We start from the raw sequence: 288358 nt of genomic DNA on the forward strand, positions 1-288358 counted from the left end.
GGTCTAGCCTGGTCTCCTGTCTCTAGCAATGGTCAATAAAAGATTTTGGGGAAGAAATGGGGAGAAATCGTTAGCATATACTCCATTGCCATTCCGAACTTTCTCCCTGCCACCAGTGAATGTGATAAAGGACTTCATGCATTGACATAAGCTAATACAATTAACCTTTCCTTCCATGAACACATGCAGACATTTCTGAGTCTCTGTAAATGTTTGATATTGACAGTGATTTGTGGTAAGGCATTCCATAACTTAACCTGGCTTTGTGTGAAAAAATTAGATTACCCTTCATTATGCAAAGAATGTTATTGTTTTGTGTATTTTGAATTTGCATCCTCTGCTCTTTTTTTTCCCCCCCAGCTCTCTAGCTGTTCTTTTATTTTTAAACAAGAGCATTAGCTATCTGACTTTCAGGTTGAACTGATGCTTCAACATTCTCATATTTCTATTATCTGCACAAAGAGCACTGGGATGAGTCTGCTGTACCAGTCCTACAAAACAAAGTCCTCCGCTTCAAGCAGTTGCAGAACTAACACTTAGCAATACTAATGGGTTTTCATACAATACATATGCAAGACCTGCATTCACTGGTTAAGTAATCTCTTTATATTTAAAAAGTGTGTTCAATACTGATAATGTATAATGAGGCTTGGAAAGTTAACAGGTGTGCTGTGTGCAGGAAAATATTGTGACTGGGTGCATTGTTTTCTGTACTGCAAAATGGATCATTAGTGTGTAGGTTCACCTTGAGTGAGTCAGTAAATTACTGGGCAAGATTAAGGCAAGAGAAGTGCAGGGAAGTTTTGATGTTTTTGAGACAGGGCAAAGTGCTTCCAGTGGAGGAACATGTGGTGTTCTGTGGCTGACTTTTGTGATTCTTTTTTGTACTGATAACTAAGTAAGGAAGAAGATAATTTAATCTTCTTAAGCAAAATCTTTCTGGCTGCATCTGAGACAATATGGTTCCATTTAGTTCAGTTATAGCAATTGCACGTTTAAATCAAGGACTGAAGGATTTTTCAGCTTAAAGTGACAATTTGTTATCTCCAGTGTGACGTGCTTGGCAGGAATTACAGTCCACTATGGTGGAGAGAGGAATATGAGTGGAATAGCATTTCAAATATCTATGCCATTTGGCTTAATTTATGAGACTACTCAGAGACTTACTAAAGCAGATGGGGGTTTGGTTTGTTTTTTGTTTGTTAGTTTGATTGTTTTTTTAAAAATCCACTAATGACTTTGATTGAAAATTTTTGGAGAGATTTTGCAGTTTTAAGGTAGACAGTGCTTAACCATTTCAAGCATCAAAAGAGTAAAATAAAGCATCAGAACAGCAAAAGCTGAGTGTAAATGGTGGAAAAAAAGAAAGAACCAAGCTGCCTGACTGATTAAAAATTCACATAAGCAAAACAAAAGGAAGTAAGAAACTTATTAGAACCTCTCTGAATAATTAGTACATACATGTCTTAAGGACACAGTAAATTACAGGAGAAGTAGAGACTGACATGTTGATACAGCTTTAAACAAGTGCACGAAACAAAGGCATGAGGAATTAAGGACATTTTTATTTTGGAAATGCTGTGGTTTCACTGAATTTCATTACCCATTTCTAAGCATCTCCTTCTTCTTAGTAGTTTTGGTTTGGGTTTATTACCACTTTCTTTCCTTTATGGTTATTTTTCTCAATCAGGAAGTTGGGCATTTTGGGTTGAGGATTCTGTGCTTCCTTAGTGGGATAATAGGAGTAGTAGTAGGGGAAAGCAGCAGGCAAGGGATAAAAAAAGGTGATGATTAGAGAGTGGAATTGAAAAAAAATTCATGGAGCAATGTGACTGGTACAGGTGGGTGGCCAAGAGGGTTCCATTAGAACCCATTGGAACAAAGAGGATCAAGGCAACACAAATTGCGTTAGTTCTATAGCTTAAGCAGTGTCTTGAAATTCCGAATCACTATTTCTCTGCCTTGGGAAATTGTATGTAAAACGTACTGTCAAAAGATGGTTTTAGTCAACCCCAGTAATTATACATATCCACTCACATCTGTGTCACAATACAGTCAGAACCAAAATTTTGTGAACATTTTTCTTGTAGTCATTCTTTTATGCATAGAATAGTTGTGTGCTTGGTGTAGATGAATGAAAGCTCTCTACATCTGTTTTTTTTTTTAGAAAAAAGAAGGCAGTAAAGTAGTAAGTAAAGTTCAGATGGTTCGTTTTTGCCATGCACAGTTTAATTCATTTTCTGGCATAGTGTTTCTGCAAGATAAAAATCCTGTTAATAAATCAGATTTTTCTAGGCTGATAAATTGTAAGTCTATAATTTTACAGATGTATTGCTTTATAAACAATGGGCTGAAATATTTTGAGTAGTACTTAAAATACTCTCAAGGCCTCATCAGCTAGTATTTTATCTTTGTTATTCAATAAATGCTCATTAACTGTGCACATTTGTCCTACATTCTTTTACTGTGGTTTTTGTCTAGCATTATTAAAGAATGTGTGAAATGTAACTAGAATCCTCCTGGATGTTACTGAAATGCAACTGCTTTTTTTTTCAGAAATAGTATGGCTATTGTGTACTAACAATTCTGTTCAGTTATGTTTTTAGAGTATAAAAATAAGAATAGTGTGTCTGTTTTTGAAGTAGAGAAGGAATTCAAGTAAGCATAATGTAACCAAGTGATCTGGAATTTGGCTAGAATTCTAGGAACAAATGCCAGCACTTAAAAGCCTTGGATAGCTCTTTCTCGTTATGTTGAAAGGGAACATTGGTCAAGCATGCTCTACGTTGGAAGTATGCCTGGTAAAACATCAGGTTTTCAACATTGTTCTTTAATCAACAGTACTTAGCTAATTAGGGTAGAACTGATGATATAAATATTAAAATCAAAGTGATTTTGATGTAGCTAGACAAAGGAAAGACTATGGGCTAATATGCCCAGTTCCTTATTTTAATAAAAAATTAGTGGTACATCATTGCATGGTAATGCTAGTACACAGAATATAACTTCTTTTCTACAGTAAAGATTTATCTTTCAAGTTGCTAATTTCTCTCCTCTTATGCCAGTATTAATTTGGCTCTCAGACTGATTCCAATAGATGTTTTCTTCTTGATCTAATAGATGTTTTCTTTTCTTCTTGAGTGTAGGAGTTGCTGATAATGACAGGAATAGTATTGTGCCTCTGCTTAATGGCTATGGAAATGCAATTTTGAAAAAAGTTTGAATTATTCATAAGCAGTTTCTTATTTGATTACATGTGCTCTGACTAGAAGATTTAAACAGGAATAAACAGTCTGCCTTAAAACAAGTAAAATTCTCTTTGAAAGTTTGATTTAATATAGAATGACTGAATACAGGCCATAGTAAAAGATGAAAAAAAAGCCATCCAATTGTTCATGTTTTGAGTTGTGGCACAGATAAGCATTTTAAACAAATGACAGAAATTTAGCAACTTGTGTGGGGAAGCATTGACTGCCTTACTGTTACTGATGGATCATTTCAAATCATGAAACAGTGGAGAAAATTCTGTGATTAAACCAGTAGAAAGCCTCTAAAACAGTGTGCAACTCTGCCTCTGATTTTCCCCAGCTGTCTCACTTATTCCCATTTCCAGTTCTCTTTGCTCTGTTGATTCTTACTCTCTCCTGCAATTGCAATTAGTCTTGCCCATATATTTGTTTATTTCCTACTTCATATTCCTCAGAAAGACATCTGATGATGTGTCTTTCTTCTCCTTTTTATCTACCCCAACCTTTCTGTCCTACCAAGGCTTATACATACATTTTGTTTTTACATTCTGAATTATGTGTTCTGTCAGATTTCTAAAGTACCAGCACTAACCATTCTCTTTTCATTATCCACAGCGATAGCAGAAACTATTAGAATTGTTCTTTAGGTTCAATGGCAAAAATTTATCCCTTTTGTCCATTTGAGGCATGTGGAGAGTGGGAGGCCCCAAGCCCCTTCAGTGCCTTTTCCTGGATGTACTTTGTAAGCTCTTTAATTTCAATATCGGTGTTTGGCACCTGCCATCTGGACAGAACAGTGTCTTTGCAGATGACAGTTTTGAAATTCCATCCCCTGAGGGATGATAGATGTCCTGCTTCATCCCAGAGAAATGTTGTATGAATGAGATTTGAAATGAAAACTAAAGAAAATAATGGTTGGGCTGTCAAGCATACACAAAAGCAGTTGGTGAATACACCAGCTTTAAAAACCTTATGACTGGAAAGAGTATCAGTTTGCTAAATACCTTAGAAAACCATTGATCACCTACCTTCAAATTTGCATAATTATACCCATGTTCATATGTAGGTTTGCCTTATTCCAAACATATGCTCTAAGTTCTAACTCATTGTACACAGTTTATATTCAAAGTCTAGCACATCTTGTTTTGCCCTTGGGTTTAGAAGCTGTTTTTTTACATTAGGATCAGCTAATTCTCAGTGTGTTTATCCTTTTATGCAGAATGAGTGCTCCCAAAGAAATTATATCAATTACAAGTTCTTTTTTAGCAGCAGAGGAGCAGCATTTGTCAGAATGAATCATTAACAATAGTTGGAATGCACTCTTTTCTTCCTGCCTCTTCTGGAAACCTTACTGAATTTGAAGTATCCTTAATCTGGGCATATACTCAGGTAGATCCATCTTCATTGTCTGTAAAGAGGTGACTCTTTGTTCTTTTCAGTGGTAGTTACTGACATCAAAGCTCATTCTGCCCTTTGTATTTTTATACCTCTCACCATACTTTTGCTTCTCTTTGGCAGTAACAGATACAGATGCTCAGGCTGCTCTATTCAAGACAGCTTTTTCAACTGCAGTTACAATAGTGGATACCTACTGGTATTAGATGTTTTCTTATACAAACACTAACAAGTTTCTAGTAGAATTTCTTGTTTTTTTGTACTTCTGTTCAGTGGAAGATTTGAAAATTTACTATAGCCTTGAGTAGAATTCCTACTATTCATAAAAATTTAATAAATTCTTCTTTCTTTTCCATTTTAAATTTTTTTCATATTTTCTGTGGCAAGAATTCTCTTGCATAATAATTAAAAAGATATGTAAGTGAAGTCAATTTAATCTGTCTTGTGGTCAGTTTACATTGGATAGCAGCATAAATTTCTTTCATTAAAGCTGATAACCTGCTGCAGATACCGGACCAATACATGCTGCACAAATCAGAAGAATCTACTGGAACAGAATATCCCTGGTCCTCCACTTTGAGAAAGGTATCTTTCCAAGATTTAGATGTACATTTTTGTTTTCTATGAGCATATATTTGTTTATCATTGTATTTGGAATAAGAAAAGGTGAAAAGCTATAAAAGGCAAGTGCAACTAAATTTATTTTAAATCAGTTAAATTCTGTGCTTTGATTTGAATTTTTTTTAATGAATTAATGCCTGATGTTGATTAATGGATCAGGTAAAGCACAAAAAAACACTTCTGATTTTGAAACAAGAAATAAGTGTATCTGAGAGATTTTACAGCTGATACAGCATCAAATCAATCCCATATTTGTATATAGGTTATGTAAATAAAATTTAATATTATGCTGCATAATATGAGACATGGAAACTAAGATGCACATAATTTTGTTAATGGAGTTACACAGCTGCTGCTTGTAATTAGCTGCCTAGGGAACCTCTGTTCAATAATCCTTTTTAATGAGTGTTTTTAACAGTTTGATTCCATGGTAAAAGAAGAACTAGATATAGAATATCAAATATAACTAAAATACTAATAAATGAAGATTTCTAACAAAAATTAGACATAGACTGTGTATGGGTGCATATGCTTTTAACTATTTTTTTAAAAACACAGTGATTTTGAAAACTCTTTTGCAAACACAATGTTCAGTATTTCAAATTATAAATAGACAAAAAAATGGTGATAACTTTCTTACTGCTGCAGTAGTTTCTTTCCCACAAAGTTACTTATTACAATAGAAAATTAAATAATTACTTTACCCCCCTGAATTTTATATGTGACTCATGGTTTTAATAATGTTTTTCTTTCAACATGACATTGTTGAAATTTAAGTAACTACAGAAATATGACTTCTTTAAACATTTTCTGCGTCACTTCTAACTTAAATATCCTATCATCTTCTTTTCTGTTGTCCAATGATAGGTATTATTTGAATTTGTTTGTGCAAAAGGAAGAGAATAACATTTTTATTAAATATCTCTAGCTTACTTCTCTTGAAATAGAGGAAGTAGTGTTGCTTTCCTCGTGAGAGTTTTTGACACTTAGATAATTTGTTTCTCGTCCCCTTCACTTCTGTTTTTGTGAGCTACTACTTCCAGCCTTTTTGTAAGATTAAAGTGAGTACTTCCATCCTGTGTATAACATGTCAGCATGTAGAACAGCAACAGCATCTCCTTAGAGCATAATTTTTCAGTAATTGTAATTTCTTGTTTTGTTGAGCCTTGTAATTTATTATACTCTGTTTGAATTATACAACAGAAACTTTTTTAAATGGTTCCTCTTTACCCATTCACTTTATAGCATTTGTTTTCTCTATGATGAACATATCCTCATCAGTGAAAAAGATTTTATTTATAATTTGTTTTCAGGATCCCTTAGACTGTTCAAAGTATGCAGGCTTGGTTCAGCCATGATGATGCCATAAATTGTAATGTGGAATTTTACAAGCAGAAAAAAACACGTGTTTTGCGAGGTGAACTACAGGAAATTCAGGACAAAAATGGAAGAATAAATGATGCAATTACTAAATAATGGAGGTGTTAAATCTGTATAAGTAGTTAATTGTAATTACAGTTTGGTTTAGCAAGAGATATTTGGAGATACTTCTGTTACTTAAGGGAGAAAATAGTTTGGAGTTGAGGTTTTAACTTTGATTTTAATTTTGAGGTTTTAAATTCTGGTTTTAATCCAAATCCAGTCATAATCAGTAAAATACATATTATAGAGACCTAAGATGAATGATAATGCTTAGGAAAAATTCTGACAGGATTCTGTTAATCTGTTGAGAGTTCACTTGTTCACTTACTTTTTAACAGTCTGGGCTAAGGGGTAGTGCCATAACCTTTAAGCATGCCGTTTAGAAATTTATGCTAACTTGTAATGGTGATCCATATTTTAGTTTTTCAAAAGTTAATCCTGTCATAAGACACTGCCTCCCAATTACCCTGATGAGAAATTTACAGTTGTTCTCTTCATCAATGTGATGCTGACCCTATCTGGCTGGTGTCTTGTCACCATTTAGACTCTGGACTATTTCCATGTAGTCGAAAGACTTGTCTCAGTTTCTAAGCTTGTTTTCAAAGTTGAAGCATAAAGCATTAAAAGAGAAAATGGAGAGAGAGAGAGAACAAAAATGTAAATTATTTAGCTTATTATTTTGTATGCATTGTCGTTGTATGGGTCAAGAAGTTCTTAAGACAGCTCTAGATACTATGCCATATTATTCCTTTTGCAAGCCTTATTCATCCTTGTGTTTTAGATAATCAGGTGTAGTGTGTATTCCACATAATCTTTTTACATTTTTAATGCTGTAATTGTAGTTCTCTGGAATAGTATTTCAGAAATAAATAGAGTATTAATTCAAACCCTGTGGTGTGAAAGAGCAAAACTACTAAACACAAAAAATACTATAAGACTGACTGTTATTCTTCCATTAGTTCCATTTCAGACCCTAGCTGAATCTTATTAATATTTCTCCAGCCTCTGCTTTTTGTAATGATCCTGTCTTCCTCCCCCTTACTCAACTGATACTACTATAATTTTTACTGACCACTGTTCCTGTGAGCTTACTCAGAAAGCATACTAGCTTAATTTCTACCAGCTTTTGTTTTCTCTTATGCAAGACCTGCTTATTGTCCTTCACATTTCTTTCTGCTATCCCTCCTCTTTCTAAATTGTCTATTTCCTCACTGAAGAGAGGATTTTTTTTCTGCTTTACTCAGTTGAGATTCCATTTCTCTTCATGTATATTTCATATTTCAGAAATACTGGAAGACCAAAAATTCTTACATATGTTAATCAGTCTGTAAAACTAGTTAGTTTTCCCACAAAGGGTTTGTATTACAGGTGCCTGGATATGGCACTTGGGGTGAAAATGGTGGTACTCTGTTGACAGTTGGACTGGATGATCTTGAAGGTCTCTTCCAACCCTGATGATTCTATGAAGTATGAATTCTACATCAGGTCTTGGCAATGTAAGTAGAAGTCCTAATCTAAATGTATGGGATACCTCCACAAAAGGAAGAAGGCAATGTGTGAGTTTAGGAGAAATAATTCTGCCCTACAATTATAGAGTCTAGCAAATCCTATCACCAGCTCTTTAACAATCTGCTGATCTACAGCAGCCAAAAAAAAAAATATTTACAACAAAAAAGTTATGTGTAATATTTAACTTGGTTAAATATTACATACTACTTTAATTATTAACATCAAAGAAGTTAAGCCTAAGGTCCTAAAATGCCATGCTTATGATTTGGTAAAATATTGTCATTACTGACAGCTTAAAAATGCAGGTATATCACTGTTACAATTTTGTTAAGATAAACAGAAATCTGCTAGCAAACTGCTTAATAGACTTGGATTTATCACAGTGTTCTCAAAAACTACCAAGGTATGATAAGCATTTTTATTATGTAATATGAAACACATATATTTTTTTATTGCTGGCACATCGAAAGCTTGGAAACATTTCACCACCTTCAAGCCAGCAAGTATGTAAAGCAGTAAGATAAAATCATTAATAATCAAGTTCAGGATAGCGATTACACAACCATTAGTGAAGTAATTCTCATTAAAGCAGCTTTTCTGGATGGGACGTGCCTCACAGAACAGGAATGCCACTTTCCCAGAGCAGGTCAGCAATGAATAGTAACCCTGAATGTGAGCAAACTGGAGCAAGGGGTTCTGATTAACTTTCTTTGAGGAAAAACAAAATCACCTTTTTTTTATTTAGAATCTTAGGTATGAAGCTGTGGGGAGAAAAAAAATCAGTAAAATAATAAAATAGATGAAGCACAAGCTTCTGACTGTAGTTCAGACTCCATTCATAAGCAATGAAAAATAAAGTGTTTTGAGAGACAATAAAGAATTAAAGGAAGTGAGTGCTATTTGTTTAGCTAGAGAACACTGATATATTTCCTTACTCAGTCCTTAACATGTAAAAATTTTAAGAAGGGATTTAATGATTAATTATTTTAATGGGAAAATGACCATATTTGCCATATCCCAGTCACACAGACTTAGAGGCCAAAGTGACCTTGTTTTCATACTCCAGTAATATACCTGTTTATACTGTTACAGCTTCTGAGCAGAGCAGATATGTAGTTGTTGCTTGTTGAGAAACAATGTAATCTGCTTAAAAGCATTTCTATTTTCTTCTAATATATTGGCTGCAGTACTGTAACAGTGAGTGTGAAGATTTGCTTTCAGTCAAGTTGTAAACTTGGGAAATTTTTTTCATATATGTGAACGGTTTTATTTCTGTTCTTATACAACTTAGAATTTTTTTATTTACAATTTTAAATTGGGTATAATATGAAATTCTGTCTTTTTAGATTATGGGGCTTTCCGCCCCTAATTTGGAAGTTTGTTCGTTATTTAATCCATTTCAGGCTGTTTTTTTAAAGAAAATAAAATCAAATGCTGTGACACAAAACAGTAGTCCTTGCAACAAAATGACAGCAGCTAAATCACTAGGAACCAGTTTGACTTGACATTATGATAAATATGCTGGATCTCATTTGTGACAGGTGTGGTCCTTTTGTTGCTTGTATAGGCAGATTATGTGTTTAAATGAAGTAGAAAATTATATGTTGTAATTTATAGTTATTGCTAGTAATTACTGTTTATTCCATTGCCATGACTCAGAAATCCATTTATGATAGGAGTTAAATACAGAAGATGCTGATGCCTGGGAACATGTGTGAGGTGAAGGTTAAGCCATATTTTCTAATTTGTTGTTTTTTCTTAGTTTAGCATTTGACTTTTAGCATGTGTTATTTGGTAGCAGCTCATTAGTTGATGTAACTTGGGACTAATTCTCAGTGTGCTATGTACAATTGGATACTGAGCTATCAGTTTATTTTATTGTCTCTACAAAAATAGGGTTTAGCCTGTTTTTTAACTGAGGGCCAATCTCTGAAATCATGTCTTAAACTAGCATTTGTAGCAGACAGAGACCATATATTTGTTGTTGCCTAAGACTTGCTGCTTTGGTGATTTTGCCCTGAAGCCTTTTCATTGGTCTTAAGTTTAATATGCTTGTTACAATTTCATAGCACCATAGAATGGTTTGGGGTGGAAGGGACATTAAAGACCATCTAGTTTCAACCCCCTGCACCTGAATTGTTTTACTTCATTGGAAGTGGATATGGTGTTACCATATTTTTCTTTAATTTCAAGTTAAACTGGAAGATGTTTTCATAAAAGAAGTTAAAGTATAAAAGAATGATCCGTCTAATGCTCTCCTGTCACTTTTTGCATATTGTCTATCTCTCACTTTGATCCCATTTTGGTCATTCTGAAAGAATATTTTTACCTTACACAGTCTTTAAAATTTTATCTATGCTTTTGCTGTTAAATTACTCTTTGTATATACATTACCTTCTAAATTTCCTTTGAATGTTTATGAAATGCTAAATTAAATATTATTGTGAATAGACATGGTTTTACATGTTTTTGGTATGTTTTTTCTTGGTTGCTTTTTGTTTACTTTTCTCTAATGGAAAGTTCATTAACTCCCTGTTTTTTTTCAAGAATATGGGATTTTTTGCACACATGCCAATAAATTTTGGAAGCAGATGTGATTATAAAGGCAGATGCATATTTGCATTATGGTGGGAATTTTTTTTTTAACAGTGATAGATCATATGTGTAAATGTTTTCAATATTTCAGGATAAATTTTAGTGAATATATCTATTTTTATCTATATATGTATCTATGTCTATGTAAGCATATGTAACTTATGTATATACATACATAGTATGTATATACATACTTTTTATGTTAAGCTGTCTCATTATAAATCTATAGGTTAGAGTTGTGAAAAAATACCATTACCAGTTTACTGTTGCAAATGATTATTTTAGGTCTCTCAAAGAATTACCAGCAAAGGTGGTGGCCAAGGCAGGTTTAATATTTAAGTGACAGTGCAACCAAGTTCATCAGCAAGGTTCATTCTACTTATTCAATGGTTAAAGCACAAACAGGAGAAATTGGACTAGAACCTAAAATCAATCTACCTAAAACTAAAACCAGCCAAAAATTATCTATGTGTAGGCTGGAGATGGAAAAAGGGCAAGAACAGGAAAGGGTTAATGATAAAAATGAGTAAGAGAGACAGTCCTGCAGGGTCACAAAATTCGGACTAGACCATTTTGGCCCAGACTTGACCAATGATTTAGGCCTAAATGTTTTAACAGCATTTAAACTTAATAGCACATTTAATTGATATTTAAATAATCTATCAAAAGATTCTATATAATTTACTGTAAGCACAACAGTAATTCACCTCAGGCCTAGCTTCCTTAGAAACCTAAATTACTTAACAATTTAAGAGAGCAACATTCATAGTACATTAGCTTATTCATACTTGCACACATACAGACTGAAGGTGTATGTACAAGGTAGGCAGTCACTTGTGAAAAATTTCCCTCAAGGTCAGGGAAATACTCACATTGGATGCTTTTGCATCTTCTCAACAGGCTGAGCCTCAAGGAGCAGGGTTATCAGCGCAGGGTCCATTGTCATTGTTCACTGTACAATGACAAGTCCAAGTAGAGGACTTCCTGAGAGGTGCCCCGCTCAGAGGAATTTGCTGATCACAGACCACTGCAGGCCAGAAGAGTTCAGAATTATTTATGAGGTTGTAAAAGACCTCTAAGATCATCACCTTCAGTCTCTGACTGGTCGCCTCCTTATTGCTAGACCATGGCACTTAGTGCCACATCGGGTTGTTTCTTTAACACCTTCAGGGATGGTGACTCCACAAACTCCCTGGACAGTTCGTTCCAATGAATTCCAGTCTAACAATCTGTTCTGAGAAGAAATTCCTTCTGAAAGGACAGCTCTGCTTGGGACCACTGTTTCTAGAGTCATAAAAGAATTGGCTTAAGTCATAATAATCTTCAATCTTGGCCACAATTCAGGTAGTAACTTCAGTTACAAAAGTGTTGTTCCACTGGAGTTGTTATTCAGACAAGAAATGTAAGTTTCCAAAGTGGTTTGTGCTACACAGCACAAGTTCTTGGGAGCAGACAATATTTTTAATAAGCTCAAGGGCTTAGTCCAGGTGCTGTTTGTCAAGGCTGAGGCCTAATGAGCATTTCTGAGATCACAGTGCAGCCAGAGGGAATGCACCGCCACACTTACTCAATGTTTTTTGCTTAGTGCATAAGACATATTTTAAAAGATACATTTTGAAAAATGAAAATGGGAATGATATGCAACTTGCAATTACTCTTCTTGGCCTTGAGAGAAAATCTTTATCTTAACTTTAACAGTAGTCACTGTCAAAAGAGGAAGGAACAATAATATTGGAAAGGGAAAATTAATTTTGAACTGGCATAAGAATCTGCTTATTTTCAAATTTGTTGACAGTTTTTAAAAAATAGTACTATATTGATATTGAGAAAGAAATAATGGCTTATTCTGTCTTTGAAATATTCTAAGTTGTTAAACTGGTACAAGAATGACTTGGTACTGTGCAGTTTAACTGTGTGTGAGGAGAGTAACCTGCCCTAAGAGATGATGGACTGTCTGTTAATTATTTCTTCCTGACTGAGGTACAGAATTTTTAAATCAAGAGAAAAAATGATGCAGGCACAGCTATAAAATGTGATTATATTTCTGAATTAATAAGGAATCATATACCTGTAAGACTACTAAGTTAGCCTCTGAGGAACACAAAAAGACGAAGTAGTATGTGCTAAACACTAAGCAAAATATATTTCCTGCCCTCCTTGCACAGTCTCTCCAATCACTGGAATTAATATTCCTATCAAGCAAACACAGCCATGCAGTCCCAGAATTACTAGATAAATAATTGGATACAGAATTATAAGGCAGTACAAATGAATTTCCATTGACTTCCTTTGCTCTTTGTTTGCATGAACAAAGTAGATGCTGATTTTATATTCTAACGGTCATGTCTAAATGGCTTTGAGTAATGTTTTTTTAATAGAACGCTTGGTTGCTCATAAGGTGAGTTAAAGTGCAAGCTGTGGTCAGGATTAAGACTGACTTGTTTTTGAGCTGGTAAAAAAGCCAGGTAGCCAGGTCTGGGTGTGTACCAATAAAGTGTATGCTGGTAAGAGGAGTTTTGCTGCTGTACCTCAGACTGTCCCCCATATGTGATGAGTCAGAATTTGTTCTTGGAATCTGAAGAAATGTTTACAATTCTGGAATCAAAACCAAATTGGATAACATAATGATGACAAATCTCAATACATGAAGTATTTGGTCTTGATTTTGAAGAGATGTATCAATGTATGAGTGGACTATGTCCTAGGCAGCTTCCTCTTAATACTGAGAAGCATTTTTGGAGTATGATTGCTATGAACTGGATCTATTCAGGAAGAGTTATTTTGTGAGCATTGAAAGCTGAAGAGGTGTTGTAAAATCAACAGTGATTTTGGTATATATGATGCACTTTTTATATTACACATGAGGTTTACTTTCTATAACCGTAGCTTTATTCTAAATTAATCTTTTTATTTTCATTTTATTTAAGTCTTCTTGGAGTAACAACAGAACCAAAACGGGAACATGAAGCAATTGTATCATATAACTAATCCTCTCTAGCAATACTAGAACTATTTATTGATATGTTAATCACATCAATAGTGATCTGTAGATAATGCCAGTTGCTCTTCAGACATCAAGTGGGCTAAGGCTTTGTGGTAGTTAATGTTAGAAATAATTCATGCTAGTTTAAATCCTCAATTGCATTTAATTATAGTTTTTTTTGTGAAAAAAATAGCTTCACCTTTTCTTCATCTCTTTAACCTGCCATTCAAAATATGCAACAGAAGTTTTCTGCACTGGGCAGAGTTATAAAAAGTTTTGTACATTTAATCATACAGTCTTTTATTATTTGTTGGCCATTGAGTGATCTTTTCCAATCTTTGAGACAGCAGTGAGAAAAACTATGCATCTCTGTCTTTGCAGATAATATTATTTGCATTCATAATTATCACAATAGATAAACAGTTTGTGGGCGAATTACACAGCAGATGCATCATCATTACATTTCCAAGTGCAATGGGACAGAAATTTGGCTCTTAGCCATCATAATGACATGGCTTAACTAATGTGATCAGTCTTGAAGCAAATTGAATCAAAATTTTCTTTCCCCAGGGAATAGAAATCCCAAGGTATGTTTTAGGCAGCTGATATGATAAATTATGAAATACTTTTTTGTGCCATCCAGGGACGACAAATATGCTTTTTTTGCACCTTTCACAGGAAGAGATCTAAAGAGCAGCTTGCTCATTTTTTCCTTCTTTGGGTTTTTCCATTAGTGTATCTACTGCAAGATAGTGAGTGCTAATTCAAGTAAAATATCCTCATGAAAGGGAAGCCACCTCTTCTGGAAGTGCAGTTTTGTTGAGTTGGACTTTGCTACAAACCTTTGCAAAATTCAGGTCTGCTGAAAACTGAACCTCTTCTAACTGTTAAATAAAGAAGAAATAATATGAAAAGGACCTGTGCTGCAAGAATATAGTATATGCATTGCATATAAAAGCCAATATATGAGGCAGGAGGTATCTGCTACTTCATATTAAAAAAGTTAAAGTTAAGCTACTTTCCATGACAACCTTAGCATTTCTGTCTCAGAAACAGGTTCCATGCAACTGAGATGATGAGTTTGAGAATGGAGTGAATGAGGAGTGTAGGATTGGAAGTCATTCAAGGGACAAGAAAAAAGGAAGACAGTGGATGATAGAGAGTCACTTGGTTTGAGGGGGTGGCAGTAGTGACAGAAGTTGGAAGAATGTAGCTTGCTAGTCAGAGTGAAAGGAGTAGGCAACAATAACTGAAGTGTGATAACATAAAGGAATACAGGAGACAGATTTGTAGTGTTCTGGAGATTGAAATAGAACAGCCTAAGCAAAGAAAATTGAAAATACTGTATTTCCTTGTGATAGTTCTTGTGATTAACTTGTGCAAGTAGCATGAGTTTTTTACCTTTCACTAAAATTCAATTTTTTTCCTCAGCTGAGAATCCTTTATTTTTTACTAACTCGTATGCTCGTGTGTCTTGCCTTTAGACACAGCCAGCATCTTACAGATGAGATGGCTGGTGACCAGTTGTAAATATATTTATCCCTCTGCTTAGGAAGGGATACTTCTCTATTAACGTTCAGATGACTGAGCTAGGAAACAAATACATTGTTGGTATATATATTAGCTCAAGTCTTTCTGATTTTGTCACTATTTACAGACAGAACATCAAGATTGTAAAAAATCAGTTGATACATAGCCAGCAAAATGGAAAAAAACTGTTTGTGGGTTGGTTGGTTTGGGTTTTTTCTTAAGTCGTTCATTCTATATTTCATTAGGAGGTCTTAAATAATTTCAGATCATTGAACACTACATTTCTGAACTGTCCAGACACTGACTACCGGATAATTATTAATTTCAATATAACCTATTTTGTTTTCAAGTTAACAGCACTGAAACTGCTATAAGTATAAAATTCCTGGCATGGAGTTAATTGTGTTATTTTATTCTGAAAGTGAAAAAAGATACAATATGGTTAATACTCTTTAAAATTTCTTTTAATATGAAAATGTAATGAATTTGTTGCACTGTGTTGAAATATGTGCTTTGTATAACAATATTTTGTTTTATAAACAACTCTAGAAGAGTCTCAAACCCTTCAGCAGTAGAATATGCCATTTAAAATTTATAAAAATTTAGCAGCTTTCTTAATGCAATTAGAGAAATTAAGTCTACAAAGTCTTAGATAGTTTGTTTTAATCAGTTGCCAATACTGAGTTTTTAGTGTGAAATGATTAATTTTATCAACCAGAGACAATCACTTGGTCTTTACATACATTTTACAGATTGTGTAAGACTCTTTGTAGATTATATTTCTCCACGTGCATCTAGAAAGATGATGAAATTTTGAAAGTTCTAAGTGGCATATAACTTTGATGAAGCGTTTGAGATTCTGCTAGGACTGATTTTAAAGCAAAACTGATTTTATAAGGCTTACTGTACTAGGAGAAAGGTGAGGTCAAAAATTTGTCCATGCTTCCTTGTACAATGTGCTGACCACAAAATCAACTTTATTCCTTTGTTGAAAAGGGGCAGAGCATTGCCTTGCCTTTCCAGCTCTGCAATCCAAAAAATATTCTTTCATAGGAAAAGTATAAACAACAAATATATAGACAAGCACGTAGTTAAACATTAATTACTACTGTAAAACTGTTAAGATTAGTGCAGATTTCTTGCATGTCTTAAAGTAGTTGCTGTAATGAACAGTAATTATGATAGAAAAATAGAAATTGGAACTGCAGTGATTGAAAACTTGTATGACAGATACATGGAGATGCTGGCAATTTAGGTTGTTTCGGTTTGCTATTACTTCCAGTAATTACCTGAGTGCACTTGAAAAGGCATTGTTAAGTATGACAAAAAGAAAAATCTGTCATCATAACATTAAAGATTACATCCTCTAATGCTGAAAGCTACATCAGTTTTTAGGAAATTGAAAATTTTATGTCTGATTTTAGTGTCTGTGTCTAGTGGTCCCTTTTTAACCTGTGCTTTGCTTTCCTTTCAGGAAAAGGAGCCTAACCTTGAACTATGTGTGACTGGTATTGTTAGTTTGTCCTTTTACAATATTTTGAGCATTTAGAATGAAAGTAAAGGTTCTTGTTGGCTGAATTTCAGTAGTCTTGTTGTGTCGTTTAAATAATTTAGTCCTTTTGGAGTTGTCAAATTCATATTTCAGTGCTTAAGTCCCAATGGTGTGGAAGGATCTAATCACTAGTGGATCCAGGAAAAGAAGAGATGTCATAGGAAAGAAATCAGCAACTTCTGATGTATAAGTTACAGAGAATATGGGGAGATATCAGAATTCCTAGAAGAAAAGAAACATTTATTTCTCTGTATGAATGAGAAAAGTCTGACAAGTTTCAGTTCAGTATCCATGTTAACACAGTAATAGCACAAAATCTATCTCACAAATACAATCTTTCAACTGATCTGTGTTACGGTATGATTAACATACAAGCATAGTAAGTTAAGGAAATTGATAATAGAATTTTTAGAGGAATTTCTTGGCTACCTAGATTAGTGAAACCCCCTCTGCAAAAAAAGAGGCAATAAATAAGTTGTTTAAGAAGTGAGGATTTTGAATCCTGAGTAACCTGCATGTGAAGGAAGTGTTCGTAGCTCTAATGATTCTCAGTTAACTGACAAGAGAGGTGTTACTTCCATATGTGCTAGGAAAGCCATTTACTGTAATAAAGTATCAATTGTGATCAGTATGTTATTTGGAACTTGGTTTTTAATGTAACTTTGGTTGTTTGAAATATATTTTAACATGATATTTTATATGATATTTTAACATGATATTGTACAAATATATTTTAACATTATTTCTATCTTCATTGTTACGTGACTGTTGTAGGAACTCGGGGAGTAGGTGTGAGCATATACTCCTCTAGAGTGGGTGTGAGCATGAACTAACATGTGAGAATCTTGGTTTTACTAATGAACTAACCTTGAGTGTGCTTGTGTTCTTTTTGATCACTTTCTTTTCCTATTTCTTATTCCTTCTTCTGTTGCAGGAAGGCCTATATCGTTTTAACTTTGATTTTATCCTGCCCAGTATTCCTCCAAAAGGAATGAACTTGAAATCTTCATTGTTTATTCATTAGTAATTATTTTAAAAGAAATTTAGGTTTAGATTTGTCACATCAGTCATTATACTTTTTTTTAAGCATTTGTAGTTCTTTTTTTCTGTGTTTTGCAGCTGTAAAGGTACTTATGAAAATTAAGTAATTAATTTCATTTTAAGGTAGTTGTGAAAATTAGCTTCCTTTCCTAACTATAGTCCTTTTCTTTTCATTTGTGCAGACGTAAAATACATGATGTCAGCCCAACCGTGTTTGCAACTGTCACCTGTTTCAAAGAATTTTGTAAGAATTAACTCTGGGGGGATTGCTGTAAGTACTTTGTCTAATACCATTAGATTTCTTTCTAAATGTAGTTGTATTTAATATAAAAGTTTAACTCCTACATAATACTTCATCATTAGGGCTTAAAATGCCTAGTTAATGGTTTGGTTGTATATTAACATTAATTTTAAAATGTGTAAAATATTTTATGACTATGATTTCACAGAGCATGGATAATGCAAGCTGCTCATAGTCTTTACAGACTGAACACTCTTTTTAAAAATAATTCAAACAGTCTGTAATTTTGCAAAAGCCCCTTAGTTTCATTTAATTATATTTTACAACCATTTTGTGTGGTTCAGCCACCTGTGTAAATAGCAGCTTTCTCAGAACTGAAATGAGCAAATAATTACTCACAATTTTGTATACGCATTATTTTATTCAAAATAGCTTTTCACAATTTTGCTTAAAAACACGAAGCACAAAGAGACTAAAGAACAAATGGTATTCAACAAATGCTCTTAATTTGAGTAACTGTGGTTATGCTACTATACCTGCTGCATCTTGCTGATCACTACTATCTTGGCATTTAAGAAAATCGATATTGTCATTCTTACTGCATTCTTTCAATGGGTCGGGTTTACTTTTTTATTTGTGTATTTATTTATGTATTTATTTATTTAGTATGTAGTCCATAGAAAAATAAGTTTAATTATACATTCTACTTTTTTTCTGAAAGCAGTAGAATTCATAGTTTTTACAACTTCCCGACGCTAAATTGACCAATGTGGGCCAGTCAGATTGAACTCTTCATCATTGTTTCTTGGGAGTTTAAAAACAAAACTAACTAAGCAAAGCCAAAAAGACTCCCCAAAACCCACAATAATTTTCTTCACATTTTAAGCCACTGTTCCTCAAGATAGAAGGTCAGTGTCATGGGAAATTGTCTTCATAGTTGTGCTAGCCTGATCTTTTTTGTCATGTAAGTTTGTACACTTGAGGTATTTGAAAAAGAAAATTAAAAGCTGATGTACAACTATATTCAATAGGAAAACAATTATATGAGTGGAGTGATGTATTCTTGGTGACCTGTGTTGCTTAGAAACAAACTGCTGTTTTGTCAATTGATTAAATCCTTGTCTTCTAATTGTTTTTTACTGGAAAGTCCATTGCAATGCCTGACTCAGACTTGGACATTCCTCAATTAACCATGAGGTCAAGCTACTGTCTGCTTCTTTCCTTCCTTCAGTCTCACTTCATCTCAGCTAAAATCACTCAGACACCTGTCAGTGAACATTACTTATATAAAGTTTCATTTATTAATTCTGAATTTACCTGGTGTGAGTTGAGTTAGAGCACATATGATCCCATACTGCATTTCTGTAACATTAGCTAGTGCACACACAAGAAAAGAAAAATAAAAGCATTTTGCTTTCATATTAAATTAGTTGATAGATGGTCAGGTAAATAATCTACCACCAGAAGCTTAGCCTGTCAGCATTGTTTGAACAAATTTAAAACAATGAAGTGATTTTATATGGGATCTATTCTATGCGTTGTACTGCATGCTTTTGGTGAAGTGCAAGAAATTATCTGGCTAGATTTACTGTCTCAGTGGGGATTTTTTTTCTATTAGTCACCGAAGAATACTTTTAGAATCACAGCTTCCATATTCAGCTACAGATTGATGCATTTTTTTCTCTTGGTTCACACTTTATCTTAATTATTGTAAAATCCTTTTCTCAAACTGAAAAACATAGCCATGGTCCATATGTGTTTATATAAAATACTACTGCAGTGTGTAGTTTCTCACCATCTCCTTTCTATATCCACCTTTAAACTTGTTCCCAGACTTCTCATTTTAGACACCAAGTGTTCCCTCCCTTTCTATGCTAGCAGTTATTGCCCTTTTCTTAAAATTTGTAGTGGTATTTTTTTTGCTTTCTCTCATGTTGTGTTTTGCACTTGATAGGTATATATAGATATATATCTATATATCTATATATACCTATCAAGTATATATGGATATATATATAGTATATATATATAGATATAGATATAGATATATAAGCATTCAGTAATTCCCTTACATTCCATGGCTTCCTACTGTGACTTTTGCTCCATGTACTCACTAATTCAAGAACTGAGTTTCAGAAGTGTTCAACCTACTTAGGGAAGGTCCTTGAAGTAAGTAATAGTAAGAAGTTTAACAGAAGTAAGAGTGTCTGGAAGATCTTCACAGCTTTTATTTTTTTTCCCCGCAATGACCATAGAAAATAGCAATAAATAATATATTTTCAGGTGGGATATACCTTAAACCTGGACAACATATGTGTTTCTGGATACTGTGGTAACTGCTGTTGTGTTGTCAGGGAAACAGCCTTGTGCTCAGTAGGCAAAACCAATGAGGATTAAGCAAAGCTATAATATAGCTAAGTCCCTGTGACCTTAGCAGGATCAAGATCTGTCAGTTCTTCACTTTGCAAGTGTCCCTTAAGAGTGAGGGCGATATGCATAAGTAAAAGCATACCTGCAGTATGCCTGGTATAAATATCAGACTTGAAGTATTCTAAGAAGTGAATGCATTTCTCAGTTAGATGGATTAAAAGACTCCGTTTGTGTAAGTAAAATCTTTATCAACTAAATGATAGAAAAGTTTTTGTGTGAGCTATGAATTGGAAGAGATAATAACTCTGGAGTCTCTTTTATTTTTGTTGAAAATTCACACAGAAATATACCAATATAAAAGTACATTAAAGTCACAGGGATAAGAAACAAAGTTTATGACGCTCTGGGGTGCGGAGTAGTTGCCAACAGTTTTCAGCACAGTGTTCTTTTTTAATAAATATTGATGCATGTGTTACTAAAATAAACCTCCAATACAGACATATTATTTCATTCTGGTTTTTTGTATTAAAAAAATTTAAACTTTTTCTGCTTAGACATTAAATTATTTTTTCTTTTTCTAACACAAAAGAGAATATTACACATTAGTTGAATTTTCATAAAAAAATAAGAATAAAGGAGCAACTACTTATGATGTGATTTGGCAGAGTCTCTGGAGTTTATTATTTTTTTCATTCTTGTATTGTTGTGTAACATCAAATGTGATTTAATGTCTTTCTTAATTAGCCCTAAGGCTTAATTATTAAACTACATGTATCAACCATTATATTTTTTAAGTATCTCTTGTGTTACATGTCCATTATAAAAAAAAAAAAAGTTAAAATCAGTGTTAGTTTATCTGCAGAAAATGACAGATGAACCTTTTTCAATACTTGTCCCATGTCTTGTGCTGAGAACGGAGCATATGACGCAAAGCGTGAAATGAGATATCTGATTATGAAAATGGCTTGATTTCTAATGGCTTGATATCACCTTACCTTGTGATATGTTTTCTTTCATAGTGCTTTGTTTTTACCTTTAGGTTAATCTAAACCTCTGGCTAAAGCTGCTGGATTTTGTTAATTTTGATTATTCTTTCCTGCCATTCCAGTCCTTTTTATCAGTGCTCCTGCATTTCATTATTTTTTATATCTCATTGGTTAAAGTAACTGTGTGGTTTTCTCAAAATTATTGTCTTTACCATTTCATCAAAGTTACAGAAAATTTCTGAGTATAAGATGCTTCTTATGAAAGCAAGTTGAGGTTCTTTGCAGCATGTTTAAAGCCATTATAGAAATATTGAAATTGACCTGATTTCATTGCTCCATTTCTGAGAATAGCCATTTTCCTAATACGATATTTCTATCAGAACATCAGGGGAATAAATGAAGCAAGAGGACAGTGAAGACTTGGCTGCTTCTGTAAGTTCAATATGATGTCAGCCTTCTTAACTATGTAAAATGTGCAATAGAAAAGTTAGAAATGAGAGCATATTCAATACTTTAAATATTTAATGCTTAGATATTTAAGAACAGAACAACATCAAAGTTTTTAGAATGCATACAGAAGTTGACTTAAAAGACTGTAGCATAAGTTCTGAGAGAAAAATGCACTGTGATTAAAAACAGAACATTAATTTGCAAAGTTAAAGGATTAGGAAATGTACATTTCTCATTTCTATTTCTTCTTCTATTATTAATTTTTTACTTTCAGTTTTCATGCCAGGTACAGAGCTGAATACTTTTCTTAGTATATTACCTATATCTCAAACTTTTTTCCCTTCTTATATTTTTTCCTAATTTTTACAAGTAAATCTGTCCTTATTTTCTCTTGGTTCACCCGCTGTTAGAGCTTGCTAATATGAATGACCTTGACTAAGATAAGTAATCAGTAATGACTAACTCAGAAAACAATAAGTAGGATCCTTTTTTTGTTTTTTTCTCTAAACCAACTAACTAGTTTAACAATGTTCCAATAAATTACTGCAGGCTGTCTACTACCCTGCTGTTTTCTTGGATAATCTGCAGTCCTGAACAATTGTGATAGCAGCAGCAGCCTCCCCAGTAGTTTTGTTTGTGGACAAAGAGGCAGATCAGCCTTTCCTGGCTCATGGAGTGCATTAGGTGAATCCAGGACATGTCATCCTCCCTGTGCTGTGCAACTGATCCATGAGTGCATAACAAGTCTAAGATATTTCTAAAGCTGTTGATTTACAGCAGGCCATCTGTGCATGGCCCACAGCCACGTGTCCAGGTGTTCCAACTTGTTTGGTAGATACCTGCTCTTCCACATGAAATGCTGACAAATACAGCTTTCTCATTCTGCTTTAAATTACTGGTGTTACTTTGGTCCATCTATTCTAAATACAATGTACCATGGACATCTAATTTGTTTGATCCAGACATGGATTCAGAAGTAGTCATTGGAAAAATACTAATGTGAAGTCAGTTTAATTCTATAGTATGAATATGGGGGAAACCAGAACTAACAATGCTCTTATCATGTCTGATTTTTCTTCCTCTTTCATCTTACATAGCTATTGACAGTGCTGTAAAATATAAGAACAGTTTACCAAATCAAAATGTTGACATTAGTCACATATTGACAACAAAACTCCAGGAAAAAAATGAGGTTATTGAAGACCTCAGATGTTTAGGTTGCTGTTGTCAAAAGACCAAACAGCAACTGTAGTTTTAATTGAAATAAATAAAAGCATAATGTCCAACCTCTAATTTAGTCCAGTGACCTTCTCAAATTGAATTCTTGTGAATTGTATCCCCATAGATTATGGAACATTAATTCCATTGCTATTACGAGATTATGTGTTTATCGGAACACTTTATATTGATTATTTCTGCACTACATTGTAATGTTTTGAATTTGGAGCACTGTACATTAGACAGATATTTAAATGGGTGTGTTGGATGCTTTCTTTTTCTATGATTTTTTTTTTTGTAATTTACCTTTAGACTTCTGACCTACATGTTTAAAAGTTAAATTCATCATAAGAGTGACTTGCCATAAATCACTTTCTGAATAGGTTTGGGTGAGTAAAACACTCAGCCTTGGAACACATTTTTTCAGGTTATGAAATACAGATGCTATGGTGGGTATATTAATTAACTGGTGTGTGGTTTCCTTTAAAAAGGACATCTAGCAATGTGCTGTTGCCCATCAGTTTTAAGTGAAAGACTGTCAACCACAGCAGCTACCTGTGAACAACTGAATGTTTTTGTAGTAGATATCTTTGTGTCACTGCAGCAATAAGTAGCAAGGGTTAGGTAATCCTAACAGAAATCAAGGACACTAACAACAAACCAAAACTATATCATTCTTTTGCAAATTACTTCCCCTGTTTTTTCCTATGGAAAACGATGCAGAATGTTTATATCAACATACTTGTATTCCTCTGCATACTTGACTGTATTTTTATCATTTGCTGCATTAGTATTTATTTTATTTGTGTTTTGTATTTATTGTACTTTGTGTTTTGTATACAAAAAATAAACAAATAGAAAAATAGCCATAGGCTTTAACATCTATGGATATTCTTTAAAATCAGCTCACTGTGGGTGTGTTTTTTATGTAAGTATATGTGATTTACATATTGATTTTCAATTTACAACCCAGTTTAAACTTAGATGTAGATTCAACCCAGAACTTCAGTTGTAAGACTGTTATCACTATCTTTGAGTTCATGTCCTCCTTCAAGTCAAACTGTTTCACAGCATGTCTTGGTTTGAAAAGACAAGTCTCTGCTAAGGAAGGCAGGAGCCTCTCTTCAAGTGGAAAATGTAAACCCCCTCCCTCTGAATTATTAAGGCGCTCTCAGGCAAAGATATGGGAGTAGGAGTAACAGTTCTTTATTAGGAAAACTAAAAATGTAGTAATAGAAAACAACACTGACAGAGTCAGAATATGACCTGACATCCTGTGGGTCAGGGTGTTGTAGCAGTCCCATTAAATGGTGGCTGCAGCCCTCCTGCAGTGACAGATGTGGTTCTGTTGGAGCAGTGATCCTGTTGAAGGTCCAGTGGTGGTGTAGATGGGCCTGGTCTTCCTCTGGGAACCACTGGAAAAGAAAGCTGCTCCTCTGGGACTCAAGGGGAAAGGCTGCCTGTGGTGTTCCGAGGCTCAGATTGTATCCAGGTGGGAACGCTTGGCTCCTCCCCCTGGGCAGGATATCTCCTGGAGGGAGGACTGGTTGTGGAAGAGATAAAGACAACTGCCCCACCTGGTTTTAACAGGTGACCCAATTAACAGAAGACAACTGCCCCACCTCTAACAGATGGCAATAGAATGCACACCCCTGGCCACATCTAGCATCTCCTACCTAAGACACAGCAGCAGTGTTTAATCATGTTGCCTTGAAGCTTACTGTGATCCAAAAGCAGCGGGCAGGCTAGACAGTGCTTAAGGGTGCTCCCTTATGGCTCACTTCATCTTTCAGGAGACAACAAATTGCTTCAAGGGAGCATTAGCAAAATACCTCCTCCTATGCCTGTCCACATCCTAGCTCAGGGAGCAAGGAAACTGATGCAGATGTACAGAATTGTGAAGTTGTAACTCTGCACTGAAGGAAAGTGAAGTGTGCTGCTCACAGCTGTCCTCTGTCTATAAATAGGGAAGATGCTTCATTTCAGAATCAAAGTAGTTTGGTCTAATTACTTGTTAACACTAATAATACTTGCCAGCAACGCATGGCATGCTACCTTATAATTTTATTTTTAGACAGTTTAAAAAGGAGGTGTTTGGGGAAGCCTCAGTGCCCATTGGGCTTTTTGATCTCTTGCTGAGTGTTGTGCACTTTTTCAGATTATTGATTGAAACAATATAAAGCATGCAAGTTTTCCACTCCTACTATTATTTGAAGTACTGGTTTCAGTTTAATGTTTCAGAAGTGATAGAATCAAGTCCAGAAAATTATTAATAGAAAAAATGAGAAAAATTCAACTGATTTGCTAACATTCTTTGCTGTTCCCATTTCAAGCCTGCAATTTAGTAAAACAGTAAATACTAGTGATGCTTCCTCCCAGAGATATTATGTTCTTCAGAAGTAATAATATTCAGCCTTCTTCAGCCAGAGAAAAACACACAGAGGATAATTTGGATTACCAGTTCTGTTTTTTAAGGGTATTAACAGGCCCACGTCCAAGAAGGTGATTACTTCAGTGCTTGTTGCTTAGGATTTATATTGAGGCACATGGTTGCTAACTTAAAAATGCTCGGCTTGCTTAGGAAAAGGTATTTAACTCCTTTAAGGCACAAAACCACAGAAATAGCTGCACTGGATCAAAGCTGTTCATTTTTCCTATATTCAGCCTGTGGTTGGGGTTCATAACCCATTCTACAGAGAAAAAGGCAAGAATATTGCATTTACAGAATAATCATCTTAATAACGAAAAATTTCATGTTGGGTTCTGGCTGCTTCTGAGGCTTGATTTACATTCAGAGACTGCTCAGTTGAGGGCAATGGAGAAAACAAAGAAAACGTGAACGTTACTCTTGAGTAAAGGAGAACAAGAAGGAAAAAATATAGAGAGGCTTATAGATTGACAGTGACGCAAGTAGCTGACAATGTCTTCTGAATAGTCAGTATTTGATAGATATTTCCTGAGCAAGTATAAAAAAGAAAGTGGGATAGATTCAGGATAGAATTTTAGGGAGAGAGGATGATCGCATCTGTTGAGAACATAGTGAAAATCTTGGATATATTGTAAGGGAAAATAAGAGACTTTTGGGATATCGAGTGTTGTTAATTGCACGTCCTGATACACAGGTTAGTTCACAGTCGTAAGTGTTCTGATATGAGGTATCTGAAAAGCTCCATGTTTAGCCTGATAATAAACAAGACAAGCACTGCAATGCCGACTTCTTGCATTTCTTTTGCACTTTGGTACTTACAGTTTCTGAGTCATAGCAGCCCAGTATATTTTCACTGCATCATTTGTTGTTTTGTAAGCCTGCATTGTTATCTCCTTTCTAAGTTACAGAGTCCAGGACTTTTTTGTCTTTTGTATGATGTTTTTTTCTACACCTTTCCTTGTATTTCTAACATTGTATTAAAATTTCTGTGTGAATTCCTTCTGTTATTTTTGTATTCTTCTTGGGTTTTGGGGTTTTTTTTTGTTTGCTTGGTTTGGGTCGGGTTTTTTTTTGGTTTGTTTTGTTTTCTTTTTTATTTGGTTTTTTGGGTTTTTGGTTCTTTTTATTTGGTAGAGTGTTTTTTAAACTGAAATCAGTAATACTAATATAGATATGTCTTTGATTTCTGTAGTCCATATGAACACTGGAATAACTGTCCTCCATTCTAATTCTTACAGGATTTCTATTCAAGAGAGGGATTTTTGTTAGTAGGTTTCTTTCTTAGTACATGCATTTGGTTTCATCTTCATTAGGTACAAGTAGTTTGGTTTTTTCTTTCAGTGTCCACTGAGTATGTAATTACCAAGAAAATTGTATTTGTTAATGTGATTTTTCAAAGTGGAAATTAAATCTGTGAGTGTTGTCTTGGTTATAGAGCAGAGCTCAGGTACAAACTACAGTCAACATGCATGTCTTATACACTGGTGCTTGTGAGATTGGACTAGAGGTTCTTGCTGTTATCTCAGTGTTACTTGTTTCTCCCAGGGGATTACTCTTTGAGGTAATACAACTTCTAAGAGTTGAGGTTACAAACACCCTATTTAAAATGATGTAGTGTTTGTACTGCCAGAATCACAGTTAGGCAAGCAGATAATTTTCATCCAGTCATCCCTTTAGTCAGATATCTGATATGATCTTAAGTGTTCAGGATTGTGGGTTTCAAGCCTACTGAATTCCTTAGCATATGATATTAGGTGTATTTTACAAGTCCTACACTGGACACAAGGTAAATGTTGCTCTGGAACTTTGTCCAAGAATTTTCAGATTATGTGACTTTTGAATCTTCTGAAAATATAATATGCAAGCTTCAGCAGAACATAGCAGAAAAAAATAATTACATGCATATTTTGCACTGTATTAGACATAAGTGATACTTGCCCTACTTCTGCAAATCAAACACATGCGTTTCCCTCTAAAACTCCTTTCAAATATCAGACTTCCATTTTGGCTGAGGCAGAAACTTAGACTGGTTGTAACAAGTATTAGGTCTGCTGGAATGACAGATATTAGATACATAAGTTTCTGTTTTACTGACTATGTGAGCCACTCATAAATCTTTAATATAATCTGGCATATGTACATGACTCTGCTGCATCACATTTTCTTAACGAGGTTCTGTTTAAATTTCCCATCTATTCACTGGCATTTTGACAATTCCAGAAACAGGTCTGGCAGGATTTTTAAAACAAATATTCTAATCTGGTTTATAATGCTGCAATTTCTTTTCCATAGTAGTGTTCAACTCACCTTTCCCATGCAGCAGTGTTAATGTCTTTGATTACTAAATTTCAGGTAAAAATTCCCTCTAAATTTCTTTTCCTTGGTATGTGTGCAGTAGATGTCTCCTATAAACTACCTTGATGAAAGGAATTGGGTAGGATGCTAGTGGCCTGCAAATATTTGCCAAAAATGTAAACAGAATTGTGTTTTGAGGTCAAAAATGTAAACAGAACTGTGTTTCAAGTTCTGTGATTTTTTTGATTGAATAGCTCACTTGGAAGGGACCTACAATGATCACCTGGTCCAACTTATTATCACAGAATCATAGAACAGTTTGTTTTGGAAGGGACCTTAAATGTCACCTAATTCCAACTCCCCTGTTATGGGTGGGGATACTTTTCACCAGACCAGATTTCTCAAAGCCTCTTCCTAGCCCTGAACAGCTTCAGGGATAAGGCATCCACACCTTCTCTGGGCAAATTGTTCCAATGCTTGACAACCCTCCCAGTAAAGATTTTCTCCCTAAAGTGTAATAATAATATACACACTTTCAGTTTAATGACACTCTCCCTTGTCCTGTCACTATAGGCCCACGTAAAAAGTCCCTCTCCTGACTTCTTCTCCATCTTCTCACCTTTTCTGTATTGCAAGCCTGCTCTAAGGTCTCCCCAGAGCCTTCTCTTCTCCAGGTTAAATGTCCCCAACTGTCCCAGCTTGGCTCCAACAGGTCTGTGTCCTTGTGTTGGAGAGCTTGATGCACCGTTCCAGGTGGAGTCTCACAAGACCAGGGTAGAGGAGGAGAACCACTTTCCTTGATCTTCTGGCCACATCATTCTTCAGCAAACACAGCTTGCGAGCCCATGTCGTTGGGTTATGTTGAACTCCTCATCCACTTACAGCCCCATGTCCTCCTCCTCCATAGGTCTGCTCCCCATCCATTCTCCTCCCAGCCTGTGTTTGTGCTGGGGAATCACCATGACCCAGGTGCAGGACCTTGCACTTGGCCTTGTTGAACGTCACAAGGTTCACACAGACTCACCTCTCAAGCCCATCTTATACATGTCCAGTCCCTCTGGATGGCTCCCTTCCCTCCAGAGGGGACCACACCACACAGCTCGGTGTCATCAGTGAACCTGCTGAGGGTGCCATCGATCCCCCTGTCACCAGCAAAGATGTTGAACAGTGCTGTCCCCACACGGACCCCTGAGGGACCCACTTGTCACTGGTTTCCACTTGGGCATCGAGCCATTGATTACAATTAATTGACTCCAACCTCCAGCCCATCAAGATATTCAAGACTGATCACTGTTCTTAGGACTCTCCAGTGGTTCCCTTGCCATGAAATCTGTTCCTTTGGATTCTGGGATTTTCCTAAGCATAAACTGATCTACTGATCACACTGATTTCCTGTCCCTTTCTAATTGCAGTCTTTCCTGATAATTTTAAGTTTTCATAGGATCTAATATAACCAGTTTTTACCAAGTACTATTTAAATATGCAGTTGAATTTTACTTTTTCTGAAGCAATAGAGTTGGTAAGACTTCAGGTTTGTGGCCTTGTTTTTTGAATAACTCCATGGGTCTTGAGAGGATATGACTAAAGCCTCTACTATTAATGGAAGAATTACCAGAATTACCAGGATACCAGGATCACTGAGTGTAAAATTTGCACATAAGTTCTGCTCCTTCTGTGTATTGACTTTCATTCCTTTCTTCCTAACTGGGAGTATTATTAGAAGACAGTCTAAATTTATAAGTCTGAATTTTCATCTGTTTAAAATCATCATAAGTCACTTTAAAACAATGCAGCCAATTGCCCTCTTGGGTTTAAAAAAAGAAGAAAAAAACCATACAAAAAGTATGTATATTTTTGGAAGATGTTTAAATATAAAATAGTCAGTTTTCTCTGGTATGAAAAACCTCTGTTTAGTAGAATAATAACTTTTTGCAAATATATTATTATTACTATGGCTTCTTGATAGCATCTTTAAAGAATAATTCTGTATTCTTTGTTCAAGTATATTTATCCATTTTTTTCCATTCTTTTCCATAATTAAAAAATACTTGCATTTTCTTGTGCTTATGTTCCTTAACTCTCTTAAATTCCTTGCCTTCCATTCTGTAGATTACTTCACATGTATAAGTTACTAGTTAAACTGTCCCTCTTAGAAATCTAGGGATGGGTGATACAATTCAAATTTAAAAAAAAACAAAATACAGTGCTGTTGAATTGATTCTAATTGTTAAGCAAGAGGCACAGTGTTAGAGTCATAGATTCATAGACTCATTTTCATTGGAAAACAACCTTTAAGTTCATAGAGTCCATTAAGTTGTACCAGTTAAACCAGTGGCAAAAGCAGTAGTTGTGAGAGAATGAGAGAACCAAATCTCAGGATGCCATTGATTCAGAGTTTCTTCTTTTTGTATGTTTTGTTACTTTTCTAAGATACTGCTGAAATCATTTTAATGAATTGTCTCTTTAGTTGGCATTTAATATTCACTTATCTTTTTGCTCTGGCTTTTCTGTTGTGCAGCTTTTCCCACGGTGAACTGAACTAATTTGCAATGTTGTCAGACTGTAAATGAGTGGGAAAAAGAGCTAGTACTTATCTTACATTTAGGGCTAAAGGAGGGGAACCTAGGCATGCGCACCTGCCTTCGAAAATGCTGCAATTAAGATGAGTTGCACATCAACACAAATAATTTAGTGACTTCGGAGGTGTGTCCCTTCAAAACTACCAAGTCCTTTTCATTTAATTTTGGCTATTTGCAATAGTTAGGTTTTTTATTCTGTTCCAGATCTTCTACTGTTACATGCATTTGAAACAGATTTTCCAATGTATCTTCTGTAAGGAAAGCTCCTTCTGTTTGTTTTCTGACAGCCTCTCATGGTGCCACTGAAAAGTCTTCATGACACTCATAAGCCAAAATATTTTAACAAGGTCACTCATTTGATTAATTTTTTTCTTAAAATGAAACCCTAAATTGGTGTATATATATTTTTTTTATGTTGGACATGAAGTAAAGAATATGATGGACAGAGTTGCAGATTAGTTCCTTAATCACATAAATTTTGATCATGTCCTGTACTTTGCTGAGGACTGACTCAAGAGCTTTTCCTTCGCTTGTAGGTTTCCTGACTGAAGTCTCTGAAATAATACATTTTAATATCATAAACTTTTACCTCACAGTGCACCCCTGGTTTACATCATTGTTTGCTTCTTGCTCTTAGGTTTCCTGGTCTCCCACAATATGTCACAGGCACAGTCACCATCCTAGGTTCCCTGTCAGTATTATAGTCTTAAAAATCCTGTGCTTTCCTGCTTAGGTGAGAAATCCCATTCCATACTGATCCTGTTTTCCTTATTAATCCAGTAAACTCGTTTATCTGATTTCATTCAGGCATTTTAGTATTTAACACTACTCCTCTGTTGCAGCAAGCAATTTTTCTGTTTTGTGTACTGACCAATAAGCTTTTAATTTACTGTTTTCTTTCACCATGTTTTTATATTCCAATGTTTTTAAAGTAATTTATAGCCAGCCATTTTGCTTCCTGCACTGCATTTCTTGTGTTGTGCTTTGTATATGTTTTCATATGTGTGGTAATATTTTTTTGAGTTTACCGTGAGTTACCATGCAACTCTATTCTTAATCAACCAATAAACTGAATCCTCCTATATCTGCAAAACAATACAAGTAAGTAATTTCTATTGCTCTTTACTTTTTATTTGCCCATCATTTCCACCAGTCCACCAGTACAATATAAACTTTATTATATTATTGTCTTAAAATTGAGTATATCTAAAACATATATACACCATACTTGATCACTGTGAGATTAAAAAAGTGCAATGCAAAAGTTAAAGAGAAGCAATTAAATCTGAATTCCAGAGTCCGAGTGGAAAGCCATATAGGTATAAATATGACATGTTTATGGATTGATATATGTTTTGTGGAAGGAGGTTGCAATTTTTATCATACATAGTAGTAGGGACAATTTATTTTTGTAGGTGCAAAAAGAAATGCACTTATGCAATAGATCATAAAGACTGAGAAGATTATTAAGTGATAGGATTTCCAATATTAAATAATAAAATATCTGTACAAAATGTTGGAGGAAATGGCAGTATTTTTTTGTTGTTTTGTAAATATTTATTAATTTCTTACTTTAAACCTTCTTTAATTTTCTAGGTATTGTAGAAGTCATTTTCATTAAGACTGAGATTATTTGCATTAAATGTTACAGTATTTTTCATTCTCAGTCTTCTTTTTCATGCTTGACAATACTTCAGAGTTGAAATAATGATGAACCAAACACACAGTTAGTGTTTTGTTATTTCAAGCTTAGAATATCTTGGAAAGACAGCTTAGATTTTAGCCCAGTTCTGGATGCATTAAACTCACCTTTTCCATCACCTTAAGCAGGAAGTTTCCTTTTATGTTGGGATCTTTGACTATAGCCTCCTGGAAATAATTTTGATTTGCTTTTTATATTCAGTTCAAAGCAAGGGCATTCAGAGAAGGGGTTTTGTTTATATTTTTGTTCTGTTTAGTAACAGGAATAAACATCAAAACAAGACATTAGATCATGATAGAAATAGAAAAAAAATCAAATTAGAAGAATTTCTGTATAAATAGATATATAATTACAAGCCCTTGAATTTTTGTAATTACACATACTCGAAAAATCCTCTATGTCATTGCCGTAATGAAAAAGCCATCATTTCTCTTCAAAAGCACTTCAGAAAGCAAAATTCAGACAGTCTGCCAGCATATTCAATTTGTGCATCTCTCACAAAAATTGTACCCTATCTTCAGTAAGGAAATTGGTCTTCTGTTGAAAGCAAAGTAATTACAAGAATTTCTCAGAAAAAAAGAGCATTTCTCTCATCACTCCTTGGATTTAAAATTGTAAATACTTTGCTTTTCCCTTGCTCCCTCATCTGTTTAATTTCATGAGTATATAGGTCCCTGACCTTGGCCTGATTGACAAGGGAAGTTAAAACTGTAAGCACTTACTATTCCTTTCTACATATCAGTGAAAGGATGTTAGGAATATTAAATGGATAAACAAAGCTTAACTAATATTTAAATTATGGAAGGTATGATGTATGCCATTTTGTAGTAAACAGTTTACTTAATAATATGATTTTTTTAATGTTAGTAAAAATCTGAAATAATGTGATTAGAAGAAAAAGCTTTCTTTTTTTTTTACATATGATAAACATGTGTCAGTATATTGTGTCCTTGCTACTAGAATTTATTTTACTTGGTTACAATTAGCAAATATTAGTAAACATGAATTTACAGACTGTTTATGCTCTCCACGTTCCCTGAACTGCTCCTTTCGGACAAAATTTTACTCTGTCTTGTCTTTATCCAGTCTCTAGATAGAAACGACAGGGCTGCTGTTTCATCACAGTTGTGTGCATTCCATATGCCAGGTTATGTATGTTACCAGAGAAGTAAAATTGAACAGAACGTGGAAGTTGCCAAAAATTATTAATAAAAATTGTTAGCAAAACTAGATTGCTTTCCACTAGGGAATGAAGTCTTCTGTAGATACACTCACAGTTTTTATTTTCTTAATATTCATACTAAGATCCCAGATCCCACAATAAAGTATGTTTAGAAGGAGACTATGAAGTAGACTAAGGAAAATTGAATTATCATGCTGTTGGCTTAGCAGTGATTTTTAAAATTCTCATTTGAAGTTCTCTTTCTACCTTCTGTATTCTTTGGAGACTCTCACATAAACAATAAAAAGTGTGTGGATATTAAAGCTTGTATTTCCCCCCTACTTCAATATATGATTTTCCCCCATCCTCAGTCTTTTATTAGTATTTTATGTTAAGAAAGTCTAACCAAGAATCTCATTCAGCGTTTAGTTCCAAGATTTAAGTTCAGCTGGACGAACAAGTTTCTCACATTATTTTATGCTGGTCGTTGGGGAAGCTTGGAAAGAGATGAAGAGATGAAAAGGCTGGGAATCCCACTGGATATGAGTGAAGTCTTCATAGTCGGTTGGACCTGATACACCTGATGTGCATCCCAGAGTCCTGAGGGTATTCACTGATGAAGTTCCCAAGCTGCTCTCCATGATATTTGAAAGATTATGGCAGTCAGTTGATGTTCCAAACAATTGGAAAAAGGGAAATGTACCCATTTTTAAAAAGAGAAAAAAGAACAACCCTGGAAACTGCTAACCTGTCAGTCTCACCTCTGTGCCTAGGAAGATCATGGAACAGATTCTCCTAGCAATTGTGCTGAGGCACTTGGAGGACAGAGAAGTGATTTTGGACAACCAGTGCAGAGTCACAAGGTCCTGCCTGACCAAACTGTTGACTTTCCATGACAGAGAGACAGCATCAGTGGATGAGGGACGGGTTACAGATTTTATTTATCTGGACTTCTGTAAAGCCTTTGACATGATCCCCCACACATCCTTTGCTTGATATTGGAGAGACATGGGATTGAGGTGTGGACTGTTTGGTAGGTAAGGAATGGATTTGACAGTCGCCTTCAGTGGTCAACTGATGGACATCAGTGACAAGTGGTGTCCCTCAGGGGTCCAAACTGGGGCAAGTGTAATTTAATATCTTCATTAATGACATAGAAAGGGATCGAGTGAACCCTCAGCAAGTTTGCAGATGACACCAAACTGAGGTGGTTTTGACACACCTGAAGGATGCCATCCAGATACCTGGACAAGATTCCAGGAGGAATGAGCCTATGGGAAACTCATGAGGTTTAAGAAGCCCAAGTGCTGGTGCTGCATCTGGGTTGGGGCAACCCCTGGAATCAACGCAGTTTGGGAATGAACAGCCCCAGAGGAGAAGGGCTTGGGGGTGCTGTGGGTGAGAGGCTGCACATGGCCCAGCCATGGCACTCCCAGCCCAGAGAGCCAAACGTGTCCTGGGCTGCACCAGAGCCCCGTGGGCAGCAGGGCAGGGAGGGGATTCTGCCCCTCTGCTCTGCTCTGCTGAGACCCACCTGGAGCCCTGCATCCAGCCCTGGGCTCCCAGCACAGGAACCACAGGGACCTGCTGGAGCCAGCACAGAAGAGACCACCAAGATTATTAGAGGACTGGAGCACCTCTACTGAGTGGAAAGGCTGAGAAAATTGAGTTTATTCAGCCTGGAGGACAAAAGACTTCAGAGCAACCTGATTGTGTCCTTCCAGTACCTGAGGGGAGCCTACAAGAAAAATGCAGAGCAGCTATTTACAAGAGCATGTGTCTTGGTTTAAGACAGTCTAAAGGAGAACAGTCTAAAATGACTTGCCCCCCTTTATAGGTTTAACTAATCCTTTTCCACAAATAAGGAGAAAACAAAGATGAGCAGGTGTAAGTGGAAAAAAATGACAGTTTGCTAACAAAGGAAACTGCAATAGGCAAAAACCAGTAATTAAGATACAAAATTTCCAAAACATATTTCCGAGAACCAAGAGAAACCCAAAATGCTGGAAATGTCGTTTTTGGGACGGTGCCTGTTGCAGGTGACTGTGTGGGGAGACAAATGGAAAAGATGGCGGCAAACCCTCCCCCTAAGATGGCGGCCTCTGCAGGCAGCAACACGGACCAGGAGACAACGGATGGCGGCAAACCCTGATGAGATGGTGGGAGATACGGAGCAGTTCCAATGGCAGATGAAGACTTCCTGGCTTGTGTGGGGCCAGCTCTGCCACCCGCTGCCTCCTCCTGCCACGTGCACCAGTGTTGATGCTGCTGTCTGCCAAGCAGCTGGTGTGTCCAGGGGAAAGAACTGCCCTGTTGTCACTGTCCTGGCCCTAGAGACTGACTCAAGATCCATGCTGCCCATAGGGTTTGAAAAATTCACCCCAAAATAGTTTTTGCTTGTGAAATACACTTTTCTGAGTGGCTGCTCTTGCAAGCCCAGGAAAAAAAACCCCAACCACCTGAAGCAACACACTCCAAAGAGGAGCCTTCACCTTCTACCAATTCTTCCACGAAAGAGAGCACTCCCTGTTTCCAGTCTCCACATTAAAAAGGGATATAAACAATACCCCTCTTCCCCTACCTCAGGATTTCCTTTCTGGCTGTGGTGCTGGATCATAAAGAAACAGTAAGGGTTTTTTGGGACACAGATAGTTATGCAATACAATCGTGTTTTGGGTTACCCGAGACCACATGGAGTTGGACAAGACAGTACAAGGGGCAGTGCCTTCAAACTGATGGAGAATAGGTTTAGGTTAGATATTGGGAATATATTCTTTACTGTGCGGCTGGTACCTGAATGAGCTGCCCAGAGAAGTTATGGATGCACCATCACTGTAGGTGCTCAAGTCCAGGCTGATTGGGACTTTAAACAACCTGGTCTAGTTGAAGGTGTCCATTCCTAGGGCAGGAGGCTCAGAACTAGGTAATCTTATCTTTTCCAACATAAGCCATTCTAAATTCTATGGTTCTGTTCCCACATTGTCCTCTCACTGGATACCAGCGACAAGAGCACAGCACCTCCCTGTCCAATCCCATTCCAGCGGAAGCTGTACAGAGCACTTAGTTTCTCACAAGTAAGCAAAATTTGGCATCATTCAAGTTCAAATCTCTAAGTTCTTTTCAATGGAGCTAGTCCTGATTTTCACTTTGAACATGTTTATAGGTTTTTCTGTGTACATTAACACAGAAAACAGTTTGAAACAATATTCTTAAAATTGCCACATTTTAATATGTTTATTACTATTTCTGACTCTTCATTGCTTGATGTTTAATTTTAGCATTTGAAAATTTAGTACCACATCAGAATGACTTGCAACTACAGCAGATTTCAGAGCCTTCTGAAATGAAATCCAAGATGCTAAAAGATAAGAGAGCTCGTATGCGTATTTTCTGAAGGTTATGTGTTTAGTGAATTAATTAAAACCAGTGTGAAGGCTTCTGTGCTACATGTTCATGTCTATAGAAGAACAGAGAAAAGGTGTGCAGGGAAATAAAGCCAATGTACTCTTATGAGACCTTAAACATGTTTCTATTTAAAAATCACTTCATGTTAAGTTGAGAGTATTTGCATATTGTTAAGCATGGAAAATATTTACAGATCTGAAGACAGAGTGTGTACATGACACAACATTTGAGTTGTCCTTGTAAAGGTTTTGTATCATTCTTCTTTTGTGAAGAAAAGATGGAGCATTGTACAAAAGCAGGAGAATGACAGGAGAAGGGCATCTGTAGTGGGTTTGGCCTCAGAACATCTTGTACTTCTGTGTAGCTATTCTGATCATGTAAGAAAGGAAGAAGACATTACTTTAGACATGGTAACACTCATCCAAAGCAGAGTTTATAGTTTATGTAGAGGAAATGGCCAGGTATCAGGGTATTGAACCACACTGACAAAGTTATTGACTAATTTGATATATATTTTATGTGGCTAATGAAGGGAGAAGTCTTGCTGTGTTTATTTAGTTGTTCTATTGCCACTACATGAACAAGAATGGCTAAAAAAGCCTCTTCATGTATCTTGACAAGAAGATGCAAGCAATATTCAAAATACTCAATATTCTGATAGAATATTTTTAATATCTTATATTTTATATTATATATTTTAACTGGTTTTGACTTTTTATACAAAAAAAAACATTTTTCTACTCCACTCCAGCTTTACCTGCACGTATCTATAGTGCACTTTAAATGAGTATAATTTGTATGTTTGTTACTGTTGATGATCTGAAACTCACTATTCTGCAGTAACATTACCTAAATGGTATTCCCAGTTTCTGTGCTGTATTTGGACCTGAAAAATCTACCATCCTGGAACTGGAATTCATTGAAAGCCCTTAAATGCATAGAAGCCACTGAGCAAATACTCATTTTCTTTAAAAATGTTCTTCTATTCCACCACATTATTTGTTAATGCAGATAAAGCATATAAAGATTTACAATTTTCTGATGATGGTAATTAAAAGATACATGTTCGTCCTCAAATATTGAAAATCTACCAGGATATTGATAAGGTGTTAAGTTGTTTAGAATTTATGGTGATACTTTAAATGAATTTTACAACATCTACTTCTTGATATAAAAATTGTGATTTATGAGTACAGTGGCTGAGAATATTTTAGGTCAAGGTTTAACTGTAGACAAAATGGAGAGAATTTTTTTTCTTTCACAACATTTTAGTGATCCATTTAAAAAAATGAAAAAAAAAAGAAAAAATAAATTTAAGAAAGGAAAGTAATCTTTTGAAGTCTGGAGCCTGATAATATCTTGTACTTTCTTTGTGGAAGGTTGTTTTACTTCTTGTTTAATTACATTTGCTTCACATCTATGTAGTGCATTACTGCAGAGTTACTTGGTAGAGTATTAGGGCCAAATGTTGTCTTTTGTTTCAACCTAGTATTTGAACTAGGTTGATACAAGATGTTGAATATTCAACATTGCTTGGGAAGAAGGAGACAAAATAAAACACTAGTCAAGATTCAAACAGCCACTATACATTACAAAGACACCATCAAGACCTCCATAAAAAGTGGTCAAAAGCCAAAAAATTCTTGAACAGGAAAAGAGAAGCAAAGGCAATTTTCATTTATATTCTTTTAAAGTTAATTATATTAACTCAAAAAAACATGATTTCTGAGAGAATTTGCTCTTAAAAATACTGTACTTGCACCTTCCAAAAGCTCCTGTTAAAATTATATAGTAGAGTCAACCAGCAAAGATCGGGCTATTTATATGATTGTGATTCTGCATTTGTTTTTTAATAAGTAATTTAATGTAGGAAGTTCTTATTGAATAAATACCATAAATAGGTCTAATTTGATTGCTGAAACTATTTTAACTTCTAGTCTACCAAGTACAATATGTGCAATAAAAACATTAATGTTGCTTCCTGTTTTGTGCATGATGAAGTTTTGCACCATAATGTTTGAACTGTTCTGTAACACACTATGGAAATGTCTGTTCTACCAGTTTTTAAAATGGGCAACAATGACAAATGTACTGAAATATAAAGTATACTAACATAGTTCCTTGATTAACTATCTGGGATACATTCATGCTACCAAATATAGAGCAGATCATAGTCCAGAATATCTTGTTTCGAGTCTTTGCAGAGTGAGGATTACATATTCTGCTAGAGCCCTATGCAAAATCAGAATTATCCTGCAGAAAGAACAGCTGCAATATTCTAGATTTTCTGGCTGGTGGAAGCAGGTGTAGCTAGAAAATGGGAAGAGGGGAAGGAAGTGAAAGGTGAAAGCTGGAAATCCTCTTGCCTTTATTCTTGGTGTAGCTGATGCTTAAAATATTTTCAGTGTAAGCATTTCTGTTGTACTAACATGACATAAAAGTGATTCCCTAGTACTTGTTCTGTGGAAACTTCTTTATGCTGCTTTGTGAAGAGAAAGGAAACATAAAATTCTGTGGCACTTCTTCAGAACATATACAAGAAGATAGTTGAGAAGCCTATGACAGGAAATGTCTCTGCAGTACATGGCCATGTGACCAACAGGTAACATTTGGATGTTAAATTGTTGAGAAAAGACAGGGAGATGAAGGGATGATGAGACAGACTCAAGAGCAGCCGTGCCCAGAAGGGCTTGGGGGTGCTGTGGGTGAGAGGCTGCACATGGCCCAGCCATGGCACTCCCAGCCCAGAGAGCCAAACGTGTCCTGGGCTGCACCCAGAGCCCCGTGGGCAGCAGGGCAGGGAGGGGATTCTGCCCCTCTGCTCTGCTCTGCTGAGACCCACCTGGAGCCCTGCATCCAGCCCTGGGCTCCCAGCACAGGAACCACAGGGACCTGCTGGAGCCAGCACAGAGGAGGGGACACCAATTGGTTTAGAGGACTGGAGCACCGCTGCTATGAGGAAAGGCTGAGAGAAATGGGATTGTTCAGCCTGGAGGACAAAAGGCTTCAGGATTACCTGACGGTGTCCTTCCAGTACCTGAGGAGACCCTACAAGAAAGATGGAGAGCAGCTATTTACCAGAGCATAGAGTGACAGGACAAGGGGGTTTGGTTTCAGACTGATAGACAGCATCAATAGACTAGCTTTTAGGAAAAAAATCTTTACTGTGAGAGTGGTAAGACACTGGATTGTGTTGCTCAGAAGTTCAGATGGCTCATCACAGGAAATGTTTAAAGCCAGGTTGGATGGAACTCTGACCAACATGGTCCAGTGAAAGGTATCCCTGGCCATGGCAGTGGAGTGTTTGCAATTGTCTGTCATGAGACTTAGTTACTATCCCCTTTTTTTTTGTTTTTCCATCCCCCTGATTTTTTTTATTTTTACTCTCAATGCCTTCCCACTTATTCCTGTGATTGCAGTTCTTCAAAGTGTGGGTACTTACAACAGCCTACCTAAGCTCTTTGTTCATAGTCAGTAAGAAACAGGCATTTGTCAGCAAAATTTTTCTTTTTTAAAACAGGCAAGATGAGTCACCTTCTTTAAGAGCCTGTTTCTCTTCATTGACCATAAAGAGGCCCCACTGAGCTCAACTACAAGTTCAGCCATAGGCATCTGCTTAAGTGAGGTGAAATTTGTCATTTTGAAAGAGTCATCTGATGAGGAATACACAATCACCTCAAAGTTCAGCTCAGTTGGACCCATTACTTCCTTGTCCCAAAATGGCCACATTACAGTGACTTTTCTGGTGTGCATTTTACTTGACAGAGTTGAATGTTTTGCTGTTATCTAGTTCCCAATAGTACTTTCAGGATTGCTTCTTCAAATAACAAATCTCCAGGTTTCTTTTCTTACACTCATTAAACCAAAATCTTTTGCCTTATTTAATAATCCTAAAGATATTAATAGATCCTGGAACTTTGATACAGGCTATGAGGTAATGAATAAAGAATGTGGGTTTTTAAAATATATTAATGAGACATTGTGTGAAATGGATATAGACATATTAACAACTTTCACAACAACAGTAAATACTTTTCAGAGCAGGAATGGGAAATCCCTTAACTTGTTTCTATTTCCCTCACTAAAATATGAGAAAAGTATCTTGGGAAAACAAGAAGCTGTTTAACTCATTAAATGTTTAATCTTGAGATTGTATGGACCTTTTATTCTAGGCACTGAGATATGTTGTGGAAACTCCATTACTGAGGGTGGGAAGAATGGAACGAAATCAAAAGAGGAACGGGGAAAAATGAGGATGCAAGACCCCTCTTTCAGCACTGTCAAAGGGTACTATCTGCTCCTAAAGTCATTTCGAGATTTAGTACAGCTGCTTTTCACTGAATTGTATCACTGAAGTTCCACTTGCCATAATCTGCAGTCCCTACTCTGATGTCAGGATGTGAACCTTTGCCTTAGCCTGTGAAGTTCTTATTTCAGATGTGATTCATAAGGTTCTTTAACTATTCTAAATGACTACATGTTCATTGTCTGTTATTAGGTAACTTAAATTAAGTGATCTTCTAATTAGGTCTTAAAGGATACTGACAAGGTATAACTGACATAAGAATATTTATGTTGAGTTTTATCAGTGGCATGAATTTAGTTCAGTAGTTTTCAGCTATGCAAACCTAATGATAATTTAACTATCCTTAAGAATTATCTCATTCACTGGCTTTTGTTCACCTCTTGTTACATTTTGCAGCAGAGTTCTAATTGAAACACTATGAATTGTGAAGAATAGGAAACAGAAAAGTGTCTTTTATATTTTTAGTCATCCTATAAATAAGCTTAAGTTGAGCAGATAATTTATTAGTAATTATTTCTTTCCAAATTATTTGGTCCCTTCAGACGACACGGAGGTAGAAAATCTTCCCTCATTGATGCCACCTTTTTATGTATTTGTTATGTATGGATATGTAGAAGATTTTGAATTCCAACCTGATGACAGAAATTTTTTTAAAAGTATAAGAGATAACTGAAGCTCAATAGAAATATTTTTTCTGTGATTATGATGATTTGTAGTATGTTTTGTTTCCGGTCAGATGTGGTTGTAAAACAATTTCCATTGGCTTTTTTCAGCATGCTTATGTTTGCATGTAAAACTGTAAATATCAACAAAGAAAACAGTATTTCTGATCAAAACTTTGGTCAAATAAAGGTACTTTTCTCCCACACACTGCTCAGTGGAAAATTCCTTACTCAATGGAATCCTTAAATGTGCAGGTGTTCTTTTATAGACTAGTCTGGCTGTAATTTCTTTAACATGACTTCAGTAGGTTAGCAGCAATTCAGAAATGTTTGTTTCCATTGCAAATAAATACTTTTTCTTCTGCATCTAGGGAAAATACAGGATTTGTATTTGTTGCTAGGTCTGTGCATAGGCTTTTGGGTGAGCAGGCCTTTTTAGCACACCTGATTTTCTTAAAGTTGTACATTTTTCATTTCTAGTTCCAGTTTCACCACCATGCTAGCAAGATAGAGAGTACTGTAAAGTTATATAACAGTGACTACATATAACAAATAATTGTACGGAATCATCTTCAGGTTTTAAAGAGTACATATCTGTCTTTTTCTGGTACTGTCTTGGGCCCTATTGATGGTCACAGATGTTGCACAAAAACAGTTTGTTTTCACACTAACAAAGTTTTTGACTAATACAGGCTTTGGTTGGAAAAGAAAAGCATCAGTCATGTTACAGTCCTTTGCACTATCATTTCTGTGGTCCACTGTGATCTCACTCTGTGACTCAAACAGCAAATTTGGTTGCAGTGATACTAGGAAGTTAGACCAGTTTCCAAGTGATTTCACTTCTTATCTATCCAGAAGCTGCATGAATGATTCTTAAGTCATGGAAAACATATTTGTTCTAGCTAGCCATGAGAGAAATAGGATGAATAAGTTAATCAGATAAAAACAAAAACCAAACCAAGCAAAAAATTACCAAAACAAATAAACAAACCAACAAACAAACAAAGGAGGGGTAAATAGCAGCAGGAGAGAGAAAGAAGCTTGGAAATTCATCTGTTCACATCCTGGCACATAAATGGTATACATAGAAGCAAAGTTTTGCCCAGAGAAGTAAGCTAAGCATGGGCAAAGTGAAGTCACTAAAAGAGACTTGAAGGTTAAGAAAAACTCAAGACTTCAACATTTAATTTTCATTAAGTGATTTCATGATTGGTTGAAATTAAAATCCAAGCTGCTGTGTATGTTGATGAGAAGGTGATCACATGTAAATGTTCTTGAGATATTGTCAATGCTATGGTTAATAATGTCTGAATACTAGTAGCTGTCTTCTTTAACTACAAAGATCATAACTCAATTTCTCTTTCAAAAGAGCTTTCTATCTAATTCTAAGAATGAAGTATGAAGCAAATTTTTTTATACTTACTCATCTAAGTAAGGATTCATGTAAACCAATGTTTCTGGAAATTTGTTCCAAGGCAAATAGGTTATTTTGCAGGAGGTAGCATTTTAACCATCCAGAATTAACTTATACACCCCTTTAATTAAGGGGGTTGTGATCAACAAGTGGTAGAATGCCTCAGTCTTTCAAAGCCAAAGCCTTACTTTAGTTCACTCAGTTTTGAATGTGCACCTGGATGTTGACTCTATTGTCCAGGCTATCACTCTGGGGTGTGGATAATTGAGCAGCTAGTGGACAGAAGACCATCTGCTCACCATGGTAAATAATCCCTGTAAACAAGTTCTTGCCTCTGTTCCCTAAATGTGCTATAAGTCTGGAGAACTTGGAAATCATGTAACTTAGAAGTGCATTTAGCTTTTATTTTTTCTGTGTGTTCCCATGTTTGCTGTTCTGATAATTTTCTGTAATTTTCCCAGTTCTTTGTCACTTAATTCAGCAGTTGCTCTGCTCCTTTGAGGTATTATGAAATTTGGCTATCTCCAATCTCACTTAAGAAGTCATAAGTCTCAGTGGCAGCTGCTAACTGTCTTGTTAAATTCTGGGTTTTCTTTGATTACTTTTACTAACTGCCAGCTTCTTGACCGGCAAGAAAGCAGATGTCAAAATCAGCTTTTGCTTGGGAGTCAATTATCTATGATTGACACTCAGTGACAGCTGTTCACTAAGGTAGAAACTGTTACCTAACTTCTCCAGTACTCATATTCAATACAGCTTTTTTCTTGGTTTTGTTACTCTTTTTCTTTTGACAGTGCTGTGCATTTCTCATGCATGGCTATTCTTATTTTGGCTATGTTAAGATACAGTCAAACACCAAAATAAAAGTATAAAAGTAGACTACAAATGAAGAAATTACAATGAATAGCCAAAATCAAAACTTCCCTTTTTATTTCTTTGTTTGGCATTTGGTTTGAATGTATCACAAGGTCTTGGGTTGTTAAGATTTCTAATACAGAATTTGGGTTATACTCTGCATTATTTTAAAGGCATTTTTCTATTTCACATTGCCCAGCTGAAGTATGAAGTTACTTTAACAAAATTGTTAGTCTGTGTCAGACAACCTGTTATATTCTCTAGGAGTTTGAACTGACGGAGGTTTTTTAATCCAAAGATGATATTATTGGAAGTTTTGACTTCACTGAGAAGGAGTTTAACCTTTTAAGTAATCTGATTGAAACCAAAGCTCCCTGATGTTTATCCTAATTACTTAATACGGGTTAAATGACACGTTGTCTGGCATATGTCAGCTACTACATCAAGCTGGGATTCTTTAAAAATCACCAGCTCACCTAATGTCGTAGGACAAACATTTTTTTTAGTTCCCTGAATTTCATTGTCTTGTCTCATGATATCATGATTTCCAGCTGTCATTTGAGACTGCATGCAATTTTATCTTTAATGTTAAGCTGAAAGAAAAGACCTTGATTCCTCAATAAATCATAAAAAGTCAAGATAAAAACTAATCCCAAATCATTTTCTCTTTACAAAATATCATAAAACTCATCTTCTAGAGATTTAGTGGTATAGGTAATGAAGCCCAGTTCCAGTTATATCCACCCTGCACTGACCAACACTTTTTCACATATTATAAATTTATAATTTGCCACAGCCTTTCCTGTTGTTTTATTTAACAGGATGCATACTTAATAAGTAGGTTTTCCAGGAAAATATGATTTTCTGCTTAAAGAAATTTGTTAGATTTTCCTTACATAAATACAAATAAGTATTGGGTCTCTCTAGAACATTATTTTGGTGTTTGAAACTATTTTTAAAGAAGCTGGATATGCTCAGCTCCTTTTAACATTTTGTTCACTTCAATGTTGAAAAGGTTTATGCTTATAATGTATGTGTATGACATGTGTGACTAAATGTATGTGTGACTAAAATTAGATAGGATTCATTAAGGTCTTGTTTTTCTTTTTACAGTGGGTGTTTTTCTTTTTACAGTGGGCAATGTGGAATGCTTATAATACCCAAAGGATTTTTAGGGGAAAATAAGAATATTTTAATAGTAGACTAGGCTGCAAATAAGTGATATTGTAAGTACTGATACAGTTTTTGTGATGAAGATATGCATGCATACTGTGTTCACCGAGAGTGTCTTGAGCAGTGCACAGCACATTCTGTAATCAGATTGTTAGTTGAATCGTATTAGATTACTTTATGTTCTGAGGGTATTCCCTTAATCACACTCCTTTGGCATGCAGAAAAAAGGCAAATAGCAGTAATAGCCATTAGGCTCAAGAAATAGTCCCTTGCTCTCCACCCCCATTTCTGTAGCTATAGAATTAAAAATACTTTCCTTGAGTACACAGGAGGAAGAAACAAAAGCCAAACACTGACACTTAAAATTCAGTTTTTTGTCCTGCCCTTGTAACTGTTGAGAGACATTTCACCAAATAACCATTTGGACACATAGGAAGGTTATATTCATGGAATCATAGAATCATTAAGGTTGGAAAAGATCTTCAAGATCATCAAATCCAACCTTTGATCAAATACCACCATGCCCACTAAGCCATGTCAGGAAATGCCACATGCACTCATTTTATGAATGCCTCCAGGAATGGTTATTTTACCACTTCACTGAGGAGCCTAGTCTAATGCTTAACCACTTACTCAGTGAAAAAACTTTTTCTTATATCCAGCCCCAGCCTCCGTTGGCACAACTTGGTGCCATTTCCACTTGTCCTGTCACTTGTTGCCTGGGAGAGAGACTGACCCCCACCTGGCTACACCCTCCTTTGAGGCAGTTGTAGAGAGTGACAAGGTCTCCCCTGAGCCTCCTTTTCTCCAGGATAAACCTCCCCAGCTCCCTGAGCTGCTCTTCATAGCATTTACATACAGACCCTTCATCAGCTCCATTGCCCTTCTCTGGACACAGAGCTCCAGCTCGTGCAGTGAGGGGCCCAGAACTAGATACAGAATTTGAAGTGTGGCCTCACCAGTGCCAAGCACAAGCTGATCCCTGCCCTGCTCCTGCTGACCACATTATTTCTGATATAAATCAGGATATATATATTTTGCATACAATATTGGCCAACTTCCTATGCATATTAAAAAGTTTCAGCCTTTCTGCCAAGCAGTCATTATGGCTGCAATTTTTTTCATGGAGGCCAGCTGACGTGAAATATTATATTTGTACTTTTAACTTGTTTTGCCCTCAAAAACACTTTAGTTGTGGGCAAACAACCCGCTGGAAGTGGTTCCCTGTGCATGGTCCAGATTTGTATTCAGATCTGCAGTTCTTTGGCAGATTAGCATATTATTTGGACCAAATCTCTATCAGGAATCATTTAAAAAAATTAACAGTATAGACAATCAGGTTCCAATGTCTGGGAATATTTCTAGATTTAAAGGCAAGTATGTAGTTATTACATCTAGCACACAGTAGTTTCAGACTCTAAATTTCTATGTGACCTTGTTAGTATCTGAGTAATATCTGTCAGCACTTTTTGAATGCTGTCACTGTCTCTATTGAATTCTCCAAAAATGTGAGGTACTGAGGAAAAAGTAATTTCATATATTCCATTTGCTACCTTCAACATGAATCAAATTGACTACTTTTGCTTACGCTTTAGAAAAACAGCGCCTGATTTTTTTGTTTATGTTTTTACATTTCAGTGGGTGTGAATGAATTTACCTATCCGTGATGCTCTCAGATATATTAACAAACGTATTGTGTAATGTTGTGGTTTCATCATCATCTGAGTAGTTAAGCGCCATATCATAATCTCTGCTGAATCTTGACTGAGAAACAGTTTAACCTCTCAGTTTTAGCAGTACTTATTTTAGAAGATTTGTACATTAACCAAATTAATACCAAGCAGTCTTCCAACTTGTACCAGACAGGACTTAGTGAAGGATAGATATCTGTCAGCTTACAGGGAATATTCCTGTAAAATAATTTAATACTTGCACAATCTTTTTTGGGAGATCTGTAATGAAAATTGACTACAACTTTAAAAATAGTAACTTTTCCATTCCATGAACTGCAGGATTCCATCATGGCATCAACAAGCACTTCAAAAACATGAAAATGTAACATATAAATAGAACTTATGTATTTTTTAGACATGAAGAGACAGTGGCAGAGAAGAATGTAAACAATTATAATGGTGAGGGTCTAGTGAACACAATTACGATACAAAGGTTAAGAAAAACAAAACTTCTGGTGAGTAGCTAGTGAAATAATGTACTATCACTAGTGATAGTGAACAATTTTGACTTCTCAGATATCGTTTGTTGAAAGGAATGCAATGAAATAAAACCAATGGATTCCAAATAAGCAGACTTCAGCTCTGAAAATCAATACGTATAGTTCCCCTCCTAGGAGGGGAGCATAGGAAAAAATAAAAGAGAAGATGTATCACTTTAAATACACACAGTATTATAAGAACTACACACTCCTCCAATGCAGGGGGTATGCAGTGTATAAATTAACTGCCCAGATAAACTATAAGTTCTTGATTGACCTCAAATATAAGGAGTATGCAGAAGAGGTCAGAATGCAGAAGCTAGGTCAAATGGCAAATGTTGAGTAGAAGAGAATTGCAAAAAACTCAAACCAATCCAGAATACTTGGAGTAATCAAAATAAAAGAAACCACTAATTAATTAGACAGAAGTTAGTGGGAGTGGATAGACAATCACTGCATGGGTATTGGTATATAAAATGAACCAGGGACAATTCCATAGCCGCAAGAGCCCCAAGAATGTGGTACCACACATTCAATATCCATATAATTAAATTCTTTTTTCTCTGAAGCACTATGGCCTTGTCCCAGTCTGTCTGTAAGGAACAGTAAATGGTTCATGCTTCTTCCCAAAAGACTTCTGTGCACCCCTGGAAGAGTGCTGTCTTGAATAGGCAAAAAGTGGATCAGGAATGTGCTAACTGTTAAATAGTATGGACAGATGAATGGTTGAGCCTGAGCTTGTGCCATGACTTTATTTTGTTTACCATAGTAAATATTGCCAGCCAGTCCTGTTCACATTTTGGTGTTGAGTGTATTTGTTTTCCTTAGGGACATCCTTACATGCTCTGCTATCCTGTCCCTCAAGGCCCATTTTTAATATAGTACATTTATCTTCCTGGGTTTAGTGCCTGTTTAAATCCTTTGAATAAGAACAGATCTTCCTCCACTTAACAGCACTGAGTCTTTTTTTTCTTATAAACCAAGCTTCCCCAAGCACAAGACATGACATAAGAAGTGACTAAAGTGGGACAATTTTGAAAATGTAAAATGAATGTAAAATGTCTCCATGGTGCAATAGTAGCACTAAGAGAAACAACAACAAAATTTTTGCTTTCTAGCTATTAAAAGGCCAAAGATGCAAATTATCTTTCATTAAAGAAGTCAATTTCTATGAGCTGCTGAATGCTGTTAATATCAAGCTGAAGAACTAATGGTACTGTTAAATTCTGAAGCAGAGAAATAAAACAACATAATCAACTGCTTGACTATAAATATCACAAAGGGCAACAAGGAGATGAGTAACTTAACAGCATTGTCATAAACAAATTAGGTCATCCTAATTTGGTTTCTTTCTCTAAGAGGACATCAGGCCTTTGAGATAGAGACCAGTAACTGTTAAATCCTTGATTTAATAAAGCCTGTAGGGAATAGGTTGTACCCTTTTATGCTGTATTGCATACCATTTTCATAGATGACCAGGGATATATGGTTAGAATTCATTTATGTCAGAGAAAAATAAAACTAGGAGGAAAATCAGACCTTTGGTAGTTATCAATAGTTCAGCATCAAAAGTTTGTAACAACTGGTGTTTTATATGCATCTTTCCTGTATCCAGTAATATTCAGGATTCTTATTAACATCCCTAAACATTGACTTGAAATTAAACAAATGAAAGAAAATTGGTGTGGTGGAGCTACAGTGGTAGATAATATAAAATAGTATTTTCAATTTAAAAACTGAAATTATGCTATGAAAAAAATAAGACACAACATAGAAAGAAAGGATGGAGACTTACAAATTTATGTAGGAAAAGATAGCCACACAATAATACGGTGACAAACAACTAAATACCTATTCCAAAAATAAAAGGAGCTACAGACTACAGTAGCTCACAAGATGAGAGAGTGTTAAACCTGTTGAATACAGTTTGGCTTTTATCCCTTCAAGCACTTGGATATGAAATTCATTTGCACATTGAAACTATTGTTTGTGAAAGAAAGACTTTGTGTTTTGCCATATGTTTCGGTTATTCTTAGTAGATAAGCACATTTTCTCAGAGGTAGACATATGTCTACTTCCTGGTTTAATAGACAAAAACCTACCATTTGTGAGAAAGACAAGTATTATGTCAAATATTAGGATGAGTATAGTCCTTGAGATGTCCTTTTTCCTTCTACTCTTCAGCAATGCTAATGACTGTGTTGAAGTACTAAATCCATTTTTTGTCATGTTTCACTTGAAGAACAGGTAGAATAATTTCAGAGAAACAATGGGAAAGCAACAAGCTTTGCCAGAAATTCAGAGATATCTTTGACAAGGGAAAAACCTGAAATGTTTGATCTTGAGAAGATAAGACTGGAGGATGAGAGTGGAGGCATGTGCTAAAAATTTTCATATATTTTAAAACTGTTGCATAAAGGAGCAGGTTGATCTGTTCCCTACCTGTGGTGCATAGAATAATAGCTCAAATTCACAGAACAGGCTATTTCTTTTATGCTAAAGTATTTTAAACCATCCAGATTTTGCTGCATTACTCAGTTAAACCTGCTGGATTTACCACAATGGAGACTCCTGTGATCTCTACCTTCCTTGCTTTATAGCATTTAGATAATTTTTCTTTATCACCCATGCCACAGTGTTTTAAGTTAGTCCTTTCATCCGTGATTATGACCTGTGTCTCACAGCTTTCTGTTACAGTGAGCTTCAGGGCAAAACAATCTTCTATCATGAGCTGTTGAAAGCTCTCAGTAAGCTGGATTTTGAATAAACAGAATTCATTAGTTCTTGTGTGCTCAGGCAGCCTTCCTTTCTGTCTCTTGAGAAAGTATACTTGTGTCTTTTGGTGCTCTCCAGACTAATGTGCTCCTGATTCACTGCTCTTTGTGTGTAAAGTTCTTGTTTACTAAGAATGTTTCTTCAACCTACCATTCGGTAACTAACTGATGGTTGCTTTGTTTCCATGGAAAGTCTCCACAGTTTCCTCATGAGCTGGGTTGAACCTTGGTGCCTCTCAGTGCCAACTGCAGGTCTCTATGGTCTCTCCAGTGTCCAGCCCAGGCTTAGGGGCATTCCAGTACCTGATTTCCCAGACTCTTATCATGAAAAAAAACTTCAGAAAAATTCCTGTCAACTCTATGAAATGTCTTGACTTGAAGCAGAAAATTTGAGAAATTTAATGTAAAGTACAGCAAGAAGTGCTGTTGTCCACAGAGTGTAGTGAGTTACACTTGCAATTTTCTGAACATTTTTGGTTATCTTGGACTATAAAAGACCACAAATATCATGTGCCTTTATTTTTCATGTTTTCTAGCATCTCTTTGAATTTCAGTACTCTCTAGCTTTGGTTTATTTCACGTTTTAATTTTCTCAGTGTTTACTCAGTATTCAATTGTTTCAGTGAAAATTCTTTCCAGGGTATATTTGTTGTTTTTTGTTCAATAATGATTGTATTGACATGCAAAATTTGCAAAATACGAAACACAGATTGAAGCAGAAAGGTTAACATTGCATCACTTTTACTAAATTTGTTCATTCGGGTTTTCTATTAAGCAGACAAGGACTATGCAAGGAAACAACAATACACAAAAGTAAGTACATCCAAGGATCGTTTATTAATATAGAGCCCCAATATCAGGGATTTGCTGTAGGCCTTGGCTGTCCTACCAATGTGCAATTACCACCACTGTCCTTTGAAATCCATGCCCTTGTGATGCTCAAACACGCAGTTAGAGAAAAACAAGCTGAGCTTCACAGACCTCACACAATACCCTAGGGAAGTCTGGCAAGGCAGAACTACAGCCCAGTGCTACCAGCGTTTAAATGAGAGCTCCCACCAATCTTTGTCCTTGCAGAAAGCTGAGGGATGAGACAGGCTCTTAGTTTGTTTTCACATTCAGACAGAACTACTCTTTTATAACTGCAGCTTAAGAAAGTTGGCAGTCTCTTAAAGGAACAAAATGAAGGCACCCACGCAAATTACTCTTGAGCAAAAGAAAGAGAGGCAGTTCAATGAAAGACCAAATTGGCTAAATCGTGAGTTCTTCAATGAAATGAAGAACCTGACAAGTGACCTGAGAAAAAGGGTCACATAAATGATGGAAAATAGGTCAAAGGATAAATAGAAAATTATTAGCATATGCATATAGAGGTCACATCCAACATAACAAGGTGCAAAATTATATATAGCTAGTTTTTATTTTCTCTGATTCATTGTCTGAGAAGATTATTATTAACCAGATTATTTCTCTTAATACAGATCGTCTTTTTAAAAGATGGCTTTTTGTCCTTGAAAATTGGATTAAAAGTACAAAATAATTCTCAGCCAGTACAGTTCAAGGAAAGTAAAAATGTGAGTCTAACATCATGAGAGGGAAAATTATTCAAAGGGTGGGGGTTTTGGGTATTTTTTTATTAGTGTGTTCTGATATGTTTCACAAATATTTTTCTTGTAATAAAAATTCATTATTATTAAACACATGTTCTACATGGAGACCTCTAAATTATTCCAAACTATTTACTGAAGACCAGTGTATTGAAAAATCACTTTAGACAATCCATAGGAAATGCAAAAACCATGAGCAGAATATATGGGAGGAAATACAACTTCTATCAAAATCTCCCATAGATGCTAGAACCATAGAAGTTTCCTGTTAGAGCAAAAGATATGCTATGTTTGAAAAAGCAAATACAGAAGAGGGGGACCAGTGAAGAATCTGTGCATCTTTGTATGTTTTTAAAATATCTGTAATGAAGTACTTTCTAGTACTTTTAGAGGTAATGCAGTCTACTGTATTAATAGGAAAATGAATAACCAGGATGTTTATTTCTAAGACATATTTTAAATAGATGACTCCAGAGAATGAATTCCTATATTTAGTGCACAAAAAATGAGTAAGAGCAGTTCTATATCATTAAAATTGTGTATTATCCATTATACTTGCAAAAGCAGACTTAACAAATTGACATACACATGCAAATTCTTTCCTCTGCCTATGGATCACAGTAGCTATCCTATGGTACACAGAAATGTAATCTATCTAAGTCTATCTATTTGGTGCAATAATTTAAGATAAACAGTTTCAATTACAATTGCCTGCATCAGGTGCCTGAAAAATGTAGAAGGCTGCAGACTTTTTCAAGAATAGTGGGAAAAACTGTCTTCAACATTGCTTGGAAATGTAAAACCTCTATTACTAGATGTCTTTGAGAACAGCTTAGAGAAATAGTTTTTATAAATTACTTTGGTGCACTGGATTATACCTTAGAACTGAAAAGTGAAATTAAAAGAACCTCAGAATACTAGCTGTACTCTGTGCCTAATTTTGAAAACTTCATTACACAGGTTGGCTTTTTGCTTTAAGAAGCAAGATAAATCTGAGCATTCTCAAAAAACCTGGTAGATGCTAATTTCCTCCTACAAGGTGACTTGTCCTATACCTTCAACCATCAATTTCAAAAACATTTCCTGCCTCCTGTATATATGGCTAAGAGGAGAAGGCAGTTAATTTCATACATCAATAACTTAAATATCTTCTTCACTTAATCATCCCATGCTAATGAAGTAGAGTGTGGATGTCAACTTCTGTGCATCAAATTATAAAGGGTACTGAGAACAGAATATATTGCAGTTTTTCAAAACTACTGTAAGACTATGAACATAAAGCTGTTCGTAGCAAAGAAGCAAACCTATCACAAAACCAACTTTGTGTCTTCGCCTCTGATAAATGATCTGTGCATATCAGTACATTAATAATAACAGAGTTTTTCTAAGAAGCCAGCATTTTAATTCTCCTCCACTAAATCACCTTTTGCAGCAGATAAGCTTTTTACAAAGGATCTCACTTAGCTTTTTAAGAAAGTTTCTGATCTCACAATAATCAAAGATGATGTAGAGCTGGAAAAAACAACATAATCGACTATTAGCAGATAATGAACTGTGGAATTTGACATGCTAAAATGTATTTGAAAATGAGGGTGTTTCCCTCCATAATTACAATTTGTTTTCCTCTGCCATTTTGACCTACACAGGATGAAAATCTCTTCTCATGTCTATGTAATAGGCTTACTGAAATGGAGGTCAGGCCATCAGACTTTACCATCCTGAAGAGAGTAGCTATGAAAAGAGTTTTAAGAAACAAGAGTTGTTCGCAAGACAAGAGTCATTTCTAAAAAAAAAAAAAAGTTACCTTGTAACAATAAACTGCAATTCTAGAAACCTGAATGTTGTACATAATGATAAAACCCTGCTTTGAACTTTCACCATGAGGTAAGCACCTGAATTCTGTCCAAGTCATGTCAGTTGTTCTTATATACTGCCACTTACTGTGTCTGAGCACCTGGGAATTGTTCTTCTAGATCTTCATGCCAATTCGTGGAGTTCTGTCAGCTGGCTTCTAAAACTAGGGCATCAGCTCCTGTAGCTCATCCACATCCCAGCGAGGAGTGTGGCCATCTGCTCTTCATCATCCTCATGTTTCAGTGCTTACCTTCTGCACTAGACACTCTCCCAGCACACAGCTGTGCACACCCAAACATGTTTAGAAGTGTTTGTTCTGCAGAGCCAGATTCTTCTAAAATGAGAACTGTGAGAGAACACTGTGGTCAGAAACTGCAACAGGGGAGATTTAAGCTGAAATAAGGAAACGGTATTTAAGAGACAGTGATTAAACACTGGATTGGTTTAGCTATAGGAGCCATTGAAATCTCCATCTTTGAAATCCTCAAAGGCACCACTCCCCACTGAATTATGAGAAATAGAAACTTATTCTCTATCATTCTTTTCATAAGGTCAGAAGTTTGATTTCAGACTTTATTTGTTAGAGAAGCAGTACCTCAAATGGGTTCTTAAATTAAGCAGAGCATGTTTGGCCTTAGGGAAGTGTAGCAATAATTTGATTTGAAGAAATTGCTTTTTCTGCCTTTACAGTTTATTTTCTATGCACTACATGTTCTTTAATTTTGTGACGGTAGTTCGTTACCCTTTGCTAGGAATACCTCCATGAGAAACAGAATGAGGAGACAAAATTAGCATTATTTTTCCTATTTGTTCCTAACTGAGGATCATTCATAAATAATCTTACAAGGGTTTGTATTTTTAATGATTTTGCCCAGATTTTTTTTTTAAGTCTTTATGGAGTTTTTTTCAAATATGTGGTTCTATTGAAAAGGCCATTTATTGTTATGCAGAAAGAATAAGGCATGTACGTTCAATAAAAATTCTTATTTTAGGTTAAAGAAAAAATAAATAAATAAATAAATAAAATAAAAACCAGCTGCTGTCCTTGCAGATAGGCAGTCTTGCTGGGATATTAAAGCTCAAGTACCAAGAAAACAAACATAAGTTCTGTCAGAGTTCTTTGAGTATATATTATACTGTTTATTTGCATATGTTTTACTTTTAATTTTGCCTTCCATGGAAGCTTTTCTGATTAGTGTGCTGAGTGCTGTGTCTCACAGATGACCTGAGGAAATTATGAGACATTTCTGTTTTTCCAGTCTCCAGAATTTCTCTCTTCAGGTGGTATCATTGTAAAGTTCCCTGTGTTGATTCCTTCTTTTCAGTCTGTGGTTTGTAAGAAATTGTCACAAACATTTCCATTGCTAGCTTCTTACTGCATAGCTGTCTTTTTCTCTTTACAGAATTTAGTTATTTGTGTTAATATACAGATAGAAAAGCTCAAAATCAAAGTAGGGGTACCCCACTGCTAAAATACTCTTCTGATTTTGAAAGACTATCATGGAAGAGCATCAGTTAAAAACATGTCTTATTCCTTTTAACTATTTGTTTCTTGTTAACAAACTACCACATGCAGAACTGGATTGCTTGCATCCTACAAAGAAAAGTTGTTTTCTCTTGCACTTCTGCCCATGACTCACAGTGGCAAAGGAAAAAAAAAACCAAACCTGAAACACAACAGAAAAAAGGAGAGCTAAGTAAAGATTATTAATAGTAATTATGTCAGTATTAAACTGATAGCCTAGAATGCTTTTAATATACTAATGGTCTTTGTGTGACTTCATCCAACTAAAAGATATGATTCTGATTAAAAGGTGAATCAGTGTCCCCAGATAATTCTGAGTAGCAATTAAATTATCTTGGTAGAAAATAATGAAGTGGAAAATTGCATAGTCTTGATGGGAGGGAGCAATTTCAAAATTTCCTGTTTAGGATCCATCTATTTTTTTCTCTGGTTTCTGAAAGATCAGGTAGTTAATGATGGCAAAGTTGTCCTCCTTCAGGTTATCTCCATGGAGTAGGCTTAGAGAGGTTCATGTGTTTCAGGAAACGTGCATCATACCTCCTGTTGTTGTAATTTCTTGATTTAAACTGTGCTAAATAATACTACTCGGAAAACATTCATGCTGGGTCATATGAAAGGTCCATCACTATCTCTTCTCCAGCTGTGGCCAGTAAGAGTTACTTGAGGAAGAGAATATGGCAAATTTTAGCAGCTTTCTGGTTAATCTAATCTAAGAATATTAAAGAAGTGGTGAAATACAGCTCATCTAAAACAGTGATTATTCAAATATTAAGTAAGACAGCATGTAGTGGGTTGACCGCAGCTGAATGCCTGGTGCCCATCAAAGTTGCTCTGTCATTCCCCTCTTCAGCTGGACAGGGACTAGATAATATGGCAAAAAGCTCATAGGTCAAGATAAGAACAGGGAGACATCACTCGATGATTACTGTCATGGGCAAAACAGACTCATCTTGGGGAAAATTAGTTTATTACCAATCAAATGAGAGAAGAATAAAGGGAAATAAAAGTAAAACACTTTCCACCAACCCCTCCCTCCCATCTATCCAGGTTCCACTTCACTCCTAATTTCTCTACTTCTTCCCCCACAGCAGAGCAGGTGAATGGGGAAGGAGGGTTATGGTCAGTTGCATCACACGTTGTCCCTGCCACTTCTTCCTCCTCACTGGAAAGGCTCCTCACCACTCTCCAGCACGGGGTCTCTCCCATGGGAGACAGTCCTCCACAAAATTCTCCCACATGAATTCTCCACATGGGCTGCAGCTCTCCATTAACTGTTCCAGCTGGGTCCCTTCCATGCGGTACAGTCCCTCAGGAAGGCTCCACCAACATGGGTCCCCCACAGGCCACAGCTCCTGCCAGGAGCCTGCTCCAGTGAGGGGCTGCTCTCTGCACAGGCCACAGCTCCTGCCAGGAGCCTGCTCCAGCACGGGCTTCCCATGGGGTCCCAGCCTCCTTCAGGCACACCCAGCTGCTCTGCTGTGGCTCCTCCAGGGGCTGCAGGGGAATCTCTGCTCCCCCCTGGGCCTGCAGGGCCTGCCGGGGCACAGCTGCCTCACCCAGGGCTGCACCAGGGGCTGCAGGGGAATCTCTGCTCTGGGCCTGGAGCAGCTCCTGCCCCTCCTCCTTCACTGACCTGTCTCTGCAGAGCTGCTCCTCTCACACACTCTCAATCCTCTCTTCAGGCTGTAGTTGGCAATAATTTTTCAACCTTTTTAGATACATTATCCCAGAGGTGCCGCTGTCACTGGTGGATTTGGCTTTGGCCAGCAGTGGGTCCATCTTGGATCTGTTTGGCATTGTCTCTGTTGAAAAAGGGGAAAGATCCTGTCAACTGCACACTGTAGCCCCCACTACCAAATCTTTGCCATGCAAACACATACAGCAGTATGATTCTTAATGATCATATAGCATGATTTTGAATAGCAATATGGTTTTGGAAGGGAGTATTAATTTCTATTTCATAATGGTATTAATATACTTACTGGAAAACAGTCTTAAGGAAGAGTTTTCTTCTAATATAGCCATATATTAGAAGAATTGAGTAGCCAGCCATTCTACTACAGTGATGCTTATGATTAAATATCACTTGGAGGCACTGCCATCAGTGGCCATCAGCATGCCATGTACATTAGGCCAAGTTCATATCTGAATGAAGTTAAAAGGAATATCATCATGATTGCACAGTTCTGCCTCCTACATATTACATACTTTATTGATTTAACATACATATCCTCATCTGTTACAATTTCTGATTGATTTAGGGAGCAAACAACTCAATGGAGTGCTAATATTTTTTCATTTGAAGAGCATAAAATATAAGAATACAAGGCAGTACATAAAACACTTTTACAGCTGATGCTCATAAGACAGTCATGTAAGTCAGAAATACAGTAATGTTTGTGTTTAGTGTCTTTTAAAAAGCTCTATCTGCCCTACAAAAATGGATGAGACCATTTCCTAGAATGTAGTAAGAAATTAATCTGTTTGAGATATAAATAAGTAGGAGACAAGTCCTTTGAAAGCCTGTTTTTGTAACCACCTCTTTTTCTATTTGTCTTTTCAGACAATGTGAGATTCTCTTGGACATACTGTGTTAATTAGATGTAGGGTTTTGTGGAAATGCATTCTGGTTTAGAAATGCAAATAGGCTTTCTGTAATGATACAAATATCCAGTAAGAAATGACTTGTTGTATGATAGTGTAACTTCACATACAGATCAGAGAAAGGAAAACATTTAAGCTCTAAAAAGGTTGTCTGGTTTCTCATTTAACTACCAATACAGAGAGACCATGTTATTGGATAAATACTACTTTTTGTTCATGGCATAACTGTTTCTCAATTACACCTTGGGTTGTTAACTCAGTGTTTATATATATTAAACATCAACCAAGCTGTTGTGATACAAAATAATTTAGTCAAAAATTTTAGTCGGGAAGAATTGTATGGTCCTTTCATTAATGTTCTTACAAGAAAACTTATTTCTAGAAAATAAATAGAGTTCATGGTTTTTCTCCTTCTCTGCGTGATTAAATTGGTCAGTAGGAACTTTTGGCATAGAACTATGAGAAATAATAAATTTAAATACAAGTATAGGATGCAATCTGCATTTCTTCCACTATGTTCCAATTTTGTTTTGATAATAACCATAATTAAACTATGTTCCAGCTGCAAGAGAATGAGACACTCAGTGAAGGCATCCATGAAAGCTATGGGTTTGTTACAAATACACAATTAAAAGAAATAGGAACATTTCATGAATTTCTTGAGGAGGTAGATAAGTATTCAAGCATGGCTTAATAAAGTAGAAAGCTGTCACATCATACAATGATCCCAGCCTAGAATTAACATATAAACTCAACTGAACAGAAGAATTACCTTGTACAGAAAAATTTACAGACATTTATAAGGCAAGGGATACAAGCCTGAATTAGCATATGATACAGTTAATATACAATCTGTACTAAAAAATGCATCAAAGTGTTTTGTATATATATTGAACATGTAAGACTAGGATGATTCCTGAAAAGCGGCTGTCAGTGATGACAGCTACATTCCTTATAGTTATATAAATTCTGGAGATGTGTTTATAATTTCATTTTATTTCAAAACAAACAAAAAATAGAAATAACTGCTATAAAAGTAAACTACTTGCTTAATTCATTTGTTCATTCAGGCCTCATAAAATTTTCAGTTTTCCTCAACACTGTTAGCGATAGTTGGGTCTCTGAATTGTCCCTCACCTACTAGGAGCCCCATTTTCTCTATTATACCAAAAAAGATCATGAGTTGCACTCGCTGCAGACTTGAGCAAGTGTGGTAGTAGATGGAATATTTTTCACTAGTTGATGGACAACTTTTATGCAAGATGTGCGCTCACTCCTGGCAGAAGTCCTGCATGTGACAGTCACATGACAGGCTCACCCAGACAGTGCCAGGTCCTCCAGGACCAAGGAGCCTCCCTCCTTGGCTCCTGTCAGCCTCCACCATCAGTTCCACCTGTTGAGGTGCTGAGGTGATGACTGAGGTGACAGCTGTGATCCTGAGCCTTGTCATGGCTGCCTGGCTCCTGGAGCTGTGCCTGCTTACCAGTGTGGTCCGTGCACATGGAGGTCACACCAACTGAGATCCCTCTGGGAGCATCCCCTGCATGTTAATGCAAAGATCAGCAGCTGCTCTCAGGCTCAAAGGACGAGGGATTTCTGAAACAAGTGGCAGTCTCACACATCCCAAGAAAAGAAGTACAAGAATAAAGTACCCTAAGTGGAGACTGCTGTCACGGGATGAAGATGGGTTACAGTGTCACACAGCCCTGGCTGCCACAGTGGTTGTGTTTTTCTGTGAGAGGCACAAAGGATATGTGGAGAACACTCATAAATATAATGACTGGAAATGTGGTACATGTGAAGAACAGAACTTGCAAATAAACCAGCATCAGTACATTGTGGCTATGACCAAAAGTCCAGGAACAGGAAGGAATGTATTTTTGATGACATGAAATGCATGCAGTGCTCTGGACCTGCTGGCCAAGGAGCACTTCTGGGCAAACAAGAACCATTGTTAGGCCTTTCTCAGATCATTGGCTACAGGATGATCACCATTGTGCTAAGGACATCCTGGTCCTCTGGGTCCTTTCTGTACTTTTTGGGTGAGCTTTCTATGTGTTGAGAAGGCCAGGACTTTAGAGGCACACTGCTTGTGTGAGAGGAACTGAGCAGCTGTGGCACCTGCTATGTCTTCTCCTATATGACAGATGTCCTGAAAGTACATTTTGTCTTTAGAGAAAGACACATCAGATGGTTTTGGCAGCTGCTTCTTCAGAGGAGGTCATTCTTGAGAAAGCAGACAGCAGCATAAAAAAATATTCTTCCCTCTGTAGTTCCCTAGTTTCTAATTTTGTTTCTTAGAGTATTTCTACATTTAAAAACAGAGTTGCCCTCTTTCCATTCTTGATTTCCTCTGCTGCCTTTTTTTTTTTTTTTCTTGAATTGCTGAGAGGGTGAGGAATGGCAGGGACAAACTGCCACAAGCCCTCAACAGTGACTCTTCAAGAAAGGCTGGGTGGTTTTGTTAGGTAAGGTCAGTGTGAGAGCTAAAACCAGACTGCAGTCTTCTCTCTGTATTCCTCTGAAGTAAATGCTCCTCACTACCTGACATGCTCCTTTTCACATTTTTCCCACCTGTAAACCTCTTTCCTGAAACCTTGTGGATTTCTTTGACTGGTTCTTCCAACTTTTATCTTTTTTTCCTGCCTTTCGTCTGATTCTACATGCCTCCTGTTCTGCATAAATGTCGGAACTCTGATGGAGCTCCAATGCAGAATAACTTCAGATTATTGCAGTTATACTGATACAAATGTCATTACAGTGAAAATAAAGTTAGGCCCTTGTACTCTTAATTTACTAAATTTTGCTTTCCTTAAATGACCTGTTGGTGTTATGGGCTGTTTTTTAGACTTTAGTAGATTATTTTAACAAATTCAAAGCCTACTAACTCTTCTCAATTGATCAGACTCTAGAAACAAAATTATTATGCTTCTAGATCAGCCACAGAGGAATTTTTCTCTGTTGATGGCTGGGCAATTTAAAATCCTAACCTAAACCAGATTTCTGAAGTTGATACATCAGTTATATGAGATGGGATGAGTCAAGCTGATAATACCCTCAGAGACTGGCCAAGATGTATTCCAGAAGTAGTTGTGCTTTTTTATACTCTACTGAAAGTGTGCTTCAATTTTTCATGCTCCAGTGGTTAGTATCCTTTTAGTTTACTGTCTGTTTTTATGTGTGTTCTGTTTCTACCTGCTGTTTTTGCTCCAGCATTGTTCATTAGTCTAAACTGCTATTGCACTTTTCCAGTGCTTACTCTCTTTCATATTTATAGACATACATTACCTTTATAGGGACAAGTAAGTGCCTGTTCCATTTTCTGTCTCAACGTTTACTTTGTCACACTAACCCAGCCAAGTTCTGTCAGTCATCTTTTAATTGATAGGCTTTAGAGCCTTTACATCGTCTGGGTGACCTTTCTTTTCTTCTGTCCTAATTTGAAAGACCATCTTGAATGTTAGTGACCTATATTTTGTGCATATAAGATTTTACTACTACCTTAAAATATTCACCTTAATCCAGCTCCTAGGATCAGAGTTGTCTTGTCTTGGCCGTATTCCACCAGAGGCTGAGTGTACTTGTATTGACTTGTCTGACTGGCTTAAATATTGCTAGCAGTGTAGCCACAGGGACACAGTGTTCATTAAAAGCTGAAAAAGCTAACTCAAAATCATGGGGAAATATTTAAGAGCTACCTCACTCTGCTCTGCCTGCTGCCACAGTTACCAGGGCTGCATTACGTCAGCTGGCTATGACCTGTATAGTGCAGGTATAAATGTCTCAAGTTATCATTTTTACTGATCCCAGTGTTGGTTCTTCACTATCACCCCTCATCTGTCACTACTAATCTATTAGTGAGTGATTTACTTTTTGTTCTGTTTTCTCCATCATCCAGACTCTAGGGCTATAAAGCCTGTTATGATTACAGGTGAAACTGTACATGCAGACCCTAACAATAAATCCTTCTCTTACAGAAATTTTTATAGTGATGGTAGTACTTCTTGCTCACCTTCATTTTGTAAGTTTCCTCCCCAGACAAATCTTAGCTTTCTCTTCTTTGTTGTGATCTGCTTGTGTTTAGCAGAGTCAAACAGATGGAGAAATAAGGCAACTGGGCATTGTCTGCTACATAACTGGTTAAATATGAATTAGGTTCTACCTTGTGTTCCTTTTCTTATTTTTAAGGTAATAAGATCTATTCAAGCACCTATTCCCTGTTTATCAGGAGCAATTTTATCCCTTTCAACTCAGAGAGTCACTGGTAGAATTTGCTCAGAGCTGGCTGAATGCTATGAACATGCGATAAATTTTAGGGCTCATCAGCTCATCAGCTGAGTCTTTTCTGCTACCCATACATTCTGTTCCTAGCATTTGTCTGATGTCAGAGTGAGCCTGTTCAGAAGTTTACAAATAAAAAGAGAAAAAAAAATAAAGTAATTGTTTTCCAGTACCAGCTGAGCTTCCTATACTGTCTGAGCTTGGAGTCAAAAGGATAGCACAGCACACATGATGGGAGCAGTGCAAGTGGAGGTGCAGTCTGACACTGATCTGAGCAGCAGCTGGTGCTTAGCACAGCCAAACCCCATTCAAGGAGCTCACCTAAGTTTTATAAATTCTGTGTGGATAGATCACAAGGCACATACTCCTCACCTGAAAACACTTTCCAAGAAACACAAATGTTTGACAAGACACTGTTCCTATGATTAAGTTGTTTTGAATGATCTGCAAAATGTCCATTTGGTCACAAGGTGTGAGCAATGCTGACCTTGACTGGAGAGGCTTGACTCCAGTAACAACTTAGCATCCACACCCCTTAAATCTCCTTTCACTATGAAAAAGAGACTTCTTGCTCAGTCTTCTTATTTAAAGAAATCTTCACTATACATACACACATTTCATTTTATATTCAGTTCACTGGCTTGAATTCAGAGAAGATAAAAATGTGATCAGTGAAAGCATTTAAAAGAATTTGTAAAAATGTTTTAAGTAGAGAGAGATGACTACTGAATAGTTATGTTAGTAAAATTCACAGCATTATTGCATAATAGCTCTCAAAACTACAAAAGAAGACTTTTTTTTACTTTTGTTTAATCAGCTTTTTGATGTAAAGCCAACACCTTTTACTCTGTTGTAAAAAAAAAAAAAATCTGCTACTCTAAAATATAAAACATGAACTACTGGTACACAAAAACCCTTATGGATGCAGTTTATGTTGAAGCGGTATTAGGTTTCCCTCAGAAAAAAAATAAAAAATCATGGGCAATAAACATTCAAAAGGAATCACAACAACCTGTAGAGTATGTAGCTGATGCTCCCAATTATTCTTTTTCTGTTGCTGCATTCCTACACTCCAGAGTGCACCTCTCACCTTTACAGCCATCACACTACAAACATTGCTTGCACTGAAGAGAATCACTGTTTTGCCTGAAGCAAGGAACATAAGTGTTGCAAAACTGACTCCTCCTCTAATGGGGTGAGCATGTACAAGTACACAGAGTTGTATTTCTCCCAGAGCTGCCAGGCTGAATATTTTGCAGTCAGAGCTGTGAAGCTTACAGGCTTTTGCTTTGTTTTTCTTTCTTTTGGGTCTTTCCTCCTCTTTCTTTCTGGATTTTTTTCTTCTTTAAATATATAAGAAACACTTTCAAACGCTGGATTTTCAAGTCCTTTTTTAGGAAGCATTCATGAGCTGGCATGGGTCAACATACATTTCATTACCAGGCAAAAGTAAGTACTGCAGTTAAATCTGTTCCTACTGTATGTTTACCTTCTTGTAAAGGGTTTGGTGTTGTATGAAGGACAGAGTAAACTGTAGTTCTGTTAGCAGAAATTAAAAACTTACAGAAATAGGCAAAATCAGTTTAATATGGTATGGTAAATATAATGTGGCTCACATTCTAAGAAAGAAAAAAAAAAGGATTTCTATTTGTAAATCAGTGATCTCTCTTTTAAAATACTGATATAAGCTGTAGAAACAGAGATGCCACTCCTTCTGTATGTTTTTTTTAAGTGACACTTGGACTGTGTTTATTATTTCAAAGCATTTTTAATCCACTGGGTAGTACTAATCTCATAATATTTCATAATATATCAATATACTACATTATATTGATTCATATTTTATGTTCACTAAATATACCTTATTTTTGTTATTCATTAATAAAAACATCCCCTTGGAACTCCTGTAACTACCATCATATCTTCCACTATCTGATGTTCCTAGTAATTATTTCATTCTTCCTGTGCTACACTCTCTTGTGTCTGCACATACATTCACTGGTTATCAGATTCTGTTTTGTGTTATTATCTTCTGAATGTGTTGGTATTGGCACAGACTGGCAGTGAAAGGCTGAAGAGAAATGGGTCTCAGAGAGAACGGAGAGAAAAGCTGGTGAATGAGCAAGTCATAAAGGAAATTATGTGCTTTGATCCAAAGAGCCCCTTTTTAGCCAGTTTCCCCTGCATTTTATTGAAACACTGTACCGTCAACATCTGTAATATATTCACTATTCCAACAGTCACCTGGGAATGCATTAATACCCTGGGAATGAATACGGTTTCCCGTGCTGTGAGTTCCCTCTAGAGAGCGCAGCAGCCTGCCAGACAGTTGTGTGGATTCTGTGTCCGCGTTACCAGCGTAAGATTTCTGCTGCAGAAATGCTCTGCTGCAGCTATCAGTCTTCTCTTTTGAGACTTGGCTTGCTTTTGTCGAGCTGCGCTAGGCACTCTCCCAAGGCAGGCAGATGGATTGGCCAAGCAGCGAGCAAGTTTAGCAACAAGTAATGCTTGCACGCCCGCCTAGGGAAAGCAGCCATTTACCACGTGCGCGTTTCGCAGCTCCGAGCATCCACAGCGAGCCTGCAGCGTGAGGGCTCCTCTGTCTCCTGTGACAAAGTGCAGCCCAGTTAAAGCCCTGCACAAGGACTAAATCCGTGGAGCACGCAGACCGTGGAGGGAAACAAAATCTGGAGACATGCAGTTAGCATAAAGCCGACTGCAGTTATCATAAAGCCAGCAAGAAGCAAAAAGGCTGATAGGTAATCCTGGTATTTTGCTGTTGTTGTTAAAATTGATCTGGAAACCTGCCAGACTAAATTTTTTATGTCAAAGGTGTGATGGGCAGGTTTTCCAGTGGACTGAGTTGAGTAGGATCAGTCAGTCTGAGAATTACCATCTTTATTTTTCAGAAGGGGGTTAAAGTTTTTCAGCTATTTACATTGTATTATCATCATGTTTTGTTGCTCAGCAAAATATACCTTTTTAATGTGTCAAATTTATGGCTCCGTCTGCAATTACCACCTCTAGCAAGTAAAATTCAGTTATCAGATACAGGGGACAAAGGGGGCTTTTGAAAGATCTGGCCTTCATTTAGAGACTGTAGAAGTTTGACTTCCACACAATCCTTATGGCAGTGGAGCAAATAGAGTTCAGCAACTTCGTTCAGCTGTATCACTATTTGAATTGAAATCTCTATCCTCCCAGGTTGTTTTCTTCTCCAGAATCAGACACAGGTTAATTACAGGCTCAGCGCTAGAAATGCTTTTGTTCCTACTACCATCCATTTGTCTTGTTTGAAACTAATATTCTGGTATTTCCAGACACTCAAATTTATAAACTCTGTATTTTCTATATGTTCACATGCCCACCTGTACATATCAATACATTTTTTTATTCTTCAGGCAGGACTTTTTGGTTTTGTCACGAGCTCTTGCTATGTAATACCCTTCTTTCAAAGTTTTCTGTTCCTCCCAGAAAAGCTTTCTGTGGCTTCAGCACCGCTTTTGTTTCCCATTTATTTCTTCAGTACAGCTGCCTTTCAGAGAGGTTGTAGGGTTGCTTCACAAGGTAAGATCAAAGGGCAGCTCAGCCTATACCCAAAGTTCTTGGTTGTACTCTTAAATTGGACTAATCTAATGCTCTAACAACTTCACTTACAAAGACTTTCTCACTGAGCTTTTCCAGACTGTTCTCCTACAGGTTTGGGGGGATGCCTTGTTTGGTCTCCACTCTTGTTTACCTGTGATTGCTATCACATTTCTCCTTAGCTTAGCTCTGAATTTAAAATCTTCTGTCTGTGAGTCTGTACTTAGGCTGCATGGGCAGTTAGGCTAAATTTAGTTGGTCAACCTTGAGGTTGATCTCAAATTTTTTTGAAGTGTCAGCCCATGTTATTTTAATATAATTTATTCATTGGTCAGATGTACCTATTTTGCAGTCTTCACTCTCACCCTAGGTTATCATTGTGGATTAATTTAATTAAACATTATGAAGTCATGGGTGCACAGTTTTTTACAAGCAATAATGAGAGAAGGAAGGTTTCTAACTGTTGGCCCTTCTATCTTTTATATGCCTGGTCTCACTGAAGTGGTGACCTTGCTCTCAGACCTTGCTTTATCTATCATAGACAGATACAGGTTGGTAATGGTTCTATTTAACATGAACTTTAATCCTTCTAAAAACCTGTCATGTCCAACAGGCTATATTTACAACCACTTTTTAGCCCTAAAACTTTTAAACTTCCAGTAGGGCGCTGGTAATTCGCCTGTTCAGAGCATATACCTGCCTAGTGCAGCTGTGGCTCTGCCTAAATCTTCCTGTACTGCATGTACAGCACACCTAGCAGAAGCATATGACCAAGCAGGCAGAGTTGTTCTCCTGCTGCACTCTAAATAGTCAATTAAAAATGAGAAAGAATGAACATTCAAAATAAATGTTAAAATATCTTTGCTGTTCAGGATTGCATTTAGGTTGAGTCCTATTGCCATTGTATGTAATAGATTAGATGATCATTATGATCCCTCTAGATTTACAGATAATGATCTCTGAAAAGATCTCATTCAGGATATTTGTTACATCTGATATGATTAGTTTTCCTTGTCTTAAGAAATTTTCTAATCTCCTGAATTTCAAACCCCTTACAACCTGAAGTAACCCAAGCTTTTTGGCATGGCAATTCTCTTTCCAAATTCATTTTTCCCTCAGGGCAAAGTCATTCCATATTAACAGTGCTTTTAAATTGTCACATTTCCACTTCTGGTGAACATGTGATACATTACATTCCCTGTGAGCAAGTATGTACTGGTCCATAAAAAGACTCAATGAACTTGGCGCCGATAATTTGTGAAAACTTTCAGACCTCTAACTGGAGCAAGAACAATTAGGGGCAATCATGATATAAAAAATGGAGGGTTCAGAATTCACAACAGATCATCTGTTTGATGAATAGCACATTTTGGATGCTGCTGTATGGTGTGACCCTTCTTTCTTGGACGAAGGAGGAGATGGTCTTTGGAAAAGCAAAGATGACTTGTAGCCAAATCTACATCTGCTCTCAGCCTCATCCAAAAATTGGATTGCTGCTGTTGCTCTTTCTTCACCCCTACACATTGGCTGGTTAATCCTGAGAGTTCAACAAAGCCAATCCAAAAAGAGTAGGCTTTTCTTTAAAAAGATTCCTTTTGCCTAATCGTGATGCAAAGAGAAAATAAAGAACAATTCACTTCAGTGATTATAGGGCAAATTCTACCTACCTTATGAAAGGTAGGTGGATCATGATTTTGTGAATACAGAATAAAAATGGGGAAAAATAAGATATGTATTTTCAAAATAAAAATTAGTCTTTGAAACATTAATATATAAATTATTTAGATGCAAGTGTTAACTAAACTACCTTGTTTAACTAAACAGGTTCAGTGGTAAAGTCTGGGCATCTGAAGTTAGAATTTTCAGGTGGCCCCTTTGTTTTAAGTAACAATATAAAGGACTTTTTTTGTTGTCTAGATAAGGTAATTGGGTATGATCATACTATTTTTGTCCCAGTATGAGGAAGACAAAAAATAGTTTCCTGTTTATTTGTCACTCAAAGGGTATCTTCTAATCTTCTCTTCAGGAAAAGCCCTACCTCACGTGCCTTGTGTCATCTCTGTATTCTAAGCATCATAAATTTGCCTAAAATAAGTAATGCCAAATTACCCCAATCTCCCTGTAATTATTACTGCTGTATGTTAAAATAGTATTTATAAGTTCACTCCCCATATAGATACATATAACAGTATATTATTATGTACTGTGTCGTAGTTATTTTGTGTACAGTACCTCTCTTCATTCCGTGTTTGAGTGGCAGCAGTGTAGATTTCTGTTGTGATTTACACAAACGAGGGGAGAAGAGATAAGGCTACAAGCCAGGGAGATGTCATTGGTCTCAATTAAAGAGCAACTTTGGTGCCAGTTGGTGCAGGCTCCATTGCTCCAACTCCTGCTGGAAGACCTGACCCTCAAAAGTCTCCTGACCACTGTCAGCAGAAGCCCTTCTCTCCATTCCAGCCTTACAGCCCGCTTAGCTTAGAAATGTATCAGATCCATGAGGCCTTGTCCTCCCTTTGTCCACAAGAGTCACCAATTTGTCATGGTTGTGGCTGTACCCTGTGTGATCTCTGAACTTCTTGTACTTGCTGAAAACTTTGCCTTTTTCTTTGCTACAGAAGTATGTCAAAGGCCCTCATAGATAGACACACCTGTGTGTATTTTTGTGTCTTTACAAAGACACAGGTGAAAGTGTATGAAGTGTGTAAATGTATGTTCATACATAGTTATACTTCTTTATACTATACTAGGATTTTATTTTTAAAGAGGGTGTATGAAATTGTTTAGTAAGAGATAATGAAATTAAATGAGAATTTAATGTTAACATAGAGAAAGTAAAATAAAAGGAAAGTACAGTTAAATGGGTTGGGAGTATGCCGGAGGCAGCGGGGGAAATGACAAGATCTGAATGTGCATTGGACAGAGGGGTGAGCCTGTGAAGCTGTCCAGGAAGCTGCCACCCAGCCCCAGGTCATCCAAACAACAGACCAGAGCTGTGAATCTGACCAAGAGGCCCTCCTCTTCTAGCTTCAAACCAACCAGCTCACCTTGGGGCTGTCCTGCAGCTTTCTCCTATTCTAGAAAATATAGTTAATATTGCTTACTAAAGTTGAAGACCAGAAGTAAAATACAAATTCAGGGGAGCATGTTTGTAGGGACACCTACCTCCCAAAATGTTTTCTTAAAAGACCATGTGTCTTCAAGAGGAGATGGTTGGGCTGGGATTATGAAAACAAAAATTTGTGTAAGGGGAGGTGAGGCAACTCTTGTCTATATCTCAGTGTTCTAACTTGTAATACCATGACAGGGATTATGCTCCATGTATTCCCTTTTCCATATGTTGATGTGGAGTCCATAGCACTTCCTGAAAACACAATCCTGGCTGAATACACAAAAGACACAATTTTTCTGTTAGTTGTTTTTATTCTTGCTTAGAACCACAGGGTTTAAAAAAGGTAAAACAGCCAAAAAACACAGCTTTGAAATAAAGGAAATGGTGACAATAGGAGACAGATCACCACAGTGATCAATTAATGAGTAATGTTTCATTGATCATGACTTAAATGTTGCCTAATTTGTTTTTCTGTGTGCATGTAGTAGCAGAATGTTGATAGACTGTAGCCTCTGTTGAAAGATATTTTCTGTGTTCCTGGAGAACTGGAAATCTTTGGGAGTCTAAGGCCCTTTTCTGAAACAAGCAGTACTGTTATCTGAACATGAAACAGGTGGTCTCATGTCTTGTAAATCAAGACTCACAATATACATATGTCTTGTGAAAAAGTCCTTTAGAAGTAACAGGTATTTATTGGCTATTCTAAGCACAATAATAACAGCATTAAGCTCATTTTAATGGTGGTGAACATATTATCCATGTGTGCCTGGACTGTGTATCTGAAAGGCAGAATGGGTTCTCAAGGAGCTGAAGCTTTTATAACCATTTTTCCAGCCTCAGTAATTACAGACCAGGGAGGGAATGGATGTTCTTAAATCAGCCTTCACACAAGCTGTTAAATTAAAATAATTTTCACATCTTTGTTATTAGTAATGAGGTAAATGCTTCTGTCACAGATTGTTTCAACACGGCGCTCAAAACCTAGACACAGGGATGTTTTGGTGCACCGTTACCGTGTGCTACATTGGTGTTGTATTGGAGTTTATAATAAAGGACTATAACCACAGCTTCTTCGTTACTTGCCAGAGTCAGAAGTGTGTGAAGGATCCAAGCTGTGCAAGGAATTGGAAAACCATGTCTGGTAATTGATGTAAAATTAGAGTAAATATACCTCCACTCGGAAAAGAAGGCCATGAGGATGTTTGGGAGAAAAGAAATATTTGACAGTGGTTATGAACAGATGTTCACAGATATTAGTTGAAACTGTGAGAAATGGTCAGAGGTACTGCTTAGTAGACTACAGTCACCAAGGTATTAAGGGACATTCTATTCCAATGAGCTTTAAAAAGTGAACGCTCCTGAGGACAAAATTTAAAAGTTTCTAGCAGGAAAAAGATGAGGGAAGAAACAGCTATTTATAAAGGAGTGTTGCTTGCCCTAGAAATTTAACAGCTGGATAAAAGCCTCTCCAGTTCATGACATTTAGCAGTTGGAGCCAGAATGGGACAAAAAGGATGGTAAACTGCGGTTTTCACATCATGCTCCCCAACGAACCTTACACCAAAATATCCCCACAAAATACCAGTTTGAACTTTACCAAACAGCTATTCAAAGCCCCTGGAAACCATCAGGCCAGTGGGAGGTGAGGTTAGCAGAAATACAATACCCAGACAGCTGGAATAATATTAATAGTGCTGCAGGGTAAGACATGGCATTATTCTTTGCAGCAAGTCCATTATTCATCAATATGCATATTGCTGGAATGTATAAACACTTAGTAGCTTCAACAACAGAGCTTTAACTGTTGACCAGCCATGGATCTGGTCTTCAGTCCTGCAATTAGGAAAGCAAAGCTTAAAATGGATTAAAATTCTTGTATTTGTCATATAGCCAGGAAGCTAGCATGGTTTTTGGAAGCTTCTCCTGGGGTTGCCAGTGACAGTTTGACTTTTCATTGATATGCCTGGAAGGTTTTGATTTCCATCTACCTCTACACAAAACAATGTTGAATACCAGCTGGTTTGAGATTTATTAGTCACATTCTTATGGTGAGTTCTGGAAAATGGTAATAGCAATGAGCTCATTGCATCAACACAGTACAAACTGCATTACGTGCCAGTAAACCAACCTCATATTGATAGAGGAAGCATTGAAATAAATGCAAATTAAAGCAATCAAGTCTTATTTCACAGTGGAAAAGAGGTTGTGAATTTTATCTGATGACCTGGAAGGTTCTGGTGTTTTAACAAAGCCACCATATAGTAAAGAATGAGTAGTAAAGGGAATAGCAAAATAATCAAAAGGACCCCTCCTTGAAAACAAATTATTAAACATCCCAACTTGACTAGGCACTTTATTCTACAGTTTCTTTTCAAAAGCGATATAATTTTTCTCAAAGAGTTTGGGAGTTATTAAGCCACATGTTAAAAGCATGGCTAAAACCATGGCCAGAGATGTGATCAGATGTCTCCCAGGCAGCTGTGGCCAAGTTGAAGTCTGGCAAAGCAGGAGGTCTCTGGGGTTGTTGAGAGACACGTCACAGCCCTGAAGGGCTGTCCTTTCTCAAGCCCCTTTAAAGGAAAAGGGTGGGTAGTGCTCTGGCATTCCAGCCAACAGAAGAAGAATAGTAAACTCTACTGAGCACTGGGAAAAACCAAGAAATACAGAGGAACATGGCCCATTCTACCACTAGAAAAGGAGATATATTTTAACAAGGCTGCTTTTTGTTCATGGCTGCTCCAAATAATGTACTAAACCCATCCTGGATTCATCTGAAGTTGCCCCAATGCAAGCAGGCATCCCAAAGAGCTTGTTCCTTGAGATGCCATTACTCTCAGCTGTAACATAATTTTCCCCCTGGACTAGAGTGGGAAAATTTGTGTAGATCTGAACAACTGTGCTGGATCTTTGCTGCAAAATTGTTGAAGAGTGAGCCTGATGAATTATGTGTTGAGCACTTTCAGCCATGGCTGATAGGTTGGGAGTCATCTTGAGTTTATAAATCCAGTCTGCTAATAAGGTATAGGTGACCTCGAATCTGCCTTCAGGAGTTCATCTTCTGTCTGAACAGGACCCATGTTCACTGCTGCACCATGTTCAGGGGAGGCCTTTGGGTAAGTGTACTCCCCTGCCCTTGTCATTGTCACACTGGGTCATTGAGATTTGTTTGAGAAATTTAATCACATCTATCATTTAACCAATGGATTTTCTCTTTTGAGGAAAACCCATTGCGAACTCTCCTTAGTGCCCCTGCACATGTTCCTATAAAGCTGAATTTCTGTTCTGGTTTTCCATTTTAATAGGCAGCATTGTCTCTGTCTTGTGGCACAGCACAGGATCCAAAGACTGACCAAGTCACACTGTGCAATAATGTTGTTGGGGTTTCATGGGTCGTGTTAACGCGTGGTTGTGTATCTGTTTGTTCTTCTAATTTTTCTTTTCCTATTCATATTTAAACTTTATAATTGATACCTCTTATTAAGTAAAAAGTATAAATTTGCAAGTATAAATTCATTTATAAAGTCCATGCATTTATAAATACTTATGAACACCTTACTCTATATATTTTAGAATCACCATAAGGGATTAGACCTGCCGTAGAAGAAGGTGGGCACAGCACCTTTCCTGTCCTACCTTGTGTGAAACTGTCTTGACCCTAGAATCTAAAAGAAATCAGGGGAAAAGGAATGCAAAATGTTTTTTTTAGACAACAGAAGACATGGCCAGCAGTTTGTATAGCCTGTTAGCAATTAGTATCTTCTGTGCAGATTTTTAACAGATCTTTTTTTAGCTGTACCCTCTCTATGTTGATCACTTGATTATAAACTGCTCTAAGACACTGAAATAAATCCATTGCATGTAGCATAGAGATAAGTAACAGCAACACAGGTTCCCACTGAAATGAAATATTCTGAAAAGAAAGTGCTCTGGTTTCCTTCTACAGAAGGTAACAAGATTCAAGGACAGAAGAGCAGTAGTGATGACATATATCTGTGCTTCAGGCAGGCTTTCAAGACAATTTCTTGAAATTTTCATAAATTAGCTATAAACCCATAGTCTATATAAAATCACTGTGTAGGATGTCCAGTACTTGGAAAATAATTTATAACTGGTTATCAGTGGGTCTCTGTCTGAGCAAAGGGCTTGGTGTTGCAAAGATCTTTGGTGTGGCAAATGATCTATATGTCATTAGTGACATGGATAGCATTATACCCATTGTACTAGGTAGTGGTGAAAGGAGAGGGACTTCAGCTTAGTGGAAAAGAAGAAGAGAAAAAAGTTATTTTTATATTATGATTGCTGTATGGTTTCTGATAGATAAAAACTTGCTTAGTAGAAATAAGGCTAAGGTGCTGCTAAGGTGAAACACAGATACACAACTGCACAAATACACAACTGAGGTAACAAGGGTTGAGGAAGGTAGTTGGTGTTGTGAGAGACTGGATTGCTAGTGATTAATGTCTCAAACAATGCAGGTGCTGTAAGAGACTGGATTGTTGGTGCTAACAGCTCAAACAGTTGGCTGAGTGCTTTGCTAGTGATGCACAGAATGCAGAGGGGTGTGATGCTTGGGGATAGAAGCTGGATTTCCAGATAATGCAAGAGGCTGATAAAAGACAAATCCTGAGAGGGGCCACAAGTCCTTCTTATCACGCCAATGTCCTCCTTTAAATAATGATTCAGCTGTGAAAACTCCTTTCCAAAGTACCAGGACAGCCACGTGTAGGCTGAAGGTGGTATTCGTCTTGGCTGATGGGCTATTATGGGTCACGATTGATTCAACTGCAATGGTAAGAGACAGCTGCAACATTTTAGAAGAGGCCAAAGACTCATGACATGTCCCGTGATCCAGTGTTGCATCATCCAGGGGAGGTACAGGGGGTGTTTCCACATAGCCTCAACATGATATAAAACCCATAGACCTGTTGTTTTTTGGGTTCTTTCCCTCCACCACTTGATGGATACAGTCTGCCGCCATCACCTCTACAAGACTGCAGCCACTGAGAAGACCAGAAGAAGAGAACCAATGGGACATCGTTGGAACCTATGGAGTGGTGATAATTTTTCTACTTGATCTGTTTCTCTGCAACTTTCTTTCTCCCCTTTCTCCTTTTTTTGCCCCATTTTCTCTCTCTGTCTCCCTCACATTTACTGTTTAATAAAAGCTGTACTGTTGACTTCAGAATATGGTCTCATTTACACCTTAATTTGGGCAGAGGGTCCTCTCTAATAATTTTAATAATCAGATTTGAACAGGTATATATGAGGGGTTTAACAGTGTAAAAGAAGAACAGGAGTCAAAAACATCATCCTGCTGTGCAAAAAGTAAATACCTTGTCATAATTTAGAAATGGGAGTGTGGTTGAGAGATTTTTCTCTTATTCCCTTCAATATTTTCAAGGCATCAGCTAAAATATTTTGTATTTCAGAGGCACAGTGCTTTAAAAAAAATAGATGGGGAATCTGCAGCAGAGTAAGAAGATTCAGAGATCTGGAGAATGTGGCATATGAGAAAATTAATCAAGCCTGCTACATTTAAATATTAAGAGAAGATATATTTGAAGTGTTCAAAGTACTTTCTGAGCTCTGCAGAGAGAGAAGCAGTTTGTTGTTCTGTTGCTTTTAGGCTGCAAAAGAAGTACTTGGGTTAAGTTGTAGCATGTAATATCTATAGAATAGATATTAAGATAATTTCATTAATATAAATATTATATCAGTAGTCTACATTGCCTAAGGAGGTTTCAGAAATTCCCCTAATTGGGTAAATTAAGCAAATGTAAGGAATTCTATTGGCATTGTTGATCCCTCCTTGGTGCTCTTGGGTTCTAGATGACCTCCTGAAACCTCTTCTAGTCTGAATTACTGAGAAGCTTTTATGCATGAGATTGTTAGGTTTCACATTCTTTGAAAAGGGAAATATATCTTTGATGTTTGTATTGTACCCATCAAAGCAATTAGATCTTGAGACTCTGGTCGTATAAACTGTACAGTAATAATGATATCTAAGTAGCATGTTGTAACTGTAAAACTGTGATTTCCTGTGCTGTCAGTGATGTGGTGGGTTGATCTTGGCTGGCTGCCAGGTGCCCACCTAAGCCATGCTGTCTCTCCCCTCCTCAGCTGGGTAGGGGAGAGAAAATAACAGCAGGCTCATGGGTAAAGATAAGAACAGGGAGAGAATCATTCATCAGCTACCATCATGGGCAGTTCAGGTAAATTAATTCATTGCTTAATAGCATTAGAGTAGAAAAATGAGAATACTAATGAGAGAACAAATCTAAAAGAAAAAATTTCTCTATTTCGTTCTGCTTCTTAGGCTCAACTCTAGTCTTTATTTCTCTATTTTCTCCCGAGTGATGCAGGGGAACAAGGGATGGAGTTTGCGGTCAGCTCATCACACATTCTCTCTGCTGCTCCTTCTTTCTTATGCTCTTTGCCAGCTCCAGCAAGGTGTCCCTCCCATGGCAGACAGTCCTCCATGTGCTTCTCTAATGTGAGTGCTTCCCATGGGCTGCAGTTTGGGTCTCCTCCACAGGGTACAGTCCCTCAGGATCAGGCTGCTCCACTGTGGGCCCACACTGGGGCCACAGCTCCTGCCAGGAGCCTGCTCCAGTGAGGGGCTGCTCTCTGCACAGGCCACAGCTCCTGCCAGGAGCCTGCTCCAGTGAGGGGCTGCTCTCTGCACAGGCCACAGCTCCTGCCAGGAGCCTGCTCCAGCACGGGCTTCCCATGGGGTCCCAGCCTCCTTCAGGCACACCCAGCTGCTCTGCTGTGGCTCCTCCAGGGGCTGCAGGAACAGCTGCCTCGCCATTCACTGCCCTCAGTACCTGCAGAGTTGTTGCTCTCACATGCTCTCATTCCTCTCCCTGGCTGGAGGTGTCTGCAGAGTTGTTCCCTCTTTATAAACATTTTACCAAAGGTGCTCCTGCCGTCACTGACCCATGGCCAGGACTGGGTCCATCCTCAATCCATCTGGCATTGGCTCTGTTGGACACGGGGAAAGATCCTGGCAGCTGCTCATCCCCTGTAGCCACTCTGCTACAAACCCTTGCCATGCAAACCTAATACAACTATATTTCAGAATTACCTGGCATCATTCAAACTGTCTGGCTTATCTGAACTTTGTTGGAAACTGTGGCAGTAACTGGTATCGGTAAAAATCTTTTTTTTGTGTGTTTCTTTATGTTTTCTTAGTACATTATCTGTACTATGAATGAACCATGATAACCTCTAGTTTATTATTTTAATATGTTCTTGTCACTGTAGTCACGAACAAAATTCAAGTCTAGAATGATTGTTATCTGTATCACATTTGTGGGGCCTTTGGTGTATCCTTTCAAAGTGCTGAGAAGGAGGTGCTCAGCTGATTAGTAAGGGGTATCCCATTGAATTCAAGAGTGTCATGATGTCCAATCTGTTATGAAATGTTTTCCTTAAAATTAAATTTTTAGGCGCTCTTTCAGACTCTGTTTAACTGCTAAGAATCTATTTGCAGTATAATCTTTATGAGCCGCTGCTACTGGTAGCCATAGTCCAGAAGAAATTACAACAAGGCTTTATGTTGAAGAACTGTAAAACAAAAACTTTGCAAACCAGAGCAGTTTGGAGCAGATAGCATATGGAAGTGGGAAGCTATTTACAGTACACTGTGATGTTACACAACAGTTTTTGGAAGGAAATGTGGAAAAGAGTCTTTCATTAACTAAAACTGTAAGGGGAATTGGCTACATTACACAATGCGAAAAACCGGCATGTATTAGCCCCAGTGGAGAGTTATATTAATGCAATAATACTGATTTAAATGCTCAAGTGAATTGATTCAGAACTAGCTGGTTTACATGTGAATGGCACTGATGGTGATAGGTAGAGAGGCCAGAAATATTTTTTGTTTCAGGCACAAGAAATCTGAATATTATTTCACAGCAACAGTATAACTCAAGGGTGAAGCTGATGAGTAAAGAGGTGCTTTTAAAGCAGATGGTGTTTTATGACACTCAGGTCTTTTGAAAGCATCACCTGACCCCATAAAAAGCATGAAGGGGATAGTGCAGCTATTGAATTAGTGTGTTTAATACCTGGTTTGATAAAGAAATTCCGAACTCAGTTACAAGGTATTTTCATTTTTTTAAACAAGCATGGAGGCCTGTTTAAATGATTTTATTATTCTTCTAAGATATAACTCTTTTCTTTTTAAAACAAACTTCCATGATTCGTTGTCTCGTCCTTGTAGTTCTTAATATAATTTTTAACCAAAAATTTTAGCCAAAGTAATTGAGAAACTAGGGCATTCATTTTCATGGATTTTTAGAGATTCAGCTCTAGGTCCTTGCTTTCTTTCAAATTTAACTTATATCTTTAATAATCTATATTTTAGTTGATTTATCTTATCCACTAGAATAAAGGTACTATGATATAGTATTTTTCAAATTTGAAAGAAATCTGAATAGGTATTCTGGAATCATTTCACTTCACATCACCAAGCAGTTAACAGGTGTTAATATCTAATATTAATGAAAATGAAATTCTTTCATTTCTTCTGTCAGTACCTTCACTCTTCATAAATAATACAGTGTTAACAGTAGCAAGGACCCTGGCTGTCCAGTATCACAGATTAATATTTCCGCTGCGGTAGTGTGTTCAGCATTTTGCTCTCTGGCTCATTTAATGTGTAATAGCTCTTCAAGGAGGAATAGTTCAAAAAGGCCAAGTTGAGATGCAAAAGTTGAGGCTTGTCCATAACTCAATACTAATGGCATTGGATGGGGTTTGAGAGATGATCAGAGGATCCTGGGACTTTTTAATCTAATCATGCCTCTTCTTGCTGGGGACTGTGAGGCAGGTCCTGCAAAGAGTGGTAAATCAAGGGTGGACATAGATAATTAGTTGTGTCTGACTTCATTTCTGCAGTGCATTCTGTTACAGGCAAGGAGTAAAATTTATTTAATTTAGGAGGGACAGATTGTTTTGCTGCTGTATTGTAGAAAATTAACTATAATGGACTCTTTGCATCTCAAGAAGAGCTGGATTCCTCTCTAAGGTTTTTAGGAGTGAGATAAGCTAGAGATGGGGCCCAGAGATTAATTAAAGTCATAGTATATTATGAAAGTAGGACAAGCATTGTTGTGAACATCTGGGAGGAACAGGGAAGGAAATAAAAAAAGATTTTTTTTTAAATTACATTCAGGTAGCTTTGAGAAATTGTTACAAAGGAAAGCAGTCCAGAAAGCCTGGGTTATAGAAGTGGACATGTCTCAGAGATTTTTATTCCTGATAAAAATTGGGTAGTCTAAGTCGGAGGGATGGAAGCAACAAGGCACCACCAGAAGGGTTTTGGAAGATGGCTAATGCATAGTGAGGAGTATTTTCAGTTTTCTTTTTGTGAAATGAAGGGACAGTACAAAAGTACTTTTTCAGGGCAGTACAGAATTGTTGAAGGCAAAACTTTGATGAAGCAACTTAGATTGTTTTCAAAGATGCAGGGTCACAATACTTCAGAGGACCTCCCATTCAAGTGTTCATATGTGATATAGAAGATTAACTAATGCACCATCAAAACAAGATATATTTTCTTATAAAAACTGGAGACAACTATTTCAGCAAAGCTGAAAGGAAGACTTGCATTCAGGTTCTTGATCTGAGTTAAGAAACAGAAGGTCTTGAGCTTGGATTTTCTAGAATCTAATATTATGCTGTTTGAATATTTGGAAAAATGTTCTTTCCTAAACGAAACAAACTTGTAATGATCTTTATTTTCCTTCTTCAAAGCTGAATCTATAAAAGAATAGTGAGAGCACTGCTTCAAGTTGCAGCCCTGCCAAAGAATCTCACTTCTCTACATCTGTTAACAGCTGTTTCTCCCATGCAGAGCTCAGGTTTGAGTTTCATTCCACAGTATCCTAAAATACAACTCTGAGTGGTCCAATGCCAAAGGGCTGAAACAGTATACAAACTGACAGATCAGTGTACATCAAATGCACCACTCACTGTCACAGAATCACAGAATCAATCAATTAGGTTGGAAAAGACCTCTGAGATCATTGAGTCTGTAGCAGGACATCTTGCACCCACAACAAGAGCTTATCTCTTGTTTGTTAACTGGTCAGATAACTCAAACAGGACAAACTGTCTTGTAGTGAGGTATTCTGGCACCACGGGGTTAATGGTGATGTGGCATCTCCCAAGTGCCCATAAACATCTTACTGTCAGAGAGAGATCTGGAAGATAAGTTGGATTTCTGACTGAACAACACCTCACTTTACAAACGATAAAAGCTACACCAAAACTTTCACAAAGCAGAAATATTCTACTCATTCCCTGGAAATGTGTGGAGTTTCTTGTCTGAGCAGGGATGCCTGCTTTGCAGTTACTCCTCTGGAGGTTGAGTGAAGGTATCTGTGTACATTACTGATATTTTCGTGGTATGTTACATTTGTCCCCTAGTCAACACTATTTCTTTTTCTAGCTTTTATATAGGTGCCCCCTTAATGTTGTGCACACTTTTATGTTATGCTGTAATCTATTAGTAGTTCATTTTAATTTTCTACTTTGAACTAACTCTGATTAAGATCTTTTGTCTGGTATCTACAGTCTGTTTAATAAATAATTTATTTTGTAAATAGACCTGATTTACCATCCCTAAAACTTGCATGCCAGAGTGATTTCTTAAATTTAAGCGGTTGCCAGAAATCTGAAGCTAAGGCAGGGCTTGTCTGAAGCTCCCTCTCATCCTGTGACAGAGTCCAACCTGTGACCCAACACCACCGTGTCAACCAGACCTTGGCACTGAGTGCCACATTCAGTCTTTCCTTAAACACCTGCAGTGACGGTGGCACCCTATGTTCCTGGGCAGTCCATTTTACTATCTAATCACATTTCTGTAAAGAATTTCTTTGTAGCATTTGACCTAAACCTCATCTGGAACAGCTTTAGACTATGTCCTCTTGATTTGTCAGCAGTTTCCTGGTTGAAGATGCTGACCCCCACCTGGGTTACACCTTCCTTTCAGGAAGCTGTCGAGAGTGGTAAGGTCTCCCCTGGGCCTCCTCTTCTCCAGGCTGAGCACCACCAGCTCCCACAGCTGGTTCCGACAGGATATGTGTTCCAAACCCTTCCCCAGCTCCATTGCCCTTCTCCATCACTGCTGAGCAGATCCTGGAAGCACAGGAGTGGTGAACACCTGCTTGCTGTTTCCTGACTCGTGTAAAAATTAATTTACAAGTTCAGACTAGGATTCTGAAATGCTCCAGAAGGAGGAGGAAAGTAGCTCTTTTTCCTCCTTTTTCTTGTCCCTGCAGTGCAGGCTCAGATAAGCAGCTGCATTGGTGTTCATCATTGTGTTGAAGAATTAAACCCCTAGCACTTGGAGAGAGGTCACTGTAACCTTCACTCCTTATGTAAACTGTGTCTGAGTTGAGGACTGTTACCCTGTTGCTGGGGAGTTGCTGCCTTGGTTCCAACTGCTGGTAGTAAATAGTGCTTAACACAAACCTGAAATTTTCACTTTCTATATATGAGGAGTCCCAACTTTATGTGGATTGTGCATCCAAAGACAGGTAGTCTAGACTGTATGGACTAGATTCTACAAATAGAAGATAATTTTTGCTGTGTCTGTAGGACTTTTTCCCCTCAGATAATTTTTTCCACCTGACCTTAAAACTTTCTTTTTCTGGCTATGGAAAGACCAATTGCCACAGCTTAAGACACAACACCACGTTCCCAATTTTTTTTCTTCTTCAACTTTGGTCTTGTTATCCCATTGCATGGGAATCCTTACTGCTACTTGAGAAAAGTTGCTCTTTATGTCTTTAGTTGATTTTAAGACTCCCTGCAAAATCTCTCTATGATTCCCTTAATTAAGATCTGTGTTCCCAGCTCATGGAGGAGTGTGTGGCTGTTCCCTGTGATTCTGGTAGCTGAGCCAAAGGTCAGCCAGGTTTAGAAGCTCTTTGGCTTTGTGATGGACCCTTTTTACAACTCTTGCCTAGTAAATTCACGGAAGTCTGGTTATGTCATCACAGTTGTACTAGGATTCACAGCATCAACTATTTTCATTCAAAGAGGTATGAGAGATTATTGTTGGACGTAATAACCAATAGTCATGAGTACCTGAAAAGATGTCTTTACAGTATTTCCACTCTTGTTTTTCTTTTCAGCTCACTGTTGTCAAGAGACTGCTGCTTACTAGGTTCAACAGGTCACTTAACTGTGTAGGGACAACCTTAATGGATATGAACAATCCATTTTCTATTTGAACAGGCATAATTTAATAGTACGTTGATAGCAGGCAGTAAAAAACTAGTTTTTCATTTGCTTTAACATTTTACCTTTTAGCTACATCCTGATAGCCAAACCAAAACTTCACAGGTATTATCCTTCGTGTTTGCTTGAAAAAAATTGGATTTAAGTGTTATTGCAAAAGTGTTCAAACTATTTCCACTTTCTCCCTTGTTCTTTGACTGATACTCATCTGATCTGTTCAAGGAGATAAAAAACCGAAGTTTTTGTTCCTTGAACGGATTCACTGCAGATTTATGGGAATACTGTAAATTATGCTAAGAGAAGTACCTGGAGTTTATTGGTCACAGTGCTGAAATTAGTCAAAGAGCCGTACCATATAAACTGGCTTAACTTTTCAGCATCATCAGAAAAGACTAGAAGAAAATTCCCCCCTACTACAAAATGTTAACTTTTTTTTTTCCCCATAGATTGACATCTGTAATTTTGGAGTAGGCTGAAGCTTATTTTAACATTCACTGTCTGTAGAGAGAAGTTTCTTGTGAAAGTTGATGATGTCTATTAGCTCTGCTGACCCCCTAGAGGTTAGAGCTGGAGTCATTCTGCATGTTGAAATCCTGTGCCCTATTTTGCTTTACACCTCATACCATGATTTAGGTGTTTTCATCTGTTCTAATCCAAATAAGGAAAAAGTTAATATTATATTGTTTTATGAGAATAGCTTCAGACTGGTATAACTAGAATGATTGCCTCTCCTTCGCTCAAAATCTCTGATATCTTTCCTAACTAATAATCTCAATCCTGTTGTGCTGCCAGAATAAAATAAGCACCTATATTATTTAATCAGCCTCTTGAATGTGGAGCAGTCAGTGTCCAGTGACTGATGACTGGCAGCTCATTAGCTCCCCTATTAGCTGCCTTATGGGAAAAATTAAAAGAGATTAAATCAACAAATTAAGGAGTTTGTTGCCATTTATTCATTTCTGTATTTCAGCTGCATGATTTTTATGAGTTAGTTATTTACTTTTACTTGCAATTCACATCCTCCTACTATTGTCACTAGTGTGGGTTAAGCTGAAACTAGAAACACTTTAGTAAATCAGTGTCATGCAAAGAACAATTTCATCAGGTTTGATAAAGCATTGGTGGACTAAAAACTCCCTCTGGTCTCCTCAGTTTTGCTGCTTTCTCCCTGGGAAGCCTCCCGTGTTTAGCTTGGTGGGAGGCTGTCTGTCTTGGTGGGAGTCTGTCTTTCCAAGCACCATGAGACCAGGCCCAGGTGTCCTGGCTGGCAGGCCGGGCTGCTGATCTGGCAGTGCAGTGCTGCTCAGCTGCAGAGCAGCGTAAGGGTTTGTCCTGGCTTTGGTGAGGCCTAAACCCCACATGAGCGTTTCCCAGTAAGGGTTAGTCCTGGCTTTGTTTGGGCCCAAAGCCCCCGTGAGCGTTTCCCAGTAAGGGTTAGTCCTGGCTTTGCTGGGGCCCAAAGCCCACATGAGTGTTTCCCAGTAAGGGTTAGTCCTGGCTTTGCTGGGGCCCAAAGCCCACATGAGCGTTTCCCAGTAAGGGTTAGTCCTGGCTTTGTTTGGGCCCAAAGCCCCCATGAGCATTTCCCACTAAGGGTTAGTCCTGGCTTTGGTGGGGCCCAAAGCCCACATGAGCGTTTCCCAGTAAGGGTTAGTCCTGGCTTTGTTTGGGCCCAAAGCCCCCGTGAGCGTTTCCCAGTAAGGGTTAGTCCTGGCTTTGGTGGGGCCCAAAGCCCACATGAGCGTTTCCCAGTAAGGGTTAGTCCTGGCTTTGCTGGGGCCCAAAGCCCCCATGAGCATTTCCCACTAAGGGTTAGTCCTGGCTTTGCTGGGGCCCAAGCCCACATGAGTGTTTCCCAGTAAGGGTTAGTCCTGGCTTTGCTGGGGCCCAAAGCCCACATGAGCGTTTCCCAGTAAGGGTTAGTCCTGGCTTTGCTGGGGCCCAAAGCCCACATGAGCGTTTCCCAGTAAGGGTTAGTCCTGGCTTTGGTGGGGCCCAAAGCCCACATGAGCGTTTCCCAGTAAGGGTTAGTCCTGGCTTTGGTGGGGCCCAAAGCCTGCATGAGCGTTTCCCAGTAGCTGGGACACAAACACAATGCAGGGCAGCAGCCACAGGCCTGCCAAGCAAGTGTTCCCTGTGGGGCTGATGATGTGTGTGCCCCTCTCTGCCTTTTGTTTCCTTGCTGCCTTGGTCCCCAGCTGTGCTGAAGGGATTTGCCTTAAGAAGTTGGTCATGTTTTCTTGGGTTTTTTTCTTTAGAGAATCTGTTAATGCAAACATTCTGGGGCATTTTACAAAGCAAATCTCTTACCCTGTAATGCATCAACTGAAGTCAAGTGGCATGACTTGCACTGAAGCTCTCTTCCATGCTGCCTAAAATAGAAGGCCAGAGTTAAAAATATGTAGACTGTGTTTCTCTGTGTTGGTTTTACTGTCAAACAGAGGCTATATCTTTGTGCAGCTAGTTGAAGAATGCCACAGGCAAGGTGCATGATACAGCGAACCACTATGACAGCAAAAGATGTAGATTATGGGTGCAGAGAAAGTGCAGATTGTTCAAAAGTCCAGTCAAAGCTAAGGACAGAGATCCCCTGGAAGTATTCTGAAATAATGCTGATTTACAAGTATGCTTTCTGCTAGAAAACTATTCACTTACATAATCCTAAATCTCTAAAGTTTAAAAATACCCTGACACTTTTACAACTGACCAGAATTCAAAAATAAGTTTGATGAGAAGAATGTATATTTAAACAACTGCATTGTTCTTTGAAAAAAGATATATCATGGTGACTCTTACAAGCTAGCTCTGAGGGCTGATCTTGTTCTATAGAGAACAATAAAACAATTATAGAGAAAAACAAAATGAAAAATCATTCTATCCTGAGGATTTTTTAGTGTTCTTAAAATTTTCAACTGGATATGTTTATGAGAAATAACTGATTTGTTTTTTAATTTAAGTATATTTAAGACTTTTTAGTAGAAAAAAAATTGCTTTTCACAAGCTTTTAAGGGGGCTTAGCACTAGTAAAGTTTCATCTTGTCTGTGTCCTTGAGTGGTTTCAAATATACATTGTTGTTTCTGTATTACATTCTCTAATCCTCTCAGCTCCCACAAAAATTGGACATGATCAAGCAGGCAGAAGCATTAGATGTAGGTGTAGTTCTTTTGAGTTCAAGAACACAGACAAGCCGATTTTTTTTTTTTTTTTCAGAATCAGGCTTTGCTGGATCAGAATATGTTACAGGATCTAATGCAGAATAGCTGAAATTTAGATTGCATCAGTTGTTTCTTAATTTGATTTTGTTAAGCCATAACAATTCCAAAACGGGAAAAAAAATACTAAATCTCTTCTTAAGCTATAGGGGCCACTTTGAATCTCAAAGCATTATCTACTTTTAACAGTTCTTGAAGTTTTGAGTTACGTTAATGATGTTAAGTTCAGAAAAATACACGCTAAATCTCCAAAGACTGTGAGGTTTCTTAGAGGTGTTCTCAAAAGATCTCTGGAGAGAGCAGTACTGACTGCATTTGCTTCTTCCTGGTTATATCTTGAAGATGAAAGAGGAAACGAAATCACATGGAGTTAACAGGCCAAAAATTGTCATGAAAGTAAATGAAGGCGGGAAGGAGGTAATCATTAGGTCACACTGTGGCTTCAAGCCCTTTGTACTTAAAGCTCTTTGTACATAAAGTTAGGTAGAAACCAGTAGGTAGCAAGTGGTGAGTAATGAAAATAGTGTTTACAGAGAGGAGACTATCGCTGACTCAGAGCTGCTGAGACAACGAGCAGCTTCCAGGATAGGAGCACCCTTTCAGTGCTGAGCATGATTCTCCCCCAGATGAGTTATCAGGGATGGTGACAAGGACTGTATGGTAGGCATCCATAGAGGGAAGCAGGGCACAGGCTGACAACTAACCTGGCATATTCTTTGTGCTGATTGACAGGGACAAAGCCACAACACTGCACTTCAGCCAGGAGATTTGGAGTCAAAGAAGGTTTCTGAAATCAGTGGAGACTGCCTGAGAACAGACCGTGGTAAAATCAGTTACTTCTGCCCTTTCTCTGGATGATACAGATTATCTTGAGTTACTTGATTAAGTGCATTAAATGTTTTAGCCTCAAATGTGCATATGGTACTGCATGTTCTGATTTTTTCCTTTTGTCTTGAACTCTGGGATTGCCAATAAATTGGGATTTGCTTACATAATAGGAACTGGGGTATGTGAAGTTGTTGGATAGAGCCCTACTGTGAGTACCCCATCAGAAGCTTCAGCCGTGGGCTAGCTACTGCTGACATAAAATCCATATTAGCCTAGAGTTACAAAATATTTCAGTATCATGCTATTACCAAAAATTTATGTAATCTTAGAACTGAGTTTTAAATGCAGCCTTATCCCAAGAAAATTATTTTCCAGTGTTTGAAGTTAAACTGTGAGGCAGGTACATTATTTAAGTATTGGAATAAACAATGTAAATGTTAGTAAGTGTCCACTCTGTTTTCTGTTTAATGAAAAGAAGCACAGAGTTGAAAGGAAATACTTCAGTAGAAGCTCTTGCAAAAGCACTTCAGACTTTGTTAAGAAGCAGATTTAGGATCAAATCCACTTAAAAATTATTTGCAACTAAATTTTATTCAATATATTAAAGCTCCCTGTGGCTTTGAACTGGGTGTATTATTTTGCTATTTTATTGTTTGTTGTTTTTCTTTCACTTAAACACAGTACTAAGTCTGTATATGTAGGCAATTTCTTTTTAAGTATTTTCCTCAGGTTTATGTAATGAAGTTGAACAAAGTCTGAAAGACCATCTGAAAACTTTGTATTTCTTTATAAACTAGTATCACCAGAAAAAAAGCTTTTTTAAAATAATAATCTGTTCTCAAAAAAGTGTGTGTGCTTGCCATTTTCATTTTGATGTAAATGTGTGTAACTTAGTGGGTTTTGTGAGAATTTTGTTCCTTGAACAGAAGAAACAAACGTGAGTATATAACTTGAAACTATATGTGAGAAATCAGATATTTCATTTTTTTTAAAAAACACCAAACATTTGCTTTTAAAATTGCAAAAGGTTTTAGATGGAGCTGAAATGATGAATTGATAAATGTCTGGGCTAAAACCAGCTTTTGTAAGACAATACCAGATCTGAGAACCGCAAAACCAAGAGTGTTTTTGCTGCAGTGACAGAAATCCAGGCTGCTAATGCAAAATATACTGCCTACAGATCTTAGAACAGTGACGCAAATTGCTAACACACAGCAACACACAGTTGAGGGTTTCAACGTTGTTTTTCATTTTATAAATGCAGATTTCAGTAGATATTTGTGTTTTTGCATGAGTTCTTTCTGCAGATGATTTGGTGAGCTCCCAAGTCACCTACCAATGCTGGGTAATGGGGGATCTCCATCACATAATTGTGTGGAAGGGATGTAAGAAAACAAAGCATGTAATGATGAAATCTCTTCTCAGATATTACAAGATGACGGAAGAATGTTGTGTACATAAAATCTATATTAAAGGAGATGTTGGAAGAAAATTATGCAGACAGCTTTGTACCGGCCAGACTAATTTAGACTATATGGGAGACTTCAGAACAGCTCTGAGCAGAATGAAATGTTGAAGTTATTTGAGCTAGATTGACTGATACCTGTCAATATACAAGTGCAGAAAATCTTATCCACCTTCAGTAAAACACCTTTTCTTTACAGATTTGAAACTACAAGATTGAGAAATGGTGTTTAGAAAATAATTTTTAAGACTCTACCTCAGTACATAATAACACCGGCAGTGAAAGGAAAGCTCTTGTGTAGGAGAGGGTTAGCTCTGAAATTCCTAAGGATGAGTGTTGGATCTGAATCTTCAATACTTGTTTAAATCAATGACTGAGATTGGACTAATAACAAAAATTACTCTTTCAGCCAGCAGCTCATTAGTTGAAAACACAGATAAATTGCTTTGACAAGCACAAGTCTAGGAGTGTTGGCCTGATTTAGCTGAATTACTTCTAGTGGAATTAGAGGAGTGTTAATGATGTTATTCAGAGTTTTAGTGAAGATGTCAAAGTAATTTGTGAAGTTCTACTTGCTCTCATTCAAGGAACATGGATTAAAATTTGATCAGGTGCAAAGAAAGCTTCTATTCTTAGTATTCTATTACTTTTTCTTACAAGAAAATATCACAAAAATAAATTTTAAGTCTAACAAAAAAAACGTAAGGAATAAAGTCATAGAATGGTCAGTGTGGGAAATGACCTTTTTACTTCACCAAGCTCCAATCCTCTGTACCATGTGCAGGGATCTCAAAGCTCCATCCATCCAGTTGTCTGCCATCTGTGAAGTGGGTATTGTATCGCTCCATAACATGTTATAGAGTGCAGAAAGACTTCCAGGTGGAGGCTGTCCTGGGAAGAAATGAAAATGTAATACTGTGATCTGAATAATAAACAAGCAGATGTAAAAAGAGAATAAACTTTAGGAAGAAATCGGAAGACTATTATTTTCCCTTAAAGCAATTAGAGATCAGATCACTTTCCAATAACAACACAGTCAGAGCCAAAGAATTATCTACTTTAAAAATAATCTTGAGTAGCTAATTAAGAGGCTTATGCAGTATGACTGTTCATAATAGCAGGTGATTTGGGTGGTTTTGTCCAGCAACTGCTCCCAGTTGTTGTCTCTGTGAGGGTGAATCTATAGAGTAGGCTGTGGATGACAAGTGGATGACAAGTCACAGATATTACAAATCTACCTTAACTCAAAAAAATTTTTTTGAAGTCTGAACTGTGATACCAGTGTCAGCTCTTTGGAATTGTGTGGTTATTATTTTGGTTGCCTCAGCACATACTTTCGTTGCAGGTCTAAGCAGTGGTCAGAGCTGATTCCTGTATGCAGGAGTATTAGATTTTCTCACTTTAGAGCCTTTGACTTATCAGGGAAGAATATGAAAGGGTGAACTGTGGCTTTTTGAAACTAGGGTGCTGCCTGTTGTGGGAAGAAAATCCTTTGTGGCAGCTGGGGAGGCTGTGTTTCCCTCGAGCACTGCCTGCTGCTGCAGTGACTGGGCAGCACCTGCAGGACAGGTCTGGTCAGTGCTCCTGATGCTTTCTTGACTGCATTTACCGACGTGTGCAAGTGAGGGGTAAGTCCTTGGGATAACAACTGAAGAAAGGGGAAAGGACAGGGGTATAATGACACCTTTCAAATGTCTTTTCATAGTTACCATCACCCATGTTAGTGATAACTGTTACTGAGTTTCTAAAGCCCTGTTTTGTCGATGTCTTGCTCAGGTCAGTACAGGTTACCACACTGATAAGTGGGGAAATTGCCTTGAACTTGCACTTTCCTTTTTATGCGCTATTGCTTTTCTTCCATGTGTTAACCTCTGCTAAATGGTTTGGGAGCTTTGCTTAGAGAATGCACCTAACTGCCAAAATAAATAGAGGCCAAAATAAATAGAGGGAAGAAGAAATGTTATAAATGCTTCTGTAGCCCAGGTCTGTACAATGGAGATAGGCTTTTAACATCATTATCTTAGTTTCTGGCCCCATTTTTTTTAAATGGGGTATCCAGTAACATTCCTGACCATGTTGAAAACTGTGGAAGTTTACAGTGTGCTCTCAAGGGGGAGTAGTGATTACATAAACACTTCTGGGGTTTACACACTTCCCACAGAACTCTTGGATGCCTTGTGTAATAGTCTTTTCCAATAAAGAAAACTGTGTAAGCATTAATCATCCAACATAGCAATATCCAATAGTTTAGTGGGGCAGGTAGCTTGCCTGGCTTCCGGAGAGTGCTGTTTGACATTTCCTTTGGCATTGGCAAGTTAAGGAAGGGTTGGGTTGAGCAACTTTCCCCACAGGAGCCCTCAGAGTGCTGTATTGGTAGCTGGAAAGGTGCTGGTGACACAGCAGTGTTTTGGCTACCACCAGGCACAGCATCGAGGCTGCAACCCCCTCCTCCACAGGCCTGTGCTCTGGGCACAGCAAAGAGCTTGGCAGGGAACACAGACACTACAGCTGAACCAAGATAACCAAGGAGATATTCTGCTGCTTGGAAATAAAACCAAGGTAAAGGAGAAGAGGAGGGAACAATAATTGTTTTCTGGAGTAACCTCTGTGTGTAGTGAGGGGAAGCTTCCTAGACTGTAGCTGGACATAACCTGCTGATGGGAAATAGAGAATTAATCTGTTTCTTTTCCCTTGCTTCTCTGTGTAGACTTCTCTTTTGCTTTCCTAAACTACCAAAGCTAATGGCTTATTTAAGTAGGCAGCCTGGTGAGAACCAATACATTTATGTATTCTGTTTGAGAAGCTGAGCTACTTTTTCTGTGTTCTCTGCTGTCTCCATTCATAAACCCTGAGAGAAACACACAGTTTTAATTTACAGTGATCAGTCATATAACTGGCTGGGTTTGACACTGTGACTCAGTGCAGCTAGCAAATGCTTTTGTGAAAGGGGAGGTCCTGTTCACCCACTGCTCCCTCCATTTCTTTATTCCTACCTACCCGTGAGTGCTGCCACTTTTGCACCATCTTTGGTGCTCACTGTACCACTTCTGAAGTTGATTTAACTTGTTAGCCTGATAGAAGACCTTTGCCAAGGTAGCTTGTCAATGTGGATCTCAGCTGGCACATGGAGAAGTTGGAACACATGTCCAGGAGCAAGGCATGTGAGGGAGTGAAAGCCTCCACTTAATAACGTAAGTATCATTTAATAAATAATATGATAACATAAAAGCATTGATCCACTCTTCCACACCACATTTGACCACTCTTGCATGGTCAAAATGTCCCAGCTGTAGTCTTAAACACAAAATATGCTGCCCAGCAAGGTGGAGACAAAAGTTTGTCGTGGTGCCAGAGATATGTATGTTCATAATTTGTGCCAGGGCACAGCCCACGGTGCCCATGCAAGCCTAGTGACAGTGACTAGGTTCAGCCGTGAGTCCAGACAGACAGACAATCCATAGAAATGAGGCTTGCCAGGGATTAAGCTGAGAGCTCAGGCTGAAAGGTCAGGGTCCAGATTAGTGGGGCACCTAGCCCAGCACAGGCATGGCAGCAGCACAGCTCAGGTGGGGTCAGAATGAGGCCTTGGTTTCTAAGCCATGGCAGAGAGAAATGGGACAGCCCACCCTGGACACTTGGCAGGCCTTTCTGGAAGGGCTGTTTTCAAAGCTAGGCCCTTACCCCATTGCTGAAGCTGAGCCTGTGCTCAAGCACACAGCACTGCAGCTAGGGGGAAGGTAGAAGTGGAGTGCTCAGAAATCTGGAAGCTTTCAAAGAACATGTATTAGCTCAGAGCTAGAACTGCAGCGTAGTAGAAGTTGTGATGGGTCAGGGGACAGAGTTTGCAGTACATTTTATCCTCCAGTGTCTGACTTTTCTATTCTCCATACTGTAGAGAAGCAAATAGTACAGTAACTCTAAACAATGTTTGCTTTCTCCAGAAACAAAAGGATGGTGTATTTGGAGAAAAACAGTCACTTACAGTTGAGTTTCCCCACAGCATCATTTATGGTAGCTCCTTCCAGTTAATAGAAAGCTCCCATAGTTGTGCATTCACAGTAGGCAGCCTTGTTCTTTGCTGTGTATCAGTCAAGAGTGGCAAAGCTAGACCATATGATCCAGGATCTCCCTTTCACATATTCATTAACCAGCCATAAACAAACACCACAGTATTTACAGGAGTTCACAAGGGACTGTGGTTCTCCTTCAGCTTCATAAAGCCTTTTAAAAACCCACATGTATAAAACAAGAGAAAACTGTTATGACCCACCCCCACAAAGGAGAGTAACCCAGGTTCATGTTAATACATCCCTTGGGGCAGAGTGAATTATTGGTTTTTTTAAATTTATACATGTAGGGTTTTATTTTAGAACTATTTGGTTGCAATTTAAAGTCGGGATGTAGCCTTTTGGTTATTATTACCTATAGTATTATGATAACATAAAGCATAAAAATATAACTTAAACATATATGGAAGAGAAGGAAAAGGAAAGGATGAGTAGAAGATCTCACCACTTGAAGGCCTTGTGACGAGTCTTGGTTGTTGGAATTTCCATATCTGTTGGTCACAATCTTGTCAAAGTGATGATTACAGACTCTGTTTGTTGGGAGTAATCTCGAAAAAAATCCACAGAACACAAATCTACTGGGTTTATACCAGTTTGGGTTCAGGGGAGAATACCCACCTCTGGGGTGAGGAGTTTCACATAGAATGATGTAATGTTGTAGATCATGGCGACACTCAGGGTGTTTTTGATGCTAAGATGTTGCAGCACCTGTGATGTCAGTACAGTTGAGTCCATCATGGCCCACCAGCAGACATTAATACCTTCAGGCTGCAGTGTCAGGCACTTCCTGACAGGGGAGTTATCACAATTGAATTCCCTTCAGTGAGGACAAAGAGACAGAGCTCATCTCAAGGGTCTGCCTTTCTGTGTCTCATTGAACACCCAGCTGTAGCTTCAGATGGGCTGTGCAGCCCTCTGCACCCAGGATAGTTACCTTGCACATCCGCAGCCATCAGAATCCCAGTCTCTATTCCAGTATCATTCTGGACACATTCTTCTCCTCAGGCCTGGGCTGATTGGACAATAGTATACCCCTTTTATCTTATATCAAAAGTCTGAATTCCAAGCAATGGATGTGGGAAGGGTGGGCTTCAGTGGTCGTCAGTGGTCACAGATGAACAGCTCCTTCTTTGCAGTCTGCAGTAGTGGGCAAAAGTCCTTCAATGAATTTAGCAATGTATAAGCCATTAACTGTTCAGTCTCTCAAAAATACATGGGTTTGAAAAATTCTGGTTCTGTCTTTCACTCACTTGGCATTTACATGACTATGACATGGTTAATGAATGATGAATAATTAATAATGATATTTCAAGAAAAATGTGGTCTAATACCAGCTTACATTTAAAATGTTCTGGCCTTTCAAAGGAGTGTGCTTGTCATCATAACATAGTGGAATTATTCTCTTAAGTAAATTGAAATAATATACTGGGTCTTTAGAAATGTCTTTGGGTGATCAGAGCTATCTGTTGACTTAATTTTTACAAAGGATTTTCTAATATTTATTCTGCTTTAGTGCATTAGAACTGTATTTGGTCCACATTAAAAAAGGTCAAAGTTTTAAAATTCCACTGTCATTACTTAGTAAATAATTATGCTGCTCTCCATCAGCAGTCTTGACCTAGTCTTAGAGAATATCCCTGATGTAATTCTTCCTTCATGCTGCCTGCCATCGCGAGTCAGTACAACTGATTCCAGAACAATGTTCTGTTCCAGTGTTCTGCAAGTCAGCCAAGGCAAGAAAGGGATGGGAGAAAAAAAAGTCGTACTTGAGTCATTCTTTTCAGTCTACATGTATAGGCTGATAAATATTTTTTCACTACAACTAGAAAATACCTATTTTTTCTGCTACACAGGAATAAAATCAATATGTATCTCTAAGGAAGACAAACTTTGGAGGTTATATATTTTTTTAAAGTTTATAAACTATGCTTCTCATATTAAATCTTATTTAATAAGTAATACGCAAATGTGTATAGTTCAAAAGAATTCCCTTCTCATTCAGATCCAGTTTAAGATTATGTCAACTGCTAAAGATAGAGCAGTGAGACTAGATTGGTAGTGGCTGCATCGTCTATTAGATATTTTAAATGAAATTTAAAACAGACCCACTTTTTTGTAATGCTTCTAAGGATGAAAATATACTTGCTTTTTCAAATTCACTGTCACTGTGCATGAGATTTGAATATATGGTCAAAGGTAATTTTTTTCTATTCTGGATTTTGTGAAGATTCCTTGAAGACTTAAATTTAGAAGACCTCCTGAATGTGGTGAAGATGTCTGTCTTCATTTCCATAGGAATACCTCTAATTAGAGGTATGCTAGTCTCTGAGTGTTTTTCTGCAATTTTCTCTTTGTTCCTCTTCCCCTCATATAAGTAAGAATCAGAGGAATTTGATCGTCATCTCTCATTGTCTAACTCAACTCACCCCATTCTACAGTGATGAAGTAACTTCTCACTTTGAAGTACAAAGTCTTTGATTTTGCTTTTGTCAATTAGGATCAAAGCATCTTTCATAATATTTAAATATCCATGCTAAACCAATTCAAAATACCTATTGACCGCTGCCTCTAAATTGTTCCTCTAAAATGAGAGTCAGATTTGACATGATCTTATCATGGTGCTCACCACTTTTTTTGCCTGAATCATGAACAAATGTTCCAGCCACACCACCCAGGCTGCAAAAGGCAAAGGCAGAGACAGGGAGAATGAAGAAACATCTGCCATAGGAGAGATCAGGTTCAAGGAAACCTGAAGGTGACCAGGTCCATGGGGCCTGATGAGATGTGTATGTGGGTCCTGAGGGAACTGGCAGATGAAGTGTCTCAGCCATTAGCCACTATATTTGAGAGGTAGTGGCAGTTCTGTAAAGTTCCTACTGCCTGTAAAACAAGAGAAACATAACGCAGAGGGGGAGAAAAAAGGAAGAACCTGGAAACTACAGGCTGGCTAGTCTCACCTCAGTGTCCAGAAAGATCATGGAGCTGATTCTCCTGAAAGTTGTGCTAAAGCACATGGATAGTACAGAGGGGATTTGTGACAGCCAGCAAGGCTTCAGTAAGGGCAAATCAACCTGACAAATTTGGTGGCCTTCTCCAATGGGTTTATGATGCTGGTGGATAAGGGAAGAGTGACTGGCACAACATCCTCTGCCTGGAATTGTGCCTGGAAAGCATTTGACACTGTTCCCCACAACGTCCTTGTGGGGAACAGAACATGGATTTGGTGGATGGACCATTCAGTGGATAAAGAGCTGGCAGGATCAACTGCTCAATATCCAAATGGAAAGCAGTGAGAAGTGGTGTCCCTAAGGGGTCAGTGTGGGGACAGCACTGTTCAACATCTTTGTTGGTGACAAGGACAGAGGGATCGATGGCACCCTCGGCAGGTTCACTGATGACACCAAGTTGTGTGGTGTGGTCCCCTCTGGAGGGAAGGGAGCCATCCAGAGGGACTGGACAGGTTGGAGAGGTGGGACTGTGCAAACCACGTGAACCAAGGCACCAGTCCAGGTGCAGGACAAGGTCAGGTGCTGGGTCCTACACCCAGATTGGGGAAATGCCATGCACAAACACAGGCGGGGCATGAGCAGCCCCAGAGCAGCCGTGCCCAGAAGGGCTTGGGGGTGCTGTGGGTGAGAGGCTGCACATGGCCCAGCCATGGCACTCCCAGCCCAGAGAGCCAAACGTGTCCTGGGCTGCACCCAGAGCCCCGTGGGCAGCAGGGCAGGGAGGGGATTCTGCCCCTCTGCTCTGCTCTGCTGAGACCCACCTGGAGCCCTGCATCCAGCCCTGGGCTCCCAGCACAGGAACCACAGGGACCTGCTGGAGCCAGCACAGAGGAGGCCATCTAGATGTTTAGGGGGATGGACAACCACTCTCACAAAGACAAGCTGAAAGAATTGGAGTTTTTCAACTGGGAGAAAAGGCTCTGGAGTGAACCTGATAGTGCCTCTCAGTACCTAAAGGGGCTGTAAGAAAACTGGAGAGGGACTTTTCACAAGGGTTTGTAGTGACACAATAAGGAAGCATGGCTTCAAACTGAGAGAGTGCTGCTTTAGATTACATATGGAAAAAATTCTTTGCTGTGAGGACGGTGAAACACTGGCACAGGTTGCCCAGAGAAGCTGTGGATGCTCCATGCCTGGCAGTGTTCAAGGTCAGGTTGGATGGGGCTTTGAGTAACCTGGTCTGCTGGAAAGATATCCCTGCCCATGGCAGAGGGTTGGAACAGGATAATTTATAAGCAGGAGCAACATCTGCAGCTGTTCCTCTTTTCTGTGTGTAAGTGTGAGTTGTTCCAGTTTTAAATTTCATTGGGTCAGGAAAAGAAGGTGATGCGTAGAGGACTGGTGAACAATGATCTGAGAAGAATGTGATGACTTTATGGAAACTGCATAGCTTATGTCTGTGAAGTGCAATTATTATAGATAAGATTTTGTGAATTTACTGTGTGCATTCATGAAGCTTTAAAGGACCTGTGAGAAGAACAGACCTGAAGACAATCAAGTGTCTTAACATCTTTCAACAAAGCATTTGAGCGTTGTGCTTTCTCTATAACAATGCACTTCAAAGATTCTGCCAGAATGACACACTTGTGTAGTCAGGTCTTGGAAATAAGATAAAAGAGCACTAAAGGAAAAAACCTTTTTTGGATTAAGGACAGGGAATGGTGTACTTGTCTGGTGGTGTTCTCAGTCTCAGGTCCTGAGGAGTTATCTGAGAGAAGTTGAGGCCCTCGCTTGCTCTCAGGGAATGATGGGGCTTAGAGAAATGGCATGTGTAAATGGACTTTTTAGGATGAGGCAATCCAAGAACCATTGCTTTCAGAGCATGCAGATGCTGTCTCAGTGCTTAAGAGGAAAAGCTGAAGCCAGGGAAAGACCTAATTCAAGGAAAGAACATTTCCTTTGTCTCCTATACTTGAGCACACCAGTTTTGTGTGTTAATAGCATCTACAGATAGACAATATAATTTTTGAGATGTGGGAATATTAGTAATGGAGTATTAATTTGGGAAGGTGGAAGGTCCTTCTGGGCCTTATTTCATGCATCCTGAATTAGCTATTCTGCCTTTTTAGAGATGTTTCTGGGTGTTGGTCCTGACCCAGAAGTCAGTTGGTATCATTTGACCACAAGGTACTCACAAAAGGTTTGGAGCTATTTTACTATTGGCAAGCTCTGATCCTGTAAGTTTTCCTGTGGCAATCATGCTCAGCTTCATCCACTAACTCTGCATTTCTGTGATCGCTGCTGTTCTAATATCACTCCTTTTTCCAACATTACCAGCTGAGCCAGAAATTTTGTTAAGAAATATATAACTATAGCTGTTCTCTGGAAAAGTTCTGACAACATTGCGTCATACTCTGGTAACTTACAAGCTACTCAGAGCAGTTAGTTATGTACTCCAATTTTGTTACATACTCCATGAAGCAGTGAGATTTACATATTTCATATTTCAAGACTCAGGACTGGAGTCTTCCCAAAGGCTGTGATGCCATCTTATTCCAGTGCAGACGTTTACAGTCAAGAAATGAATGTTCTGACCTTGATTCTTTCTGCCTGTGCTCAGCTCTGCTTTCATATGGAATGACTCTGTATTCTGATGACAGCTTCTCACCATTTACCTGGTTGCAGTGTCAGATCGTTTAAGGCCTACTGATGTTATCCATAAAATCAACTGGATACAAGCCTGGATAAAATACTGGAAATCGGCTGAATGCTTTGCAGTCTGTGAAAGGACAGTAAAGTGCAGTGGCCCTGCCTGTTTGTGTCTCCCGGCCCACATCTAAGCTGCTGCCAAGCCAAAGAGTAACTTTGGTTACAGAGCAGGAATCTATGAGGAAAAGATCATGCTTAAGTTTTGCAGCACCATGACTGTTCTTGTCTTTTACATGGTCTTGAGACTCTAAATCTGCTCTTTTCACCCCTTGGAAACGTTTTTCATCTTCCTCCTCTTACCCATATTTTCATAGCTACAGACAGACAAGAGATAGAGCCAGACAGCCAGAACAGGCTTTACTGCCTTCACATCTCAAAAGCCAGAGGACATACTGGGTATATGTCAAAGTGTCAGCAATCAGGGGTGGCCTCTGTGAGAAAAGGTATGGGACTGCCCCGTGCCAAACACAGCAGACCCACTGCAGGACACTGCTGAGCCCTTCAGCCAAGCTGGGGGCACCTCTGTTAAAGCATATTTAAGAGAGGTTAAAACATTGCATGGCAGCATGAGGAGTAATGGAAAAAAAAAAGTGAGAAAACAGCTGTGTGAGCACCAGCATGTGAGGAGGGAGGAGGTACTCTGGGCGTCATAACAGGTGTTCTTTTGCATCTCGTGGGAGAGACCATGTTGGGGCACATACCCACAGAGCAGCCAGAGGAGAGACCTGCACTGGCACAGGTTGGCTTTTCCTGACTGAACTGTGCTGGAACAGTCCTTGAGGGACTGCAGCCCTAGGGAAGGACCTGTGCAGGAGCAGGAGAACAGTACATGGGAGCAGCACAGGAAGGAAGGAGAACAGAGATGAGCTAGTGCATATTGACTGGCTCATTGAATGTCCCCCACTCCCCAGTGCCCCCTGGTCTAACTTAGTGGTGGGGAGTAAACTTAGTGGTGGGGAGTATTATTTTAATCTTGTCTTTGGCTCTTCTCATCATCCAAATCTATTAAATTGGCAATAAATTAAATTAAATTATATTAAATTAATTCACCCATATTTTATCTATTTTGCCTGAGATGGTAATTAGTGAGTGATTACTCTCTCTTTTTCTCATTTCACCAGTTTTTAAATTTTGCCTCCTGTCCCTGTCTTGTTGAAGAGGGGCATAAGAGTGGATGTCTGGTTGTTTGGCAACTGACCAAAATCTCCCATCTCATTTTTAAAGAAGGCTTTTTCATTGGTTTGATTTCAGTCTTTTTATGATTAGCAAAAGACCTTTAGCAAAATACCTTAATTTCTGTGTGAAAGAAAATTCTCTGCTTAAGATGTAGTCTAATGGGGCACACAGGACATTTGGCTGTATCTGAACCAGATTTTACTCCAATAGCTTGTGGCAGCAGGGCTTTTTTTTTTTTTTTTTTGTATCTTTTTCTTTTTTCCCCTTTTTTATTGCTGCCCAGACTTTTCCTATTAGCGGGGGTTTTTTTCTGTCAAGATGAAATGAGCAGCTTCTATAATAGCTGGCAAGTCATTAGAGACCCAATGACATCCATATTTCTCCTTTTCACTCCTTATGCTATGTAATCCAGTCCTACTGCCCTGCATCTTCCTTTGCTGTTTCTAGCACAAACAATTGGTGCTGCCCTGTCTTCCATAGGACCCTGCTGGCCTGCCTTTAATGCAGCTCGTGATGCATTGTCTGAAAGCCAGGACTCCCTTTCCCAGGCAGTATGATAATAGTAGTGTTTGAGTGAAGAGTTTATGCTTACAGCGTGGTATGCCTTACAAGAAAAGATGGCATGATATGACAGGATTCCTGGCCTCCATCTGAAACAATTCTTTGGAGAAAGCACGGGGCAAAGCTGCCAGTCCTTGTTGTTCCAACTGGCATCCTCCACTTGGCCAGAGCATCTCTGACAGCCTTGCGTGTGCCTGCTTGCTAGAACACGTGTTTTTCTATAGTGTCTCAAAACACATTCAGGAAGACTTGCAGTTGAGATTTCACTGTGAGAGCATGACTAGGCATGGTGCTAGCACTGATCAGGTGCTCGGGAACCACTGACTCAGGAGGGTGCCCCATCCTCAAGGGTGCCTTCCTTCCAGAGATATAATCTATCTCACTGTCTTGAATCTTTGCCCTTCATATTAGCTGATAATGAAACAGGCTCCCTGCAGTTCCACTTCTTTTCGTGGCTAAAGTTTGTCAGACTGATTGTTCCAGAGGTAGAGGGATTTCTTTGTGTGTGAGGCAAAGGATGGGTAGGAGCCAGTAAGCTCAGTGGCGTTAATGTGCCTTGCCAGAAGGAGGAAGGAGCGTCCCAGCTGGATGGATTTAGCTGGTAATTGTACCTCACTGTTTTTGAATTACAAATCTAGGTGAGTTGATATCTGTGGAAGATTTATTTGAAACACAGTAAAAGGATACCAGGAGCTAAGTGAATAGAAGCTTTGCCTCTGCCTCCTGGTGACATATTTACAGACCTTCTTGTATTCTCCATCACAATACAGTGATAAATTTGTGCATGTTATAGGCTTAAGGACATCAACTAGAGTTCTTCCTCTCCATTCTTCTTCCAGCTGTCCCTGAATTGACATTTGTAACACTCATAGTCTCTTTACTTTAGTTTTGCACTTTTACCTAGTCCATTCCTGGACTCTAGGCACAAATGTCCACATAGAAGGTAGCATTTTCAAAACTTGCACCTGTCTGCACAGATGTCTTAAATAAAATAAGGCAGGTGCTGTAATCCAGCTGGATTCATGTTGTCTTTGTCTCCAGCCCCAAAATGACATATTGCAGCATTGTGCAGGAGAATGATGCTGTGGGAAGTGTAGTACGCATTGGGCACTCAAGAGGTTTTACTGATGGTGCTCTCAGAGAGTGTGTTGAACGTGCAGAAGCTTGCCTCTCTTCTCAATATGAGTGCCAGAAACCCTCTGGTACTTCAGATGCAGAAAAAGACTGGGCATTCTCCCATTACAGAATTTCTTCTCTAGTTGGCAGTACAAAATGTTCCCTTTTTACATAATTATGAAACTTTGTAGTGTTTATACATAAGCAAAGAATTACACCCTTTTTGACAATGAGCAGCAGGCCTATCCACTCTATAGATTGTTTTACTGCTTTTCTTTCTTCTCCTTTTTTCTTAAATCAAAACCTTATCCAGTCCCTCAGTAAGCTTCCATTTTAGCCTGACAGACTTAGTTCATTAATCTTCCTGCTGTGGTCTGGAAAATATCCCCAGACTTATTCCCAGATGTTTTGTTCACTTTTGTATCCAAAATGTGCACCCATTTGGTGAATCTAAAATTTTAACCCAATCATGGGTACTTTCTATTCAGAGTGACCTTACAAACTGCATGTTTTTGAGATCACTTTCAAACTCAATGCATAAATAGCTTCACTAAATAATGAAATTTACCAATTTGAATTGTCCCAATTTGTCTGCTAAATTTATCCATCACCACCACTAACACCACACAAACACATACTGGTTTCATTTTCATATTAGTTTGTGTCTCTGCAGGGAGGATGAGAGGTAATTAGCTTGTCTTGGAGGACCAAAATTACTGTAATGAACACTCATGTGTTTGCTAAGGAGGTCCTCTGTGGAAGACCAAGCCCCCATTTTGAAATTCAAACTTTCATTCAGAGAGGAGTCATTTTCCTATGGGCAACACATGGTCTACAAAATATCTTCACACTATGATGTGGTCCACAGACCACACTTACTTACTTAGTACTGAAGTAGAAAGTCTAGTGTTTGTCCATGATCTAGAATATGTTCTTTTGGTAACTGGACCCTGAGAAATGCTGGTATCATGTTTAAGGTGAACTCTCTCTTATTTTAAAATTCTTCACTCATATTTATGCTGTTTATCACTTTGATTTACTTCCTTACTCTTTCAGAACAATGGAAAATATTTAGACAAGGATATTTTAAAATATCCTTGTCTTCTCCATCACAGCACCTGTGTCTGGTTAATGGCTTTTAGAAAGCTGTATGTTCTAAGTAACGTGTAAATGATATATGACATGTAATTTCATCTTTTTAGTTGCTGTAGCAACATCACACTAAACTATGCATTAGTCAGTAGTCCAGACCAGCAAATGTCTTGTTTCTAAAGGGTGGCTTACACATTGTGAAGACTATTAGAAATGAATGCTAATAGTCTTGATATAGTCAATGATAATTGACTATATAAGCAATTCCAGCAGAAGGACATGCACGCGAGAAAGCATTACATTGAATAGATTTAGAACTGAATCTGTTTGCAGAGCTTAAATCTTAAGCTTAAATCTTAAATCTTACAAACATCCTTTGCCTCCTCTTTTCATGCATGTACATATAGCAGTTCTATATACATGCAGTGAAAAAATCCCATGCTTCAAAGGCGGGTAAATAAAGCCCAGAGTTCTTTGTGATGACCTGTGTATCTCTGTCCTATAGCTGAAATGCACAGTTATACGATGTCACTGTGTTTTCATGTGGGCTTTCTGTTCCTGTGTACAGTATGGTGGCATGATCAGGTCTGCCGTAGGCAGAGGTGAAAGGAGAACAGTGCAGCAGAAAAATAAGTACCTCAGGTCTTTCAGAGGAGTGAATTATTGATGCTGTGGTCACTTGCTGTTTTCCACTAGAGGAATAGGTTATTGCTTTTCTCATTCCCTTCCCCAGGATAAACTTTGAGCCATTTTTCTTTGTTTGCTAATCTTCTGCACCTTGCTATTTACCTTTGTTTGGGTTAGTTTTCCCCCCATTCCTCATAATTCCTTTTTATGCCTGACTTTGCAACCTCTGTCCTTATTCTCTGTCCTTATTCATGCATCAGACCAGGCTTGTATTCTTCTAGACTGGGTCATTGTACCATTATTAAATATTTCATCATATCAGAATAACTACATGTTACTATTCTATATAAAATTATAGTTATACAGAAAAAGAGATGCAAAAACTTAAATAAATTTTAAAAAGTAATACTTCACCTAAACAAGCCCTGCAAAATGTGTAGGTAGACCAAGAAAATATCTAAGTAAGCCTGAGATACTTCAGTACTGCGGACTTGCAAAGTCAGGACAGTGTGCTGCCTGTTGTCACCAATGGCTATAGTGTGTTTACAAACCCACAGGGCTACAGTAGAAGACAGCTATACCACTAGAGAAAAATGGAATTGAATTTGAGGTGCAATTTGATCCTAGACCACATGTGCTGTGATGTAAAATATCTGTAAACACAAATAAAGAAGTAGGAACCCTAACATTAAATCAGTATGCGGAAACCAGTTGCTGATAATTTGAACTGGCATGAATTGTCCAGTTTATTTGTCAAGTAAACTCAAGATAGCTATGGCAATTATTCAAAGTGTGGCCAGTCTTGAAAGCAAAGTATTGAAGCTGTTGTTCCCTTGGTAAACCATTACACAAATAATTGCTCCATAGTTAACTTTAGTGAGCTACCATTCTTCAGAATGAGAAAGAGGTTGATGATTTGTAAAGAACTTTGTTAGCTTAAAATCTTGCTTGAAATGCCATTCTAATTAGCAAATACTTAACAGTTTTCTTTTCAAAGATGATATTGAATGTGTTATTATGTGTGCAGTTTTCACATGGTTTCTCTCATAATTTGAAAGGCATTTTCTTGCATCACATTTTTGCTCTTGTTTGAAGATGTATTGCTACTTATTATGCTAGAATCATTCCAATTAATGTTGGCATAAGTGGCAGTGAGATCAGAGGGATATCCTTGATCTTCTATCAAACTGTAATTTTGGTTTTCTTTAATTGTGTGAGGTTTTCAGGCATTCTGTTTCATTGAAAGCTGTTAATTTGACTTTTATGGGGCTTTTATATTTTGCCCAATGAAGTAGAAAACTACTGTGTAGCAGTCAGGTGTCAGATGTGTATCTTCTGCTAATGCTAAATTCAGTGAGATTTGTCTGTATATATTGAATATGGAAAATGCAGAACAGAATAGATTACTGTGTCCATGGGGTTGCTATAGAAGGTAAAATAATTAGATATTTAACTTAGATGATGCTTGTCAGATTTTTATTACTGACCATGATTAGGGATAAGATAGTGATTTGAGAAAGTGCAGTAATTTACAAAAGAGGGATGTGTATGAATTTTTTTTCCTGCAACATAGTAGTGTTAAGGGATTGATTAAAAACAAAGTTCATTATTGCTCATTCTTTATGTGATAATTACAAAGTTTAGTTGGCTTAATTGCCTGTGGTTGCCAACCACCAGTTTCATTTCTGTATCTTTCTTTCAGTGGAATAATCATGGGCTTTCAAAGACACTGAAAGATTGAGCTGAAATAGAAATAAATCAAATCAAGGCTTTGCACTATACAGGGGAAAACATGAAGGCACCAATGTCTTTTGTTTTGCAATGAATTTTATTTTGTGATTCAAAGCTGGAGATCTTTTTCAGGATTCATGGAAAATTTTAGTACTGAATTTGGTATTCAGCATTAAGAATGGACTCTGGCAATGTCATGGAAGGAGTAAATCTGTAATTAATAGAGTTTCTGAAGAAAATAAAGATGTGTGTTCACTGTGTACATTCCTGGTGTTTTGTTTTTCCAGTTCAATTTAGGGTTGCCATTTTTCATTGTCAGTAACACTGATTTTGACAGAAATAGTTGCTGCAGACACTTTTGCAGGTTATATACATAGTCTTACAGGCTGCTCAAGCTTCTTGCAGTGTGACTTTTTAGAATGTGTCTGAGCTCCAGTTGGTGCACCCACACCTCTTGTGTAATAGAACTTCAAATCCAGTCCTTATTTTGTCATATGGGTTGTATTGTAAAGAGAGTGGATAAGACAGGCTTATCAAAATTAAAATTTTTCTCCTTCAAATATACATCTAAGATAAGATATTCCGATCTTGCCTCACACTACTCTTAATTATAAGTAGTTTAGATAAGATCCATATTTTTCCTGGTAGTCTCATTATTAGGTATCAGTACAATCAAGCAGAATAGAAGCAGATGACTTTTTAAATAATGACCTGGAATGTCTAGAAAGACTGGCTCTATTCAGCATGCTGAAAACATGGCTAATTCATACCAACAGTATAGCTCCTCTTTTCCCAGTTACAAAATACATTCATTATTTAGGAGTGCTCCTGACCCAAAGTAATTTTTATTGTGTCCTTGAGATTTGCAGATCAATCACTGGGACCTGTATCATAGAATCACAGAATCCCTGAGATTGGAAAAGACGTCCAGCATCAGCAAGTCTAACAATATGTAAAAGTGTAGCAATGATAGAGCACAAATCTCCCCTCACATACCAGTCTCCTTCAGCTCTTTCTTTGGCAGCCCCAGCTGCCTCACAAGCTGGAGACCTTCGTCCTTCTGGACAGCATTAACAGCAGGAGCTGCAGGAGAGATTTAATCTGTACCCACCTGCTGAGCCTGCGTTCCCTTCCCTTGCTGCAGCTTTTCCTCCCACATGAACAACCTGTAACACAGTGGAATAAAATCAATATTTGGGATCTAAAGTCGGCAACATTTTTGGACAAGTGGAAACAAACCTAATTAATATATCTTCCTCTTCAAGACTGTATAAGATATGCTTTCTCAGGCAACAAAAGCTCTTTGTTTCATCATTATATTCCATGAAGTAGTTGTTATAGGAAGTAGCTGTTATTTCAATTGAAGCTCAGTTACCTATCTTGCTGTGTTGGTATATAGATAAATATATCTTCATCTAAGATCAGCTACCCTGATCTTGCATCACAGCACACTTAATAATAAGAAGTTTAGATAAGATCCATATTTTTCCTGATAGTCTCATTAATAAGAGTATCAGCATATTCAATAGAATAGATGACAACTTTTTGAATAATGACCTGGAATGTGTTGAATCATACATATCATATGTATGTACATATCCATACACACATATTGGATGAGTCCTATTTCATCCCTTATTTATAGTCCTCTTTAAATAAAACCATGGTTAACAGGATCCTGTTATTTCCAAGGATTTTAGGAAGGTGAGGTACCCAGTAACTTGAGTACTTTGTCTCTAATGATGCTGCCTTTATTTAAAAGTAACCTTTTTTTTTTTTCTCTTAGCAGCTTGCCCATGTTTTTGTTCATATTTTCTGTGTGCCGGCTCTCTAGGAAAGAAGAATGCTTGAAATTTCATGTCATAAAAAGTGATATGAAATATCAAGTTTTTGTTTGGCAAACATCAAGATTCAGAGCTGAAAGAGTTCCTGCACTGAGACAGTATTGTTCTGCATAATCTTCAGTGATTTTGTGATAAAAAGTAGATCAAACTGAATGGATCAATGCATTTGCGACCTAATCCCATATTGGTTGCATAAAACCTAAAGCAAATCTTGAAAATTTAAAAACAACAATTATTATGTCTACATGTAATATTGTAGACAGAACATATTTCAGCTCTGTGCTTTAGGCGACAGTCTTCTGTTGTGCAAAGATCTGAAGTTTGCTTCTACAGCACAGAATTCTCTGCTGCTGAGATTTACTTTTTCATGTCATTTTTTCAGGCTACCATCAACCTCAGTGTCAAGTATACTTTATATCTACATCTGCCTTCTACATGTCTTCTCTTGCTTTTTTCTCCCATAGCGTCCTTAATTTGATCTGCTGTTTTGCTTTCATAATTGTGTGTGTTTACATGATCTGTTTGAGCCAGTAAGGCATTGGATAACCAAGACAAGCTGGTGTTTTTTTCTCATTCTTACCTCTTTGATGCACATTATCCTGTGATGGAGCAAGACTGCTTGCTGTCCTATAAAGCAGCTAGGATTGGTGAGACCAGGCAGACAAATGCTTCGTGACCGAACAGGGTTTTGGTTCTTGACAGTCACAGAGTTAAAGAAAATACTTTATTACCTCATGGCCACAGAATTTATTGCAAATTTGCTTTACCCTGCTGATGTACATATATCTGAGGGCTTCCTTTTCTGGATGTGTAAATCATTAACAGAAGTCTGTGTGGTCAGTAGTCAGCTTATTGTTTAAGTAAATAGTGCTTACTTTTATCTAGGGCACATGGATACAGCAAAGCATAAAACTTTTGAAGGTTTAAATTCAGCAATGCCTCCTTTCTAATTGCAAAAATTACACCTAGAATTTTATATTTTATGCACACAGTAATGGTTCAAAATATAAAGAGTCCTTTTCCTTACAGAAAAATCCAGCTACTGAAAACAGCTCCTGCATGGAGTCTGCTCAAACTAATCTTCTTTTTCTGCTTCCTTCTCTTCTGCAGTCAGTGTACTCTTCATTTCTTTGTAGAGCATTTAAGCACCTTTTCCTAACCCTTGAGGGCTGTTCAGCTCTGCTGCAGTTACCCACAAACCCCATCCCTAACCTGTGGCTCTGCTCTTTTGTAGTATACTGTGTCAAGATCATTGTTCCTGTTCTTCCATCAAATACATTTAGGTCAATGTAGACTTTGTCTTTCACTTCTTTCCACAGCATAAAAAAACGTTTAAGGGACAAGTTAATACTTCATCTCACTGGGACAGGCAGTGAAGGCTTAAATTAATAATCTGAGTTTTGTGATATGCAGGTTTGTTTCTTTTGTAGAGGTTTTTGTGAAACACTCAGTGTCATTGTTGGCTTCCAAGAATACTTTCATCAACAGTTATTTCTTCTACAAGTTCTTCCAAACTCCTTCTTAGTTTGTTATTTTCTACTTGATCCCTCTTGGTTTTTAAGGTGTTCAGCTAGAGGAATGCATCTCAACCTGGAGTTTGAAAAATAAAGTGTAAAAATGCAACATTATAAAACGTATTTTTGTTAGCAGCTCATTTAAGAATAGTATGGGGTGCAAAAACAGCTTTCATGATCCTTAAAAACCTAATTGTACAGCATCTTGCAAAAGGTGGTAAAATTTTTTTTTAAGGAAAGCTTAGGTTTTTACTTTATCTTTCATTTTTTTAAACAGGAAAAATACATACAGTATTAAAATTAAAAAATACATATAGTCATAAAAGCTGGGACAGGTGAAATAACCTTCCAAGTTTTCTTTTCTGCTGTATTCAATGTATTTCACTCACTGTGCTATCACAGAAGATGGAAATAATGGTAATTTCTGTACAGTTGATGAGGTGTGAGAGAAGCACTGAAGCTTTTGTGAAATTTGGCAGGGAAGTAGTAAGCTGTATTGACATTTTTTATTTTTGTATTGGAATTACGTCCATGGAGTTGAAATCAGCTGTTTACTAAAAGAGAGGTACATTTTCTCCACTTATTTATATAAAAAGTTCTTTATTTATCTGAATAAGGGGAAGCATCTGAAAAATTAGACCAGCTGATGCAATAAATGCCTTTTTAGAAGATATAGCAAAGGAAAATGCAACCAGAGGATAGAAAGAATAAGTACGCAGTTACTGACATTCAGAAATAGGGAAAGTAAATATTTCAAGAGAGGAATCCCAGGAGATCTTATTGGTCTATTTATTGTGATGAAGGGGACACTCCAAGAATTGGTATTCAGGTTTTCATTTCAGTTGTTTATACACAAAACTAGGGAGATTAATATTTTTATCTTCAAATCAGTTTAGTCACTAAAGGTACTACTGGAGCTCTGCTGCATTATAATATTAGACATTTTGTAAGCCTATTTCCAAAGTTACTGCATATAAACAGCATAGTTTTATTTTAAAATAAAGATCTTACTTTTCCTATGTTTTAGAATGTATTCTGAGTCAGAGTGGAAATTATTTAGTGTTTCCCAAGTATCCACAAAGTATCCACTTATATATTCATGTTGTGTGAGGAAGGCATTGCACTCCCCATAAACACAAAAACAACATCAGTGGAACTTGCAAGGCTTATGTCTTGCATAACCAAAAACAAAAAAAAAGGAAAAAAAAATGGGAAAGCATACGAGAATTTCAAAACCTTGCTGTATTTTCTGTTGCTGAGTAAGGGCAAGGTGGTGTCTTTTCTCTGCATATCAATCTTGATTTTACCAATCCTTGAGGAAGCAACATCCGCCTCTTGCCACCATGAAGAGAATTATGGATGTTTTCACAGGGCCTTGGGGAGATATCTCCAGCCTTAGGGGCTAAGAATAATGAACTGATAATTTGTTATGGACATAACTGCATTCATTTCAGCAGCTGAAAAGCTGAACAGTTGTTTTCAGTGATGTTATTAAACATGCAAACAGTCTCTTTCTAACAGGCCAGGAGGCCATGTTGCACCTCCTCTAACAGGAGACAGTGACATTAACAGGAACACACTAGAGCTGGGAACACGCAGCTCTCATGAAAATGACACAGAAAAATGCATTTCCACCTGTGTTAATCTTTTTCATCTGTAATGACAGGCAGCTGCATCAGGCCAAGCTCTTCCTGGCCTTGCCGATTTCAGAATTACTTTTTCCCCAAGCACAAAGTGTTCTTGAACTATTTCTTCTGTACACAAAGTTTGAATAGATTTTGTTTTAGCAGTGGATTGTTGTAGTTTTTTGCTGTTTGTTCTTGTGCAGTTTTTGGAATGTTCATCCCAAACTAGCTAGGGAAGGCTGATAATATTACAGCTGTCAAAATGTGTAATCCTGAGCCAGTAACAAATGCCCTGATTTAAAGGCTGTTTCATTATCATCCATTTGCCTGGTGTGAGAGCCCACAGGCTGGCTCACAGTCTTTGCTGAACCCCTGGTACTGTCTTCCCTCCCTACTGAGACCACCTAGCTTATTTGCAACTAAGTGGATTTCTAACTGCATCCATACACAGACAGAAGGAAGTCGAATTTGAACAGGGGGAAGTCAAAATACACAGTGTAACAAGGCAAATAATTCAGTGCCAATGTATGACTTGGTAATTGTCTCACACACACATAACTGGTTTTTTTAGTGTTTTGGGGAGAAGGGGTTAGATCTGTTTGCTGTCCTAGCTGACAGTTCTGTGGAAGCTCATTAATTATTTTTTTTTTAATTTAATAACACTTATTCCAGAAAAATTAAACAAAATTATCATTTCAAGTTAGGACTGTTTTTAAGAAACAACAGTAGCACATTAGAATGAATTTTCATGATCTATTTCAATGATTTTGTATCCTTTTATAGAAATATAGACATTTATATTAGATTGGTGCTGGCATACTCTTTTTCATGTAAGTCAAGTACTTTTTTCTTTTTTTCCTAGATTGTTCACACTTAGCCAAATGTGACGGAAGGAACTGTCCTTTTCATTTCACACTTTTCATTTGCTTCCAAGATGGAGAAAGGGCAACAAACATCATAGAATTAATATGCAATTACTGCATCAGAAAGACAGCCTAAAATTCAGAAAAGTGCTCCAGGAAAGTAAAGGGTTTGGATTACAACCAGACAGTGACAATGGGACAGTAGAGCTATAAACAGAAGGGAAAAATACAGGCCTCCATTTTGATGGCAGTACGCCAGTCAGGAACTGCAGGGAAGTCACTGGGAGGATGAGAGCAGGCTCTGTATGGTAGGCAACAGACAAGGGGCATGTGTTGAAACAGGAGAGGCTCTCATGGAGTATGAGATACTGCTCATTCACCCTAAGGACAGCCAGTCTGTCCTTAGTGGTGGAATGCTAAGGAACATTCTGCCTCAGAAACGTTGTGCAGTACCCATCCTTTGAGATTTTCCTGCTGTGAATAGATAAACCCAGAGCAACATGTTCTGGTCTCATGGGTAAGTGCCTTCAGCAGAGGATGGATTAGAGATCCTCCTGCTTCAATTATTCTTTTAGTTCTGTGGGTTTGTGCTGTTCTGCTAAACCCTAATAAGTACCACAAAATTTTGGTGGCACTGCTGGGTGTTTCTGCTTTTGTTTTCAATTTTTAGTGCATTTTTTCACAATCTGCTTCCATACAAACAGAGTCCTTTTCTGTGTTCAGCATTTCCTGTATTAAATGATTCCTGTGTCCATGTCCCACACAATTATCTCTGCTTTTATAATTCTTCATTAGCAGGGCTCTCAGTAAGAAGTAGTTTGTACTTAGCTGATCTTTTCAGTCTTGGCAATAAGATTTACCTGTCATAGTGTAATTCAACACATGCAGGGGAATATATGGATGTCATGCTTCTTAACCTTGCAGGTTTGTTTAATCAAACATTTAAGCTGCAAATGTTCACAGTATTTCATGGAGTTCTAAGCAAACATGTACTTGATTTTCCACATTCCACATTAAACAGCTGTTGTAAATCTAGAGTTAAGGTCACCGAGATTTTTTGGCTTTCTTACCTGTGTTCAGACAAACAATATCGATTGCTCTTCAAGAACATTTTTAGAACATGTTTTTAGGACATTTCTTTTGGAAAGAAAGTTAAACAAATACATGCTTCTGCAAGTCTAATTTGATAAACAGAAATAGTTGGCTAATTGTGGCAACACCACAAGTCCTTATATGCAAACTTTCAGTGTTTAATATGCAACTTGTGAAATATCAATTAATTGCCAAGTATTTGATTTATCTCTAAAAAAAATACAAATGTAACTAATTTGGTCCTTTTTCCCCTACCACAGTCTTTTCTTTCTCAGCCTCCCTTCCCTTCTGCATACTCATATGTTCGGACACACACAAAAGGAGACAGTTTTCCTTTTACCTCTGTATTCCACAGTTCTGCTACAGCATGTCCTCTCTTCTTTCTCTGCTGAGGTCTTTTCTTGATCCTCTTTCATTCTCTCACCACGTTGTATTCTGCATTCATCTTTATAGACAACTCCATCTGTCTTCTCTGTAGTGACTGCCAAAGAATCTACAACGCCAAACCTTTCCTTCTGACTTTTGTCCAAACAAAACTACTGGCCTGTCTCTTTGACATTTCTTTGGGAATTTGTCACCAGCAGAGCAAGCTAGGCAAGGCCCAAAGACAGTTCCTGATCAGTCATGTGAACCTCTTTGTTTTCCATGTTCTTCCTTAACTTCTACAGCAGTCTCGCCCACCCTGCCAATTAAATAGCAAGTAATTTTTCACGTCTGCATTCAGATCCAGCGTATATTGCATATTGTTTTGCATTATTATTCTAAAGTATTGTGCATCTTCCCTCAGATCTCTTAATGTATTTTATATTAAGCTGCCACTAAAATAAAGAGAAAATTTGAGCAAGGATCAAGCAAACTTCATTCCTTCCCATCCAAGTACCTTAAAGATGAACCTATAGTTAAACTCTGTCCTGGTTATACTTTTTTTCTGTCACTTTAACTCTTGCATTCTCAACCAGAATAAGAAAAAGAGGACAATAAAACAATTCTAGCCTAGATTAGTGCATTCGATATGAAATAAGATATTTGGGACTGATTTTCCTAGAATGAGATGATAATTTAACTTATGCCTCCTGGTTTCTAGGCAGATGACCAAACAAGTTCATTCTTATCTAAGTCAGACAATAATTTGTGGTCCACATGTTTTTTAAAAGCCCTCTTTGTGCCCTCTTTACTCCAGTGGCAACCCATAAAAAGAGAACTGCATGAACAAAGTGAAGAGAAACAATGATCACTGCTACAGACTTACCATAAAAAATAAAATTACATTTAAAAATAATTATTGGATATTTGGAACATGAAACTGCTATTTGTTTACTAGAGATGTGAAGTTAACTCACAATCTGTAGGCCCATTCCTTTAAATATTTTTATACTGTTGTCTAGTATAAATCTTCTATAAAAGTAGATAAAGTTCCCAAAGCTAATACAAATAATTCTTTTCCAAAAATTGTCAAATGAACAGAACAGAGATCTCTAATACTTAGTATTTCTGCTGATATGAAAGGAAGATTGTGCAGAATTTATTTAACATGAGATTCGTTTTGGCAAAAACCTATTAGACTGTCAGCATATGTATGCTGGCTATTCAAGCCAACTTGTGTAGAAAGAACCTATTGACATAAGTTTATCTCCAGCGCAGCCATAGCCTTTCAGTCTCCTGGTATAATAGAGGATATCAGGAATGAGGAAGCTGGTGTTAAAATGGCAAGGTGAAATAACTTAGAAAATCAAGCTTTTTTAGTTCCGCTGCATGGAAAAACATGTTTTTTTCTTCCAGGCTGGTCTCAGCTTTAATCATGTGTTATTGACGCATTTCAGAGCTTAACTTCTGTTGAGTCAGTATTGCAAAATTGTAACTAAGAGAGCTTTTGTTCTCACAAAATTACAGACTTACTATATTCAAGGGCACAAAGTGTTATCAGCGGCCAAGATGTATTCAGTGCAGCTGAGGGTGTAGGGGTAAGCAATGTCCCAAGCCACTCATCATACCCTGACACCATCAACAAAGGTTAATACCACTGTGTAGAATGGAATTATTTGAAAACAATTTTGTTTCCTACCAGCTGTCTGTGATTCAAACCTCATCTCCTGGCTTGAGAAGAGGGATGGTACATTAATCATTACAACAACCAGGATGAGCATTTTCTTCCTCTATGCTGCCATGGTAGAGCTGGCAAAGAACCCATTTCCTCAATTCACAGTGTCCTCAGTCAGTGTACTGGTTTTGTGTGAGAAGGGTTTCGTAGCAGGGGGTGACATCTCCTAGCAGGTTTTGTGTGAGAAGAGTTTCGTAGCAGGTGAGATTACATTTCCTTCAGTTCTCCCACATCTAACAGAGCTAATGCTGACAGATCCAAGATGTATTCACCACTGGCTAAGGCTGAGGCCATCAGCAACAGTGGCAGCAGTTCTGGGATGAAAACTGCTGCACACAGAGAGTGAGGGAGAGAGAGAGAAGAGTGAGAGAGTGTGAGAGGAGCAGCTCTGCAGACACAGGTCAGTGAAGGAGGAGGGGCAGGAGTTGCTCCAGGCCCCAGAGCAGAGATTCCCCTGCAGCTCCTGGTGCAGCCCTGGGTGAGGCAGCTGTGCCCCTGCAGGCCCAGGGGGGAGCAGAGATTCCCCTGCAGCCCCTGGAGGAGCCACAGCAGAGCAGCTGGGTGTGCCTGAAGGAGGCTGGGACCCCATGGGAAGCCCGTGCTGGAGCAGGCTCCTGGCAGGAGCTGTGGCCTGTGCAGAGAGCAGCCCCTCACTGGAGCAGGCTCCTGGCAGGAGCTGTGGCCCCAATGGAGCAGCCTGTTCCTGAGGGACTGTACCCTGTGGATGAGACCCACATGAACTGAAGCAGTTCATGAAGAACTGCAGCCCACAGGAAACAGTCGTGTTGAGTAGGAGAAGTTTGTGGAGGACTGTTTCTCGTGGGAGAGACCCCATAGGAGAAGGGGAAGGATGTGAGGAGTCTTTCCTGTGTGGTGAACTGACCACAGCCCCCACTCCCTATCCACCTACCCTGGTGGGCAGGGAGAGGGGAGGGAGTAGACAAATAGATAGTAAAGCTGAACCTGGGTGTAAGGGAGGGGCTGAGAGAAAGTACTTTAAGTTTTGCTCATATTTCTCATTATCTTACTCTGAATTGATGAGTAATATAGTAAACTAATTTCCCAAAGTCAAGTCTGTTTTGCTTGTGGGAGTAACTGGTAAGTGATTTCTTCCTGACTTATCTGGACCCAGGAGCCTTTCCTTGTGTTTTCTCTCCCCTAAGCAGTCAACAGAGCAGCTTTGGTGGGCACCTGGCACCCAGACAGGGCCAACCCACCACAGTCAGGTGCTCCACTGAGATGTCATAACCTAGTACTCTTTTGATCCTAAAAGTAGGAACCGTGGCTGGGTTTTAGTGTCAAACATAATTGTGTAACTTAAGCTGCAGGAAAAACAGACCTGCATATTTTGTAGATGCTATAAAGGACAAAGACTCATGTTCCTCAGCAATAATATGTGTGCTGTCAGTCTAGGATTTTTATAAAATTATTATCATTAAGACATTCTGGGATATAGCTTCATTGCAATCAGTGAAAATGACACTCAAATGGAAATGCCAAGCATGTAGCTCTCGTTAGGGGTTACCAACCTGAATGCTAATGGAGGGAGAGAAAAAAATACCAAGAAATTACAAAGCTTTTATTTTCCATGCAGTTAGCCAAACACAAACAGATGAACTTTCTGAAGGATGACAGTTTGTTCCCAGGTTCAGAATTTATGTGACTTACTTAATGGTTTGGCTGTAAAGTCAAAAATAAAGTGGTTTGTAAAGGAATTCAGTCATTGGCTGATGCCTTTGTTAGGAGCAGATTTCCTCTAAAAAAGGAATCAGATTTTGACTAATGGAAAAAGATCATATAAAATAAAATAGGAGATCCAGGATTAGAACCAGAATTTTCTGATCCTCTGTACCAGTTCCTATACATGTACACCAGTGGAAAATGAGCATTGCAGAGCTCTAAAGCAGAGTTCTTCTCAGAGCTGGCCTCATTATCTCTCCCCTTCTCACTCAATGGAATTAGTTGTATATTTCAGCTTTATTTTTCAACTGTTGTCCTGAAGGGTTTGACAGCCTCAGACTAAAGCACCTGGTATTCTATCTGGAGCTCCCTAGTAGAAAAAAAACATGGGCATACCACAGTCCAGAAAATGGTCTAAGATAATAAAGAGATGGAATCATTCTACCAGGAAAACAGAACAATTAATCAATAGGTGGATGGGGAAGTGAAGAGATTAAGCCCGGCTCTTCCCAGTGGCATCCAGAGAAAGCACAAGAGGTAGCATGGACAGTAGTACAGGAAAATGCACTTAAATACAAGAAAAAACTTGTCTACTGTGAGGGCAGTCAAATAGGGGCAAGGTCTGTCCCAAGAGATGGTGGAATTTTTGTCCTTGGAAATAGTCAAAGCTCAACTGGACACGATGCTGAGCAAACTGCTCTACCTGACCCTGCTTTGAGCACTGCAGGGGACTGGACATTCTCCAAAGGTCTTCTAACTTCATTCGTTTTGTGATTCCTTGAAATGTTTGCTAAAATTTCTGCCACTTGGATTTTTAGCTATTTACAGCAAAATCACTACTACCAATAATTCATCTCTGAATAATCCTTTCAATCTGAAGTCCTCAAAGTATCTTGAAGGCATTAATTTCAATCAGCTTGGAAACTGTAAGTGTAGTTAAAAAGACACACATCTCAGTGAGATGCCCACCCATTTTGCCCACCCATTTATCTGATGAACAAGATGTCAGAGACTCAGCTACTGGAAGGGATAGGAGTAAAACCCTGGAGCTGAGTTCTAATTCTGCCTCTTCATCAGCAGAACATAGGTGAGCTTTCTGATACACCCTTCAGTCTTCTCAAACTCTAGAAGGGTATCTGGAAGATTTGGTGTCCACCATGATGGTCTGCTCTCAATTTTTTCCCCTCCTTTAATGTGGAGTTTTGTCTCCCAAAACTTGAACTTCCACAGTGGAAACTACAAATAATGTCAGGTCTTATGCAGCAGCAGCAGCACATATCTAAACCAAGACTCTAGTTTCAAAGGTTTTGAAGCAATGAAGGTCCCTACCAATTTCAGTTGCAGACAACATGGAGGATTGCATCTCATTTTAATATTTGCTGTCTGTGTTTCCGCAGCTGGTTTTTAACATAGTTATTGATATTTTTGGTGCAGCAGTGCATTCTGCTGGTGGTTTACATCTCTATTTGATGCATTTACCCCATAATCTGTAGTATTTGCCCTATGATGATACTAAAAGAACAAATTATTTCCCATTCCTTTTAGTTTCTAGTAAAGAATTGATTGTATATATTTGATGCACTGTGGCAAAAATGCATTCATTTCAGTGACATACAACTGATTTCATATTAAAGTGTATACTAGTGAATTTAATTCCATAGCAAAACAGAGTCTGAGAGCCTGCTGCTAAACCTTCAGATTCCTGAAGAATAAAGAGTATACTTTGTTCAGCAGTATGGTTGTTACTGTGTACTTGTTCACTTGGAGATTTTCTGGTTTTCTATACTGTTGTATACACACACTTGTGTAACTCTTATAGGTATATGCAGGTTTAAAAAGTAAGCACCACTGCTCAAGTTAAAAGTTTTGAGACCTAAAAAAGAGTCCATGACCTTTTCCTTTCATATGCATTTATGCATGCATCAGTGTTTGCAAGCACCCATTTCATCTTTCAAGGAATGAATTTTGTTTGTGTGATTAAAGAGCTGATCAGTAAGAGTGGGAAACTGAAATAATGGAGCAGATTTTGAAATCCAGGGTGCATCAACAATTTGCAGAACTACTGTTCTTTTTCACCTCTGGAGGAGGAATATTACAGAAATCTCTATTAAAAGCACTGTCCCCTTGATTTCTTTTTCAAGCACTGAGTGGGCTGTGAGCAGTAGCTAAGTGTTGCCATGTTTGTTTAACCTTCCAAAGCAGGGGTCTGTCTCTTATCTGGATAGAGCAGCATATCATTCTGACTGTGCTTAAAGCTTCCTCAAAAGACAGCGACATATCCATACATGGGGTTAGTGCTGAGTGTTCAGACCTGTATGCCTGTGGCTGACTCTCAGTCTGCATGATTTGGGTGTCTGTGCATCCAGAGGAGCTCACACTGTGGTCCAGGATAGAGAACTGAGGTAGGCTGTAGGCTTCTGAACCAGTTAAGAACAGCACAGAGGTGGCTGTTGAACTGAAAATATTCTTATTATATTTGTTACTCAGCAGCATTTGTGTGAAGAATAATTGATCTGTATTGTTGAACAGTTAATAACTTTTGTATCAATCAACATACTATTTAGAACATAGCTATGCAAATGTTTAAATGCAGATGGGACTCTGAAAGTGAAGTAAAAATCAGCTTTAAGTAAGCCGAGTTTAAAAAGCAGAAAAATGGTATTTACAACCCGATGGAATTTTATTACTCATTTTGTCTGCTTACTTTTAAAATGTATTTTCACATCTAAAGATTTCAGAATGCCTCAATTACCCATCCATACTGTCTGCAACAGATTTGCCCTCTTAAGGTTCTATTGCTATTTGTGTCTTGAAAGACCATCTTGAGATAACCTCAAACCTGTTCTTCATCCAGACAGCAACTTTGCAGACTGAGTTCCCTGCTCTCTCTCAGCTGCACCTGGGACAAAACTCTCTAAGGCACAAGGAAAATTCTCTCTTCTATGCACTTTTGTGGCTGGTTCTTAGAGCCTTAGTGTTTTCTGTGAGCTCAAGTCCAGAGAAGAGCAACTGAGCCAGTGAAGGGTCTGGAGAGTAAATCCTGTGAGGAGTGTCTGAGGGAGTTGGGGATGTTTATGCTGGAGAAAAGGAGGCTCAAGCAGGGCCTTATCACTCTCTGCAAGTCCCCAAAAGGTGAGTGTAGCCAGGTGAGGGTCAGCCTCTCCTCCCAGGCAGCAAGTGACAGGACAAGGTGAAATTGTCTCAAGTTGTGCCAGTGGAGGGCGAGGATGGACATCAGAAAGAATTTATTCATGGGAAGAGTTGTCAAGCATTGGAACAGGGAGGTGCTGAAGTTGCTCAAGAAATGACTGGCTGTGGCACTCTGTGTTGTGGTCTGGTTGACGAGGTGGCGATCAGTCACAGGTGTGAGACTTGATGATCTCAGAGTTCTTCTCTGAGCTGCTTCACATTTGTTTTGTTCTGAGTGCTGGTGTTCATTACCCAAGACTGGTTTTTTGACAGCCTTGTCAGAGGTGTAACCATCTGCCGGAAGCCCAGATTTCAAATGGAAGCAGACCTTAAGGAAGATAGAAACCTGAGCAGTTTTGGCTCAAGGTTTCTACCATGCCCAGTTTAAAATTAAAAAAAAAAAAAAAAACAGAATAAAATTTGAAAATCTGGTGCAAGGATTTTAACAGTGTCAGATAATATATTCAACATACTGTCAGTGGGGCAAATCAAAGATTAAATTAAAATAGGAATTTAAAACATGACTGTGCTAGTCTCCCATGATTTTTCCCTTTCAATTATATAAAATATGCTGTCACCTAGGGCATGAAGCCAGGCAGACTCAGACATATAAACATAAAGGCATCACTGAAAAAATAACTTGAAAAGATGCAGGTACAATAATGACTAAAGGGTGGATCCAAGTTACAATAGAAATTACTTTTATATCAATGGAAAAGGTCAGCCTTTATGCAAGCAAGTATTTAAAAGCCTTGCTCTTATTACCTAAAGTAATACCCACAGTTACAGCATTTTTCCTCCTGCCATTTATGAAATGTCAGCATAAGGTTTTTATTCCAGGGATTGTGGAAGAAATACAGTGGATTACACACAAAATGAATGTTTTTACCATTTGAAATATGATTGGGTAACTGGGTGCCTGCAAAAACCCTAAAAATTGGGATATGAAACAAAATGGATTGATGGTAATTACGGAGGCTGATAATTGATTTCTAGTGATCTAGATTAACATGCTTCAAATTATATCAGTTCTAACTAAAATTTCCTAGTTTGCTGCAGTGTACCATTAAGTCCACACTACAGAAGGCAAGCATGAATGCTTCTGAAACTTCTTTTCCTCTTCTTTGATTCCTTGTAGATATTAAATACTTCTAAAATAAATATCATTGCTATTTCAGACTTACTAACTTCAAATTTGGGTGGGGGCAGGGGGCATTATGATTTTGTGAGATAGCCTTCATAGGATTAAAAGATGCAGAACTGACATTTCAGATGCTTGGGCATAAAAAATTTAATCTTTCTCTACCTGCAGTTATTGAAACTTTTTAATTTTGGTTTCAGTTTCTTTTAGGTAAAAATCAGATGCTTTTTCTTGCAATTAGCTCTGAAAGGATCACTCTGAAAAGGTCATAATACCCCCTTTCCACCTTCCCCTTTGGCCACTAAGTTGAATGTGGATTTATAATCTTGAAGAGGTATGCCATGTCAAAGACAGAGTACGGCGGCATTGACTCCAGTGTTCCAAGGTTAAGTCATACACAGTGTAATGAGGCCTATAAAACTTGGTAATTATTGTACACACCATAGATCTAATCTGAGACTTTGTGCAAGAAATTTCCCAGGCACTGAAGCTGCACAATACGCAGTGAATCAAGAATATTTGCTGAAAAACAAGTGCAGCCTGATGCATTGATACATGCCCTTGCCAAAATTTCTTCATTTTATTCTTTTTTCACCAAACAGTAGAAGCATACTGGAGACAAGTGTTAAAATATATTTTGGTCTAGTGTAGAATATATTTTTTATCCTTGAAATATTTTCTTCTCTAAATGGTTAGTAGCTGTTTCTTCATTATTTAACCAAGGGTGCAAACTCCAGAGAGGAACAGGGCAAACTGGTACATTCATGTTAATCTAGTTGGGCACAGTTTTGATACAGCAAAGGTATGAGAGAAGCATTTTATTACCTAAATCTAAATACTATCCATGCTCTGAAACCTAATATCCCATAGATGGTTGATCTATTTGTGAAGCTAATTTTTGCATTTGATGCACCATGAAACTTCTGCTTTCTTTGCAAAATTAGTTTCTTCAAATTGATTCTTGACACATTTTAATTTATGGTTAGAAATGCAAATATCATCATTCATCAATAGGAGGCAGTGCTGTCATTGCAGTTCCTAAGGAGCTGAGCAAATGAGTTAATGAGTGAATTGGTTAATGAATGAATTCATTAATGAATTTACCTTTAACCTCCAGAGATTGCAGTGTTAGTCATTATTCTGTAAATAAGTGCATGAAAAATCTCACAGTCTGCAACCTCAGGGTCATTTCCTTATACTTCAAAACAAAGGAAGAATCTAAACCACAATTCACCATAGCTGAGAATTTCCAAAGCTTAGCTTCCTGAGTTGAAGATGGGGAGTAGAGCAGGTTAATGCTATACTTCTCTCAGTTTGTAGTTTCATCATTAAGAATTCGTAAGGGAAATTAGTAGTCCTGATTAAAGAGTGAATTCAATTCCCTCAGAATGCACATTTCAGCTTTGAGGAACGTCACTATTCTTCCACTGCTAAACTTTTTTTTTTTTACTAGATGATGACAATCTATGCAGAACTTAACAGGGTTGTGATAGAACAATATTGATACTATTACTGGCTTAGCATAGAGGAGTTCACAGTAGCTTGAACATTTGACTTTCTGTATAAAGACTCTCCTCATGAGGACATTGTGTGTTTTCTACTGACATCAGAGATAAATGTCATCTATCTGAACTCCTGTAGAGAATAATCTGTTTATAAAATATGTTAGACACAACTCTACTCTGGAGTTAGGTATCTGTGTAGATCGATAAAATGACACCAAGATTAGTTCTATGCATGAGAAAGATACCTCTCTGCATATCCACGCATTTCAGTATTAAAGGGGGTATAATGTTTTTAAGAGTGCCAAAAGATTGTTATTTTAATCTTCACTGAAGGCTAAAGGTATACTAGTGTTGTGTTTCCATTATTGTCAGCAATTTCTCTCAAATAATTGGTTTTAGATTTACCAGGATAACATTTTTTCATTCCTTTAGTTAACCAATGTGCCACTCACCTGTACATGGCATCAGTAGTGGCCTTTAGCATGCAACCACAAAGCTCTTTTACCAACAAGTTTGAAGCTTAGGGAAGGTGTTTGAGAAATGTGCATGCTCACAAATAATAGAATATTGAGTGTTTTATCAGTTTGATTGGAGTAGTAATTTTTGGTAATTGCGTTCTTTCTCACAATAACTATACAGTCACTTAAACAATTCAAGTGTAAGTGTACAATAAGTCTCAGAAAAACACGAAGAAACAGTTACTTTTACAACCTCCCTGAGGGCCTCCTGAAAAAGAGAACACTGAAACAGAAAACGATTGTTATTCTCTGCTCCCACTGTTAATACTGTTAATTGCCATGCATATTTGTGATTGCAGAAGAAAATTCACTCCCCAGCAGCCAGGTTCTTTCTTTCAGAGTATTACCACAGTCATAAAGCTTTGAGGAGAGACTCCAGACCCAGACCCAGCCAGAATGGGCTGTCCCACTACAAGTGAATAAACAGGCTGCTCTACAGCCACGGTCACAGCTTTTTTCAGCATTACCCCACTGATGCTTGCAGGTACTAGAGTACAGGAGATGCTTCTCCTCCATCCAACCCCACAGCCTGACTCTTGGGGGTCAGCATCCACTGGATGGAGCTTTGTAACTCATAAGGGGTCACGGAATACATTCAAAATTACAGCTTCATCTGACCTTCTACTACCTGTTCCAAATAGATTATTTCTTCTTTCCCACTTCTGTGTTATTCCCCATTGGCTTATTCCCACTAACCTCTCTTATGGACACTTATGTCCCTTACTGTGTTCCTGTTACTACAGCCAAAGTCCTGTTCCTTTTTTATCTCTAAATTTTTCATCATTTTTGTCTCTCTGCAAAAAATCTCCTCACCTCTACATCAGCATTTTCCCTCAGAAATGTCAAAATAGCAAGATTTTCATGCCATTGCATCACTCATTGGAATTCTGTGTATAATTGAAATTATCAGGAATTTTTCATCATACCATGATTTTACTGCAAAAATGGAAAACCTACAAATATTTGATTAGATTTCAGAAAATTTGCTACCGGAAAACTGCAAAGCAAAATGCTTTATGTGATTTGATGAAACTTGTTCATTTTGGAATTTTCAAAATTTTCATTCATTGACTTTGGTTGAAAAAGAATTTGTGACATTCCAAAATAAATTTTCTAAAACTGATGGTTCATAGGCGTTTTCCAGTTTATGGGATATTTTGACAATATTTTACCAATAAAATAATCTTTCGTCTCAACCCAAAAATATGCAAGTGTGACCTGCTTTTTAGATCCCTTTTTTCCATGCTGTATTATTAATTGGCTACTTATATTTTTAGTTCTTAAGAGCAGGAACTCTTCATACAGTACCGGAGACAGCAGGATTCTGTCTCTGTTCTCAGGACTATCACTATAAATATGACTTGAATAATGATTGTTTGATGTAGAAATACTTGGATGAGGGACGTTACTCTGGTTACAGCAGAAAGTTAAGGTTTACTCTATCATGATCCTTTCCAGTTGGTGATATGATGAAGCCAGCACTTGCAGCACTGTTGCAAATTTGGTAAAAAACACATTTTATGTCAGTTACATGTAGGGACATGCCACTAATTCATAATCCACTTCCTGAAAAAGGAAGTAATGAAAGCAGAATAAATTTTTCTGGAAGGATAGAATTGTATGTTTTGATGTAGTATAAAGTAGTAGAAGATTCTATTTAGCCAGTCTTGAGTCAAACAGTGGTCCCAACATGCACACTCTTGAACAGATTTCTGTCCCCTCTAAAGCAGGAACCATTCATTGAGCTCTGTTTTTAAACTACATTTCACCTTATGCCATGGCTGAGTAACTGCACACATTTATTTCTGCCATATTCAGCTGCACATTATTGATGCCCTTTTAAATATGCACATTAAAACCCCCCGTTTATCACCCTCAATTAAGTCTGTTCTTCTCTAATGGCACAATGTCTAGCTGCCAAATAACTTCATGCTATTTTTATTGCTCTCATTAGCTTTACTGAAATGGAGCCAAACAAAAGAATATCCTGGTAATTGAGTAATATGTCTTCCCACCTGGTCTCTGGGAGATACAGACCATTCTTATTGTTAGTTAGAAAATACTCTATTTTGTTTCAAATTGTTTAGAGACAGATTTTGTTAGAAAAACAATGATGAAGCTAGTGTTTTCAAAGTTAGTTACTTAATGTATAAGTAGTTTTTATTGCTCTGGCAGGTAAATTGCCCATCTAAATTCTTTCTTCACAAAATAGTGTATTTGGAGTGGAAGGCAGAGAGCAAGTTATTAAACAAAATATGGGGGTTTTGGTAAAACATTGCATGTTGGTGTACTAGAGTCAGCTCAAATCAGGCAGCCCCATAGATGTGAGGCTGCTGTAGGTCCCTATCATCAGTTTCTGCCTGTAGCAAAGCTGAGCAGCTGCTCCCAGTGGGTGGGTACATGGACACAAAACCCACACAGGGGCCACACACATCAACAATGCCCTAATGTGTAGATTTATATACGTATGTGTGCATTTACACGTAAAGAAATGGTCCGCCCCTGTAGCTACTTGTGGATGTTTAGCTGACCTAGTAGCTGACCCCACATTCTCTTGCTCACCCCAGCTGTGTGGGATCTGCATTTGAACCTGGAGGTTTGCAATCCAGCTCTTTCTTCACTGGCTAATCCAGTTGAGAGTTCACTGACATCCAAAGGCACCACTAAGAACAGTCCGCCCAGACAGGAGATAGAAATAGGGTATAATGAGATTGTGGGGTAGACTACAATGATCAGGCACACGTTTCAGTCTGACAAGCCACAGGTTTACACTGAACGGAATTGTTTAGTACCCTTATTTCCCATTCTTGTCTCTCCCCAGTCCACTTTGAACCTTTCCTTTTCTCCCCAATGCCTTCCTTCCGCTCTGTCCCTAGTGTTCTGCCTCCTTCAGTCGGTGAGTCAGTGGGGAAGCAGGTTTGTTTGGTGAGCTACACGCGAGGACAGTGGTCTGACTGTGCTTTGGTAGTCAGGTGTAGCTCATTCCCTGCACCTGACTTTCATGATGAGGCTGCTAGAGTTCCTTCCCCAGCCCTCTCAGCTTTTATCTGGTCATGTCCTGGCCTGGGCAGATGTTGATTAGCCTTTAAACAAGTAGTTAGCACAGTTTATGAGTAAATTTAAACTGCATCCAAAGCTCATTGCTGCAAAATTTTGTTTGAAATAGATAAAGGGAACCATGTACAGTATTTTACCACTGTCTCTATCACTGTCAATGTTTAAGTGTATTTACTTAGAGTGTCAGTATCTACAACAGCTAATACAAAGTGACCTTTTTTCTCTTTATGTTTTAGAAATAAAGTAGTGATGCTTTCAGAAATACACTATTATAGAATTTTTGTTTTTCAACTTTTCAAATAATCTGATATTCATGGAAGAGAGGCATAAAAAGCTTCCTCACATACATGAATCCCGTAGGTAGAAAATTTGATTTTATACTTTATGACTATGCTATCCATGAAAAAATACCTAAAATTACTATAAGAAGATAGTGATTGTGGAGTTGAGCTTGATAGCTGGTAGAGATGAATGCACAGCATATTTCAAGTTCTAATGTAAGTTCTAGCTTTCAGTGTCTAAAATTTTACTCTTTGGAACTTACGATTTTCTTTTCTGTTAGAGACTGCTGTAAAAATAAATCCTGAAATTATGGCTAAACCTGCAAACCACCAGGGAAGAAAATTGAATATTCGGGAAATGTGAGACTGGTAGAGAAGGATTACTACTGTTGGCTAAAGCATTAGATTTGTTTTTGTGGGAAAACAAAGGCAGTAGAGGTGGTATTTAGAAAAGAAAAGAAAAATGGTAGAAAATGGTCAGGTTGTAGTTTTTGTTACACTTCTACTATAAAAGAATTGTTTGGCATTCTTTACCTTGGTTCGTCATCTGCAAAGATGATAATGTTAATTTCTTCTTCTCTTGACTTTTTTTTTTTCAGTTTAGGTAGTGAGAGTTCTTAAGAAAATTTCAGTCTCAGTTCTGTAAAATCAATAGGATTTAAGAGTCTAAATACTATGATGGAGATGTAAGGGTCTAAACTGTTTTCAAGAATCCGGGGGTTTGTTATTTTCCTTTTTCAAAATTGACTGAAGTCTTTCAGACTGAGAAACATATCTCCATGGGTGAGGCAATTTGTTTTGTTCATTATCACATCTTGACTGCTAATCAAAGGAAGGACTGCCAAGGGTTGTTAGGGGGTGACTTATGAGAGAAATTTTGGAAAGATATAATATAAAGTCATATATAGGCTTTTCAGGTGAAATCTAAAAGTCCTTGCCACTGCTCCCATTTTATGAAACACAGAAATATGAAGTCCCAAATCCCAGTAAATTAACTGAATATCTAGGTTCATAGCTAGAAGCAGGTATTAGGCTTCCTCACAAAGTACACCAGAGAACATATGTGCCTAAAGTTGCCAGCTGGAATCAGTCACAAGAAATTCAGATCATAGACAGGCCTCAGCCCTTTATCCTCTCTGGAGCCTGTTCATCACCCTGAAGGCAGTGCTGGGTGCCTGAGGGATTCAGAGACATCCAATTAGGGCTCATTCAGAGAGGGAAAACAGAGCTCTGGTCACACTACACATCTACAGCTTTTAATTTGCTGTATAATCCCAACCATCGCTGTCAATTAGAAACACATCTGTCCATGATGCTCTGGCCATGGCTAGGAACACGTATCCCTGTTGGCATTTGTGATCTCTGTGTGGGAGGGCACACTCCAGCCATGTCCACAGTACAGCTGAATGTTCTAGATGGTCTAACAGACTCTCACATTCTTGCTTTATTGGCTTCCTTTTTTATATTTTGTTTCATACAGCTGTAGTTCAGCCTTTCAAATGGTAATGAACTATGGTGTTTTGAGAGCTCCTTAAACTGTCTTTCCCCAGGCCTGAAAGATGAACATTTTTTATCATCATGACTAATGGAAATGCCAGACTTTTTCAGTAGAGATTGGTAAAGTACTTTTGGCTTTTGATTTCTTTCGCCACAGAAGCAGAAATTGTGTTGCACATAATGTCATTGCCAGTGGCTGATACACAGTTGTTCCTGTTCCTGCAAGCCTGAAAACATTGCAGATAGAAAATTTTTCCATCTGTGCAGAACTGAGTAAAGACTTCTCTGTCAGTCTCAAGAAATTTATCCATCAGCAGAGCCAGGAAAGAAAGAAATGAAAGAATGCAAGAGCTAAAAGTCAATTAGAACAAGGACATGTTTCTCTCGACTCTGCTTCATGGCACCTGATTTAAGTACTGGTGTTTAGCTTTCATCTTTACTTAGTAGCATTGTCAGCACAGTTTTCAAACCTACAATTTCATTATATTATTAATTCTAGGGCAGAATTATTTTACAGGAATATCTAATTCTTCTGTGCATTCTGAAACACCAGTAATAGTTTCCATTTCCATCAAGGAGCATTGCATTCTGGCATGTGATGCACAGCTGTTGAATACTATCTAACAGCTGTGTTAAAAGGCAGAAATTCAGATAGAATGTCAGAATGCAATAACATGGTTGCATTTAAATCAAGACTTTCAAAAGGAGGCATATGATCTTTTAATTATCAGTTACTCAACCCTTGATTTTGGATCACATTGTGGCAAATCAGTGTCCACTGCATCCCTTATGAAAGAATTCATTCAGTCCTAAAAGAGAGACATTACCTCATAGCATCTTCAAAAACACTAATTACCTTTTATGAAAATATTAAATATAGGGAAGATGCACTTTAGATACAGTAATGACAAAGTGAGTATTACCTTTTTATTAAGCAAGTATTTTCAAAAACACAAGACATCTCTCCAGAAGCCTTCTAAGCCCTATTTGAGTTGCAAATACTGAATAGCAAGCAACCATGGAAACATTCTTATTTTACTCATTCTTATTTTCCCTCTTTTGATGCTTATCTCATATTATGTTTGGACATGATAACCAGACATTTGCATGGAGTACAAAGACAATTCTTTAAATCACCATCATGAGACAGACTCCATGTCATATTGATAGCTGTGTTCTAAAATCTGTTTGGTTCTTTTTTTCCCGAGTGTAGATTACCAGAACTGTACACAGAGCTGAGTCTGTGACACTGATAGGTCCATAATCCTTCCCTATATCCCTCTTGTTCTTTTGCACAGCCATATTACAGAAGTGGTTCACAATCATCTCATTTTCAAAAGCTCCAGAGGAAAAATATATTTTTTAATGGATTAATTTCTGCCTCTCACTATTAATTTGGTTCTTCAGTTTACAAAATCATCCCATTTTCCTTGAAAAGTGCTCTAGTAAAGATCCTTCTTGATGATGCCTCTTTTTTGTTGTATTAAAAAAAGTCATTATTTCAGCCATTGTAATCAGTTTTTCTTTTGTCAATTCTTCACATAGAAAGATACATACATAAAAGTAAAAAAAAATCATGTAATAGTTCTTTATCAATATGACTATTAGCTTTAAAGTACATTGTTTTGCAAATGTTCCAACTATTTTTAAAAGTAATAAAATATTGTAAATACTGTCATATGTACATGAAATAGTTACTGTTTGTAGTTTCATTATTTCACCTTCACCTGAGAAAAATGTGCCTTTTATGAGCCTAATCATCTGGGTTCCTCATTATATAGCCCCATTGTTATGGGGCTATAAAATTATTTTTGGATAATTTCTGACATTAAACACTAATGTTTGTGCCTGCCATTTGTTTACAGTAATAAAAGCTGCATTGTGTTTACACCAAACTGGAATTTATATTTAAGTGGTTCTCTCTTCACTGTCTTTATATGCAGAAAGTGCTCTGAGTGAGTTTAAAACTAACCCAGATGCAATTTTCCAGTCTGTAGCTCAGTTACATGCCTGAAACACGCCTAGATATTCAGTAGTGGCATATGGAAATGTAGCCAACTGTTGTTGTCTTCCACATTGTCCACAGTAAACACGTTTTAGACTTAGCTTCAGTAACTGATACTTTACTTGGCTTTGTGCTTGAAAAACATTTGTATGATGATGCATTACAGTTTCTTGATGTAGAAAATTAATTGCATACTGAAAAATTAGTCATCTGATGAACCACAAAGGATTTTTTCCTCACCAAGGACACAGCATGTTCTCATGCTATGCTACGCGGAATGGATTGCAAACATACATCTACCTGTGAATGTGCTAGGGGTAGGAGTGAAAAGCTGAGATAAGGAACTCCCTATTGAGGCAGTAAAATATTCTTCTTTAGTTTCGAAGGCTGAGGTTGGCTACCGAGAATCCAACAGCTGACTGCAGTCGTCTCCAAGCAGGGCGTGTACTGGTGGGAGAAGCAGGAGGTTTGCTTCAAGTCGTTACGTCTTTTCTTCAGGCTAAGCCAACAGATTTAGCAGCAGCAGGGACTCCAGAGCACCCAGAGCTGTAACCTGAATTCTGAGGACATCTAGTGGTGAGAGCCCACGACAGGGACTGGGTCTTGGTCCCAGCTGGGGACCACTTGCAAATCTGTCTTTCACCTGAAATTTACTGCAAAATCAAATACAGTAAAAACAATTGGTTGAATTTACTGAAAGAGTAATATTCTTCAGCTCAAGGGATTGTGAATTCAACACTGACAGTCTTAAATATGGAGAAGTTTTGAGACTGGATCAAAATCATAAACTTATTAATGAATGTTGGACTTTTTCTATTTACCTTCTGTTTTCAGGACTTTCAGAGTTCAAGTATGTTGACATCTTCTTTGCATCAGTAGGGAAAAAAGTATATTTTTGTTGCTAAAAGGCTGCTTTCTTAGGTTAATTAATTAATTTAGAAGTTAGAACTCTAAGATAAGAACCTGGTATCCCAAGATACCAAAGAAATATGCAAGATTTGTTAATGCTAAGAAATTGTAATCCTAGCACTGCTAATCATTCAGAGACCTCTAGGAAGGCCTACCTGCTTCTCTGAGGTTCCAGTTTTCAGCTTCCAAAGTGGAACTGTTGGTGTTGCCTCACCTTTTTGAGAGAGAGCAAGAATCAATTACCTGCAATTCAAAAAGGACTTTGGTCAAGTCATGAGATACGTATTACATGCTGAGCATTGTTACTGACTGTTGCGTGATGGCGTGTTTTTCAGTGAGCCCTTGATCTCATACTTCCTCCTGAGGAGAGGCAGGCATCATGAAACAGAGATTCATTTCATCAGTCCCAATTATTTTGCAGCTTGCTCTGACTACGCTAGGTCTGCCTGGTAAGTACAGCACTTCCTGAAACACTTGTTTTTTCCTTAAGACACTTTCTTTAGAAAAGTCTGAGGCTTTACCCCATCTATCCTGACCAACACTAGAGCATGTACCTCTTTAAATTGCTTTCTTCTGAAGTTTGTTATGGCAATTTTGAAAATGGCTGGAGTTGTCTTTTCTTTTTACGTGATTAATTTAAGGATTGTTTGGTGGCAATACTGAAACACTGTATTCACTTTATACCTGTCACCTTCTTGGGATTTTGCATATGAATAGTTATTCTATTTGAGATAATTACATGGAACTTTATTGAAATAAAGATAAAAGATAAGCTTAGGTTAAAACGTCATACGCTTGTTGTTTTAAAATGAATGTAAATGCGTGGTCTGTATTCTTGGTGTAAGTTAATAAGAAGCAGTCTTAACAGGAAATATTCTTAAATGTGTTTGGATTAACAGGGAATGTTTGAACAATGAATGAATACATTCAGGTTGCCAGTACCCAAAAAATTCTATCTAGCCCATTGATTTCCTTCTTTTTCTAATTTTCTCACCTATAATTTACCTCAAATATGCACAAAGAATGGTATTTTAGTTCTGTTGCAAAGTTTAAATTTAATCTTGAAATAATCTGAAGATACAAAATTTTAATGTTTATGGGGACAAATCCTAAAGGTCATATATTTATTTCCCATCTTCATCATTAAATTTTGAGATAAATATACCATTTTGAGTTTAGGTAAAAAATAAATGTTCTTGTTAAAAAGCAAAATCATTCTACTAACTGTTTTAGAAATTTGATGTAAAGTGTATTTACCTTTTTGAGAATATTGATCCTTTTCCCAGGCAGAGTTATTTGCTTAATTCAGTCCACAGTTTTGTGTAATTTTATTGTCTTCAAAAAAGGAATGCTAGGTTGACTTTTATCATTCAACAATAGCATCCAAAATCGTTGGCAACTTCTAGTTGGATTTAACTAGTTGGATTTTTGCACTTCTGTAGGTCAATCATACCCTGGAAAACCTCAGATAATAAGATGTCGTTCTCTAGAAAAGGAAACCTTTTCATGTTGGTGGAAGCCTGGCTCAGATGGAGGACTCCCTAACAATTATACCCTGTTCTACAGCAAGGACAGGTAACAAGTGGTGTATGTGTACTCTGTAAGTGATCAGGTGAGGGTTTTCTCAGACCAAGAGAATGACAACATTAATTTGTGAAGTTGTTTTTATGAATTCATTTTAATCTTAGATAGACAACAGGGGCTGCATAAAATCCATGGCTTCCCTTGTTGGAAGAAAACATGACTACTAAAAGCCCTGAATCTTCAGCCTGTCCTTCCTGAAACTCATCTACCAAAAATCCCACTTGTCTGAAGATGTGCTGGAAACAAAGGCATGTTGCCCATCTTTTTGGGAAGCACAAGCTTTCAGCTGAATGGGGTCCCCTCTGAGCACTGAAGCATAAGGGCACCCCAGGGCAGCAGATCTCCCATCACCCCAACCAGGAGGAGGGCAGCCCAGCCCTGGGCATTGGTCACCTCCTTGGGGACAGGGACAGGCTGAGGCCACGCTGGGCTGGGACATCAGCTCATGGGTTGGGCTGGCTCAGGGGCTGTGACTGGGAAAGGCAGGACTGTGTGGAGCTGGAGACCAGCTAAACTGGGGACCTGGGTCCCAGGTCCCCATGGAGGGGCTGGGCAGGGTCAGGGAGGGCTGCTGGGGCCCTGCCAAGGAGCTTGTCCATTACCATGCACACTAAAACCCCCTTCTGGACTATGGCCATTTTTTTCTCTTGTTGGTTTTGTGGTCAGTGGTTCCTGAAATGCAGTGAAATCAGACATGGGTGTAACATTTCAAAAATTAATATTTTGATAATTATCACTCCCTCATCCTGCTCAGGAATGAAGTGTATATGTTTAGCAACTTTACTTAACCTGTCCATCTTTGTTTAACTTTGTACTTTCTTCCTGAAAACAGTCTTTGAATAGGGACAAGTAAGCAGGGAGGTTTAGAGACTAAGTTTTTTTATAAATCCAGGGAGATTAAGAATAGGTAAGATAAAGCCTCAGAAATCACTGCGACATTTAAACATTCCAAATCATTGAGCAGAAAAAAATGCAGTCTTTAATGGAGTTGCCACACACAACAATGATTCGGGAACTTCTTTTTATGAAAGCCCAGATGTTTCAGTCTTCATCAAAAAGTTTAATGAACATTTTAATTCACTGCCCAGAGCCATTTTGCTTAGGGAAGGATAGGAGTGCTTATCCATTTATTAAATCTGCTGAAATCGGGCTCTGCCAAGCATTTTAGACCTGGGCCACAATTGCCTTTCTAGGCTCATTTTCTCTTAGGTATAGACCCCTTTCTCCCATCTTTTCTTTGTGAACTGTGACAAAACTGCCTGGAAAATAAGAAACCTTATTATTGATGATACATAAAGCATAATAGTGGAATTACTGTTCATTCTTGTGCCACATCAGCTGATGCTTTGGATTTGTATAGTTCTTATCACCTGAGATAGGCTGTGAGTACATCACCTCGGCCAGCTTTGAGCACAAAACAATCCCTCTCCTAAATAATCCAAAGACCCGTGTAAAGGCAATAGTAATTGACTGTGAAGTAATTTTTTTTTTCTTCTTTTTTTTGAGATAGTCTTGATGATGATCATGTTAAAAAGCAAATAAATTGACATCAGGAAGGTTGTGGAACAGGTTGTCCTGTGCAACCACACAGCACATAGAGGACAACCAAGGGATCAGGCCCAGCTACCATGGATTTAGGAATGGCGGGTCCTGCTTGATCTCCTTTTATGAACAGACAACCCTCTCAGGAGAGGCTATGGATGTCGTCTGCCTGAAGTTCACCAAAACCTTTGACAACATGTCCCACAGTATTCTCTTGGAAAATCTGGCAGCCCATGGCTTGGACAGGAGTACTCTTTATTGTGTTAAGAAAGGGTTGATGGCCAGGCCTAGGAAGTGGTGGTGAGCTGTGCTGCATCCACTCCAGCTAGTCACTAGTGGTGCGCTTAGGGGATCAGTGCTGGGGTCAGCCCTGTTTGATATCTTTACTGATGATCTGGATGAGAGGATTGGCAGCACCCTCAGTGAGCTTGCAGAAGACACCACGCTCGGCAGGAGTACTGATCTGTTGGAGGCCAGGAAGGCTCCGCAGAGGGATTTGCATGTAGGCCAATGGTGTGACGTGCAGCCAGGGCAAGTGCCGGGTCCTGTCCTTGGTCAACAACCTCATGCAACTCCAGGCTGGGGTAGAGAGGCTGGAATGTGGCTCAGCAGAGAAGGACCTGGGCATGAACATGAGCCAGTGTGTACCCAGGTGGTCAAGAAGGCCAGTGGCACCCAGCCTGTGTGGCCAGCAGGACCAAGACAGTGATTTGCCCCATGTTTGGCACTGGTGAGGGCACACCCAAATCCTGTGTGCAGTTCTGGACCCTCCACTGCAAGAAAGACTTTGAGGTGCTGGAACATGACTAGAGAAGGGCAACAGAACAGGAGAAGGGTCTGAAGCACGAGTCATGTAAGAAGCAAGTGAGGGATCTGGGGATGTTCATCCTGGAGAAAAGGAGGCTCAGGGGTCACTCTACAACTCCCTGAAAGGAGGCTGTACTCGTGTGTCCATCAGTCTCTTCTCTCAGGGCATAGGACAAGAGGAAACAGCCTCAAACTGCACTAGAGAATGTTCAGGTTGGACCTCAGGAAGAATTTATTCACTGAAGGGAGGGATAGGCATAGGAATGGGCTGCCCAGGGAGGTGGGCAGTCACCATTTCTGGAGGTGTTCAAGAAGCTACTGGATATTGCACTAGGTGCTATGGTCTGGTTGACAAGGTGGTCAAAGCTTGACTTGACAAGCTTAGAGGTCTTTTCCAACCTAAATGATTCTCCGACTTTGCTGAAAACAAACTAATCAATAAAAGAGCTCTTTGCCATAGGGCCCATATTTTGATTTCTCAGGGTGATATGCAAAGATATTTAGCAACTTACCTAATTGAAGTAAATATTTTTCATTTACCTCTTACTTCCTTATAAATATTGTTAAAATTTCTTTGTTTTGTCTGTGGAAATTTCTGTTTCTGTTCTTTTGTTGATTTATTCCTATGTATAAACAAAGGAGAGAAAGCATTCATCAAAACAACTGCAGTAAAAATGTAAATGAAGCATTTATGGTAATGTCATTTGACATGTACCAAATGTTTCCCAGAGATGGGATTATAGATATATATATATATAATATTAAATTATTATATATATATATAATTTATTTAAATTTCTGCTTATTCTATATCTATATAAATTATATATGTGATTTTACATATATATATATATATATATACACACACACACACGTTTCAGATTTTTCTGCTGAATCTAGTCCATTGCTAGAATATTATCTGCTTTGCTTCATTTCCTAAATTTTTCAATCATTTTGTTTCAGTGAAGAAAAAATCTATGAATGTCCAGACTACCTAACATCAGGTCCAAATTCTTGCTACTTTGATAAAAACCACACTAATCCCTGGACAACATATATTATCACCGTAACGGCAACAAATGAGATTGGAAGTAACAGCTCAGATCCTCAGCATGTGGATGTAACTTCCATAGGTAAAATCAAAGAATGAAATGGAAAACAAACTAGTTGGAGGTGTGTGCAGTTTTTAATCCCAGAATAGGTAGTGGTGAAAGATTTTTTTCCTCATGATGTACAACTTCCTATTGAGCAGTGTTTATTTACAGATAACCTAAAATATGCATGTTAAATGTATGTGAAAACTGCATTTTAATTCTAAGTTAAGTAACTACATACTTGATTGTAGGAATATCATGTATGAATATGTAAAAATTTTAACTTTAGCTGAAAAATTTGCTTCACTTTCTAGTTGTCTGCCATATTTTAATTAGACTCAATGAATATTATAAAATTTTCAAATTAGGTTAAACTACCAAATACTTCAAATGTAAAAATCTTTTTAACTGCTGGCATGGCAGTCTTGAAAGGGTAAAAATAATTTCCTGAGCATTATGCAGGCTTTTTGTAGAACTTGATATTCCTGACTCCAATCTTGTTTCCACACACATATAATATATCATTTTAATTATAATATACTTAGTTTTTCTGGCTATGAAATAGCTGACATTCTAGTTTTCCAGGAGTGGCCTTATAAAATTATGATTTGTATTTCCTTAGCCTGACAAATTCAGAATAAAGTTTAAGATTTGCTGATACTTTTGGAAATCAGGAGCTAGTTAAACTTATTGAGGAAAAAGGAAAAATGAAAGGCTTCTTTATTATTCTTTTACAGTGCTGAAATATCTGAAAATAATATGATGACATACAAAATATAAAGGAGGTGTTTTTTTTCTGAGAGAAAATTAAATAGCACACTTTTCATTCATTTATACAGTTCAGCCAGATGCTCCTGTGAACCTCTCTCTAGAAACAAACACATCTGCTAACCTGTCATACCTTTGGGCAAAATGGTCTCCACCCCCACTAGCTGATGCCAGCTCTAATTCTCATATGTATCACTATGAGCTACGACTAAAGCCTGAGGAAAAGGAAGAGTGGGAGGTAAGGAAAGAATGTGTTTATTTTATAAGTGATCTGTTCATTATTATAAATGCTCTATTCAAGTGAATTCTCTTGTCTCAGTTTAATTAGCCCTATAAAAATGTAAGAATAGAAAAATTATTGTAACCAGATCTGATTAAATAAAGAAAATTACTGGAGTGGTCTGTGATATATTCAATATATTTACATAGTCATCCTAATGTTATGTATGACAAAACCCAGTTTTCATCATCCTCTTCAACATGATCACTTGGAGGCAACCTGCCCCTCAGAAATTCTGTTGTGGCCCACTCACATTTAACCATTCCATTAACATTCCCAACCTGTTGCCAGATTTCTAGGAATCAGCTTCAGTAGTGGTACAGCTGAGTTTTCAGGATAAAATGTCATTCTTAAACTTATAGTCATGTGTCCTAAATGCTGCTTAGCTTGTTGCTGCTTAATGATGGAAAATGCTATGCATTTTGAAATAGTTCTGAGGAGAAATTAGAAGAGTCTGAGAAAGTCACTTAAAGCCACTTAGAAGTATTTAAGTGGGGGTTTATGTGTGGACTACTTGTAATGCTCTTTGCATTATGGATCTGATGGCATATTAGGAAGTCTACAGTTTAATATTTTCTTGAATATCAGAATCAGCAGTGATTTTTTTCTGCTAAATCACTACTTTTGCTTCTTGGTAATTGATATCTTATAAATAGCCAACTTAAATCCCTGACTTTCAGAAGTCAGTACCTCATGCCTGTTCCTTTATGGTTTATTCGTTGAAGTGGTCCAATTCTTTATTATTTTCCCAGTCCATTTTCTTTTACAGACAGTATCTGTAGGAATGCAGACACACTATGAGGTGAGCAGCCTGAAAGCTGGGGTGAAGTACGTTTTTCAGGTGCGTTGCATGCTAGACCTCGGAGAATGGAGCGAGTGGAGCTCAGAAAGAAGCATTCAGATGCCCAAAGGTAAGTGGATGATTGCTGCTCTGTAAATTGCTTTTAAGGTGTGGCAGGTTCAATGCTGTGAAGGTGCTTAAATGATAATCCTGAAAACCTGGCCTCTCACATGGGTACTTTGTAGTGCTCTGTGCATTTTACCATACTTCCTGTGTAATTGCTTTGTTAATCTTGTTGTTCTGGCCAGGACCCTCTGCTGAAAGTAGCTATGATGAACAAGGTGGGATTTACTAGGAAGTCACTTCTGATACAGACATGCCTAAATAATTTATTGTCCCTATCCCTTTATTTAAAAACCATGTTGATTTTATCTGTAGCTATAAATATCAGGTAATGTTTTTTGTATAAGAGCCCGGACAGAAAGCCCTGATGGCTCTTACAGATACTATCACATGGAAGTCACTATCTGTGTTTTACTGAATTCGAGTAGACACATTAAACATGTATGACATCATATCTTTTTGCAAGACACTTTAACCTCAAAACTTCTTCAGTTAGTAGTTGCATTATTCATTATTTGACATGGATATTGTTGAAGTACTGTTAATAGAAAAATATTTTTTAAATGTCCCATTTTCAGATCTGCCTTAGGCAATTATAAATTTGGAAAATCAATCTCTCTGCTATACATAGTAGAAAATATATATTATTAATGTAATAGGAATATTTTTGCCACAAATACACAACTGCAAAAGTTTTAATCACCTCAGGGTTTTGATGAGCATCATCCTATTCAAAATTCAAGCCTTTTTTTCTGCCCAGTTAAGTGCTATTCTTGAAACTATAAAAACTTGCTCAGGAGCAATCATGCAAGTAGCCTGAGTACTGAACATAAAAACATTACAGTGAAATATGAGACATGCCTCTTTATATATTTTGAGTACTTCAGAAGAAAATTACTGGCAAGAATGCCAACAAATAGACATACATTTACATTCTTTCTTTTTACCTAAAATCAAAAAAGAAAATGACAGCATTCCTTTCCAACAAACAGAATAATCTTTAAACACATCTTTTGGAAAAAATATTTGTTTTGTATGTAGTGGTTTAAGCCCAGCTAGCAACAAACCATCACACAGCTGCCCATTCATATATCACCATGGTGGAATGAAGGGAAGAATCAAAGGTAAAATCTGTGGGTTGGGATAAGAACAGTTCAATGATTAAGACAAAGTAAAATGAAGAAGTAGTAGTAGTAGTAGTAGTAGTAATAATAATAATAATAATAATAATAGTAGTAGATGATGATGATGATGATGATGATGATAAAAAAGGGAAAAAAAATTCTGGACAATATATTTTCTCACCCAATGCTGATAAATGCCAGGCTGCATTTCTGAATCCTGATGAGCACTGGTTCTGGGTAACTCCCAAATTTGGAGGTGATGTTCTGTGGAACAAGTGACCTTTGGTCAGGTCACCTGTCTATCTGTAGTCACTCCCAACATTTTTTTTCTATTTTGTAGCTCTTCACTGACGGTGCATGAGACACAAAAAGGTGCCCTTAGTTTAGAATAAACATGACTTAGTGACAAAATATCCCTTTATTATGAAAATTATTCTCATACTGTATCCAAACCACAGCGCTATACCAGTTACTGAGAAGAAATTATGCTAGCTGAAACCAAAACACCATAGAAAATAGATTGGATAGTAGTGTGTATTTTAAATAACTCTGTAGAGCCTGCTATGACTGTATTTCAACATTCCTTATTAGATTTTGGGGTGGAAAAAAGCCACAGGCAGAAAACTAAAACTGTTCTTCAGTGCAGCTGCAGTGAGAGAGAATTCTGAATCCAGGTGAAGTAGCAAGTTGTTGCCCTAAGCAGCAAATGGTCCGTCCTTTCCTGTGCCACTATGAAGCAAGTTTTTCTTTTTTCCTGTTCCTGTTTTTCCTGTTTTTCTATTTTCCTGTTCTCTGTTTGACTTTATTTTGCAAATTCAAGGTGGACTTAATGGATTAAACTTACTAATTAGTTCATTTCTTTATCTCTTACAGAAAGGTTACCTCCCGAAAAGCCTATAATAATAAAGTGCCGTTCTCCTGAAAAAGAAACATTTACTTGTTGGTGGAAACCTGCTTCAGCTGGAGGACTCTTGACCAAACACACTTTGCTTTACAGCAAAGAGGGGTAATAAGTGCTGTGTAGTTATTCAGTGTTTTGTTGGAAGGACCTGGAAAATCAGTCCTCATTGGTTTCTTATTTTGGGAGATGCCATTTTCTGTAGTCCATGGTTTTGTCCATGTTATGGCATCACAGTAAAGCAGCAACATGTCTAAGATTGAAATATTAAATCTTGGTCTCTTTATAATGGCAGGTACACAATTACTGTGAATTCTGTCTTTTCATTGCTCATCAACAGCGTGTTAGTGAACAGGGCAACTGCACAGTCCTAAAACTATTCAACTACGCAGTCTTAGAAATGAAACTTTCCAAAATTAGCAGATACTAAAACTTTTATTTTCTGATAAGGCTTGTTTTGCACTAGCATTCATAAGGCATGAATGTTTCCTAATTTCTGTAGTAATCTTTCCTTGGAACTCCGATAAAGTGATAAACATTCATTTTAAAGAAAGAATCAACAAGTCTTGTGAACCTTTTTTGGTCCTTTTTAGTTCACCTAGTACTGCTCTACTTTGCAATTACCTAAATAGATGCTAAACTCTGTAACTGTCAGCTGAGAGCTCACTCTTAGTGTAAAAAGACAGATACTGGTCCAGCCAGGTATGGCGGAGTAAGAGGTCCACATCCACAGCTTTTTCTTTTGTTACTGTACATCTAGGAAGAGCATGAAAACAAAGACTTAGTTCTAAAATTTCTCTCCTACCCCTCCTCTGACTTTGGGAAGCTTGGGTATGGATGTGAAGGAGAGTACAAAGTAGATTTTTTTTTTTTTTAATGGTCAAGAGATGAAAGACCAAATAAATTCTCAAAGCATATTAGTGTAATATGCAGAATTCCTGTAAGTGTGAGATGAACATTGGAAATACATAATTTTTAATAGATAGGTTAGAAGACTTCAGCAATCACTTCTACTCAGTCTCTGAAATGTGTAAGGGCTCTGGGCCATGCAGTGAACAGTGGCTTTCAGAGAATGAAGAGCTGTGCTGTACTAGCCCACAGCTGCATCTGCAATAGCCTAAATGCTTCAGGCTTTCTGGTGTTTACTTCGTGGGGAAAACGCTTAGCACAGTCTCTGGGACTGTCCAATGGCTCTTTAGTCTGGAAGCAGTTTTCTGATTTTCTTTACATTGCCAGGTGTGAAAAGTCAGATCCAGCCCTAAATAATGCTGAAGTACAAGTAACCAAAATCAGGTGTTGCAGTCTGTGTAACCTAATCACTGGGATTCTTTCATTTCAGAGAAGAAAAAGTTTATGAATGTCCAGATTACAAAACTGCAGGCCCCAATTCGTGCTACTTCGATAAAAAGCACACCTCTTTCTGGACCATATACAATATTACTGTGAGGGCAACTAATGAAATGGGAAGTAATGTCTCTGATCCTCATTATGTGGATGTGACTTACATAGGTAAGAGTTAAAAAGTAGTTTCTGTGGAACCAAATTATTCAGAATCATGGGTTTTGACACAAGAATTTTAATTCCAGCGCTCCTTGTATGTAGTATTATATTCAAGTTTAAAACATATACAAATAAGATATTCCTTAGTGTAATAACAAATCAATATTCATCCATTTACCATCTTATTTTCTGAAGAAGCCAAAAATGCTAAAAGCTTTAAAATTATGTTCAAATAAATATTTATTGGTTTTCCATATTTCTTGTAGTCAAACCCTAAGAAACATCATCCATCTAAAATCTTTTTTCCACGGTATAAGCAACAGAAATCAATTTGATCTTTTAACTAATAATATTTAAATCTGATTACCCAAAATAGTTTCCAGACCCAAGAGAAGCTGCATTAGTGCTTTTTATAGCAGTATACTGATAGTCTGTTTACAAGATTTTTTCTACAGAGTGACTGTGGACAAGTAATTAGGGTTTTATCTAAGGGAACGGAACATTATCCTTGATAACCATTTTGTTGTCAAGGATCTGGCTCCCAGGAGTCTGGCAACTGGAACAAGGCTGCTGGAGAAATGGCTTTATACTTTACTTCAGTGCAATGACCCAGTGAATCTTTGATCAGACAGTGGTAAAATATATGCACAATATGCAGAAGCTCTACCTCTTAACTAAGGGAGATGCAAGTCTGACTCCTGTGTTCTGTTTTGGTTTATTTTTGAAATACAGACAGAGCTTTAATATGCTGTTTTGGTTTACTTTTAAGTATCCTTACTTAGAAGTGTAGGGATCATGTGGCTGTGTTTTCTGAATGTAAAAGATGGAGGAAACAAATTTCATTAGCTGCATCCAAGTTTTCAGTGTTCCTAAATATTTATGCCAAGCTTTGATAAGATTATAGTAGAACACAACTTTCAAAACATAACATCAAATATGTTAACTTCAAAATACATTTGTGGGGAAAAGTAACAATAAATGGAAATGAAAGAAAAAATATTTTTGATGAGAAATGCTTAAGGCAAATCTCAACATGAGTTAAATATACTTACTACTATTCGGGGGAGGTTTAAAATTCCTAAATCCATACTTAATTTCTCTGAAAAACTCTTGATTTCTATATTCCAGTAGCAGTTCTAAATTACCAGACCCAATGGAGGTAGCAACTATTCACTCACATCATTTTATATTTATACCTAAGCTGCAAGGAAGAAAGTCACTTAGATTCTTATTGACAGTTCTTTTATTTCAACAGTACAGCCAGATCCTCCTGTGAATATAACCCTGGAATTAAAAAAGTCAATAAAGAGAAAACCGTATCTGGTCCTGACGTGGTCTCCACCCCCACAGGCTGATGTCAGATCTGGATGGCTTACCCTTGAATATGAATTGCGACTAAAGCCTGAAGAAGGAGAGGAATGGGAGGTAAAGATGTTACAAGTTTTTGCTAGATAATATTTTCTGACCAGCTAGATTTTGTCAGCCAGGTCCCATGTCTGACTGTAATGAAGCAGACACTCTAAATAGTTCATAATTTTTTCAAAAGTGCTTGTGTGACCTGTGATTTCCTGCTGGTATCTCAGATGCTGCTGTTCAATAGCAGGTGATTAAGTATTTTTTTTTAATTTTGGTCATTATTTATTAATCATATTGGCATTGTAGTTTAAATTGTTCCTTCTCATTTAGTCATGTTTCTTTCATGATAATTTGTTCTTAATCACAGGTACTTCTTAGATAACAGAAAGCCTCAGTGGCATTACGTAAATAATTTAAATTTATATAAATAACCATTAGGTAGTAACTGTAGTGGCCACACAACAATAATAATTTTTATGGATCTACAACTTAAACAGCTGAGTGGTAAATTAAAGACTCCAGCTATTGGTATTTAACTCCATGCCCTTCTTGTCTGCAGAACTTCCAAACCACCACTGTATCTCCTCCTGCCTTCCCCCTCCCACTGCACTTCCCTCTGGCCATTGCAAGACATACTTTTTATTACCCTGTGCATTTCCACAACTCCACATTCCCTCTTCCTCTCTGCATTTTCTTTCTCCATCTCTGTTTTCTTCCTCCCTCATTAATCTCTGCCTCCTCCTCTTCCTGTCACCATTGCAGTTCCTACCATTACCACAGCTCCTCACCTATTTGCCATAAATTCATGATGTGTTTTTATACAGCAGTTTAATTTGCACCAGAGCCAGATCTCATTCTAGAAAGCTAAACTATAGAAATAAAATTAATGTACCATTATTCCATGCCTACTCAACAATTATTAGGAAAAGATATCCAGAATCATTCTATATTCCGATCTTGATTACCAAAACCTTAGCTGTGACATTTATTTTATTTCCAGACTATTTTTGTTGGACAGCAAACACAATGCAAAATGTTCAGTTTAAATCCTGGAAAGAGGTACATTGTACAGATTCACTGCAAACCAGACCACCATGGACTGTGGAGTGAGTGGAGCCCAGAAATGTATATTGAGATCCCTACTGGTAAGTGGCTGTCATCCCTTCTGTAATTGTTATTACATGCAAGTTAATGTTATATTTTTTGTTAGCTGTTTGTGGCATCCATGTGGATCCCTTAGTTTCCCTAGGATAGATAAGAACATCATTGCTAAGGTAACCAAATCTTTATCATCTCTGCACCATATCCAGATACCTTTCCCCTTCATTACTTTATGATAGAGTTAAAAGGTTGAATAGTTTCTTTGCTTATTTAAACCATGTCCTTTCTGTCTGTTGCCTCATTTGTTCTCTTTATGGTAGTTTTTAATTAAAAGAACATTGGCAACTGCATTAAAACTGTCACAGAGACAACAAAGAGTGACTGCCTTCAGACAGTAACAGCTCTTCATTACTCTTTATCTGGAATTAATATGAAATAACCACTTCAGTATAAAAAGTGTTACATTACAATAAAAATCCTTCAAAATATGTAATCCTAGGTCACTTTACCCAGCATTTAATTAATTGTATGATATGTATTTAATAATGCAATGACTACAGGTTTAGTACAACTGGATTTGAACCCAATCTGTATAATTGGCTGTGACAAAATTTTCCTTTCCATGCATTTTTGTATGATTTTTCCAAGACAGTTTATTTCCTGTGCAGTACCATTAGTAAAAATTATATTCATTATTTGATATTACAGGGATTTTTGAGATCTCTCTGTGCTGCTGAAGGCCTCTGTTCAATAATAAATCTGGCAGTTTAGGCTAATTTTTAAAATAAAAGTAATTTGTGAGGTTTTTTTGGCATGCTGACATATGCTACATGTGTGTCCTTGAATAATTCTGTTTTTTCTTAGACTTTAGAGTAAAAGATATGGTTGTGTGGATCATCGTTGGTGTCCTGTCATCTCTTATATGTTTAATCATGAGCTGGATAATGATTATGAAAGGGTACAGGTAAGCCACCAATTCCACAATTGCATGGAGTCCAAGATCAGAGAAAACTTTTCGAAAATAGACTTCTAATATTTGATTCAATATCCTCTAGCATTTACTTTAGCTTATAAACTATTAGTTATAGGTATTTGACTTAATTTGCAACTGATAAAACAGTGTTCCTGCTTCTTATGGAAACCAGGTTAAATTCTCAGTTAGAGACAGCTCTGTTAGATCTGACTAATCTTGGTTAGTCATGTAATATTCATCAAACATTACTTGGAGTATCCCTGTTCTGTAGGAGACATGTTTTTGGGTTTTTTCATCATTTTCTAAAGTAAACAAGGTTATATTATGAGATTGTCTCTCTGCCAGCCTCTCTATCAATTTCCCAAATGATTTCTTAGAATCCTGGTTAATTTCAATCAAATTTGAAAGAGAAAGGTGTTGCAAAGATTATTGCTTTTGTACAAGTCCAACAAAAAATACTGGCTGAGTAGAAGAAAGGGATGGAAACTGTGGTTGGAAAAGCCATCCTGTTTAGCAGTAGTCAGGTGACAGTCAAACATGCACAGACAGCCGCACTAGCCCTCCTGAACTGCGCCTCACTTCACTCTTTCTTGGGCAGTGGTGAATTTACAATGGTATTAGAGAACTGGAGATAAAGGGACAGATGACAATTAAAAGGACATTAGTAATTTTACTTTTCCAGTTAAATAACTTTTATATTACTTGTGTGTTTTTAAAATTCATCCAAGTTGTTTTATAATTCATCTAGTGTGTTTTTTATAATTCATCTAAGTATGAGCTGTAACTGGATTTGTCAATTTGTCAACACAGCTTGAGAGGCAGACAGGAGACAGAGGTCCAGCTGGGATATATAGGATATGGGAGAAGTGTTTAAAATCTTAGTCATATTCTGAGGAAGTGGGAGAACAAATAGTGAGCTAGTGTCTGTATTTACAGCTGGTATGTTTGCTCCGGGTTTTTTTTTAGAATGATGGCCTTTATCCTGCCACCAGTTCCAGGACCAAAGATAAAAGGCATAGATACACATCTGCTGGAGGTGAGTATCACAGCCAACAACAAAAGAATTCACCATAACCTGCTTTTCCAACTTATGTACTAGCAAACAGTTACCACAGTAACGTGTAAAACTGCTTCAGTTACTCAATGTTGAAAATAGGCAACAATTTCCAGTTATATATGTGAAGGATATGTGTGAGTCAGAGTTTTGTCTTTCACTTGTAACAGGAGTTTAAGAACAGGGTTTGTGACTGCCCTGTTCCTTGGGGCATAAGAAAATGCCTCTGTGAACTTCTTAGTAGTTCTTATGGAAGATGCTCTTCACCGTCTTTTGCTATGCTGCGGAGGCAAGACATGTCTACACTGCAGTTCTCCTCCATTTCTTTCTTGTTAAACTCAGGAGACCTATACCTGTCAAAAGCTCCCTGCTCCTCCCACATTACAACATGAATTTTAGGTTTGTCTCCCCACTGAGGAAATTCAGGAATTATTCTTCCCTTCTTTCAATATTTTCTGCAGCAGTAGAAATCAGGTTTAGGTCTAGCAATGTAACTGTCGTAGTGTTTGTGCATCAAATATGTAGACTGTTCACAATTGTTCTAGTCATATAATCCCTAAGGTTGACAATGAAAAATTATATCCTCTTCATTGTACCTTCAGACAGGAAAATCTGAAGAATTACTGAGTGCTCTTGGTTGCCATGGTTTCCCTCCAACATCAGACTGCGAGGAACTACTGATAGAATATCTGGAGGTAGAGGACAGTGAGGATCAGCAGCTCATGCCAAGTCATGACACTCCAAGTAAAAATACAAAAATTATTCTCAAGGAAACAGACAGTGACTCGGGCCGAGGGAGCTGTGATAGCCCTTCGCTCCTCCCTGTGAAGTGCAGGGAATCCCACAGCCTTCCATCTACTCTTCAAACACAAGATGTACGAGCTAAAGAAAAGAAAGGGGGGAAAGGGAGCTGGGACACTCGGTGTGCGGCCTCGACCTCAGAACAGAAAACACTCCCTTGTGAGAGTATAAAGTCGTGCACATGGCTGGCAGCTCAGTTACCCAGTAATCAGGCTGCTATGTTTGCCTACCACAGCACTGTTGAGGCATTCAAGATAACACTGAACACCACAAATGTGAACACTTCACCAATTTTGGTGGGAAATGAAGAAAGTCATCAATCGCTATATCCTATTGCTGAAACTGTGTATGATGACCTGGAAAAGATAAACGAGATGGAGTATTCCAAAACTGACCAAACCACAGTGCAGGTCAGACAAAATGAACATAGTAACAAGTCACCTTTCCTGAATCCTAAACTAATGGACTATGTAGAAGTTCATAAAGTCAGACAAGATGAGGAACCAACACTATTACTGAAACGTAAAGAAAACAATGAAAAGACCAAAAAATGCACTGTTCCAGGAACCAGCAAAGAATATACCAAGGTCTCAACAGTTGTGGACCATCACATTTTAGTACTATTGCCAGATCAGCGCAGTCAGAACACACCTGTATCTCAAGAACCTGTAGCAGAAACATCTCAGAACCCTCAGCAAAGTCAAGCTGAGAAGAATACGAGCTACAGCACGACAACTCCAAGTGACTCCAGAAGAGACACCAGTGGATCAGACTACATGGATCCATCTTCCTTTATGCCCTCCTTTAAATAACCTTTTAGTACAGCACATACTTAGTAGTTACACATAGTAAAACAAAATCACATAGCAAACAGCTCTTTAGAAAAGCTTAGCCTCCAAAAGCCTATCCTCCTATGTGCATTGTACAGGTAATAAAATAATCTGTGAGTCGATGTAATAGTCATGGACGTAAATCTTGGATCACTAGCACACATTTCTGTCACAGGGAAACGATGAAATGGGTCTTGTGTATCAGGAAAAATGCACTGTAAAATAATTATTCAGTTCTGCAGAGCTTCTGTTGGTTGATGAAGCCTGAGGAAATAACACAGATTCAAAAAGATGAAAATTGCTATGGGTGAGTCAGCAAACCATAGCGGTCTGAGCAGTTCCTCCATTACATAAATCATTGCACAACTGTATTCTTACCTACAATGTGTTTTCATCTTAATGCATTCTGACACTGCATTGTTTTCCTTATCTTTCTTCTCAATCCTTGAGAAAAAGGAGCTCTTGTACATGACAAATCATATACAAAACCAAATACATCCTACAAATGGCAGTAAAATAACAAATTATTCTAAATATATTTTTGTTTAGTTTCAATGTGACAGAAAGCTGCATCCGATTCATATCCTAGTCCAGACAAACCAAAATGAAGAAAGCAGGATAATATATGATATACTGCCTTACTGTATATAATACACAATTTTACTTTAATATAAGCCCATATGTTTAACTACATATTTTTAAAGGCTATTTTTCTATTACCAAAAAAGAGCAAAATAAAATATTTTTTAATTGCCCAGTGCTACTTAGCTGCCGAGGAACTTTTCTCTTTCCTTCTGCTGAGGCAGTAACAAGTAAAGCTATAATTTCTATACAAAGCATAAAATTAAACTTTATACTAAATAAGAATATGGAGACATTTTTAAACTATATTTCTAATATATTACAGATATATTACTGTTTGAATTTTAAATTATTTGTTTCACAGGTTTTTTATTACCTGTAATTATATAATTAAAATAGAGTTTAGGTTTTGAGACCCAAGGTTCTTTCCCTTTGGATTTGTACTGTGATGCCAATTGTAAATGACATGGGGCTCTCCTGTATCCTGCACTTTTCTCTGACCCTTGTAGTAAAATTTGAAGTCATATTTTTCATAATGAATTTATGAACAATAGTTTTGGAATCAGCCTCCAAGGTCTGATTCAGACCTCCACTGAAAAAGCAGTGGGAATGAGGAGTCCATGTATTTGGTCGTGTGTTCCCAGAATAGCAGTGGAACAGCAAGGGTCCATTATATCCCATGTAACTGAAGACAGAATCAAAATTATGCTGTAGTGGCTGCAAAGTTGCTCTGGCCTTCCTTCTTGAAACAAAAGTTTAATTGACTCCAGAAAAGTATGATTATAGGATGACTGGCTAAAAGTGGGCCAAGTATTTAGGCAGCATCTCTAGCTTCAGGGGAAACTGGAAACTTGAGGTGAGGTAATGATCCTGTACCTGTGCAGGGGAGTGTATTTGATAGATGGGCTCTCTTTTGGTAGTCTTCTTCCTGAACAGCTTTACTTTTCTCCATATTTTTATGATTTTATGCACTGAGCAAGCCTTTCTGCAGTATCAGGTACTTGTTGCAGAGCCAGACAAAAGAGAATTTCAGATTTTGAAGGTCCCAGAAGGCCATATCTAATTCAGCAAATCAGATTCTCACCCTTTACCTTCAAAGCCCTGGAACTCCTCAAGCACAGGTTGGTAGAAGCACCTAGCCTTTGCACAGACAGGGCGTTAAAACTTAACTAATCATCTGTGTGTCAATAAACATACGTGGTAGTGTAGACTGTAACATTAGGGTGGCATCAGATTTAGAGCCTGTCCTCTGTACAGGCAGCTGCCCAATTCCAGGGGCTGATCAGAGCAGTCTGGATGCTCTGCTGAAGGTGGGGGAAGGCATCCTAGATTCCTAGTTCAACCACTTATTTAACACATAAAGACATGAAGGGGCTACTCCAGGTATCAAACATAAAACACAGTTATAGTTAATTGAATAATTTTACCATAGATACTCTGTCTGTAGTATACATTAAATATTCCTAGAGATGCTAGAAGTACTGCAAAGCAACTCTTGAGATATGAGGAATGTGTGTGTAAGCTGACAACACACTGTGTCTGACAATGTCTTATTAACTCTTCAGTTTTCTGACTGAATCTAACAGAGCTAACAGGATCAGACACATTCCTCTTTCTTTACACAGATAGCTCTGTCTGTGCTATTTCCTACACCTAGTGATGTGCATAAAGATATGCTGCTACAGGCCTTCTGGGATGTATCTAGTAATGCACAGAAGCTGTAGTATCTCATGAAACCTAGAGTCTAAAGATGTTCCTTACAGGGTAGATTTCTAAGGTTAGAACAGAATGACTACCCAGATGTATGACAGTAACAGGCTGTTCCTACCGTATCTTTTACCTGAAGTCACTTCTCACCTGAAGCAAAAAGACACAACAGTTAGCAGATTTTAAGTGTATGACTCATCCTGCCTAACTGTAGGCATGTGTGCCTCTAATAATCCACAAAGAAGGAAAGTCAAGGAGTCTCTCTGCTTTGTCATAAATGAATACTGAAAATGTAAAATAGTTGTAGCCTAAATTACTTTGTGTGGTCTTGAGCATTTCCCACCTTTGCTGATGAATGTCTCAATATGCCAAATCATCTTGTCTCCCTGTGAAAAGGGAAAGTCAGCTACAGTGGAAAAGGGACATTTGCTTGCTGCTTTGAAGTGTTGGAGTATTTGCTAGCTAAATGTAATTTCAGCACATTGTCATAAATATATTTAATTCTTGAAGCTGAACAAATGTGCAGGTAGAATAGTTTTCCCTTGGATTTGCTTATATTTTCCAATATTTTCCTTGTTCCTCTCAGTGGCAGAGCTTCTGAAAGTGGCCTTAAACATCTGAAAGTACATTAAAAAAATAAAATACTAGTGTTCTGTGGAATCAAAGTAACCTTCAGCTAAGTATTTGGTCCTTTGAATTTTCAAATAATTAATTTTTTTTGTTTGCAACAATATTTTTCTTGCAGGCCTTTAAGCTTTTCATTAGGAAGTACATGAGTTTTTGCAGCAGTTCTACAGAGTCAATCAGTAAAAGATTATGGCACACCAGTGGGGAAAAACAGGCTCTTGATACCTCCTTTGATATCCAGGGGGATGAACAGAATTTACCCCTCTAATTCTTGCACAGTTTGTCAAATTTTTTACTTGGAATAATTATTTCAAGAATGTGAATAATCTTTTCAATGTCAAAGTTACCACATGTCATTTATAGTGTGAACTACTTTGTAATAGTGTAAAATCCCTAAAAGGTAGCATAAAGACTCTTCTTCATAATTAGTTTTACAAAATTCCTAAAATTGAACATATATATTTTATTTAATTACCTTTCCTTCTGATTCAGACTAATTTTATTAACATTTTTTCTTCAGTATTGGCAAATATGATTCCTTACCATACAGTTGTTTACTAGATTTTTTTTTTAGCAGAGACATATTGGATGTACAATTTTAATATTTCTGTGTAATATTTCAGACTTTAGAAGAAATAAAAACTAATGAATTGGCATGTGCTCACAAAGATCAGTATCACACATGATGAGGACTTTAGGTTTGGTCTTTATGATACTATGTAACTACAAAGATTTTTTTTTTAAAAAATGCAGTGAATTAACCTGATATAATATTAGTCAGAGGATGTATGTGTTTATGGAACAAACTGTAAAACAAATATGTAATGATGATTTATGTCAAACCAGTGAATTCTGTAGTATATCCGTCTGTGTGTCTATGTTTAAATGGCTGAAAAATAGACAGCTGCTTTAAATGTCCTTCAAATATCCAAAGTGTAGTAGCAGCAGGTGTTCAAAATTAATAAGCAGAATTTTTTTGTGCTTTCTAAAGCATTATTTATGTGGGGTTTACATCATGAAGCCTGTAAGTGTATTTCGTAATTTCACGGCAACTATCAACTGATCTGAAGGTGTTGTGCAAGGAAACTGAAGTCCTGTAAGCCACTTAATAGACATCAGACATCTACAAAGCCATAAAGACAAATGAAGTGAAAAAAGCATCATGAGATCAGGCATCACATTCTCAAATAATTGCTACCTCAGAGGTTTTCTTTGCTCCCTTTAAAAGGCAAACAAGAAAAAGCATTTTGCTTTGTGTGCAAATTTGTGACTCAATCTATCAAGAATTTAAAAATTTTATTTGTAAATTCAAAATATTTTTGTTAACAAACCGCTTGTCATGGAATCATCACTTGCGTGGCAATGGTAGTATGAAGATGGAATATTCTAGATGTGTAGCAAAATTAAATGTTTTTAATATGGGGGGAAAAAACCAAACTAAAGAACATTCCACTTTGTAAGAATATCCTTGGTGCCCAGATGGACAGTCAAGCATCGGTCCCATTCCTGACCTCAAAAGTTTTTTGCCACTATTTGTATTTCCAGGTCACTGGGACTGATCGAGCCAATTTTCCTGAGGTGCTTTCATTCTGGATCTCAGCTATGGAACTTGGTATTTATCAATAATTGCTATTTAGAATTACCTATTTTCAACTGAGTTCCTAGGAAGCAAACCTTCCAGTTCTGTCTCTAAATGAGTAAAAATGGAAAGCCCTGCTCTCAGCTATCTCAAACAGTCACACTAAAATCAGGCTCCAGTTCCTGTGGGTGTGGAAAGATGGACTGAATTATAACAATTTTAATAACCTTGTGGCTCAGCCTTGAAAACCATTTTGAAACAAATCAGGGATTTTCTTCATTTTTCTGGTGTATGTGAAGCAGAAAAATAAAGATAAATGGATGCCTAAATACATAATACATGGGGATATAAAGAGCTTAAATATCATAGAAGCATGGAACAGTTTAGGTTGGAAACAACCTATAAGGTCATAGAGTCCAGATGTTAACCTGGTCCTGCCGAGTTCACCACTAAATGACAGGGAGAGGGACAAGACTGCTGCATGTGACAGAACAGAAAAGGAGTACAGTCACTATGGGATGCTACATGGTAGATGATGAGGGAAAAATGCATTTTGACTACAACTGAAAAGCAGGGGGGAAGATGGGAAAATGGAAGGGAAAGAATCAAATATGAGAATAGACAGTAAAACGTGAGCACTAGCAGAACTGAGAGGAATGATAAATGAGTTAGTGAGGGGGGAAAAAGGAAGGGAAGAAAATACTTTAATATCAAAAGTGGGAATGTGCACAGCTACCTGGTATAGTCCACAAAAGCAGTAAAACCTTATGGTTGGCAAAATGCTGAAATCGGCTACGATAGATCAGCTGTTTCACATGAGCAGAAAAAGTCCTATACATGAGAAGTGGTCATTCTTTTTCTGCCAGTTACAGGATTTTTCTTCCCCCTATCTGACATTGGTCCCAGGCAAAAACAAAACTTGAAGAGTCAGCCTCAGCATCTGATCTGACACTGCATTTCCTACATTCCTAAGGGAATAGAGAGAAAAAGTGCATCACACTGCTTTGATAAACAATCTTCTGTTTTTCGCACAGATATACAGGTGAGATTTTTTTTATCCATTTACATTGTCCCACACATATTTCTACCATCCTTAAGCATTGTTCTGTTTTTATTTAGTATATATAATTCAATGACCTAGAAGTTCCAAGAGAAAAAACACTTTGGGGATATTACTAAGCAGCCTCTTGGCATTTCTGGGCATTGTTTCAGTTTGTACCTGTGACAGTGTATCTGTTAATACTTTCCTTAGTCGGAAAGTCTCTGTCTTGGTAATAAATTCTGAAAATTACCAAGTTAGGTTTAAAATACATCTCCTCAATATATTACATTTTTAAGAGGCACTATTATATCTGTTGGAAGTAGTTAAGAAAAATACCTGCATTAGTTGTGTGGCCTCATAGAATGCTGATATGCTAAGAGCTGATCTTATACTCAAGATGTTAGTGCATAGAGCAGTTAGATATAAAAAGGTCTTTTTTTATATATTCCTCTTTTTGGAAGGTTTTTTGTCCTTTTCTACTCCGTGATGCTGCTTGTCTTGGATCTTGACATTATTTAACTATTTTTTTTAACAATGCTGCTTTTGGATCTATTTTTGTGAGCTGCTGAGTACCTTCACCTCATTTTCACATCAATAAAAATTGAAATATTTCATTTCAGTTCCTGCAGTGGTTACTTTCAGAGACTTGTAGCACTGAGTAGAATTTTTAGATGATGCTGAAAATCATTGTACAAGTGACTTGTAGAAAATTTTCCTTCAGTAGGATGCAAATCTATACATGTCTAGAAGGCAGATTTTTCTACAGACAGAACTATAATGATGTCGTATCACATTTTTTTAAAATATTCATAATGCTGTAGACTACTCTTAATTCTCATCCCTTTGTCTTTCATTCCAAAAGGGAGAGGAAACTACTGCTCAGCTATACTTAGAAAGAGCTCCTGGGCTGCCTTAGTGTTGTCTGTTTTTAATTTTGGAAAGTAATTTTTTCTATTCTGACTACAAAAACAGTTCATCTGATATAATATAACCATCAGTTCTTATATATGTGTTATATTGCTCAGAGATACTCAGCACTATCTTGGCTTCTGAAATCTTTTTGTTGTTTTTGTGTATGTTTTAGTCATTGTGTAAGATATAGCAGTACTGAGGGCACTGTTATGAAAAAGTACAGCCCAGAAAAAACGTGTTAATCATAAACTAATCATATTTGTTCAAAATTCTGATGCGCTACTAAATGAGGGTAAAAGTCTGTGGAATCTCCCTTGCCTTTAATTGTGCCAGCAGACTCTCAAAGACATGAAAATTGCATCTTCTGAATAATTTTCAGAATAAACAGTATATTTTCAGCAGAGAAAGAAATGACCCAGTACTTAGAGCAAATTTATTTCCATTTGCATAAACCATTTCGTTGGTAGATTTGCAATACAAGCTAGGCATTTTTTCCACTTCAGTTTCAAAATTTGTATGCAATGTGGAACATGAGAGGTTATTGCAGTGTCATTACTGTAGCAACAGAATGACTTTAAGCACAATTATTCTATGAACCAGATCCAATTTTTTTTTTGTAAATTTCTAAAATACAAGAAGTTGTAAGAATCAGATTTCATATATTGTATGTACATTCTTTGGAGAATACTGGTATAAAAGTAGTTGCTCAGGAATTCTTCATTGTTTCTAAGTGTATCTAGAAGAAAATGCTTTCAAATACATTTTTTAAGTTCTTAATATTGAAAGTGCTGGCTTTACTAAAATCTGTTGGTGTTTTCACTTGTAAGATCAATATTGTTATGAGGTCTGTAGCTTTCTGATGAATTTTTTGATCTTTTGTCATTGTAAAATCTCTTTGCAATGGTGTTCGCATTTCAGTTTAATAAAAGTTCGTGAATAAAATTCCAAGATTCTGTATTTCTTCATGATATGCAACATTTCAACTATATCATGTACGGAAAGAAAAAGGAAAATCCAGGCATCCAAGACATTCTGTGGTGCAGGATTCTGCTGTTTTCCATGGAGAAAGCTCAATGATAGATATTTAACCAATTTTGGTGCACTAAGTAATTGAGCAAGGTAACACAGATGACTGACATGCCTGGTCACAACTTTTATGTTTCTTTATGGCTCTTCATGTTGATTTAAATCATATTTATCATTGAAAATCAGGGACTTGTTTAGCAAAGGTAAAGATCAAGAAAGGTTGAGGGTTGGGGGAGTCCTAAAGTATGTAGGCACTGCCCTGGTTACAAGAGGGTATTCATCTCTGACACTTTGCACCAACATTGGGCAGTTTTCCTGCAAAACTAGGGCTGCCCCCCTGGCTACCTGGGGTCAGTCTTCTGTCTTAGGAGCAGGCAGGGTCATCAAAAGCAATGTGAAATACCTCTCACTGCCAACTGTGTCTGGTTAAACTGTGCGCCAATTTCCATTTCAGGTGGCAGGTAATGCCACCTTGACCCTTGATTCTTAAGTATTACAAGGATGTTCTGGTTTTGGCTGGGGCAGAGATAATTTTCCCCACAGCAGGTGGGCCTGTGTTTTGGATTTGTGCTGAGTGCAGGGATGATAATAGAGATGTGTTCGTTGCTGCTGAGCAGAACTTACATGGAGCCAAGGCCTTTTCTGGGTGCGTGGGAGACTGGGAGGAGACACAGCTGGGACAGGTGACCCCAGGTGACCACAGGGATGTTCCAGACCATGCTCAATGTGAAGTATTGAGTAAAAACAGGGCATTTGGAATGATGGTGTTTGTCTTCCCTAGTCACCATTACACGTGAGAGGCCCTGCTCCCCTGGAGACAGCCTGACCATGGGACGTGGTGAATTAATTCCTTTTGTTTGGCTTGCATGTGTGGCTTTTGCTTTTTCTATCAAACTCTCTTTATCTTGGCCCAAGGGTTTTCCAGCTTTTTACCCTTCCCTTCCTCTCCCCATTCCCACTGGTGGAGACTGAGTGTGTGGCTGCCAGGGTTTGGCTGATGGCAGGTAATGGAGAAACAAAATAGAGCTTCCCAATTCTCCCATCCTTGTAGGAGGTTGTGCTACATCTCTTCCCTGACAAAATCAAAACAAGGGAGTAAATGGGTCAACAGCCAGGAGAGGTTAGCCCTCAGCATATCTGCCACTTTCTCCCCATCCACCCAGATGTATTTAACATAAAACAATTCAGAGAATCACAGTCTGGGTCAGGTTGAAGGGCCCAACACTGGGCCATCTGGTCCAAAATCCCTGCTCAAGCATCACCCCAGAGGACACAGCAGAGGCCTGCACCAGGCAGTTGTTGAGTATTTTCAGATAGGGAGACAGTCTTCTTTACTCTATGTGTGTGACTGTGCTCTTCCACTGCACAATCACACACATAGTAAAGAAGATTTTTCTCATGTTCAGGTGGAATTCTCTGTGCATCGGTTTCTGCCTGCTGTCTCACGTCCTGCTGCCTGGTACCACTGAACAGAGCCTGGTCCCTGCTCTGACCCCTCCCTGCAGACACTGACAGATGGGGATGGGGTGCCCTCTCAGTTATCCCTTTTCAAGGCTGAACAGGATCAATTCTCTCAGCCTTTCCTCATAATGGAGATGCTCCAATCCCCTGATCACCTTTGCAGGTCTCTGCTAGACCCACTCCAGGAGATCCATATCTCTGTTGTGCTCCAGAGCAGACTCCAGGTGAGACCTCACCAGAGCTGAGTGGCAGGGCAGGATCACCTCCCTTGAATTTCTGGCAGTGCTCTTCCAAAGGCATCCGGGATTCTGTTGGCCTTCCTGGCCACACGGGCACAGCTGTTCATGCACAGTTTGGTGTCCACCAGGAGCCCCAGCTCCTGCTCCACAGAGCTGCTTCCCACCAGGCTGGGCCCCAGCCTGTGCTGGTACCCAGGGCTGTTTCTCCCCAGGGGCAGGATCCTGCATTTTCCTGTGTTGGATTTCAGAGAGCTCTTCTCTGACCATCTCTTCAGCCTGTCGAGGCTCTTCTGAAGGGCTCACGGTCAAACAGTATCAAAGACTCGGGATGGGACAGCACAGGGTGACACTAATGGGACAGCACTAGCTGACGCCACAAGAACACCGTGGAATGACACTAGGGGACAGACAGCAAGAGATGACCTCAGGGGATGGCATGTGATGACAGCGGGGGGACAGCAGCGCACGTGCCGGGACGGTGCGCTACCCGGGCGGGCAGCCATGGCGGGGCGGCTGCGGCGGCTCGGCGGCGGTGAGGGAGCGGCGGGGGCGCTGAGGGGGCGGAGGGGGCGCTGAGGGGGCGGAGGGGGCGCTGAGGGAGCGCTAAGGGAGCGGCGGTGGCGCTGAGGGAGCGGCGGGAGCGCTGAGGGAGCGGCGGGGGCAGTGAGGGAGAGGAGGGGGAGCTGAGGGGGCGGCGGGAGGGCTGAGGGAGCGCTGAGGGGGCGGCGGGGGCGCTGAGGGGACGGCGGGAGAGCTGAGGGGGCGGCGGGAGAGCTGAGGGAGCGCTGAGGGAGCGGCGGGAGAGCTGAGAGAGCGCTGAGGGAGCGGCGGGAGAGCTGAGGGAGCGCTGAGGGAGCGGAGGGGCCGCTGAGGGACCGTGAGGGAGCGGCGCGAGCGCGGTCCGGGGACGGCCGGGGCTCCGTGCAGCTCGTGCAGCTGCAAATCCCTTGGGAAGAGTTCCAAGGGTAAATCTTCCCTAACTCATGGGTTTTCAGCTTCTCTTTTGAGACGGGACTCTTGTAGATTCTATATTCATTAGTGCTGTAAGTGGTTGTAAGGGAAGTGACATTGTGTCTAATTAATTTCAGGAAACTTTATTATTCAGTCATTTACATTTCACATGTGTTTTAACCTTTGGCTTTTAAAAACAAGTGTGTAACTCTCAGTAGTTAGTGTTCTAGCTGCAGGAATAGAGTCTCTTGAGATAACTCCTCGCAGAATCGCAGGATGGGTCAGGTAGGAAGGGACCACAGTGGGTTATCTGCTCCAGCCTCCCTGCTCCAGCAGGGCCATCCCAGAGCACACGGCACAGGATTGTGTCCAGAGGGCTCTAGAATGTCTCCAGTGAAGGAGACTCCACAACATCTCTGGGCAATCAGGTGCCTCTTTGTGATACCTGCTGAATTGCGTGGACAGTTCAATGAAAGGCAGAACAGTGTGATGTTCCCAGGATTTTGGAGCAAGAATGGAAGATGGCAGCTGGAGTTATCAGGGCCCTAAGCACAGCTCGTGTCCCCTGAACAGCCTCCCCCAGGGCTGTACCCCTTGTCCAGGAGGCCTTGGTTTCATCTCTGCCTTGGCTGAGCCAGGAGCCTTGCCACCAACCCAGCCCTGGCTCTGTCTCCTGGATGGACCTTGCCCTTCTGCTGTGGCCTTGTGCCCAGCCCTGCCCTGGCCCCATCTGCTGCTGCTCCTGCCTGGGTGGACCCTGGACCTGGCTCAGCTCCATTTATGCAGGGCACTCTCAGTGAGCCCAGCTTTGCCTCTGCCCTGCTCCCTGGGACTGCCCATGCTGCAGTCACCTGGGCACCTGGCTGCAGAGCATTCACCCAGTGCTTCCAGACAAGAACTTGTATTAGAAATAGGTTTTATTTTCAAAATAAAAATTATTCTTCTGTCAAAATAGAAGCCCATGCAAAACTAAAAACTTGAGTTTTAATGGGTGAAACATAAACACCTTTCTTTTAAAATTACATATATTCTGCCTCCTACTTATTTTTCCCCACAAAAACTTCTCAGACTGAAAAAAAACCTCCAAAAATTTCTGTGACTATAGCTCGTGTGTTCATTGAACAAGCTTATTGAGCAAATATTTTAGGTGTGTTGTTTGCCAAGTGTTTCATAATTCTTTTACTATTTTATAGTTGCCTTTAGGCAGCAGAAATGGAAAAGTTCCCTCTCCACACAAGCAAAAATGCCTCCTTGTGATTTTGTACCTGAAAAATATGAAGTAAGTAATGTATACTACACTGAATTTAAATAAATCTTCATTACTGGGTTTGGGTGACAGATTCATCTGCTAAATATGATTACAAAATTTTCTTCTTTGGGCATAGCCCAACTGCTACAGCTAGGATATAACCTGTACCTATGTGACAAATCTCTAATTTGAAAACATTTTAAGAAAGATGTTTGTGCAGAACCATGGCTTTATTTCAAGAAGTTGAGTTTCAGAGGTTTGTAGAACAGCCTTCTGTGTGCCAGAATCTATTACAATCTTAATCCTCTAGACAGCTGTGTAATCTGTGTGCTCCACACCAACTACTTGATTCTGGATCTTTGGAAGGCTGGGATGGATACTGACTGTTTTATTCCACTCAGTCCTATCCCTATGAACGCATGCAGAAGATCCGTGAACAAAATATTGCACCTTCACTGAAAACATACTACAAGAGGCCATTGCTGCTGCACCAGGGGCATATGCAGTGGTTGTTTGATCATGAGGGACGAAGATACCTTGATCTCTTAGCTGGAATTGTCACTGTCAGTGTTGGACACTGTCACCCGTAAGTATGTTGCTTTTTGATTTATGGTACAAAACCCAGGAAGAGACACCTATGCTTGTTTTGTGCTTATTATTCTGAAGCTCTGTGAGCCTAAAATCAGAATATAACTTAACTGAATTGCCATGTGTCACAATACAGTTTCTGCTACATTTTGAAGGATTCATTAATTTGGTCTGCTTGCCCCTTCACCTGGCACATGGTGCAGCATCTGCGTTTGCAGAATCAATAGCACAGAGGTATGTGCAGGTATGAGTGAGGAATCTGTGTGGAATTCCATCCCTTTGTCTCTGCCTTGCTACATGCAGGAAGGTAACTATGGCTACCCAGAAGCAGCTGGCTCGCCTGTGGCATACCACCAACATCTACATGCACCCAGCAATCCACGAGTATGTGGAGAAGCTAACTTCTCTTTTTCCAGATCCACTGAAGGTAAATTGCTTCTGACAGGAGCAAGGGCTGGTGAAGTGGGTCTCTGTTTATGAGAAGTATTTATTAAATAATCGAGAGCCATGATATCTCTCTTACTGTATGGGGAATACAGACTATCAGTTAAAGAGCACAAGTGTCCTCAGGGCCTTTTCTTCAGACCCAGCTGTGGAGAGGCATAACATCCCCAATTATTTCTGTTCTGTTTGTTTTCTCCCTTCACTTTTCACTGTGAAGAGGCATTGTGGGCTTAAAAATTACTTTGGAGGAACAAAGAAGATGTTTGCTATTCTGACATATAGCTGGCCTTAATTTTCTTGATCTCATGAAAATCCACAGTGGAAATTGTTTGACAGTATTTTGTGTAGTATGTGTAAATGTTTACCAACATTTAAACAGATAAATCACAAAAATGTCATGTTTCATATTTACTGAAACAGTAAGAAAAATAACTTTTGTTCTCAGGTAAAATAAATTGATGATAAAATGAAATTGGGCTAGCAGAAGAGCATTAAGCTATTGCAATCTTAAAGATGGAAAGAGAGTAAAAAAAATTTAAACATCCCACTTTGTTTGACCCAACACTTTAATTTCTCTCTATCAGAAATCCATCTTAGGAAAATCTGTAAACAGAAACCTCTTGAGATTTTTCTGTACCCTCCCAGAGCACATCCATTGCATCTTTGTTGTCATCTGTCACATAAAGGCAACACTAACTTTATCGTGGTGAGGTCGCCCTGTGGCAGTTCTAAGCTAGAATTCATCGTGTTACTAAGGGACATGGTCTGATGCCAAAGAAGAAGGAGGTGTTTTTGTGCTGTACTGACCCCAAGTGTTCTCCCACAGGTGGTTTATCTCACCAACAGTGGGTCAGAAGCCAATGATTTAGCTATGTTCATGGCGAGGCTACACACTCGTAACTTCGACATCATCTGTCTCAGGTAATGCCAACACAGCTTCACAAAACCACTCTGTGTGTGGAATCACTCTCTGTGTGCCTAAAACAAGAAATAACTGAGAACGCTTTCACCCCAGGTCTGCAGAGGAGAATGCTATAAAATTACTGTATTTGACAAAGAGGAGTAAATCAGGAGCTGAAGTTTTCATACAGCATGTTAGTTTGCAATAAAAATGCAACCTGCAATTTTTGCTTGTGTTACCTAGAAAATGATCTGATGTCTGTGTTCACGGTGTGCTTTGGTAGACTTTTGTTCATGGCCAGACCAAGACTGAGCAATTGCTCCTTTCTTCCTCCATTTCTCTTCTGCAGTGCCCCTGTGGGTGCAAAGGTACCTCTGGAACACCAGTGCAGTGAACCTCAGCAGAGAACTGCTCTGCCTGGGAGCTGATTTTTGTTTGCTTTGCTTTGCTGCCTTGTTATTCTGTCAGGGCCCTGAACCACAGTTCACTGCACAGGTACACAAACAGCTCTTCTGGCTTAATGACAGGGACGGATGTGGGCTGAACTCCAGTACACTGTAAATAAACACCAGCATAAGCAGTTCCCTTTACTGTGCAGCCCAGGGAGCCTCAAATATTAGAATAAAAGGCTGTGTTAATGAAGAGCTGTATTTTTCTGTTACTGTGTTCAACAGAACATTGAGTACCTACCTTGTTTGTGTATCCTCACTAACCAATTTTGATTTGTATATAAAACTGACAGCCAACCACCATTTAGTTTAATGATTGGCAACACCTTTTGGAGACAGCAACTGTTTCCAAGATTCAAAAGACAGAGGTGTTTGCTCTGTAGGGTTCGGGTGCTACAGTAGAATTTCATGAGGCACTGTCTGAATCACTGTTGGTTCCAATGATTGTACTCATCTCCTCTCAAACACTTCTTCACAGTTTTTATATTTGTAATAGCAGCGTCAAAAGGCAGAGCAAAAAATGACTGTAGGAATCTTCTTAGTTTCAGTGCAAAAATGCACATTTTCCCCAACAATTTATATCTCAGAAGCATGCCTTCTCAGAATTGCTATTACTGCAAGCAGTTCTCAGAAATGAGTGATGTTGATCTGCTTTGTTTTTTTGCACAGAGGAGGATACCACGGAGGCAGCCCTTACGCACTGGGCTTGACATCTCTGACTTCTTATAAGCATGGCGTTGCCAATGGCTTTGGCTGTACAACTGTGAGAATTTTTTTTTTTTCATTATCTGGGTAACTAACAGTTTATTTTAGTATTTCAGCAATTGCCGTTTTCTGCTCTCAAGCACTTTATGGCCACTAATCAAAACTGCAGTGTAGCAGTTTCTGCTGTGTAAATTCAACAAGAGCCAGAGTCCCCTTTTCTTCTATGAATAGTTTCTTAGGCTAATTTGGAGTTAGAACAGCCATAACACAAGTGGTCCATGATTTGCAGTTCTTTAGTCATGCTTGATGTTTTCATGGGAGTCTGTGTAAAAAAATAATGCTCTGAACACCTTTTTTCAAGTTTGTTTTGTCAGACCTGTGCAAAGCTGCTTTCAGATGGTCTGGAGCAGATCCTTCACTACAATGACTGGAAATCCTATCTCAGCAAGACAGGAGACACATCTGTTAAGGAGATCCACTGAGATTAAATGGCAGTGTGTTATATCCCTGCCCTTGAACAGATTGGAATAACTTTCTGTCTAGGACCTGCTATTGCAGACTCCAATAGTTACAGGTGACAGCCACGTTATTAACCATAGGAAGGCTCATTTACAGCAGCTCCCCAGCCTGTCTCAGTGAGTGCCCTAATTCATGTGGTATTTCATCAGCAGCAAGGATTAGAAAGCTGGAGTTTTCTCTATTAGATGTGCCTGCCTCACTCTACTTTGCAGATTTTGTTCATATTTCAGATTACCGAAATACTACCAGAAGCTCTTAAAATGCTGGCATTACCTTTAGGTAACCAATATCTTAAGAATGAAAAAAGGAATAAAAAATCAGTTGAGTGGCTATTGATGCAACACTCTAAATTTTTGATTCCAAAACTGTCTTGGTTATTTGGTGTTACTCCCCAAGTGTTCTTCACACAAGTTCCTTGAACTGTGTTTGCCCCTTGATTCTAACAGCTGTTTTTCTGTTTTGCCATTAGTCATCAGATCAAAAGATCTCTTGAAAAGGTGTCATCAAATCTGTAGCTATTTCTCTTATGCCTGACAGACAATGTTACCAGATGTTTTTCGTGGTCCATGGGGAGGCAGCCATTGTAGAGATTCTCCAGTGCAAACTGTTCGAAAATGCAGCTGTACTGAAGGTTGGTCCATGACAAAAATTTTTGGATTACAAAATACTAGTGAAAATGTGTTATAATTACCTCCTCAAGAAAAGTAGATGTCTGGTTAGGTTTTGCAAGGCTGACCCAAAAGAAATATTCCAGATTATCTCAGGATCTTCATCCCAATGGGAAAAATGTGGGACAGATGACACCACGTTCTCAGATTTCTTCTTGAAATCCCAGTGTTTGTTTCCAGTATTTGTTATGATCAGCTCTGGAAGCTGTGGAACTCACTTCAGCACATCTGGAAGAACAGAAGTGTTGATGGTCTTTTTTGTGGTTTCTAAAGTTCTGACAGCTTTCCAGATTTTATATTGGAATAAGGCAAATAGTAAGAACAACCAGCCATAGGTGAAGGTCTTACATGGGGCAAGATGTTCCATTTACAACACAGTGTGAAATCTCCTCTACTGCTGTGCAGCTAACAACAGTTCCAATCAGTTTTTCTACTGTTGCAACAAGCACGTTTTATTATTTTAGTTCATATGGACACTTAACAGAATGGTTTGTTTTTAGCTTTGCTGTCCCTAGTGGATGGCAGCATTAGCCATACTAATTGCTCTGTTCTTTATCTAAGCACAGACTGTGTTCTCCAGAATCCTCCTACCTGCCCTAACCATGGAGTACACATTTATGAGAAGAGACTCTCCTTTAATGTTTAGCTTTTTACTGTTCATTTGAGAGGTGGTATTTACCACGCAGTCATACAACACTTGTTGCTTAGATGCATAGTTTCATGTTTTGAAGCTAGTTTTGTGTCATGTGAAGTAAATTTCCTTCAAACTGTTTCCCCTGTAAACAGGTGCATGTCTTGCAAAAGACCAGTACATTGAACAGTTCAAAGATACTCTGAATACCTCAGTGCCTAAGACAGTAGCTGGATTTATTGCTGAACCAATCCAAGTAGGTAGTTTCCCATTTCTCAGTTGTGATAGCACAAGTAGTGTGAAATAAATACTCAAATCTGATATTCTTTAGCTGCAACCTGAACATAGATGCTTGCTGATTCTTACTATGATTTTGTAATGATTTAAGCACCTTAAATGTTTGAAATTTCAAATTTCAGCTTTTGTCACTGACTTCAATGGAACTAGAATTTTCCTTGTGAAATTAAACAAAGAATCATGATTAAACATACTTTTTTTTCTGCATTTAAATAGTGAGTGTGATGCATGCTATGGTTTGGTTTCTATTATCTCCTTTCAATTTTCATTACTATTTCTGTAAACTTTTAACTCAACCTCCTTCTCCCTCTTCTAGTCCTGTTGTCCACTACATTTTTAACAGCTGTCCAGTAACTGATGGCCACAGGATTCATTCTCCTAATGTTTGACCCTACATTCACAATTGCTTTAGACATGGTTCTTCAATAGGAAAAATGAGAATTTGTCCCAGGCAAGAGAAACAATGTGAGAACTATAACTACAAGGGGAAACTGCAGCAGTTCTCTGGTTTTTACTGTTTTCTAAGAACTTACGTATTTGAGTCTTAAAAGCTGTTCTGGTCCAGGTGGAGGGAAAAAATTGAATTTCCAAGGCAAGTGCAAACTGTCAAGGTGAAAAGACATGGAGGAGGCAATGTTCTAAACAAGTTAACCAAAGAAGGAATATGAATTCTCTGGTTAACTTCCTCATCAAACAGTTCCTGGGTTTTGCGGTGTGTAGGTTTTCATGGTCCTTTCAGCAGTTTTGTTAATTGACTTGGTCTTACAGTGATCATGGTCTCACCAACATTCCTGCCAGCACAACCAGCGGAGCAGCAGGCAGCACTGTGGAATGGGAACGCGTGACCTGAGCAGGAGCTTTCTGAAGTGATTTCATCGCTGGAGCCAGAAGCTTGTAATAGCAGTCCTGCTGTTACCTGAGGGCTGCTAGGTTCTTTTCTCAAGCAGAATTCCTGTTTCCTTGTCTGTTCCTGAAAACATTGTGTTTCTCACTTGGCAGGGTGTTAATGGAGCTGTTCAGTACCCAAGAAATTTCTTAAAGGAAGCTTATCAGCTTATACGGGAAAGAGGGGGCCTTTGCATTTCAGATGAAGTGAGTCAGATTTTTTTACTTAAGAATTCTAGAGTAGGGTACTTCTGAAAGTTGTCCTAAAAGAATCCAGGTGAAGCCTGGAAATAATCTAAGTGAAATGTGATACACTTCATAGCTTAACACAGTGTTAAACTGCATCTTTCCAAGCATATGAGCCTCCCAGTTTTTACTGCCTTTTTTCTCATTTTGGGCAAAGGTAACATTTGTAGCAGACTTCAGTCCTTACCTGCTGGGAGCAGTAAATTTACACAAACATGCAACGAATAGCAACAAGTAGCAACAAATGCTACTTGTGATGGAAGATTTGTCAAAATAACCCGTCCTTTTATGAGTGTTTTTGACACACATAGAATACATAAAATACTTGATTGCTGTACCTCTGCAAAATATGTTTTAGGAGTAGAATTTTCTTAACTAAAACAATACTACTATAGTATCAAATGTGTCAAATGTTTTTACATTTCTTCTCCACTTTGAAATGGACGCCGCATCTTATTTGCGCATCTCACCAGGCCTAAGACATGATGACATCTTACAAAAACCCAATTACAATAAATAGCATTTTGTGTAGAACCATCTGAATAAGTGTCCTAATACAAGTTGACTCCAGATACAGTTGCTGTTTAATGCAAATCAATAACAATAGAAACACAAGAAAAGGCAATACATAATAAAGCATGAGAAAGTGATGAGTGTATCTCTGAATTTTTCCTTTGAAAGGTGCAGACAGGATTTGGACGCACAGGCAGCCATTTCTGGGGGTTTCAAACACATGGTGTGGTCCCTGACATCGTTACTTTGGCAAAAGGAATTGGCAATGGCTTCCCAATGGCAGGTGTTGTTACAACAAAAGGTATGTGTTCTGTTCCACTATGATCTAAAACAGTAATTGCAAATATAATACAAAATAATTACTGGTGGAGAGATGTGTGTTTAAAAAGCTGAATGTTACTTAAAACTTTTTCTCAATCTATCTTTTGAGAATTGATTTGGGTCCTCATTGCTTTACCTGTTTTACCACATGTGCTGTATCAGTACAAAGCTGTATTTAAATGGGTTTAGTTGTATAACTGAAGCAGGAATGAACATGTGAGTGGTTTGTAGAGCTGGTAAAAGAGCCTGGAAACCCTCACCGAATTCACTGTTTTACTGATAAATATACTGTGAATAAATAACCCAGCTATTTGATTCCTACAAATGGCAGGCTCAGTCTAGGGAGGAAAATCTGTAGATAGCAGGTAAGAGCATATGTTAGAAGCATGACTTTTAAAATAAGTTTTGTTTTGATATCTGCTAGGCAGTATAGTTTTTGGAAATACTCATATTTTGCTCAGACTGCTTCCAGGAAATCTTGCTGTGTTGTCTCCAGTAGAATCACAGTTGAACCACAGCAAATGAAATTGTTGTTACAGTAACAAATGTTTAAAGCAATTCAGTACGCTTACAGAACAAGGCAGAGGCGGCCACCAAGATGATCAGAGGGGCAGAGTACTAAGAGGAAAGGCTGAGAGAATTGGGATTGCTCAGCCTGGAGAAAGCTTTGGGGTGACCTATTTTGGCCTTCCAGTGTAAGAAGAATGGAGAGGGACTTCTTAGAAGAGCATAGAGTAACAAGACAAGGAGGAATGGCTTTAAACTGAAAGAGATTAGGTTTAGATTAGATATGAGGAAAGAACTCTTTACTGTGAGAGGGGTGAGGCAGTGGCACAGGTGGCCCAGAGAAGCTGTGGGTGCCCCATCCCTGGCACTGTTCACAGCCAGGCTGGTTGGGGCTTGGAGCAAACCAGTCCAGTGGAAGGTGTCCCTGCCCGTGGCAGAGGGGTTGGAACTGGATCATCTTTAAGGTCCCTTCCAACCCAAACCATTCTGTGATCCTGTGATTCTATGAATGGAAGGAGTAACCAGTGTTGTTCTTTTTCTTTCAGAAATCGCAAGTTCCTTGGCTCAAAACCTTCACTTTAATACGTTTGGAGGAAACCCTTTGGCCTGTGTAGCTGGAGCTGCAGTTCTTGACGTAGGGAGAGCATTATATGAATTTATCTGTACCACAAGATAAATTGTTTCGAAAGATGAAAGTTGCACATATAAGTTTCTATGTGGGCAATTTTTAAAATAACTGAGTAAAGTGCATAAACATATGTGTGTCCCATACACAGGAAAAAAATCCTGATTAATTTAATTGCAAAAATTTTCAGATCTCTAGAAGGAGTAGGAGCCCTGTAATTATGACTTCAGAATCATCTTTATCTCCCTTGGGCTCTCTACTTTGTTAATAAAATTGTAGGAGAGAACTTACTGAAGAGCCTTAGCTAATTCTTTCATAGCACTATACAAATCCACAGCGAAGAAAATCTATTTTCTGGCATACATGTTTAACAAAATTTTAGGCTTTATGCTTTTGCCTTATGCTTAAAAAAACTTTTATGACCAGACAATTAGAAATACCTAAGGTCAAAAATTCTTCTGGAAAAAAAAATTAAAAGAAAACAGAAAAATGTGCAATGTATTTCACTTATTATTCAGTAGAAAATCAGTCAGTGGGTGGTAGGTCACTATTACAATTTGTTTTGATTATGCACAGAAGATTCATTCCTGTAGTGCACTTCATTACAGCAGACACTGTTTCTATTCATGTTACTTTCCTGAGTGGTTTGGGGGGGTTTAAGCTATTAATAAGATGGATGATTGTATAAAGAACCCATATTTTGGGGTTTTTCAACTCTGAAATAACTTGGAGCCTGGCTCTGAAATAATTCCAAGGAAATTGTTAGAATATTCAGGAAGAATAAAATGGAGTTGAAAGAAAAAAAAAATGTAGAAACAACCACTTTATCTTCTGTAATTATTTTTAAGTGTAATTTGTCTAAATGCAGATGTTAGGTTCATCTAATGGTTTGTGTGTAGGTGCTGTATGTGCCTGCAAATAAGAACTCTGATTAAGGAAGACAGCATAAAGAATGAAGAAAAGATTGTTATTAAAAAAACATGTTGTTGCTAAATATAAAATAGTATTCAAGCTGTTCCCTGTCTAGTGCATAAACATAGATAAACCTAGTCAAATTCTATTCTTCTCATGATACTGAAAAAAATTAAAACATTCTGGTAAGATTTTGAAAATAGTTCTTCTGGTCAGGTATTTTCCAGCACAAGTACAAGAGAGCAGGAATTACTGGATTAAATGTAAACATTAAGAAAAATGTGAAAAGTGACACAGAAATATGAAAGTATTATGTGCAACTGTATTCTGATGCTGTGATCATCACATCAGTGACGTGAAGAGTTCTTCTAAATGTGAGCAGTGAGGTAGTCAAGGAACATAGCAAGGAAGTGAGATAAATATAGTGACAAGTTCAATGGGGATTAACAGAATGTGTTGAAAACTTTTCCTGCAACACTGTAATGGTACTTCATTTTAACCAGGCTATTGAAGAAGACGATCTACAAAAAAATAGTGAGGATGTGGGAACATATATGCTGCTGGAGTTGGCTAAACTACGGGATAAATTTGAGATTGTTGGAGATGTCCGTGGCAAGGGACTTATGATTGGAGTAGAAATGGTGACAGATAAGGTTAGTGACTTCTTCATTCCTTTCAATTTACAGTGCCATTGAAGGTTTTATCACATTTTATTTCAGTTGAAATAATAGAAATACTTCCTGTTAAAAAGCAGACAGTGCAGTGGGAAAACACTGCTCTGGCTAAAAACGAGCCAGAACATTCCATCATTCAGCTATTTCACAAGCTTTGAGTAAACAGTGAAATGCACCTTAACTGCACAGGCTTATGAGAGCAGGTAAGTTATACAGCTAACATTTTCAACTAGAGTTGGGATTTGTTGGAGAGACTGGAATATACATCTTTGTCACAGAACTAATTTAGAATATCTGAGTGAAGTTTAGTATTTCCTTTCCTCAGGACAGCCGATGCCCTCTTCCAGCTGAAGAAATCAGTCAGATCTGGGAGGACTGTAAAGACATGGGGGTTCTGATTGGCAGAGGAGGGCTCTACAGTCAGGTACTGAACCTCTAGTTGTAAATAAAGCTTATTTTCTTTCCTTGTGAACTACATCCCCGCTTCATTCAAGTTAAGTTAAATTAGTTTAGTAAATAAATTAGAAAATGTATACTCTTAGGAGCCATCTCTGTTTAATACTGCTTATTTTAAAACTGGGCAAGAACTATATGATTATTTTCAAATATTCTGAACAAGCTCAATGCTTGGAGTTTTCCTTCAGAGGGACAACTTCCCCTAGAAAACCAAGGTATGCAAGGTATACAGTCAATGCAATTTAGAAGAACTCAGTAATACTCAGGAACAAGTCTTTGCACAGTTTAGGTTATCACCTGACACATCAGTACAAAACTAGTAGTTCTTTGAGTCAGGGGAGCTGGGTAATGTTCTGATTCTATGGCAATTAAAGGAAAAAAAAATGGTGTTGACAGCAAGTTCAGCAACAGCACAGAAGAGAGAGTTGGATGTGAAGGCCATCAGCCCACAGCAGCTGACAGTGTACTCCATGCTGCAGCCAGGACACTGCACCAGCTCCCTGCAGCACTCAGCTAACGGCAGAGAATTGCCTCAGGGCTGGCCCCTCTGACACAGCGGAGGCAGCTGCCATGTGAGATGGATGGACGGTGGCTAAAATAAATCAGACACTGTGTCTGTTACCTCATCAGTCCTTCCCTAAGTCACAGACCAAGAGGCAGGTAACGAGCTGAAGCTCAGTGCAGTAAAATCTCATTCTGTCTGATAAGAGGGCTGTTTACCTGTGAGTGTTTGCTTCAGCAGCAGCTGTGGGTGGGAAAGCCCATTACTCTGCTCTTCCTGTATTAAGTCCCATGATGTGAGGCCAGAAAAATCTGAAATTTAAGCTTCTTATGGAAAATAAATACTCTTGGAAACATAGATTAAAAATTCAGACTTAAGAGACTGCCTTCTTGACAAGTGTAGCTGTATATATAACACTTCCTGATCAACATTTCCAGCTATAGCACCCTAACTACAATGTAGTATTTAGTGATTCATTCATAATGCATTCTCTTAAAAGCCTTTAAAAACAGCCTATAATAAAAAAGCAAATCAGCTGACACAATGGGAGAGCCTGCCATTCTCAGCAGATACTACTTTTCCCTGTGGTAGAGCTGCAAGAAAGGAAAATACGTCTGTCTCTGTTCTTTCTTCATAAAAATCCATCTGAGATTTTACTCTGTCTGCCGAAACAGAGCTGCAGACACGACCTACTCTACTTAGGTCTTTTGTGGAGGCAGTTAGGTTATCAAGAGGGGGTCATGAGTCAGATGCAATTCAGTGCAGTCAAGTTCAAAATTGCTCCACTTCAGAGTACATTTATCATAAGCCTCAGTGCCTGCGCTGCTGTTCTCCTTTTTTCCTCACTTTTTTGGGGCGGGAGTGCTGACCCAGATAGGCTGCTTGAAACCATATTCTTTCCATACAATTCGAGCACTTCTTTTTTCTTTTTGTTCTCTCTCCTCAGACATTCAGAATTAAGCCTCCTATGTGCATTACTAAGAGGGACGTCGACTTTGCTGTGGAAGTATTTCGTACTGCTTTACAGAGACACGTGAAAAAAGCAGCTGCAAAATAGAATTGGTTTGTTTCCTTACATGAGAGGCACACACAATCCCTGACACTTGCAACCCAGACTGGGCACTAATCTACCCTGGAAAATAAAATCACAGTGTGACTATTACATGCTTGTTCAGTATCATAAGTGTTCTGCCTTACAGTGTTCAACAAGGATACGGTGTAATCTGTTTTGTAAAGCTACAATTCAGTTCTACAGTGCTGATTTGTATGAACTGCACACCTATTTTGCCATTATCAAAAAAAAACCTGACTGGATTAACAGGGTATCAAATGGAGAGGCAGGCATATGTTCTTCTTTCCCCTGTGAAAATCCTATCAAAATCAGTAATTTTTAGAAAGAGTTACAGAAAGAGTTGGGAAAGAAATTTCAGAGTTAAAACTGTTTACCCTGCCTACAAGGACACACTGTAATTAGAGCATTGCAAAAAGTTTGCAGACAGTTGAGATGTTTCTAATTACAATAATTACTTTTATCATGGGGATAAGAAATCCAGTCATCGCTCTCTCCAAAATACACTTCTCTTTTCCTCCTGCTGCTTTTGGGATTGCACAGCACACCCATTTTGTAAAGGTGCAAACTCTGGAAGGTGGAATAAAATGTTCTTTCTTACATAATCACTTTTTAATGTGTAATGTCATTGCTTCCTTCAGTTTCCAACAAAAAAACAGATGTTGTGGACAGTCAGCAAGAATTGTACATTTACCATTTTCCTTTTATTTCAATTTTAATATTGGAAAAACTTCTTGACCCAATAAAGCACCATGTCAGGTTGGGGGGAGGAGAGTATTCTGCCAGTACTTCAGAGGAACTTTGGTAACAGAGCATCAGTACCTCTCCAAATCTTACTCCATGGGTCCTAAACAATATTGTACAGCCTTTGCTGAGCACTGTCTTCTTTAACTCCATTCATAACTCCTGTGTACAAACTAATTCCACTCCAAAATCAGTTATTTGTTATCCCACCTTTTTTTTTTCCTACTGAAGATCAGGCAGATTATGCCTTTAAACACAAGCGTAGTGCCTTTCCTTAGAAATCAGAACAAATTAATTAATTCATGTCATTCATTTATTTCTCCCTCACTTATTCCAGCAAGGCTGTTCCGCTCGACCTTTTTTCCCCAACACCTGCCACAGAGGTAACTGTACAAAACAAACAGCAATTGTCAAAACTGGTTTAAACAGCTTTGTCATCTAACTTCTTCCCTTCTATCTGCTGCTTAATGTAATTAAGTAATTTGAAAATGGCAGAAGAAAAGCCCGTATCTTGGCAGTGCTTCATATTTGATAGAGGATCAAGAATCAAAGAATATTCTAAGTTGGAAGGGATCCACAAGGATCATCAAGCCCAGCTCCTAAGAGAATGGTCCATAGAGGACCAGACCCATGACCTGGGTGTTCTCAGCACCATATTCTCATCAACAGAGCATAGGCCCTGCTACTGGCTACTCACCCTGAGCTGAACCCTCTCAAAAGAAAAGCAACAGCACACATGTCAAAATAATTTATTATTTCCTCTGTGTGGAAATAATCCATGCAGGTTCTACAGGAACACAGGGTGAATAGCTTTGAATTACTATTTCCCCACCTGTGGTGTGAAAGCTGCTCAGGGTACAGGTGGCCTGGTGGAAGGAACATCCACCTCTGCCCTGACACCAAACCATTCTATGATTAAAGGAAGGCTTTTAAGAACAGAAGAAAGCACAGAGTCTTCCACAAGACAGTATTCCTTTTGTGCATCTTCATTTTTTTCCTACATTGGTATCTGCCTTCTTTGTTTAAGTCCAGACACAGGCAGTGTGCATGTTTCAGTTTTTTCAGTGTTACTGTACAATTCTGAAGACTGTCACTACAACAAAGTTCTATCTGTTTTTACGTTTCTCTTTTTTGTTTTTGGTGTTCACAGCTCCATTTACAGTTGGTGTTGTTGCTCTTTCATGTCCTGTGACTTTCAGGTGCTCAAACAATTTATTTCGGGATGGAAATGTACAGTTGCAGGTTACACAGTGGATAGGAACTTCATTCTACAATGAGAAAAAAAAACCTGAATGCTTCACACTCATATTGAATACATCATCACTATAATACACGAATTTCTTGCAGACACTTTCTCCTTGGCAATGAAGCAGGACTAAGCTGTTTGTTTCTATCATCAAGATTTCATTATTCATTAACAATTAAGCACATATTTTTTAACAAATAATTGCAAATATAACTTCATTATATTTCAAAGTGCTTTAAGTAAAATTAAGAATGGAAGCCTTGCAAATCTAAGTAAATCTTTACTATTCAAAGTAAAGAATAGTTTTGATCTCACCTGACCATCCAGGTAGGTAATGCTTTGGGCTCTGAGATGCAGTGAATTTAGTATGTCTTAGCTGTAGTTCTACAAAGTTTTGCTCTCTGGCAAGCATCAATATTGAGATAGATGCAAACAGTACTGGCCTGTCACGTGCTGGGTGACAACAGCTCTGTCCCCAGCTGTTTAATCATTTGAACTGCCTTGCACACAGAACTTTACCAGCTCTCCTAGAAATGAAGCTGAGTCCTGTATTTCTCTGTGAGGACAAGAGCTGAAGTTTCAGTTCTATCAAAATCACAGGGACAGAATTGGTGGACTGGAGGTGACCAAAAAATAGCCTTCTTTGTAATTATATGACCCCCACCTTTTAGCCCTCCTGTATAGACAGGCTGAGAAAGATGAAGAGAAGGCTCCAGGGAGAACTCATTGCAGCCTTCCTATGTCTTAAGGGGGCTTACATAAAGCAGAGAGAGTGACTTTTTATACAGGCAGAGTGACAGGACAATGGGCAATGGCCTTAAACTGACAGAGGGCAGGTCTAGATTACACATTATGAAGAAATTCCTTACAGTAAGGGTGATAAGGCATTGGCATAGAGAAGTTGTGGATGCTTCATCCCTGGGAAGCGTCCAAGGCTAGGCTGGATGGGGCTTTGAGCAATGTGGTCTACTGGAACTAGATGATCTTTAAGGTCCCTTCCAACACCTAATGCTATTTTAAGTAGCATAAGTAATTTGACATACCATTGCTGAGCTCTCTGAAGACACCTTAGCAGACTTTTTTGCTTCCTTGGCTTTCTTCCCTTTAGACTTAGTGCTGCCAACAAAGAGGAGCTAAAATCAGTGCACAGGAACATTTAGCATTTACAAGCTTTTTCAATTTTCAGTTTTCAATAACTCTGCTGCTTTCCCCTGTTCTTGCTTCCCGCAACAAAATGTAAGTGCATCCAGAAAAAAAAAAAATTAATTTAGACAGTCAACTGTAAATCTCAGAATGTTGAATCAGCTCCTAGGAAGTGATATGGTAGCAATCTGCAGTCAAATACCACCTCCAGAGAAGCCCCTGCATGCTTTGTTTAGTATCGTATTTATTCAAACCAGTTTTGGTGAGCACCCCCAGAGCCCACATTTGAGAGTACATCTCTCCTTGTTTGACAATACCAAACACGACACAGTGACTACAATGTTGCAACCAACACACCTTTTTGCTTCACTTTTTGTTTCATTCTCTTGACTGACATCATCTGTAATGCCTGTGTCCTCTGACACAGCACATCTTTGGCCATCATTTACCAACTCCTCTGTTGAGCCACTGTCCTTTTCCATGCTGAGCACCTCCTTTTGTTCAACTGTTTCTTCGTCAGCACTTTGATCAAAAGAGTCCTCGTAACTCTGCTGTCCAAACAAAAAAAAAAATCCAAGTTAAATACTTCCAGTTCGTTAGTGATATGTTTATAGTATTATACTCATTTACCTCAAACATGGGTGGGTTGGGAGGAGAGAAAGCCATGGACCCTCTTAATTTTACTGTGTGTTTTCAGTGAGACTGTAACATGTAAAACCTTAGTTCTCCTGTTTTGAAAGATGAGGCCACCTGCGGTGAAGGGAAGAAACACCAATAAAACAGCCTCTGAAACTACAGAAGCTACTACAGTAACTTTTAATTATACACAGGGTTCATCCTGTTCTGACTACCATTTCTTATTTCACACATAGTGGCTTATAACTTTGCGAAGGGTTAATTATTTAGACTGAAGTTTTCTGTGCCAGACAACTGCATTAGGAACCTGGAGCCAAAATAACTGAGCTGACTGAAATTAGGTAGACACACTATATTTTCCTTCCCTAGCAGATATCAGCAGCTTTTTCCATGTGCCAGATTAGACTCAAGACATGGTTTGGCAAAATATCCACTTCCTGTCTGAAGCAGAACAGCAAAGCTCCCAATAGCACAATAACAAATTTGACCTAACACCACATTAATGGAACTCTAACCACCTCTAGTGCAAAGTCTCAGCTACCTGAAAAAAACTTGGCTAATCCTAACTTCAGGAAAAGAAAAAAAACCCACAGAGATTCCCAGTACTCCACAATGCTTGTCAGAGGATGGAGGTGAGGATTTCCCAGCATAAGACTGCAGCTTGAGCAAGGCAAGAGTGGCACCTACTGTCCAGGCTGTAGCAAACTGATGGAACAGAGCCACGGTTACTGTGTGCCACCTCCGCAGTGAGAACAGACCTTCTGGTCTCACACAGAGGAGGAAGGAGTTAACTGAAGCCTCACGGCCTGCACAGAAACATGAAGGTCCCGCCAATACTCGGACTATGCAACTGAACCAGCCAATGTGAAGCCAGGAAGCTTCAGCTGCTTGAAAGTCTCAGAAAAGTTTCTTAAGGACAAGAGATAATGATGGAGTGTGAGAAGGCAGAAAAGGTGAACAGAGAATAGGAAATCAGAGGGTAAAGCATGGAAGAGGCAGGATCTGGTACAGACAGCTCACTGGAACAAGGCTAGGACTCAGGAGTAAGTACTTGAAAAGGATGAAGCTTGAGGAAGGCAGACACAGGAGCATGCTGACTGTGACACCCCTGCCACTCAAGCCTGAAACAGCTTGCTCTTGGTGAATTTCACCTGCTGCTGTCATATCACACACAGACTCAGATCCTGGAGTAACACAGACTCCAGGTGTTACTTTTGCTTGCAGTTCAGGAAAAAATTGGAATGGATGTGTTCATTCCAACAACTACATTGCCAGCAGAAAACCAATACTGTGGCAGTCTTTTTGACCCCCTCTAAATTAGAGATTAAAAAACAAAACATTATACCAACTCCTACAACTAAAGCCAGAAGTGACCACCACATTGGGCTCTTAATGCACCATGGCCACTACTGGTCTTACTGACCAATTCCTTCCATTCTCCCCATCTGCCTGTTTCCACCTGTTCTTCTTATACATCAGACTACAGCTTTTTTAGAGTCGGCACCACATATTAACATCTGCACTAACAGAATGAAGTGAGGTCTATGATATTACTATCACAAAATACAATTATAATAAGTCTAACAGAAGTTATTCTGGTGGCAAAAAATAATTTAAAGTATTTTTAATAGTTTAAAATTCTGTGGAATTTCAAGCTCTCCTATTCTGCAGGACAGAGAAATAATTTGTCAGGAGTTAAATGCGAGTTTTCGGCTTCTTAAGAAAACTGGGTTGTAAAGTTCCCAGAGTATGATTATGACTACATACCTTCATTGTTTTCTGCTTCTTCCTTTGTTTCTTTGAGAGTCTGTAAAGATAATTTTAAAATTACCTTTTTTTACAGAAAACCCCCAAAACCCTAGGTTTTCTAAACCTACAGGATTTCTATAAAAGTATAGCTTGATAGTATAATCAAGCTATACTTTTCCTTGATCCTCTTAACATGATATTAGGTAGCCACAAAAAGAAAGTTACTCATGCCAGAAATAAAACAATAGGTCTCCCAAACTACTCACTGCATTTAGTAAAACATTTGTTTTGCTCAGACTGAACCCAAAGATACTAGTGAGATAGCTGGAATTGTGCTCTGGCTGTTTAAAAAAATTAAGTCGTGTAACAATTCTGATTTTGAGCATGCTCGTTTTCCATTTATGCCACCAATCAATTGACAGTAAGTACCAAATCAATAAGCACTAGCTCTGTGGAAGTCCCTCTGCTTGAAAATAGCAAATCTTTCTTTTCCTTAACATACAACTTTAGGTAGCAGAGAAAACATAAGTCTGTTGTTTTATGGCACTCAAATGTAGTCATGCACAGGCATGTGTTTTACTGGAACTCTGATGCTAATAAGTATTTCAAATTGCACAATACTGAGAGCAATGCAGTGGCAAATCATCAGGAGCTCCCTCTGAAGGCCACTAAGACTTAGTAAATCATGAGTCATGATAAAATTAAAAACAATTTCACGTACTTCTGTTTGGGTATGTCTTCTGTTTCTTCCTCCTCTTTGGTCTGTATTCCATCTGCATCATCTGAAGACACAGCAAATTTCCCTTCCTCCTCTTCCAACTGCTGTCGTAACAGCGATACCATCTCTCGATGCTTCTTTGATTTCTCGTGATTTTTCATGCTGTGAAGACCAGATTGTTACTGCAGGTTGCTCTGAGCAAACATAGTTATATTTACATAAATTAACAACAGGCCCATTATCCAGCACTACGAAGTATGGAAAATTCTGCACTGACAATGTCTTTACTGGAAAGACAACACTCATTATGTGAAGTTAAAAATTCTCTAAAATGCAGTTTTAAATAACTTAAAATCCAACACCTTCACCCACAAATCCCCAACCACAAATACTTACGCTTTCTCAGTTTTTAACAATTTGTCACAAGCAGGGCAGTACAGACCATCAACAAGTTCAGCTTCTTCAGTTTCATCATTCAGTTTGTCTGAAGAGATCAGCAGGAATCAGAGAAACAAAGTCAGATCAGCAATTTTTAAACAAGGTGCTCTTTAAGCCCCAGAAAATAGTCACAGCACTGACATTCAATTTCTCCAGTACTACTGACACACAGACAGCTCAAGATCACCTCAACAATCAGACATTGGTATAAATTAACAGCTGCAGCTTGTTCAAACAAAAACACCAGAGAGGGACAGACTCTAGTCCAGCATCCTCAGAGGGAGGGAGTGAGTTGCATTACGTCAGAACTGTGAATTTGAGGCTGTAAGCGAGCCACACTCATACTAGTAGATATCACCTCCACACACACCATACCTTCAATGCTTTTTGTCTCCTGTTCTTCTAATGCATCTTCACCACCTGATCCATCTCCAAATTCCTTTTCATATTGTGCCTCCATCTCTTGCAGCTCTCTCTCCAGATCTGACATAGTTATCCAGCTCTGCTCTTTGTACTGCTCAGCAAGCCTGCAAGCAGAATACAGTAACTTCTACACTGTGTCCCTGAGATGGGAACTAGGGGAACAGTGTAACTGAAAGATAACTTCTACCTAAAGATAATTGTTCTTCTTCCGCATCACAGGAGGAAAGTTCTGAACATATGATGGAGCACACAATTGGAAATCTGACTTAATTTGTGATGTCAATGGGCACCTCTGCACTGTAAGCAGTTTTATTAACATAGGTGGGTCCTGGTTGCATTTCAGGCAGAACATGCTGAGCAGCATGGTCAGTATCAAGCTGACAGCAAGGAAGTCATCTCAACCTACTCTAAGATCCAAACTTACAGTAAAACAGGGCACCCCCAATGAAGGGAATGATTGGTATCCTACTTTATTGATTCAGAAGGCTGAACAATTGCTTTATTAAACTATGTTATATTACTGTACTATAACTAGGTTATATTATACTGTACTATAACTACACTACAAAGAATACTAAAAAAACCTTGTGATTGTCTCCTGACAGTCAGGACACAGCTTTTTCCAATTGGCCAAGGAAACAAAACAATCTTCAGTAGAATTTAATTGACAAAACACTTCAGGTAAACAATCTTCTTAACACATTCTACATGTGCAAAAGAACAGGAGCAGCAAGTAGAGAAAAGAATTGTTTTTCTCTTCTTCTCTCTTTTTTCTAGGAAAAAACTCTGAGAGAGATAATTATGTCTCTCTGTTCAGAGAATGTGAATGCCACACAAACTCAAAAAAATACAGGACAACAAAACCCACAAGCACATTACTCCTTGACTGTGCTATGGGAATGTACCATCTCAGTTTTCCCAGTTTAAGCGTGCCCCAAATTACCAAATATGGCATCTCAGACTTGAGACCAAAATTAGTATGTAAAATTTTCAGGGATGTTTAAAAGAGCAAGTGGAGCTACTATTAGAATCTAAGTCTATACTATATCCTCATGGATAATTTCTTCAAGTTAAAAAAATAATAATTTGTTTGACATGTACATACTTGGCTTGTTTTAGCTTCTGTTGCCTCCGAAATTCTTCTGCTTTCCTAGTTTTTTCTGCATTTTGTTCTTCCACAAGCTTTCTGTGAGCCTGTACTCTTTTATCCCTCTTACGAATAAAGGCTACTAGCTGACGGATCAGCTCATTCCTCTCTTTCCTTGCTTTCTCCCTTGTTTTCTTGTTCTCTTTTTCCATAGCTCGTTTCTCCCAGCGGTTTGAGGCTTGTCGTGTGTCATACTCTTCTTTCCAAGCAAAGTTTTTCTGTGTACAGAAACTCTGCCAATATGCATAGAAAGGGTGGACTACCTACAAGAAAAAAACAAAAACTAAGTCACTTGTTGAGGAGGGACAGAAAAAACAGAGAAGTAATTCAGAGCTTTTGTAACCCTTTTTTCTGAACTTCTATACAGGCCACAGTTTTGCCTCAGAGCAATGAAGATTTAGAAAAATTCCTAACATCATCCTTGAAGTTTGAAAGCAACAACCTCATCTAAACTATTACAAACTGCAACTTCTAAAAATATCCCCCAGCAGGACTGGATCACGCTGACACTAGTGTCCAGTTACTTAGCTGTCCTGTATTTCTCCTGTCAAACTGAAAAGCACAATCAGAATCACACATGCTGCCTGCAAGCTGGTACTTACCTACAAACATCAAACATACATTAAACACACACTCCACATTACACCACAGCAGAGGTCAGCCACACACTTGCACAGCATAAAAAAGCAGCAAAACAAAAAATAAATACATAATGCTATTTCTTCCTTGTATATTCTCTCTGCTTCCCGAGCAAGACAGAAATGAAAAGCCCTTGATGACACAACAGCAAGGAGCTGTGACTTGCACAGTTTAAGAAATGGCTATGTGAAGAAACATTTACTCCTGTTTTGTTAGCAAACTACATGACTGTAGGCTAAAATTATGCCCCCTAGCTTTCATATTAGAATAAAAAGTGATTGTTACTTATTCTCCTCCCTTTTACTATTCATGTGTAAATGCTGGACTAATAATGTGGCCTCACAATCACCTTGGGTTTGTTCTTTATTTCTCTCCAAATAATTATTGTCCTTCAGCACTTTGTATATTCAGCAATCAAGATATGCCTAATCTCCCTTCTTACATTACTTGTCCCATCAATCTTCCTTTTTACTACTCACTTCTATTTGCCCAACTGCTCATATTTTGGGATACCTCATAGAAGTATTTAACCTCATGGTTTCATGGTTTTTTTAGTCAGTTCTGTTCTTCCTCTGCTATTTTTGTTCACAGAAACTGTGAACAAAACGATCAATTGTTATTCACAGGAACAACTCAACAATAACTTCCAGCAGCCTATCTACATGTGAAGTTCATGGCTGTGGCTTCTGGCAGGTAAGTCACTACAATTTTTCTCAGCTATCACAAAAAATAACCAATAAACATTCATATTTCATCCAATAACCTAAGTAATATTAGACTACCTACCAGAGATTTCTGCTTCAGAAGAGGATACTTTTGTGCAAAAGGATGCACACCCACCAACTGATGACAGGGACCATGCTCCTCTTCACCAGATCTATAGGGTGGGATTCTCCCCATTCTCAGCAGCTACCTCAACAACCTGCACATGTGTGGCACTCAGCAGCAGCCTGAACAGCAGCCCTTGCTGAACTCCCAAGCGGATTTTGTTTTGCCTACTACTTGTACCTGGAGCTGATCATTTTTGTTGACCTGCAAGTCTTCTCTTCCCATGAATGCTTGTGAACTCACGGCCTTAAGAATATCTTTCCTGGCTGCTTTGCTCTGACCAAGCTGCCTCTCATGCTTCTTGTGAACTCACAAAGCAGACCAAAACACAGAGCATTCACATCACATATTTTAAAGCCCTTGTATAGTTTTTGTAGCTCCCTTCTAAAACTCCTTTCCCATTATATTCCTACTGCGTAGAGAAGTGAGCACTGCAATGCTGGAATCCTCTGACAGTATAATCTCTTAGTCTGAATATAAGACAACAGGGAAAATTACCTTTCTACTTACCAGAAGCTATTTCCTATAAAATACCCCTAGGAATCCCAGGGGAAGGGTGGGGGGGGGGAGAAGTGAGCACTCTGCTTCCAGAACAGCATGAACTAGGCAGATGGCAAAGCATGTTGATCAGAATTCCAGTCCTTTTTGCAGTTATTAATTGACATAAGCATTAAAGCTATTTTGAGTCTATAATCTTATCTGTCCCATGGACTCAAAAGAAGCAGTTTTCAAAAGATGTGTCAAGATAACAACATTAAAAGACATATTTTAGCTGGTCCAGACATACTATGTATTCTCCTTGGGAAAGATTTCCATTCATTAAGCCATCCTGTAACTTCTCCCCATATCCAAACTTCTCCCCATATCTGAACACCCTTTCTGGCACTTCTCAAGAAGTTTGATTTGTAACTTTTGTTTCCAACTCCAGTCAATTTTTGTACCACTGAAGCTACTAACTTTTAAGGTATGAATCAATTCAAATTTCATAAATAATTATCCATACAGAGAAAGTGACAGGGAGAAGAACCACACTAGAAGTAACATTTGAGTGCACTTCATACTGTGCAGTTACTCCCTAGGGAAAGTGTTATCACCTCAGTTTTTAATTTCAACACAGAAATACTGGTAACCTTAAAAAAAATCCTAAATCTGATAGTCTGATATATTATAACAAATAGTTGGCAAACCAGGTGACAAGAATTCAAGTCATAAAAGTACCCATACACTTTCTTTTCTTTCTTCACAGAGGAAAGCATGCAATTTTTTTCTGAATCAAATCTGACTATAAACTAATTGCAGATGACAATGTGATCATAATGGCAGCTCACACTGCCAGTCAACATCACATCTACTTTCTAAAGGCTCTGCTACACACTAAGTGCAATGCAGTTTGCCTGTATGAGGCAGGATACTACATGCTGCAGGAAAAAAATTAGCTCAGTACCCCTGTCTGTAACACAAGTTGTGTTAAACACTGGTAAACTACTCTCATCAGGAAACAAAGAAAACATCCATTCATTTGCTTTATAGGTCTTGCACTAGACTTAAGTCCTACTGGCAGAATTGATGGTTGTCCCTGTGAAGCATCTGTCTGACAACTCACCCAGCAGGCCTGGCTAATACTGTACTCCAGCAGGAAATACCAATTTTAATTCACATAAATATGAATCAGACCACAAGCACTTCCTTTGCTGTAATGGTCTACAACAGTAGAAAATAACCACAGATGCATGGCATTCAGAGATCAGAGGGACCCCTCCTTTGGGACAAAGTAATGGTTTAACTCCTGCAGGTTTACCTGCAGTTCAGTTTTACACTTGTCCTTACCGTATCATAGTCACTATGGGAATATCCAAACATAGGGAATTCTTCAATATCTTCCTGTGTCATATATTCCAGCTCTTCCTTCGCAATCTTCTCAAAAACTTGTCGATACACTGTAAAGAATCCCTGAAACAAACAAACAAACAAATAAAAAACCCTTTTGTGTGGCACAGTAACACATGTACAAATGCTCAGGTGCTGTCTATTTTAGAAAAACGTTGCTACACTGCAAGAACAACTCAAAACCAGAATAAAGGCCTTGTGAGCACTTGCTGAGGTACAAGACCCTTCCTAACAAAGTTCCACTATCTCTCATGCCTTTTATTTCCACCTTCCTCACACGGTCTCTGTCTTCTTCAGACACGTAGTTAAACACTGATTTTAAAAGAAAATTTCCATATGCTGGAGATGGTGATAAGTTCCTAGTTACATAGGATCAAATTCTGTGGAAGCTCCAGACATAAAATTCACTGTTAAATATCCTATATTTTTCTAAATTAATATGTTACTAACTGACTACCAGTACAGTAACAGAAGGACAGGTAAGTATTTCCTCTGGTGGATGCTTTTCTAATCACCTAGAGCTTTTCAGTATATTAAATATTATTAGTATTTTAAAATCCAAAGGGAAATTCAAAAATCCAATAGGGAATTCAATTACAGCAAGCACACCTTCCCCCAAAGGCTACTGTTACATTGCTTTTCTGTTGTTTACAAGATTCTTGCTTGAGAAAGTTATTTCTAAATAAACAGATGGTATGGCAAAGCCCTGGAATCCTTCACTATACAAGATAAATAAACAATATGCACACATCTGTAGTTGTACAACATAGCTGGACATTTTGATTAAGTAATTGTTGGACAATAGGTAAGATTAAAGCCTCCTTACACATCCAGGTTAAGTTTTCTCTTGGATTTGTGTAAGCTGTGCTAACAATTCTACATATAACTTTAACACAAAACAAATGCTAACACTTATAATGAAATTTAAGCTGATTAATTAAAGATTAATTGATAGCTTACCTTTTCATCATCCCCATATCCAGAGTAGCAGCTAACAGTGAAGTAGTGCAGCAGATCCAAGCTATCATCTTGATAGTCTCCATCAGCTCCTCCTTTCAGCAGAGCCTCCCTGTGACTATCATACCTGGAAAAAATCCACAGCATCAACGATGTAGAAACATGGAACACCCCACAGTGCTGATAAACTAACACAGTACGCCTATAACATCACTGTATAGCTTAACCTACTGTCTGTAATTCTCACATCCAAACTCTTCAGAGAGTAAAAAATATGACAGTAGAAATTCCCTCTTAACCTTTATTTTACTATTATTTTATCTGCAATACATATAGCAATAATTCCTCAAGAGCTAGCTACCTATCAATTGCATTTGAGAAAGATGCCTCACAAGACTTTCAGAAAGGGGTAGGGCATTACTTAAATCACCCAATACTTGCATGCACTCAAATATCCTCAAATCATACCCAAACACATAAAAACAGAAAACCAGTCCAGTATTCTCAAGGAGGACAAACACAGGAGAGGTGAGTTTGGCTGTGTAATCTGGTAGATGCTTCAGCCCACGTGAAAAACAAGCTACACAGAACATTTACAATAGTGATCCCTTAGAGATGTGTATGTGTGTATTTCAAATTAGAACGGGACACCGGTACGCACTGCCCGGGCCCTGAGGGCTGACTAGGGCTGCCCTGAAGAGCCGCCCGGGGAGGAGGAGCAGGCCCAGCCCGGCTGTCGGCAGGGCGCTGCTGGGGCCCAGCACGCCCTCAGCTCCCGGCACACCACGAGGAGGGTGAGAGGGCGAGCCGTGCCCCTCCACGGGGCTGCAGGGCTCCAACTCCGGCAAAACCTAAAACCAGCCGGCTGGCCCTGCCCACGCCTGCCTAGGACCAGCACAGGACAAGCCCTGGCAAGTCCGGGCTAATAAAACCTCAGCCAGGCCAAGCGCCGCTCACCAGGCCCGTTCCTGTGGGTCGCTGAGCACGTCGTACGCCGCCTGGATCAACTTGAACTGCTCCGCTGCCTCCTCCGCGTTCTCGAGGTTTTTATCTGCAGGACAATTTAACGAAACCGTGTCAGCTGTGGTCGGGCTCGGCGGCAGCAGCCGCCCCGCCGCCCCCGGCACCGAGCCAGGCGGCAGCGCGGTGCCCCCGCGCCGCGCGGGGCCGGGGCCGGGCCCGGGCCGTACCCGGGTGCCAGCGCAGCGCCAGCCGGCGGTACGCCCGCTTCAGCTCCTCCTCGGCGGCGTCGCGCCTCACGCCCAGCACCTCGTAGTGGCACTTCATGGCGATGGCGGCGGCGGCCGGCGGGGCGGGGCGGCGACACCGGGACAGCGGGCACTGCCGCTCGCGCCGGGAGGGGCGAGGCGGCAGCGGGAGGAGCGAGGCGGGAGGGGAGGGACCTGAGGCGCGGTGTCGGCCGGCTGCCGGCGGCACCTTGGGAGTGCTTCAAACACTGGCTGTCCGATTAACCCGACACCTTGTGCTGGAATGCACAGAATCAATGAGGGTGGAAAAGATCTCCGAGATCATCGAGCCCTACCCGTGACCCAACACCACCGTGTCAACCAGACCGTGGCACTGAGTGCTACTCCAGGGTTTTCTTGAACACCTCCAGGGACGGTGACTCCACCTTCCCTGGGCAGCCCATCCAATGTCTAACCAGCCTTTCTGTGAAGAAATTACTCCTTATGAACAACGTTAACGTCCCCTGGCACGGCTTAAGGCCAGTGCTCTTGTCCTAATTCCAGCTGCCTCAGAGAAAAGTCTGACCCCAACCTGGTCACCCTTTCCTTTCAGGGAGCTGTACAGTGCAATGAGATCTCCCCTGAGCCTCCTCATTCCCAGAGTAAATACCCCTGCTTCTCTTAAGACCTGTGCTCCAGGTTTTGTTGTGCTTCACAGCTTGCTTTCCTTTTTCTGAATTTGCTCCAGCACCTCAAAGTCCTTCCTGAACTGAGGAGCCCAGACCTGAACACAGGACTCATGGTGTCACCTCACTAGTGCTGAGCACAGGGAAAGAATAGCTTCCCTAGGCCTGCTGGCCACACTATTTCTGAAACAGATATTTCTGATTCCTGTGGGTGCTGAGGAGCTCAGTGGCGCAGCCAGCACAGTGCACATTCTCAAGGTAGCTTTTATTTATACCTATGGTCTTCAGAGATTTTAGCATTGGTCCAAGTCGCTTTCCTTCTCTAGGTCAGGTGTGTATCAGTGGGCAATACACAAACTGAGTTTTGGATGGTACAGCAAGATCTGGAGGCCCTGATCTCACAGTAAAGTCTGGAGGTCCTAAACTCAGTGTTTAATCCAAACATGGCAAATTGAACACAAGCCAGCAGTGCCCTGGCAGCCAGGAGGGCATCAGGCACAGCATCACCAGCCGGGCAAGGGAGGAGATTGTCTGCTCTGCTCTGCACTGGGGCAGCCTCACCTCGAGTGCTGGGGCAGTTTTGGGTCACCTCAGCATAAGAAGGATATAAAGCTATTGGAGTTTATCAGGAGGAGGGCAGCTTAGATTGAGAGAGGTCACAGCAGCTGAAGTTACGTGTCTTGTTCACGTTGGAGAGGAGGCTGAGAGGGGATCTCTCTCCGATACACACCTTTGTCACAGGAGGTTTTGGCTGGTATTGAGTCAATTTCCATCACAGTAGCAGGTAGGGAGAAGTGTTTTGGATTTGTGCTGAAAACACAAATGTTGTGTGGATAGTAACAGAGATGCTTGCATTATTGCTGAGCAATGCTCAGACTCACGGCCTCCCTTGCTTCTCGCCCCACCCACCAGAGAGGTGCACAAGAAAGTGAGAGGGGGCGCAGCCAGGGCAGCTGCCCCCAGCTGACTGCAGGGTTATCCTACACAGCCTGGCACCATGCTCAGCATACAAAGCTGGAGGAAGGGGGAACATTGAGAGTGACACATTTGTCTTCCTGAGTCAGTGTTACATGACAGAACCCAGCTTTCTTGGGAGGTGAATGTCTCCTACCCAGAGGACATAGTAAATAAATTCCTTGTTTTGTTTTGCTTCTGTGCATGGCTTTTGCTTTGCAAAAAGCTTTGCTGTTTTCTTAAGTCTTTATCTGCACTCATAACTTTTCATTTCTACCCTTCCAATTCTCTTCCCCACCCTACCAAGGGAGAATGAGCAGGCAGCTCTCTGGGGCTGAGTTGGTTAAACAAGTGTGTCAGGGAAGTTCCTGTTGGACACCAAGGTTCTTTACACAAAGGATGGTCAGCTCCCAGGGAAGTGGTCATGGCACCAAGCTTGTCAAGAATTAAAGGAGGTCTGCAGGATCCTCAGTCACACAGCTTAGTGTTACAAAGTTCTGCAAGGAGTTAAATTGGACTCAATTATCCTGATGGAGGTCTTTTCCAACTCAGCTATCTATGTATTAAGACTATGTGAACGGAGCACATGCCTATATTCACCAGTCTTTCTTTCCAATCACATGGCACACAGACCACTTTGCTGCAGAAGTCACATGGGATTTCCCTCACCCTGCTGGGTGGGGTGGTATTTAGAATTTAACAGGTCAGCTTCCTCTCCAGCCCATTGTGTCTTTTCAGCATTAAGATGCTGGAAATTGAAACAGAGGTATCAAACAGAAACAGGGCATGGGCAAGACTTTGAAACACAAGAAAGTCTGGGGGAGTGCAGAACTAGTGAGCAGGTCATGAGATCAGGAACTGTCAACTAAAGGTATGTAATAAATAGCCCCAGAGAAGTTGTCCAGAACAGTTGTGATGTCCCATCCCTGGAAGTGTTTAAGGCCAGGCTGAATGAGATGCCGCATTATTTCTGAAAACTCAGAAACACATAAGACAATAAAAGAATGCAAACTCAATCTTTACAAAGAAACATATGTTTTGTTCACTTAAAACTGAAGTTCAGACATGTTTGTCTGTACAATGTAAATTCAAATATTTACAATATTCGGTTGATATTGTATGAAGTTTCATTCCTTGTAACATCTATCTATTTAGATCCTTCAGTTCTAAATAGCTTTTTTTGCTTTTTCCTCTGAATTTTACGTAGCTTCTTCTTATCTTTAACAATTGGCTTTGACTCTGGTTTCACAAGCTGTATTTCCACTGGCTTCTCTTCAGCTGGAGTTTCAAAGACTACTTCAGTAGGATCTTCTTCAACAAGGACCTTAGTTCCTTTTTTCTTTACCATCTGCACTTCTTTCACCTGCTGCTTCTCTCTAAACTTAGCTGCCACTGACAATCTTATCAGTCGGCGATGCTAAAAAAATAAGAATTTAAATGTCATCATGTTTCAAATAAGGACAATGGAAGAAATCTGTTGTTAAAGAAACTAATTTCTTTAATACTAATTTCTCTGCTTAATGGCCAAGACCCTCAGTGTATGGTCATCTTTTCAGTGACATGACTTCTGCATTCACTTCATGATCACAAAACTACTCTGTCCTCTAACTGTCACCAGTTTAGGGCACTACAAAGGGTCATGGGGAAAGGCATACTTGATGCTCCTGCACAGACTGACTGCAAGGCTGGTTTTCTAATTACTTGCTAAATGAAAGAGAAAACAAAGGCAGAGCTGCTTACCATATTTGGGGACCGGTAATGAGGATTTTCATAGAGAGTCGGTCCTCCAAAGCTACCTTGGAAGATTTTTATGAGGTTCAGGACAAAACGAGGCCCAATTTCTACTAGGGATGCATCTTCTTCTATTATCTGCAATAAAAAGAAAACTTTGTCAATTTCTCACAGATTGAATCAAAGCATACGACCTTGCAGGCACCTTGCATATATATGGTAATACACAATTAAACTTAAATTCAAGATAAGGTACCTGATTAGTTATATTTCCATAAACCCAGTTCTGTACATACAGCAGTTCTTAGGAATTCAAGCAAGCTTTTGGAGTACTCTGTATTTGTGAATTCCTTCTACAGAAAGTAAACTCTAGATTACTTTGGGTCAAAGCAGCAACTTAGATTAAGGCACAGTTTAGGCCTTAGGTAGTGTGTCCTGCCACCAAGACATCCCTCACAGAATCACGACTTGATGAATGCAAGTTCAGTGAACCAGATCTCTCCAGAGATACAGGTGAAGGTTGTCATTTCAGGACACTGAATCTGCAAGCATTAGGGGCTGGCATACCCTGATAACAATAATCATGATTCTTATTTCATTTGGTGGATTTCATATGAAGCTACTCCACTGATCTCCTTTTGAAAAGCTGGAAGAGACCACTCACCTGGTAATTGCGGAACCAGATCCTTTCATCAGTGATGGTGAAGGTGAAAACATGATCAACAAAAGGCTGGCTTTTGGGGTGGTACTGAGGTGTACCAAATATCTGTAATAAAAGGCAGTGTTTCTGAACATCTGCAAGTTAAGAGGTCAAACACAAATGGCTCTTTTTAAATTCCTTTTAATTTACTACATTCCCAAACCAAGGTTACATTTCATAACCCAAAACTTAAGAATAAGTGTCTGAGTCATGCTAAAAATATGATCCAAATCCTTTTTGATCTTTTCAAAGTTCAGAAGTGTAAAACTGCTTCTTGAAAAAAAAACACTTGTGATTCTTAAGTATGTTGCCAAAAAACATCTCCAGTGAAGAAACACTGGAAACTATAGACTGACCTGAATAAACAATTCTTTTAGCAGGGCATAGTGTGGCTCCCGGTCAAATATCTACAAAAAATAAAAATTTGTTTTACATACAAGGCTAAATACAATAGTCATGCAAAAAGAATAAGAACGTACCCAAATGAAATAAAACCTATACTTACTGGATCAAAAGACAAAAGGGGTCTTGAGCCCCTTAGGCAATTTCCTGTCATCTTCAGTTCAGCCAGTGTGTGAACTACAGTGATTAAAAACAAAAAGAAGTTACTATTTACAGAAAATGTTTCAGACAGAACAGCAAGAATACAAACACAATAATGTCCACCAGCTTACCATTCTGCACCAAGAATTTAGCAGATGGTCCCTGTGGTGTGTTTGAAAGCCTTCAGAGGACAAGTGGTGGGAAGAGAGAAAGAAAAATGTTAACAGCAGGGAGAACACATGCTGGATTTCCACACTACACCCCACCCAGCTATTCCTGCATTGAAGTAGTTTCTGTCACTTTTATAGCTGTACTGAGTTCCTTCAAAAAGCTCATAAACACTTGTTTTCTAAATAATTTTATAAAATGCTTCTGCAAACAGTCACCAAAAGCTGTTCACACATTGTAAATTTGCACTATCCACAGAAGTGCAATATTAGAACAAATTCAACTAAGCAGCAGTATTTCATGTATCTTTACTATTACAGTAGGAAGCTTCAGCTAGAACTGAAGCATCTGCAGCTATAAACAGAAATGTAACAAAACATAACATTTCCTTACCACATGTAGAGATCCTGTTTCTTTTTGGCTTCAAAAAAGATGCACTTATTGCAGTTTTTCATTTCACACACCTACACAAGACACATCAAATTAGCTGCTTACAAACATCCTGAAGACATTTTTGATAACTTTCCACATTTATCTCTAATATTTTCTTCTCTCCAAAATGCAAGTTCAAAAAGCAAAGATCTTGTCTTATGAAATGACATCTACTGACACTCAAATTTTGGTTAGGTTTTAAAAAAAATTTCACATACTTACTACAAGGAGTAATAACCTCACTAAAGCTACAAACCTGATAAGCTCTCCAGATACAAACACAAGAGCAGGAGCTGAGACATTAGGTTCTAGGTTCAGAACTATCAACATCCTACTACATTTTGGCTGGCTGCATTTGTGTCCTGCACTGTTCAAGCATAAGCTGTGCTACACTTCTCACCTACATAGAAAAGCACATTATGCTGTATTTCTTCTTCAATATGCTGTATTTCTTCATGATGAAAATCTGTATCTAATTAAATGTTTCATTCTGGTTTTATTAATCAAAAGTCAACTTTTGGCTCTTTGGGTATCAGTAATTTTCACCTATGAAGTTACACTTTGAATTTGGTTGCCCCTTTCCCTGGCATACTGAATTTCCATAGAAAATAAAATAAAATACAGAAGCATCAAGATAAATCCTGAATTACCTCATTGATTACAAATAACTGGTCTTTACGGTCCATTTTTGTATCTGGAAGACAAAGCCAACACTTACAAGGCTGGAAAACCAATTCAATACAAGAGATTATTGTAACAGTTAGGTTTTTTGCAAAAAGGTTACTAGTTTATAAATGAAAGGGTAATTATCAAATTGTTTCTGTCATGTTATGGAATATCTAAACATAGCAACAAAACTAACTGCGCAGGCTCAGGAGCGATGCCATAGGATTCACTTCCCAGAAAATACTGGGATACAAAAATTGCTGTACTTGCTGGCTCAAAAGGTGTTTATTTGAGATAAAAGTTTCATCAAAATTCTTCTGTACCACATTAAAAAAAAATAAAAGAACAGGGCGTTAGGAGCTCTTGGCTCAAAAGCATTCTCAAAATATACGTTAGGAATGATATTCAACCCCTACCTGCTTTAGAGTGAGGCATCAATGTCCTTAAGTCCTGCATTAGGTGTCTTGTTCTGAAATTAATTCCACGAGAGGAGAATATCAGCACTCGCTCCTTGTTTTTCCATTTGCCCTAGAAAAAAAGACACAACAGTCACATGGGAAGCTGCTAGACTTAATGTTATTATAATGCAGCAAAATTACAGTTTGGACAGCGAATACCGAAAGACACAGCAAGAACCTTCGTTTTTATCTCTCACGCAGACAGAACCACGCTCTCAGCAAGAGTGGAGACTGCCCTACAAAAAAGGGGGCCCTGCTTTTTACAGGAGGAGCCGTCCCCATCCCGATCCACAGCGTGCTCCCGGGCACAGCCTTTCCTTCCCACCCAAGGAGGAACCATCCTCATCCCGATCCACAGCGTGCTCCCGGGCACAGCCCTGCACTCCCACCCAACTGCTAAAACTCCACGTGCGTTGCTTATTTTCCTGCAAAATGGGCTCAGGAACACTCCAGAGCACAGCCCAGATTCTCCTGTCGAAACTGCGAAGCCTTGGTGTTTACAGTCAGTACTTTACGCTTTTCCTACAAGCAAACAATTACCGAAACCTTCTCCGCATGATTCCTAAATGGAACAGGCACAGTTTCCACACAGCCTCTGCATGAAAGAGAATTGCCCAACTCTTCCCAATACTTGAGACTGAGGTAACACATCTTACCGACATCGACCAGGACAGCGCTTTTCGCGTATTCTCACGGAAACAACGCACCGCCACTTTTTACTTGTGCCGCTATTATAAAACACTACGAACAAACCCCTCAGTCACGGCTCAGCCGCGTTCCCTCACACAACCGGAGCGCCGGGCCGAGCGGCGGTACCTGGGACACGGGCGGCGGGATGCTGTATTCCTGCGGCGGGGCGCTGCCATCCCTCGGGCCGCCCTCCGGCGCCGCCTCGCCCGCGCTCGAGGCGCTCCTGGCGCGCTTCGCCTTCCCCGCGGCCAGCGCTCCACGCTTCCTCTTGGCCGCCATCCGCCCGCACGCCATGCCGCGATGCCTCCTCGCCCGCCCCGCTTCCTGCGCTCGCGTTTCCTGCGCCGCCGAGGCCGTGATCTCACTTCCTGCACTCCCTCCGTTCGCCGTGCCCGCGCCCCGCCTCCTGCATTCCCGCTTCCTGCATTCCCGCTTCCTGCAATCCCGCCTCCTGCATTCCCGCCTCCTGCGCTCCCGCTGCTCCTCGTTCCCGGTGCCGGGCCATGCCGTTCTCGGCGCAGCCGCCCGCCAGCGGCGAGCGCTACGCGCTGTCGGCCAGCCTGGACAACGCCCGGCACCTGTCCAGCCTCTTGCGGGCCGTGCACTTCCAGGACCACGCCACCTGCCTGGCCACGGCCAGCGGGCTGCGCGTCACTGTGGAGGATGCCAAGTGCATCCAGGCCAACGCCTTCATCCAGGTACCGGGACTCGGGCGAGGGGAGGGTGCGGCTGCTGCAGGCCCTGCGCAGGCCTCGGTCACCGCCGCTCTCAGGGCACCGGGGGGACAAGGACTCTCTGGACAGGGTCCAGCGGAGGCCACAAAGATGATTAAAGGACTGGAGCATCTCTTGTGAGGCAGCCTGCAGGAGCTGGGTCTGTTTAGTCTGGAGAAGAGCAGACTGAGAGTCTCATTAATGCGTATAAATATTTCAAACGTGGGTGCCGAGAAGATGGTGCCAGACTCCTTTCTGTGGTGACCAGTGACAGGAAGGAGGGCAATGGGCATAAAATAAACCACCGAAGTTTCACCTCAACACGAGGAAGCACTTATTTATGCTTAGAGGGGTAGAGCACTGGAGCAGAATGCCAGGGAGGTCTTGGAGTTTCCCTCTGCGGAGACAGTCTAACCCGGCCTGGATGTGTTGTGGATGTGTTCCCTGTCACTGCTCCAGGTGACTCTGCCTTGGCAGAGGGGTTGGACTGGATGATCTCCAGAGGTCCCTCTCAACCCTAACAATTCCGTGTGCTCACCTGCAGAGAAGGAGAGACTTTGCTGGGAGCAAGGCAGAGGTGCCTGAGCTGGCATGGAGGAAGGGCCGTGGTGAGGCTGCCCTTGTTTATGGGTGTCCATACTGCTGAAATTCCAAACCCTGCAGCACTACATCCCTGAGCACCTGACAGAGTATTGGGTTTGCACCTTCATCTAATGTATTGGTGTCTGCCAAATTCATGGCTCCTTCTGGCCATGCTGTGCTTAGCTGCACAGCAAGTGTCCATAGTGTTCCTCTTTAGGTGTTTTTATAGCTCATCCCAAAGCTAAAAGGTTGGATTTAAGTCAGCTGTGAAAGAGTACAGATGCACAGACACTAGATTAAAGATGGTTGTGCTGTGGTCAAAGCACCCCAGGATGGGGTTTTCCCTCTAGGCTGTCAGGAAAATATGAAATTACTTTTCCAAAGGCAGCTCATGCCACGCTGGTTTATTTCTGAGACACTCCATTCTTGTAGGTGCCACAAAGCAGTGAGTGCCAGCGACAGACAGGATACCATGGAGCAGTTTATCAAAGGCAGGATTCAGCACATATTTCAGAGTGGTGAAGTCACTGTTCTGATCTGTTCTTATGTCCTTCTAGTGTTTGGAATGCTTATGCATGCACTGAGCATAAAAAATGTAATTATTGTTACTGGAGAAGGGTGATACATTGTACAGTTCCATGAATGTTTCTAGCTCCAGAAGTAAGCAGCTCTAGCTTTACTGTTTGTAGGTTGTACTTAAACCATAATAGACATGTATTTAGGAATTCATGTTTATGCCATCTTACCTTGTTTCAAGTGTGGTTTGATTGTGTTTTCCTAGTTTTGAGGATAAAGACCCATTTTTCTATAATCAATGCCGTGTTGCATGTAGAAATCACTTTGTGTTGCACTGCTTTCTGGATGGGAAACCTTGAAGTTTAAACTGTAAAATAATTGCAGAAACTCCCAGCTTTTCATCTCTTTTCTTTAACTTACAGGCAGAAATTTTCCAGGAATTTTCCGTTCAGGAGGAGTCTGTGATGTTCCGGATCAGTCTGTCCGTTCTTCTGGACTGCCTGACCATTTTTGGAACCAGCTCCTTGCCAGGTGTGGTCTATTTCCATGAATCCACAGGAGGCTGTGTGGGTGCTGCAGGATGTGTACTCACATGGCGTGGAGTGATACCATGGCAGCTTCCTGGGCAGTTCTGCCCTTGCAGCAGCTCTGCCTTGAGCTCCTCATTCCTCTACAGTTTTGGTTGTGGCTGACCTAAAGATCTAAATCGAGTGTTCTAAAGAGCACTGTGATTTTGGGAAACCAGAGGTTCAGGTGGTGATAACCTGCCACAGGAGGGTGTGACCACAGCACAAGCTCAGCTGCATTAACTTCAGTTTGCACAAGTAACAAGAGTAGTAAGGAAGGATGATGTGAGCCAGAGAGAGCCTTAGGACCATGAGGATTTTCCAATTCCTCTAAACTGTTTGTAGTGTGTCTTAAGTGTCACAGCTGGTGTTTCTTTTGTGGTGGGTGAAATTATTTGGATTTGAGTTGTCTCCACGCAAGTAATTTAATTTTACTGCATAACCATTAGCATTTCAGGGGGTGTCTGGGAGGCAGCACTGCTGTTGATCTGTGGCTTGTGTGTGAGAAAAATGTGAGTTTTCTAAAGTAATCAAAAGCCCTAGCTGTGGTTTCTGCAGGATGTATATTTCATTCTCATTTTCAGGAACATCAACGGCCCTCAGATTGTGTTACCGTGGTTATGGGTATCCCCTGATGCTGTTCTTGGAAGAAGGAGGAGTGGTAACAGTGTGCAAAATCAACACTCAAGAACCTGAGGAGTTGTTAGATTTTGATTTCTGCAGTACAAAGGTTGTTAATAAAATTATCCTGCAGTCAGAGGGACTGCGAGAGGCATTTGCTGAACTGGACATGACCAGTGAGGTTCTGCAGATTACCATGTCTCCAGATAAACCCTACTTCAGGTACTAGAAATGGCTTTGAACTCAAATGTTTGTGCTTGGCTGCCTTGGCTGGTGAGGAGTGGAAGTTTTCACAGTAGAGAGAGGGGAATTACTTTAGAATTAATTCCTTCATTTCAGGAATAATTGTAATGAGTATAGCAAATCACAGTATGTTCTCTAATTAACATAGTAATGAGTATTTTGACAACTTCAAAAATGTGACATTGGTGTGGACAGTTTAGCATTTTTGATTAAATAAAGTGAAACAAACAGCAGTGTTTTGTGAAACAATCATGAGATATGTACAATGACTCATTTTGGTGAGTTTTTACGGAGCTCTCATCAGGTATTTTGTGATGGTGCTTTTTGTCTTCCAGGTTATCCACTTTTGGAAATGCTGGAAGTGCCCATCTAGACTACCCTAGGGACTCTGATTTGATGGAAGCATTCCACTGTAACCAGACCCAGACAAACAGGTTAGAAAGTGACTGATGCCCTCTGTGCCTGGTCATGCATTCTTGATGGGAAGTTTAAAAACTGCTTTGGTATTTCTGTAACATTTATTTTATTAGTATGAGGGGGCAAAAATACTCCCCATCTGATAAAAGACCGTGTCTGTTATCAAAAGCTAAGTGCTGACGATGACAGTTTAATGTTGTTACCAGGGAAAGAGCAAATAAGTGCATTCCGAATTGTTTTTTTTTATTCTGGGTCTTTATTTGTGACTAATGTTTCAGCTCCTCTTTGCACAATGTATTTTTTTCACTTTACTTGAATAATACATGATAATAACATTTTCTCCTGCAGGTACAAGATTTCTTTGCTTAAGCCATCCACAAAGGCACTGGCTTTGTCTTGCAAAGTGTCCATTCGAACAGATGCTCAAGGATTTCTTTCACTGCAGTACATGATTAGGAATGAAGATGGACAGATCTGTTTTGTGGAATACTATTGTTGCCCTGATGAGAACATCACTGAAGCAGAACTGTAGGTGTGTGTGCTGGCATCTGTAATATATTTTTGGTTATATAAAAGATTATATTTTTTTACAAAACTAAATGAAAGCTATAAGGTTTGATAGAGTTAATATTGTCTTTATTTTTTAGCTCTGGAATAAGAAAGTTGAAAACTTTCATTTTCTACAACTGCAAACATTTCTTAGCCTTGACTCAAACTGAAAAAGCGGAAAGGGGAGTTGATGTCTTATAGACACTGCTTCCAACACAGATGTTAAAGTACTGTTTGTGTAACACATTGATGCTTTTTGCAGCATTCTCCAAGAATTTTGTCTGTGCTATGTTTTTTTGTCTTTGGCTTCTAGTATTCAATTACACAGGGGAAAATCTGAATACTTGTTGTATATTAGCCAGATAACTTTCAGTGACTTAAAACCAAATTTGTCTTCAAAGAGAGCAACATTTTCAAACACATCTCTTAATAGCAGCAGGTGGTTTCTTGCTGGCAAATGCTGACATGTTTTGTCAGTGAAGCCACTAGGCTTCTCCTCAGCTTGATTAATTCTTAATATAACTCAATTCCTTGGAATTCCATCTGACACCAATTTGATGTCTGCAAACTGATGTTGAATTGGTAAATTGATATAGAAGATATAGAAGCCAGGATTTACTTACTCATTACTCACAACGGTCCTGGCAACATCATTGTTTTGGGTCAGTAGTTTATTACACATGTGCAAGAATGCTGCAGCTGAGCTGTTTCTGTGTGCTCATGTCCCTGTTCCTACTCTGCTGCTCTCTACTGGTGGTGCTAAGAATCGTAAGAGAGAAAAGTCCCTTATTGAAAATTTTTTATGAATTTCATTTGCCTTCTCAGTAGCCTCTCAGCAACAGGAGTCGCTGCTGAACGGCAGCAGGGCAATATCTGCCTGTGCCCCATGGAGTGCTGTATTCAAATCTGCCAAAAACGGGGCTGACCTCGTGCTCACTGTCAGGAGAGTGTGGTTCCTGGGCAGTTTCCTGCAGTGTCCACCTCCAGAGCAGCAGGTGGGCAGTGTTTAGGTACGAGTCCCCTTGTCCTTTCACACCAAGGACCCTGCACAGAACGGGAGGTACCTGGGAGCAGCCAGGCACGGGACTGGATGCAGAGTCTGCAGATCCCACACAGAGACTGAGCCCTGCTGCCTCTCTGCTGTGGGGAGTGAGCAGAGTCAGCAATCTCCAGGTGGTTTCTGCAGCTTTAGACTCTGGTCAAGTTTTGTTGTCTGTCAGATGAGGTCTTGCTTTGTTTTCTATGGAAAACAGTGTGTTCATATGTTACAAAGTTGATTGCGTCAGAATTCAGCAGAATCCTTTGGGTTTATTTTAAAATGTTTTTGTGGATAATTTTTCACCTCTTGCTTATGCCAGCAAGAGTACACTTTTGGAATACACAGTGTTATCTGTTCGCTTTTGTTGTTTTTTGTGCAAATCATCCATTTGTCGCAATAAAGTTTACAATAAATTTAACTGTTGGAAATTAATAAACAATTACAAATTTTTGAACTACAAGGCTGACATAGATACCTAATATTCTAAGTTACTCTTACTCACTGTGTCTTTTTTCCAAAATAAAATATACCCAAGACAAGTATAAATGAACTTCCTTCTGGCTTACTGTGTCAATTTCTTCAATGAAAAAAAGGTTATGGTCTCATTGGGAGTTATTAATATTATCCCTGACTACTGAGTATCAAGGATGATTTACATAATCCCTGGGTGACAGGATAAAAATGAAGTAGAACACACCACTTTCTTGTGATTTATTTTAGAATATCCAAGATTCTTGTATTGTGTTCAGGAATTGTGGCTTAACATTTGAATTTTTATGTAATTGCCTACATATGTATTGTGTTCCTTCTTGAAATAGTACTTTTAATGATTTCTTCTGTGGCCTACCAACAGTAATCATAGGAGCAATACCCTTAGAAGTTAGAACACCACAAAATACCAGAAAATAACTTGCATTTAGTATTTGATATTAAAGGCACATATGGTTTGTGCAGGAGTTAATGTCTGTACCCCAAATGGGCTGAGTCCCAGCCTGGGCTCCCAGAGGTATGGAGGTGCTTGTGCCCTTTTGACTTTCATGGATGTGGTTTTAGGGAGACAAGAACATGGGAAATCTGGGCTGCAGCCTTGCTGCTGAAAGGCAGTGAATTGATTTAGGATCCATCTGTGATGTATTCAGTTACATTTCTGCATTCAAGCTCAGTAAAATAAAAAGGGTGAAGAGGATTGTGACTAAAAGGGCACTGCATCTTTTCGACCTGGTAAGTTATATAAATTCTGCAGATATCCACTGCTGTGCTGGATTTCCTGCTACACTTTCCATGGATCCAGAACTCAGGTTACCTTCAGTACCTCTTGTCCCTGCTATTTAAGAAGACCTTTTCCCTTGCAGACTACAGGAAACCTGCAGCAAAAGAAATGTTCAGCTCACATTTTTTTCTTTTTATAGCGTCACAGAAGAGGCTTCTCAGCTCAGATTTTGCCCATCTGCTTTCTTAAAATGGTGCATGCAAGTACTCAGAATTACTTGTCTTGTGAAGTAAACCAGTTCCTGGGTTGGCAGCTGTCTCCAGTGCCTTCTACCCCGTTTCAGCTGTGGTGGTGGATGCCTGGCAGCTCTGATGGGCAGCACTGCGGGCTGTGGGCATCCCACGTCCAGAGGCCACAAAACTGGCAAGTGATTTCCCCTCCAATTATTTTGATTTGTGATTTTCAGAGCAGGAACTGACCGCAGGTTTTCAAGAAGGCACTTTGATTCTACCAGAAATCTACTGCCAATAGGCCCAGACTCCCACCAGTCTTTGAAGATTCCAATAGTCAAAATAATGCCTTTGGCTCCAGACAATCTTCATGCAACAAAACACAGCAGTGCTGGTGCTACTGGTATCTCCTGCCTCCCAATGTGTTGAAGTTTTGTGTCTCCTTGGCTTTCTGCAGTGATTGGGATCTGTAAAGCACAAAATTCTCCAGGGGGAATACAAATCCATACCTCTCTTTCAAAGTTAGTGATGGGAAAGAATCAGTGGTTTGGTTTTTATTTAGTTTAGTTGTTTAGTATTTACTTACACATGGATTTACAAGGAAATAGTACTCTTGTATACTTGACTAGATGAGTCTTTAGTGAGGTTAGTGGAGCAGCTGGAAAAGCTGAGATAAGCCATATGCTGTTTCCTGTAGGTGTCTGTTTTTAACCTCGTTTTGTAGCAGCTTGAAGAATCCAGCAGGTGAGTCTGACCAAAATAAATACTTAGAAACTGTGTGTAGTAGCACTAAGCAGTGCTTTTTCTGAACAGTAACATTAAACTGAACAAATACAGAATTATTTTAAAAATGCTGCTATTACAGAATAGTCACCTGATGACTTCTTGTTGAGAGAAAAACTCATTTTTATGTGAATCTCTCTTTGAGGGGGCCAGGACTACTTAGGTATAAATGGAAGAGATAAGAGGTGGGTTCTGCCTCTTTCTACCCTGCTTCTGCCCTCAGCTGGCTCTAAGGATAAGAGGGCAGTGCATCAGCATTGCTGCAGATAATTGCTAGGGCTCCTCCAGGCAGAGAGTGTTGGAGGGGGATGCAGTCAGGTGCCCCACACAGCTCTGATTGCCGTGGAGTAACAGACTCCCACAGAAGGGAGAAGTGGGCTTGAATGTCCACCACGACTGTGAACATCAGTGTGTGTGAGTATTCTGGAGGAATGCATCCAGGGGAGTCTAGGAAGGGCTGCATTGCCCAGGAAAAGGTTCCTTTTTGTAATACCATTGAAAATCTGAGCAGAGAGACAGTGGGAATTTCACTCTCACTTTCACCCCCTCTGCATCAGCATTTGAGGTGGGGTAGTGGGTGGGGGGCTGTGTCTGTGTGTGGAGTAAAACTCTCACTGGAAAACTGAACAGCCTCCTACCCCTTCCTGTTCAAATGGAGTTGACCAAGAAGGAGCAAGCGAGCAGAAAGCTGGAGGTCTGAAATCTGCCTGAACATATGTTTGGATTTTACCCCATAAAAGCCAGTGGAGTGCAGTAATGTGTTTGCAAGGTAAGGGATGTGTGGAACACGACTGCACCTAATTAGGCACTTGCACCCCTAATCAATCAGAAAGAGACTTAATCCATGGAACAGAAAGCAGCTAACAGGCCCTAAGTTATGTCCAGGTGTTGGAAAGATAAATTACTTGTTGGCAGAATTGCCCTGTTAAGCTTCAGTGATCTCATACCTAGAGGGAGGTTAACAAAGTTAGGGAAGAAGGATAGTAGGTAGACACAAAGAATGCAGAACTTTAAAGCCACAAGGACATGTGGCAGAACTCCCAAGATAAGGAAGAAACTAATACGGCCAACTCAGCAGCTGTGCTGAAACGGACTGCGAGTGGGTAAAAGGAATTCCAGCAGGGAGAAATCATGACAGAGTGACTCATAGCCCACCATGTCAAAAGAAGATGAAGAGTGAGGGTTGCAGACTAATGAGCATAAGAACTGAGACAATCATTAATTGATAGAAGATAGAATACTGATTAATAAGAGAACAATGTCTTTTGTAGCCCACGAACATTAATGGCTATGCTTGCTAATGTTGAGGGATACATCTGGTGCAGGCAGCTGTGTTTGCGAGCTGAATTTGCAGCAGGCTGAGCTCTGGGTGGGAGACTGGGGAGAGACAGGAGGCCGTGAACTGCCAGCCCTGTGATTGATTAACAGAGGGCACAAAGCCTGGTGAAACCAGCCAGGGTGAGAGGGGAGACACAGCGGGGGCTGGCAATTGCAGACATTTTGGATAACAAAAGAGATGAACATGGGTGATGCCAGCTAGGTGAATAGACACAGATCGGGTGGCATGTGCAGACGGGAGAGAAAGAGCTACACTTGCACCTGGGTAGACAGGGTGTAAAATTCCCTGAGGTTCCTTTTTGGGGATCCCTCCTCGGAAGCATCAGCATGAGCTGTTTCTGTGTAAGTGCACCGTGAATAAATGGCTTTATGATAAATAACTGCTCACTTTGAAAATTTAAAAAGGTTTATCAAACCTTAACGAAAATACAACAAGGGACTACATAAGGAAAAATTTGCAGTGCTCAGAAGTGGCCTGGTGAACACCACACAGCTGGTTAATCTTCAAGATGGATGCTCAGTCTTTTACACACTGGGGGTTGCATCAGCCAGCCCTGGCCCCTCCCAAAGTCTGTCAGTCAGCTCTTCTTTGCCATTTATCAGTGGAAACAGCTTTCTTGTCACTGGATTGGAGGTCAGGTGTTGACACGCCACACCCCTGAAGCACCAAACTTTTCCATTCCCAACTGCCCCATACAAGGGACAAGTGCAGCCTTCTTTATCCCTGTCCTAGACAACCCCAGCTGTCTGATGGCAACAGTACAGGAGGGAAAAGGGAGCTGTGGGGAGAACAGAGGACATTTAAACTACAATAACATAACTATACATCACTAAAGCTTTTTCTAATATTCACACAATAGTTATCATTTAATTGCCAGAGCAAATCATCTCATTATCCATCTATAACAGCTTTGTGGAACGAGATATCTGAGACTCCTTCATGGGAAACCTGGGGTGGAGCCAGTGAGGTATCCTGGTCTGACTGCGAGCGGAGTGTTTGGCTCTGGAGCCACCTGCTATGAAGGAGATTCAGTCCCACCTGTGAAAGTCTGGCACTGGGAGTGCAACTGCCAGAGAGGCTCAACAATGGCCAGACTGGGGAGTTTCCTTAACGCCAGAGTGTATAAATAGTAAAAAGTTTGGAGAGTTGGTGTGCTTGATTTGCAGAGCACCACTGAGCACCCAGGCTTGTGCCACTGGAATAAATAATCAGTGTTTCTCTTTGAGTGTGTAATTAGTTGCTTGTTGCACACCGGGAAACAAATCTGATTTTTTATGGACATCAAGCTAGCCAAAGACATTTATTCTCCTAATAAAATGGCGTGGGACAAGTTCTGGAGGAGCTGGGGTATATCCAGGCTGCGACTGTGATCCGTCACTCTCCAGAGCTCACCAGAAAAGCTCCCACAAAAGTTGTCAGAGAGGCATGGGCTGCACCGAGCTGCACAGAGCTCACACCTCCTCTTCCTCCATGCTGCAATCCAGCCTGGGTGATCTCGGTCGGCTTTAATTATGCAGATATTCGCAAGGGAACGCGGTGCCAGACACCCCCGGCCAAAGCATCTGCAGAGGAAACTCTGCCGGCCTGCCCCTCCCGGTCGTTGGACAGGGACACGAATTCTTCATGTGGCAGCAAGGGCAGGAATTTTAGAGACACTCTGAAAACCACACAGCTCCCCTCGGGCAGCGCAGGGCTCCGCACAGGGGGACAATGCAGGGGACAACGCAGGGGACAATGCAGAAGCTGCACAACCAGGGGAGCACCTGCCCTCCCACCGCGACCTCCCTGCAGGCGCCTGGCTCTGGAATTCCTCACAGGTACGTGTGCACCAGCTCTGCAACATCTGTCCAGCTGTGCTCACATCCAGCTGTGGCCCCAACAACTGCTGAAGGCAGTGCTGCTTTGTTTGGGAGCTGCACCTTGAACAGCAAGAATCCAGACAATCTGCTTGCAGGAATGGGGCAGTGCAGACCTTTGTGCCTTGAGTTGTCGCTCCCCACAGTTTTCCAGCTGCCAGGGAGGCTCCGAGAGGAAGGAATGCCAGGTTGCTTTCTCAGGAATGTTTTGAGTTCTTTTATTTTTGTCTGGAAAATGCAGTTTAATCCAGCACCCCCCTTGCTCCCCAGACTCTTTGGGGGATGACTCCTGGTGGGCGGTAGAGTGCTTACAGAGAAGCAAATGCATCCAAACATTTTTGGACAGGGCTTCTGAATGTGCAGCGTGTGGGGACAGTTGCTGCTCCACGACAAGGAATGCAGGAAGAGTGCTGTGGGCCCGAGCCCAGCCATCACTAGGGAGCATTTCCCATACAGGCTCGGTGGTGTTTTGATGCAGGCACTCAGTCTCCTGAGGGTACCAGCAGGGTGCCAGCTGCAGCATCCTCCCCAGGCAGGGTTAACAGCAGCACCGTGAGTGTGCAGGGCCCAGCCAGGCAGGCAGGAGCAGACAGACGGACAGACGGACAGACAGACACCCGTGGGCTCCAGCCCTGAGCCTCTTGCAGGAGATGATGTCACTGAGATGTGCCTGTTTCCAATCTCCAGCTGCTGGTAGGAGGCCCCATTACCAACTGTCTGAGCATTTCAGGCTGTTGGAAAATGTGCAAAGAGGGCCAACACTGCAAATCTGGAGAGATCAGCATGCGAGCAGGCTTTTAAAATAGACTGAAAGCCCAATGATTGCTTTAACCTGTGTTAAACTCATCAATTAAGAGTCTGTCAGGGCAGCCAAAGGTTTGGAAATACCTACAAATGCATTGCCCTAAAATGCCCCAGGAGCTAAGGGTAGTACCACAAAACAGACCCTCCCGAAGCCACCTGCAGGACTGGGGACTGGCATCAGCAGGGCTAAAAGCAAGCTGATTATTGCTGCTTGTGTAAAGGCAAAAAATGGTCATCAGAGGAGTCATATGTTAGTGACAGTCCATGCAGTCTGCCACCACTGTGTCTGATGGGACAGAGGCTGTCATTTCTACAAGAAGACTTTTTGTCACACAGTACCGAAGTCTGGCGAATCTAATTAGCAGTTGTTGGGCAAGGCACATCACTTTCTTGCCAGCAGCAGGCTTGACTGGTAGATCTGTTCTGTAGTTACAGAAATTTTAACTTGGGCTTCCTCAAATTAGTAGACACTAAATCACTGATTTTTATTCAGCTGCAATTTACCGCAGGGGTTTTAAGGAAATGACTGAGGAGAATGAATTTGTTACTGCCTGAGAAGAACACAGATAGAAAACCAAAACAAAATATGGTTCTAGTCTGTGCTTAGTGTCTCTGTTACTTATGTTCAAAAGGATTATGAAGGATTCAAAGAGAGGAGGAGGCAGGGATGAAGAAAAGCATTTGAAACTTCATTTCTGTGAAATGCTCTGCTGAGAATTGGGGAGCAGCCATGAGCACGCACAGTGACCCACAGCTGCAGAACCAAGTGGTGTTATAGATGAAGGTTTCAAGGTACTCAAACTCTTGTGCTGTGCTTTGACATTAAATTCAGTACTTTTAGTATTTTCTGTGGCAGACCAAAACCACAGTTAATAAATGATTTAGATCACTGGGAGTGAACTGTCCTTGTACCAATTTCTATTTGCTTGAAAAAGTTTGCTGTGTTACAGCTGTGCCTGTGGAATATGTGCTGGGGTACATCACATCTGCCTGTGCTACTGAAACCTCCACACCTAACCTGCCCAGAGCTTTCCCACACAGTTCCCAACAGGCACAGCTCTGGCTCCCAAGCAGCAGACTGAGGCTCTGACCCCCAGACATCCAAAGCCACAGGAGGCTGCCTGTGCTCCAGGACCTGCCCTGCACTGCCCACACCACCTGGGACAGCGATTCTCGCCTGCAGCACCTGGGTCTCTGCCATATTTGAGAACAGATTGCCTCTGCCTTCTGTGTCTGCCTCGTGCTCAGATGAGGGCTGGCACTGGTGTGAAGACAGCCCAGGATGCTTTGGTGTGGCTGACCCAAGCAAGAGCCTCCCTGGGGAAGGTCAGACAGGTAAAGGGCACCTGGGGCTCCTGTTCCAGTGCCATGAGTCAGCTCTCCTCCCATGTCCCATGTGGTACTCCGGCCTCTTGGCTTATCCCCCTGCACACTCCAGGCTGGTCCCCCACTCTGCCAGACCCCTCCAGAGGGCAGATTTGTGGTGTAAACACAATGTACCTGCTGCAGCAGTGGTTTATGTAGCTCTGAACCACCCAGCACTGAAATCACACCCCACCCACCTCTTCCCCCCCAGCCAGCTATTCTCGGGCAAACTCACAAAACATGGAAGTGGCCTTTAACAGTTCCATATAGTGAAATGGCATTTGCCAAGGGATTTCTTGCCAGCTTCTCCACTGGCCCTTTATTGGCTGCTTCTTCTGGGGCCCTGTGTGTGGTTTGCTGCAGCATAGAGCACCATGGTCTTCCCTGGGCTTTTGCTGTCTTATGCTGACACACAGCACATCACATCACATCACCATGGAGCTGCCCTGAGGAGAGGTGGGGAGGCAATCAGGACGTCATTCTGCCATCCCTGAGCCCCTGCTCAGCCAGCAAGGGGCAAGATTGGCTCTGCCTGTGCTTCTACCCAAGAGTCTCCAGCAGGAATTCTGCTATGCAACATGCCCAGGAACCCAGACTCATCTCAGAGGATAATGACCCCTGTGCTCAGGTGTTGGTTATGCTACACCATGTGCTGCTGCAGCCAAAAGATCTGTCCAGCAAGGACACAAGGCACACTGCAAAAAGTTATCCTCTGACTATTGCTGGAATCTTCTGTGTTTTCACCCTCCACTATCTTCTCATGTCAATTTGTGCCGGCAAAAGAAGGGCCCCGTGAGAGCCAGATGATAAATAACCAGGGCAACACCTGCTTACAGGAACTTGTCCTTAGTTTGCACAGCAAGAGAAATGGACAAAAAGAAAAAAAAAAAAGAAGCAAAAGGTGATAATGGAGATCTAGGATGTTGTCTACTCCCAAATTCCATCTAAAGCCTACTACCACCATTTGTCACCATTCCCTACTGACAGGACATAGTGCAGTGAGTTTGGCAAGAGGAGTTTATTCCCAGTACTCATGCACTTAGTGGAGAGAGGGAAAGGAATTTGCTACAAAAATGCTGCCCATGCTGTTTGGACTGACCATGCAGGAGGCCAGAAACAGATGTGGATGTTTCAGAGTAGCAGCTTAGGCAGATGCACCCACAGGCCCAGACTCTGCATGTCAGCTTGCCCATCTTCAAAGGGAACCCAGTGCTGGGCAGCTTGCAGAAATTTGCTACAAGAGGCTAAAGAGCCCTGGGATGAGATCACAAGAGATGCAATTCCTTCAGGCAAGATCAGTCACTGACAGAACAGTTTCTCAAATAAAACTGAGAAGAGATGATAAAAGGCAGTGGGGCTGACTGTGTAACTAAGTTTAAAAAGCAGACATATCCATATCCACATACACTCAGATATATTCCCATTGCAGTTCTGTGTGTGAAGTGCCAAGTGACAGAGAACCACCAGTTTTGAAGAGCTGTGGGACATCACTGATGAGTGCAACAGCCCTAAGGTATTTTAAACTTTGCTGGAATAAATGCAGTGGCAAATGGGAAACCTGTATTACCTCTAGCAGGATGTCCATGTGAGAAATGGCTACAAACTTATCCATGAGATAGAAGGCATTATCTGCAAAACTCACTGCGTGGGGTTTGGACTGGATTTATTTCACACAACAGATCAAGATAGTGAATAGTGAAGATTCAATTTCTGGGAGGAAAACCTGGCTCTTGTGTCATCCATTTAAACAGGAGATATAGAACACATCTGTACTATGTTAGAACAGTGTAGTGAGATTTCCATCAATACAAAAAGTAAATGAAGACAAAAATGAAAAAAAAAGGAAATACTTTATTTGCTGCATGAGGAAACTTCTTGTAAATTACATATAAAGAAACTTGTTATGCTGTAGTATATAATTTCCAATATTCCACAAAGATAATTGTAATAAATATACAAACCAAACCAAAGTAGAAGACTAAATCCATCAAGCAACCTACAAAATGGTTCATCAAGTTTTATACTTGCAGCATTAGCATGCTTAAAATTTTGTTCTTTTTGAAGTAATGCAGCAAAATTTTTTTCACATTTCTTTGGAGCATTTTCAAAGCTGTCTAACTATAAAATACTGTTCAAAATTAGACGGCATTAGTTAAACCACTCAAGAAAAGTAACACCAAGGTCTAACTGATGCAAAGGTGGTGGTTTTCTTTTTGTTTTTAAAATCCATTTAGCTTTGCCAGAGTTAGGAATTATCTGATATAAGCGCACTATGAGTTCAGTCAGCCTGAGGCACTGCTGACTCCTGTCATATTATGACTCTATATAAACTTCATAGATTATATAGCTCTGAAAGATTTCTCTATTAATAGAGACATATCCCCATAGAATAAAAAAAAAACAATACCATATTGAAGCCGCAAGCTTGTTAAAATGGTTGTACCCTCAAGTGCAGTGTGTGCTTAAAACATTTTTCCATAGTTTCATTCTATTCCACATCAAGCATTTTTATTTGACTTTAAATGTAGAAGTGCTGATAAAGGCTTTATTGATGCCCATAGCCTCTAGAAACAACATACAGAATTTTTTGACACCTCCTGCTGTTGTCTACCTATAATTCCTAAATTTTTTTGGAACAGCAGGCTGAATTTTACATGTAACTGTTCTGGACCACACTGACAGACAGGTCTATTAATCCATACAAATTTCTTACAAACTGAAAACACTTCACTATGCTTCACTATTACTGAGTACTTGGGGGTATAAAAAGAAACTCTCTAAGACACAATTACCTAAAAATATTTGTTAATAAGCTTAATGCAAATATTATGTAGAAAAAATGGTTTCGTTACAAAAAAATTCATTAGAGGGCCAGTAAAAATATACCGCAGAGAAGATCTTTACAAAAGTGAGGTTAGGAAGTATGAGGCATTGACATTCACTGTAAACATCCTGTGTTCACTAGAATCCCTTGTCTAAAAGTATATGACCTGGTTTTGTTCCTGAGCTTCATGGCCAACGCTTGCATAGACAGCTAAACCTATCACAAAGGGCTGTTTGTATGTGACTTCAATAAACTAATGCTTTTTACCTTTTGAAATAGTTTCATTCCACTACCAGGTAGTTAAGGAAACTATGAAGCATGGTATGGGTTTTGTGTACTCAGTGCATTGGGTGAACTGGGGTAGCCACATTTTAGTGTGTTAATCTTAAATAACATTGCACCAGGAAGTGTAGCTGTTCGAGGTTCTGGCTCAGCATAAATATCTACTTCTGCTCACTGCTGCAAGGTTCACTTCTGCTGTGCCAAAGGCTGCATGTGGCAAAATGTCAGCAACCTGAGTGCAGCAAACACACCCAGTAATGAGATGCAGCTTATAATCAGTGCAGAAGACCTCACAGGGAATTTCACCTTTACCCAGGCAACACCAGTGCTTTCCTCCAGGTTAGCCTGCTGCTGGTGGAGGAAGCTGGAAAAGTACTCACAGGGTAAACACAACACGGAGTGGCCTATGTAAAAAGTCTGAAGAACATACTTGCATTTTGGGTATAAAAAGCAGGCATGTGTTTAGCTACTGCACATGGAAATGCACATGGAAGTGGTACAGACAGACAAATATATCCCCCTCACAAATAGCACAGTAACACAAAAGCAGCAAATTGCCAATTTGAAATCTTATGTTAAGGCAAATCTAGATAAAAGAACCATAACAGGGTTAATAAAAATAGGGAGTTCTCCTTGGCTTTTTTGTTTACTTTTTCTGTGATTGGCTTTTACACATTGATAAAATTTGTTTAAGCACTTTCTGGACATCTTCATCCATTTGACCCTAGACAAAGGGAGAGAGAAAAAAAGATGATTGAATGAATGCAGCTCCAGTCTTTAAGAAGATTGACAAACTATTTTTCAGGTATATTAATTAGATCAATTTCCCAAGTGGAAGCAGTGTTAAAACTGCTCTTGAACTGTCATACCTTATGGGAGGGATGTTTTCTAAGTCAAAACATGCAAAATTCTTACTAGATCTGCAGAAGAAACATTTTCAGTTAATACACTAACACTGATTGACTGACAACATGCAACCGTACCTGCACAGCATAGAGAAGGTGCATCCTGTAAACTGAGACAATTTCCTGGTGTTGTTTCTTTGTTTCCTAAAAAACAGTTAAGCAGAAAGGCATAGAGCATTCAGAACTATTGAACTCAGAACTCCCCAAGTAGATTCTGACTGGGGACAATTCAAGCCATAGTCTTATTAATGCATTGAAAACCATTTCCGACAGTGTCGTGTCACCAGGCACTCAAAATTTGCTTGGAAGCATGTCCAGGAAAATGCTGTAGTTCTATCTATCTATCCCAGTAAAAGAGCTGGTGATATCGTGAGTTTTAACAAGTACTGAGCTGCAAAGGTGTGGAATGAGCACATTCTGTATTTCCAAGTTTATCAGAAACCAGAATTGAGGAAAGACAACAGTACTCTGACAAATCAATTCTGAACCGCAACTCAGCTCTTCGCTGAAAGCAGTGGCCCTGATGCCTTAGGATTTTAGCTTTTATATTTTTCAAATCCTGTACTGCTTTATGGTGTAACTCTACAAGTCCATAGCCTGTCAGCTACTGTTCTCCCATTTCATTCAGACAAAACAATTCCTCTCTAGGCTGGTAGCTAGAGAGTAATTGTTTGGATATATTTGGATACATATATTTGGAAATATTTGGATATATATATATATATATATATATATATATATATATATATATATAAGGACACCCTACTGCCCCAGGCCCCAGAAAGTATAAACAGAAGTGAACTGGGGGGAGAGGCAAACTGGGGGTATATGATTTCATTAGCTGAAGTTGTAATTGGAGTATTAATGCCTGATACATAAATAGACCAAACTTAGAATTGTCTGAAAACCTTGTGACTATCTTCCATCTTGGATATAGCCCCTGTAGGGAGGCTTTGTCCACCCTTAATGTACCTGAAGGCCCTTCATTAAATATATCTGCTTTTATTCTCTTAATTCTGTCTGGCCTCTGTTTCTAGGTGAGCCTGAAAAAGGCATCAACCCCTCTGTTGGAGCTGATGCCTTCCCAGATGAAAGGAGGTGCTTAACCTGCAGGGCCCTGACCTAACGAACGCCACCCAATCCTTTTCAATGACCACAGACTGCCACAACCCAGAAGCCACCTTTCCAAAGATACATTAAGCTGTTAGGAAAGTTAACCTACAGGAAGGAAAGAGTGTTTCTGTCCTGTTTTAAATGTTACCTGCTTTCCCAATGTGCTGTATACCTTTGCACTTTTACACTACTTTGCTGATCCTAATTATTGGGAGATGAAGAGTCCTTTCACACATGGAGGACTGGAACAAGAAAGTCTGGCCCCTTCACACTGACAGCATGCTCTGCCTACTATTTCTCCTGCCTGCAAGGGAGTTCTTCTGGCATCCTGAGCCCTCTTTTTTTCTGCTGGGAAAGGTAGGAAGCAGACACTACTGAGCATGTCAGTCTGGGAATTCTCCTCTCAGAGGCACTCCAGAGCCCTCAACAAAGGCCTCCAGTGGACAATACCTTCTTTTCATCCTCAGCAGTGGATAAAGTACTCTCCTCGGGGCAGGCAAGCTCTAGGAAATATCAATTATGACTCAACCCAGTTTAGAAGACTGGACCTTTTACACACAAACAACAAAATTAAAAATATATATCTCTAAGGCATTCAGAATTTCAGAGAATGAACTGTGCTCCCCATAAAAAGATGCATTTGCTTGACATGAAACCTCATACTTTCTTCCAAAAAGCTTAAAACCCCAAAACAACTTCAGCTGATGAATGTTCTTGAAAACCTTCTGCAAACTGATCATACTTTTCCACAAATTAAGATCTGAGCAGCAAGTTTGGTCACTCCATTTTACTAAAAAAAATCTGTTTCTCAACTGGTCTGAGAAAAGTATGTGGAAAACCAGCTTTATTTAGTTATGCTCTTTCTAAAGTGCTATTCACGACTTGCAAATTCTCACAAGTTTCAGAGAAACAGAAATTACAGATTTTTTGGATGAAGATTCTTTTCCACGTACTCACTGACTGTACTCTATTTTAAATAAGGCAGAGTGAAGAACAGTACAGGTTTCTTTGGAGAACTGGGACTAATGTTAGGTTTACAAACTGTCACACTTACAGTCAGTTGGTTTTGCAACTGCTTCACTTGTTGCTGTAACACCTCCAGCTGCTGGCTTTGTCTTTTGGGGGCACTGGTTGAGTAGGAGAGCTGAGAAAGGCTGTTCAATGCTTCTTTTAATTTGCTAATTTCCTTGGACATTTCATTGATCTAGGGAGGCAAAACAGAGGTTTTCATTCAAGATGCCATGCATACTGTATTCCTGTGTGTCTTATCTTTGAGTTATTTGTGACTTAAATCTAAGAAGAGGGGAAAACCAAATTGTAAATAAACTCTATGGACAAAGAGATATGTCATGTAAGCAAAGGGTTACAATGCTCCTCGATTCCCCATCCTAGTCCAGTCTATTCAAATTGCACTCCTTATTCTGAACATCAGCAATATTTAACAAGAAGGGCTGCGTTTACCACCTTTACAAATTCTGCTGCTGAACCAAACACAGGCCAGCTATTCACAGCTACCAAAATGCACAGCTCTGGATAAAGGAATTTGTAGTGATGGATATGGTAGCTGCAGAGGAAAATTAGTCAAATCATGCTGTGGTTGAGATAATGTAGTAACATTGAATTTTTGCTCCTTCCTGATACTTTGTTGTCTTGTCTCCTCTGGAATATCTTCCTGCCATAAATCTCACTTTGACTTCAGCTGCCTGAATAGTGCAAACCCAACCTAAGCAGAACTTAAAAGAGGTAAATTGAAAGATTGTGTCTGTCTCCACAGGGAAGGGAAACCAACTGCAAAGCCAAACACAGAGAAAACCCTTTTGCCTGCAATACCTGGATTTTCAGAGGGGGAAATGCACTCAGAAGGTACCTGAACCAACATTGTTGGGGCACTCATGCACCAGTAAACACGCTTTGCACTCTGAACTCACACCACCCCTCCACTGTACTGAATCACTGACCTTTTTGTCTTTATCTTCTTCTAGTTTTGATGAGTTTTTAATTTCAGTAAGTGCTTCTTGAACTTGGTGGTACTTGTGCTGAAGATCAGTCACTTCCCGTTCCTTTGCTTCAAGCAGAGTATGCATACCTTCTTTTGCTTCTTTCAAGTGCAAAATTTCATTTCTCAGTTTCATGGCATCTAAGGATATATTTTCCTTCTCTCGGATTACATCCTTCAGTTTGGATGACAAAACACTAACTTCACCCTCTAGTGAGGACTGGAGTTTTTCAAATGTGGCCTTGGGTACCATGGCTTCATTAATTGCAGCTTTTTCTTCCAGTAACTCCTTTTCCAAGTTTCTTAATTCGCTTTCCTTGTTGCTAAGTAGTCGTTTGAGCTCATTTATTTCTTCCTCCATCTCCTTTATGGTATTTCTGAGTGCATTGATTACCTGACGGTGTTCAGTAATTGGCAAAGAGTTTTGCTTCTGAATGTCTAACAGTTGCTTGAGTTCTTCTGATTCATCTAATACTTTTGTGTACTGGGATTTCATTTCTGATAACTCATTTTCTGCTTTGTATCTCAAAGAATTTGTTACCTCCATCAGTTTCTCATGTTCATCTCTAGGAATGTAGTCTGAAGCTATATCATCTAGAGTTTTTTTCTTCCTATAGTCTTCAAGCTCTGTTTGTGCTTCCTTGTACAACTGAGACAATTCACTAAGTTGCCTGTTGAGATCATCTATCGTTCTGAGCATCACATCTTTCCTTTCTCCAGCTTCAGCACTAGATTCCAACTGCATCTGATTTGTCAGCTTGTCCTGTAGCCTTTTAATTTCCTCTTGCCCTTCCTTGTACCTCTCAATCAGCAATGCTTTCTCTTGATTAATGTTATCAATAACTGAACAATATGAATTCTTCATTTCCTCACACTCTTCCACAGACAATTTGCCTGCCACCTTCTGCTCTCTCTCTTCAAACTTCTTCTGTAGCTCTCTCACTTTTTCTTTTTGTCTTTCGCTTTCCTCCAATGCTTTCTTCAATTCTTGCTTAAGTGCTTCAACTTCTCCATACGTAACCTTCAACGTACTCAGATCAGAACTGGTTTCTTCACTTTCACAGGAAACAAGACCTATCTTCTTTTGCCTTTGTATATTCAAAATCTCTTTCACAGCTTCCTCATGCCTGTTTTGAGTTTCTTCGAACTTCAAATTAAGATCAGAACCATTTTCTGAAATGTCTGGGCTATTTAAATGATCTGCTTCTGGGACTCTATACTGGACTTGAGTTTCCACATGCTTTCTTTTGGCTTCAGAATTCTCTAATTTTCTCTGCACATCCTTTAAGTCTTCCTGGAGGTACTTTATTTTTATTTCTCTGGGGCTTGTCAACTTTTCTTGGATTTGAGTGGCATTTAATGTAGGTTTCAGCTCCTGCACCAAGAACTCATTTTGTCTCTCTGCTGTTTGCTGAAACTGTGTTTGGGATGAATAAGATTCTACAGTTGAATCCCCTTCTTTAGGTGTTCTTTCCTGTCCAAAAAAACCCACCAACAATTGCACAATGAAACCAAGTACATGATTCTAATTATTTTAGAATAGAGTACGCAAGGAAGTATTGCCACATCCTATAGAGACAGATGACGAAAGAGCCATGGAAGAAACTTCTAGAAAAGTTCAAAACTCAGCTGCTCCCACTTAGTCATCTACAGCGAGAGAAGGCAGTAAGTGCCAAGCTCCTCTGAAAGTCTGGGCTGAGCTCCATAAGCTAATAATCAAAGCTATGCAAATTAAAATTCTTCTAGCACAACTGTTAACAACATATTTTAGAATGTAGTTATCAAAATAAACAAAGTTATTCAGTAATTTATGGAAAAAGTGAGAAGATCAAAACACTGATTTAATCCTTTGGGGCAGAGTGCTTCCATGATCTTACCAACAAGCTCATTAAAAGATCTTTACAGTACAACTCTTTAAAACAGTAAGCAGCTCTTTGTTCTGCCTAGCAGATTAAGAGAACATCAGAACAGCACAAAAATATGACACCTGTAATTTGTCCTGCAGCTCCTTATTGTGCAATGTTAAAGAGGCAATTTTTGCTTGCATCAACAAAAGTAGATCTTGTTGGTCAGCTTCAGAACTCACATCCAATAAACTATCAGCACCTTCAGAAGGAAAAAAAAAAGATTCAAAAGGTTTAAAAAAGCTGAAATGCTATTTAGTTAGCTATTCCAACATTTAAACAGCTTGTTCCCATGACCACTAAATTCAATGAGCAAGCAAACCATTCCTACAAACTCCCCAAGAGCGTGTTAGGTTAATGCAATAGAAGCAGGATGTTTTGGTGGGAAGCTGCCTGTGGAATTACAAAACATCACTCTCAATACTTAGTGTGTCTCATGTTCTAAGTAGAAAGATACAGAGGTTTTCAGCATTTCATGCCACCTGAAATACCTAATGAGATAAAGATTAATTATGTACCTGTTGTGCTGTCACTCAGTCTGTCTTTATTATCCTTGTGAAAGGAGCTGAATTCCTCCTGCTAAGACATCAAAAGAAAACATTTTCACAGAAAGCAGATGTAAAGCTGGACAATTCAGCAAAAAGAATTACAGACAGTATTCTGCTGGATAAAGACAGATTCTGCTGGATAAAGCCTGTCCAAGTGGATGTATTTTATTTCTGAGGTCTTGTTTAATTGTAGCATGTGTCCAGTATTTCAAGGTATGCTAAAAGTTCCATTTAAGTTCCATTGCGCAATTCCCATTAAATACTAATGAAACACTTGTTAAGTATTTTATTTTATCTTGTAAATAGTTTGGAAGACTACAAACCTTGTGATAAGTAACAGCAACATAATGACATGTGCTTAAAGAAATCTTCAGCAACACAAGGTAAAGATCAGACAGAACATACTCAACTTTTTCACTGACTTCTTTTGGTAAAATGGTCTCTTTTTGCACTGCCCAATTTAATGCACTTTGCTGATATTAGAAATTGAACTCTTGGAACATTAATGCCTTCATAACCATACTTCTAAACACTAACTCACCTATGACTATTTATGTGTACATATTTTTCACACATTAAAGTAATCTTTAGGCTTGTTTTATGAATTGCATTTAAATAGATTTGGATTCGCTTTTGTTCCTAAAATTCAGCTAATTAAGTCACAGGAGACTCTGCAGTCATCAAAATAGAACATCAAGCAAAACAGATCCTGTACTTTCCTTCCCATAGCTCATAAGAATGGAACACTGATACCTTGCACACTTGATCAGCAAAGAAAGCCTGTCCTTTTCCAGTCATGGGAGTTGAAGTTGATGAGAGTGGAGAGGATAAATCATTAACCTGTAAAATATTTTATATAAATAGGTATGTATACATACATTCACTTATAGATACCTCCCTAACATGTGCCCATATATATATTTATGTATATATGTGCATATCTATATATATATACACACACACATATATACCTGTATCTATATATATATATATATATATATATATATATATACACATACATACATACACATGCATTAAAGAGTACTTTTACCTGCACTAATTTAAGTCACAATCCTAGATTACTTTCAGAGAACAGACCTAATTATTTAGTGCCCTTCTGAATCATTATTACATAAGAAGTGTAGCTGTTACACAGGTTACATTCTGGTTTAAGACTAACCCTAACTATTAAATAGACTTATATAGTACCAAAATGCAGTTAAGTATTTTATTTTGATATGCTTATACGCCCACAATAATATATATCCATATATAGGTATAACTAAAATATAAAGAACTCATCATTTACTTATTGAAATCAGCAAAAGAACAACAACTTTATTTGGAATAAGCAATTGTACAGTAAAATTTGTACAGTTGTATCTTGGACCATGCTGTATTTTAAGCAATTTTGCTTAGTTAACCTAAGCAACATGAGCTTTCATGGTGTCATCCTAATGTAAGGAAAAGCACTCATGGTAAGAAAGGCACATAAAATAACAGCGACAGAGAAAATTCTGCCCTCATAACTCTAATAATGTTCAAAATGCTTTATATCCCCTAAAAGCATCTCAAAATTAGTCTTTTCTTTACCTGAATAGGACTGATAGGAGGAGGTGGGGCTTTGCGTTTTTTTGGAGTTCCACTTCTTTCTGAACTTAATTTAGAGCCTTGATCATGCTGAAAGTTTCACCAGCCAGAAAAGGTAGTTTTGTTAGTTTGGTTAGTAAAGTCTGAGCAAGTTGTTTAATAAAAAAAATATAAAAAATAAATCCCACATTAATATCAACTTTAGCAGCTCATGCAGTGCCTTTTTCCCCCTGGGTAAAGACCACATCTCTACTATCACAAAGATATTAAACATGCCTGACAATAAGAATCTGCTCCCTTGTAAACCATGCTTCAGTGAAAACAAACAAGATTTAGTGAAAAAGCAGAAGCTGACAATAGGTTTAGCACCAGTGACCTTAAAACACTTCCATTCACACACAGCCCAATCATGCCATTCTTCACAGCTACCATTTTTCCTCTCCACCAGCTTCTGCCTGAGCCCCCAAAAAACCCACCTCTGCCCTCAGAGAAGAAATGACCAATGCACTGCACCCTTGTCTACTTCCCAGCCACCAGCAGGTCTACAAGGTCTACTTGCACTCCAAGATATGACACTGAATGAAAAATGTAAGAAACTAATTTAATTGTCTAAATCTGCTGTGATTGTCACAGGAAGGGGGTCTCCAGCAAAACCAGGGATAACCTTTAATTTTATGTTTTATAAAGAGAGAATTTCTCTAGGTCTCTTTTCTGCAATTCAAAGAGCCAAGCTCCTGCCCGACACATGAGGAAATCAGGAATCATCCCAGCACATGTGCACATACACACTGCTCCTCCTTTCCTCCCCTCACCAAGGGTCCTGGCTGCTGTTACACAGAGAAGCCAAGTCTAAAAGTAGTGTTCCTGAAACACATTTCTTACCTAAGCAAGAAAAACCTTTTCCATTACATGGTAGTCATGGCAACCCATCTCACAATGACACTTACTAGTGCTTCCGTTACTGTTTTTTGTTATGTTACAAGTCTAGAGAGTCAGAGTATTTTCAAAACCAAAAGGACAAATACCTGCTTCACTTTTGTTGGAGACTTTGCCTCTGTGGAGCAGAAAAGAAGTGAAATAAAGAGAAGTTATTAAAGGAAGAATTACTTTCTACTTTTGACCCAGCTCTCTGCTCTGCTTCCCATACCATAGATAAATGGTTTGGTTTTTGAATTCCTGTCTGACACCTGAAAAGTACAATTTGCAAATTCCATTTCAATCACATTCTCTCTCTACTACTGTCTGGTTTCATTTTGAGACAAAATCTGAAGAATCATGACAATTCTTATTCTGGTCTTGCACCATTCTTATGCATTAAATTTCCTATTTCAGAAATCCATTGTAGTTTGACCATAAAATGCTCTGCCTGCTTTAGTTCCTTCTCCAACCCCTCTACTGAGGGGTTCTATGTACAAAAGAGAATCCATTCCAAATTGTGTGCAGAATTTCATGATGCTGCTACATCAACTTGTCTTTCTCCAAAACACCTCTTTTTGGCCTGCTCAGGGTTTCATCCCATGCTAAATATTACCATCAACAGCAAAGAGTTTTTGGGAAGTCTCAGCCAGATAGCCAAATGACTTTTGCAGCATTTCAGGCTACACTTTTAAGTAAATTTGCTCAGTGCTAAATCAAGAAGTGACAAAGGGCAGGTCAGCCTCTCTCACATACCCACGTCCTGCGATATCTTTGACGACAGGAGATTCTGGATCCCTGTATTCTCAGAGAGCTTGGCGTAATGTAGAGCATTCTGTCCAAAGACATCTACTAAACTGACATCTGCACCTCTCCTAAGGAAAGCTTCCACCATGTTAAGGCAACTAGCTTCACAAGCCATCATCAAAGCAGTTCTGAACAAGAGAAGAAAAAAAACAAAACACAAACAGCAAGTGTCAAGGCATTCTCTTTAGCAGCTCATTACTTCAGGGAAAAAAAATACTGTGACTGTTATTGTGCAGTAAAGTCCAAAATTCCATCAGCATGTTTACTGGTACATAAATGTGGCTTCTCTTTCTCCTTGCCTCCTCTTCCTCATACACTCCAGCTGCAAATACAGGTCTGCAAACATTTCTAAATATGGCTTCCTGAGGCTGAGAGGAGAGCCATAGATAGAAATGGCTGCAGGGTAAAGTCAGACAAACAAACCTCACTGCTGATTGCAGTGGGTGGTACAACAAGAAAACCTTTATTTCTTTCCACATGTTGTGCTCTCCTCCACATGTTGAGTTCGAGACAAAACAAACAGATTTCAATCAAAAAGACAATTAAATCTAAAAGACCTTCAGTGAGTCCAAGAGATGAGTTTGACCTCAAACCCTGTGCTACTGTCAGCCTAAAAAAGAGAAAGAAAGGATTTCATGACAGCACAAACAATTCCCTTTCCTACACAGGGCAGCTGCACAGAGATAGCTCCTAGAGTAAGCATAGCATACAGAAGGAATCTTTTCCTAACATGTATCTGCTTTTCTCAATTGTTTGAAGGGGTGATAAGAGACATACAGAATAATTACAAACACACAGAAAAGCTCACCTTTCAAGCATGCTCTAATACTGCCTTCCTGCTCAGGCACAGTTCTCCTTTCTCAGCATGAAAACATGTCTAATAGGTTGGCCAAGTTTACTGCCAAATACATTCCTCAGTGCAGATACAATGCTGAAAAGTTACTACAGTGATAATATTTGCTAACTATTAAGAAAACAGTTTCACTAATGAATTAAACACACTCCCTCTAATGGGTGAGTCACTTGGAAAAGTGATGCTGTTGCAGTACTGTGCTAAAAGTAGTGGTGAGTGATAACTTGGATAACACCTCCAGAGTCACAGGGATGGTTTTAGATTACCAAAATAATTCACTTAGTCTGGACATGATAGGAATCTGGAGATGCCATTTTCCAAGGTTATCCCTCTCTTCTCCCAGTGAGGCTTCTCCTGTTTCAGTAAAATCTTAACTACTTCTGTGAACATGAGGTGCAGGATTAGTCACTCCCCTCACCACAATTAAAGCAAGAAGTAAACCAGCACATTCCATGCTACAATGTTTTGCTGCTTCTACATACAGTGCTATCTTAAAAAAATACAAAAATGGGAGTCCTATCTGTGACAGAAACTCCTTCATCCAATTAAAGCCAAAAGCCTTAACACTGTCTGCTGATTAAACACTAGGAGAGCGAGGGGAAGGCAGAGGCCCCAGAGCGTGCAGCACCTCAGGTTCAAAGCACCAATGAGGCCATGAAAACTGACAGAAAACAAAGGGGTTTTCTTCAGACACCTGGAAATAAAGAGTGCTCTAATGAACTTTGGACTGATAAAAAACAAGTTAGGGCCCAGTCTTATGTTCACAGGTGCCACCAGAGAACAGAATCAGCATTGTGTCACACAGAATAATCAAAATTGCTATGAAGTGTAAGTGCCAAGTCTTGTCAGTGTCCTGTTTTACCTCCACAATTTAACCAACTGTTTATAAAACAGGCCATAATTTTCTAAGACTCTTGATCTTTGTCAGTATCATCAGAACAAGTGCATTTTTCACTACAAGGACGTTGCTTTTCAATAAGTTGTCTGATATTTGCACTATCTCTTCATGCAGAAAAATCTCAAATTGGCACTTTCTTAAAAAACAGCATCTCCACCATAGAGATTTACTGTATTTTTTTTTCTTGCTGCTGTGGCTGCATTATGGCAGAAAAAGCAACCCTCACAGATTTTGCTCACAACTAGCAGTTTTAAGGATTTAAGTTGGAGGTATTAACTCATTCCAAGAAGACAGCAGCATTTTATCTGGGATACTTAGAAAGTGATGTGTGGGTGAGTGCTGTCAATCATATTTGTACAGGAATAATTTAAATGCTCTGGTATCCCAAGGGAATACAGGCAGATTAGTTTTATAGCCACACAGTTTCTGCTTCATCTTTTACTTCAGTCAGAATGCTCTAAGCATTCTCAGCAATCTGGATATGCTGTCTAGTACAGAAAGCGTTATTTCGCCTAACATCAACTATTTTGGGAAGGACTTGAGAAGAAATCTTCATTTGACAGTCAGCTTTGGTGAAGAATCAACATGTTAATGTGCTGTACCTTCCATTTTTATCTCTGGTGTTGATGTCTGCTCCATGATCAAGAAGGTATTTGCAGACTTCTGTATGACCATTTTGTACTGCAAGCAGCAGAGGTATATTCCCATCCTAGAAATGCATATAAAGAAACTATGAAGTATTCCATCCACTTATAAAAACACACTGAGATTTAAAGTCAGAAAATTTTACCTTCAGATAGCAAAAATGAGGTGGTAATAGCACATTTTTTGTGGGTACCATAAACATAGCTGAGTGTGTTATAATTCCTTTCTAGTCTGTTTGGGATGATGCAAAACACAGGGAGCATCATCCCAAACAGACTAGAAAGGAATTATATCCTTTCTTCAGGGATATATCCTATATCCCTGCCTGCTTTGTACTCCCTTTGCTGTTTGCTCAATGTTAAAACACAATTATTGTGAAACTACAAAATATCTTTCTGTAGCTCCATAACAAAAAATGGTAATTTTAACTAAGTATTTGGCAAAAATACAACATTTCATGAAGTCATGGAATAACAATTTGGAAGACACCTTTAGAGGTATCTGGGGTTTCTCCCACTTCTTTCTCAATCCAGAGCTAGGCAAACTTCAAGTTTCAGCACATTGCTCAGAGACTTGTCCCATCACATTTTAAGCATCTCCAAAGGTAAAGACACAGCTCTAAGTACCAGTTCCAGTGTCTCACCACCTTCAAGGTGAGGCTATTTTTTTACTAGTAGCAAACTGGAATTTCCCAATTAGGTCCATTACCCAAATTCTGATCATTCCTTATCATTTTGTCATGCACCTCTGAAGCTGGTCTCTCTCTTTCCTATACCTGGGCATGATGTAGCTCAGGACATCTTTAAGATACTCCTACAGCCTTAAGACTGAACAAACCTTTTAAGCCTTTAAAATGCATCTGCTGAAATCTTAGATCAGATGTCCGTGTCTGTGACATATTTGTTTTCGCTAGAAAGACCAGATATATACCAAAGCCAAAACCAAACAAGTTTAAGCATCTTTATCACTTTATGCCTGGCCTGTGCTTTACAGATCCCTTCCTTTTGTCATTCTATCCGGCATCATTCCCAAAGCCAGACCTGGTTGGTTGTAGACATTTCACAGCAGTGTCTCTGAGCCTTTGGAATATATGAGGTATATTTGTTCCCCTTAGGTATGTCATGCTCTGACTGGGCTTTGTGAGCATTTTGCAGCCCTTGGCCACATACTGGGCCTCTTCCAAAGCCTTCTGGGGACACTTTTAATTATGCTTTGAATGTGTAAGAATTGATTGTAGCTACCTGTGCCAATGTCTCAACAATCAGCAAACCCTGCCACTGCGGTATCAGATTGAGAAGTGCTTCCACACCTCTGCAATGGCAAGCTGCAAAAGGAACTTCCTCCAGCAGAGAAAGCCTGAAGGTGTGGGCACAGCATTGCTTTCAACTACTGCACCCGAGATGGAGCATGGTAACCCATGAAATGAGGGTGATAAAAGCTCTGAAGTATCCGCAGTACACTCAGGAGAGGAGGTACATACCAAATCTTTGATGTTAATGGGACATTTGTGCTCACACAGGAGTTGAACTGCCTGAAGACACCCACATGCAGCTAAAACAAAATTAAATTAAATTAAAAAAAACAAGACAACTGTGAAAGTCCAGTAAACCCCAATTTCAAAATTTGTGTCCCACACTTCCACTTGCAATACTGCAGCATTGCAGTGGGGTACAGAAAGAAATTTTGGCTGATAAGCTAGGAATATCAAGCACAACAAAACAGTACAAACTTTCATCAAAGAAGTTACCTGCATAATGTAAAGCTGTTTTCCCTGAATTGTCAGTGATGTCGGCTGGGCATTTACTCTGCACAATAAGGAAAAGGAGAAAAAGCAATTAGAGAAATACAAAGAAAATAAAGCATATGTTTTATAGACAGAGTGTTTAACATCTTTGCAAAAATAATTATGTGCTGCTTCAGAGAAGAACACTGAAGGAAGGTACAGCTTCTCTCTCTACCAATCTGGCATTTCCTGTCTTCACACCAACTTATATTGAAGCCACAGGAAATCTTCATGGTTAAGAGAACTGTCCCTAAAACTGTTCTGGTTTCAGAATAATTTAAGTTAGTAAATAAAAAAGTAAATAAATACATAAATAAATAAAGTAATAAATAAATCAGTAAATAAAATCTCTTTTGCCTCAGATTTTTTTTTTTCTTTTTAACATTAGAGTAAATGTTAAAGCAACCATGTCCTAAGGCAATTTGTCCTGCATTTCATAGAACCATGCCAAGGTTTGGATTAGAAAAGACCTTAAAGATCTTCTTGTTCTAATTCCTTGCCATGAGCAGGGACATGTTCCACTAGACCAGGTTGCTCAATACCCCATCCAACATGGCCTTGAACACTGCCAGGGATGGGGCATCCAGAGCTTCTCTGCTAAACCTGTGCCTCACAGTAAAGAATGTCTTCCTAATACTGAATCTAAACCTACCCTCCTGCAGTTTGTGCCCTTGCCACTTGTCCTATCACGACATACCCAAGATACTGAAAAGCACTCTAAGGTCTCCTGGGACCCTTCTCTGCTCCAGACTAAACACCACAGTCTCAGCCTTTGCTCACAGCAGACGTGCTCCATCCCTCTTGATGACTTAAGTTTTAGCTTTCATATTATCCAGATTCTGTACTGCGTTAGTTCATAAGTCTGAACTCCATATAAAGCATTAGCAAATTCTCTTCACAGTTTAGTTAGACAAAACAATCCTATTCCAAGGATTTCCAAGATGTCCAAGGACACCGTTGCAGCTTCAGGCCCAAAAAGTACAAACAACAGCAAATTGAGGAGAGCAATCTGGGAGGATGGGACTTCATAACCTGAAGCTGTGATGGGACAATTAATCCTAATATTGAATGGACCAAAACTTATAAAAATGGAAACTCGTCACCCATTGTCCATCTTGGGTGTAGCCTTGGCCAGGTTCTTGTGCTGCCCAAGGTGTATCCTTTGAAGGCCTTTCTAATAAATACCTACTTTATATACCTACTTTATTCCTTTAACACTGTCCACTCTCTGTTCTAGGTAAACTCCCAAGGCATCCCTCTGATCACCTTCATGTCTCTGCTCCGTGCTGGCTCCAGCAGGTCCCTGTGGTTCCTGTGCTGGGAGCCCAGGGCTGGATGCAGGGCTCCAGGTGGGTCTCAGCAGAGCAGAGCAGAGGGGCAGAATCCCCTCCCTGCCCTGCTGCCCACGGGGCTCTGGGTGCAGCCCAGGACACGTTTGGCTCTCCCAGGTGCAGCACCAGCACTTGGTCTTGTTTAAGTTCATGAGATTCCTATGGGCCCACTGTCAAATGCTGTAAGGATCCATTAGCATTTTAAAAATAAGCACCAACAATCCAGTTATATCTTGTTGCATTACAATTATCAGATGCTACTGATCAATCTAGACTTCAAAGCAATAAATAGTAATGAAAAAAAAATTCAAATCCTTATCAAGGCTCATTTTGGTACAGAAGATTTTTGTTTTAGTTACAGCAAAGAGAGAGTATTATAGAAACCTAGGTTCATTGGAAATAGCCATCATGATCATCAAATCCAGCTATTAACCCAGTACTGCCAAGTTAATCACTGAGACATGTCTCACATCTACACAGCTCTTAAATCCGTCCAGGTGAAGAAATTTTCCGATTATCCAACTTAAAGCTCCCTGGGTGCAACTTGAGGCCATTTCCTCTTTTCTCATTGTGATATGGTCTACCCTAAGCCTCCTTTTCTCCAGACTAAACGCCACCAGCTCCCTCAGCTGCTCCTCACAGGACTGGCTCTCTAAACCCTTCACAAGTTTCAAAGCTTTTTATTGGACAGTTGGTTGCTTTCATTTCCAGAAAACAAACATTGTAACTTTTGACTTTTACATGCAGCACTGTCCCCCACACACCTGTGATTATCTAGGAAAACAGGATCACGTAGACCATTACATTGTGTAACAAAAATGTCATGATTCCGCCTGTGTAAAATAATTATTCAGCCTGTTTTAGCTCAACACCAGTCAGACACTCCTTGCACACACACTTTGATCCACAGAAGATAACCCTAAGCGCATGAATTACTGGAGGATATCACCAACAGGTCTGCACTTAGGAATGTATCCATAAACCTGCATATTGAAATGAAAGCAGAATAACATCAACAGAAGCAGGTCCTTGGCGTGAAGCACGGCTGGTTCTGAGCCGCCTGCGATGCCAGCAGCCACGGCCTGAGGGCGACGTGGATCGGGCTGAGGATGACCCTGGGCAGACGGCCTGCAACGGGGTGGAGGTGGGAGTCAGTGAAACTGGACCCTGCTTTGTGAGACACTGACAGAGGTCAGTCCCCGGACAGCTGGAGAGCCCTGAGGCAACCAGGGAAGAACAATCTGGAGGCTGGGATACAGGATCTATTCTTTATCTGCACCATCGTGTTCCAGCAGGGTTGTTAATCATTATTTCATCCGTATTCTCAGTCTGTATTAATTATTTTATCAGAGATCTGATAACTCCAAACTTCAAAAAATCTGTTCTGTTTCTCTGATCACCACCATGAAAACTTACCTGTATTTCTGAAATGAAGCTGAGATGGACAATGTCTTTGCTTACTAATACTCACCTTCAACACAATGAGACTTTTCTGTTCATCTTCACTTTTGTTTTTCTTATTTTCTCTCCCCATTCTTTCAACTCCCTTTCTAACCACTCACTGTCCTTTACCTCATTTCACGATTCTATTATTTCCATATGATTTTTGGATCTAAACTACTTTGTTTTCATCTCTTTTTTACTTTAAACTTGAAAATGTTTCTATGGTGAACAGACAGAACGCATTCCAGTGGAACATTATCAGAATCCCCCCAGAAGTGAAAAACCTTCTCCCCTGTAACTCTTAATCCATCCTAATTCCAAGTCATCCAAACACACAGACAAAACACAGGAAGTTAAACTGAAGCTACAACCACTTGAAACACAACTAAGCTATGTCAGAGCAGCTGGACATAGCAAACTGTATTTGCAGAAGATACTCAGTTTTCTATCATCCTTTCACAGTGCCTACAATGTCCTTAAACTCTTTATGTTTAAACTCTTGATGCACCTCTCTTGATGCTGAGGAGATAGAACAGTATAGAAGTGTGGTGCAGATTATTAGCACAAAATGAGTCTAATGAAAGCAAATAAAAATTTCAAAAATCAAAATTAATTTCATTTTTCTTTTACCTGAAGTAACCTCTTAACACAATCAGGGTGGCTGTTCTTTGCTGCAAGATGTAAAGCACTGTGCCCTAAAAGAATAAAAGCAAAGCAAATTAATTATTCAATCATGCCAAAGCACAGGAATAAAACCTTTCATGTCAAAGGAAAAATCTTGAATTATCTGTCTTGTTCCTATCACAACACATAAAAAGTAAGGGTAGAGAAAATAAAGTAAAAACCTAAATCAAGAAGAAAGTCTTTACCACTTGTTGTTCACGCAAATAACAGAATAATCTTAAAGTCTTAATTCATATAAAGGAGTGACACAAACATTGTATCAGACTACACCTAGGAAGAAGCAAGTCTAAAATTGTACATTATGTCTTGCTTCTTAGAAAACAATTTTCCAGTATTACACAGCCTCACTTGCACACAGATGTCTGTCGGTGTCATGATTTTTGGTATTTGGCAATGAAAGCGTGCCCAGCATCAAGAGCAAAACGTGCCAAATGCACTACCTACAAATATATTAAGTTTGTGTCACCCATGAAGTAGACATAGAAGACTCAAACACAGGCCTGCTTTGATTTGCACCTCACAGATTTCCTATTCTCTATCAAATACAGGTCTGCATTGGTTTTAATTTAGCTGAATTCATGATGATTTACTGATTATGGATTTATGATGAAACACTGAAGTCTCTCCTCCAGCTTCATCTTACAGAGCATCTGAGAAACTGATGACAAGACAGCAAAAGCAGAAATTATCCATGCAACTAAGAAAAGAAGGACTCAGGATTTAGTACTCAATAAAGACAAAGACACTTGTGACAGGAAGCTCTCATTGCAAATGGTGTGACTTTCACATAGAAGGATTTCACTGAAGAGTAGTGGGCAGACACTCTCAGGTGGAAGTAAGCAGGCAACCTTTTACTACCCAAGTGACCAATAATTCATCAGGCAAGGTGAAGCATGAATTTGGAATTACAGTCTGCATCAGGTGCATATATTCACTTATCATTACATAAAATATGAATGCTTCTTCTACTATCACAGACACTTCTTTATATATAGAGGCAAATGATTCCCACATATGACAGAGATTCCCTCAGGCTGCAGTAAGTGGCAAAACAGAACTCATGAGCCCAGCCATTACAGATCATTGCTGGAAAGACAGAATGCTGACAGGTCATCCAGGTGGCTGAGCTAGCCAGAGAAAATGCTGGGCACAGATTCTGAAGATGTGTCAACTGAAATCTATTAGGACGAGTTTGCCAGTTTCAAATTCAGCTCCCATCATTCTCCTAGCAGAGCAGTAATTAAGCACAGGACTTTTGAGAACTGAGACATCATACTTAACAGCTCTCAGCTCTGTTTTGGCCTGTATCAGCTGTTTTCACTGTGTCATAATCCTAAAGAATTGTCTTACTGCAACTCCTGTAAAGTTAATGGGATTAATAGCTTGGATAAACATGAAAGTAAAACTGAAGATCTTGATGCAACCTGTAATAATATGAAGAGGTGGGGAGGATAATTATTTTCTTCTTCTCTTTTTTTTTTTTTTCACTTAAAAATAACAATTAAAAAAAATCAAGCATATATTTTATATCCGGAGCATTAGGACAAAAGTTTTTAAGGACTTTAGATTCTGAATTCTCTGTGCAGGAAAGCAAATATGCCCAAACCTGCAAGTGTTACAACTGCTTTTCCTACAGGGTGTGTGGGGAAAAGCAAAGTTGTCAAATCTGTGTTTTCACTCTGCAAATTAATAACTATATAAGCAAACTGAGTGTATCATGCTACTGGTATAGAGAGACATACCTGCACCATCTTGGGCTGTCACATCTGCACCATGTGTCACCATGATCCTGAGGCACTCTGCATGCCCTTTCGTGGCTGCCAGGTGAAAACTGGAAGAGAGCATTTACAAGTCTTTTATTATTATTAAAATATCTTTTCTCTTTCATTCATTAACTTCACACTGGCAAATTCTTTCCTCCCTGTCCTGAGATCTTTTGGTATTCTTCCATTTCCTCCCAGGAGGATAATAGCTCTGGAAGTGAGATGGCACATCAGAAAGACTTTGTAGTCATACTTCCATACTGCAGGTCAGACAATGCGTTCATTTTGGGACCCTCGTTATGAGAAAGATGTTGATGTGCTGGAACATGTCCAGAGAAGGATAACGAGGCTGGCAAAGATTTAAGAACAAGTTATATGAGGAGCAGCTGAAGGAGCTGGGGATGTTTATTCTGGAGAGAAGGAGGCTCAAGAGGGACCTTATGACTCTCTACAGCTGCCTGACAGGAGGGTGTAGCCTGCTGGGGGTTGGTCTCTTCTCCCAGGTAACTCGGGATAGGATGAGAGGAAATGGCCTCAAGCTGCACCAGGGGAGGTTGGACTGGGCATGAGGAAAAATTTCTTGACTGAAAGAGTTGTCAAGCACTGGAAAAAGCTGCCCAGGGAGTTGGTGATGTTACCATCCCTGGAAGGCTCTGGGACTTACTTAAGAGACAGGCAGATGTGACACTGGTGGGGGAAGACTGTTTAGTTGCTGGGTTAATGGTTGGACTGAATGATCTTAGAGGTCTTTTCCAACCTGAACAACCCCATGATTCTATGATTTTACATGGGCTGGTGTCTCATCAGCTCATATTATATACTTTATGTACATCTAGTCTCACAATTTCTAAACTTACGTCCCTAGTGATATAATACAACCCCAAAGAATGCCTGGGCTTGTGGAATTAATAAAGAAAATAGTCATAATAACTGACTTTGTTCTAGATATTTTAGTCAGAGTAGTGAGATTTAGTTAGATTTTCCCCTTTCAGGGGACAAAATTTATTTCCTCTAAAACATGATTCTGCATTTCCTTAATTAAACTACCTCAAGTTGTATTTCTGCACTGTCCTTTATAAAGCTCATCTTTTCTTCGTGTATGGGTGGGGGAAAACACTTTACTCTGAGTATCATCTGGAGAAATCAAAGCTTCTGAATATTTGGGAGACTGTGCCAGAGATGTATTTTTCCACTTGTGGTTTTGCTGTTCACCCCAAGCACTTGCTTGCTTAAACAGTGTGAAACTGCAGACGTTACCAACCACACCATGGCAGGATGCACTTCCAAGCATCAATTACCTAAGATGTAATTACAGAACAAACCAAAGAAATTATACTGAATGCAAGCCTTTTTACAGCTGAGATTTTATGTTTGACATCCTCAGGCTGGGCACATCAACATTCACAGAAGCAGTGCTACAGAGATGCTGCTGACTTCATTTTGCCCTGAAGCAGAAATGAAAGGAAAGCTTCTGAAAACAGGGAAGTTTATGTCCTCCTGATGCATAAACATATCAGTGTTGTCAAGTTTTAAGATATGGGCAGACATCCTGCTACCCATGTTGAGTCCTACCAACATCAGTCTGATGCGCACAGAGCAGTTTTTCAGTGGGAGTAATGTAAAACAAAAATTAAAGACAAAACACTTCTAATTACTATTTCTTTGTGTGTGGAAAGTTAGAACCATCCTCAAACATGCACCAAACTGAAAAAGCCAGTATTCCTGGGATGATTTCTAATACCTTTTGAAGGAGGTAATAATTTTTAAATTATGTACCCCTGTGTAAAAGGGATTTTCCCCTGGAATGTAAAAGAAACATCATAAATCACGGAGCCACATCAATTAATATATTTAGGAGTTTATATTTTGAACAACTGCTTCCTTTAAGTGTTAAAGCTAACACCAAAAGTTCAGCCTAACCAGGAAAACTTGGAACAACAGGCAGGAATGAAATGCGTATTTCAGACACAGAGTCTGTGAATGACAACACTGTGTTTCTCTAAGCCATAGACTTCTTGAAAACTCAGCAGAGAAAGAGATCTACAGACAACATCTTGCAAAGAGAGGAGAATTAATCAAAACAGGAGAAGTCCTGGACAGAATTGCCTACCAAGTACAGCAAACACCTCACTTCCTAGGAGGAGTCCTTCCTTCTACACCAGCTGCTGCTGATTGTAAATGGCAGACAGGCAGCACTTAAGCCTGGAACCTTTCTCTGCAAATATAAAAGCATTCTGTGTGTTCATCCTGTGAATTCTACTGCCATAATCAAACTGAAGAGTTAACACGTCCAAGAGCACAAGCAGCGCTGCTGCTGTCTGTTCTCCAGTCATTCAAAATCAAAACTTCATGTACTTGGTGACCAGTGCAAAGTTGTGTAAACATTCTTTGGAAGAAGTGGTTTCTCAGGCTCTGGGAAAACGACTGGGGGAGGGACACAAGAGGAGTCTGACAAATTCCAACACCTCTAATTTAGCCAACACAACATACCAGCAAAATACCAAAACATGTTCTGATACATTTGTGTAAACACAAAATACAATCAAATTCTCTTATGTATTAGGAAGACTGTGAAGCATACACTTGGCTAAGTTACATTTGACAATATTCATAGTAATAATAAATACCTGAATAATAATAACTTGGCTAAATCTGGGGCACTGAGATTTTACGGACAGACTTTATAGTACGGTGCCAAATGCAACATGAACATGCAAGTGCTAAAGAAGTTTTATTTAGGTAAAATCTGACTGCAAAAAAAAAATCAGAGAAAATTAAAAATAACTCTTTTCAGGCTATGCTCCTATGAACACATGAATCCCACCAACAAAAACAATTCCCATGGCAGTTCTCAACAAGTCATCACACACGCAGATGTTTTATTTCACAAAGAACGGCTTGCTGTGTGTCTCCTCTCTGCATCCTTGTTCTGGTACTATCTCTAACATAACCCTGTAGTGAGATATTTTTTTCTTAACAGTCTCAAAGCAATTGGAGGGGAATGGGGGATATGGTTACTTAACTGCAGATTTAGAAAACAGAGTCCTGCTCTATAAGAGAGAACAACTCCAGAATGGAACGAATCTATTACAGTCATATTTAAGCTAAACTATTAGTGTTGGACAAACCCTCCCCCTTAAGAAGCAATTCTGATTTTAAAGTTAAGAGTGCCTGCTTTGGTTTGGGGTTTTTTTTGTGTGTTTTTTTTTTATTTAGTTTTTTTTTGAAGGTGTTTTGAAGTTTAAAAAAAACCAACCAAACAAAATAGCCGACTCAAAACAAACAAAGAAAAGCCCCAAACACTTGAGTATTAAATACTGAAGAATCCTATATAGCAAGGCAGGCTCTTGAAACAAAGAAGACTGTAGACAGTCATTTCAGAATAATTCCTAACAAGCTACATAATTTCCTAAAATACTTGAGGCAAAAACTGCAGGTTTCCAAGTACTGGAGTTCTCACCATCTGGATGCCTTAAGGAGTGGCGCATTTTACTTGCATCTCCTATGAATAAACTTTCCTTGATATGAAAGCAAACAACTTTTCCTTCCATTTCCTGGTTGGGCAATGACTAAAGTAAACAAAAACAAACATGTAAGACTTCATTTGGACCAAGGGCCACACTGGGGGTTGGATTCTCATTCAGCTGAAAATCCCATTACAACATAGTTCATTTTCCCTTCACAATAGGTAAGCTGTTACTGCCACTTAGAGCCACATCTTGATAGCCCAGCCTGAACTGTTTTGAGATAGATTACTTTTATTGCTGTAAATACTTTTATTGCTGTAAATTGCTGTTCTTCCTGAGGAGCAGGATGGTCTCTTTTTATTGTATCCAGACGTTTCAGTGAGCAGAGGAGCAGCTACCATTCCCAGTGATTCAAGACCCACCTCTGCGGCAGATGGAAGATCAGTAGGTTAACATTGCTTTTTCCTACTGGGAGTGTATAGGTCTCATATTTACGCAGTACTTAACAAGAAAAGGTGAAAAATTATGTTAGTTGTGAAGGATGCAAAGCCCAGTTGGAGTTAACAGACTTTTAGAGAGAGAGTGAACTCATTTCATGAGGTTCAGGTTCAACTGAAGGCTATCACCTTAAAATCTTGTCAGGACCTCAAATTTCTTGACCTGAAATGTTACTCAAATAAATACCCCATGTTGACAGAGGCATTTTATGATGCCTGCTGCCTGAACAGAGGACACAGTTGTGTATGACATCCCTAAACTACTCTGTAGCAGCAGATTTTTTACAGATATGTCACCAGGTGAAGCACTTACATCTGTCCTAAACAGCCCATGCCTTATTCAGGGCAAATGACCTTTTCCCCATTTTGGTCACCATATTAAACCAGTAAGGGAATGAAGACTTCTTTAACCAGCATCTGACAGACAAAGCACAAGAGTTCAGATAGAGCAAGTCTTTGACAAAAGACCAAGAATGAGTGTTTCCAAAAATTATTTAAATGTCAGTCTAACTCAAATGAAAAAGGACTGTAATTTTTACCACTCAGCTCACATAAAACTTTTCTTTACAAATCATTACACCATAAGTAGAAAGAAATAATCCACATTTAGGGGTTAGACTTGTAAAACTGTAGCTGATGGCAATTGCTAAGGTGGTATGAGCAGTAAGACATGGCTCTGCTATATTCAGGTTCTCTTCTTAACCATTTGCAGATCTGCTTCCTGCAAATCCTCTTACTGAATGGTATTTTGACAGCTGGCTTAAAACAACTGGGTGGTCCATATATCTAGGGGAAGTGCTGTAAAAGTAAAGGGAAACGTGATAAAATCAGAAAAAAATAAATATTAAGTCTTAATTTAAGACAATAACCTTCTAACAAAGAAATTATCATTTGCAAAAAGAAAAATGGGGGGGGGGGAAGCAGAATTACATCCAATCAGAGGGTTCAATCTCTGTTTGGCAAGGTCATGCTCCAGAGGTTTTTTTGGGCAGAATTAGCATTCTCTGCAACAGATTTTCTCCAAGGCCTGAAAGCACTTCAACACACTACTTACCAAAATCCAAAGCCAATAAGGAATTTGGCTGAACTGTGGATGCTAAGTGAATATTGTATTTGCTATTTCCTATTATGACAAACATGGAAACCAGTCAAACTTATATGCAAACGTATAATACTATTGTTCTCTGCAATTTCAATCTGAGTGCTCTGAAAATATTTTAAGTGCAATAATGTTTGAAAAACACTACAAACTCATATACACTCATTGTCAAGGTTTATTTTGAGTAAAAACATCCCTCCCCAAGGCAGATCATTCTTCTTAATTTTCTAATGGATGTCAACCCATTGTTGACTTTTAAAAAGTCTAACTTGCCTTCCAACAATTTGATGATTTATAGTTTCCCCACCAACCAATACCTTCACACAAACAAACAAGAATGATAAAGATACAAAGCTGCATAGAGACCATGTAGTGCTGATTAAATAAAAGAAAAAATAGAAATTGAATACATTTAAGCTTTGCTACTACCAGATCAGACAGGCAAGCAATTCACAAGCTATCTCAGAATATCAGCTATCAGTCACAAAGTGACTTATTGATAACCTGGCTGACTTTCTGAACTAACTAGAGCTTTTATATATTTTAGAAGCAGCACCCAGCTTACAGTGCTATCCCTCAAGGCCTCAACTCCTCCTTCAGTAACAACAGCTAAAATGAACACAGTAGATGATATCCAGCTTTTGGTTGCTTTCCACCACAGGCTGAGTGGCAGAAGCACCAAGACCTGACCTGAAGGAGAAAGGGCCATGAGTTACCACTAGAGCAGCACATTCTGTGCATGAAGAGAATAGCTGGTGTCACACAGGAGGAAGTCCAGCGTGGCCTCCTCTCACATGTAGCACCATGACCAGTCGCTGTAGAAGAATATGGTTTACTGATCAGTGAAGGGCTTGAGATTTTATCAGCATTAAAACAATTTTGAAAGTAAGCCCTTTTTGACACACCCCAAACCTAATAATAGAGAAATTACCATCCTCAGATTAAGTGATTGGGAAAGCTCCACAACAGTTCTGAAGTGGGAGGTGTCTTCTGCATTTCTCTGCAAGCCCTCTCTGGGTTGTACTTCCTCCTTGCACCAGCACAGGCAGGCAGGTAACTACGTGGCTGGTGAGCTGGCACAGGAAACAAAACCAGCTGGAAACCAGAGCTGCCTTCCTCTGCTTCATCACACAGCACAGAGGCAATCTGCCCATGAAAAATAAGGAGCAGCATGTAGAATTCACCTTAAACCTAAAATTAAACCATTCATGTTCTGCTATGAAAGTCAAAGGGAACTTCATCTTTTTCTGACTGCATTACCAAGATACTGTCACTCATCTTAGACAATATATATTGTAGATAGAACGAGTAATTTAGTTATGGAGGAGCCATACTGATGTCTGGCAGATCAGACCGTCTTAAAAGAAAATCAGACATCTACAGGTAATCACTATCAATACTTACCAATTCCTTGGGGATTTTTATTATTTTCTTTAAACAAATATAAATTACAGCTTCACACTGCACCCATTTTACCTGCTCCCAAGAGCAACTGTAAAAAATGTGGCTTTTCAATAATGGTGGCATTCCATATCATTATCTTGTCACTTGCATCCATGCAGCCAAAAGAGTTCAAAAATTATCTTAGGAGGAAGAAAGGAAATACTTTTTGTTTTCAAATCAGAGCTGGCACCAGTACAAGCTGAGAAAATTATGTTTTTAGAGTTTTAAAACATTCAGTCAATGTGTTGCTGCAAACAACTTCTAGAGTGCAGTGCAAGATTTTAAGAAGTTAACAGAGGCAGGTATGGATTTACCAAGAGCTGTATGAGATTATTTTCCCCTCTCTCCCCTTTAGCACCAGCCACAGTAAAGTGAAGTGCTGCACAGCCTGTATCCTTCTATTTTAATATGAGATGGCATCTGCCCGGCCCCAGTACACACAGAAGCATCTGACAAAAATCCTGCATGCCCCTTTTGTGTTAGCATGTATTTTGGGACAGCTGTCAAAAAACCAACAAAACCAAAAAACCCACCACTGAAACCAAAACGATGCAGTTTTCCTATAAAGTTTCCATCTTTACATCATAGCATGAAAAGTCTTGTTTCAATCATACACACCTCAAGCTACAGGACATTAATACAAGGCAAGCCTCTTTAATGGCTGTTTTCTTATAGAAAAGAAGCAATTGCATCATGCAACAGAGGAGCTGGCAAGCTACAGACTCCTGATTTTAGCCTTCAAACTGAGCAAAATATCCACCCAGCTGCTCTTCAGAGAGATTTCTGGGATCCCCAGCAGCTTTATACTTTTCATTCTCAGGTTGTGCTCTAGCAGCTCCATTTTCACATATGGTTTTCTTTGGCAAACTCTATTACCACATTAACACAAAGTCCCACTTCAAGTCTGAAATCCATGGACTTTCCTTCCATGTACCATTAATTGTAAACACAAGTGCTCACAATTTAGATTTACCACATAAAGTTTCTTGAACAGTGTCTATTTTAAAATTCCTCAGGAACTAATGTCAGCAAAATGCAACAGAGATTCTGCAAGCAGAAGCTTCAAGGCATTCCTAGATGTTGACAGAAAGTCTGAAATTTAGACATACTTTTTATTTTTGGAGTAGTAAAAAGTAGTACTTTTTAAAGCAGTGGTTTTTAAAAGTAAAAAAAAAAAAAAATTGGAGTTGTAGGGTAGAAAAATTAGCAAAGTATGACGAACGACGAAGTCTCAGAAAGCGTAAAGAGCCCAGAAATCTGTGCAGCGTGGCCTGAGCCTCCAAAGCCAAGGAAGGCAGACAAGTAGGGAAGATTACTCCTGATAGTTTCTTTAGGACCACATTCCATGTATAAGGTCCAAACAGGTGCTCAGATACCTTCTCAGTACTCATGCCCAATGGCACATCATCTTTTTAGCATAGGGGGAAATCCCTGAGGATGTGCCCAGGTAAAGACAACTTTCTTCCAGAAGCTGGGTAAGACCATCTCGCCATCTTCAGCCCTTTCAAGGCCCAACAGAGTTCAAAGTTAAAATTAAGCCTAAAGATGAGAGCAACAATTACATCCTCCAACACAACTCACTTGGTGTTGCTGCCTGTTATTGCAGATAATCACCTTTGTAAATGGGAAGTCATGAACATTAGAGTAACTTAATCCCAAACCATGTTGGCATAACAAGAGGCCAGGAAAAGGTTCAAAAGAGTAAAAGCAATTGCATAAAGGTTAATCTAAACCAAATATTTTTGTAGCATGAAAATCCAGCAAGACTTAAGAACTGGATCTAGTTCTCCAAGAACAGATGAGCAGAAATATCCTTATGAACCTGAGGGATACTGACAAGTGATAGCTCAGGATATGTTGTCCTTGATGTTTCTTAGCTTTTAGGCTCGTAATACTTCCCATCTCTTCAGATTTGAAGCAACTGTTTGGATGTACTTATTTTTTATTAAGTTATACAAAGTGAACTTCTCTTACTTCATGGGATATTTGCAAACCAAGAGAAATAATATGTACTCATTGTAATCACTCTACTTGTAACACATTCAAAGACCATTGGTTAATATGACCACTTCATAATTTTTTAGAAGAAGCTCTTTGGATTATTATGGCAATATACTTTTTATTCTGTATTTCAGAATAACTATACTACTTAAGATTCCATATTTTGGAAGACAACCAGGGGCTGGGCCACAGGCATGTGCAACTTCAAAGCTTTTCTGAATTTTTCAGCTACTTTCCAGCTACCTTTCAGCAGTTTCCTAACACAGGACCTGTAAAGAATGTAGCAGAAAACAGAGTAAAACATAAGTCCAGTAAATAAGCAGCCACCAGCACAGTCTACTGCCTGAGACCTCAGTTTGAAGTTACAAAAAAAACTTAAGTAAATTCAACATTTGCACATTGCTCTGTTTCGGCTGTCTGCTCCCCTTCCTAGATTAGAGTACATTTTTAAGCCAGTAACAGCCAGTGGGTATAATTAAAATCTACACATACAGCTCATTTGGTTGCATAAGTCTTTGAAAAACATGTAAAACAACTGCAGCCCATGAGGTAGATATAAATCTGAAAAACAACTGCAGCCTTAACCCTGTCCCCTCCAGCCTTGAAGAGGTTGATTCTGGCCCAACCCACGAGAGGCACGCCTCCCTCATGGCTCTCCTGCCAGCTCAGATGGGACAAGTGCAGGGAGCAGGCACAGCATTCCCCACGGGAAACCGGGACGCCGGGTTTTGCCTCCAAGTCAGCCAAACTGCAGCTGTTTCAACCCAGGCATACAAAAACTCCCAATCATCCAGGGTCTCCTCTGATCCAAGCAAGTGACAAACTTGTTGAAAGCCAGCCAGGTCTGGCAAAATCCAGGCATTTGGCAACTCTGCAAATGGAGCTGCATCAACAGGGAATTCCAGGGGCTGCCTGATGCTGCAGTACAGGTTTGGCCAATCCTGCCTGTGGGCAGGAGGCTCACAGGCTACCCAAACACGAGTACAAGGGCCCTTCAGAAGAGGATTTGCTTCCCTCTGAGATGACAGTCCCACTAAAAGACAGTGAAATACAACAGCTCTTAAGAATAGCCATCAGCTGTGTGAAAAAGCAAACTTAGAACAGAAGACACAAGCTGGCTCAAGAAATTGCAGACTGGTTGTTTTGTCTTTGAACTTTAGATATCATCTGCATGAAGCCGCATGCATGTAAGATGCAAAATCTATTGGGATTCTTAATGCTCAGAGAACTTTATATGGAATAGGGAGTTTGTTTTTTAAATACATGGAATTTGTTTGATTTACAACATAGGAAATCACTAAAGAGATAAAGTAAAAAGTTTAGGATCTTTGTAACTGAAATACAGCTAAAGATGATTAATTTCTGTCTCTTCAGAAGATGGGCCTCTTTTTTTTTCACTAATAACATAAAGGTACAAAATGCTAAAATATCCTATAAAAATTACTTTAAAAATGATAGAGCCTAGATGCTGTTGATTTCAAATTCTATCAAAAGTGTAGGCAAGAACTAAAAACTGGATCATGAAATTTTCCAACTCTAGTTGGAAGGGTTAAGTGAGGGGTCAAAACCATCAGAAATGGTCTACAGAGTTTCAGTCAAGAGCCAGGAACAAACCACTGTCATGAATTCCCCTACATGGATCTCATTTAAAAGCCTGCATGATTGTCAATGGTGTTCGTAGGCAGTGTGGATTTTTTCATGTACTGCCATGATTTGATTATGAAATCAAAGTGAAGTATTGCTCGACTGTTGTGGAGATAAAAGCATTCCCTCTCACCATACATTAACAATCAGCTCATACTGAACATAATAGAAAGTTAATTAGCCCAATTTAGTATCCTGGCAGTGGACACATTCATCCGACCATGGCCTAGCATTTCTGAGCATTTGTCTACAGTTGAAAGCAATTTTTCAGGAAACTTAATATCAACATCTTAATTAAATTATATCCCTAGCAATGCTGCAGGGCAGGGGAGGGGACAAAAAACGAACAATCATGATTTAAACCTAAAAAGAACTTCAAAAAATATTTAGAAAGACAAAAGCTTTTACACCCAGATCTCCCATGGAAATAAACTTCACAAGACGTTTGGAATAAGAACCAGATTTCAGCGGTCTGTTGGATAGAGATAAAACAAAGGTTGAGATCCCTGCGGTCTTTTTTACTTTGTCCATGTTCAGAAACCTAGACATTATTGCGACCATCTGGACCATCAGAAATGAAATACTGTAATAAAAGTAGTTTTTTTTTTCTCAGAGATCAAATCGATGTACAGCTCTTCAGCAGCCTGACCCTTGCATTTGTGTGCATCTACATGATGCACTTTTACAGCCAATTTCTCTACCTGGACAGCGATTTCTTGCCACATTTCAGCAGCCCAGATGGGTTTCCCTCTGCACTACCAATTGCTCCTTTTCTGTCAGTCCAGACACAACCACAGAGTGTTTGCCAACGTGCACAAGTCAGTGCAGAGGTAGGGCACTGTTCATTTCTCTCATTCAGCAATATATAAAGCCAGCAGGCTTTATATATAAAGCTCTGCAACCTGGTGGGCAAAGTGCCCACCACTTCTGAGGTAGCTTGAACCCCTTTGTAAACTCCCAGAATCTCCTCAGCTGGGTTGTAGCTGGCCTCAATTCCTCTGTATCCCAGACTCCAGAAGCCAAGAGGTCATTCTCGAGTCTCTCCAGGTCCCTTCTGCCCTAGGCTCAAGCACCATTCTCCTTGGCTGCAGTGTACATGACATTCCTCACATCCTGCCCCATTCTGACTGGCCCAAGGGCCTCTGCACAGGCAATCTCCTGCTTAACTTATTCAAAAACTTCTTGTTGGTCAGGGCCCCATTTGAGATAATTTTCTTCCATGTCACTTGACAGAGAGGGCTGACAGTCTGACTGTGCTCTGGAATATGCATTCTCCAAACCCCACAGTGCCTAGGAAAGTCTGTGCCTCCTTCAATCTCATTGGCAGGGACATAGCTTCTATTTTGCTGGCCACACCTACTGGAGTCTAACAACTTCTATCCTCCCTTTTTACTCCTAAAACAGAATTTCCTGAGCAGGTCCCTTGACCTTACTTTGCTCTATGGTCTGCAGGGGAAGCTGTGTGAGGAGCAGCTGAGACTGACAGGACACCTCACTGCAGCCACAACACGCTCACAGGCACTGATCTCTGCTCTGTGGTGACAGTGACAGCACCTGAGGGAATGGCCTGAAGTTGTGTCAGGGGAGGTTTAGGTAGGGTATCAGCAAAAGGTTCTTCCCCAGAGGGTGGCTGGGCGCTGGAACAGGCTCCCCAGGGCAGTGGTCACATCACCACCCTCACAGAATTCAAAATGTCTGGACGATGCTCTCAGGCACATGGTCTGACTCTCGGGGTGTCTGGTGCAGGGACGGGACTCGGACTTTGATGATCTTCGTGGGTCCCATACAACTCAAATTGTTCTATCATTCCATGTATTCTTCCAATAGCTCCTTTTAAGGTAAATATTATTACATGGAAGGAAACATTCTCTCTCAAAGGTAATTAAAACATTATCTACTTTTCAAAAAGTGATGTTTTTCAGGCAACTTGTCCCCACCTCCTTATTCAGTAAGATCCAAAAGGAAGAAAACAAAAATGAATACTATATAAATAATAAATATCAAGTATTTGCAGTTGGAATATGCTCCAAAATTTATTTTTAGTTCAGCCTTCAAGGCATTAAGAGTCTCTTTCAAATGAAAATATATCTTTTCTATTAACTGCTATTGGCAGTAGTTTTGTGAGAGTCCTTAAAGCACAAATTTGCAGAGGTTTCTAAAACTTTTTTGTACTATCGTTAGAGTAATTTTATTGAACAACAACTGATTCAATTGCAAATTAAAAAAATGTACAGAGATCTATTGTTTCCCTTAATAGCCAAAAGCATTTAATTCTAGTTTAGTACCTTGCAGAAACATGCAAACATGGCAGTAATGGACTGGCACACTGACAAAATAACTTCAGGATAAGGAAGTGCTACCATTTATACACTGTAAATCCTTTCCAAAATCATTCCCCCACCCCCATCCCTCCACTTCCCCTCAATAATGGCAGTAGCTTCTTAAAATAACAGCCCATTTGAACACTTGATCTTGTGGAAAGTGCAGCACATGAATTAATCCAATCCTATCATTCCTGAAAGGGATCTTTTTGAAAACCCCTTTTTTGTTAGTTTAAGTGCATTTAAACGATCAAATTCCAAGCTGGAAAGCCATGTATTTTTGTTTAAGGAAGCTGGACCAAAAGGAAAAACAACCAACCTATCTGGCAAAGTAAGACTACAATGACAGAGTCAGATTTCCAGATAGGTTCTATTACAACTATGCTTGGCAATAGTCTGTGCTATGTAAGTGGGAGCAACAATGGGACTGTGTCAACTTATGCCAAAGGTGGATTTGCTCCATGGTCTTAAAAGTGATTTATTGTTTATAGAAAGAATTTAGTCAAAGGCAGGGTGACGGTGTGGAAAGTCAACCAAGTCTTAAAAAACTATAAATTCATTACTCTGACAAGGTCTTTGTTAAGTACCTTTTTTAAAGAGATACGGCTGAGGAGTTAAACCTCCTAATGAAAATTTGTAAATATTGTCTCTAAGAAATATCTACCTTAATAGTAGATACCTTAAATTGATGAGGTACTTAGACCTCATTATTTTAAGCACCTCCATTTTATTGCATGTCCACAAGTCACAAAATAAAGGACCTAAATGATAGGGATTAAAAAGGACACAAAGAGGAAATTTAGGAGGTAATGTCCAAAACTGAGCCAAAGCTGGAGCACATCGCGGCAGGACTCAGTAGGATGACACATACTGTACACAACAGTACCAATAAAGAATACCCTCAGAGCTGGTCTCTGGTTCCTCTGTCCTCTGTTCCAGAGCTGGTCTCTGCTCCTGGCCTCTGTTCCTCAGCTCAAGTATTTCATAATAGGAAGCCTCTAAGCATGAAAAATTATCCTCTCCACATTCTGTTTAAAATAATAAACTATATTACTATATCTCAAAAATCTGGACAGCAATGTAAATTTTGTTTGTAGGGTTGTTAACAAAAAGACTGAGAAAGAAAAGTCTTAAAAGAAACACGTCACACATTAAGGGTACAGACAATAATGGAGCTAACAAACCTATATTGCAATGTGTAATTGTTTCTCCTTTTTGCTTTCAAGCACATTCCAAAGTCTTTAATCACATTATGCAGTGTGTTACATAACTGAATCCACCAGGTTCCTCTGGTTAGTCAGCTTCATCCTAACTAAGTAAACAAACACATCAATATGTACTCACAGGGATCAATAGAACACTGATCCAAAGAGCTCCCTTCCCACAGGGCAGTGCAGACAACTTTCTAAAATGTAATCAGTAAAACCACATGAGCCTTGTAAGGTTCAACAAGGCCAACTGATGGTCCTGCACCTGGGTCAGGGCAAACCCAAGCACAAACACAGGCTGGGCATGAACAGACCCAGAACAGCCCTGCCCAGAAGGACTTGGGGGTGCTGGTGGAAAAGAGGCTGGACATGAGCTGACAACATCAGCTCACAGAAATCATACCCTGCTCTGCATCCAAATAATTCTGTGGGCAGTAGGTCAAGGAAGGTGATTCTGCCTCTCTACTCTGCCCTCATGAGAGGGAGCACTGGTCCATCCCACGTCTCTCCAGGTTATAGACAGGAGTGTTGTGCAGGACAGTGTCAAGCGCTCCGCACAAGTCCAGGCAGATGGTGTTGTTGCTCTTCCCTCATGCACCACAGCTGGGACCCCACTGCAGAGTGCCAACAAATTTGTCAGCCATTATTTGCCTTTATTGAAGCCATGGTGTCTGTCACCAATCATGCCTTATTTTCCATGCGCAAGGCTCATGAGAGGAGGCTTTGGGAAGACCTTGGAGCACCTTCCAGTACCTAAGACAGAACCTACAATAAAGCTGGAGAGAAGGGCATAAAGAGATAGGACAAAGTGAATGGCTTCAAACTGAAAAAGGATGGATTTAAATGATGTAATAAGAAATCTTTTACTGTGAAAGAGGTGAGGCACTGTAAGAGGTTGAGCAGAGAGGTTGTGGAAGAACCATGAACCATGCCTGAAGTGTTCAAGGCTAGATTGGACTGGGCATTGAGCAACATGGCCATATGTGGGTGTCCCTGCCCATGGCAGGAGGCTTGGAATGAGATGATCTTTAAGATCTCTTCTAATACAAACCATTCTGTGATTTTGTGAAATCTGAGCACAAGGGTGGACAGCTCCCCCAAAAAGCCCTGTGCAGATCACGATTTCCAAGCACGTGAGTTGCTGATGTTAAGGTGGGGTAGCCAACAAACCAGCACCATGCTCTTGCAGCACACCAACACACCACACCAGAGTGCTGGGCTGCAGAAGGGTCTCTAAGCAGAGCTTCTGAGGCTTGGCAAAAACAGCTGTGTCAGGCATCTAGGCACATGGCAGGAATGAAGCACTGGCACTATACTGCAAACACAGGAGATGCTGCAGAAATGATGGCTGAACTCCATTTTGTACACACCAAAAAAATACTCTGGAGTGATAAAAACACAAACAAGACACAGCCTAATAGCAACAAGACATGCTGGAGAACATTTCTGCACCACCTTTGGTAGCTATGTCTCTCCAGGTTAGTGTCATTGCTCCCACACCTGTCAGTCTCTATCTTTCAAAATGTAGACAGAAATAACCTGAGCAGGTCTGCTAAATTTCCCAAAGCACTGGAAGCAGAATGAGACTTGACATGCTGTACTTCTGCATCACAGCAACACTGCCTTTCCTTCTTCTCTCTCAAGCTGCCTTTTAAACCTCAATACAGAAAAAATTTTAAAAGTAAATGTCAAATGAGCACACAGAACAAGAAGCAGCAGAGATCTTTATAGCACTAACTCATATTTGTTCCAAGCAACCGAAAGAAGTATTTGCAACTGCATTTTTAGTAACACCATCATTCATATATGCCTACCGACTTCTTAGTAGCTGCAGTCAAAGAATGAAAACCGGAATTTTTTTTATTGTAACTATGCAAAGCTCAAAAACTGTTGCACCAATACCTAGCTACATTCTTAGAGTTAAGAGATACTGATAAATTCAATCTTGGGTGGTTCCCTAGGAAAATCCATAGTATCAATTTATACACGAAACTTGCAAAGTAGGTGTTACATTGGATACAGTGCATACAGAGTGCAGTTTAAGAAGATCCTAAGAACTGAGGTCTGAAGTTATGTTGATTGCAAAAAACAGGAAATGTTAATTCAGCTGTAATTCTGAAGATTCAATGGCCAAAAGAAAAACATATGTGTGCAACTTTTAAAAATTAAAAACCTATTAAAGTATGGAGGAGAAAGCCTGCTTGACGTAATGGATGACTTGGACTTCTGCAGTAAGAAATTGCAGGTTATTATGAGTCAATCCATCACTCAGTTCCCTCAGATGCAGAGCAGAAATAGAGCAGATGTAGGAAATTGAACCAGACCAAGAAAGAAGCAGAGTATGACTCAATATGTATAATCCAGAGGTAATTTATCAGAACTTCGAGTTTGGTATAAACTGCTTTGTGCTGCCCTTCCAAGTCCTTCTTTTCCCCATATCTGTCCAGAATTTTATCAAGGTTTTTGTTCTGTCACAGGATACCTATCTCTCACTTATCCAGCAAATCATCTTTCTGCGCCATACTGAGAAGAGTGCAAGGATAACAATCTTTTGGCTGTACTTTTCTTAGTGAAATCTTTTATCTTCCACAATTCAGAATGTTTGTGGGAGAATAAGAAGAAGAACAGAGGATATATATGACATATATATCAAAAGGAATCTCATTTACACAAAACTCTCATTGGCACACTTCAATCAAAACAAGGAACGCTTAGCAAATCCTTAGCATCTGTAGGATTTTAAAACTCTTTCACCACAGTTTCAGTTCAGTCAAATCCATTAGCATGAAAATACATCTTCGTTTCTGTCCTATTAAAGTAATAGGACAGAAACTAAGATTTTTTTCCTTGGGAAAAAAATATCCCCAAAGATTAATACCTTTTGGAGTGTGTAATCCACAGTGTGCCATGAAATTTGAAAATACCCTGCCCGAAAAGAATCCCACTCTACCCAGTAGTTTATTAACCTTCAAGGTATCTCAATGGGTTTATGATTTTGAAATGGCATTTTAAAGGTAGAACTAAAAATCAAGACTTGCAGAATGCGTTGTGCTTCAGAAGAAAAAGAAATCTTCATTTTTAGGATAGTATCTGGTTTTTAAATCACAGAAGTGGCAAATTTCTAGGGCTGGGGTTTTCCACAAGCTAAATCACAAGTTTTGGTTGGACTTACGCAGTTTTGCCCTCACTGTCCTGTTTGGTGGCACTGGCTCCCTTTTTACTCAGCAGTGAAGCCACTTTCTCAGGGTCTCCATTCTCCACTGCCTGCAGCAGCCGATCATCATTCTTATTCCACTCGTTGGTCTGAGCAAAAGGAAAAGAAAGGAGAAATATTATCAGTACCAGCTTCATCAACAGGCTCTCCTGAATGATCCTGCATGCATTTATCAGCACTTAAACAAAAGCCCAACACAAAGAAATGACACAGACAAAGCCGCATAAAAGTAACCTGCAAGCTGTGCAGTAGAGGTTCCCAAGGATTTGATGGCTTAAGCCAGGACCTAAGTAATGACTGAAGATGAACTGTAACTTGGAAACTGTAGATGAGAAGTGCAGCGAAAAAAACCCTGTATTTTCTTACTGCATTTTCAAACATTCTTCTCTATTTTTCCAGTCCTGGTTTCCATTTCAGAGCTGTACCGGCCCCATTGGACCTTCACTACATACATAACATGGATAAGCAATGAGGTGCCTCATCTTATCCAGACCCCACCCTAACAACCCAAACCAGCCAAAACTTTCCATATTAAAGGCTTTTCCCAGCTCACATTTTGTAGAGGCTAATGGCTTAATAGACTGCCCTTTGCAGACTGCAGCTAGTTTTATTGAGTTTTTTATCCTGTGTTGGTCTTTAAAATAAACAAACAAACCACTCACACAGTGCTACTGAAAGAAAATAAAACCACCCTACTTTCAGATCTTTCCAAACCTAATCCACTAAATCTTTTTGAACACTCTCAGCAGCTGAATCAAGAACAGGACATGACTTCCCAACTTGATGACTGTCTCTCCTCCTCTGAATGGTCTGAATAGGACAATGGCCTATTTCCTCTAAAAGACTTCCAAGTAGAATCACAAGATCCTAAGAAAACAGACGACAGTTAACCTTCTGTATTCCATGTGATCATAGCAAAATGAGCTCTGGAAAAGGAGTTAAAAGTTGCACACAACTGGACTAACAACAGTGTTCAGTCTCCAAGAAAAACAATCTGGTGCAGTTAAAAGCTGTGTTTGAAGCAGTGTTAGCACCCAGCTACACGCAGGAGAGTTAACTTCAACAGCTGTTGCTTTCTCTTTGACATCAGTCAGCTCATCTCCAGCATGACGGCCTGTTCATCAGCACTTCATTTGTACACATCCTCTGGAATTATTGAATTCATGTTACTACCTTGAGAAATATTTAATAAAAACCAATAATAACACACACACCCCCAACACCTTGTCCTGATGCTCTATAGAGACTTTCTTCCTTTGACGTTTCTCTGTCTGGGCTTGAGAGGAAAAGTGTATGATGTGCACACTGATCTGAACTAACCCCACAGGCTGCTCACACCCTGAAAAACAGGAGGAACAGGAAGAAAGTGTTCCAGGTTCAAAGTAATTTAAAAAACAAATTAAAAGAACTATGAGGGAGAGTATGGGCAGGAGAGCAGACAAGCTGGGAGAACACCACCTGGAACCAGGAGTATGAATGGCAGCTCCGACAAAGGAAGTGGCATGCAGACAGAGCAACTGCACTCTGTTGTGGCACTGAATGACTGGTGGGTCAGTGCATCCAGCAGGTTATAGTCTTTATTCCTATGGCCCTGCAATAAACTTCTATAGACTCTGGAGCACTAATTACATCAGCAAAAAAAATTGTTTCTCTAAGCAATATTTAGACTCCATGACAATGAGTGGCCAGCCAAGCAGCAGGCTCCACCCAGAATGAGACTCATTGCCTATTCTGCATTTGGGGAATTTCGTGCTTTAAAGGCAGCCTGTTATTAAAGGCAGATGTTTAAAAAAAATGTATCTCACTTGTAAATAAAAAAACTTTAAAGTTAACACTCTTTTTTTGATGGTATGTCTTTTGTTTTGTACTTTGACCTGTTTCTGAGCTTTTTTATTATTCAGTCACATAAGATATTTAAATACAGGCTATTTGATGAATCAACCTTCATCTACACACACGTCCACTGCAACACTACCTGAAACCACCAATTTACTTTTGAAACATGAAATTGAATAAACTACAGGAAAATGTTAAGATCAAGGCCAGCTGAAAATCCTTGGCAGAACAGCTTTCAGGAGAACATTCAGCTTTAGAGTACAAAATGGCCACATCTTCAAGAAGCAGTTTCATGAATATTCCTTCAATAGCCAGCTATTAAATTGAAACATTATTGACATATAATCCAATATTCAGTGTTTTGGTACAAGCAAGTAAGCACACAAATATTGACTCCTGTATTTAAGAAATAATTGAGATAAAGTGTCAATTTCCCCTTTGAGAAGCTTCTGTGGTAACTGTATTCATCTATAATTATACTATCATTAAAATTGCAGACCAAATAGGAATGAACACAGCTGTGTCCCAAATTACCCCTCAGTATTTATGTAGTGAGGAAGCTGCACTGAGGAGATACTCAGATATTGAATGGAGAACCCTGGAGGATTTTGAAAGTGATTCTGATGATCCAAAGCAATGTTCATGCTAACAGTAAACCATTTTATTACATATGGAATCACTCTTTTACAAGACTAGATTCTTTAACTCGTCTTTACTGCAGTATTCAACCATTTCCTTATCCTAAAATGAACACTCACACACAAACACAATTAAGGAAAGACTTAATGAGGCCTCAACTAAAAAGTAAAAACTGTTGCCTACTAATCTGTACAGCTAGATCTGTATTTGGCAGTCATTTTAGATTCCTGTTTTCAATTCTGTATCTAATTAGTGTTTCTTCTTTCAAGCATTGTGACTCAAGAGACGTTAAAGGAAGGAGTAATTTTAGATATTGCCACATACCTAAATCCACTTATATTTGTTCTTGCAATTGCATGTTTAACATCCATTACACTACTGTACCTGAAACTTAGTTTTGCTCTGGAAAACAAAAGAATGCACGCAGTTTCTCTTTATCAACGTGCAGCAGAGTTATGCTTATTTATAAATGAAAATATCTGTGTCCTACCCAAGATGTTTCAAAGCCATCGCACTCTATTGCTCACACAAAGTTGTTGATCTTTTCATTAAAGCAATAAAGATTCCACTCTAAGGCATCAGTGAAGTGCCATCATTGTAATTTTACATGAAATGTCAATTTTATGCAAGCTACAAAAAACTATTTACACATCTTGTTTTATTTTTGAAATTAAATTATACACAAATTTGTTCACACTGAAGAAACAAGTATGCAGGCATCAACTGTTGTTCAAATATTTCTCTGATAGGATCAAACTGGATTTTTTCTTCCCCATTGTGCTCAAAGACCAGCTATGCATTTCAAAAGTTAAAGGTACAGCTAATAAAATAAATGGCACAGAATGGACTCTCAAAAACTCATTTCAATATGGAATGATAGCCCTACTGTCCATTTCTTCAGGGGAAGAAAAATCTCAAAGGACACAGAATACATATGACACCCACAAAGACACTGTACCCAGGATTTGGCAAGGAAGTAGGAGATATTTAAGTCAGTAGGGGTCTTAAAAGTGCCTCATGCAATCAAATATTGCACAGGCACTGCTGTCCATAGCAGATCAGAAAACCCAGATTTCTGAACAGGCAGTAACTGCTGCATTACATTACATTTCTGCAATCTCTTGTAATATTAGCCTGGTTTTGACCCCACAAGTCACACATCATCAAGTACACACCAAGGACCAACTTCTGCTGGGATGATGCAAAACACGGGTACTCCCTGTTACTGTTCACTGTAGAAGGCACCTTGAACTGACACCCATCATGCAGCACCAGCATTTGTCTCTCCTGGAAAACAGGCACATGGGAGATGCTCTCTTCTGCCAGGAGCACAGGACGGCCAGCTTCATAAACCCACTGTGTTTCCTCCACTGCAGTCCCCAAACTTTCCCATTTCTGCTGCCTCTTCTTCAGCTGTGCACCACATACTGCCCCCTCTATCTAAAGACTCCTCACTTGCCTTGCTTTCAGATTCCATCCAAATAGCACGGCACCAGCCACCACACGGCCCTTGGGGACTTCAGTTCTGATACACCACTCACTCAGGTAACATAAAAGAGTTTTCTTTTACATCAGAGAGGTCTCCACATTCTGAGCCAACCTACACAGACACTTCAAACTCAAGGCTAGCACAAAATAGCAGCACAGTATTCAGGAATATATTGACTAAAGCACAAGAGCAACAAAACCAATAGCTAAGCAGGTACTTTTCATCACCAATAAAGCTGGGGGTTCTTTTGTTTTATTTGGAGATGGTTTTTGCTTGTTTTATGGTAAGACAGCTGCAAATACACAAGTTAGTCAACTGAGTATGTAGCATTCTAGTAAAAAAACCCCAAACCTGAGCATCTCAGCTTAAAGATAAACACATATGTTCAATGAATTTGGAAGACTCTCATCCCAGAAAAGCCTGCACATGAGAGTTCTCTTCACCTCCACCCCCACCCTACACACACCCATCCCACTCCTGTAGGCCACAAGCCAAACAGTTATCAACAGCCTTCCTTCAAACAATTAACATTTTGCAATAACAATGGCTTGTGAACACATGCAAAATTGATGAAACACATATTTCAGCTTCACAGACCACAGCCATTGCTCCACTCAGTACTTCTTCAGGTTTGGGGGAGGGGGAAGAGTTAGTCTGTTGTTTGTTTGGGTTTTTTAAAATGTATCATGTTCAGTATAGGCAGCAATAATGAGTATTACATACGCAGAGAAAAAGTAATTTGATCAGAGCTCAAGACGTGCAAGTTTTTGGATAAAATAGGTGTTTTTCCTAGTAATGTGCAGGGGATCAGATAATCTGTCATTCCTAATAAATGCTAAGGTACAATACTGACAGCTGAAAGGATGGCATGCTAAAATTCAAGCAACTGGTGGCATTGAACATCCCTCTCAAGCATGTCTTTTATTCTTGATTTTCAGCTTTCAGATGGAAAGGTGTGCTGTAGGGCCTAACTCAGAAGCACCTCCCTGGTAACAGCTCGGTGTTTTTCATACTGATACCCTCATGAACCCAAGAAAGGAGCTGGCAGCACAGAGGTAGCCACGCTTAGGATGCATAGCCATTCCTGCATAAGGCACTGTGTGGTCAGTGTTAATGAAGTGAGGCTGAGAACTTGATTGACTTGATCTACACCACCAGTTTATGACCAGTGGTTAAAAAAGGCAATGCTCGAGCCAAAGCAGAGTGCTCACAGCACCTCCAGTGATCACCGTCAGCATGACCTCTCAAAACCATGGCTCCATCACAAGCTTTGGCAGCAGTTACCAACAGCACTGGCAGCTGTCGAGTCTCCTGTAAGCCCTCTCTGTGCACAATCTATTTCCAACTTTATCATTGCAAGATGCTAATGAAGTACTTATCATAGCTGTGGGACTGAAACCATCCAGTAAAAATCCTTCATATTTAGGATCACACATAGCATGTTGGCAAGTTGATAAATTTTGAGTCCAAAGAGAAACCTTAATATCGAAGCCTATTTTCTTATAAAGCTTGTACTAGCTGTTTTACACATTGTTTTCTCTGCCACAAAGTGAACAATTTCCTTTCCAGAAGAGAAGCTGAGGAATCAAAACATGTCCAAAAAACGTAGCTATTCATTTTTCATCACCACCATATCAGGATATTAAGCCTCAATTGTCTAAGATTACCAGCAATATCATGCAAGAAATAATGTATAACAAGAGGTGATAGTTCTACTTAGCACTTGTACAACGTTTTCCATGAGCAAATACCTGAGCAAACATTAACTGGCAACAACTTAGTTTCTTTATCTTTGGCATGCAGCCTACAGGAGATGATTTAAGTGACCTTGCATTGTTGCAAACCTACTGGAGACAGAGTTATGTTATCTCCACTGAAATCAGAACTGCAGGGAAGCTGAGTAGCAAATTGAAATTCCTGATAATTTCAAACTCAGCAACTCAGTGTCTGAAAAGGAAAGGAATACTTAAAGACTGGCGTCACAAACAAATGCATGGCAAAGACACTGAACACCACTGCATCACAAGGTCATCCACAAAAGTCCACATGTGCAGGACTTCCCAAGAGAATTTTAAAAACAAGAACAATCTTATTGTACTGAATGCATTCACTAAACAAAACATCCCTTGAAGTTAAAACAACAGACGACAGTTTTTCTCGAAAGAATGGCTTATCTGTAAACACTATAACCTAGGAGGCAGTGGTATGTAGGTAAGGAGCTTACACCTTTCCTGGCCCTCCCATCTGCAATTTAGAGATTGTATTTACCAGCAGCAAGCTTGGGTGGTGGGAGTGGAAATCTCACTTGCAGAAGGGCAGGATGTTGTTGACCTTATCAGCAACAGCTTATTCCAGTCTGCAGCAGCTTCTCCCAGGACATCCAGAGCCCAGCAGATGCCTGCAGCTGCTGCCTCCCGGGCTCCTTTCAATTGCTGCCGCTCCCAAAGCCCGCCCCGGGCGAAGGCACAGCTCTGTGGCACTGCAGGCTGACCTCTGCTACACCGCACCGACCAGGCAGCGCCCTGAAAGGCTGTGCCAAAAGATGCTGTGCTCATTAACTTCACCACAAGCAAGGTCTAGACCTCTAATTAAGTTGTCAGAAAAAGCAAAGCGTGACAATGGCTTTCAAAGTATTTATAGTGATACTATCTAAATGTCACTAATTGCTACAACCCAGTCTTCTCCAGCTTCACTTGACCCTCCATGTTGCCTGTTGCCATCAGTCACCTGATGGCTAATGATGGCTAATAACACGAATTATATTTACATAGGAAGATGAAACATTTGCAGCTCACAAGATTACACATGCCATTCTTTAAAGGTGGAAATGGCAGCAATGAAGTAACCTGTGCACATTTTACAATCAGAATCGTCAGTCTTGCTTCTTGCTATGGCACCTAGCTGGGGTAACTGGCCATGTGAATTGCATGAGGTCTGTTTGATACTGGAGGCTGTACTTGTGTCAGACCATGAATTCCATTTGAATCAGAGATAAAAACACGACAGGGAAGGCAGGAAGCAGTTGGAGTGAATGGACAAGGAATGCTAACAAAAGACTAACGGGCAGATTGTCAGTAAACCTTGATAATTACCCATTCACTGGGTAGCTTCTGCAGATAAAGAAGTGATTATTATCCAAGCAAACCATTTTTTCATGCTGAACCCCAGAATAATGCAACTGAACAGCAAGTCACTCAGCAGGGCACTTCTATCAGCCAGCGAGGCTGCCCGGAAACTTTCCTGGCAGAAGGGGACCACAAGCTGTGAAAAGAAAGGGTCTTTCACCAAGAAAGAAGGGGGAAGATGACCTAACTAAAATGGTCATCTGAGACTGCAAGTCTGGGGACTGGGAGCATGGGGGGAGGGAAGCTGTAGAAAAAAGTTAGTGTGGTCTTTGCTATGCTCCAAGAACACTCAATGAAAGTCCAAATAAGTTTGAAATGAAAGTGGAAATAAGTTTGCTGTTTTGCTGAGATATTTGTATTTCTTGCATGCAAGTTTCTTGGGTATTTTTTGTCTGTTTTGGCGGCGGTTTGGTTGAGTTTTGTGAGTGGGCTTTTTTGTTTGCTTTGTTGTTTGTTTGGGTTATTCTAAAAAACCCCTGTGGTTAGTTTCACAGTTTCAGTCAGGCTTTGAACGCAGAGTAGCCATAAGGTCAGGAAGAGAACATGCACAGTTAAATCAGAAAAAAGCAGCCACTTTTTAAGTCAACTGCAAGACTTCATTTCTGTAAGAGCAAGAGAGTGAAGAGCCTGAGAGCAAAAGTCAGCAAGGGGGGCGAAGGAAGCGTGACACAGTTCACGCAGACCAAGGAATACAGCTGGCCCACACCAGCGAGTTTACAGGCACACGGTGGAATTTTGTGTGGGTTGGGAGGCACACAGCTCACACATGCTGCTTGTTTCACTTCATACTAAAGGCCACAATGGTTTTTTCCATCCAGATACTACTTTTCAGCCATTTTAAAGAAATAAATCAATCTTTGCATTTGAGGAACAGTGGCATTTCCTGCTAACATTACCTCTAGGTACATCAGGTATTCTCTTTTCTTTTAAACAATTACTGATGTTTTTCAAGTAAGCCATTTCATTCCACTGAGTATAAAGGAAAAGTGATGAGCAAAAAGCTCATAACATGCAAGGCATTGGAACAAAACAAGAAAAAGTTCATCTAAATCATTAGTAACATACAGCCAGAGCACTAGCAGTAAGTCCAGCTACTGTCCATTGTTTATCATCTCACACATCATCAGTACAGCAACTGAAGATTTATCTTTATTTTCAGATAGCAAAGGACATAGCAGTAAGCACACCACATGCAAACAATCACTCTCAGTAAGACAGAAGAAAGTAAAGCCAAGAATTAATTGTGTATATTTGTATAAATGAAACAATGTTTATCTTAGCACAGGAAAAAACACAGGGGACTTTCTAAAAATAAAGACGTTAAATCTATTTTGTTTGAAGTGACCATCTCCCATTGTTCTGTCTTTTCTCAAAGTTCTAAAGATCTCAGCTACAGAGGACTCAGATGACTGTTCCCACCTTGAAATTACTCAATAATTGTACTAAAACTAAAATACATCTAACAAACTACTGATTACTGCTGGACACATGGGAGCTCTTCCTTTCAAAAAAATCCATGGGGTGTCCAAACACAGACTTAAAAATGACCACACTTCTCAAATGGTTATCCAAAGATCCTCAAGTTTTCCTTACCCTTAAATATAACACCATATACAAACAAGAAACTGATAATCAGCATGAGACATATGAAAAAGACTGCTTCTAAAGAAGTTTTAAGACTGAAAAACTACTTAATCAACAGACTTTAGTTACTTAAAAAGGTCAAATAGCAATTCACATAAAGCCTTTCTTGTTTTAGGACTTCTGCTGCACAACGGCCTCACAGTCACTTGGGAAAAAGGGGAAATCAAGAGGTTCAAAGTAAAATTGCCTGGATAATCTAACATGATCTTTTATCTGGTAAGTATGTTTCAGTGGTAAGTAGGCTGTAAAATACAGAGGGAATGCTAACTCTGCAAGCAAAGTTTGTTTATTCAGCTATTGTGTTGATCTTGACGATCCTCTACACTGTGTTAGACACAGTTGTCTGTGAAGACCAGAGTGCAAGGACCAAGGTACACATCTGAACTCCTTGGTTCTAGGTAGGGATAGGTACAGCCCCTTAGATTTCAACATTTAAAGCCACAGACATACGACTTCCTTAGCAGAAGGTTTGTAAATTCTGCACATTAAGCCATCAGCGAGCATCCAAAGGAGGTCTGGAGGAGAAGCGGTGTGAGGAGTGGCTGAGGTCTCTTGGTCTGTACAGCCAGGACAAGAGGAGACTGAGGGGACTCCTCACTGCAGCTACAACTCCCACATGAGGGAAGTGGAGGGGCAGGCACTGATCTCTGCCCTGGGGTGACAGTGACAGGACCTGAGGGGAATGGCCTGAAGTTGTGTCAGGGGAGGTTTAGAATATCAGGAAAAGTTTCCTCATCCAGATGGTGGTTGGGCACTGGAACAGGGTCCTCAGGGCAGTGCTCACAGCACCAGCCTGACAGAGCTCAAAAAGCCTTTGGACAATGCTCTCAGGCCCATGGTGTGACTCTTGGGGTGTCCTGGACTCAACGATCCTGATGAGTCCATTCCAAATCAGCACATTCCATTATTCTACAACTTGGTTTGGGTATCTGAGCTGACTATGTCTATCTAGCTTTTTAGTAGCGTGCTTCAGTTTCTGTTGATTAGTGAACTTAGAGAATACAGGTACTTGATGGATCCTTTATATTTCTGATGGCCAAATGGACACCCATCATGTACTGGCACTTTAGACCTATGGCTCCATATTTCCCCGTCTGTTGCTAAACCTCTCAAAACATGGCTTATCTTGCCACTTCTGCCCAGTAAGCTGATTTTCATGGTATTTAGAGCTGCTACCTGTTTTCCCTCCCCATTATTCCGTAAAGGGGAATACAGACACAAAGGCTGCAGATAAGAAAAAAAAAATTAAAATTAAACACCAAACAGAACTGCACATTGTCCTGAACTGATGTAAGATGTACTGTGCTAAGCTGTGTTCATAAGGTACAAGCCACCCTGTAGCCAAGCCACTTTGTGTTTGTATTACAAATGCCTACATGAAATTTCAGCTCATAATGAAAGTTGCTACCTTTTTCCCTCTATTAGCAAGACAAAGTTCATTGCTTGACTAAACTTCACCATCTTAATGTTCTTCATAAGTGCCAGAAGAGATCTTGGATGTTTTTAAAAACATTTAGAAATATTTTTATACCTACTAGAATGCCATTGTAGGAAGCAATACAATTTCCAAATTCATAACAAAATATGTATTAGCATTTCAAAACTACTCGGAGTAGAAAAACAGTCTATTTATAGTTGAATTCATCATTCTTGTAAAGGACATAACCACTGTTACGGGATTATAGCCTTCTATTCTGAAACCCATGACAAAGCCAAACAAAACACAGGGCAAGCATAGAGACAAATCCCTATTCCAAGAAATTATTTTGTTTGGAGTCTTCAAGGACTCAACTCAATCTCCAAAAGTACTTCATGACTACATAAGAAGGCAAAAAAGTTTCACTATGTGTCTGATCTTCCTGAGGCCACAAACAGATGTTAGTGCTGTGAATTGACCTCTAGACCTAATACTAGTCAGTTTCCAAAATCAAATATTAAAGAAGCAAGCTAAGCTTAGCTGCTTTTACTTCCATGGCTGCAATGAGGGATAAATCCAAGAGTCGTGGGGAAAAGAAAGCAATTGTTTTGCATGAAAATAAAATCCACTTCAGCTGCCAGTGAAGAACATGTGAGATTTCACACCACCACATCTTCCCACGTTGTTTATCCTCCACATCACATGCACTGAGAATCAGACAAGTCTTTTATGCGTCAGACTCTGTATGCAGAGCATCAACTGCCCACACATGCCAGGCCTGAAGCAAAAGGAGGGAGAGAACAAGCAGGCACTCACCCTGGTTCTGTCCTTAGGCCTTATCTGAAGAAGGAGTTCCATTTCTCTACAGGCATGAATAATGACATGCACAAGTCTTCTGTTCAGCAGGCATGGATGGCCTTGCCTTTCCTCTGATCAGAGCCACAGCTTGCACACCTTCCTCCAGGCAGCTCCAAAACTCAGTTTTGGCAGCCCCAAGCCAGCGCTGGGGGTTTAACTCTTGCCAATTTGATCAGTGATTGAACTAAAAACCTGGCACAACCACCACAGCTCAGTATTGACGGACAGATCTGTACATCAATAACCTGTCCTCATTTGTATATTCTTATCAATAATATGTGATTTACTAGAACACTCAGTCCTTTCACCACAGTGCTTTTGCTATTTCAATACCCTGCAACTCACCAAATGCACTAGAATGGCTCACACAAGATGACAAGAACTACAAACAACCCTCTGCTCTTTTGTTTTAATTAAAGATTCACTTGGCTCCTACTAATTAGTCCCAGACTGGACTATATTTGCACGTCACAATCACCAAGATACTCTCTTGTTATCAAGATAAGTGCTGCCAGTGGTTTGTCTGTCCTTCCCCTCCAAGGAATACTGTTGCTGCTGTATCAAGGCACCCTACTGCAGGTTGTCTAGTTTATCTTCTGATTTCTTCACAAGACCTGCCCACGTTTGCTGTAGCAGAGCTCAGCAGCTCAACAACATATATTTTTTCAGTTTCCCCAGTACAAAGCTACTGAAAATTAAAAATCTATAATAGAATGATGACCAAAGCACAAAATGCTGAAGAGCAGTTCACTCCCCAGAGTCCTTCTGTAGAAAGAGCACACAACTCCAGGAAAAGTGAGTGGGCTGGCTGTGCTACCAGCCCCTTTTCCATCATCCAAAACATCCCTGCTACAGCTATAACCATTTCATCACAGTTCTTGCAGGGGCTGACATGAGAGAGAGAAATCCCTAGCAGCATCATAAATCTTATAAAACATTTTCCCCTTGATGCTTACAAGCAAGACTGACCCAACCAATATCCCTAGCCATGCTGCCCATCAGGATCAGTTTACTCTAAACACATTTCAAAGCCTGAGACTGCACACCAGGGCTATGCTGGATTCCGTGGAGCACATCTAACAGAACAACTTTGAGTAACTGACGAATTCAGACATGTTCCCAGGAGCAAATGGCCAGTCAGTGGCAAAGTAATTGTCATCTTTTTTCAAAACATGCTTTTCAATAATTCATGTGAAAGGGTGGAGGAGCAGAGGGAGAGCAAGGATTTGTAACAGGTTTTAAGTCTTCATGGAAGGAGAGATAACACCTAAGAGTTTTATGAGTCATGAAAAAATGCAAAGAATGTGCATTTGTTGATTTTTTTGTTTCTTTTAAGAATCCACGTCACATATCTTAGGGGTTCCCCTTCCATCTCATGAGGTAGAAAACCCAGAATAAGATACAAACATCCTTTTTTCATCCCATAACAGCATCTTTAACAGATTCAGTTAATAACTGCAAAGGATTATATAAATAAGCTGAAGATTAGTTAGTTTTCATTGCCAGAGACAGCACAAGGTTTCCAAATTTTATGGGTTAAAAAGGACAATAAATTTAACAGTCTTTTGAAGATGCTAGTATAATCCTTCCAAAACTGAAGAGAACAGATGACTCAACCATATGGCTAAGTTCCACCAAAATTCTGTCTTGTAATCATAAAATATGATGTAATGCAGCTTGGTCCCAGGAGAAGGAAAGGCATTAGACATATGTGACATGCACAAGCGTTGCCTGGATCCATCTGGCTAGCTATTTTAAAAAGGTACTATACAAATGAGCAGGGTTTTCTAGAAGACTCCAAGATAAATATTCTTAAGCCTTCTCCTGGAAAAGAAATGGATATTGCTCTTAAAAGCTACATTAATGCACCAGCCATTTTCATTACAAACTAAATAGGTATAATGAACAAGTTGTTACACCTTTCTGCAGCCATGCAGCTTTAAAAAATTTGCCTTTATAAACTTTGAAAGCAACCTGTGGTTAATACTATTTCACACTTAATAGCATGAATCTTCTTGGAAAAAAGAATTTGAAGGACTATTTGGAAACCAAGAGATTACCTTTTAAAATATCTGGGAAAGAGAAAAGAATGCACTGAATGAAATCAGAATACATCTCAGTAACTGGCAAAGGATATAATTTTCTACATTATGTAAACGCTGAATGAAAAAAAGGCGCTGGAAATCAGAGTAATCAACTGTAAGACATAAAGTACTCTTCAGTTCACTACTGAAATATGTGCAACAGAAGCCATCAATATCTCAGTTACTCAAATATTTAATATAGTCCCTTGAAATTAATGGCAACCATTCAGCACATTATCCCTCTGATCCTCGTTGTATTCAGGGTGCCATTTAAGAAGGTATTCAGAGATGCCTTAATTAAGCATGTAATGTCTAAGTGTCACTTAAAAAAAACCCTTCCACTTTATATTGTAGGTGGTTCAAGCCTGGCTCCCAGAAAAATAAACTGATTCTTGCATGAAAACTAAAGAAAAATGACAAGCAGGAATAGTTTTGTTTTCCATAGTGACAGAATCAGCAAGGAACAATTACTGGGGACTGACTGGGGTGTAACTATTCCAAAGTCTTTCTAAAAAACACCGTGTTACCATAACCCCCATAGTATATAATACACAGACTGGAGCCTGTCAGCCCCGGCACACGCCCCAGTATCCTTCCCCTCTAATAGTGTGTACACTTAACCACAACAACAAAGAAGTTTAGAAAGAAACTTAGTTTCAGCAGCAGAAACTAAGAAGCCAAGAGACCACACAAGGGAACAAGGAAATGTATCCATGCTTCCCAAGTCCCGGTCCAATTAATATGAAATCACAGTGTTGGGACCCATCAGGTAAGGCATAAAGAGGGAAACAGAACAATTATGGACTGTATTCACCAACGTGCAGTTTAAAATTGCATTAGAGCTGCATTAGAAAGGTTTCAGAAGGGCAGAGATGATCCAAAACAACACTTGTATGGAGATCAAACTGGCTGAGGTACTTCAGCGTACTTAAACTAAGGGGGACACAAAGATGACAAAAACCACTGAAATGGGGGAGGCACACAGGGTTCAACTGTTACAGCACAGATGAGGGACCATCACACGAAGGTGAAACCAGGTTAAAGTAAAGCAACAAACAATACTGGACTTGTGGAAGTCCTTTCCAAGGACGTTCCAGACAATAGGTTTATGTGGGTTCAGGGAGGGACTGATCAAACATTAGGCAGAAAGGTTCACTACAAGTTTGGAAAAGTGTTTCCACATGTGCAGGAAACTGCTTGAGCTGAAACTACTAAGGAAAGTATTAAGGAGAAGTGTCATACACACTTGCACAGTCCTTTTTCTCCCCTAGGTATACCCCAGCAGGCACTGCTGGAAAAAAAAGACTAGGGATCCTCAAACTGAGTGTTCTGCTCATAACAGAACAGAAGTTTGTTCAGCTCCATTGGGTTTTTTTCTGTGCCACAGCTCCTATTCCCCTTCCTGCTCTGCAGAAGGAAAACCAACCACATACTGGTGTTCGTACAGCCTGATAGGCACCAGGACCAAGTCAGTTTACAAACAATGCCCTAAACCAGCGGCTAACCACATGCGACAATACTGCTTTCCTTCAGTAGTGACAGGTAGAAAATAGAAACAAAAAAATGCAGAACTGCTACCCCTCATATGTGCTTCACCTCACCAACAAGCACAGTCCTAAGCAAGAAACTCCTGTGCTGAAGGAACCTCCACAAAATAGGGCTGTATGGATCCCTCCACTCTTTCTTGAGTAGCCCAGGACAATGAAGGAAAACGAGGCAGCAATCTTGAATTCAACACGTCAGCTCTGCATCACGAGACCAACATTTTTTAAAAGACAGCAGAGCACAAATGGTTTAAAGCCACCAGATTTGGCCATGCTGCCTTAACCACAGGCAAAAAGCTGGAATACTTTTGATTGTATGGTCTTCTCAAGCCCCAGCCACCAATTTCTATAATCTTCTGGCAGGAGATTTTAATGGCAACTTGCGTCAAGTGATGAAGTCTTAAACCAAGGAGAGGCTACAGCCACACTGTAATTCATGGTTTGAACAAAAAACTTTAGCCTGGGTAAAAAAAGATCATTCTGACATGGGCTGAGGACACATCTTTACTATGGAAGGATACAATTTCAGTAGACTACCATCTCTTATGTTAAATATATTTTATGCTATGCACATCCCATTACTGAATTATTTGTTGAACCAGCCATTTTGAAAGCTAAATAGCTTATTTATTTACCTAAATATGGATTTGAAAAGGAAGCTCTCAAGAACCCTCATATTAGTAAAAGAATATTGTTTGCAACTGTTGAATTATCAGTCACCACTTTTCAGTTTTGTTTAATCCTTCTAAAAATCTTCACTGCACTATGGAAAAAGAAATTAAAAAATCAAGGACTTCTATTTGGAAAGCTCTGCATAGTATTTTACAACAGCCCTGCAATTACTTCTGGGAAATCAAATTTTAAAGATTTTGGCCTGCTATGTTATTTGAATGGGAAGAGGCTGACAAAGCTAAGAAAATGGAATCAACCTCCAGTTACTCCTCCAGGAGTCGCAGTGAAGATACTGCTATTAGCCAAATCTGGGAGTAATATTACCACAGTGACTACAGAAATTACAGTAAAGTGTGAACAGACACTTCATCCATAATCTCACCACAGAACATTGCTATCTGCTTGAGAAGAAAAGGCTCAAAATGCTCTTCAGCATCTCTAAAGATCTCTACAAGACTGAATGATTATGCGCTGGAAAGTGTTTCCTTAGGAGTGAGGAAAGTTTTGGCACGCACTCTGCAACGTCACTATAAATTAAACCTCTGTGCTGCAGCTGTCCAAGGCTTTGTACTCGGTCCCTGACACAACACGTTGCCTCGGGCTGGTTGCTGAATGCCTGCCCAGCCACTGAACTGGTTCCATTGTGCTCCCCCTTGTAAAACCGGGCTCGCTACAGCCTGGCCATCTCCAATGCCACTTTCTTTTAGGCAAATGCTCCTGATTGAACAAGACATCAAACCTCGGGCCAAAGCTCTGTGGCTGCTTGATGGTTACCTGCAGCTTCCTTGGCATATTAGAAACAGCTTTTACGCAAGAGCTTTTCACACTTAAATTAAAAGCAGGAATCAACATCAGGTATAAATGAAGGAAGGAAGATTTCACCATTCCAAATGTAGTTTTGTTTTGGTATATTGTTTTGGCTTGTTTTGGTGTGGGTTTTGTTTTTTTTTTAAGTTATTTTGGGGGTCATTTTGTTGTTGTTGTTTTGCTTTGTTTTTTAATGAAGGCAGCAAACATTCTGGCAAATGAGAAACATTCTGAGAATATTACATTATTTGGAAATAGAGGTTTTAGATTAATATTGAGCTTCATGGGTAGCTAGCCACTTCCTTAGCTTTGTTTTATTTTAGAATGTGTCATTCTTTTATTTCTATGCCTATGCAAAAAGTTTTCCAAACATTTAATGTCAGACAGGAAAACTGAAGTGGAAAGTGGATGACAGCCAGTCTAACTGAGCTTTATCAACACAGTCCATACATCCTGACACACTATGCATGCTTTAAGTTACCTCAAGCACTATAGCCAGTCATGCCACTGCTATTTGAAGAGACGTCACAATTTTGCAAACAGAAATGATGGAATTTCAGTGTAAAGCCCAAAATAATATACCATGTTGTTCATGATCCATATGCTGTTTGCATGAGACTGGAAAACAGAATAAAAAAGGCAATAAAATAATCCTTGTATGTAAGTAGAACTAGAAAAGTTAGGTGCTGCAGTGCAACATTTTTATTACTTTTAAGCCATCAAAAATGATTGTGTTTAAGAAATACATTATTAGCCTGCAAAACTCCAGTCTTCATTATGTATTCCTCTGTCTGCATAGGCACCTCCCACCAAAGCAAGCTGACACTGCTTTTCAGTTGGCTGAAAGAGCAATCACTGTGGAGACAAGTACCGAAAATATTTATTCTCAACCAAGAAGTTCACCAAGTTTCAAGACATGGTCTCTTCTGACCTTGGCAGCTTGGGAGTGAATTCTGAACACTTTCAGAGATGTGGTAGAGCCTGTCTCACATGGATGATATCTACAGAAAACACTGGACCAAAAACTGAGAGCTAATTACTTGGGCTCAGTAAAAACCTATGTTTCTTGCTACTGCACCAACGCAGCCACTACCAACTCTTATTTTAGATACAGCTACTGAGTTATGTCGGGAAAAGCCTGGTTACCTTGGAGATCACTCCCAGTCAGCTCTGGAAGGATTCGCAGGATGTATTTTACCAAAATTTTTTACTCTTTTGTGTACAGTCAGTCAATTTCTATGTGCTTAAGCAAAACACAAGGACACCAAACAAAAGAAACACCAAATTAGTGCATACTTCAACTACTCTCCCAGCATAGCTAGAATTTCAACATGAAGTAAAAGAGAAAGCAATTGTGTCCAGAACCTACTCTGTAGGTGTGATAGAAGGCTTCTGTACACACAGAAGGTTTTGTTTGTTTGTTTGCTTTTGTTAGGGATTGAACAGATAACAAGTAGGTATGATACCAAAATTATTCATTTAAGTAGGCTTTCTTCCCACCAAATGTAGAAAATATACCAATTATTTCATTGGTTTAATATAATCTCTGGGATGGAGGATTCATATTTTGGGACACGCGCTGGAACAGATACTCATGTCTACTTTTAAAATAACAGAACAACAGACTCAACTTGAAATTTCCCCTTCTAAACTGAGCCTAAAATCATTTGTATCTGGGAAATAAACTGTGGAACCCTGCAATAGACACAGGAGAACTGGAAGGATCTATGAAAACAAGAGCTCAACACATCTGTGATGATGCACAGTATTCAAGAACACTTTTGCTCTTCTTTTGTTTCTGAAGACAGCATAAAAGGGCATTTCTTGCACCAACAGCTGAAAAAAAAAAAAAGGGCAAAGAATCCATTCAAATGCTACAATTGTATCTGATTTGCATGGTTAAGCATTCCAGTTTCCTTAACTGTTTAGGTGGGAGGATGGGGAGCATTATCCAGCAACCTTTTCCACAGTAAGCCAGACTGAGCTGTAGTGCTCTGTATTTACCTGTGTTCCACACAGCTGGGTTAGCTGGTATTCAATATGGCAAAAAGATTAACTCTTTGCAAACTATTCACTTCACAGTCAGTCTGTGAACACAAATCGGAGGGAAAGGGAAAATTTATAACCATTAAATAAAAAAGAAAAAAGCACACATTTCCACATATGTATTTTGAAACTGCCACAGGGAATTTGAGCCCAATTTTCCCCCATTATTAAGGCACATGTACATCTCAGGGACAATTAATAAGCCAGAGTAACAAGGTCAACAAAAGCTAGAGGCTGGTTGGTCACAACAAGGAAAATATATGTTTAGAATTCATAGCATTGATTTTACAATTTCCTCCTATTTTAGCATTTCTTCAGAACAGACATATGTACCCATATTTAAGTTTCTGACTTTTCTTACTGCATCTGTGCAGCTCACCTACTTACATCAAAACATATGTGATACTTGCACTTTTAAAATTTTTTTAAAAGGCGTGTTTATCACCAAATTGTCAGAAGTGAATTCCTGCATAAATCAGGCTCTAGGAAAACAGACAGTTCCACTGCCTCACTTTAGTTCTGCACACAGTGTTGTCAAACAGGACTTCTAGATCCTTTCAGCAGAGACATGTTCTCTATTATGTTAGCACTTGTAACACCCTCCTGCTCCCTAAGACTGCCTGAGGAGCTACGGGTGATCCATGCTGCTGCCCTGGTGACACACAGCATTCAGGCAGTGGATATGTTTTTGCAAAATAACTGAGTTGACATTCCTCTTCTTTTGGGAAGTCAAGCAGTTATTTCCAGAACTGTATGAAAGTCAATCCATCACCACAGCCGAAGCTCTTTAGTTACTTGGTCCAGTTTCATTCTTCAACTCTCAACCCCTATGTTTTATCAGAAGTACAGCAGAATTGATACCTTACTTCTGCAGCTACCTCTCACGTTGCTTAGTCCCTGAGCTACAAAAATCTGCAACCACACCACACCAAAAAAAAGTTATCTTCCCCTAGGGAAATGCTTCTCTTCTGCCAGAGAAGAGCCAGGGGAGCAGTGAGCAACAGATACTTCAGGAGCCAAAGTTAACCAACGCAACTTGCAGACAACATGCTTTACAAGGTGTGAAGAATGTCAAGTGTTTACAAAGGAGAACACTGCCTGCAGAAGGTTTCCCTTCCCACAGGCCCAACTATGAAGGCTAAGCAAGACAGTCAGTTACCTTTGCATATTACGCATAATTACAGAACAATTTTTAAACTTGAAAGGTGTATTTTCCCCCCACCATCTAAACCGTGTACAACTGTGAAGTCGTACACAAAAACAAGATGGCTTTTTATTCTTGACTCACATTCCAAACCTCAAACAGGCATCATGTTCTTCTCAAGATAAAAATCGTTTTAAAATTCTTTCTGGTTTTAATTTCTTCTGGTGAGAATGCTCTAAAGAACAGAGGGTTGGGAATGGAACATATTTCTGTTCATATTTTCTGAGTTAGCCTTCCCCCCACACCCTGAACTTTCACCTCCTTGCAGACGTTCATGCCTGTTGAAAATTAAAATGTCTGCATTGCAGGATGAGCCATTATAATTCAACACATGCTGTTTTGGAGTAGAAAAAGCATGGTTTTGAAATAGCTCTGTTACAGGTCAGGAATGTAAAGCAGAGTTCATATTTCAGATGACAATGGGAACCAGAGCTTTTTCTTACAAACCCAACCCAGCTTACAAGCAATGAAGGAAAAAGAAATCTGTGCAGTCAGGTCTTTGCAGGCTGCTTGTGTTTTACAAAGGGCAGCATTGCAAAGTCCCGCTTTTACCATGGAATACAAGTTTTCAAGATTTGCCTTCTGAACATACTTTCCTGCTGCAGTCTTTGCTCTGCCACAGATGATTCAACGGGCAATCACTTGCTCTGTATCCTTCCAGAGAGCATCCCAGGCTCACAAAACAACTGCACTACTGAAACACCCCAAGCAGAAACAGTACAGCTCAAATGAGATGGTATCACAGCTATGTATTATACTCCTCACAGCTACGAAGACTGTGGTTTGATGCATTTTGCTACAAGTCCCAACAATGCCCCACAGAAGAGGGCAAAATCTCATTGTCTTAATAAACTAATCCCACTGTTTTGGTTCATCTACTCCAAACAATCCTTTTTTGCACTTAGATTCACATGTGTGCTTAAGAAAGATTATGAAAGTCATCAGATCTGTGTGATATCAATACCCTACAGTGGGGCTTGCTGGTCTCAGAAGAAAGAGGAGAAGCCAAGCAAAGTCAAAAAAGACCATAAAGAGTTTATTCTCACAGAAAGAGCATCTGTGGAGCAGCTTCCAAGCTCCACAGAACCTGTGCTGCAGGATTTGTCCAACCCTCACTTGCATTTTGTCTGAGATACAAGAACCTGTCAGACAGATTTGCTATCACAGTAACACATTTTCACTGTTCACTAGGCTACAGCACCCTGCCCAGGTAACAGGCTCATGGGAAGAGCTCCTGAGACAGCTGTATGTATCTCCCATACAGAAAATGCAGATTTTGCATGGAAATTATTTAATGACTGCCAGTTTTTAGGCAACATCTCCTGAAACAAGGCATCACAGTAGCCTCCTCCCCTAAAACCTCTGCTACCCTGACAGAATGGAGGAGGCAGCAACCTGGAGAGAGCAGGCACCAGGCAGACAGCATTCCTGCATATGCATTCTCAGACATGTGAGACTCAATAACCTTTGAAAGTGAAGCTGGAAAATTTGTATCATACAACCAAGCACAATTATGATAAAGACAAAATACCTTATTCTCTTTAATTTCTTGTTTGAATAAACAGTATAGAAGCAGCAAAAACAGGATGCAAGTTCTGTCATTGACATTCTCAAAACAGTGAGAGTGACAAAGTATGACTCTTCTTTGACAACAGGTTACACCTATCAGCATAACGTACACGATATCAGGTATGAAAAAAATATTGTAATGTTGCAAAAAGGCAGAGGTCTACTTCTTTTATTAGAAACAGCGCAGGCAGATGAGTGTCAGAGTTCAGTTTATCCTAACATTTCCGTCAGGGTTGAAAGTGCCATTGCACAAAGCACTAGGGAAAAAAACTCCAAACTTAACTATTCTCAAATTGCAAGGACAGCCAGATGCTTGACAAAAGAAAGACAGTCTCCAGAACAGTCACGTTAGGTAGCTTTAATTAAAAAAAAATTCAGTGCAACATTACTTTCATAATTCCAACTATTTTACAGTTGGGTTCAGATCTCCTAAAAAGTTTATTTAGCACAGAAAGAAATCACATCCCTGTACTTGAATATAAATTGTCAGCTTTAGAAACAGGTCCCAGCTGGCAGCTTTCTGTTAGCACTACTTTATGACCAAAAGAAACATTCATCCTTTGATAAAGCTGGTTTTAGCAAACTCAGCAATACAGGTTTGAGGGTCCTATTCTTGTTCCAGAATTGCTCCTCTAGAAATAAAATTTAATTTGGCACCATTTCCTCCCCCACCCCAGCCTCCTAAAGATTTATGCAATCATTCTATACCAGTATACCTACTCCAAGATTACCAAAATCTAGAAAGAAGTCTCCAAGATAAATACTCATGCAAGTTTCATGAAAAACTGAAATTTATATTGACAAGAACAATACTGTGCTTCCACTGAAGGCTGCAGCACGAGCTTAGCTGTTATGTTTGACCTGTGAAATGCCAAAGAGCTACCTGCACTACCTGCTTCAGTAATGTGGAACAGCCCCAGCAGACACTGTGTGATGCCTGGCAGGGACATGGGGGACCCAGGAGAGAGTGATGGGACAGAGCTGCCTCTGCACAGAGGTCAGAAAAAGAGCAGAAAAGGCAGACACTGAAGGCCAGAGTGAAAAACCACAGGTACTGTGATAATGTGGAGAACTACAAAACAACCATGCAGGGAAGCCACACTTCACTAGTTCTGCTTCTCACAAAGGACCTTGTGAAATCTAAGGTATCTAAGACTGATTCTGTCCAATCCCAAGAAAAACTGTAAACGCTCATAAGATGTTTCCTAAGTGGTAACCTTACTTTCTTACAACTTCTGCAGGGAACCTGGTCATAGTTACAACATCAATCAGGGAGACTTGCTTTGCTCAGAAAGGAAATTTAAATTAGGGGACCAAGAAGGAAGGTGAGAGAGATGACAAATAGAATGCGTTTGGTACTTTTTAACACCAATGGCAGCAACTCCAACCCTCACTTTGCACACAAAAGAAATTAGTTGATTAACTCCCTTAAAAGCACTCTCTATACTGAGCCATTGAGGAGGGAGAACTGCATGAACACAACACTGCTTTCTACTACTGGAAACGAGATTCTCTGTCATTCTCGTCAGCTGAAGTTACATTCTTCCCAAAAAATTGCTGTGCATGGCAGCCCTGACAAGCTTACATGCTAAAAGACTGATTAAGTAAGAGAACACAAATTAACGTCAACTGCTGATTTTCCCCACCACTGCTTTCTTGTAACAAAGACTAAAGGCATTGTAATTAACTTTCCTCATGAAATGCTATGTTCTAAAGTTGGCCCTAATTAGATGCAATATAATTCTTGCCAGAAACAGATAATGTGTGTCTTTCATCGACTTGGGTGATTGGAATTTATTAATGTTTGGCATGTCTGCGTAGCACAAATCACGTTTTACCCGCTGCTCCACAAACAAGCATAGTGTGTATCTTTTGTATCTTGTATCTTTTAAGGTATGACCATCTGCATTTGGTACTTTGTAAGTGGGAAATGCGGCTTTCATTTTAGAACAAAACCTCATAAAAGAAGAACCCCTCAAACTGGAAAGGCAAGAGGGAAGATAAAAATAACAGCACTAAGCATAGCAAGATCCTGGCCCAGTACGAGGTTTCTGTGGCACAGACACACACACACACACACACAATAAGCTCGCAGGGAACAGCAAAAGGATATGGAAAGAGGGAAGAAGGCACAGCTTAGCAGCAATGCTTTTCATTATAGCAGCAACAACAACTAAGATCTGTTGGTAAGCACAATGCCTCAAGGGCAGTGTGAAAAACCCACATGAAGAAACGCCAAAAAGATCCTCAAAGCTGCAGGAGGACAATGGAGGCCCAGGCCGATGGTAATGCAATCCCAAATTGGTGTCTTCTGAAGTTAGTTTAACTTGAAATACTTTTGAACCCCACCCACTATCAGCTGAAGAGAAAACAAGGAACAGAACATGGATGATGATGATTCATGTCAGTGCAAGCTTCTATTTTTCTATTTCAAATAAAAGTCAGACTCCATGCCCATAGACATACTCTCTTTTCCTTTAGTTTTTCTGTTTGTTTTGCTTCCAACCAAGAACTTTTCTCCAGGGCTCAGCAACGGCAGGCAATCTCAAATGCCTTAACCCTTTTCCCAAAAAGAGAGACCAAAGTGACCTCTCCACTCATGCAGGAAGCAAGTAATGGTAAAGATCCAGCAAAGGTCTCAAGGGAACTTTGCCAGAGTACTCCTGAAGTAGAAAGAAAAATTACCATTTGCAGTCTTCTCTGTTGGTGTCTTCCCCTACCAAAAGGGCCCAAAACCAAACAGAAAACTGACCAGAAATGCAGGGTGAGCAAGGGATGTAACACTGGAAGATCTATAATTTTGAATCTTGCCTTACAAACCCAAGGTGCAACAAATCACACATTTGATAAGGATTAATTGCATGGAAAAACTAACGAAGTCTAGAATTACAAATGTCAGAAAGACTACAGAAGACCCTCTAATTACATTTTAAGGTCTTGTCCCTATGTTTAATAAGCTACATTATTCAACAACCATGGTTTTGATCTCACGTAGCAGGCACTCAGTCCCAGTTGTAGATTCTTAGCATACTACTTGCCTTCTACACAACCATTAGTGTTAATTATTGTTATGGGTGATGGATTTCATAACCACAACTCCTAGTCCTTTTTAAAAATTACTGTTGTGCAAATATTTCTGACTTCTGTAAACACTGTTTCAAGAGATCACCGAATCCTGGTGGTCAGCAAAGCTGCTGAACCCTGGGAAGCCAAATCACAGTGTCCAGAAGCTACAACTGCATATTCCTAATAGGACAGGAGCTGGAGATTAGTGCGTTTAAACTCCTGGTCATGTACCAACACTATTGGTCAGCTTATCTAGTTTTGTCATACTTTAGACATCCTGGGTTGATATCCAAGCTTGAAAAAGCCCAGGATAATGTCTAATGTGACTATTTAAGGACATTTTAAGATCAGCAGTAGGTTAGTTTTGAAACTTACACTTAATGTGCATGTGTTTGAAATGACTTGTGAAGAGTCAAGACTATAAAAACACACACATCACACACATTCTGTGAAGGAATTTCGAACATTTCTGGTCTAGTCTTGCATGTTCATTGTGGCAGCATTCTGGTAAACATCGTGAATGTTTTCAATATTTGCCCTATTAAGCAACCACTAAATGCACTCCTAGAATCAGACAGGTCAGGTATGAAAACATCTGTGAGCTTTTAGATCAGAAAACAGGTGTTAAGAGAGCCTTCACTGCTTCTGCTCAAAGCCTCAAAAAGCAGTGACTTACTCTAGAGCAAGTAACCTTCCCCACAGAGGAAGGGACTTGCCTCACCTATGAATAGCAGGAAGCCCAAGCTCATGCTGCGTGCAGATCACTCCACAAAACAAGCTACATCCCTCACAGCTCTTTGAAATACCTCCTTCCAAAATTTATTTTCTACAAGGGGTTCCTTTGTGTTACTTAACTGGATATTCTAGGTGACAAGCAAAACCAGCGAAGAGACAAATGGTCTTTAAATATTTCAGTTAGTGTATGATACAGAAACACTTAAATCTAGATTTGGGTTTTTTATGGTTTTTTTTTTGTTTTGTTTTGTTTTTTTTGTTTTTTTTTTTTTTTTTTTGCTTTGCTTTGGGTTTTGGTTTTTTTGGGCACAGGTTGTTGATAGTTTGTAAGAGCATGGATTTGGCAATATGGAAGTTTCTTTCAAATTTCTAAACTCAGACTTGATGACAAAAAGAAAAGGCTGCTTTGAAGAAAACCTATCTAGAAACAGAAGAATAAGAATTCAAGAAATAAAGTCAATAAATGGGGATTGTACTGCATAAATTCATATGCAAATTCCTGAGGACAGCGGTAATAATTGGAAATTGTAATGAATATTCTTTTAACATTAGCAGTGTCAATGAGACAGCACACCTACCATTTCTAACAGATCAGAAATGCACAAAGCAAGATCTCTGTTTCACCACATTTAGTCTGTATACAGTTGTACTTAGAATCCAGACAGTTTTCTTCTTTAAAATGCAGGCAAAGGAACTTGGGTGATGTAACTTAAGAACACACTGAAACCTGCCCCTATACTCAACCCAGAAAAGCTCACAGCAGCTGAAGCATGCAATATGAAATAAAGCTGGTTAAGAAAAAACAAGGAAATTGGTTAGGGAATAGGGGCTTCTTGGCATTCCTTTAAACCATTTCCTGTTCACCCTTGTGGAGTGTAATATAACCCTAAGAAAATATATCTGACCTCACTCCTTTCAGCTGCATTAAAAAGGTTTTAAAAGCAATTTAAATATCAGATTGCACATCCATAAACAACAGAAAAGAAAGAGGTTATACATATTATTGCCTTCATCTTCTACTAAGACAAGTTGGGGGAGTTTTTCTTGGTTTTGTTATTTTTTTTTTTAATTTAATGAGAACTTTTGATTTTCCCTGGGAGACAAGGTCAACAGACTAGGGCACTTCCTGTCTGCAGCAATGTCGTGTGCTTATGTAGACATGAGTCTTCTGACAAACAGCTGATTTATTGCAAAGAGGGGTCATTACAATCGTGGCATATAGCGAGATCACATTCTTTCCTACTTGTTTCGCTTAATCACTATGGATTACTCAAACATACTTGAAAAGAAGATGCATTTCAGCTGTGTGTGAAAACTGACAATTCATCCAAAATCACACACACACACACTGAAGGCAGGAGGGGACATGGTCTAGGTCAGAGTATGATCATGCATTGACAAAACTGTGAGTAATCATACAACTGAACTACTAAAATGTAAAAGATGTGATCCTACAAAGTCCTCAGCACCTTGTCACCATAAACACAGGTCTCAGCTTCTCAGAAAGAGGAGACTATCATCAGGGACTATTAAAGGAGACTATCATCAAGGACATTTACAGCTTCTATACTTAAAGTCACCCCTCTGAATCTTACTGATGGAACCCTCATGCAGTCCTATTGCACACATTTGGGACAAACTCAAGTGCCCTGCAAAGCAGGTCTGAAATCCAGCAGTGTGCAAGACTAAATACCAACAGATTTTAAACAGGAGGCAGAGTTTGGTTTTTCTTGGTCACGATAGCTAGCTGACATACCAAAGTCAGAAGAGTCTGATGAGACCCAAGCTATGCAGAGCTCTGAAAGTTGTTAGTCTGGGTGTGGTAGAAGCTGCTTGTCTCTCCTTAAAGGGAATTTACACAGTTCAAATGTTTCCACAGTATTTGAGCACTGCAGAACTACTATTCTATCCACAACAATTACCCCATTGAAATATTTTTCAACAGTTCTCCCTTATTTTTAAGGTGTGAAAGTGGGATAATAAGCTCCTGCACAAGGCTGCAAAAAATTGCATTGAAAGATGAGGGGTTGAGCCTTTTTTCCAGTCTCCTGACCTTTCCATCCTTTACTGCACTGCATTGGCAGTTCTCATGATTTTCAACTAGCAGCTTAAATAAATTCCAATGGCAAGATTTACAATGTCCATTCCCCCCAGCCCCATGAGATTACACTAAGTTTGTTTACAGACACCTTCAGTACATGTACCACGTACAAGGTTGTTTTTCTTATGTCAAAGGATGAAATTTTCTAATTGTGTTTGCCTTGTGTATAGAGCTGAAACAATCCTACTTTCAAAAAACTGAAGATGCTGAGCACTGCTAAAGTAATTTACAGGCCAGTGGAGGGTGGGAGGAAGGGAACCAAATATCAGAAAAACTAACAATGTCAAAAACAGAAACATAAGTTTAAAAAAACTAAAATTCTGCCCCAGCCACAGTTAATAAACCTATCGGAGTTACCCAGGAGACAGGAGAGGAAAATGAGTGGAAGAATTGCTACTGCCAGAGAGCAGGAAGATATTTGTCATTAAGTAGTATTTAGGCACACTTTCTAGATAGCAGGCTTTTTTCTTGCGAGCTTAAAGGACATAATCACAGTCACCACTGCAGCAAACAGGTAACTTAGCATTTCAAGAATAAATCATAAAGTGACTTGATCTTCATCTAAAGGTATCATGATACTTTGGGTTTGGAAGTGGGAGGAAGCAGATTATAAATCTAAATTCCAGGCATGGAAACTCCCTTGTACGGAGTTCCAGGGCATAATAATTACATTCCTATACTAGCAGAAGAAACACACTGAAAATGACAAGTACATTTCAGCTAGAAGTTAATTTGCTAAACTTGCCTTCCTGGTCTCTGAAGAACACTTACTTCATGTTCTTCCATTTTGCATCAGAAATTCTCAAATTGGACTGGGTGCCCTCCCTTCAACACTGCGTGGCTAAATGACACAGATACTGTGTGTTTTACAGGGTGAAACAGCACTCATAGCTGCTCATTTGCCCAAAACTATGCAAAGACACGGTGAATGAGAAGAGTTGGGGGACAAGCTTCTATGGCCAGAGGAGTGTCCATGCTCCCCCAGCTAGCCTAAATTAAAAGAAGAAAATAATAAAGAAACTTTGGTATTTACCACCTCATGTGTAATGACTGAGCAAGCATCACACATAAAAATGAGAAAAAAACCATACCATATATTATTATTATGTATTATCCCAAAATCCCAAGCATTTCAACAGAAACCAGTGGCCACCCTTCAATAGAAGAAACTTAGCTATATCCATTTTCCCCACACACTGCTCATGCTTGTCCCATCCCATTCACTATATCACAGTTTAGAAAACAATATAAATTAACACAAATTACATTTCTTTCCTTAAATGACCCTCTAAGGAAAGCAAAATTACTCACAAACATAAAAAACCAACAGCCTACATCTGATCTTATGCATCTTACCATCATCTGAGCAAACGGAGATAGCTGCAGTGCATCACCGCTGGAAACTCTCAAGACCTTTTTGCTGTGACATACATTAATCTGAGCTAATGCTCCTCACAAACACATGGAAACACAACCTTCCTCTTGAGTGCACAACATGGTAAATAACCAGCACAGCAATCCAGCTGAAGCGAGACCTGGCTTGCACACAAGGAACCTACACTACAAGAAACAAAACCAAAACACACTGAGCAACTCCAAGTTTACAAGCAAACAACATATGCATTAAGAAGTGGTATTCACTACTGGAAAAAAAAAAAAACTGCTGCCCAACACGAAGCCTAGGGCAGCTTCTTGCTGTGCAGCACTTCACACGCACAGCCCCATTTGCAACACCAGGGCTGCAGGGATGCACACCTGCTGCCTGCTGCATTTATCACACTTTGACACAGGACTGGAGACAGCTGTGAGACAAATCCAGCAAAATTAGACAGCAACAGGCTGTTTTTACCAAGTGGGACAGGAATACAACTGGGTGGTCAAAACGAAATCCACAAGAATTCCGTCCTTAAGTATGCTGTTACTGTGCCAGTAACACACTCCAAGACAGTTTGAACTTGTAGTCTTTCTCAACAATGTAAGGCATAAGCCCACAGTATACTACTCAGGTTCCCTTAGCCACAGTGAAGGAAGTAAAGAAAAGGGTCCTGCTTCTTCTCCTGATAAGCACACAGAAATAATCAATAATGTGTCATCAACACACGGCCTCTCCCGAAGTCCTGCTCGCTCAGCTGGATACATATGGACTGTCTGGTGGACAATGAACTGGCTGGATGGCCACATCCAGGAAGCAGTCACCAATGTTTGAATGTCCAGATGGGGATCAGTGATGAGTGGTGTCCCTCAGAGGTCTGTGTTGGGACCAGTACTGCTCAGTGTCTCCATTTGTGACACAGCCAGTGCGATCCAGTGCACTCTCAGCAAACTTACAGATAACACCATGCCAAGAGATGTGTTTGACTGATGCCATCCAGATGGGCCTAGACAAGCTCAAGAAGCAGGTCTGTGGGAACTTCATGGCGTTAAGAAGGACAAGCGCTGGCGTTCCACCAGGGTCGGGACAGCCCCTGGTGCCAGCCCAGGCTGGGCATGAGCAGCCCCAGAGCAGCCGTGCCCAGAAGGGCTTGGGGGTGCTGTGGGTGAGAGGCTGCACATGGCCCAGCCATGGCACTCCCAGCCCAGAGAGCCAAACGTGTCCTGGGCTGCACCCAGAGCCCCGTGGGCAGCAGGGCAGGGAGGGGATTCTGCCCCTCTGCTCTGCTCTGCTGAGACCCACCTGGAGCCCTGCATCCAGCCCTGGGCTCCCAGCACAGGAACCACAGGGACCTGCTGGAGATCAAAGGGGACGCACATCTCCTTTGAGGACAAGGTGAGGGAGATGAGGTTGCTGAGCCTGGAGAAGGCTCCAGAATAGCTTACTGTGGCCTTTTCATACTTTAAGGCAGCTAGTAAATAATGGAGAGGAATTTTTTCTCCAGACTTGGGGCAATAAGACAAAGGATAATGGTTTTAAACTAAAGGAGGGTAGACTGAAACTAGATGTAGTGGTTTGCCATTGCTCCTGTCAAACAGAATCGCATCAAGCCATAAGCAACCATCCCTCAAAGAAAAAAAAAAAGCTGGAGGAAAAGAACAGAAACTCAACCTCCTCTAGACCCCAGAAAGAAGCCACTGTTGGATAATATGCCCATCTCAGCACTTTCAACACCCAAATGTATTTCAATGCTTCACTGAGGGGAAATCCATCCCTCACTGGAGCTGGCCATGCGCGTCCATGGAACCAGCACTTTGGTTTTCATTCTTGATTCAATGCTCTTTCAAGCAGACTGAAGTCTTTCTTCTGACTTCAAAGGGCCCTGTTTCAGGCTCTGGATAACCAGACAGGTTACCCAAGCTGGCAAGATTCCTAAGAAGTTTCCACCACACACAGCAAAGAAGCAAAGATGAAAGAGGAGAGGTATGCACCCATGAACTGAGCCACACAGGGTATGTCAGGCACATACATACACATCGGCAACCACATCATTTGCAAAGTTATTAAAATACCTTTGCTTCTATCATTACAATCAAGTCAATGCAAGTGTTCTGGACAGTTAGCTGTGTATTTCATCTGAGACAATCACATTCAGCCTATCTAGGGAATGAGAGTCCTCAGACAGCTATAGAAGAGTAAAAATAGCCAGTTTCACATTATGTTTTGCTAATAATACTATGCCACCTCTCAAAATCCAGACAGTAGAAAGTAGCGCTGGTGTCATGTGGAATAAAAGCACTACTTAGAGAGTCTTCTACCTCAAAATACTTCAAGGTAAATATGGAGTCCACATAGCAGCCCAAATACTGGAAAAGATAGTACCTCCAGTAACAATAAACGTGAATATGAACTGTGAGTCGAAGAAATTAAGACATCCTGAAGCTGTAGTTAAAAGATTCATTCCACTGTGATGGCTTTTGCCAGCTCAATGTTAACAGGACTTTTAAAAGCTTTAGGCTGCAGCTTTGCCCAGATCATTCAGGTCTTGAAATAGGCAAAATGGCTCATTAAACAGGTTTTCAGATATCAGAACAACTACACATGTCCCATACACAGACTTCCCATTTCCAGGGAAGAATGGCCACTGACACAGTGATTCCACTCTATGCTTTACCTTCACAGATAGTCAAAGCATGTATGAGATGTATATTCAGCACACCTCAATGTGACAATGTGCAAGGAAGCAAAAAAGGGCTTGACATGTCCCTAATCCTGGATATTTTCCTGGACTACACACAATCAGAACAGCTTCTTGAAGAATAGCACTAGAATTCATTGCTGGAATAAGATATTTAATACACATCTTTCAGTCTGACTCACTTCTTAACATTTGTTGTCTGCTTGTACCATTCACAGTCTACCAAAATATAAGCACAGAATGAAAAGGCTCAAATCTCCACTAAAATAAAGTGTACGGGTGTTATATTCACTAGATGGTATTACAGCAGATATTCACAGCAAACTGTCTTCACTAACAACAAAAGACAAGGCAAAAGCCTTCAAACACAAAGACTGAGCCATTCTTTAAAATCCTCTCCTCCACATGAGTTTTAACAGACAACTTCATATCAGATCAGGCACGAGCAGCGCCAAAAAGGAAGAGGGGATATAGTGTACCACAGTAAGGACACGCAGATTGCTCATTTAAAATTTTCAAATTTATTTTACTTTACATTTAAATCTTACTAAAGATAAACAAATAAATGAAAAAATTACAAATGCTTTTTTCCCAACTCTTCCAAAGTTGGAAGGCCTTTGAACTTTTGTGCTCTCTTTAAAGGGACACAAAAGAAATGTTTCTACACAAAAAGATTCCTTTCTTGTTACCAATAGATTCAAAAATACTAGTTTTCTCCAGTCTGTATATGCCAATTTGCCTTTCTTCTTCCTACTCACTCCCATTTCATAATCCTGTTTAAGGAAATAACCATGTGTTTATTCAAAGTAAACTCAGGTTTGTCTACTGTAATTCCAAACACCATAGCACAGTTCTCATTTAACCAATTCCCTCTCCTTTCTGTCTTAAACATTTGGAGATGCTGCAGGTGGTTTACAGAATATCTGCAAGTTATTTAGCCTTAAACACTCCTCATACTTTCCCATCCAGAGACAGATGATCAACAGGCAACCCACAGCAGCCCAGTTGCTTCTTCTCCCGGAACAGTTACCAAAATAGTAACTCTGACCCTTCAACTATCCCTCCTTTCTTCTCCCTTTCAGACCTTCTTGCTTCCCTTCTGTTTTCCCACACCCTTATTTGTCAGTCTTTGCTTGTCTTCTCCATTACATTTTCTTTTCACCATTAAAAGAGATGCTGCATAACTTCTGGGCTGATATTGGCCCCCTCACAGAGGGCTCCTGCACGCCAGAATTACAGTTCACCTGAATAAAATAATTTTATATGTACTCTGAGGACATTCCTATTGTGAACAATAAAGAAAATACGTGCCCTGATGGCAAAAGGTTCACCCTGAATTGACTGGAACCAGCAGTTCTTACTCTAATATACTCAGAACAGGTTTAATTTCTTTCCTGGATAAAGCAGAGCAAGCTGAGTAGAGCAGAGTGTATGCTCAGAACTGGAGGTATGAAGCCAAATAGCAGAATATGGGGTGGAAAGTAAAACTCTTGACTCCTAACAGGGGAAGGGACAATCAGGAACCACAGCACTCATTTCAAGAGGGAAAGGAGGTTCAATTTTCCATTCCCATGAAGAACTGGTTGAGGGCAATCTGTGTGTTCCAGAGATCAACCCTCCATCACATGCTGTATAGGTGGAATCAAAGATTACCATTGAAGAACAGTAAACTGAGCAAAAGCTACAGTCATGATGATGTGTTTCAGCCTGATTCAATCCAACACACAACAAAAGCAGGATACTGAAGTAAAAGCAAGCTTCAGTAGTTCATTTTCTAAATAATTGTGGACAACAGTCAAGCAACACAGCCATTTCACTTTTTTTGCCAGAGATAACACAGCATGTGGTGATTTTTTGTCACAATTACCCTGAAAGTACCTATGTACAAAGCAGATACTGCAAATTTGAATCCCATGCTCCCTTTTGGGTTAACTGTAGCTTTCAGTGGACAGAGCAATTTAATAGCTGTTTGCAGGAGATCCTGCTTTATTACTTTTCAAGTTGCCTCACCCAAGTTTTGTTCTCGCACACATTCAGCCTAGAACACACGAGAACACAGATTTTAATTGAATGTAACCCAGCAGTCTTTCCATTCCAAACACCAAGCAGGTTAGCTTTTTATACTTTAAAAATTGCTAAATGTAAACTCACTACTTCAAACATTTGGCATTAAAATGAAATGCCAAGATTTAATTAGCATAGTGTCTAGATTAAGACTAAGATTTTACACTACAACATACCTAACTTCTTCATCATTTTGAGATTTATGGAACAATGACTACAGCAAAGGCCAAAAAGCAGAAATTTTAATTAGAACGACAAACTTCTCAACACCCATGTAATAAATAGTACAACATACAGGCATTTCCAGAAATACCAGAAGTTAAAGCTGGTAATTAGCATTGGGGAATCCCAGCCTGTCTTGGATCTGCTTCTGACATTAAGTACATTTTTGGAGAACTGCACAGTCAATTTTCAGTGTTAAAGAACACTCTACAATTTTAATTATTATTATTATTGAGGGTATTTGGAGACAAATCTTCTTGTCCATTCAACAAGATAGCTTTTTAGAAAAAAACTGGTTTCTGTCAAATTGCAGTATGTGTTTTTCAGATGATCTTCAATACTCACAGAAAAGGGTCCTAAAGCTTTTCAGCTTTTGCCCACACACTTAAGACAGTGAAAACAATCCAAACCATCAGAGCCTTCACACAATATGCCTTTTCTAGAGTAACCAAGAACATGGTTAAAAGCCAGTCTACCTGAATAAACCACTTATGTAATTACATCATCCTAGTATCAAGAGCTAGATACTTAAATATGTAGGTGCCTGAAAATGTTGATGAGCACCTTGTCATATTTAAGAAACAGGCAAAACATGTTTAGACAGGCTAAATCTTCACACATATGAAAATCCACTTTTCCACTGTTTAAGGTTCTAGACGCTTTTGAAGTCAGGCCACAAACTGACTAGTTACTACAGAAAACACTACAATCTCCAGTATTAGAGGCCTAATAAGACAGCAGTAATATTTTAATAGTAATTTTTCAAAATTTGTTTTTCTAAGCAGAAACTATGAAGAACTTCTCTCTTACTGGGCAGAGACATTCATTCTCCACTGTGTGAATAAACTATGGACTGTGTATAAACAAATTCAGGTCTGAAGTGATAGCTCCTGCTATTACTATGGCAACCTTTTCAAGCGCTACATGTGATAGCCTCCAGCAACAATTAAAATGGCCATCCCTTTAGCTTTTATGTGTTTAATGGTAGGTTTTGAGTTTGATAATGAGAAGCAAGAGATGAGGAGAGTAGAGAAAATACAGCTTCTCAGACAGAAGAGACTTGCTGCTTTGTCAAGACATGATTGTGGTTTCTGTTGTCTACACATTCTTTAAGTGTGCACAACCACTCCTTAGCTTCCAGTCTTGGCATTTGCTCCCACCCAGGCACCCTGTTCACAGATTCCCAGTCTACAAGCATCCTCCTGTGACTACACATCATGCTTTGACAATAGTCATTTGTGACAAGGCGATAAATCTCATTCCTTCTCTCCAAACACACGTGTTCACATGGCAACAGTCACCCCCAGGAAGGATTTCACAGCGATTAAGTGTGTCAAGGACAAAGGATTCTCCAGTTAATGGGGCTGGATTCACAAACAGTAAATCAGGTGAAATACAGGGATACAGCAAAAGTATGAAGTGAGGAGTCTCCCTTCATCTATGAGTCATACTGTCACCTCTCAGCTGTGGACTATATCAATCCTGCTAAATATTTAAATTAGCAGCCTTATTTACTTGTGTATTCCTGCAACTCTTCTGTTGGCATGCCCACCCTTGCGCTTTCTGCGCCAGTATTCTCAGGGTGTGACCTGACAACAGAACTAAACCAAACAACAACTGGAGAAAGGGATGTCCTGCAGTTCCTCCCACTTCCACAATTTCTCCCAAGGCTGATCCTACAGTAACACAGAGCACAAAGTTACTCATCTGACATTCACCCCATAAAGTATTTTCCCATCAGTTCTTGTCCTTGACCTAGCTCACTGCAGGGTCAGATACCCTCAAAATGACAAGAGCAGACGTGGAAAAAGAGGGAGCAGGGTCATTTCTTTCACAAGCATCAAGACTGGCATCATTTGAGCACCAAAGCAATGCCTTCTGGCAGGGATACCAAGAAATATACTTGAATATCAGCAGTTATACTCATTTTTAATTCAGCCACTGCAGGAAAGACTGGAGAGCTTCAATACATTAGTGAAATTTCCTTTGTAGTCTTCATTCCAGTAGAGAGTTTTGTGTTATCTGCCCTACTGCTGGAGAAGTGTTTGCAATTCCTGTTTCTCATGCACATCTTGAAGACTTACCTCCTACTCATCCCACTCCCTATTTTTTAATGCTAACAATGAGATTAAGACAAGGGTACTCTTCCTTACCCTAAGATATCTTCGGTTCTAAAACACAATACATTAAAGATTTCTTTTAGAGAGCAATGAGAAAACTCTCAGCAACCCTTCTAACTTTACCCTCATTCCCAAAATCCAAGAGAAATTACCACATCTTATAAAGATGAGACAAAATACAACCAAATACTTCCCATTAAAAAGACATCCTTTTTCTCCCCCTCAAAAGAGCAGCTTCTGGAAACTGAAGAGAATTTTCCTTGCTTATCTTGCACAAAATATAGGACAGCTCCTGTTGGTTGCCTTGAATTATGCCCTTAAGGCTTGGCTTCAAAACAGAGGAAACCAGACTGTCATGGATTTAGACTTGTGCTCTTAGAGATGCCTATCTAAATTTTAGGTATCTGAAAAATCCTTTGCGGTCAACCTTGTCTCCAGCCAGTAGACAGCAGTAGTATCAAAACAGCAATTACATTCAGACTGCCCTTGATTTTGGGGAGAGGCATACACCAGTTATCAGGGCTAGATAAGTGAGGAATAAGTGAACCAGCGCAATTTATGACAGTGGCTGAACTCCTACAACAAGGTCTGGTTTCATCACACGTGTCACTTAGCCTTTGCTCTAGAGCAGCAGCCCAGCCAAGCAGCATTTAAGTGTGGATGAAGTCATACTAACACATGGGCACACCTAACTTCCAAGTGTGTTCATGTATTAGCCAGCAGACCGCCCTCGTTACCCAAGCAGATGCCTATTAAAAGTTTTAGTGGTGTGGGTGAACTCAAAACAGCAATTCCTGCTGCTCATTGGAACAGGAGCAAAAAAGTCTGACCACAGAACTCTAGCAGTTCTAAACTGAAAGGCAAGTTCAGTGAGATGGGACACCAGAGATTTGTGATATTATTTTTATTTGCTGTGAAGTGGCACGAGATACTGTGCCACTGGCTGACTCAGTCTGGTGACCAGCAAAATCAAATACTGCTTAAGTAGTGAAAAGTGCTTCCCTCTGCACCCAAAATTAAAATATTTCTGGAATATTCTAGATATTCTAGACAGCAAAGGTTCATTTTTGCTTAGAGAGGCAGTCTTTTAAGAAATGCCTCTTGCTAAACTGAAGGAGCAAACCATCCACCAGTGCTGCTGCAATGACACCAATTCAGCAGCTGCACAAAATGCTAATCCACAGCCCAAAATTCTTTCTGAGCAGTAGCCAGCACATCTGCAGGTCGCACCATAACAACAACGCTACCTTCTTCTGCTACTGATGTGCACTACAGGCTGGCTGAAGACACATTACTCTAATGGTGTGCTGTGAGACCATCTTTACATCAAAACACACACTGAGTGCACTGTGTAACTTTACTCCGGAGCACCAAAGCTTCTTAAGACACTCCATTTTCACATGTAAGCATCTTCATCCAACACGGCTGCCCCAGGACCCCAGGCAAATCCGGCAATGGCAAACAATACATCACCTCTTTCAAAAGGGCACAAGAAAATTAAGATGAAGATTGAAACACTACATTCTCCACGGATCATGAATATCTGTTACAAATTCGACATGACATCTGGAAAGTCAGTTAAATAAACTCACCTATTTCACAGACTTCTTACTAGTGACACAAAAACCTAGGATGATTAGTAGGACAAGAACAGGACTAGACTGTCTAGTTCCACTGCTCCAAGGGAAGTATTGCTTACTATACATGTCAAAGTTTGGGTATCCACCAATACTTCTACAACAAGCAAGATTTTGTGCAGCCTAACGTCTCTCTAAATGCTGTTCTGGAGATTCTTCTGAGGACCTCCACATTTATGTCTTCCTTCCCCACTGCTCAAGCCTCATATCCATCCCTCCTGTCGTACTAGAACTGATAAACCACAGCTGCCCTAACTGCTCAGCTGGTTCCTGTATTCTTGCTGACAAAGAAACCCTGCCACAGACTGGGGAGACATTAGTTAAGTGCTCAAACACTGATAGGAACTGTATTAGGTTTAAACAGAAATATGATTGGGTAGTAAAGTCCTTATGAGGCTTAGCCCTAAAACTAGAATAAAGTTCCAATCTGGGCACTAGCACAATCTAACAGAAGTGCTGCAGACCCCACAGACGTGTATGATTCAGCTATGGGGACCAAAGTAGTAAAACTGTTAATTTGCATAACAGATAATGGCTCTACAAATAGAAACAGCCTACTGCATACTGTACTCAGCTGTTGCCTTTGTGCTTTCTTCTCTGTAATTCATTAACCTACAAGCTTATCAAGGTGGGAGTGAAGAACTTGTTTCCAGCATGAAAACCAGCAGTCAAACATAGCAGAAGTACTTACGTCACTCTTCCTGAACTTTGCTTTTAAGCTCTTCATGCTGATCACATTCAACCTTCCAAACCTTTGAGGAGCTTTTTATTCTTCTTCAATATCTAAACAAAAAAGAAAGAAAGTAAGATTCCAACTTGATACCATTCAGTTCACTGGCAGGCAAGTCACAATCGAATTTGCATACCCCTATCAGTCTTTGAGGATTTAGCCCTCAAGCTCTAAAAAAGATTAACAGTCACTTAAGCGAACCTTTCTAACTGTATCTCTAAACTTGGAAATAAGCCTAAATCTGACCGCTGAACAACAGAACAAATGTTCACCAAAACCTAAGCTGTATATCATGTTATATTAACTACACCTCCACATAATTAGATCAGCAACAGGTTCATACATGAACAGATTGCTCTGACCACTGCCCATTATCACCAGGACAGCCATTTGTAATAATGGATTATGCAAAGTCATTCATTAAAACGCTGCCATCCTACCACCATGGGTCTGCACTGGGCAGCAGAAGTATCACCATTATTCTATGCACAAGTACAACCACTAACCAAACTCTAAATTGTACTTCTACCTTGCTGGACACAGTATACTAGGACAGCTTGACACAACACAGCAGACAGAATCATCTGAACAAGACAGAGGTTATTGCTGGAAGAATTGTTTTGGATTCTTCCCCATAAGGGGGGAACTGTATGTGGGTCTTTAAGAGCCATAGCTGCTTGAAACTTGGCAGTGCATTATCACAGTCGTGTTCCCCCTTCCTCCCTTCCACATGAAGGAAAGCAGCAGTTGAACAAACATACAAAGCTAACCTAACAGACAAGCTGCAAACTCTCACAGAGGAATGTGGGTGTCTAGAGCAAAGTTTCCTACAGAAAGCTTCAATGATGCCACACGTTGTCAAGCCAACATAATGGTGAAAGCACATTAAAGCAGCATGGCAATGTGCTTTTTCCTAGAGCACAGCAGAAAATCATAATGAGAGAGCAACATCTGGATTAGCAAATGCATCTAGATAAAAATGTTCCACATTTCTAGTTTTACGGTATGGTTGCTGAAATAGTTAGTTGCTTTCATCTACAAGTTTTAGCTGCTATACAAATTCTTTCTGAAGGAACAGTTTAAAGTTAAGGATGTTCAGCTGTATAAACTTCCTCTCTCCACCCTAGGAAAAAAAAAAAGTAGAAAAAGTTTTAAAAGTCTAGTCAGATAAATAAATAATTGAAATAGGGACTGAAGCATAAAATCAAATAGGTTACGCAGGGTCAGTATGTTTCACATCACTCTTCAGAACGAGTAGATTACAGTTTGATAACCAAAGTGAGATTCAGCTATTTCATAAAAGTACATCTCATTACTAAAGGCAAGTTGCTATGCTCTACATGATAACTCTACCATGAGTTTTAAAAATCCAACTACACAGCACACTGTTAGTGGAATATATATGCATATGAATGCTTCCACAAAATACAGTCCTAACTACCATTCAGGAATAGCAATCAGTGCTAAGTAAACATGTTATTTAGTTCAACCCCTTACTTATCTGAGAGTGATTTAAGACAAACTCAAAACTCAAGTACATTTCTTAAAAAAAAAAAACCAACCAACCAAACAAAAATCCCATATATTAAATACACACAAACACATTTCCCACAGGCTACACCTTTTCAGTAGGTAGCAGTAGGTAATCTGAATGGGCTAATTCTGCAAGTTGTTAAAAAATCATTAAATTGAATTAAATTACTCTAAGTCTAATTATGCAGTCATTTTCAAGTCATGTCAGATCCCTGACTGCATCCAGGTATATGAATATAAGGGGTTTCATTCAAAATTCTTGCATTTAATCACAAGGAGAATGGGTTTGCGGTGTTTTGTTTAATTCTTTAGTAGGCAAAAAGAAAAACGGAAAATAGATTTTGCAGAACCTTTTCACTGCCTGACCTAGGTGAAAATTTCTTAGCTTTTTCCTGGATGGAAAGGAGTATTTGTAAAATAGTAAAAAAAAATTAAAATATAATAACTGTACAATCAAATAAAAAGGAATTATTTCAGATTGCTTTGAGAGAAGCATACCACTTTGTTTCTGCTACACCTACCCAAACTTTTGAGAAAGTTTTTAAATTACAGCTATCATAACCCGCACTGGAAAGGAGCCTGAACCTCAGCAAGAGCCCAATAATCATCTAAATTATCCTCCAGTAACATCAAGGCTGATGAGAACTGCAAATGCCAGGGTACAGACAAGACAAATTCCATTACTCACCTGGCTTTCTTTACATACCACACCAGCAAAAAAAACCCCAAAACAAACAAACAAACAAATAAACAAACAACAAATCAAACCAAACCAAACAACCCCCAAATTTTATGAAAAAAAAAAAGGAACAATGTAAAGGAACTTTAAAGGCATGAAGCATTATACAATATCTCTGAAAATGCAAAACTTAACAGGACTTCGTATTTTATAACTTAAATATACTTTGACTAAAAAAAGTAAACTGCTTAATTGGACTGGTTAATGAAGTATAAATAAATCCCGTGCAAAGGGAATTGAAAACAAGAAATCTTTCCTCACATCCAGATTGCCAAAGAGTTGTCTGCTGTAGGCTGTCTTACCCCTTCCCAACCCCTCAGCATTTTTGGCTCCTATGGACAAAAGATTTATTATAGCTCCCAAGGAAGACAAAGTGCTCAACTACAAGGCTGTGGGAGAGATGAAAACTCCTTGTAGGTACACGGAGCAGCTGCAAAGCTGGACCCTCTCCTCTGAGGAACCTGTAGGAGAGTCTAATTAACAAGTTTTGCAAGCACTCCTAATACATTACTCTCCCTCTTGTGAGAAAGGAAAAAGCACATTTTATACACTGAATGTCAAAGTCAAATCCTCAGCATAATTTAAAAAGCATGCTCAAGAACACTAAAACAGCATTCCCAAGCTTAGTGTGCTTTTCACATCTGTATTTTTTCCATATGATATAGTTAAACACAAACATTCAGATTACAGTTTGTGCATCATAATGCCCATAATCCTTCCACTGTAGAGATAAAAATGCATGAAGTGGTGAGGGCTGCCTTTTCTTGTCACTGTTTAAAGGAGGAAGTCCCCTCTCAAAGGGTGTAGTTATTGGAATTTATGGAAAAGGAGGTCAGCATCCTGATTCGGTGGAGCTTTATGACAACTGTTCACTTGCCCGAGGGGGGATAAAGGAAGCGCCACTAAAATTACTCTCCTGTTTTACAAGATAGGAAGTGACTACTAGAAATTCACCAGGGAGCATCAAGACACTTCAAAACAATATTTCTGCAATGAATCACAGGTATTTACAAGAAGCAATCTCTATTAATAGTGGCATTTCTCTGCTTTCAAAACCATTGTGGTAATAAATACTGAGTGCTGTCATTTTATAGCTGCAGCAAGTTAGCAGCAGATAAGTGCTTAACTCCAGGGATTCTCAACAGCTAATGCTGATCACGTGCTTTTAACCATTATCTCCAAAATTAAATATCTGGTCCTCTATCATCTTCCTTTAGCTTAATGTCAAGAAACAGTCCTGAGGAATACAAGCCACAAAAAACATCTTTAGGTAGGTGGTAAACCTATCTAGCTAGAACAAGAGACATTGAAGTGGTGGCAATCTTTGGCCTCAATAATTTCATTGCAACTGTGCTTTAATACACAATGCAATATTTAGGTTTAAATGTAGGAAACAGATTAGGATAATCTTCCCCGCTGATTTATAGTGAGATTTGTGCAAACCACAGTAAACAACAACATTGACATTTTTTTCCATTTCAATAAATTGGATTAAAATCAGAGCAAGGCCTTTCAAACAATGTTACAATTAACTCCTTGAGAGGGCCAAAATCCAGTGATGCAACAAGGAAAAGACTTAGTTTCCCTAAGCAAGACTGGAAGTTTACAGTAAAACCTTATATTACACACAGTGTTCATACTAATGAGTCACTTCTCACTGATAAATGCTGAATTCAATTAATTTAGGTCTCAAAACTCTTACACCTTTTTCAGAACACCCTGAGAAGCCTCCATCTCACACAGAGGTCCTTCACAGTAAAGCATGATTAATGTTTCAACTAATTTCCACTTCCCCTCCCAAAAACACTCCAAAACCACTTTTTCAACCTTGAAAGGTCACAGTAAAGATTTACAGACTCTAGGCAAGATCTGGCAACACACGTGGAGGTGTGGGGGAAACGAAAAAAGAGTCTGGAGTGTGGAAGAGTTCTCCTGCTGCTATACACTTACGTCCTCCTTTGTGTGACTACACCTACTCTCACAGGGAAAATAAGGGGCCCCAGAAGCATCTTCCCCCAAAGCGCACCATCATTTACCCTGTGGATGATCACTTTCTAAGCCACAAGCCCAGCTCTGACCCAGAAGCACAGCCTAGCACCAGCCAGCACTGCAAAGCTGCCAGAGGCATCCACGCTAATGCATCCCTTCTGCTGATCACCTTCAGCATCCAACTTCACAAATGCTTCACATCCCTGAGCTTCCCTGACCTACACAACACCAAGAATGTGCTCCAACCCAAGCTACTCCTTAACGTGGCCAAAGACACAGTCCTGCCTGGAGGCATTAGCCATTGCTCAGCCTCTCTGGCTGCTCCCACATAAATACAGCAAGCCCACTCTGCCCTAAAAAACAATAATCCACCCAAACTCCACCTCCCCAGACTACTTCCTACTTCCATCCAGCTGAGCATATTCTTCCATTTCTCAGGCCAAATCAGAGAAGCATGTATGATGCGACCAAAAGCTACAGGAACATTTCCCTGCTCTTTATCAGCACAACTCAGTTTTTCCATCTTGAGTAACCCACCCTGCTATCATAGGAAAAGACAAATGGAACAGAATTTTATAAACTCAGTGTTACCTATAAAGACAAATAATTCTTGGCTTGGTTAATCTACTATTACTTACTAATGAAAACACACTGAAAAATGCACTGAGAAGCCCAAGCACTACACAAGAGTGGGAGTGATTTATATACAGTTAATCCCACTCTAAACAGAATCCAACATCAGAGATAGCAAGGGCCTTGGGTAACCTAGTGCATTCCCTCTATCTGCTCACAAATCACTGGCAAGGATGTGCTGAACCATACAAATTTAAGCATCTGAGTCCAGAAGTTAGAGCGCCATAGCTGATGCAACACTAACAAATCTACAGCTATCGCTCCTCTCTCCAGGACACTTTGTACCAACTCTTTACTCTTACACTTCCTTTGACATGCAGAATTTGCAAATGTTGAATTTTCTTTTAATGGATTCAGCTGAAGCAGTACCAGCCTCCGAGGATGCCGTACAGACAATATAAACCCAGGCAAGATGGTCAGTCTGGGGATACAAGCAGTTTGTTTACACAGTGTATTCAAATGCAGCTCTAGACAGCCAGAAGAAAACTAGCACCAACAAGGCCTTTACACACAATGGACAGGAGCAAGTTGGAGGAAATTCAAAATGTGACATTGCCTTGGTTTGTTTACTTGGCATACTACACAGTACTCTGGGCAAAACTCTAACTTAAATTAAGTCCAGGTAAATTTGTTGCTCACTCCTTACACACGATTTTATTCCAGTCCCACTCTTGTTCTTTTGTCTGGAAGTGTCTATCAACATCCAGGCACAACAAAAAAGACAAGACTTCTTCCATGAACTGGGACATTCTGATGCTCCTTCTCTGCCTTCAATTTTCCTGTCGCTAAAACAAAAGCACACACACACCCTTGCACGGCCCTTTATTTCGAGACCATCTTCTTTAGTTTGATCATAAATAAGATATGGTGCAGTCCTGAAGACTTTTCTGTGTTCATTATTCAGCTCAACTGAATGAGATTGGAAATAAAGAATCTAGCTGCAATTAGCAATAGAGAAAAATGCCTTGGAGTCCCACTTCTGAAATATCAGTTCTTAAATGAGAAATCTACATGGATAACAACAGCTAGTACTTGTTTATACTTCCTTCCTAGTATTTTGTTATCAACCATTCAACTTGATGTTCTTCAGAATCATCAAACACAACAAACTGTACAGCTGCAACATTGAATCTATGAAGAGATACATCCATGACTTTATGGATTAAAATTCTGAAACAGCCTAAGGCAGAGCAGTCACCTATTAGGGGTGAAATTAGAGAGACAGGGATATCAAAGCAATTTACCTAAGACGCTTGACAAGTCCCATTCCCATAAACACCTTGGAAGGGCATCCTACTAGAATCTGCTTTAATCTAGAAATACCTTCAGAGATTGTGCTGGTAACACAGCTCCCTTTCTCAGCTACCAAGTCCTTGGGTAAATACTTCAGCTGATGAAAACTGAGCATCATTTTTAACATTCAAAAATTGAGAGTTTCATGTGGTTTCAATCTTCACTAAAAAGGACTAAAAATTCAGACCTTTTCTATTCTAGAAGACTCTCAGTGCTATAAACTAGCAGGACATCAGCAAGATTAACACTCATATTTGGTAAATGATATTTGTGGAATGGTATCTATGCTGCCATTCAATGACATCTGGACAGCCTAGAAAGCTGGGCAGACAGGAACCTCATGAAGTTAACAAAGGCAAGTGTGGGGTGCTGCAGCTCAGGGACCAGCACAGGTTAGGGGTGAGCCTGCTAAAATCCAGCTCTGTCCAGAAGGACCTGGAGTCCTGGTGCACAAGTTAAATGTGAGCCAGCAGTAAGTCCTTGTGGCCAAGAAGTCCAATTGTATTTTGGGGTGCTTTGGGAATAGTGTGGACAGCACACTGAAGGAGGTTCTTCTGCTCTGCTCTGGAGTGCTGTGTCCAATTCCAGGCTCCCTAGCTCAAGGAAGGCAAGGAACTTCTGCAGAGGGTCCAGTGGAGGGACACAGAGGGTTAGGGAACTGGAGCTTCTCTCTCACGAGGATAGGCTGACAAAGATCAGTTTGTCTGGCCTGGAGAACAGATGATTTAGAGGGGATCTTATCAGTGCTTACAAATATTTTAAAGATGTGTGTCAGGAGGATGGGGTCAGACAAATTTCAGGCATGCCTGGTGAGAGAACAAGAGGCAACACAGAAGCATAAACAGAAAAATGGGAAATTTCACCTGAATATGAGGAAGAACTACTTTACTTTGAGGGTGACAGCACTGGGACAGGCTGCCCTGAGAGCCTGTGGAATCTCCTTTTCTGGAAATATTCAAAACCTTCCTGATCACGATCTTGTGCAACCTGCTCTAGCTGAACCTGCTTTGGCAGAGGGGTTGGATTAGATGACCACCAGAAGCTCCTTCAAACCTCAGCCATTCTGTGATCTTAAAGATAATCAAGTGGATTTTTCTTTATTATATTCAGGTTTTAGAACATCATATTCAATAGCAGCAGCACTAGGTGCTGTATCAATATTGAAGAAGATACAGTGTTTAAGATATTTCTCCCAGCCTTCACAGACTTAGGAATCTTCACATATCCCTTAGATTTAACATGCTGGTGTCTCAGGCAAGTAGTTGTAAACAAGGTCCTCAGAAGCACTCAAGAGTGAAAACTCTGAAGAGATAATTCAGGGTGCTCCAAAGTGCCTTTGGGAAGTCAGACATCTGCAAGAACTAACAGTAGCTCCCTGCCTCTCAAAAGTTATGAGAAAAGAAATGGAACATGCTCAACTCCTTGAAGTTACAGAGGCACAGGCAGACCAGCACACAAAGTCTTTTCGTGTTGTCATGACTGAACAAATTTGGCTTTTTCTCTCCTCTACCAACAGGTTCATGTGGGAGGGAAAAAAAATAAGACTCATCTTGTTTTACAGTATTTTCAGCACTGGCAATGGCTTCTAGGCAGAAAACCAAGACTATGACAACTTTAGAAAATGTACATAAGTTACTACAGCATTCATCTAAAATGCAAGTTCTGCCTGCAGAGGAAGGACTTATCAAGACCTAAAACTCCCCAGGAAAATGCACTAACCATGAGGCTCTCCCTAAGACGTGACCATCTCAAGTTCAGCACACAGGCCACCACCATCACCTCCTGCGTGCTTCAGGACCTCAACACAAGGGAAGGATTCATTCCTTCATTGCTGTGTGCTTCCACTCCTGTAGTCCTTGGCAAGTACCTGGACTGTCAACTAGTCCGAAGTGCCAGGGAGAGCTTCAGCTGCCCCCAGAGTTCAGCAGACTGGCATGTCTCTGGCAGCTGGACAGTGACAAGCTCTGCTCTTACATATTACCAATTATATTATACCTGTTTGCATTACTCCCTCTGAACCCGAAACATGAACATGATCAGATGATTCTAAATATAAGGAGCAGTCAGGATTGACAACTCTGAAAGCAAAGCCCAAACTACCTCAATCACCTGTATGCATCCACAGGCACTTGGCAGCTCCAAAAAATGCTGGCAAGCAGGCAGGCTTCTCAGACATGCAAGAGGGTACACACACAGCAGGAGCCAGCTGCTCAAATCTATAACTCCAGAAGATGCTATGGATTGATGTGCTTCTACCCTGGAATTTTTAATACTCTACTATGCCTGCCATTAAGCAAGGCACTAAAGCTTTGAATCTGTTCCAGTTTCCCTTGGGTTTTTTTCCCTATATTTATTTCAAGCACTATCCCTGTGCAAAAAGAACTAGATCACAATCAACTCCCAAAAGGAAGGTGATTAGGGTGTTGTTGCAGCAGGATTTAGAAATTACCAACATCTTACACAAGAACCAGCTTTCATGCTTCTCCAATCACTGCTTCTCCCTCAAAAAGGCATGAAGTCATCAGAAAGGGGGAGAAGGAAAACTGAATATATAAAAAGAAAGAAAAAAAAAAGGAAGATATGAGGCAAGCAAGTGATGAAATGCTTACATCACTTCATGAGATGAGCAGCCTCCCATCTAGTCTCTTCTTCACTTGATATTATCCATCTATCTCTTGTTTCAGGGAAGTAGAGGGGAGGAGGTAGCATTTTATTGCTTTGCTAGCAGATGCACTTTTGGAAGGGGAAAAGAATAGCAGAGGGCCAATATTTTAGAGGAAGGATGGGTGTCTGCTACTGCTCAGTGACTTATTGGCACTGAGCTTGGCTTCAAATCAAGGGAACCCTGAGCTCATACGATGTGTTGTTCTACTCAAAATGCTCTTTCACTCTGGTTCTTATGGCTGTTATGCAATTCTTCTATTAGTAAATAAAATCTCATTGACAGCTCTCCATGAGTGTCCCAAGACAAGAGCCAAGCAGGTCATTGACAGATATTTACAAATTCAGTTACTCCTAGTTAATCCTGGACACCAGAAAGCCTTTCTAACATGATGTATGTGTAATTTTTGGCATTTGATCTATTTATTTTTTTAATGACACAGCTAATCTACAACCTGCTAGGGTAGAGGAGAAGAAAAGAAAAAGGCAAAAAGAGACTTCAGCTTCTACGAAAGTAGCAGTAGACTAAGTGTTTTATATCAGTGCTGTAGCAAGCACATTCATACTTATTATAGAAGCAAACGGGAGAATTCATTAGAGATTCTGCAATGCTGTTAAAGCGTACTCTTTTCACAAGGGGAAAGTTAAGAATGTCACAAGTGGCAACAGCAGACTGCAGAAGGCTTGTGCTGCCAAACGCTGTGCAAGGGGAAGATAAATCTTCCACATGCCCTGTGAGAAGTTAGAAGCCCAGGTTCCCGATTAAATTTGATGCTATTCCTAAAGCAGACTACTTAATCTTTTTTTTAACCGCAAAAGAAATTCTGGGTCTTTTAAGCCTGCGCTGCCATCGGAAGGCGCAGCCCCCTGCGCGCCCGCGGGGTACGCGGATCCGCGGCCGGCAGCGGGGACCGGCGGAGCCCGGCGGGACCGTGCCCTCCACGGGCTCCCAACGCGCGGGGAGAGCCCCGGGACTGCCGGGACCACCCTTCTGCTCGGAGGGAGGACTCCGAGGGTGCCTCCGGGGAGGACTTCATCCCCATCACGGCGCCCCGGGACCGGCACAGCCGCTGCCGGGGCTCGGCCGGACGCGCCCTACCACGGACCCCCGACCCCGGGGCGGCTCCGCTCGGCCGAGGGACCGCGGAGCCCCCTCTGCGGGCGGGCAGGGCGCGGGGCGGCGGACCGGCCGCGCCGTCCCTCACCCCCGCGGGCAGCTGCCACTGCCCGCCACGCATCTTGAGAGGAAAACAAAACAAAACTCAGCAAACGAAACATAAGCTACAGACTAAATGAAAATAAACAGTCAAGCGGCAGCGACTCACGGGCTGCGTCCCCCCGCTGCTCCCCGCTCCCCCACACCGGGCAAACGGGGTGCTCCGGCAGCGCCCGGCGATGAGAAGGGAGAAGTTCCCTCCCGTTGCGCCCCTCAGAGGTTTCCCCGCCCGGGGCAGCGCCCGGAGCCCCCCGCGCCGGGAGGCGGAGGCGGGAGCAGGTGGGCGCCGCACACAAAGCCCCATTCACGGCGCCCGCCGCCGCCGCCGAGCGCGCACGGAGCCGCGCCCGCCGCCCGCGCCGCGCCCTCACCTCATGGAGCGCCCGCGTCCCGCTACGCCGGCGCGGCTGTGCCGGGAGCCGCGCACCGAGCGATCCGCGGCGCTGCCGAAGAGCGGAGCGGCGGCGCCGAGCGCCCCGGGACACTCGGGGGCGGGATGGGGCGGGAGGGCGGCGTGACACGGCGGCCACGTGACGGCGGGGGCTGAGGGCGCGGGGAGGGGGCTCGGCCCCGCCCCCGCGCGGGAGCGGCTGTGAGGGGAAGGGCGGGCGGCGGTGAGCGGAGAC

General features: G+C 39.5%; 6 protein-coding genes across 9 annotated transcripts; 3 read left to right on the forward strand and 3 right to left on the reverse strand.

The window, feature by feature from the left end:
- Positions 1–18089: 18089 nt before the first annotated feature.
- PRLR (prolactin receptor) lies at positions 18090–144270 on the forward strand. The gene is made up of 15 exons (XM_058823702.1): positions 18090–18167; positions 84900–84990; positions 127641–127754; positions 128748–128880; positions 132202–132371; positions 133172–133338; positions 133935–133937; positions 134150–134291; positions 136282–136414; positions 137646–137815; positions 139062–139231; positions 140163–140307; positions 141128–141227; positions 142203–142272; positions 142893–144270. The coding sequence occupies exons 3-15, from the start codon at positions 127685–127687 to the stop codon at positions 143901–143903; spliced, it is 2484 nt and encodes an 827-aa protein (XP_058679685.1). The 5' UTR covers positions 18090–18167; positions 84900–84990; positions 127641–127684; the 3' UTR covers positions 143904–144270.
- A 10975-nt stretch (positions 144271–155245) lies between these two features.
- AGXT2 (alanine--glyoxylate aminotransferase 2) lies at positions 155246–167762 on the forward strand. 2 transcript variants are annotated; one of them, XM_058823926.1, is made up of 13 exons: positions 155246–155326; positions 155698–155882; positions 156188–156311; positions 157155–157249; positions 158348–158441; positions 159440–159533; positions 160357–160457; positions 161498–161590; positions 162311–162443; positions 163516–163604; positions 165011–165160; positions 165507–165605; positions 167086–167762. In XM_058823926.1, exons 1-13 carry the CDS (start codon positions 155291–155293, stop codon positions 167194–167196), a joined length of 1404 nt encoding a protein of 467 aa, XP_058679909.1. In that variant the 5' UTR covers positions 155246–155290; the 3' UTR covers positions 167197–167762. The 2 variants fall into 2 exon arrangements, with proteins under 2 accessions (XP_058679909.1, XP_058679911.1); XM_058823928.1 differs by lacking the exons at positions 159440–159533; positions 160357–160457.
- A 934-nt stretch (positions 167763–168696) lies between these two features.
- DNAJC21 (DnaJ heat shock protein family (Hsp40) member C21) lies at positions 168697–181056 on the reverse strand. Of its 2 annotated transcripts, none has more exons than XM_058823965.1 (12): positions 180954–181056; positions 180721–180814; positions 179767–179890; positions 178747–178869; positions 175411–175715; positions 174258–174409; positions 173841–173928; positions 173448–173606; positions 172745–172784; positions 170699–170889; positions 170242–170314; positions 168697–169220 (listed from the first exon to the last, which is right to left on the reverse strand). In XM_058823965.1, the coding sequence occupies exons 1-12, from the start codon at positions 181048–181050 to the stop codon at positions 169059–169061; spliced, it is 1608 nt and encodes a 535-aa protein (XP_058679948.1). In that variant the 5' UTR covers positions 181051–181056; the 3' UTR covers positions 168697–169058. The 2 variants fall into 2 exon arrangements, with proteins under 2 accessions (XP_058679948.1, XP_058679947.1); XM_058823964.1 differs by having other exon boundaries at positions 170699–170892.
- A 2552-nt stretch (positions 181057–183608) lies between these two features.
- On the reverse strand, positions 183609–188286 carry BRIX1 (biogenesis of ribosomes BRX1). The gene is made up of 10 exons (XM_058823908.1): positions 188105–188286; positions 187247–187358; positions 186815–186858; positions 186126–186196; positions 185696–185745; positions 185527–185600; positions 185378–185428; positions 184986–185087; positions 184331–184459; positions 183609–184007 (listed from the first exon to the last, which is right to left on the reverse strand). Exons 1-10 carry the CDS (start codon positions 188270–188272, stop codon positions 183738–183740), a joined length of 1071 nt encoding a protein of 356 aa, XP_058679891.1. The 5' UTR covers positions 188273–188286; the 3' UTR covers positions 183609–183737.
- Positions 188287–188445: 159 nt separating this feature from the next.
- Positions 188446–192312, forward strand: RAD1 (RAD1 checkpoint DNA exonuclease). Its single transcript, XM_058824019.1, has 5 exons — positions 188446–188676; positions 190212–190320; positions 190940–191198; positions 191555–191653; positions 191985–192312. The coding sequence occupies exons 1-5, from the start codon at positions 188482–188484 to the stop codon at positions 192166–192168; spliced, it is 846 nt and encodes a 281-aa protein (XP_058680002.1). The 5' UTR covers positions 188446–188481; the 3' UTR covers positions 192169–192312.
- Positions 192313–202642: 10330 nt separating this feature from the next.
- Positions 202643–288188, reverse strand: RAI14 (retinoic acid induced 14). 2 transcript variants are annotated; one of them, XM_058824494.1, is made up of 18 exons: positions 288104–288188; positions 277630–277721; positions 239948–240078; positions 223075–223163; positions 221279–221343; positions 217839–217896; positions 217572–217642; positions 216049–216155; positions 213645–213823; positions 212999–213027; positions 211977–212063; positions 211137–211223; positions 210354–210414; positions 209919–210037; positions 207894–209405; positions 206990–207139; positions 204901–204966; positions 202643–204641 (listed from the first exon to the last, which is right to left on the reverse strand). In XM_058824494.1, the coding sequence occupies exons 2-18, from the start codon at positions 277663–277665 to the stop codon at positions 204564–204566; spliced, it is 2925 nt and encodes a 974-aa protein (XP_058680477.1). In that variant the 5' UTR covers positions 277666–277721; positions 288104–288188; the 3' UTR covers positions 202643–204563. The 2 variants fall into 2 exon arrangements, with proteins under 2 accessions (XP_058680477.1, XP_058680479.1); XM_058824496.1 differs by lacking the exon at positions 211977–212063.
- Between the last annotated feature and the right edge of the window lie 170 nt (positions 288189–288358).

Source organism: Ammospiza caudacuta, chromosome Z, assembly GCF_027887145.1.
Source record: "Ammospiza caudacuta isolate bAmmCau1 chromosome Z, bAmmCau1.pri, whole genome shotgun sequence".
In the NCBI taxonomy this organism is placed as follows: Eukaryota; Metazoa; Chordata; class Aves; order Passeriformes; family Passerellidae; genus Ammospiza; species Ammospiza caudacuta.

Coding starts and splice junctions, on each gene's coding strand:
- AGXT2 (XM_058823926.1), top strand. CDS start 155,291: ATGCCTCCTTGTGATTTTGTACCTGAAAAATATGAA. Junction 155,883..156,187: donor AGTGTTGGACACTGTCACCC/GTAAGTATGTTG, acceptor TGCTACATGCAG/GAAGGTAACTATGGCTACCC. Junction 162,444..163,515: donor AGGTGTTGTTACAACAAAAG/GTATGTGTTCTG, acceptor TTTTTCTTTCAG/AAATCGCAAGTTCCTTGGCT.
- BRIX1 (XM_058823908.1), bottom strand. CDS start 188,272: ATGGCGTGCGGGCGGATGGCGGCCAAGAGGAAGCGTGGAGCGCTGGCC. Junction 187,359..188,104: donor TCCCGCCGCCCGTGTCCCAG/GTACCGCCGCTC, acceptor CTTTTTTTCTAG/GGCAAATGGAAAAACAAGGA. Junction 185,601..185,695: donor TAAATTCTTGGTGCAGAATG/GTAAGCTGGTGG, acceptor TAATCACTGTAG/TTCACACACTGGCTGAACTG.
- DNAJC21 (XM_058823964.1), bottom strand. CDS start 181,050: ATGAAGTGCCACTACGAGGTGCTGGGCGTGAGGCGCGACGCCGCCGAG. Junction 173,607..173,840: donor TTGTTAAAAACTGAGAAAGC/GTAAGTATTTGT, acceptor TGGTCTTCACAG/CATGAAAAATCACGAGAAAT. Junction 172,785..173,447: donor GAAGACATACCCAAACAGAA/GTACGTGAAATT, acceptor TTATCTTTACAG/ACTCTCAAAGAAACAAAGGA.
- RAI14 (XM_058824494.1), bottom strand. CDS start 277,665: ATGAAGAGCTTAAAAGCAAAGTTCAGGAAGAGTGAC. Junction 221,344..223,074: donor GACAGCCCAAGATGGTGCAG/GTATGTCTCTCT, acceptor TTATTCTTTTAG/GGCACAGTGCTTTACATCTT. Junction 216,156..217,571: donor CCATTAACATCAAAGATTTG/GTATGTACCTCC, acceptor ATGCATTTCTAG/GATGGGAATATACCTCTGCT.
- RAD1 (XM_058824019.1), top strand. CDS start 188,482: ATGCCGTTCTCGGCGCAGCCGCCCGCCAGCGGCGAGCGCTACGCGCTG. Junction 188,677..190,211: donor AGGCCAACGCCTTCATCCAG/GTACCGGGACTC, acceptor TTTAACTTACAG/GCAGAAATTTTCCAGGAATT. Junction 191,199..191,554: donor CCAGATAAACCCTACTTCAG/GTACTAGAAATG, acceptor TTTGTCTTCCAG/GTTATCCACTTTTGGAAATG.
- PRLR (XM_058823702.1), top strand. CDS start 127,685: ATGAAACAGAGATTCATTTCATCAGTCCCAATTATTTTGCAGCTTGCT. Junction 128,881..132,201: donor CTGTTCTACAGCAAGGACAG/GTAACAAGTGGT, acceptor ATTTTGTTTCAG/TGAAGAAAAAATCTATGAAT. Junction 140,308..141,127: donor GTATATTGAGATCCCTACTG/GTAAGTGGCTGT, acceptor GTTTTTTCTTAG/ACTTTAGAGTAAAAGATATG.